The following is a 288,358-nucleotide window of genomic DNA, read 5'->3' on the forward strand; positions in this document are numbered from 1 at the left end:
TCCTGTACAGCAGCTGTCCTTTTGTCACACTTCCTTGTCTCGTGAGACGTTAAAGTGTCTCAGAGAAATTGTAAGTAGGGTGTGACATGCAAGTAGTCTTGTGGGACTTCAAAGTGTCTCCCCGAGATGATCACGTCTCAACCCAAGATTTTTTTATATAATAGATAGATATATATTTATATATACATAAATATAGTATTTATGGAGACCTTTACTCAGACTAGCTAAACTTTGTGCCATAATGTGTATAACTTTCCTTTATTAATGTTTACAAGAAATACTCATATCCTATGTTGAGCTGTTTCTGATGCTGTACAACAGGAGGAGGTCTGCAGGCATTGCTTTTTAAAAATGATTGCTGTTAACAGTTATGTGCTGCACAAGATGGTTAAAAAGCCAAACCATGCCACTTCTGTGCAAAATGGGTGTAGTACCTAGACATAACTGTGTAACAATAACCATTTTTTAATTAGCTGAGACAGTACATAAGTTTATTTACAGTTTATATTCAATGTTAATCTTGACAGCACAATTTTCTGAGTCCAGAATTAATCTGGATGGGCCAGTCCATCCAACCATTTCTAGAATGACATGGCGGTTGGCAGCTTCAAAGCATGTTGATCTTGTAAGTCTATAAAAAAAGGTACATAGCTATAAGACTGATTTTCTGTTTCAGTTCAGTTAAATTTGTGGTCATTATACTGACAATACAATTACGTGATTTTTTTTTTTTTTTTTTTTTACCAGTCCTGCTGCTACCAAAGCCGGAAAAAAAAAAAAAAAACAATAAAAAAATGGAATCTTTGATAAGTAATTTAGCATTTTACTGCTACAAGATCAGGTTCTTGAAATGCTAACCTTCAAATGGGCCTGCATGTCTAATATGCACCTTTATCCTTGGAATGTGTGCCTTGATATTTAGTGTAATGTTATGCTGGACAGTCTCAAACTGTTATATTTTGTTACATTTGCTTATTCAAATGTATTCAGATGCTGTTTGGCTGACCTTTTGCTTCAGTAAATTAAAAGTACTTTCATATTAGAGTAATTAAAGTTACAAATTGTTTTTTTTTTCTGAGATGTAATTAAACTAATACATTAAACTAATACATTTTGATCAAAGGTGGATATCATCTCTGTGCACACTCTGCTACTCTATGTAATGGTGCTTCGCTTGCTGTAGGCCCAGAAAAGTGTGTTAACTATTTTAGGAGACTTGGCCTTTCAGTACCCTGGTCACAGTTTCTTTAATTCTACCAGAGTGAAAGCTCATTGAAACAGATTTACATAATGATAAAAGAATCACATCAAGGCCAGGGCTTGACGACAACAACAAAAACAATATTTATTTATACAGCACATTTTCATACAAATGATGTAGCTCAAAGTGCTTTACAAGATGAAGAAAGAAAAAAAATAATAAAATAAGATCAGACAATATTAAGTAATAAAGAATAAAGTAAGGTCTGATGGCCAAAAACAAACTGTGAGGACTGGAGAAAAAAAAAACATACAATCTGCAGGGGTTCAGAGGCCATGAGACCACCCGGCCCCCACTATGCATTCTACCTAACATAAATGACCTCAATCAGTCCTCATGGTGTTCAGGCTTCACGTGGAAGAACTTGATGATGATGGCAATGTGGACCTCTGGCCTTCAGTCCATCAATGTAGGGACAGCACAGTGTTTTGATCGGGTGGTGGTGGCGCAGGTCGCTACCACAGAAAAACAAAAAAAGACCAGCAGAGTAGGGGTTAGTACAGATTGCGGAGCCACCGTAAATGATAATGATAATTAAATGCATATACAGAATATCAGGATTAAACTAAAATGAAGGTATGAGAAAGCCACGTTAAAATAATGAGTTTTTAGCAGTTTTTTGAAATGCTCCACCATATTAGCCTGGCGAATTTCTATCGGTCAACTATTCCAGATTTTAGGTGCATAACAGCAGAAGGCCGCCTCACCACTTCTTTTAAGTTTAGCTCTTGGAATTCTAAGCAAATACTCATTTGAAGATGTAAGGTTACGATTTGAAATGTAAGGTGTAAGACATCCCGAAATATAAGATGGAGCGAGATTGTTTAAGGCTTTGTAGACCGCAAGCAGTATTTTAAAGTCAATTCTAAATGACACAGGTAACCAATGTTGTGACATCAGAACTGGAGAGATGTGCTTGGATTTTCTTTTCCTAGTTAAAATTCTAGCAGCTGCATTCTGCAATTATGCAATCAATTGATGTCTTTTTTGGGTTGTCCTGAGAGGAGTGCGTTACAGTAATCTAGTCGACTGAAAACAAAAGCATGAAGTAATTTCTCAGCATCCTGCAAAATTATAAGGGATCTAACTTTTGCTATATTTATTAAGTTAAAAAATGCTGTCCTAGTAATCTGATTAATATGTGATTTAAAATTCAGGTCAGAGTCAATAGTTACCCCTAAATTCTTTACATCTGTCTTGACTTTTAATCCTAATGTATCAAGTTTATTTCTAATAACCTCATTATATCCATTTTTGCCAATCACTAAAATTTCTGCTTTCTCCTCATTTTGTTTGAGAAAATTACTACTAATCCATTCAGAAACACAAGTAAGACATTGTTTCATTGAATCAAGAGAGTCAGGGTTGTCAGGTGCTATTGATAAATACAGTACAGCTGTGTGTCATCAGCATAACTGTGGTAGCTCACGTTATGGCTCGAGATAGTCTGACCTAACGGGAGCATGTAGATCCAGGATAGATCCTTGTAGAACACCATATAGAACATCATGTGCCTTTGAAGTATAATTACCACAACTAACAAAGAATTGACGCCAAAAGGCATCTTGACTTTTGACCTGAAGAAATGGAAACATTGGTCTAAGTAGCACGGCTTTCTTTCTGCGGCCAAGCTGATTCATTTTTTCATGTGGTAGTAAATTAGGGAAAGACCTGTGCCAAATCTGACTGTTACAGCTTCAGGAATCCACTACTGAAACCTAAGCATATTGCTTAATGGTATGATATGGCACTTGCCACTTCAGTTCTGCTTTTAACTTTCGTAACTGTTGTCTGATAGATCTCTGCTCTGGTGTGTTACGGTTTCTGTCCTTGTTCAGGTGTCTCTTTGCACATATGTTCCACCCTCCTTGCTGTAGGTAGTGTAAACTGGTACAGATGTGACGTTATAGCAGCACCCACCACCCATGAACGTGTTCTGTACTAACAATTACTCTAATTAGGAACAGACAGTCATATGCAGCAAAATGTTCACTATTATAATGTATTTCCAAATTAAAACGTATGTTTGTATTCAGATTCACTGTTGACAGGGAAACATCATACACAAGGTAAATGTGCTTTAAAGTTATCCAGCACTGCTTATACTTATGTGTTTGTTGTGAATTTCTATTACAACAGCACTTTTAAGAGGAGGCTGCTACACAGCTGCAAAGGTATGGGTTTGAAACCCTCACCCAGATTCTTTCTGTGGGTATTTTGCACCTTCTCCCCATGTCTTTCTCTGGCTCTACTTTCCTTATCTAAAGATGCACAAGTTAGGTTCATTGCTGACTTTGAATTGTCCCCATATGAGTGAGTTTGGCTGTGTGTATGTGAGTGAGCCCAAAGTTGTGAGGATGGGCTCTGCCCCCTATGACACTGAATTAGATTAAGTGGGGCTGAAAATATAACTTGAATGGCGTCCACTGTGTCAGTACACTGAGTGCCCATTTTATTTAGGTTAACATCCCTTCTAAAGTAATGGCCTGTTCAGCCACAGACAGTATGACAGGTACAGATGACGCTATTTAAAGCATGTTGGCTAGTTTATGTGAATTCTGTCAAACTAAGTTTGAATGAAAGCCAGCCATCTCAGTGACTTCTCCTGAAGATCCATACGGAAAGTTAACTAAAATGCCACATTGACCGGGTTGGAGTGCGCATGTGTTTCTGAATACAGTACTGTCCATATTTCATTCTTGTTTTACACTTCATGAAGCCAGTAAAGGCTCGGACTCCCAGCAAGCCTGAAACAGAAAAGGAAAGTTCACCAAAGTGATGGATATTTATATGAATTTTAATTATCAACTGTGCAACTGATAGATAGATAGATAGATAGATAGATAGATAGATAGATAGATAGATAGATAGATAGATAGATAGATACTTTATTAATCCCAAGGGGAAATTCACAAACTCCAGCAGCAGCATACTGATACAAAAAACAATATTAAATTAAAGAGTAATAAAAATGCAGGTAAAAACAGACAATAATTTTGAATAATGTTAACATTTACCCCCCCGGGTGGAATTGAAGAGTCGCATAGTGTGGGGGAGGAACGATCTTCTCAGTCTGTCAGTGGAGCAGGACAGTGACAGCAGTCTGTCGCTGAAGCTGCTCCTCTGTCTGGAGATGACACTGTTTAGTGGATTCTCCATAATTGATAGGAGCCTGCTGAGCGCCCGTCGCTCTGCCACTGATGTCAAACTGTCCAGCTCCATGCCAACAATAGAGCCTGCCTTCCTCACCAGTTTGTCCAGGCGTGAAGCGTCCTTCTTCTTAATGCTGCCTCCCAAGCACACCAACGCGTAGAAGAGGGTGCTCGCCACAACCGTCTGATAGAACATCTGCAGCATCTTATTGCAGATGTTGAAGGACGCTAGCCTTCTACGGAAGTATAACCGGCTCTGTCCTTTCTTACACAGAGCATCAGTATTGGCAGTCCAGTCTAATTTATCATCCAGCTGCACTCCCAGGTATTTATAGGTCTGCACCCTCTGCACACAGTCACCTCTGATGATCACGGGGTCCATGAGGGGTCTGGGCCTCCTAAAATCCACCACCAGCTCCTTGGTTTTGCTGGTGTTCAGGTGTAGGTGGTTTGAGTCGCACCATTTAACCATTTAACAACTGCTTTGTTGTCGTATTTTTCTGACTTTCTAGTTTTGATCCTTGCTTTGTTTTTTCGGTTAACATCTTGTCTCCTGATCATTGTATCTTTTTCAGCTAGCAGTCCATTGCTAGCAGAACACTCATCAGGAGTGTGAATTTACAAATTATATTTACAGAAAAACTATTGTATAGACTCCATTGTATCTGGAGCCATCCATTCATCAGGGTTCTTGTGCTAGTGCATCACCTTAGTCTACCTCCACACCTACTATGTTTTCATTTAAAATGGCAGTTTAAAGTATAAGCAAAATTTGTCTATACTAGTATTGTCACATCATTTATAAAATTATCTCTGTTCAAACTAAAACGACCGAAAACATATGATGTAGATGTTCACCTATCCTGGGCATGCACTCATTGGTGGAAAAAAATCTTTGAAGTGTTGGTAATGCTGCCAGCCATGGAATTCATTACAGAACTGTAGTGACTGGTATATTATTTGCCTTCGGCACATGAAATTGCAGCATTTAAACAGTAAAAAAACACAATACAGATTAGCAACACAACTGTTCAGAGCCCGTTATGTTGTGTTGAAATACAGTTTGTTTTCTTCCACAAGGGTGACAATTAGGGAAAGAGATGTTTGTTGTAAAAAGCAGGATCCAGTCTGGGAAGCCAGTCCAATCATAATAAGCACAAACCAGTTAAGAGTGTGATTGGAATCTGCAGTTAAAAAAAAAGAAAAATCTGCATTTTTACTGGTTCATGTTACGACTGTGTTTTCGGCTTTGAAGAGCATTTTCAATAGTCTCTTTTCTCGAGGGTTGAAAACACTGGGGTAGTGTGGATGAAAGGCAAAAACGGAGATGAATGTCCGTATTTTTAAATGATAACTTCATGGTTTGAATGGGGTCTTGGGTGTACTTCTTGAATTGCTCTCATCTGGACCATTGAGACGTCACACAATATAAAGTGAAGTATGGATAGGTTTCTTGTGCATTCCCACACTGCTAATCCCTACCCAACGAGATTGAAAAGTCAATTGCTCAATCATGAATTTCAGAAATGTGTATTTCATGTATTGAAATGAGTGAGAAATCACTTGCACAGTTGTGAAATTCTAAAATGTAGGCTTTTCTGTGTTTTTTGTGTGCCCATAGTACTGGCATATCATTTGACACGTGTAATACTTTATTTCTGCATTTCAGAGCTTTTCTCACAGCTCCAGCATGCTCTGCAGGCGTTCACTTTAAATAGAAACATAGAAGGATGGAGGTTCACTACATAAATTAGTGTAAAACAATAGAAGATAAAAAGCTTTAGTGTATCTAAATATCAAAAATCCCCATCACCAGTAACATGCAATACCTTCAAATTATATAAGCAGTAAATCTATTCATAGATCTGTGACTGGAAAGTGAACTTTAAAAATGCCATAAATCTTTGCAACCTCACCCTTTAATAAAAATGTTTGAGAAAGGCAGCACAGAGAGATTCTGTGCCCAAAGGTAACCATATTATTGGACATTGGTGCCTTGTTATTTATATAAAGCAGTTCTTTTTATATGTTTTCATTGTTTTAAGAAACTAGCTTTGTAAAGTAAAGTGTTTGATAAATTGACAGTGTAACAAAAACTGTGTTAAAAAATACTCCTATTTGATTTGACCAAGCGCATTGTTTGGAGCTGTCAGGCTTATTCATGTCAAAGTGGTTGTACTGTCAGCAATGGAGACTAAGTAGAGCTCACTCTGAACTGGTCACCAGTTGCTTACAGTGTGTGTATATGGTTTTGGCTTATTTGGAGTTCAAGTGCTTCTGACAGCAAGCAAGTTTTTAATTATAAATAAAATTTGAGTGTCAGTATGATTTGAAAGGCACATGGAAAATCAAGAGGTCTAAAGTCCCCAGGTTGCACCGTGTCCTTGATGGCCTCCATCTACAGTAGGAGTTTCAGACTGCCTTCCTAGAGGGGCTCAACGGTTTTGTCACAGTTTGTCTTTTAATTAGTGGCTAATTCTTTTCTTTTGATTAAAATCCCTTGTTGATTAGGATTCTTATTTCTCCTATTTTAGTCTCAGTATGTGAATTTAAAAGTAGCCTACGCTGTGTCTTGCTTAATCATGAAGATGTTACAACTGTCTTTTCAGCACACAGCTTTATATTGTATTCAACTTCTTAACTGTTCTTTTTTTAAGCACTTCTTTTTAAATAATTCCAATCTTTATAATGTGGTTAGTCCTGCGGTGGGTCGGCGCCGTGCCCAAGATTGGTTCCTACCTTGCTCCCTGTGTTGTCTGGGATTGGCTCCAGCAGACCCCCGTGACCCTGTGTTCGGATTCAGCGGGTTGGAAAATGGATGGATGGATGGAATTCAATTCTTGAGTCTTGGGAGACAGATTCTGTCGCAGTATCATCGGGTCAAAGGCCAGATTCAAATCTGAATGGGATGCCAATTCTTTGCATAGGAAATGCCGTCTTCCGTTGATCTTTTGGGCCAATTAGTCAACTAGAGGGCTGGAGATGGATGCTGTAATGAAGATTTTAATAAGTCTCTGAAAAACCTTTATGACTACTGAGGTCGGCGGTCATTCAGGCACAAGGGCTTATTGTTCTAGTGTGTTAGCTCCTCTGGTTGTACACATAACGTGTTGATAAATATTTGACATAACTTGTCAGAGGTTCATTCGCTTTATTGTGGTACTCCACTGCAATTTTTGTTTTAAATCACACTAAGCACATCGTGTAGTTCAGACAAAGTCGTACTTATGTCGCATGATGTGGGATATATACCGCCATGGTGATAACTGAGCCGAACTCACAAGGCAGGTAAAATGGTGACAGCACTTGATGGTTAGATATTCCAGATGAAGTGAGCAGGAGCAAGAGAGAGAACAGAAGTACTCTTTGCCTCACACCATGAAACAGAGTCCCCGACCTTTAGATTTCTTAGCCTCTGCTATTTTGCCTAAGTAGAACTCGGAATAGGAGTCCGATGGAGTCACCGCATGACCTGGAAACTGGGGGGTGTGGTATAGCGGGTCCACAGCTCATGTCAAAAGGCCAGTTTTTTTTTTTAAATAAATAATTGCCGCACTCGTGGCTTAGTGAGGGGGCATGGTGGTGTGTATGCTGAGCGGTTCTCGGGAATTTGTGATGCGGGCGATTCTCACTTAAGTGCACAGGTGAGGAGTCGTCCTCATCCGTAATTGTTCCCAGGAGCTGCTGATTGCCATAGCTGATCCACGTCCCCGTAATATATAGAAGCGTGAGGCGGCTAGCAGGAGAATGAAAAAAAAAATTAAAGAAGATCGGAAAGAGAGACGGAGGTTTCAGGGAAGAAGGCGGCAGAAGCATGGAGAGGATAGCCAGTGTGAGAGAGAGCAGGCTCGATTGAGAGAAGGCAGGCAGCTGGGAGGTGAGCCCCTGCCGAAGAGTGTTTGGCCGACACTGGGTGGGGCTGAAGGAAGCGGTCACTCCAGCTGAGCGATCAAGGAGCTGGAGTGACCGACGACGACGACTGGCGTCGAAAGGCAGAGGCAGTCGAGGAGGCTTTGGGCTGGTTTAGCCCCAGCATGAGCACCCTGGCCACCGGGGAAAGAACCCAAATCACGGTCCAGATTAGAGCCTGATGGAGCCAGAGTGGAAGGCAGCTGCACCTGCAGGTAGGCGACTCTCCTGTTGCGAAGCCCGATGGGAGAAGCAGGGGAGCCGCCAGATAGAAAAGGTAGAAAGAAGGTACCGTGCTTTGGATATTTTAAAGAGACTGCTTCATGCCATTGTTTTAACCTCGTTTCTTTTTTAAAGATTTTTTCTATTGTGTTTTTAACCTCCACTCTTCACTCGTTTTTAATGGATTATTTATTTATGGGGTCCTCCCTGCGTGGGGTTTGCATGTTCTCCCCGTGTCTGCGTGGGTTTCCTCCCACAGTCCAAAGACATGCAGGTTAGGTCGATTGGCGATTCTAAATTGGCCCTAATGTGTGCTTGGTGTGTGGATGTGTGTCCTGCGGTGGGTTGGCGCCCTGCCCAGGATTGATTCCCTGCCTTGCGCCCTGTGTTGACTGGGATTGGCTCCAGCAGACCCCCGCGACCCTGTGTTTGGATTCAGCGGGTTGGAAAATGGATGGATGGATTTATTTATGGAAGATTCTTTGATAGACGCTGCACTCTATTTATTTGGACCCTGTTTTGATTTGTTGTTTTTAATAAAAGCACTTTGCACTTTTTGTACCCTTGTTTCATTGTTATGCCTCACTGCCAAGCTCATCGGTGGCATTACAGACGGTGCTGGGTTCAGGGCTCCCGTAAGGACGATGGAAGTGTGGAGCAAACCCGCATCATCACAGGTGGTCAGCCATGTCTTAGTAAAACACAGAATGTTGCAGTCCCTCATGACCCGATGGGAAGTCTCTCTTGCTCTGAGATCGTCCAGCTTGTCCAGAGGCTGAAAATCTGCGAGCCGAATGCTTGGCGGTGGAGGATGATAGGCTTGTTTCCTCAGTCTGTTTCGGGCTCTGGCATGGCTCCCCAGTGTTTCTTTGTTCATCACTGCAGGGTCTCGCAGTCACGTCCTTTGTCCTTGTCTGCACTCCAGAGTATCTCGGGCGGCCACGATGGATCGAGTTTAAAAAGTTCAGAAGCCGAGTGTGAAGCTTGATTCCCAATGTCCTGAAGCATTGCGCTGTCATAAATTACGAAACCCATTTTGTATGGGCATGAAAGATGGTAAAAACTAAATAAAATATTAAATAAAAACACAGCCTATATGGATCGATGAGAAAGTCGTCTGGATGTAGCCGTGCCACTGGCTGAACTAAATTTAAACCTCTGGCAGTTTACTGATTACCTTTTCATCATTTTAGGTCATTCATTGCATTTCAATTGATTAAATTTGAAGAAACATTGGAAAAACTGAGGTGTTCTAAAACTTTTGACTGGTAATGTAGATATGAAAATTACTGTACAATAAATAGATACTGTAGACATGAAAGGTATTGACACAACATTGATTTGACTTCAGTCGCTTATTATTAGCATGATCGCAACAATGTGATTTTGGACTTAACTATTCGAAATGAATGTAGCTCAGTTTCCACGGGGACCCCACCTGGCACTTTCTATTTATTACTGGAGTGCAGCAAGGCAGTGGGGCTCCGGATTGTGCAGCCGAGCAGGGAGGTGCACAGGGAGTTACCCGTTATTTGCTTCAATACTGGTACGTGGGTACAAAGCCTGGCATCGATACAGAAATCAGAATGTTAGTACCAAAGCAATACTACAGCAGCCACTGTAGCTGTAGAGAGGCCGAGTTTGACACCCCTGATCTCAAGGGCAGCATGTGTTGGATCAAATCAAGCAGACGTGGCAGTAGGCTGTGAATGCATGTTGTACAGAAATGATTAGGTGTGTGTCTCTTATCTGTCCATTGTATAGTGTGATGCTTGACTCCTGTTGTTTCTTTTATTAATTGTGTGCACTGTACACACAGAATGGAAGGTAAATATACGCAAATCATACACCAAAACAAAAGACATTATCTCCTGCCCTGAGCCTGCCTATCACAGAGCTCGGGAGTATAATGAGCCTCTAGATCGTCCCATCTGTGAGAGGGGCTCATGAGGATTTCCGAAAGATGCTATGCGTTCGTGGCATTGACTGTCAGTTGTTTCTTTTTTACTGTACGTGTGCCTCCGTTATTATTTGTTGAATTTGTTTGACCAGTTTATTCTTATAGGGGATTTGTGCCGATCAAAAACTGGATATACTGGATATATATATAAAAAAAAAAAGGCAAGAGGCAAGAAATGTTATTTGTGCAAGTACTGGTCCTGACATGGCTCTGCTTAAAATGTGTTGGCATGTAAGCTCTTTCTGCAAAGTTTGCACACCAGTGATTGCAGCCCTCTGCAAATGTTACTTGGGAATGTGGCATAGCTTTGCTTGACATCAATGTTTGCCCCAGAATTGTCTTGCTGCATAATCACTAGCACGCGACCTCAGCCTGTGGTAACGTTTCACCTTCACAATGCTGAAGTGACCCTGCCAAAGCTCAACTTAAACCCCATAGAACATCTGTAGAGGAACCTCAAGATGTCCGTTTATAGAAGCTTCCCATCTAATCTCATGGAGCTTGAGGGGATCTGCCAGGAAGAAGAAGGGAAAAACTTCTGAAATTTAGATGTGTAAAGCTTGTAGAGATTTGCCCAAGGAGACATAAAGTTGTAATTGCTGCAGAAGGGGCAGGGTCTGAATACTTACATGAAGGATTTCAGTTTTTGATTTGTAGCAACTTTGCGATCCTTTATGAAAACACGTTTTCACTTTTTTTTTTAATGGTTTATTTATGATAAATTTGCAACTTTTGCCAATCAATCTATTTTAAATTAAATCTACAACACAATAAAGGGTGCAGAGATTGAAGGGGTCTGAAGACTTTCTGAATCTCATGTCATTAGCAACCAGAGGTCATTCGAGGATGACACAAAACAAAATGGTGTTAGCAAAAAATTGTCATAAAACACAAAGTGACAAAAATGAGTTGTCACAGTGGTCAGGTTGGCGTACACTGTGCCTCGAGTCCGTGTGTTTCACCCACATGCAGCACATTAGCCTGTCGACGCACTGCACTGCACTTCATAGACAACACTGATGCTAAAACAACTACAGCAGGTCCACTTTAATGGCATCAGTGTGGCCACTTGGGTGATCTGTTGTGGAGCAGTGAGCATGAGGGCTAGCGCTGGGCCTCACGTAAAAGTCCTGTGACACGCACTAAAGTTTACAATTTACAATCTGATAAAAAGAACTCGTTGGGCTAATGGTGCATGATGGTTTTTATCGACAACAAACTAAACAGAATGGCTGTGTCACCATCACTTAAAATGAAAAGACGACACCTAAGTGACGAGTCACAGACCTGCTTTGTGTCACCAGTCACTCGGCAGTCAGCATTTCAAAATCGCGTCACAGCGTCGGTGCTCTAAAATGTTTGATTTTCTGCTCAGATCAGTTATGCAGGTCGTCCATCTTAAAGCTAGCGATTTTGAACACCATAGGGCTTTATAACAGTTGTTTATGGCGTATTTTTATCATTTTTACATCTTCCAAGTTTCCTGCGGCCTGTCTTCAGACCACACACTTCTGGCGGCTGCTGCTTCTTCTGTGGTCCCCCGAATGTCATGTTTTTATGTTAGTCCTGTGGGGCCTCTTCTTGGACATACCCTTTGCTCACATTGTTGAGATTCTTTAATTTAGCTTATTTACTATTAATTTCAAAATCGTGCCTTTAAAACTGTGATTGTACAGTGGCTAGAAAAAAGTATTCACTCCTAGAATTTGAAACAGTTTTTATTTTTATACAAAATTGAATCTCAATGGATTTAATTCGCCTATTTTTAACAGTGACCAACAGAAGAAGACTCCTTTTAATGTCAAAATGATCTGCGCAAAGTTGTCTAAATGAATTACAAATTTATAATAATTGATCTGGTAATCATTCTCCCACTTCAAGTCAGTATTTAGCAGATGCACCTGTCTGTGTGCACAAGTTCTGAACTTCTGGACACCAAAATCTTTTCCCATTTCTTCTTTGCTGAACGCCTGAAGCTCTCTTTCCGGTTGCATGGAGATTGTGAGTAAGTCCGACCACAAATTCTTATTTGGTTTGGGATCTGCACTCTGTCACTCCAGGGCATTCATATTGTTGTTTTTAAGCCATTCCTGTGTAGCTTTGGCTTTACACTTGAAGTCGCTGTCTGGCTGGAAGACAGACAGATCTCCTGCAGACTACATCAGGTTTTCCTCCTGGATTTTCCCAGCATTCAGTTTTTCTCTCTCTCTGCCCTCAGAAGCCTTCTAGGTGCCACGGCAGAGAAACATCTCCCCAGCATTATGTGGTTACTACCATTCTTTACGGTGGGGATGGTGTGCTTTTGATAATTTGCAGTGTTTGGCTTATGTCATACGTGGCATTTAATGTGATGGGCTGAAAGCTCAATTTCAGTCTTCTCAACCATAGAACCTTCTTCCAGCTGGCTTCAATGTCTCCCATGCGCCTTCTGATCTGAGAGGTCATTTATTTTATTTTACACGGGGGCTTTTACTGTGCTGCTTTATCATAAAGCTGTGACTGGAGAAGCCACCCGGCATACAGCTGTTGTCTGCACAGTCTATCCAGTCTTGGCCACTGTAGCTTGTGACTCCTTTAGAGTTCTCATTGGCCTCATGGTGGCCTCCTTCACTAGTCTTACTTGCATTGATCACTCAGTTTGTGTGCAGATTTACAGCAGTGCAGTGCTCTTTATTTTTTAATGAGTGATTTAACTGGATTTTCAGTGACTTGTACATTTTCTTGTCTCCATCCCTGTGATTTTCAGTCTGCTTTTCATGGAGTTGCCTGGAATGTTCTTTTGTCTTCATTATGTAGGTGAGACCACCATACTGACTCATCACAAGCTGGACCTCACAGATAAGGCCCGCCTTTTACTAGTGTCAATGGAAACCCCAGACAGGTGATCTCTCTTGAACTAATAATGGGATTTCTAAAAGCAGTTGGTTGCACCAGTGATGATTTAGGGGTGTAATGTTAAAGGGGGTGACCATTTATTTGAAATTGTAGCTAATTTAGACCACTTTTCAGAGATCTGTTTTGACTTTGACATTGAAAAGTCTTTTTCAGTTGATCAGTGTCAAAAAAAGCCAAATTAAATCCACTGTAATTCAAAACATGGGGTTGAATATTTTTTTTTGCATCACTGTATAAATTGTTCTTCTTGGTATACTGCTCCCTGTGAACAAAAGAAACGTCAGAGTGAATATTAGGATGTAGGTTACTGAGACAACGCCACACATTTTTCTTTTAGCACATTTTATTTAGTTGTGGGGCTCAGGAGGTGTATAAGACTTTGTGGAATTCCTAGGTGGTGTCCAGTTGGTCATCAAGAGTGCGGTTTAGTCATTTTGTAAAAGACTGTGGACCCTACTGGCTGTAACCTGGAGTTTTTTTTTTTATTATTCACTGACCATTTAGCGTGACTTTTTAAATTTAACCACTAAAACTAATGTTTGTTTTACTTTTTGTTGACCGGATATGTGAGTTTATGTATAAACATGCATAAACATTGTAAGATTATGTATTTTCTTGTTGTTATATGTGAACGTTTGTCCATAGCAGAGCCGTATATAAGAGTAATCTGATATTAATCTCTATATTATAATAAAAAAATCTTGGGAAGAGAGACGAGATGTTACTTTCTCAGAGAGACCCTTTCACATCCCGCGAGATGAGACTTTGTGCCAAGAGATTTAACCACGCCCGGGGCTGGAAATAAAACACAAAGAGTAGATGACAAAATAGAACGTCGTAAAGAATTCAAAAACATTGGCACAGTACACATGCAGAGCAGGTTAGAGATAATGGAAGTACAAAAATTCGAAAGTCTCAAAAAAATGATAGTAAAGATCGCATTAACACAAACAAACAGAACTTATTACTCGGTGAAATAACGAAACAGCGATCGAATATATTGTTCAGATTTAAACTTTAAGTCGGAGACTTGTAGATCTTCTGATTTGTGTTGCCATCAGGGAAAAGTAGTGTTTCTTCCCAATGAAGAGGCGTATCCGCAAGAATTAAAAGGTTTGTTGTCTGGTGAAAGTGAAATCCACATACACGAGTGGCAGAGACGCATAGTTGCTGGCACGTAGTGCAGGCAGGGGGTTTGGTGAGCGAAGCGAGCAGGAGGCAAAGCCTCCTAGTTTAATTAGATTATCTTCCCTTCACTTTACCAAACGTGTTAATGTGTGTGATGTGTGAATCTGAGGAGACACTGTGGCTAGTAGAGGTTTTAGTAAAAAGTGCCTGTAAATTTGTAATGGTCTCCAGGAGTCTAAAATTATCTAAATCTTATTATGTGATATCATCTACTGTTAAATTCTTCTCCGTACTTCTAAAAAATTTTTAATTTTTTATTGAGGATTTGTTCTGTTCTGTGTATTGTATTGTATTGTATTGACCCCCTTCTTTTGACACCCACTGCACGCCCAAACTACCTGGAAAGGGATCTCTCTTTGAACTGCCTTTCCCAAGGTTTCTTCCATTTTTTCCCTGCAAGGTTTTTTTTGGGAGTTTTTCCTTGTCTTCTTAGAGAGTCAAGGCTGGGGGGCTGTCAAGAGGCAGGGCCTGTTAAAGCCTATTGCGGCACTTCCTGTGTGATTTTGGGATATACAAAAATAAACTGTACTGTATTGTATTGTATCTTCATAGGCACCTTGAGGACACGTCGACTGTTGTCTCAATCTTCACTTCCATCCATCCATCCATCATCCAACCCACTTAATGCATTTCAGGGTCACATTGCTCTCAATAGCACCATGCACAAAGCAGGAGAGCCTCGGACAGAGAGACAGTGGTATGTGTCACCTTCATGCTCACAATCTTTAATTTGGGTGGCAGTAATCATAATGTCCCTATCTTTAGGATGTAGGAGGAGAATTGGAGTCCCCAGCCAGAAACGTCATACAGATACAGGTACAGTTACAATGGGCAAACACCACAATGATAGTGACCAGGCCAGAATGAGAACCCAGTGCTCTGGAGCTGTGAGGCAGCAGTGCTTACCATAGCTTCCCAAAGTACTAAAATCAAGAAGGAGAAGTATGCCATGTTTATTATGACAGGTTTTTTAATTTGCAAAGAAATGATAAAGCAGGCACCATTTGGACACCAAATACAAGAAAGGGCCCAAAAGAGTCTGATGTTTGAGAAGATTTCACACTAGTTGTGGGTGCAGTGTATGTGAGGGACAGTGACAGCAGATGGACGCTACTTGTCCACTTGTGGGAATGTGATGCCCCAAATGTTAAGGCACAAAGGGCAGTGCAGTACGGTATAAAGGAAGTGTAACTTAATTGGAGGACTGGCATACGCAGATCTTTATTACTGTTGTAAACATAAATTTGATTTGAATTCCTTGGTTACATCTCTAATAAGAATGTCATAAGTTCACATGGAAACATACAAAACATAAATAATCAAGTAACGCTTTGAATAAATAGGCTGTTAAAAGAAAACGTAGGATAGTAAAACTAAGCATAAGACCCGGCCACAGTCCCACTTCACTTTTGGATATAGTAGGAATAAGCAGAGTGTTAAAAGAAAACGTAGGATAGTAAAACTAAGCATAAGACCCGGCCACAGTCCCACTTCACTTTTGGATATAGTAGGAATAAGCAGAGTCAGGCACTTCGGACCTCCTGGCCATCCAGTAGATCAAGCAGTAGAGAGGAGTTTTATCACAATGACTGTTTAATCAGATCCCATAGTTGCAGCTGAGCTTTTGACAGCTTTATGGTGGTGTCAGATGTTCTGTACAACCTATGGAGTTTTTCACTGCTCTCTTCCTTTCCCCAAGTTTGCAGAAGATTCCCCTGCTGTCAAAATCCCAGTGTGGTTGTAGTGCCAAAGAAGCGGCACTTCAGTACACCAAAGGACTTTAGGCCAGTTGCTCTTTCCTTATACATTATGAAGACCTTTGAGTGGTTGGTCCTGAAACAGCTCCAACTCCTGGTTATAGACCATCTTGATCCTCCACAGTTTGCCTCCCAGGCTCATATATGTGTGGAGGATGCTGTGATTTATATGCTCCACAAAAAGTACTCCTACTTGAACAAAGCCAGCACCATAGTCAGGATCGTGCTCTTTGATTTATTCAAGGCTGTTGACACTATCTTGTCTCATAGACTAGGGAACAAACTGAGGCCCTGCATTTTGATGCCCCAACAGTCTCCTGGCTCATGAACTACCTGACCAACAGATCAGATATTGTGGTGTGTAACACTGGGGCACCTCAGGCAACCATCCTGTCTCCCTTCCTGCTTACCCTCTACACCAGGTTTCTTTAATCACGGTCCTGGAGGGCCGCAGTGGCTGCAGGTTTTTGCTCCAACCCAGTTGCTTAATAAGAAGCACTTATTGCTCAAGTAACACTTCTCCTTCACTTTAGTTGACTAGCTCGTTAAGATTTTGAACTCTTATTACTTATTTTAGTCTTAAACAGCTGTATTATTTGTGTTTAATTGCTCCTAATTAGCAATAACATGCAAATGACAAAAGAGACCAGCATTTTCCATTTAGCTTGTTACCATTTATACCTCTGTATATTTATCATGCACTATTGGGTTTAATTAAATACTTGGAAGGAAAGTAAAGAGAAAAAAGTGAAGGACTGAGAATTATTCATCCATTTTAGCCTTCAAATCATTTGGATGATATCCTTAGAAAAGGGAAGAAAATCTAGGATATAAGAATGACCTGACATAGCAGAGTTAAAGCCATGAAATTAAATTATTGGCAAGAATTGCTTTCTAATTAAGCAACCGGGTTAAAACAAAAACCTGCAGCCCCTGCGGCCCTCCGGGACTGTGATTGAGGACCCCTGCTCTACACAATGGACTTCCACTGATAATGGAGACCAGTAGGAGTACAGGAGGCTGGTGGAGGGAGAACCACCAACAGATCAGCATCAACAAGAGAAAAAAAGAGTTGGTGGTGGACTTCCAGAGTATTACAGAACCCCGAAGACCAGTCACCATCCAGGGGAAGCAAGTGGAGGTGGTGCAAAACTACAACTACCTGGGGATCCATATGAACAGGACAACACAACGACGCTGTATGAGAATGGCCAGCTCAGATGGTACCTCCTGAGGAGACTGTGGTCTTTGAATGTGTGCAGCAAGCTGCTGGAAAACGTTTTAAAAGTCTGTTGTAGCCAGTGTGGTGTTCTACACGGTGGCCTCCTGGGGAAACTACTTGAATTCAGATGATGCAAAATACCTAAAGAGACTTATCAGGAAAGCCAGCTCCATCACAGGACTGACTCTGGACACACTGGAGGCTGTTTTTAGGCAGTTCAGGGTTTCCTCTTGACATCCCTGACATTAATCACTCTAGCCCAACGTCATTGGAAATAGTTCAAACCTCAATATATATTATTTTATAGCATGATATTTATTGGGTGGCGCAGTGGTAGCGCTGCTGCCTCGCAGTTAGGAGACCCGGGTTCGCTTCCCGGGTCCTCCCTGTGTGGAGTTTGCATGTTCTCCCCGTGTCTGCGTGGGTTTCCTCCGGGCGCTCTGGTTTCCTCCCACAGTCCAAAGACATGCAGGTTAGGTGGATTGGTGATTCTAAATTGGCCCTAGTGTGTGCTTGGTGTGTGGGTGTGTTTGTGTGTGTCCTGCGGTGGGTTGGCACCCTGCCCAGGATTGGTTCCCTGCCTTGTGCCTTGTGTTGGCTGGGATTGGCTCCAGCAGACCCCCGTGACCCTGTGTTCGGATTCAGCGGGTTGGAAAATGGATGGATGGATGGATGGATGGATGATATTTATTGAATTATATGTTTTATTCTGTTTCCTTGTATTTTGCTTTGAGTCAACATCTGTGTATTTTCTATTTTTTTTTTTATTTGCTGCGGTATGCATTTGAACTTCCTCTTGGGAATTAATAAAGTAAATCAAATCTCCTCTAACTGGACTGTCACTTAACATTAATTGAGAAAGAGCGGCCCAGCATGCAGAAATTTGGTGAATCAAAACTCTAGGGGCGAGTTGATTAACAGGGCTGTACGTGTAGTCACGAATCTGGAGGACAGCATAGCGGAGGTGGAATACGAGTCCTTGTGTGTGTGTTTGGAATGAGTGCAAGTGGGACTGGTGAATGCAAAATGATCTGGTGGGGCAGCAAACATGTCTTGGTTTCTTTTTCCCTCTCGACCTCTCATTTATATGTGTAATAACACTTTTCATTTCTGTGTTCACTCTATTTGGTCCAGAAGCCAGCAGCACGCAGACATGCTTCATACACTTTCAATTTATATTCAGAGGCTACATTTCTATTTGAGAATCGCAACAAGAACAAACCTGAACGGGACACCAATACATTACAAAGTATTCCTACTGGTTTATACCTAAACATTTTAGAGTTGCCGTTGAATTTAATATTCTTGTCTTTGAGATGTAGGACCTGAAGAAAACCCTCTTGTCCCAATTACTGTAGAAGTGTTCATCTTTTTAGAAACTTCAAAATGGGAGAGAGCAATTTTGGCTCTGTTAATTAATTGTAGTCTCAAGTTAAACAATTGTTAAACATTTGAGACTTGTACTTCTGCTTCTGTCTGAAGATCGTCTGATTGAGATCAGTATGAGAGTAACCTCGCAGTCGGCTTAGTATGGACTTGAATGTTAAGTTAAAGCTCAGTGAGGAAAGGGCTTTCCTGTGGGGCACATTGACTGGTAGCCTGCAGGTTGGCTTACTGATTTGGCTGATTAACTAGGCAGCCGTCTGATGTTTCACTTAAACAATTACGTTTTTGCCTACTTAATGTCTGTCACCTGCAGATTAGCTCACGTACATTTCGTACTGATTCAGCTGATTAACAGGAGAGCCATCTCACACATCTTCATCTATTCAATCATCCATGTCCTATGGATGGCTATAAGCAGATTGCTTCTGAATTCTGATCTTTGACTGAAAAAGCCAATAGATGAATTGTCCTATCTGTTTATTATCAAACCATAGGCATTGGTATTGGGATTAAGGCAGGTACCAACCCTGGACATAGCACCAGACCACCACAGGGCACACTCAATATACATACACCTGTGAAGCCAATAGAGGGCCATCAATTTGTATAACAAACACACCTTTAGGGTATGGAAGGAAAACCAGTTTGGACATAAAGAGTGACCAGGGCCAGGATTCAAACTTAGAACTGTGGCTTTGTGAGGCAGGAGCTCTTACCAACCCAACAATAAAAATAATCACTTATATCCATCCATCCATTATCCAACCTCTATATCCTAACTCCAGGGTCACAGGGGTCTGCTGGAGCCAATCCCAGCCAACACAGGGCACAAGGCAGGAAATAAACCCCGGGCAGGGCGCCAGCCCACCGCAGGGCACACACACACACACACCCCAAGCACACACTAGGGACAATTTAGGATCGCCAATGCACCTAACCTGCATGTCTTTGGACTGTGGGAGGAAACCCACGCTGACACGGGGAGAACATGCAAACTCCACACAGGGAGGACCCGGGAAGCGAACCTCAGGTCTCCTTACTGCGCAGCAGCAGCGCTACCCACTGCGCCACCCATAATCACTTATATGATCCTCCATTATAGGTTTATGAAATTAATTAGACGTTTTCCACTGCAAAACTACACACTGTACAGGTGCATCTCAATAAATTAGAACATCATCAAAAGGTTAATTTATTTTAGTAATTCAATTCAAAAAGTGAAACTCATATATTATATAGATTCATTACACACAGAGTGATGTATTTCAAGCATTTATTTCTTTTCATTTTACTGATTATGGCCTATAGATAATGAAAACCCAAAATTCAGTATCTCAGAAATGAGAAAATTTTGAAAAAGCTCAATATTGTAGACTCATGGTGTCACATGCCGCACAGCTAATTAACCCAAAACACCTGCAAAGGTGTCCTGAGCCTTTAAATGGTCTCTCAGTCTGGTTCAGTAGGCCACACAATCATGGGAAAGACTACTGACTTGACAGTTGTCCAGAAGACAGTCATTGACACCCTCCACAAGGATGGTAAGCCACAAAACGTCATTGCTAAAGAAGCTGGCTGTTCACAGAGTGCTGTATCCAAGCATATTAATGGAAGGAAAAAATGTGGCAGAAAAAGGTGCACAAGCAACAGGAATAACCGCAGCCTTGAGAGGATTGTGAAGCACAGCTCACTAAGGAATTTGGGGGAGATTCACCAGGGGTGGGCTGCGGCTGGAGTCAGTGGCCACCACACACAGACGTAACCGGGACTGTCACAGCATTCCTTGTGTCAAGTCACTTCTGAACCAGAGGCAACGTCAGAAGTGTCTTACCTGGGCTAAGGAGAACACAGACTGCACTGTTGCTCAGTGGTTCAAAGTCCTCTTTTCAGATGAAGGTACATTTTGCAATTCATTTGGAAATCAACGTCCCAGAGTCTGGAGGAAGAGTGGAGAGACGCAGAATACAAGTTGCTTGAGGTCCAGTGTGAAGTTTCCACAGTCAGTGATGATTTGGGGAGCCATGTCATCTGCTGGTGATGGTTCACTGTGTTTTATCAAGTCCAAAATCAGCGTAGACGTCTACCAGGAAATTTTAGAGCACTTCATGCTTCCCTCTGCTGACAAGCTTTATGGAGATGCTGATTTCATTGTCCAGCAGTACTTGGCACCTGCCTACACTGCCAAAAGTACCAATACCTGGTTTAATGAGCATGGTATTACTGTGCTTGATTGGCCAGCAAACTCGCCTGACCTAAACCCCATAGAGAGTCTATGGGGTATTGTCAAGAGGAAGATGAGAGACACCAGATCCAACAATGCAGACAAGATAAAAGCCGCTATCAAATCATCCTGGGCTTCCATAACACCTCAGCAGTACCACAGGCTGATCGCCTCCATGCCACACCACATTGATGCAGTAATTCATGCAAAAGGAGCCCCAACCAAGTATTGAGTGCACACATGGACATACTTTGCAGTAGACCAACATTTCTGTATTAAAAATCTTTTTTTTTTTTTTTTTTTTTTTGGTCTTGTGTATATATATATATATATATATATATATATATAATATATATATATTCTAATTTTCTGAATTTTGAGTTTTCATTACCTGTAAGCCATAATCAGCAGAATGAAAATAAATACATCACTCTGTGTGTAATGAATCTATGTATATGAGTTTCACTTTTTGAATTGAATTACTGAAATAAAAGAACTTTTCAATGATATTCTAATTTATTGAGATGCGCCTGTAGTGTTGGAGATATTCACTTTTGTTGAGATAAGCAACACTCATTCTTTTTTTGAACCAGTGCTGCAGTGGGCCAGAGCCTAACCCTAGAGCAGTGGGTGCAAGGCTGGAGCCAACTGTGGACAGAGTGGTAGTCTGATTTATGGTCACTTATCAGCCTAGCTGCAGATCTTTGAGATGTAGTATGAAAACCTCAGTACCCGGAGAAAATGGACATGGCAAGAATACGAAACTCCATCATAGGCCTTCAAGAAGCCATGCTAACCAATGCGCCACCATGTCACATTAGCAGACATACAGCACAGAATGCGTATGTTGGAATGTTGCTTCTGTTTAGATTGGTATCTAATTTTCTTTGCTCTGTTTTACAAATGTAGGCTCATTACCAACACTGAGATGAGTTCCAGTTTAAGAAGAGTCTTTTATACACATTGTTATTTGAAACAAATTACATTCAGAATTCTACACAAAAAAGCAGTTAACAGTCAAGTAAAACAACATTGAAAATAATGAAACACATTACATGAAATACAGAGAAAACCATAAATTATTGCTTTTTTGCCACTACAGTACAAGACACAGATTTTTTTTTTAACAAAACAGTGTAACAGTAACAATATTGTTCTTTTTTTGTCGACAAGACAGTAAAGAACTGGGTGCATTTTCAAGAGCCTATTCACCTTCTGATTCGGCCATTAATGTGCAGCCTCTTCTTTACTTTCTAAGCAAATGTCTTCCACTTACCTAAGTGCTTCTTTTTTGCTTTTACCAGACTGATATGGACGGGTTTACTTCGCTGGCTTATATCCAGCAAGGAGGCAGCAGTGACTTTCCTTTTTGTGGTTCATTTACAATGAGCCCCACTATCTCCACAACAGAAAGCAGCAGATCCACGGAGTACAAAGAGCTGCATTCACAGAGCCTTGAAAAGCTGAGGCGAGAGTTTCGGGTATTATGTGTTAGCATGCAGATCCTTTTGTGATTTCCTTCAAGTACATAGGCAGTGTCAGCATCTGTCAGAAGATGACACAAATTTGGGACTGTTGTTATCAGATCATATCTTGTACATTTACTTTTGAATGAATACTAAATATCAATACTAGCAAACATTTTGAAATGTAAAACGTGAGCTAAGGAGCAAAGCACACGCATTATGGATGCCATCACTGCAAACAAGGAATAGGAAAGGAATTTACGTTTACAGTTCTTGTAAAGTGAAGTCAAACATTTTGAAATAAAATATTGCAGTTATCCAAGACGGGTACATGCTGTGAGTATACACGTTTCACATCTTTGATTAAATAACTGCATTTATTTAGTTTTTGCCTGTGGTTCTAACGCTGTAACGTATTAAGAGACACCTGATAGGCAGAGCAGTTCAAGCTCAGGCACTTACTGCCTGTGTGATAACTGGTGTGTAGTAAGATGCATATAATGCTAAAGTATTTTACCCACAATGCCTCTCATAAAAAAGGTAGAGTCAGTGGGTGGTTCATTCCAATTTACTGTACTTGAGTTAAGTATGAGACTGACATTTATGAGCGTCTCCAGGTGTTCTTAACTAAAAGACAGAAAAAAGAAAATGAAACCACCAAGATTCAGCAGAGTACTGACATTTACATACTGTTCAGAAAGATACAGCAAAAAGAAAAAGTTGTCCGATATTGTCAATGCTCCATGCAGAAAACTTCAAAAGTGGTCAAAGGTCCAAGCCTCCACGATACTGCACGTGCTAAATAAAGCTCATCTGAAAATAAGGGAAGGAAAGAGAGGACCTTTGTTTTCCATATCATTCAGACGAGTCGCGATTCACTGAGGGAGGCTCTTTTGTAAGTTTCTTCTTGTCACAAATGTGAGAAGGGAAGTGCCCCGTTGTGATCATTATCCCCACTGCTCCCCTGAAAGATTAAGTGAAGCAGAAACACTTCAGGTGGGAAGTAATAATCCAAAATGCAGAGCCATAGAGCCTAATGTATTGTGATAGCAGCCCTAGATGGGATGAGGCCTTCCATTTCACTTTTTAACAGATACACCCTTCTAAGGCTTTTCAAAGACATTTACAATGCATTTAGAACATTAAATATACATTTAAAAATATGACATTTAACAGATTGAACAAACATTTTATTTGTATGAGAAAATGCACCCAGTTTCCCCAACAGACACTAAAATGCTATACAAACGTGATAATCTGACGACGTGTTCCTTAAATCGATGCTCTGCCTCTGAACGGTTCTCAATCTGAATGGAGCTGCAGAGCGTCAGGCTAAGTCCAACCTGTGCCATTCATCTGAACCTCTTGGACCAATTGACTCCACTTCTGACATTCTGAAAAAGGCAATCTGCAGTTTCAGGTAGCTTTTACGAATTTAGCCAACATCCTTCACTTACACTGTGTAGGCGTCAGGACTTAAAACAGCAGTCAAAGTGCCATGTAATTACGAATAAAAAGCACTGAGCAAATCCACAACGCTAGAGCCTGGTCTGCCAGATTTGCCTGTTTAAAAATGTTACTTGCAGTTATGTCCCCAGCCAGTATGATGCATGTTTCAAAGCTGAAAGCAACTTAAACGTTACGTTACATTCTGAGCATATTCTACTTGACTCTAGGGAATCTAGTCTATTTTCTGGTAGTAAATAATAGAATACACATGCAGAACCGTGTCCTTTTCTGGCTACACTTCTTACTTTACAAAGAAAATTTCCATATATACACCTTCTATTCCACAAACAATGCAAAATACAAAAGTTAAAATGTTTACTTTTATTTTCTTTATACTATTTACTCTGGCCTACATTTATTTTAAGATCTTTCCTATCATTTTATCTGAAAAACAAAAGGTAGGTAGAATATTAAAAAAAAATATATATATACAACAAACATGGAAACCAAGTTATGAAATGACCAATAATCTGGAACAAAATTACTAGTGTTTTTTAAAAAAAAAAAAAAAAAAGGGATATTTGATATTTTCAGGGTTAAGTTTTGCCAACTGCTTCTTGAAATGCGATTTGTACGTATACTTTTATTATTTGGCCTGTCATATGTACTGGACTTATTTGTGCGCACGTATTTATAACTGGTGTTGGTAACACTTCTTTAAGGTAAAGTACATAAACACAAAAGTCTAAATACATTTGTATCTCTGTAAAAATGTACACAAAAATGTAAACACACATTGGTCACCTGTTACCGTCAAGTGCCACACATCACTGCACAATACTCTCCCTGTTTTTACATGTTAAACATGCATTTTACATCTGATGTATTACATGTTATTTTTTTTCATTTGTTCAAAGTATAAGTACAAAACATCTAAAATGTGTATACATTTTTAGGGGGAATTTCTTATGTTTATAGTGTGTGTGTATATGTATATACTGCATTTAATAGGCATAGTGATTTAGATTATTATATGAATTTGTTTTTCAGTTTTATGCTTCTTATTTCCACAAATATTTGATTCTTTTGTAAAGAGCTGTATATACTAAACCTCTGTGAGTAAAACAAACTCCGATCAAAACTTCTTAAGCTAAATATTTTTTATAAATCACATCTATTAGGTTTTTGAAATGTAAAACAGAAGTTACTTTTACACAAAGGTCCCTCTGCTCAGTCTTGAATAAACTTTCAAGCTATGCTGCATAACAAAATACAATCAAACAAGCAAATTAAAAAACAAAAAAACAATGCGAGAAAGTGCTTTGGATGAAAACAGTATGTGGACTTGGCTTTCAAGAATGCAACAGTACCCATGAGCTCAGCTTTATAGTCTTCTGCGCTTAGAGAACCACTACTCACCCTAGTCTGGTATTTGCATTTGTCTGATTATTCATGCAACATATCTTAAATAAGATATGAAAAGAACAAAATAATGCCATTTTAATTAAATAATTGTGGTAGAGCTTCTGGGCGTCTTGTTGGAATGATCTTCTGTTTCGGTGGCTTGGCGTCCTCTTCTTCTTCAGTCTCACTCTCACAGACATGTACCACGACACTGGGGGTTGACTCTGTCCCTGCATGAAGCTCATATTTCTCTCCTATGGAGAAAAAAAAATACAACACATTGCAAGATGATTCCCACTTAATAAGTACAGGGTGAGTCAAAATTAGGTTAACATTTGAATGGTGGAAACAATTTATTCACAATGCACACTTCATATGTGAAAGATAATTTACAGGAATGTCTCAACCTCTTCGCCATCATGTTCAACACATGTACCATATGTGGCACATAAATTGTATACAAGTACATACATAGCAGTACTGTTAGTGTTAACATAATTTTGACTCGCCCTGTATTTGTTTTAACTAAAAGAACAAATTGTATTCAAGGTTCTCCTTCCTTTTGTAAACTCTTTGCTTACATATTATTTAATGTGAAATAGGTAGCCCAGTTACTGTTAGAACTTTTTTCTTATTACTACTAGGGGGCTTTGCCCCCTGCTCGCTTCGCTCAGCAACCCCCATGCGGGCCCTACGTGCTAGTCATTTCCTGGATCTGCCGCCTGCGTCGAATTGTGCTGTGCTTTTGGATAAACACGAATATCAACTCTGTCTTTGATATCTGTCTTTTGAAACTATTATCTCTGACAATTCGTCACGTGTTCGTTTATTATATATGCGAGCGTGATCTTTCGGATTCATATAGAAATCCAAGAAAACTTATTTGTCTGTGTTTTTCAGATAGATTTTGTGTAAAGTGCGATACTTTTGGATGTATGGATTTGTATCCATTATTGGCTGTAGAATTTCTAATACATCCAATCATTTAACCCTATTGATGCCACGTTGGATCGCTTCTCCGTGATCATAAATATAAACCTGACTGAATTGTGGTTTCTTTGAAATTAAACTTGTAGGAGCTTTAATTGTTGCGGGACTACACATTCTCATAGTGTATGGTCCTGAATCGTGTAAATCTACGTATTGAACATTGAATGATGCGAATACGAACAGATTATTGTAGATGCGGATATTTTGTCTGTAGAGTTTGTGGATTTCACTTTCACCAAATAACAAATCTTTTAATTCTCGCAGATAGGCCTCTTCATTGGGAAGAAACACTCCTTTTACCTGATGGCAACACAGAATTAGACGATCTACAAGTCTCCGACTTAAACTTTAAAGCCGAACAATATCTACATACTTCTGTCATATCACCTATGGCCATATATTTAATCTCTTTTTGCTGTTCTGGTATTTCACCGAGTAATAATTTCCGTTTGTTAGTGCTAATGCAATGTTTACTATCAGACTTTCCAATTTTAGTACTTTCATTATCTTCAACCTGCTCTGCATGTGTATCGCACCAACATTTTTTAACCTCTTCACGATGTTCTACTTTGTCTTCTACTCTTGTTTTTTTATTTCTGACCCCTCTTGGACCTGCTAGGTTTTCAATTCCACTTGGTCTGGGCTGATTATAACTTTCTTTATTTCCAGAATCTCTTGGCACAAAGTCTCGTCTCGCTGAAAATGTCTCGTCTCGTCCCAGAATTTTTTTATATAATAGAGAGATATGTGCTTGAATAGAGTTTTAAAATTCAATTAACAGTATAAATAAATGCTAACAAAGTAAAATTTGCTTTGTATTAACTGAAAGATTGTCAGAGGTAACCACCAAAGCCACCCAGCATTTATGATGGAGTACAATAGTTTTGTTAATCCAGTCTGTCCTCATTCAGTACGTGGCACTATAGTGCATCATGACACCTATTCGATTATCTCCTCTCCTAGACTTCTAGTTATGGTTTGTACATTTTTTAGCACAATTCTCTTGCTGAACAGTAGAGGGCATTGTTACACCAGAGGAGAACTTGAGTGCTCTTAGCAATAACTGAAAAGAAAATGGGCGCAACTCATAAAGCCGCAGGAGACTTGAGTGTTAAAGTTTGGAAATTGCTGTCTTTTTAAGGCATGGGACATACTAACTGGCAGCATAAACAAACAAATTCAGAGATTTTCAAAGGTGAGCCATGGGAGACATTACAATTAACAATGAGAATAAAATGAGTAACAGCTATCTGTTCATTTAGTTCATTATATAATACAAACAATGAGGAAAATTCCTTTAAAAGCACGCTTTCTATTAAACAACAGCATATTTCTAAACATTGATCAGAATATCTGAAAATAGGGAGCTGGATTACCGCATTTAATGCTGGCTATCTCAGTGAATTTGTTTACTTTAAATACATACCTGGCCCCAGCTTGGCAACAGCACACAGCAAATCATAATTGATGACTGGTGTTGCATCCTCAATCTGACTCCAGCCCACTGGTGGGGAGGCGGGTGGCGAGATGAGGAACTGTTTGACAGGCTGAGGAGGTGCCAAGTAAGATTTGTCCATGTCTTCACTGGCGTTCTGCACCTGATTTGTGAAAATAAACACAAGGAGATCAGGAGAAAAGTCAGGACAAAAGCCTTCACCACTAAACACCTGACTGATGTGCAATAGAGCACACAGCCATATGAAGAAAAAAAAATGATTAAATACAGAAGAATTGTGAGTCAGGGTTTAATTAAAACATCACTGACCTAGAAAGTGGCGTTCTGTAGGCACAAAAAGTAGTTAATATCAAGCATCAGGGTATAAAGCATTCTAAAGCAAGAGATTACATCTTGCCTGAAGAAGGGGCCTGAGTTGCCTCGAAAGCTTGCATATTGTAATCTTTTTAGTTAGCCAATAAAAGGTGTCATTTTGCTTGGCTTTTCTCTACATTCACAATGGCTAACACGGTACAACACCCTAGTAAAGCAAGAGAGGAAACAGGTCCAGAATGCACACAAGTGAACCAGTGTGATTTTGTAGGCCATTGACAACAGATGACACACTGCCATAAGGTTCTTAATCAAACACATTAGCCTTCTTGCTAACAGATGCAAAAAAGCATGTGACAGGTGCTGGTTTTACCTGTGCAAAGTAAAGTTTGAGTTTTTTTCCATTAAACTCTGATTCATGAAGCTCTATTCTGGCTCTGGCTGCGGTTTCTGGTGTGCTGAAGTTGATTCGCACCCTTCTAAAGCTTTTGAAGAGCTGGAATGTGACATGTTCGTCATAGATTCGGAAGAGAGCCTCAAATCGTTCCTAGAGGGAATAACACAAAATTCAGCAATGAGTATCCAGCTACTCAACCTTCACTTTTGAAAAGAGTGAATGAGGCATCTTAACAAGTTAAGGAAAAAAAAATCAGACCAGATGTAAAAACTACAGCTTAAAATGTGAAACTCTTTATTTTCTACAATGTAAAGTACTTTTGGAAAGAGCAGGACTTGATCCAAAAATCTTTCAGGAAATATTCCATTGATTATGTGATCAGCTGCACCTTGTAATAAAAAAATAGAAGCTAGAAAGGCAAAAGAGGCAAATGTGTTTGTTCACAGATTGATTCAGACTATTCTTTCATCCAGAGGTTTTTTTTCAGAATTGGTAACAATGAACTACTACTTACCAGTGGCATACCTACATTAATGGCAGACAGGGCCCTTCTCCCAAAGTGCAAGAAGTTAAGTAAGTAGAAAATTTGCCTCAATAAGGAATATGGTATTATATATTATTATTTACTGTATGTAATGATATTATATTATGAGTATTTGTTTACGTTTCTGCTTTCCTAATATTTGATGCTAATGTTGAGATATCTTGTAATACTGTGTGTCATTGAGTGGTTGTACAGTATGGCAAAGTAATACAGTATACATTTCTTCATTTTGTGTCATTTGTTATGGCATTTTTTGGCTAACATTGTATCATCACAGTTGCTGGTGGCCTAATACATTCAGAAAACTAGAGCTTCTTCCACACAAAGCTTACTGGAGGCCATCTGCATCCTTTGCTGCCCTCCAAGGCCACTACAACCCCTTCAGTTTTGCACTGCCCCTTCATTGCAGCTCCAGCGATCTTTTCTTTATCGCATCCTCACACACATACACATTCCTACCACCATCTCCGTCTCACATTGCTCACTTGGGCTCAGAGGTAATAACACCTGCACTCACTTTCCCCAACTCTGTCAGTCAATCTGAGCCAGCATCTCCTTATTTACTGGCGGCCATGTACACAGACCAGTGGATTTAAGCAGGTCTTATGAGTCCTGCTCTTTAAGTGTTTGATCATCTCTGCCATGTCCCCCTTTCATTCACTCTTTCTCATACACCCGGATGGCTCTGAGCCTTCTGACAGCATCTCTCTTAACAGGCTTTCGTGACCCCCACCAGAATTTTCATGACAAAAACACCACTATTGCCTATATGAACCACACATCTCTTAACGAATGAATGATTATAAATTTACTTGTTAGACCGGTCTGGCAGGTTTGCACTCCAGTGGCATCTGAATCATGGTTGTTTTAGTTCACACACTTCAGATACTGTATATGCCTAACTGAATGAAGCAAGAGACTTCAATACAGTTTGTGTGCGTCATGCCCAGGATGTGGCACAATTTTCAGATTGCTGTGCTTGTCTTCTAACAGAAATGAATATTATTACTCACCATAAACATTTTTTACCCACAATTCTTTTTAAATTTAGTATAAAGTTTTCAATCACATCTGCTTTTTCAGATTTTAGGGTGTTATAACATATTCTGCATTGTGCTGGTGTCCCATTCATTTATGTCTTGTGCCCAGTGACACCAGTACAGGTTATGATCTCCTTTGGGCTGAAATTCGATTGGCATACTTGAGAATGCTGTTACATACAGATACAAAGTATTGAACCACTCTCCAGTGACCACCTAAACAGATGATCGTGCAAACAGTGGTCTTCACAAGACACAGAATTAGATGAACGAAGTCCACTGTAACAGAATTGTGTTTCTGGGACAAAAACACCACTTAGAAATAACAGAACAGGGCAATGTCATACAGAATGCCTTCATAATTTCCTTTGTGTGCCAGTGTGGGTAGTACTACGGTCACCAGGGAGTGTTATGTTCTGTATGTGTGCTGGCTGCCCTGGAAGGACAAGAGAAAGGAGTACCCATATGTTGAAGAGAGAGATGCCACCTAGACAGAAGCACATAATGCTTTCCCAGGATGCTGAAGAGCTGGTGACCCATCTGTAGGCAGGTATATGTGTTGTTTCTATAAAAGAGAATGAAGCCAGGCAGGGAATCCGAGTAATACAGGGCACATGGTCCCAGAAGGGAATATTTGGGACTGTGTTGTTGTTGTAAAAGACCAGGTGGTATGGATGCTGCCAGGGAGATCCAGACTTGTAGAGGCAACTAAAGGGCAACTAACAGTTCAGCGGTGCAAGCTGCCCGAGGGAGTTCTAGCCTTATGTCACTGGAGCAGATACAGGGTCAACACCAACTCAAGAAATGATGAGGTGGTATATTTTAGTCTGGAGTAGAGACAGTTGGTGACAAAAGCTCAATTGATGGGAGAAAAGAAAGGCCATGGTAGAGAGGGAAAGAGAGATGGAAGACGACAAGGGAACAATTGTGTGTAGTATTATGGTGGGTAAGTGGGTGAGTTATCTTTCAGGACAAATGGGGGTAGGCCCAGAAGGACAGCCAAGTTTTGGTTTATTTATTTGTACTTTGTTATTCCTGTTGTGATGTTTACACCTTTGGATTATTTAATGAAGGTTGTGCACATATTTTTTGCACGTTTTGCTTAAAACTATTATTTTTATATTTATAGAACCTGGGGTGGGCTGGCGCCCTGCCCGGGGTTTTTTTCCTGCCTTGCGCCCTGTGTTGGCTGGGATTGGCTCCAGCAGACCCCTGTGACCCTGTAGTTAGGATATAGCGGGTTGGATAATGGATGGATGGATAATATTTATGCCACCATTTTGTGAACTGTTTACTCCTGAGTTCAGTCGCAGTTTTTTTACATTTTTTAAATGGTTCCAGAACAGGACAACGTCATGCAGAATGCCTTCGTAATTTCCTTTGTGTGCCAGTGTGGGTAGTACTATGGTCACCAGGGAGTATTATGTTCTGTATGTGTGCTGGGTGCCCTGGAAGGACAAGAGATAGGAGCACCCATATGTAGAAGAGACAGAGATGCCACCTAGACAGAAGCACCTAGTGCTTTCCCAGGATGCTGAAGAGCTGGTGACCCATCTGTTGGGAGGTATGTGTGTTGTTTCTATAAAAGAGAATGAACATATGATGACTGTAAAGCTTTGAGGTCATAGATCACCACGTTCGCTGCATTATGATGTCATCTTTGAACGCCTTTACAGTACTTTGCAATGGTGTGGGAACCATCACTGTACAAGTCTGAATTACCTGAACTATTATTAAGTGTGCTATTTTCCAATCAAGAGTCCTTGCAAATGTCCTTCTTCTGTATCTTTTGATTTAATGCTTACGCTTTGACTCTTTGGTTGGCTAGATCTTGTGGTTTCTGATTCTGGCATGGCTTTAGGCTTTGGTTTCTTCCCGCATATTTGGGGCTTCCTCACAACTAAGCTGTGGCCATTTCTTGTGGGCAGAGTATAATGCATGTAGTCATCTCTCCCTTGTGTTATTTTTTCAAAAAACATTTTTATGTCTTTTATTCTGTTCAAAGTAAAAGGTTCACTTTACTGACAACCAGCTTTAAGGGGATGTGTACATTGACAGTTCTGCAAAGTGCAATAGTGTAATACTAATGCAAAACTGAGCATCCATGTTAGAAAAGAACTTATCAGGAAGGGCATCAATATGCTTATAGGAGCTATTCCATGGCAAAGTTAGGTGGCAGTATTCACATAGCAATAATGTTCTGGGTTCATAATACTGTAAATCTCACCATCTTGTATGAGTGATAAAGAGAAAGCTACTGTTTAAAAACACACACCTGGAATATTATAGAAGGCATGAGAAAGACTGAAACAACATTTTTAAAAAAATGTAGATTTTATTTATTTATTTTTTTGCTTATTTGGTACTACTTTTACCACAAGTAAATGCCCTATGGTGCACTGGTTAGTGCTGCTGCCACAAATCTCTAGTGCCCTGGGTTACATTTCCAGCGCAGTTTGTGTGATTTCCCTTATTGACTTTTGTGTTTTCTCTGGAAACTCTAATTTCCTCGTGCATCCCAAAAACAAGCACAATAGGCTGACAGGTGACTCTAAATTGTTTCTCTACGAGTAAATATGCCCGCTGTGGAATGGCACTGGCTGCTAGGTTAGGCTGTGGCAGCCGGTATTGTAATAAGTGGGTTTGGAAAATAAATTATTAAGAATAATACCACATATTATCCTGAGAATATTATCCCCTACTGTGCCATGTAGCTTTGGCATCATCATCATCATCATCATCCTATGGGGATGCTTCTTTATATTTGGGTGTGAAAAGTTCAGAAAATAGAAAGTAAAAATGTACATCATGTAGCTGGATAGAAGCTGGAGTTTGACAGAAGATTCATTTTTCTGGCAGGAGACCCAAAGCCATGCTATTGTGGCTTAAAAATAAAAAAGTAAATGTTCTAAAAGTGCCCAAACACAATATGACGCAAAATTCAATGAAGAGGATGTGGCAAGAGTTACGATGTGCTGCTGTCTGTTGACCCTGGTCCAGCATTTGAGAGCTTGAACAAAAATGGAGGAGAATTACAGTGTCAAATAAGAAAAGCCAATTGAGACTTGCTTTTAGAAATTAATTGCTGTAATTTTCACCAAAGCAGACACTAACAAGTAAAGACTTGAGAAAAGAATATGTCATCTTTGGGCTTATTTGTGTGTCTATGTTATTTGGAGAATTTTATTCCTATTTGCATTATAGGGTTTTTATTAGTGTCATAAAAGCCCAGTTAAATACAATAACATTTCTCATATAATATGATTAATGTTTATCTCCACAGTGTAACGTTACAAAGAGAAACCACTTGAAAGTCAACTGGTATTCAAGGAAGAGTGTTGAGTGAAAAAGAGCTGTAACTCTAAGGTAGTAGCAATACACAACCAAGCAGAGGATATTTTTTAGGTTAACAGTAACACTCCTGTTTTCATTCTTGCTAAACAAAGGACTACAACAATCTTTCATTAAAGAGGAGACCCCTCTAAATTAAACCGCAGAGGCAGAGTAAGTTAGGATCCCAGAATTCCAGGAGTCATTGGCAGATTCATTTTCTTAAGCGTCCCCGCTTTTTTGGTATTACTTCTTACAGAACTCTTCAGTTAGGGAAGACAAAGCCAGACTCAGCCACAAAAGCTTTTGGTTAAGGAGTTTCTATTAGGGAGAATTCCTAGGCTAGCCCAAGGGGCTAAAAGCTTAAATATTTTAAGGATGATTATGTAATTTAACTGAGGTGACCACCACTTCATTCCAAAGCATACTCAATTAAGAGATTAAGTACCGCACTTGAAGAAACAAAATATTCTCTGGAAGTTGAAAAGAAAACAACAAATGTAAATAATTAATGGCCTTTGGATTCTATTCAGAACAACGTGACACCAAGAGAACTTCCAAGACTAATCAGGAAATGGCCAAATGTCAAGTTGAGCAGCCATCTGCCAAGCATTACGCTGCTACTGTGTCACTGGAAAAGGGACAACATGTTACGTTATACTGCTTTGCATGCCGATTTTTCTTTTTTTTTTAAAACAACTTTGACAAAGATATATTTCCATTAGGTAAAATAATCTTTTTTTGGAATGCCAAAGTTGTAACTTTTGCAGACTGAAACAGCATTGCAAGTTGTTCAAGACATATACTAATACAATGCACAATATATTAAAATATTGTTTTAGAAAATTCAGTGTATTACAAATGCAGGATTATTTTTCAGCAATACCAAAAGACGTGAGAATCAATTCTGTGACTTAAACATGACATTTACCTACTGTATGGCTTTCTGATATTATTAAAGGCCCATCTCACCCCAACCCAGTGTACTGTATTAAGTTCCTGCTTGGAATGGTTTTCCTGTGTTAATTCCACAGCATCTGTCTGTCACTTAGTGTTTGAATAAAGATCTCTAGTTGAATCACCAGACTCATTTCCTGTCACATGGACACATTTTGTCAAGCTGTCAAATGTGTGTTGTGGTTCTTCTGGTAGTATGACGCCCTGTTTACCAGTTATGATTGCATCAAGGAGACAGAAGCTATGCCTTGTACATTCATCCATTATACTTGGAGTGAGGATATCCTCAGCTTCATGTGCGGGAGGGAGTCAAGAAACAAGAAAGGGCAGCTGCTGGGAAACAGAAGGGGTTGGATTCCAGTGTAGTGCATTTTCCTTTGAAGAAAAGACAGTAAAGCTACATGATGATACAGTACATTCTGATGTGTCTTTATGTAGAAAATATGCAGCTGGTCACAATTTTAAAAAGCACACTGTGCTTCTCCACTGTGAGAGCTTTAATATATAATTGATTTTTCATGGGTGCTGCAGGTTACCTGCATTAAAAAGCTGGATAAATAAGTGTGAACAGCGCTTTAGGGAGCAGTATTCTTGGTATTCCCTCTAAACCTTTAAAAACCCCGTAAAGACTCTCTTTTTAATGAGTTTTGCTTTTCCAGATTTTAAAATTCTATGGAAATAGTAGCATCAGTTTTGCAAAGCTGTATGCTATATGAAACGTGGCCGTTTTGCTCATCACAACTTACTAGTATTAAATCCCGTTAAAATAACCTTTAGGAAGTACATCCATTTTCTGGCATTTATTTGACTGCATCGCACAACATGTTCTAACAGATGGAACAACAGTGTGTTAGTATTTCTGTTGCAATGCAATGCAGCGTCTCTCTCTCTCCAACATCCACTGTTGCAAGCCAGCAGCTTTTCAATTCTGCTGAAGCATAAGATTTTATTTAAAAACTTTTTAAAGTACATGCTTTTTATTAAGCTAGATAAATAACACGGGGGAAAATGTTTTTTTTAGAAGAGGCTCATTAAATCAATACATAGATAAATGAAAATACATGTACACACCCACACAGACACACAAAGATCTGAAAACAGACCAGAAGGGTGGAAAAGGAAGAACGTTAAAAAGAAAGAAAAATGTCTGACTTTATAGGTACAGTCCCAGTGAGGCATTATGCAGGCATATTGCTGTTGGTATAAAGGAGCCCTATTTGCGTTTATTATCACACTTTTGGTGGATAATTTGTTGGCTGAAAGTCCTCAGTGTTAGTGTGTCAGAGAGAGGGTATGCAGCATTGTTCATAATGCCTATCAGTTTTGTTTTAATTCTCTCCTTCACTGTTACTTCCAGGAGTTCCAGAGTGTGTCCCATAACTAAGCCTGCTTTTTTAATTAGCTTCTTGATTCAGTGGGCCTCTCTTGAAGTGATGTTACCGGCCCAGCACAACACAGCGCAGAAAATCACAGAGATAGATAGATAGATAGATAGATAGATAGATAGATAGATAGATAGATAGATAGATAGATAGATACTTTATTAATCCCAAGGGGAAATTCACATTTGTAGAACATGTGAAGGATATCATTAACCACATTAAAAGAGTGTAGCCTCCTAAGAATAAAAGAGTCTGCTCTGCCCTTTCTTATGTAGTTCAACTACTGTATGTTATGAGACCAGTGCAGGCTGTCACTGATGTGGACCCTCTAGGGGGTCACTACCTCTACATCCACTCCCTGAGTAGTGACCACCGGATTCCAGTTCCTTGGTTTTGCTGATGTTTAGTTGAAGACAATTCTCTCTCTCTCTCATATATATATATATATATATATATATATATATATATATATATATATATATATATAGTCTTTGTTTTCCCTTCTTTTTGAAATTCCTAATCATATTTGCTCCCCCTTCTTCTAGTAAATCACAAATAAGGAAACAAAAAAGTAGAAAAGGCTAGTCTCAAATGTGCTCAGCATGATGAAAAAAGATTATAACCTCTAGCTCTAAGAAAGGATACCGGATTTAGAAGGGCAGTAAACTTTGTCCGTCTTCAATCAATTGTATTTTTTCTAATTTCACATAGCCATTTTTAATGTAGAATTGGCACAGGGAATTCTATTAATTAAAATTGGATTTCAAGCTATTATTATTGGCAGTTACATTAGGATGATCACTAAATATAGATACTTTATCAAGGATTATAAAATAATGTCTGTTGATATTCCAGTGGTCTTTGGCACTAAGGTAAAAAAGGGATGTTCAACAGATTTTCAATGAAAGGTGAAGCCAAAACAAGTGGTCAAGGGAGGTAGGAACCTGGAAGGCCTTTTTACATGTGTTGTTTATAAAGAATTATAATGTGTACAATTTTTAATTCTGTTATTCCATGTCCAACAAAGATTGACAAACAATGTATTCTTTAAAGAATGGATTTCTAGCTCATTATCTGTAGGTGTTACTGTAAGGTCTTCTTCTCAGTGTTGTTTTACAAAATCTAATGGTAAGCTTTTTTGTAGATGCTGTTGTTTTCTAAATAACTCTTTAGTCTTGAAGCTGCTATTTTTTATATGCCTTTTGTGTTGATCTCCCATTGATTAATGTAGTTAATGAAATTGAGAATGAAGCCCTACACAGTGTCCATAAGGTTGATAAAGTTCTTTTTAAAAGTAAGATAAGTTATGGTCAACAAAATAGTGAAACGGCTAATCAGTATTTGTGACATGGTTGTGCAAATGATGTGGAAGAATCCAATCCACTGGGGAGAAGTGCAATTGAAAGTAATGCATCTGTGTCAGAGTCTGTTTTTATTGAGCCCAGATTCTTATGAGCTTTCAACCTGCTGATAATGTCAGGTAATGCACAACATTCAAAAAGGAAGAGATATGAAGCCACCTTTCCATTGCAGCTTGTTGCTGGAACAGGCCGAGTCATATACAGTGTAATAACTGCTCTTTAAGTCAAGATATAGATGTTAACATTTTAAGCTTAAACTACAAATTTTACACTGCGTCAAAACAGATAAATATTTTGCTATGACAAAAACATTTTCAGTTGCTGTCCATTGATGTAAAACATGAAAGCTACAGTATCTGTGGCAGGACATTGGTATCTCTAAAATTGAACTGACAGTTCTTCGACAGGGGGAAGGCAGTCTGTGCCATTTTCAATGGTTTCTACTGAAATCACTTGGACAATGCCACATAGAATGGCATTGGGTAAAAATAAACGGAGCCAGAGAAAGTCGGTGCGTGCATGTGTGTGTCTTAAAGAGAAAATGAGAGAGATGCCCGTTTACACAAAGTGAATGGTAGGAAATTCATTACTTGCATCATTAAATAGATGCCCGTTTCCAGCCAGCCTACCATAAACAGTCCTCAGGTGCTCTTTATCATAAAAGTAAAATGGCAATTATGCTATCTTGCATTATACCAATCTAATCTATTCATTTTCCATTTTTACCACAGAATACTGAAAATCCTTTAATGGAGTAGTATGCGTAAACAAACCTTATAATAACAAATCCAGATTGCTTGCTAGTTACAGAATGTTCATTGCTGCAGATTGTTAAAGTTGCTTAATGTTTAAACACCTTCACTTGCAGAATTCAGCTTAACAGCTTAAACTCATAAACAGGAAGGTTCATCTGTTGCACAGAGTTTGGTTCCAATAGTATTGGAATGCTCCAGGAACACTGGCAATAAATACATTATGGAAAAGAGGAAAAACAACCTGGTTTTGCTTTACTTGTATGGTGCCACGTAGTATTCAATCAACATAGTCAATTAATACTTAAAACATTTTTACTCAAATGAAGTATATTCACTATACTGGTACTCTGTTGCCTACTGGAAAAATAGTGTTTCTATGTTTTATTCACCTAGGTTATAATAAGCTTTGTATTTACTATAAAAGACACTATATAAAATAAAGATATGGTTTATTGAGATGCTTTAATACAGTGTCAAACCAAAAGCTACAACATATTGGATGGATTTTTAAAGTGAAGTGTGTTCAAACTTCAAGGAAGCCAACAAAAATCAGTCAAATTCTCCTAAGTGTAATTTTTTCTTTTTACCATGACTATACTTGGTAAAATGACCCATTTTGAGCCCACAAGAGTGTGTCATTATTGGTTTCTCAATTGAGGCTCCGTGGTCCCTCACAGATCAAAGGGCCCAGGTTTAACTCCAAGCTCATTCAATACCTGTGTGTAGCGCACACATTAAATATGCACATGGCTCCTCCATGAAAATTCTAGATTCCATCCCACATTCCAAACACCCGTATGTTACAAGTATGGGTGACTTTAAACTGAACCAGCACATAGTACCCAACTTAGAACTGGCTCCTGAAATGCATCAGAATGGGTTCCAGCTTTGAGCAGCCTATTACTGGATAAGGTCAATTCACAAAATGAATGAATGGATGGATGTTTTTTTTCAAAAGAATTCATGTGCTGTACACCATTCAGCTCACCTAAATAGCTGATGACATTTTACAACTTGATAGTGGCTCTTTACTTATTTATATGTCCATGTAGGCCTTCCTGAGAAGAGGATGAAGTTACAGACGTGCAAAACACCTGCCTCATCTACCCAAGTCACATCATACTGCGTGCTTCATACAACTAAACACCAATTCTTTTAGTCCTCTTAGGGCTCCAAAAAATTATTTTAGCAAGGCATCACAGATAGGAATTCACGGAAATCTCAGATCCAATTTAGATTAAAAAATGCTTTCTGCCTACTGGCACTGATTATGGAGACTAATTCTAATTTGTCTAATCTAAAGTTTTTAATGGCTACAGTTGTCCTTTTAATTTAGATATTGCCATCAGTTACTTCATGACTAATTAAAAAAACAGGTGTAGATATTTAGGGATAAAATAAATCTTATTAAAACTATTCACCCTGTCAGAAACATGACATAAATAGAACAGCAATTAAAAGATCATTGTCTTCATTGCACAAGTCTGTCCTCGGTTTCATGACAATTAATGACCCGGGTTAAAGAAGATGCCAACCAACACTACAAGTAACCGCACATCATAGATTTAGGAACTATAAAATAAAACAGCCATACTGAAAGTTTTATATCACATAGACTGTTGAAGTCATAACATTCTTCTCATTATTATTATTACTGTGTTCAGTAAGATCATATTCCTCTACAACAGCTTACATATATTTTGTAGAACTGGTGCACAGGCAGGTCAAATAACTTTTTAGGCCGGGTTTATATTTCACACGACGCATGCTCCAGGGGACGCTCCTGCTATGCAAGTGTTTTACGGTGTATACTTGCGCATGTACTTTACGTAAATCTGGAGTAATCCACCAGGTGGGAGTGCGAGATATTATCATGGTGAGAACAGTTTCGGCTTTGCTGTGTTGTAAATTGCCTGGAACACCCATTAAATTCCGATGACACCTTACCGCAATATCTCTGTTTAATGATTAAATCCATCAATCCAGGGAAGTGTCCATTCCAGCTAGCATTGGGCACGAGGCAGAAACAATCCCTAGATGGGGAATCAGCTTATCGCAAGGTGAAGGAAGGAAGGAAACCGGGGCACACTGGAAACCCAGCAGGAAAACATGTAAACTCCAGGCAGGGAACACCAGCGATATGATTCCCTGCGAGACAGCACTGCAACCGCTCCGCCACCGTGTCACCCCGATGTGTGTAATTATTAACAGTATTCATTATTTAAACGAAATTAATTACTTATCTGTAAAATGTAACATACATACTTTAATGCATTTCATCATGAAAGTGATATCAAGTATAAATCTAAGGATTCTAAATGTGCAGAGAGTTGGAATATCATACATTTAATGTGCTCAGTGTGGTGAGCTATTGTTGTTTGCCACTGCTGTCAGGTCAGGAGGAAGCCCCAGAAAAAAAAAGACGGCACAAAAGATGGTATGTGAGACTTTTAAAATGTATGGTGTCATTACAATCGGGAATATGCAACACTTGAATATAAAGGCACCATGAATGCATCTGTATGTTGGCATTTTGCTTCACCACATCAAACCATTCATCAAACATTGAAGCACGCACATTGAACCTACTAGGATCTGCATAGCGACTTTCTGTCACATGTAGATAGTAAACAGAGATTCTGACGTCACGTTCCGACTTTTATCACACTGTGCCCCCCGACTTTTTGCTGGTACTGCAACTTGTGCACGCGTCGCATTAATTTATGAGGAAGTACTCAGAGGAGGCGTCAAATGAACACTGGGAACGTGTGGCAGCCATGATGTGTGCGCATACGCGTTCTGAGCATGAAGTATAAACAAGTCCTTAGGGTTTCTCAGTCTGTCAGAGCTGAGGACTCTCTGGTTGAAAGGCCAATGCCCTGGCCACTATTCCACTCTGCCTACAATATACAAACCATACACAGAAATGGCTAGGCAATCGGGTACCTAATAGTATGAAACATATCTAGAAATTAGGAGCCACAAAATGAATTTAACATTTGTGTGGATTTAAAAAAAGTATTGGCACCTATGATTAACATGAACAAAAAAGTCACATAAAATTAACAGTACAGATAATAAGACATATTTTATGTCCATAAAAGTGGCAGAGCTAAACGGCATTTATTCTACTTCATTTACATCAAAACAAATGTACTTTTTTCCACAAACAATATTCGCAAATGTCACTCAATTAAATTCATGGCTGTGGTGAGCTGCAGCATATCCCTATAGGCACTAGGCATGTAATGTGAGTCCACTACAGAGCCTGCTTAGACACATAATCACACTCACCCATGCCCATCAGTTTAAAATATCCACCATTTACATCTTTGACTAAGTGAGAGAAGGACAGGCCTACCCTTACAAAAATACCCAAAAGTACAGAGAGATTGTGCAAACTCCACAACAGGGCATGAGGTTCAAATCCCAGCTTCTGGATCTGGGAGGCAGCAGAGCCAAACTACTGTGACATCCCATCTCCACAATGTATATGTCAAAAGTATGTGTTTACCACACATTTTCTTTTTGTTTTAACAAAATGAAAAACATTAAATCTGCAGTATGTGTCTCTTTTATTTACATAGAACTTTGCCAGAAGGAACACTTTATGGACCTCCTGTTTAATCAAAATTATATAAATGTATGACAGATTTCATGACAGATTTCAAGCTGTCATGTAAATAAGTGTAAGCAAATCACACATTTACATTTATATGTTGTAAACTTTAAAAGATACTGATTTAATTTAATTTAAAAATGATCATCATTTTCATTCTCTTTGTCCTGATGTGGACGCACTGAGCTACTAGATACAGAAATAGAAACCTTTTGATCGATCCTATTATGGCACAACACCTTCTTTCAAAACCAAGAATTCAGAAGCACATCAGTTATTATTATTACTATTGTATATTAGGTTGACACCTTCATCAAAGGAAATTTATAGGTTTAGAATACAGTAAAACTGTATCTATGTATTTTTTTTTTACTTTTTTTTATCACATGTATTTTAAGTGACCTGCTCAGGAGGTAAATATTGACTGGTCATCCTCAGAGCTCAAGATCTAATGTCTAATGCATTATGCTACACCACCTGTTGTATTTGCAATAAATATAGCAGTATTTACTGACATGTAGAGAATTAACAGACTGTCTGTGGAGGAATTACATTACACCTCCCGGGAGGGGTAAAGTCAGATGTTGTAAGTTATGAGAAATATATATGCAATAAACAGATTAATACACCTACTCTTCTCCCAACATTCAGATGTCAGTATGCTTCAATGTTGACAGAATTCTGATTTGAAGATAGCAATAGAATAAAAAAAGAAAAGAAACATGTTGGAAGCAACAGTGACCAGCACTTTAAGTGCATTGTTCCAAATTCTTTATAAATTGTCAATACCAGCACCTCAGAGCACATTTGTGCACAAATGACTTCTACGGTGTAAACGTGAGAGGGAGATCTTGTGCCAGACTGGTGCTCATTTGGTCAAGGCCTTGCTTCACATCACTTGTGACAGTTTCATTTAGTTTTGCAGCATTTGTTCAACAATTAAAATGAAACTACAGTACACACTTTTTTTTTCTTTTCATATATTAGAATTGCTTTTGCTCTTTGTTAATCTTCATTAAACTCGACTCTTTAACTCACTTATTTATTTTGTACTGTTACATTGACACATTTCCATTCATGTCTGTGTTAACTGATTGTATTGCTTACTCAATGTCTGGGTAGCACAGTAATAGTGTTTTTAGCACTACAGCTGCAAGGACCTACGTTCAGTTCTAGTGTCATCTGCATTCTCCCCATGTCCATGTAGATTTTCTCTGGGTACGGTGACCTATGCTGTCATTTAAAAAGGGACACATGTTACATTAGTGGCTGACACTAAAATGGCTTGGTGTGGATGTGTGCGCATTAATGTGACATGTGATGGATTAACATCCTGTTGAAATCTGGTTACTAAATGATGTGGCGTCATTTCTAACCTACACCTTGGGTTTGTCAACATACACTACATACTTGCATTCTTGGTTAGTTCATAATATGTTTATTTTAAAAATGTATTCCTTTTTAAGTTTTATCAGATTACACCGTAAAGTAACCTGCTATAGTATCCTCTGTTAAGTGCTCTGTATAGAATTAGGACCAAAATAAGGTTTGGAAATGAAGGTGTAGAACATCATGGAATCTTTTGTGTGGCTTTTATGTTTGTATTAGTTTGCTTTCAAAGTTCTAATGGTTTGGTGTAGCTGTGTACGCATGCTTATATCTAGCATGGATGTGAAGTCTCCCCCTTATTAGCTCATGCATATGGTGACTAACCCTGGGTGGAAGGCAGATCCATCATAGCACAAGATGTCAAATCTGAAATTTAGTGTTAATTATCATATTGTTCATTATTTGTTTAGAATAGCATCCTTGGCACCGTGGTCACTACTGCTACCTCATGGATTCAGTATCCTGGATTTGAATCTCCACCCACTCACCTTCTTTGTGGAGTTTATATGTTCTCCTCGTGCATGGGTGGGCTTCCTTTCCAAAATGTGCAAGTTACATTAAATGACAACTCTAAATTAACCCACTGCCTGTGTGTTTGAATGTGCCCCATGATGTACTGGCACATTGCTCAGGGTTGGTTCCTATCTTTTATCGATTGCTGCTAACTTCGGTTCCAGGAAAATGGGCAGATGCATTATTTGTTTTTCTGGTTTAATTCCTCATTTAACATATATAATGTAATTGTTCACTCTGTTCAGTCACACTTTTAGTTATCTTCCTGGACATAGGAAAAAGCCCACTTAATTGATTGGGAACAAAATAAAAACACAGGCAAGAGCAGTAGCACTTTTCATGCTAAAAACACTATCCCTAAAGCACTTGAGACTATTGCATGATTTTTACAGAAAAAAACATATTTATGTAGAGGGAACAGTGGCGGGTTAAGTGAGGTCACACAGAGCTCTAGTCAGTGGAGAAATCTGAACCCAAGCCCCTTGTGGTCTCAAATCCCAAATCTTTAGTCATGCTGCACTGACCGCATGCTCTGCTGGCATCAGCTGCTAAGGTAATTAGTTTAATGTAGTTGTGGTCCAGTGTGCTGTTTCATTAAAACAAATTGCTCACAAGGAAAAAAATGTTGTACACCACAAACTACTGTAGTAACTTTACAAAAGCAAGCATTTACTGGAATATGAATAATACAATTATAAAAACCCAGAAGATTTCTTACATATTGAAAGTGTCCCCCAGGGCCCTTCTTCCAGCCCTGTTTCAGTTGCCCTTCTAGTCTGCAGTCAATCATGAGAATGACCTACCACCTTCAATGATAGCTTTGTAACCCAAGCTGAACAAAACAGCCAAGCAAAATTTTACTTTAAGAACGTAACTTTGCATTATAGTTTTGTAGCACTGCTGCCTCAAATATCCAGTGACTTATGTGCAGTTTGCGCACTCTCTGTGTGAAGTTTGTAAATTCTCCCTTGGACCAAAGAAGTGTGTGTTGCATTTGCATCCCACACAAAGAGGTGCCTGCTTTGTGTACAGAATCTAATAATGGAAAATGCAGATTTAGAAATGATTTCCATATGGTGTGTGAGGGATGACACACTGGGACTGGCGTCCCAGGCAGAGTTGATTTGGGATCCTGCCTGGCTGGGACACCAGTATCATGGAAGGACAGTGGAAGGCAATATATTCAGGTAATTGTCTCCACCCACACGCTAGGTGGTAGCATCCCTGCGCTACAGTACCCCTGTGGATACTGTGAGGCATCATGAGAATCATGGTTCTTTGGGACCAATGGGAGCAGCCAGGGGTGCTGAAGGACTAGAGAGCTCTAGTTTGTGGGACTTCACACGTACCCAGAAGTACTTCCGACCAACAGTTTCGGGACAGTGGAAGTACTTCAGGGTCTGCAATAAAAGTGGCCACATTGCCTTGTCCAGGTGAGTCGGAGCAGGGAGAGGAGACAGACAACAGTTGCCTTGAAGAATAAATATAATTGTCATGTAAAGGTGTTACTTTGAAATAATCCTTTTGTTTTGAATTTGGGACTTATGTATGTATTCATGTTTGGGGGTTGGTGCTCAGTGGCACCCCCTGCTGATCACAGGTGTTACAGAATTCATCAATTACAGAAATATGAAAGGATTTGAAAGACTGGCCATGATGAAGACACTCTTTCAATATACTGAAGAGGAGTTTCATCACCTTGCTATATTAATAGGCAGAATGCACTTGGCTACAAACAGCCATGGAAAAAACTGGACAGTTCTAACTCAGCTTGTGAACACTTCAAGGAAAAAAAATATGATCTTGTTTGCAAGACTTAATTGTAGATAACCAGCAAACGTCATAACTTCAGGGCTGTTTAAATGATGCCTAACAGGAAAAAAAAAACCTTGAGCGACCTGTGATGTCAAACTAGGATGATAGAAAGTTTGGGCTGTCGACTTGTAAACAAGATTTATATAAACATTTAGTTTGTCACCCACTGCTTTATTTAAAGCTGCACAATCCTCTCCAGAAATTGAGTTTTCCTATGTGAATCAGTGGTGTTAAGTTTTCCAGTGATTTGTTTCCCCACGTCTCTTGTCTGTTTCTCTCTCTCTCTGGCATGTTTCCTAATGGTTCAAAGTCGGCTTTGAAGGATTCCGTGTTCCATTATGAGAATACACAAAGAGACCACATCCCTCTGGACGAGAGGAAAGTCAGAGACTTTCTTGTTCAAGTTGCAAACTCCCCAGGCAGGAAAGGGAATGGAAACTTTAATTTAGCCCCATAGGTATCAATCACCATGCTTACAATCTCTGCCGAGCAGGCAAAATTACACAAGGTTATGTAAGGTTTACAGACTACATTTTTGCAAATAATCATAGGATTAATTTGTGACTTATGATACAGACCCACAAGTTCGGGTTTCATCATTTCCACAAGAAAGCATAGCAAGGATTGTACCCACTAGACAAATATACTTATTATACTATATTAATTTTACTCTGAAATCTTTTAAGGAACTTTATACTGCAGTTGTTTTTACTTTCGAGGCTTTAACGGGAAAAGGAAATAGATATTGATTTTGACAAATTACAAGCAACAAAACAAAAATGTGCAAGATTGCACGAGCACGCCTTTGTAAAGTGCCATTCCGTGTTTGGGAACTTTCTTTCTTGTTATGCTTCCTGTAGATAAGGTCAAATCTGTATGTACTGTTTCAGTTTGTCTCTTTAGCGAGAGCCTCCGGGTCGTGGTACAGTCACTCCTCTTGCATGTGTTGACAACATAGTTAACAGGTCTAGGTAACGGCAATTCCAATCAGATAAACAAGGGATATTATTTAAACAATCTCCTCTGGGATAATTACTAGGACTCACCACCCTAGCTTCCCCCACATACAGGGTGTTTAATTTGTCTTAATAGAGGATGTACAGTAATTGTCTGGATGCTTTGGAGAGGTGTTATTTTGAAGTAAAAATTGATAAGCAGCCTTCCAGCTTTTCAGCCAAAGTAAACTGACCAAAAACACTTGGAGAAGAAAAAAAATGCATCTGGTAAAGAAAGAATACTTATAAAGTACAGTGGAACATCGGTTCACGACCATAATTCGTTCCAAAACTCTGGTCGTAAACCGATTTGGTCGTGAACCGAAGCAATTTCCCCCATAGGATTGTATGTAAATACAATTAATCCGTTCCAGACCATACGAACTGTATGTAAATATATATTTTTTTTTAAGTTTTTAAGCACAAATATAGTTAATTAAACCATAGAATGCACAGCGTAATAGTAAACTAAATGTAAAAACATTGAATAACACTGAGAAAACCTTGAACAACAGAGAAAACTAACACTGCAATAGTTCGCACTATAGCGCTACCAACCGCTGGCTAAAAACACTTTTTTTTTTAATGAGTTTTAAGCACAGGAAAAAAAATGAACATTTGGAAAAATCCGTAATTTAATAAACCACCAAGAAAAGTAACATTGCAACAATGCACGCTACAAACCGATCGCTGTAAACAGAAGTGAAAACAAAATCAAGCCAAGTGCATTCTTTAACTGCCTTCCTACCTGCGTCCAGCCCCCTCTCTCTCGCGCTGCCTGTGTGTGTGCGCACGTCTCTCTCTCGCATTGCCTGTGTGTGTGCGCGCGTCTCTCTCTCGCGCTGCCTGTGTGTGTGCACGCGTCTCTCTCTCGCGCTCGTGCTGCCTGTGTGCGCGCGAGCGTCTCTCTCTCTCTCTCTCTCTCTCTCTCTCGTGCTGCCTGTGTGGCGCTCTCTCGCTCTCTCTCTTGCTCGCTGCACAGGAAATGCACAGGGAAAGACTGAACATGTACAAACCGAAAGGGAAACTGGCTTGTTCGTATACCGAGTGTGTGGTCGTGAACCGAGTCAAAAGTTTGGCGAACTTTTTGGTCGTAAACCGATTTGTACGTGTACCGAGTCATTCATGAACCGAGGTTCCACTGTGTATATCCATAGGTCAGCATTGTTAAATGAATTGTAAGATCTACATGCATTTCAGTAAATAATGATATAAAGTTATAGGTATGTTCACATTTATTACTGTACATCTTTCAAGTGCTTTACTTTATTTAACCATACAGGACTTTTATGTTTTTCACATTGCTTCAATTTCTTTGCACATGCACATTAGGATAATTGCGGTCTCTAAATTAGTCTGATGTGAATGAGTGCGAATGTGTGCCTTGTGATACGCTTTGTCTTCAGTCCAGTGCCGATTTCTGCCTTTTGCTTTCTTATTAACCTGTAGTGGATTTAGTACTCCTAGAAAATGGATGGATTAATTTTCAGATGAATTGAACTGCCAATTAGGCATAGCCTGTCCAATATGATCACCTGAGTCCCTTGTGCTACAGCAATTTTGAGGAGTTAGCTTGTTATTAAAATAGAAATTTGTAATTTTTGTAATTTTCTTGGAGAAAGATACAGTCATAAGGGAATAGCTTACAATAGAGGTGGGGATTGAAACTGTCCATAATTTCCAGAACACAGCCATGTAGTTGGCTAGTTCCCGCAGTCTAACATAAATAGGAACGACTGCTTAGCTTGCATGATTACATAAGCATCCTCTCTGATGAAGAATGAACTACTCCCTGGGAGCATTACCCAGGCAAGAAGAATAGACACTGTACTGGTGTTGTAGACTCTGACCGGGCAATCCCAAAACTCTGCACACATTTTTCTTTAGTCATTCCAACAAAGACTTGTTTGTGGGTTTCAGATCACTTTCTCACTGTATGACCCAGATGCGCCTCAGCTTTAGCTCAGTGATTGATGGCCTTACATTTTCCAGAGAAATCCTCTAACACAGAATACGCAGAATGTATGGTTTCTATAATAATGGAAAATCCTGCAGGTTCTATTGCACAAAATAAAACTAAACCACAATGCTGCAGTGCTTGACTGGTGGTGTGCGATTCTTACTGCACAATGCAGGGTCAGGCAGTGCCTAGACATAATCTGGCCCTACTCAGGGATGGCTGTCCTCTCAGCATCCCTTTTTCATTGAATACCATAGCTTTGATGTCTCTATTTGCATTCTGCTTTATGTAAAATAATACTGTATGTATATCATTTGAAAATCAGAATAGTGAGTATTCCCCTAATAGCTCATAGTATTTTCATTTTCTTCAGTCAATCTTTCTTCACTATATATCACTTAATCAATAAGAATTCAAGTAATTAATTGGTTAAATTAAAATTAAAGTAAATACATTAGTCTGAAGGTGAACAACAAATCATTTTATTTGAATATGTGCCTGTCTTTTACAAACCAATTTAATGCATTACCATGTGTATATTTTTGTGACATTCCTTGACTATCCTATAGGATATTTCAAAATCTAAAAGTATAAACAAATGACCAAATTAAGCAAAGAGTTTGACTAAAAGAAACAGACGCATGCTTAGTCTGTGCTTGAGCACTGGTTATTTGTTCAGGAACATATTACACTATTCCTATGTTAAAATATTTATTCTAACAAGACCATTCATCTGTCTATCCATCCATTTCTGAATCTGTTTTTTCCATTGCAGAGATGACATCAACCATTAACAGGATCGAGTATACAGTTAGGTCCATAAATATTTAGACAGAGACAACTTTTTTCTAATTTTGGTTCTGTACATTACCACAATGAATTTTAAATGAAACAACTCCGATGCAGCTGAAGTGCAGACTTTCAGCTTTAATTCAGTGGGGTGAACAAAACGATTGCATAAAAATGTGAGGCAACTAAAGCATTTTTTTAAACACAATCCCTTCATTTCAGGGGCTCCAAAGTAATTGGACAATTGACTCAAAGGCTATTTCATGGGCAGGTGTGGGCAAGTCCGTCGTTATGTCATTATCAATTAAGCAGATAAAAGGCCTGGAGTTGATTTGAGGTGTGGTGCTTGCATGTGGAAGATTTTGCTGTGAACAGACAACATGCAGTCAAAGGAGCTCTCCATGCAGGTGAAAGAATCCATCCTTAAGCTGCGAAAACAGAAAAAACCCATCCGAGAAATTGCTACAATATTACGAGTGGCAAAATCTACAGTTTGGTAGATCCTGAGAAAGAATGCAAGCACTGGTGAACTCAGCAACGCAAAAAGACCTGGACGTCCACAGAAGACAACAGTGGTGGATGATCGCAGAATCTTTTCCATGGTGAAGAGAAACCCCTTCACAACTGCCAACCAAGTGAACAACACTCTCCAGGGGGTAGGCATATCGATATCCAAGTCTACCATAAAGAGAAGACTGCATGAAAGTAAATAGAGAGGGTGCACTGCACGGTACAAGCCACTCATAAGCCTCAAGAATAGAAAGGCTAGATTGGACTTTGCTAAAGAACATCTAAAAAAGCCAGCACAGTTCTGGAAAAACATTCTTTGGACAGATGAAACCAAGATCAATCTCTACCAGAATGATGGCAAGAAAAAAGTATGGAGAAGGCGTGGAACAGCTCATTATCCAAAGCATACCACATCATCTGTAAAACACGGTGGAGGCAGTGTGATGGCTTGGGCGTGCATGGCTGCCAGTGACACTGGGACACTAGTGTTTATTGATGATGTGAAACAGGACAGAAGCAGCCGAATGAATTCTGAGGTGTTCAGAGACATACTTTCTGCACAAATCCAGCTCAATGCAGTCAAATTGACTGGGCGGCATTTGATTATACAGATGGACAATGACCCAAAACATACAGTCAAAGCAACCCAGGAGTTTATTAAAGCAAAGAAGTGGAAAATTCTTGAATGGCCAAGTCAGTCACCTGATCTTAACCCAATTGAGCATGCATTTCACTTGTTGAAGACTAAACTTCAGACAGAAAGGCCCACAAACAAACAGCAACTGAAAGTCGCTGCAGTAAAGGCCTGGCAGAGCATTAAAAAGGAGGTAACCCAACATCTGGTGATGTTCATGAGTTCAAGACTTCAGGCTGTCATTGTCAGCAAAGGGTTTTCAACCAAGTATTAGAAATGAACATTTGATTTCCAGTTATTTAATTTGTCCAATTACTTTTGAGCCCCTGAAATGAAGGGATTGTGTTAAAAAAATGCTTTAGTTGCATCACATTTTTATGCAATCGTTTTGTTCACCCCACTGAATTAAAGCTGAAAGTCTGCACTTCAACTGCATCGGAGTTGTTTCATTTAAAATTCATTGTGGTGATGTACAGAACCAAAATTAGAAAAAAGTTGTCTCTGTCCAAGTATTTATGGACCTAACTGCACATCTGGAATCATGCCAGTGAACTTCGTACATCTTTGGGATGATCTGAACAAAAGTAAATTAGTTGGACATAATGCCATGGAGGTAAGACATTTCCAGAGTGACTGAGCCTAGAAGCAAACTCGGGTCCCAAGAATTGTGAAACACTAGCACTACCATGCTAGTTAGTATGTCCCTTCCTACACCAAAAAGGTTAGTTCAGTTTAGTTCTATTTATAAAGCTCACCTTCAGGTATAAGCTCCTTGTGTTATCCACCAAGTGCAAATGCAGTATAAATCTATTTTAAGTTATATGTTACAAAATGATGTGTATCTAAAACACAAAATAAAATGTTGAAGCATTGAATAAAAATACATATATGCACAGTTTTCTTTTAAAATATTGATAATGATTTCTGAAAGTCTCAACAGATTGTTTTAATTCTAGGTTGTTCTGTTCTAATGTAATGGATCAGCATATAGGCATTTAATGTTTTATTTATGTAGGCTTTGCTGCAGCATATAAGTGATATTTAAAAATGCACTTCATGTACATTCATACTTTATTAAGACCAAAACTGAACTACACTCCTTCTTACTTACTTATTATACTGCATTGGTCCTGGAAAGCTGACTCAGACAATCAAGGAATGCTCTTCTATCTCAGGGAGAAAACCGTGATCTTTTATGAAACAAACTCACATGAGCATTGTTTCTAAGGATGCACAAAATCAACTGGACTAAAAATAAAGGAATACATTTTAGATTAGTTTTCATAAAATTTGAAAAGCACCTACATGTCATACTGTCATGCCTGTCTGTCCGCATTAAAGGGCTTGTCTCCCATTAGACCCATTCTGTTGAAATTTAATATATTCACTCTCCAAGGAAATTTGTCAGGAACATTTCATTTTTGTTGACTAGAGAAACTAAATGTTTACATTTCTGAAGTTTGATAAACTATAACTTAAAAGTATTAACTAATTTTCAAAATCATCCATCTTAAAAACAAAGAAACAATTCTATGCAACCTCATTTACTGATTATTTACTTTTTTGGTTTACCTTGAGAGGGGTAATTGTATCTTGTATATTTTGTATATTTTCCTCTTTTGCTTGTCCAATAGCTGGCAAAACAGATTCACAATATGAGTTATTGAAATGCCAGAAAAGTTGCATGCACAGCAGGGAGCACGCTTTCACATTATTGGCATTCGTGAACCTCTTCCAAAAACACCTAATTTCCCCTGCTGCTTCAAGTTGTTTCAGGTATGTTAAATGATCTTCATAACCACTGTATAAAATGCAAGCCAAGAAAACAAGTCACTTCAATTATCTAGAAATTAAAGGAAGAAGAAAAGAACCCCAAAGCATGAGTCTATGAGCTGTTACGTGTGCAATGAATAAACATGTACAAAGGATTTACTTTATGCTGAAAACAACGTAGTGGCTAAATGATTTAGTATTTCTGTGACATTATACAGTAAGTTATTAGCAAAGCGCCACAATGACTTTCTATCAATCATGACATATTGCAGCCAACAATTTTACTTGAAGACTTTAAAATAGATTTTTAACTTTCTATCAGACACTTCTTTAAAAACTTTTTATGCTTAAGAAATATAAACTACAGTTAGCCTTAAACCCTCCACTACCAACCACTGACAATATTACAAAAAATGCATTTTTTTGTACTACTACAAATGCAATCTGGTGTCTCTGAGAACTATTACAGTTACTACAAGTCTATTTGGCTCATTTTTAACTACAAGATATTGTAAAATGTTATTAAAGTGTATTATGTACTCTAGTAATACATTTAATTATATTCTGTTATCACTATTGTTTTGGATATACCTGATTATTATTTTGGTGCATACATTATTGCTTACTTGTTCTTTCTAATAAGTTGAGAAATCATTATTGCAATTTTTTATCCAATCTTAGATTCATTTTAAAATGAATTTTTTAAAACATAAGAAATTTAACAAATTAGTCCATCAAGCCGTTTTATTTTAGCTAATAGCTAAGCGGTTACAATATTTCATCCAGACACTTCCTAACGGTTGTCAAGGTTTCTTTTTCACCTAAATATCTCAGTTGTTTGTTGCAGATTTCTAAAACTCTTTGTGTTCTTCCTGGTTTCAGTCCCAATTTACACTTCCAATTAATTGCCACTGGTGTCCTTGAGTATGTAATGCACTCTTTATCAATGCCTTTGAGAATTTAAAGACCTGGGGCCTCATACATAATGGCGTGCGTAGAATTCACACTGAAACATGGCATCCGGACAAAAGCGGAAATGTGCGTACACACAAAAAAATCCAGATGCACAAATCTGTGTGTACGCCAGCTTCCATGCTCTTTCTCTACATAAATCCCGGTCAGCATGAAAAGTAATGCACGTGCACGCGCCTGCCATCCCACCCCGTCTCCTCCCATAATTATGCCTCTTTGAATATGCAAATCAATATGAATAGCCCTTAAACTCAGTGTTCTGTGAAAAGACAATGGCAAAAGCATGGGAGAAGATAGAAGTGGAGGCAAGGATAAACATACTATTTGTTGGTTTAAACAGTGATATAAACAACAAAAAGAAGTTGATTGAGTGACATAGAGTGTTGGAGAAACTCGAAAGCTCAAGTTCACAAAGTTGCACAGTGCCCAAAATAAAAAAAAAAAAAAAAAGTTGTCAGATATCAAAGTTGCCGTGAAAAGGCGAGTCGTAGGTCACTGTCTGAGTGTCAAATGAAAGCTTATTATGGTACAGAGAAAAGAAAAAAAAAAGTAGGCACACAGTGGGGGGAAAAAAGCTTGAATATCAACTTTAATCTCAAAATTTCCACTTTAATCACATAGTTTTTGTCATTAAAGTAAAACATCATAAACTTCATCTTAAAATTGTTTAATTTACTATATCTCAAATAGCATCATAACTAAAGTAGCACGTTAAATGCTTTGTATTGTATGTGTTTTTCTACGTGCTCTGAGTGTGAATGACTACGTGCTTCTTAAACAGGTTTCTCTTTCTCCGACAGAACACAGAATCCATTACATTCATGATATTACAACTCTCTGAATAATTAAAATACTGAGATGTATACTTGATATCATTTTCATGATTGTAGGAATTAAAGCATGTATTAAACATGGAAACATGGTGGCGCAGTGATAGTGACGAGCTGGAGCTCCGTCCAGATATTGTTCCTGCCTCCCGCAAGATGATTGCTGCACTGTGTGCGACCTTCGATGAAATACTTTATTGCAGCAGTACTGTCTCTCTCAAACATACTAACCCCCCAATTTCTGTCCTTCCTTTTCTTTCTCCAAGTACCCAATCGCCACACAATCAGCTCTGTAATAGATGTCAAGCCATCTGTAAGCTTAGAACACCGCTTCTGCAAAACTTTTAAGGAACATTGAAATATCCTCGTAGTACATGTTTAATTATTCTATCCATCTATCCATTCAGTGTCGCACCAGTCCCAACAAGCATACAGCGTGAAGCAGGAACAATCCCTGAACGGAGCGCCAGCTCGTTGCTAGCGCTGCAACACCGTGTCCTCACATATTAAATTATTATTGGTATCTCTGAGAGCTACTGCAGCTATCACAAGTTTATCTGGCTCATTTTTAACGGCAAGATATTGTGAAATGTTATTAAAAAAAGTGTATTATGTACTCTACTAATACATTTAATTATATTCTATTATACTGTTGTTTTGGATGTACCCAATTGTTATTTCAGTGCGTACATTGTTGTTTACTTCTGCTTTCTAAGAACTCAAACAGGCTTCATATATTGTTGATGTGCATAGCTTTGAAAGCTCACAGATCGGTTTTTCAGCAATATGCTGTATGCATGTTTTCTACTATACCTAAATGCAATTTGATGTTAAAACCTAATAAATTTTATTTATATAACACCTTTCCCATGCTCAAGACACTTATACAATCTAAACAGATTGTGATAGACAGAAAGAAATTAATAGAGATGCCATCAAGTAAAATATGGGTGAGAAGAAAGTGATAACAATGGATAATCCATCACATTCACACATGAACTTTAATGAATATACATACAGTAAATAACAGTGACAATAAAGTGAAGAAACAATGACATACATAATTATTATTAAGTTTTAACCTTTGTAGTATATCACAGTAAAATACAGAAAGGTTATTAGAAAGGATGATTGTATGTACAGTAATCCCTCGCTACTTCGCGGTTCACTTTTCGCGGATTCACGACTTCGCGGGTTTTTAAATACAAGTGATTGCCCGCCTATCGCGGAAGTTATGTTCCAGACCCATCAGGAACAGGAGAAAATCCGCGATACAGAAAGACCATATAAATAAACATTTTTTTAGTTTAAGCCTTAAAATACCCATCCCACATGCTTTAAACACATGTAAACTTATAAAACACATTTTGTTAACACATATGATATGTGGATGTCGGGCTAAGGATATGAGTAACATCTCACTATTATAAAACATTTTAACTTCACGCAAGACAAGACAGTGAGACAGGAAAATTGGTGATGTACAGGCTTTTAAATTATTGACACGCAGAGCGACAACCAGCACAAAGCCAGCACAAAGTCCACTTCTCCTTAGCGTTCATTCAGCTCCCCACCCTTTGACAATGCGAAGTGGCAGGAGCGTACTGCGCTTCCGGGGAGGGGGGGTTTGAGCGAAGGTGCGTTCAGCTCTCACACACCCACACACACACACACACACACACACACACTCCTCGCGCAGAGCGACAAGCAGGCATTTTGGCAGAAGCAGCACAAAGTCCATTTCTGCTCAGCGTGAGTTCAGCTGCCCCCCTTCACAAAGCGAGTGCAGACACATTGACGTCTGATCGCAGTGTGCAGTGTTGGTCTGAGGTGTTTAAGAATGTAGAAAGTGTTTAAGAGCATAGGAAGTGTTTATAAGAGCGTGGGAAAGGTTAACAAGAGAGTGAGAAAGGTTTATAAGAGTGTGGGAAGGGTTTATAAAGCCTTAAAATATGTATAAATAATAAAATAAATATAGGTCGCTACTTCGCGGATTTTCACCTATCGCGGGGGGCTCTGGAACGTAACCCCCGCGATAGGTGAGGGATTACTGTATAGAGAATGAACTGTGGTAATTATGGAGTTCATTTTGTACTATACAGTAATCCCTCGCTACTTCGCGGTTCACTTTTCGCGGATTCACGACTTCGCGGATTTTATATGTAAGCATATCTAAATACATAACGCGGATTTTTCGCTGCTTCGCGGATTTCTGTGGACAATGGGTCTTTTTACTTGCTTCCTCAGTTGGTTTGCCCAGTTGATTTCATACAAGAGATGCTATTGGCGGATGGCTGATAAGCTACCCAATCAGCACGCAGTTAAGTTCCTGTGTGCTGCTGACTGGCTCAGCGACGGAGTGTTGCATTAACCAGGAAGTCTCATCTCACTCATTCATCATTAACGTGCTAATGCTTCAGGGGCCGTGTCCAAGCACCAACAGAAGATGCAAATGATTGCAGAAAAGGTAAAAGTTTTGGATATGTTGAAGGAAGGGAACAGCTACACCGCTGCAGGACATCGATTCTTTTTATTTAAAAAGGAGGAAAAGCATATAAGATCTACGGCCGCAGTGTCCTTTAACCAGGGTGCAAAATGAGTTGCAAGTGGACATGATAAGGCAGTAGTCTGGATGGAATCTGCTTTAGGAATCTTTGCAACAAGGTCGACGACGTCATGACCACCTACAAGCTGCTGCGTGTACTTCGCTATACAGTAAGTGTAAACTTATCTACCGATTTCATATTGCTTAGCAGTTGTCCCTGTTTTTAATAGAGTAAATGGTGGGTTGTAAACAATACAGGAAGGGTTTAAAAACGTCCAAATACACGTTAAATAATTAAATAAATATAGTGTCCCTACTTCGCGGAAATTCAGTTATCGTGGTCGGCCTTGGAACCTATCTCACTTATCCGCGATAAGTGAGGGATTACTGTATTTGTGTTATAACCCATTCTTAGTTTCTGGTGTCTGTTCAAGAATTAAAAAATAAGGTGCATTGGCAACATAAAGAACAGCAGCTCACTACCCTTATACAGTCAGTCATTTTCTAACCTGCTTAGTCATGAACAGGGTTGTGGGCATCTGCTGGAGCCTATCCCAGCTAACATAGGGTGCAAGGCAGGAACAAACCCAGGACAGGGTGTTAATCAATCGCTGAGCAAACACACACACATCCACACTACCCATACACTAGGGTCAATTTAGGATTGCCAGTTCATCTAACCTGCATGTCTTTAGACTGTGGGAAGAAACCCATATAGACATGGGAGAACATGCAAGTTCCATGCAGAGAGGTGTGACGATGCGGGTTCCGCTCCATGGTCCCATCTCCTATTAGGGAGCTCTTGAACCCAACACCGTCGGTAATGTCACCGATGAGCTAGACAGTGAGGCAATAAACAATTGAGCAAGGGGATGAGGTATTAAATGTGCAAAGTGCTTTTATTAAAACAACCAATCAAATCAGTGTTTATAATAAAGTGCTGTGCAGTTCATTCAAAGTCTTCTTCAAATAAATAAATAATCCAATAAAATGAAACGTTGTGGAGGTTAAATTCAATAAACAAAACAATCCTTTAAAACGAGGTTAAAACAAAACAATGCTGAAGGCAGTCTCTTTAAAATCAATCTAAAGCACGGTGTCTTTTACCTGGCAGCTCTCCTGCTTCTCCTGTCTGGGCCACGCAACAGGAGAGTTGCCCTTTCTGCAGCTGGCCTTCTCTCCACATAACTGATCTGGATGCTCCCCGATCCCTGGCTTCGGTTCCGCTCTCCCGATTGAGACTTGGCTTTAACCCAAGAGCCAGGACGCTCACATTGGGACTCCTACACCCAAGCCTCTCGACTCCTGCTGCCTTCTTGGCCTTACGCGGCCAGTCACCCTTCACTGGTCACCCCCGCTACTCGTTCACTCAGCGGGAGCGACCACTACTACGACTCCTGGGTGTCGGCCCAACACCCAGGCTTCCACACAGCTGCCTGCGAGCGCTCGCGCGCTCATCCGCGCCGGCTTTCTCCTTCCTGCTACCTCCCGTTCTCTCTTTCCTTCCTTTTTCTTCTCTTTTTCCTAACCGGCTCGCGCTTCTCTTTATATGTGGAGAGGACATAGCAGCTGCAGCCCATTAGCCACAGGAACAATCACGGATGCGAGCAGTCTCTCACCTGTGCACTTAGGTGAGAAACGCCCACACCGCAGATCGCCCTGTGGCTTGCTATAGCCACCACGCCCCCTCGCTAAGCCGCGAGCGCGGCGATTATTTATTTAAATAAAAACGGCCTTTGCCGGGAGAGCTGTGGACCCATAACACCACAGGAGGACCCAGGATGTGAACCCTGGTCTCCTTACTGCAAGGCAGTAGCGCTACCACTGCAGTCTACTTACACAGAACATTATGAAGAATCAGACTAAGCAACACATGATACATAAAAGGCCTTTCATCTATCTGTCCATTCAATTCCCTTGTATAAATGGTAGAATAAGATGAAGGTATAGAATATAAAAAGAACACTTCTATTATCTAACCTCTACCACCTGCTTCCAGGGATGCTCCTGTCTGATTTAAATTTTTGTATTTTAGTTTTGTTTATAATGTGTGTTTTATCTATTGTTCAGTGTCCTTGAGTGTTTAGAAAGGCGGCTATGAATAAATAAAATGTATTATTATTATTATTACTACTATACAGTACAATTGGTCCTTAGAACCCATACAAAAAAATCTCACAGTCACTTTTAAAGTTTGTGCATCACTCTGCTTCACTTCTATAAATACTAATTGGTGTTAAAGGGGATCCCTGTATTTACTGTATGTCTTTCCTGGAACTGCTTTGGAGTGGTCTCCCCTGTCCCCCTGAGAGTAGAACCTAACGTGTGCTCACGTCCCTGGTATCACAGAGGCCTGTCTCCAGCAACATTCCACTTTATTTTACCTGCTTGTTCAACCTTCCCCCGGTACTCCTTTTAAGGCCTTTAAAAGGTGGTTTACCCTCCGGAGCACATCTGACTGTAATTAACCTTGATTGCCATTGTGCCTTTAACACAGAGCCATTAACCAACTAATTAAGTTTATTTTAAACAGCGCAGCAGACTGTTTTAATGGTAGCTATGCTACCTGGCAACGGCCACCAGTTGAGGTCAGTGATCTTATAAACGACTTGTCATCACTATGTGGACACACTTGTAACTGAACTTTTCTTTGCTAAGAGAGACAAGACACTAAGCAAACTTCCAAAACAGTCTGTCCAGTGCTACAATACATCAGAGAAGAACACAGATACTTGGAAGTCCATGTGTTATCCTAAAAAGTATCAGAAGAGATGTAAGGGCAAGTCAAGTCCTACAGAAAATACACCATAATAGCTACACATGTCTACGTGCCAGCATAAACATGCACTTGTCTCTTTAAAGGAATGCTCCACCCAAAAATGACACCCTATCTAGTTTGTAGGGATGGCCAAGAAAACCTTTTCACCTCATATGCCCATGCAGAATGAGACAAAAATGTTTGATATAATAGAACCCAGTGGTGACTAATGCTGTACAGCTGCAAACAATGTGAAAAAATATCCAGTGGAATTGTCACGTTACTTGTGTCACATAATTCACATGTCTGTTATCCAGTTGTATACTCAAAACATGCAAAATGCATGCATTATTTGCTAAAATATTATTAATAGTTTCCGAAAAAAAAAAAACAGGAATGGCTTTCCCATAATTCTGTACTTTTGTGTTAAAGATCTGTCTCTCTTCCTCATTCATTGGTCCTATCTTCAGTTCAAAAGCACAATATTTTGGGAACGCCTTTCCTGTTTATGTTTTACTCTGTTTTTTCCGGATACAACTATTAATAATATTTTAGCAAAAAAATACATTTTTGATCATGCGATGGAATAATGGACTTGTAAATTATGCAACATGAGTATTGATAACGAGAGAATTTTTTTCTTTTTACCATGGACATTTGATAGATAGATAGATAGACAGATACTTTATTAATCCCAATGGGAAATTCACAAATGTCACATCTTTTAATATTGTACAGCACTGGTCACAATTAGGTTCTATTATAAAATAAACGTTTGTCTCTTGTACTACATAAAATCATGAGATTAAACATTTTTTTTGACTATCACTACAAACTACATAGTAACATAGAAACACATGTACAAAAATATGTTTAGGTGGAACATTTCATTATTGATACCATCAGCTAATGTCTGAAGCCTTGAGTATGGAGACGGTGACAATCACTCTCAAGCAGTTCCACATTCTCTTGCTTAGGGCTCCATTTTTCACAGTAACACCCATTTGTTCAGGGATCCCATCAATTACACCAGTGGCTTATATCCTTCTTGTTAAATTTGTGTCACTGCTATCAACATTATACTTAACTGCAAAGTAATGTTAATCATGTCTACCTTTTTCCTCTAACCTATATTACATACACATACTGTATATTGTAATTTTGTGTATTCTCTGCTCTGAATTATTTAAAAATGAAAAATCTTGCATCTATCCTACCACATTTTATGCTAAGATTCTTACCAGGTCCATATTATTATTGTATGCAGTACCCAACCTAGTCATCAATTCTCTGGCTGTGTCTTACCGTGTGTATTTTAGACACCTGTAAAAGCAGGGAGCCGTGTGATCGTTCACCATGGATGGAGATGCGATAGTGAAGCTCTCTTGGGCCACTCACTTTTACCTCTCCTTTTTCATGCACTCCCTCCTGACACTCCACTGCACACACTGCTGTACTCTCTGGTCACTCTTTCCTTCCCAGCTGCATTTTGAGTTGTGTTTTAATCAAGTCCCCATTTCAATAACCTACTTCTGGTTAAATCAACTAATGGTAACTAACATCCGATGAAAACTTGGAACTCTCTTGAAAGAACCTCCAGTATTGTAACACTGGCAGCTGTGGCCTTATTCACAAAATTCTGTATGCAGAGATGTGTGTTTTTACACATGTTAATGCCTGGGTGTTTTCTGCCTTTTTCCCCACTATTGCACATAGGTTCATGTGCTTTCATGCCCTAGTCAGCATGTATCTGGATACAGACATTAATATTAATTTTCCATGGTTGGATTATGAAAGCCTATTACTTTGCTCACACGTTCAAAGGGATGACTTGGAAAAGAGCTGTGGTCTCAGCAGACAGCACAGGCTTACAGCATGAAACAGGAAAGGACAGTTGCTAGGGCAAGGTAAGGGGTGGGCTTCCTGTGCAGTGTTTCCTGGCTAAAATATGAGCTAAAAGACACAATACAGTCATATGAAAAAGTTTGGGACCCCTCTTAATTCTTTGGATTTTTGTTTATCATTGGCTGAGCTTTCAAAGTAGCAACTTCCTTTTAATATATGACATGCCTTATGGAAACAGTAGTATTTCAGCAGTGACATTAAGTTTATTGGATTAACAGGAAATATGCAATATGCATCATAATAAAATTAGACAGGTGCATAGCTTTGGACATCCCAACAGAGATATTATATCAATACTTAGTTAAGCCTCCTTTTGCAAATATAACAGCCTCTGGATGCCTCCAATAGCCTTTGATGAGTGTCTGGATTCTGGATGGAGGTATTTTTGACCATTCTTCCATACAAAATCTCTCCTGTTAAATTTGATGGCTGTAGAGCATGGACAGCCTGCTTCAAATCATCCCATATATTTGCGATGATATTCAAGTCAGGGGGCTATGACGGCCATTCTAGAACATTGTACTACTCCCTCTGCATGAATGCCTTTGTAGATTCCAAACTGTGTTTTGGGTCTTTGTCTTGTTGGAATATCGAACCCCTGCGTAACTTCAAGTTTGTGACTGATGCTTGAACATTATCCTGAAGAATTTGTTGATATTGGGTTGAATTCATCTGACCCTCGACTTTAACAAGGGCCTCAGACCCTGAACTAGCCACACAGCCCCACAGCATGATGGAACCTCCACCAAATTTGACAATAGGTAGCAGGTGTTTTTCTTGGAATGCAGTGTTCTTCTTCCGCCATACAAAGTGCTTTTTGTTCTGACCAAATAACTCAATTTTTGTCTCATCAGTCCAAAGCACTTTGTTCCAAAATGAATCTGGCTTGTCTAAATGAGCATTTGCATACAACAAACGATTCTGTTTGTGGCGTGAGTGCAGAAAGGGCTTCTTTCTCATCACCCTGCCATACAGATGTTCTTTGTACAAATTGCGCTGAATTGTAGAACGATGTACAGATACACCATCTGCAGCAAGATGTTCTTGCAGGTCTTTGGAGGTGATCTGTGGGTTGTCTGTAACCATTCTCACAATCCTGCGCATATGCTGCTCCTGTATTTTTCTTGGCCTGCCAGACCTGCTGGGTTTAACAGCAACTGTGCCTGTGGCCTTCCATTTGCTGATTACATTCCTTACAGTTGAAACTGACAATTTAAACCTCTGAGATAGCTTTTTGTAGCCTTCCTCTAAACCATGATACTGAACAATCTTTGTTTTCAGATCTTTTGAGAGTTGCTTTGAGGATCCCATGCTGTCACTCTTCAGAGGAGAGTCAAAGGGACGCACAACTTGCAATTGACCACCTTAAATACCTTTATATCTCATGATTGGACACACCTGTCAATGAAGTTCAAGGCTTAACGAGCTAATCCAACCAATTTGGTGTTGTAAGTAATTAGCATTGAGCAGTTACATGCATTCAAATCAGCAAAATTATATGGGCACCCAAATTTTTGCACAGCCAGTTTTTCACATTTGATTTAATTTCATACAACTAAATACTGCTTCACTAAAAATCTTTGTTCGAAAAACACCCCAGTACTCTGATGTTCCTAGGAAATGAAAGACATACCACTGTTATCTTTTTTGTTGAAAGTAGAGTATATTATGATGTAGGCTGATTGGGGTTCCCAAACTTTTTCATATGACTGTAAAATATGTCTTATTATCTGTACTGTTAATTTTATGTGACTTTTTTGTTCATGTTAATCATAGGTGCTAATACTTTTTTTAAATCCACACAAATGTTAAATTCATTTTGTGGCTTTGTGGTCCTAATTTCTAGATATACAGTATGTTTCGTACTATTAGGTACCTGATTGCCTAGCCATTTCTGTATATGGTTTGTATATTGTAGGCAGACTTTTTCATATGATGTATGTATATATGTTGTCTTTTGGGAGTTTTGAAGATGCAGAATTTAATTTTACACTTAGTTCTTTATTTTAATTTAATTTTGAAGGGATTATTTTTTAACCTCTGGTGGCAGTGGTCATTCTGTTATTGACTACAGCTCCCTGTTACTATTATGGGGTGACTGGAAGCTGCAACATGTGATGACTATTTAAGTATAGAATTTAATTCATTTGGCTGGTGTGTGGTGGATCCCCCATGGCATGTTGATACTCAAGTAGCATTGGTGTGAATGTAGCTTAAATTATAAAAACTGTCATGCAATAAACAGACAGTGCAACACAGAAATCACATTGTGTGTCACTGCACCTGCTACTCTGTTTGGATGCCCTTGTTCCCACCCTAAGGAGGACTCCATGAAGGGCTATTGTAGTAGGGCAGAGAATTCAGTAGAACATATTTAAAGAACAACTCAGGTTTTCCAATTAAACAGTTCCAGTGACTTGCACATGAAATTGTTTGCAATAAGAACAAAACAGACCTTACTTATTTTAATTTTCATTTATTTCTGGCATGTTTGCTGCTCAAACATTAAGGACACTGGACCTGGTCAGTAACTCTTGAATGCTGGTGGTGGTGGCTGCCTTTTCAAATAAGTACAGCAGATTTTTTTCTACTTGCACTAACGTGAACACGTGTAAGTAAATGCAGACATAATGCCCATTATAATTTCTGTGTAGCTCCATGCATGCTGCTATAAATATGTAAATATATTTGCGTATAGTGAAGAAACTTAATTATCAAGTAACATGATTTTCATAATTAACAAAACGTACTGATGGGTTTAAACAACTGTCAAAATTTGAGACCATGGTACAAAATGGCTGGGTGGAATTAATGGAAATGGGGTAAAAACTATTTATTAATGAATACAAAAAACAGCTAAATAACTATTATAAAACTATATGTCATTTGAATAGATTACTAATAAATCCAACTAAATGATAAGTTCGAAGACCTTGGCAAAAGGCCTATATGGAGCTAATGGAATTGGGGGGGTTAGGGAAGGCAAATCTATAACAAAATCAATAGGTGCTGAATACTAAATGGAAGACAGTGTAGTCTAGAGGGTAAGTCAAGGCAATGGTTTTAAAAATTTCAGTTTTTTAAGTTTATTCCCAACCTGTCACTCGATACAGTGCCCTTAGCAAATCACTTAATGTACCTTAATCCAATTGTAAAAATAAAAGTAAACAACTGCACTCTCTGTACTACTAAATTAACCCTAACCATTTTACTTGAGATCACTTTCATTATACAAGATGTTATGCAAAATAAAGTTTAAGATTTTTTTTTTTGTATTTAAGCATTCAATAGAGCAGTAGGCTTAATGTTGAATCCCCAGACGTATGAGCAACATTATAGAATACATTTTTTATGTAGGCAGTAATGCATTTTTATGGAAATACTCATTTTCAACCATTGTATGATACAGATATTACTTCAACATTCTAATTTGATACAGAACTCTTTTCTTTTAAGAACTGAGCCACAGAAAGATCTTAACACAGTGTTTAACATATGAGTGAACTGATGAAGGTAGGAATGTTTTCAGATGCTTACATTTCTAAAATCCAATGGTGACTGCGTGCTTAGGTCTATTCAAAGGCCTGAAGTCCTGTGGTAGCACATGGGGATGAGTGAGTACTTTCATCTGTGAAATGTATGTATATAGAGAGTGGAGATAATTATACAGTAGATACCTGATGTCATGGCAACTCATTTAAGTAATTTTCATCTTTTAATCTACATGTGATGTCATTTATTGCACGGTTACTGATGTCATTCATAATTTCACTTTATTTAAACCTGCAGATGTGCTGGCAAACATTCTGCTTTCAGCTATTTCTGTTTTTTTTTTTTTAGGTACAGCATTTTGAGAGATTATTGACTATGTTACTACCAGCAGTTTGTACGGAGAATGAACTTGTGTTTCTGATTTCACATTTCGGAACAACTGTATATTATTTCAACAGAATACAATGCTCTGAAACTCCCGGATAGCTATCATTTTGTATACCACATTTTTATAAAAGCAGAAATAGAATTGCAATTGTAATTTTGTTCAGGATTTCAAAGTATGACTAATAAATTCTTGGGATAGCTACACTGATTTATCAGGGGTGTTATATGGTTATTTTAGATGAAAAATAAACAAAAGACACAGTGGGACTATTTCCACTTAACAATATGTAAGGAAATAAGAACATATTTTTTGAATATTGGAATGCAAATATGGCACCATTGTGGCACAGTGTTCAGTGATTCTGCTCTGCAGGGTTGAAGACTGAGATCAATACAGTTTAATTTTGGCATACACTGTTTCTATATGCACACTTCTAAGGGTGACTTTAACACTGTAAAAGCTATGTAACACTGAATATTTTACTGTGTGTTGTCCCCGTGTCTGCGTGGGTTTCCTCTGGGTACTCCGGTTTCCTCCAACAGTGCAAAGACATGCAGGTTAGGTGCATTGGTGATCCTAAATTGTCCCTAGTGTGTGCTTGGTGTGTGTGTGTGCCCTGCAGTGGGCTGGCGCCCTGCCCGGGGTTTGTTTCCTGCCTTGCGCCCTGTGTTGGCTGGGATTGGCTCCAGCAGACCCCCGTGACCCTGTAGTTAGGATATAGTAGGTTGGATAATGGATGGATGGATGGATATTTTACTGTGTTGAATTGAACTCTCCAGAATTGAAGTCTTTAATTATTAACCAAGTTTAATTTCTTGTAGTGACTTCATAAAATAATTTAGAAAAGGTGCAAATATTATAGTACAAGATTCAACTATACAATGTACTAAGAGTACAAACAACAGACAGTAAATTAATTGAAATATCACTTCACAGTGTGTGCCTCGGTGATAACAGGAGATACAGGGAACAAGCAAACTGTTAAATGTATAAGTACATTTTTTCAAATTTAAAGAAATTGCTACTGGTTAATTTTTTTTTCACTGAATGTTTTTTGTGTAATAAAATAGCAAACTAAAAAAATAAAAAAAAAAACAGTTTCCAAAACTAACGCTGGGTCATTGAAGGGAGTAACTTATCACAGCATCATCTGGTACGAGGCAGAAAGGAACTTGGGCAAGCAATGAATTCTTGTAGTATTAAGAAATACCAAGAAGTAGCGGTCAGTGGTTCAGCTGGATGGTTACTGCTCAGTGACAGTGGTTGGTGGAGGGGGCCTCAATCTTTTCAATCTTTTTGTCTTTCTCCTTAGTATTTTAGTTTTGTGGCCTGCCAGTAGGGCTGCTATCTTCTGTCATGGCTGTTCTGACACTTTCCTTTTTTTCTCCTTTTATTGACTTCTCCTTACAGGGCTAAGATGAGAGAAGGGTGCTGGTAGAGGAAGGATCTTTTATTTTATCGGTTTGATTTAAACTTGGCAAGAAGTGGTCATTTATTGAATGTTTTTAAATACAAAATTGACCAAAAAAACAATGCATAGTAGTACAAAGGCTGAATCACCATGTTCTAATTATTTTTATGGGCACTATCAATTAGGTGAAATAATGCCTCCCTACACACTGCTGTCATCTCTAACAGCTACTCTGCTGTACCTGGTGGAACACACAAGGGTGAAGACACCTTGACATTCTGCTTTTCATTTGGCCGTAAGTGCTGTATGGTTCATTTAACCAGGAACATTGAACAGGTGCGGAGAAAGAATTCAGATCCTCATTAATTCAGTGCCATGTAACGTACAAGTGGGCAATTAGGATAATAGTGGACATTTTCCATTGTACTTCCTCCAGCCAGTACAGTATGATAGTCAGAATTATTTTGTCCTGCATTATGTCATTGACACTGTGTGGTCTACAGTATAAACAGTATTGTGATCCATTTTTGAAAGATCAAAAATATATAAAAAGCCTTTATACTTGTATAAAATAAAAACCTTAGTTTGCAGCATTTTTATTACAGCCAGTCATTTTTAGGCACTGTTCTGTATAGCATGGAAGTCAAAATTGTAATATCACCATCTCACTTCTTTTTTTAACAGTACATAATGCTGATTTATTTTTTCCGTTTTAATGGGTTGTGCTAGAGTTAGACATTAACTATTGCATCAGGAGATGAATGAATTAACTTTATTTTTTGAAATGTACAATTTACAAAATATTAGTTTTTCATTCTGTGTTTAGTCAATAGGCATGTGTTTTATAGTGCAATTAATGAACCATGTTTTAGCCAAGGTGCGGTGGTAGCACTGCTGCCTCGCAGTTGGGAGACCGGGGTTCACTTCCCGTGTCCTCCCTGCATGGAGTTTGCATGTTCTCCCCATGTCTGCGTGGGTTTCCTCCCTCAGTCCAAAGACATGCAGGTTAGGTGCATTGGCGATCCTAAATTGTCTCTAGTGTGTGTGTGTGTGTGTGCCCTACAGTGGGCTGGTGCCCTGCCCAGGATTTGTTTCCTGCCTTGCGCCCCTGTGTTGGCTGGGATTGGCTCCAGCAGAACCCCGTGACCCTGTAGTTAGGATATAGCGGGTTGGATAATGGATGGATGGATGGATGGATGGTTGGTTGGATGTTTTAGCCGAAGTGGATTATAATCTTCTTCATTGGTTTAATCTTCTAGGTTAAAAAATTGAGTTCTAAACGTTTTCAGGATAATTCATTTGAAAGTACATAACATTTTACATTCCTCAGTAACTGCAGTTAAGATGTCAACAGCTAGTTAACTTTCTAGCTAAGGTGTTTACAGAACAAATTCTAATGTAGTTTTATTCCCGTATAATGGCAAAGACACAGAGGGCTACAATCATGTAAGAATCCTGCGAGACCCAACATAAAAATAAACAGTGTAGGTGATTATGGAACAAGCAATTGACAGGAGTGAGCAGTCAGATGACAGCCTATAGGAAAGTTATGGGACTTAAAATTGACATTATTAGGATTATAATATAAACATCTATAATGTAATCAAATAAAGAACTAAATAGTTCAATAGTAGTATCAGTTCTGTTCCAGTTGCCAAATTATCTAACTAAACAGCCGTTCAAGAAAGCAAACCAGCAGTGTACACCCTTAGCACTCACATGGGTTCTTTCCACCTCAAGGGCAAAAACCCTGCCTGATCACTTAAAGCTCTGCCGTGGCATAGATGACTTTCTTACAGAAAGTTTATTTAGTCCTAATACTAACCATTGCTACTATCTGCTACTCCACTATGACTGACTTGCATATTAAATATTTTAACAGTAATATATGCAAAATTGCCTGTCAGTGCAAGTGGCCTCAAAGCTTTAAGAGAATAAAACATGTCAGGCCAAACCTCAACCAAAGTGAGTCAGTATGGAATTAAAGCTTTGCAGCAGCAGGCAAGTATAGGATCAAGTCTTGTGGAAGTGAGAATGACAAATCACTTCCATCATCAGACAGAAAGCAGCAGCTCCCTATACTGCAGCAGAATACAAAAACCTCATAGAATTGGTTCAGCACTACTGTGTAACTTTATATATTATATATCTAGAAATATGTCATAACTGGGAACAAAACTTTGATACACAGCAATGACTCAGAGTCCAAACAGTAATATTAATGGAAACACATAGATATCGCAAATGACAAAAAAATTCCAGCAAGAACAGTTTTGTATGATGTTGACAGTGCAGTGGTATTGACTACATGCCTCAAAATCCATCCATCTTCCAAACATGTTTATCCACATGCCTCAAAATTCCCATCAAATTGCACTGGCTTGTTTTGGCACTTGTCAAGAAAAAGTGTCAAGGAAGGCACAGTGACTGCCCTTACATGGCACAGGGTGCAAAGGCTGCTGTGTGAATGCAGATATTCAAAGATATCTCACATCAACTCCATTCAGAAATGATACCATACAACTACCACCTGTTCACTAATTAAATATCACATTAACACAATTAATACACAGTCCCATTCAAAATGCAGTTAGTATAGCATTCCAGACAATGAAGATACATTAAATCATAGTCAACACTTGATGTCCACCCCTACCCAGTTTGGAGTGCTAACCAAAAGCCCCTTATAAGATAGTTCCTTATGAATATTGAAATATCAAAAAAGTAGAACAGAGGTATATTCTTGCTGATTCTGAAAAAAACCTTTCACATTTTTCTTCTGGTTTTAAAAGTTCTATGACATCACTTTCCTATTAAATTATAGAGGGTGAGTTAGGATTCTTACAGTTAAGCAAAGTAAGTCGGAGTGTGAGCAAAGCAGTATAGAAGACCACAATAAATGTATGATTGCATAATGTTTTTCCTTCATCTGTTGTTACTCTAAATAGTACTATTTAAGAATTAGAAGTGTGCTTCCTGTACTGTCTAACAATTAAGCTATATATCATGCAGGATATTGTTTACAGCTAAAATCCTGTCCCTATTTGATTTTAGATCATTTTAATCTTACAAGATGCAAGTAATAATGTACAATTCTGTTTAATTACTCCATTCTTTGCACATATTGAAGAACAGTGTTCATGATAGATTTGAATACCATTCCTTTTTCCAAAATTAATTGAGAGGTTCATTTCTCATTGCTTCCTAGGGTTGTCTATGTAGGCATACCGTGAAATTAGTTGAAATAATTTTAAAAATACTACCTACATCTTCATCATTTCTATAAGCAGTATGTTGCTTGATGTCTGTCTGTATTGTTGATCAAAGAAGGCATGCCCACTATACCAAGTTTCCCATATGTCCTAATACCTAACGTCTTCCATGAATTAATTACTTTATAGATTAAACAAGGCTGGGAATATATGGTTTTCACACACCAGAGCAGCAGAGAATAACATCTGCCTTCAAGTGTCATTGGGTATTTAGGTAATTAAAATAGAGTTGTGGCATGTTGGGGTGTGAAGTCTGCATCAAAGATTGCACATATACAGCATAAAAGTTCTTTAGACAATCAAACTGTCAGTTTATGAAATTAACAAAGCATGGACTTCACTAGTAAGAGTAAATGAGGTTTCACGGAGAACATAAAAAGTCTATAAAACAGTGAACACTGGATGACTGCTCCTTAGGAGACACACATCAAGACTTTAGAAGAGTGTTAAGTGATAGGTATATGCAGCGTAAACAGGTATGCGGAGCTTTGGGTTTTAAGATTTATTATTTAGTAACAAGAGTCATGAGCATTATTCTTAAATGAATGGGAGGAAGTTGATCATATCAACCAAAAGGACACATTTAACTGTTACATTTTTTATCCAGCTGTTGCTTGGTAATACTATTTTGCGTGAGAATAGAAATCTAGTAATACATCCTAAAGGTGAAAATCAGAAAAAGCATTTGTATCTAACACACTGGAGGAGGGTCAAAGTTCAAGCCACATGCAATGATGGCTCCAAACTTGGCCACGAAGCACAACTGATGCAGTTAGTAGGGTTGATATGAGACATTGTATTCATGTGTTGTTCTTTATATGATGTGCTAAAGGCCACCAGTCTGTTGTGAAAGGGAGCTGCACCACTGCTAGTACATTGCTAATTGCCAATGGACCAATTTTGTTGATTTTAGGTATGCCAATTCTTTAAGGAAATTTGTCAGAAAAATGTAATTTTTGTACAAGTAATATGAAATAAAGCTGTCTGCAAGAATGTGTGAAATTTGAAAAACTCCAAATAAAAAAAGAGTTGGTGAATTGTTGTAATGCCCCACCTGCAATTATTACATAAACAATTTGCCTTGAGAGAATTTACTTCAGCTTTTGCATTTTCCTCTCAAAAACATCTGATAGTTGCTCCTAACAGCAAAACAGATCCCTAAAAACAAACTTGAAACATCAGCAGAATCACATGTGCGCATGCACGAGTGGGTTTACGAAGGTCCCTAATGCACCCAAATGTTATACCATATACACATTTTCTAATATCTTTATTATTAGTAGCATCAAGTTTGTGACCATAACATGGGGAACAACAGAACATGAAGGTCATTTTTTCATTTTAAGGGAAAGTAAGTTTTAAGGTCTTGACATGATGATGTGGACCTAGAAGTTCCAGCCACAGCCTCTACACTTGCTGTTCAACCACAAGGGTGAAACAAGTCACAGCAAACTGCATGTGCTCCCTAACTTTGTGCATGTCCTCCTTAGTGATGGCTTTGTCTACATATAAGCAAAGCCTGAATCTGCACACTGGTCAACTGATACTTTCAAAAATAAAAAATGGCTGACTAAAGGCCTAGGAAGTAGTACAGCTAGAGTGCCATAAGTAACTGTCATCTGCTATATTCTGAATGTCGATCATGCCTTAGTGGCTGCCAGTAGCGTACTACCACAGCCTCATATTTCCCTTCCTTACAGCCTTAAGTAAAACATGAAGGCACCTGATTATAACCAGCAATCTTTGTTTTTGAAGCTTAGTTACACAAGCTTAGTACAGTTTAGCAAGTAGTAGGTTATACTCCGTTTATATTTCCGGAGGGACAAACATGCTAAATTGGCAAAAGCCCATCCAGTCATTCATTTTGTTAATTCCTATACAGTATCTTGTTACAGGAAAATGTGATTTGCATGAAATGTGTTAGATAATAGATGAGAGAACATTCTCTTTAAGAGTTAAGTTTGTTAATTTATTAGAAAAGCTGTTGTAGCATCTCATCTGGAGACTTTTTAAAATCTACCAGGATTTCTGCCTCAACTGCACGACTTAGTACAACAGTATCAAGCAATAGCAGGCTGCACTCCTTGTGACGTGATTCTCAAAGTTTTCAAGTTGTTCACCTTTAAGGTCAAAGTGAACAAACACAGAAAATAAAATTGCAGTGCATGCAGTTAATACTTCAATAGGTAACTTAGTTGTAAGAATCCTTAAGGTACTCTGTGAACGTAATAATCTCTGGGTGTTATTTTTATTGTTATTATTATTACTACATAACAACAGTAACATTCTGAGAGGTGCTTAATTCATTGTTTTAATAAGTTAAAAGTTTCAAGGTCTTACTGTGTTGCCATTTTTGGCAGTGTTCCATCCTCCAATCTTCTATCAGACTTCATCTTCTCCAGAGTTTACCTGGATATTTCTAGGTTATTTCCTTCTGTGTGTTAGCTAAAACCATTAACTTTCTATACTTTGATAACAGGGCCATTTATAATCCATTCATTGCTACTATCAGTTTGTAACATTAATAGAAATAATTATTACCAAGGAGTGACATACAAACAGGCAGTGCTTAACATAATGTACGCGGCATGGTCTCTGACACAGGACACTTTCTGCCCTTTCATGTTTCATTGTGCAGTGTTATCCATAATCCTGCGATGCTGGATGGATCATAGGCAGAATATCTCTCTGGTCAAAGAGGGCTGAATTAAACAATATTTAGGATTTGTTGAGTACAAAGCAAATGTATTAAACTATAGACTCTACTGGTTTTTCAAGGTTTCAGTTACATTATTTCACAAAGACTACAAAAAAGATGTCAATACTCCATGTGAAGTGAAGTTCTTCAGAGGTCTGTCCTGGAACCATTACTTTTTGTAATTTATATTAATGACATATATTTCAGTGTAGTTAGCAAACATGTGATATCTGGAGAGGACAGAAGAACTGGTGCAATGATAAACAATTCAAGACCACCTGGACAAGCTTCAGAACTGGGCGAACACTTGAAAAATTTATTTTAATGTAGAAAAGTGCAACTTGCTATAGGTGTGCAAAATAAACATCAGTTATATGATGGGAGACACTATCTTACAGTAAGCAACCTCTGAAAAGGATTTAGGGGTTTATGTTGACACAACCTTCTCATCGTCTAAGCAATGTGCAGAAGACATTAAAAAGGTGATTACAATGTTAGGTTATACCGGAAAAACTGTTGAAAATTAATTGAGGTACGTGACTTTCTCTACTGTGACTGTATCTGGAGTATTTATTGTGTTCAGTTCTGGTCATGGCACTACTTCTTTTCACAAAGAGGTGTGGGATTCTGAAACAAGCACCTGAGCCATGTATGTGAAACAGAAATCTTGACAACCTTTAAGAAGTATCTGGATGACATATTGGGACAGCTTGGCTAAACAAATGAGCTTGATGGACTGAATGGTTTCTTGTTGGTCATATTTCTTATGTTCTAGTTTAGAAAGTAGAAGAACCCAGGTCAGCCAAGAACACCCTTTTTGCAAGGAAGTACTTATAAGAGAAAGAGACCCTGTCAATGCAAAAATTTATTTTACTTACCCTAAAATATACATTTTTCTTGCAGCCTGCAATGCCTCCGATCACTTGAAAAAACTGCACACTTTCAAAATGTTTTTTTAAACCTGATCAGCTACCCAGAAATCTGCATGATTTATGGATATTCAAGCCTGCATAAGCCAGTTGTAGAGATACACAAGGCTGGAGCTTATTCTGTCGGTACTGTGCACAGGGCAAGAATGAATACTGCGAGGGGTGTCACTCACACACACACACACATACCTGCACTTCCTCTCACTGGCTTAGTTTGGAGTTGGAAATTCAGGCATACACATCTTTGAGAGATATAGGAGGACAACTGGATTACCTGGAGAAGGACCCTTGTATACAAGGGACAGAGCAGATTCTACATTTGGTATTTGAACCAGGTCAATAAACTACCTTTTTATTCAAAGACAACTTTTAGGTTTCATGTACCTACAGAACTGTATGATATTACAATTAATACTTAAATGTTTATATGCTCTATACCGCTGCAGGTCAGTTTTAGAATGGAACTGTTATATTCCATGCACTGATGTAAAGCAATAATGTAAGCAAAATGATATGGTGTGTGCAAAATGGCTGAGCAAATGGAATAGTTTAAGTAGTTTAAGCAAAGTTATATTTTATTAGTGTTTATTTCCACTTCTTCATTTGTCAGCACGGAAAGGAAAAAAAACCCTTAGTAACAAAGCGAGTGCAGCTTTTCAGACACTGAGAATATGGTGAAAAAAAACGAGCCGCAGTGTACTGATTGAGCAAAGCATCAACCTGGTGAGGATGTGGTCAGTCATTGGCAAAAAAGAACAAGTCATAAAACACTGTACAACCAATGATAAGCGAGCCTGACATAAAGTAAAGGTCAAAAAATTAGAGCATAAGAGCAAATAAGAAACTAGAAATACTGTGAACTCTAAACTCTGCAAAGTGCAAGGAGGCTGCTTAAATACAGGACCAATTAGGACTAAAAAGAGCCTCAACTGAAAGTGCAGTTCTTGTCATCCACAAATTAGATAAGATAGAGAGTAAGGGAGCAGGCTTGGCTAGGAAGCAGAACAGTTCCTGGTTTAAGAAATATTAACAGATTATCAGATATATGCAACAAAACTATACAGGTGCTGGTCATAAAATTAGAATATCATGACAAAGTTGATTTATTTTAGTAATTCCATTCAAAAAGTGAAACTTGTATATTAGATTCATTCATTACACACAGACTGATGTATTTCAAATGTTTATTTCTTTTAATGTTGATGATTATAACTGACAACTAATGAAAGTCCCAAATTCAGTATCTCGGAAAATTAGAATATCAATTAAGACCAATGCAAAAAAAGGATTTTTAGAAATGTTGGCCAACTGAAAGGTATGAACATGAAAAGTATGAGCATGTACAGCACTCAATAATTAGTTGGGGCTCCTTTGGCCTGGATTACTGCAGCAATGCGGCGTGGCATGGAGTCAATCAGTTTGTGGCACTGCTCAGGTGTTATGAGAGCCCATGTTGCTCTGATAGTGGCCTTCAGCTCTTCTGAATTGTTGGGTGTGGCGTATTGCATCTTCCTCTTCACAGTACCCCATAGATTTTCTGTGGGGTTAAGGTCAGGCGAGTTTGCTGGCCAATCAAGAACAGGGATACCATGGTCCTTAAACCAGGTACTGGTAGCTTTGGCACTGTGTGCAGGTGCCAGGTCCTGTTGGAAAATGAAATCTGCATCTCCATAAAGTTAGTCACCAGCAGGAAGCATGAAGTGCTCTAAAACTTCCTGGTAGACGGCTGCGTTGACCTTGGACCTCAGAAAACACAATGGACCAACACCAGCAGATGACATGGCACCCCAAACTTTACACTGGACCTCACACAACGTGGATTCTGTGCCTCTCCTCTCTTCCTCCAGACTCTGGGACCTTGATTTCCAAAGGAAATGCAAAATTTACTTTCATCAGAGAACATAACTTTGGACCACTCAGCAGCAGTCCAAAGGCGAGATGCTTCTGACGCTGTCTCTTGTTCAAGAGTGGCTTGACTCAAGGAATGCGACAGCTGAAACCCATGTCTTCCATACGTCTGTGTGTGGTGGTTCTTGAAGCACTGACTCCAGCTGCAGTCCACTCTTTGTGAATCTCCCCCACATTTTTGAATGGGTTTTGTTTCACAATCCTCTCCAGGGTGCGGTTATCCCTATTGCTTGTACACTTTTTTCTACCACATCTTGTCCTTCCCTTCGCCTCTCTATTAATGTGCTTGGACACAGAGCTCTTTAGCAATGACCTTTTGTGTCTTGCCCTCCTTGTGCAAGGTGTCAATGGTCGTGTTTTGGACAACTGTCAAGTCAGCAGTCTTCCCCATGATTGTGTAGCCTACAGAACTAGACTGAGAGACCATTTAAAGGCTTTTGCAGGTGTTTTGAGTTAATTAGCTGATTAGAGTGTGGCACCAGGTGTCTTCAATATTGAACCTTTTCACAATATTCTAATTTTCTGAGATACTAAATTTGGGACTTTCATTAGTTGTCAGTTATAATCATCAAAATTAAAAGAAATAAACATTTGAAATACATCAGTCTGTGTGTAATGAATGAATCTAATATACAAGTTTCACTTTTTGAATGGAATTACTGAAATAAATCAACTTTGTCATGATATTCTAATTTTATGACCAGCACCTGTATAGGAGTTCAAAGCTGGCCCAGGTACTTTATTTTTTTCCAGGGTAGAATTAAATTTCAGATCCTAGTGGTCCCTAAAAATGCCTAAAATTAAACTTGCCAGGAGCTAATGCCTAAGCTGATTGCTCGTGTTTGACAAATAGAACTAGATTTTCTGAAACTGTCCTTTAGGTCACTGAGCATCATACAGTATGTCCTCTCTTTTTGAGAACTGTTTAATGGAAAATTTAAGATTTAAACTGAAGAACATGAGTTCTACATTGTTTATAACGTACCTAAAATCCTACACATCTTATATGATTTCAAGTTGACTTTATTGTCAACATATCTGCACATGCTGTGCATTATTTCATTTCTGTACTAATACAGTGCTAATGGTCAGGTACATTGACATAAGAGGAGATTTATACCTCATTGTTTTAGATAAACTGAAACAGATAAGTCTAATTTATTTTGTTCTAACAAAAATAAATTTGTTGGAAGAAATTGTTTTTAAGAATTTAAAATCTTGAACAGTATTAAAAATAAGAATACACAGTAATTTTAAACATTCATTTACTCTTATGGACAGACAATTCATGATGGATTAAGGTAACTAAAGGGTTGCTCACTATTTGTTGTTGCTGTTTTAACTAGGTGACATCTGAGTAACATTATCGCCATACACAACACAATAATGCAGGAATTATTTGGTACGAAAGACAATTTCAGGAATACAACACCACTTTTAAACTAAGATCAGTATTCCCTTTATATAAAAAAAACTAACATAAGAAAAGAAGCACAAGCAATGCACTCGGCCATGTTGTGCAAGGGTGAAAAGTAATTTGAACAATGTAATTACTGATTCCCACCAGGTGGAAGCTTGGCATCCCGGAGAGGAGACACAAGTTTGCTGGGTTCTGTCGGACAATGAGAGAGGAATAAAAGAAGAAAAGTGACAGAATTCATCTTCATCCTATTTCACTGATCAAACAAGACAAAATGCCTATGGGCTAATAAGGTGTTGTACCTGAAACAAACTGTAATAGTGGCAGTGAAGTCACTTAATGAAAAGAAATCAAAGTAAAACATGCGCTGTAGTTTCAAAGTAAACCAATTTTCACAAATAAACTGGGAAAATAAAGTGTGATGACAACAAGGAGATATACATCATAAATAATTGTGTAGTAAAATTTTCCATGTCTTCCTGAATATAAAAACATCTAATCTGAATATAATAATAATTGTAATGTGTTCACGTGGGGCATGGTGTTTACTGTACCATTTTCATGAAATCTCTGATTTGTTAGTAAAATAAAGCAACAATGAAATGCTGCAAATGAACTCACAGATTATGCTGTACAGTACTTGGCATAGGAACTGTGAGTTATTTTTGCTGTATGCTCAAGGTATTCAGATATTTCAGTTGGAAAAAAGTCTCTCATGGGACAATGCTCTGGCTAAGCAGGTTTAAAAAAATGGATGGCAGGATGGATGATAAGTCAAAAAAAAAAACAGCAAATGAAAATGGCTACAGTAGGTTAGAAAATCATCTGAAAAGAACAAAATTAAAGTATGGTGATTAGGCATGAAGCTCACGTGTTGCATTTATTTGTATTACTTTAGATTAATTTGGTCTCATATTTATTATGCCCTCCTAAAATGACCAAGGCTGGTAGTATAAGTGTGTATAGATACTCAAAAGTTAAAAAGGGCATTCTGTAACTTTGTCTGATCCCACCTATTTACCTGAAATCTGAATTACATGTGCATACAGCAAGAAATCTTTCTTCATCGACCCAAAAATTATTCATGATGCAGTAGATCTATTGCCTGTCAATTTGTATCGCATAGCTGCATCTCCATTTCAACCATTACAGATTTACAGGCAAATATTCAGCATATCAGAAAACTTACATCATATGCAAAAACAGCAGATATCATTGTGTTACTCTGCATAAACCATGCAACAACAGTACTTAGCCAGCACTCTCTTTATTTTTGTAATATTTAATACTCTGTGTGGTTTAACTAAATGGACAAAAGGGCATTTCAGGTATTGTATTTTTAGAACTATTAATTTGAAAAGATGCTGTAAAAAATGAAAAGGGCATTTACAGGAGTCTGTCTGCAGCTGTCCTTTATCCTGACTTTTCAGTTCATCACAATCAATCAGGGAGTCCAGGCAGCCACATTTGGGCCGTAGCCAGGAGTGGATTTGGTTGCTCACTCTACCTGCAGTCCTGATCTGTCTTTATGCACTGCAAAAGCTTATCATGGAGACATGAAAGAAAAAAATGCACTGACTCAGAACCAAATCCAGGCTTTCAATAAACAACAGATTTTTCATCCAGATGACTTGGTGCACTACACAAAAATTAAGCACATGAAAAAGTAAACTGCCACATTATTAACATATTAATCATTATGAGGAAGCAAGTCAGCTGTTGTACACCCCCAACCCCCTCACCAGTCTGTTTTGGTATCTTTAATGTGCATTTATGAGCATCTGCTGGTATTAGAGTAGTGCCGGGACTGAGATTTTTTTTTGCGAATTTTAGCTTCCAGTAATAATAATAATAAAAATAATAAGCAAAAGATAAACTTGCATTATTTTTTTCTTTACATAAAACCTTTTTCTGCCTTGTATATAGTGCTGCCTGGATAGGCTCTGGCTCCCAAACAAACTTGAAGTGGATTAAGCAGGTGCTGCTGTGTCATGATGAAATAACAGGCAGCTTCATACTGCATTTATACATATCTCCTACTGCAACTAGCAGGAAAAAGTTTTCTGGATCTCTGCATTAACGGTTCACAAATGTGATCTTATCTGAAAAGATTGTCTGATTAAACAATTAGCACACACACATGAGATTTAAGTATTCCAGGACAGGAATGCAAACATAAATTATTTAACTGGTGACAAGTATTCCAGTTAAATTCGGGTATGGATCTAAGGCATTATACCCTAAAAAAAAAAACAAATAAAAAATCTAACTCTTCCCAACAGGGATCTGTTGAAATTCAAAACTGCCTGATCAAATGGCATTTGTGAAGACCTCAGAAGAAGAGTTTTTGAATCTTATAAAACAATAAAGGGCTATGAAAGAATCTTTACAAGGCTGGGTGGAAATTTGGTATCACTGGAGTGGGTGACCTGGAAATTACAATAAGTACAATGCATGTAATGTTCAACAGGGTCACAAAGGACCCCAAGATCTGCAGGTGTCTGTTGCCCTTGGTGTATTGCTCCATTAGTTTAGGACATGAAAAGCGCTAAAAAAGATTGGTGATCACGAATGTCCGCCACACAGGAATCTCCTGCTCTCCACAAAGAAAACAAAAATCTCAAGTTTTCATAAAGACTACCAAACTGTTCCACAAAAAAAAAAACATTACTGGAACGATATTCTGTGCATAAAGGACACAAAACTGGGAAAACCAAAATACTGCACACCAACACCAAAACCTCATCCCAATCGTGAAACATTAAGGAGGAAGCATTCATTGTTAAACACAAAAAAATCTGCAATCTGGTTGGACCACAACAACAGTCCTATTGAAATATTTTGGTATGATATCCCAGAAATACAAATTAAATCAACCAGTTTTGTAAGCAGAAATGGGTCAAAAGACCATCTAAATACTGTATATATCAGAGGAGCAGCTACAGGGTTCATGTGTTTGCAACTTTTTCTTCTAAAGGAGGTCTTTAAATCTTATTGTTCTCTATGTCTTTTTTGGCCATTTTTCCTTGAAAGGATAAGGTTGGTATTTTTAAAGTTGAACTAATTTCTTCACAATCATGGTATATATTAATTTGCCAGAAACAAACTGTATTGTAAGATGAAGCATATTTTATACATTTAAAAAAAAATAACTAGCCTGCTCTTCAGTTTTATAATCTGTGCCTGGGTCCCAGTGGGAAAACAAGCCTTAAAGCTTACCGACTAAATAAAAGCATTCAATTTTTTGAAAGAGCCAAGCTGCCAGCATATTGCACTTTCTGTGGCATGTACATGCACAATAAAACAAATACTTAGAAAATGAAAAAGGCAGAGAGTGTCATAGAGCAAAACCACGAGGAAATAGATTGCAGTGCCATAAACCAATTATTTTCACTTTTTTTTTTTTTTTTTGGACGCTTGATGAGTCTCTTGCTGAGGATATAGTAATGAAAGAACTGAGGACAAGGGTTTTGTGCAAGTAAACCTACTGACACTCATGGATACCAATCAGTCAGTTAAATTTACAATCAGAATGTGCAAAATCCATGTAGAAGCTGGTGCTGTGAGGCAGGAGTGTCAGCTCTGCGCTACCACTCTGCCTATGCTAAAACATCCGTACCAAACTTAGTAAACTTCAACCTGATTACAAGTAAATGTCTGTTCAGTTCTTGTCACTTGAATGCATAGTACATGTGTGCTTAATCTTTCTCTCATTGCACCTCTGAAGTACACGTGTACATTAAGATAAAGGTGTCAGCAGGCAATAATCTTTGTGAAATAACAAATAAGCTTCCTTATAGTAAAAGAATGTGAGCAGTCCTAAGTGGCAGTTTTATTTATTCTTGGCTAGCTGTGTGCAGAACAGAGACAGCAATTTACATCTGGAAATCTACATTTAATAAAGTCAATAACAGTGCTTGGTGATGGCTTTCCAAGGTGAATCCACACTTCTGGGGCTGAAAGGTTGCTATAGAGGAAGACAGGCAGGGAAGTAAAGCACACAGCAAGGTTTATTTTTTAAAATGGCTGAATCTCACAAGCCTGTTTTTCTTTTTCCTCTTCTTAAAAGAACATGGCTATCCTGTTTTGCAGCACGTGTACAATCTCAGTCCCTGATCAATGTACAATAACATTTTTGGCTTGAAAAATAGATGTATATGGTAAGTTTAAAAGCTTTTTTTTCACTTTTGGACCCTGGTACCCATTAGCTGCATAGTAACATTTTTTCAAGTGTATAAAATGTACTTCACTTTAACATGCAATTTCATGAGTCGAATTAAAATGTACCATGATTGTGAAGAACTAACTATGACTGGAACAACACCAAACATATCCTTTAAAATGTAAACAATGCAGATATTACAATGTGCAGTTTTTAGTATAATGTTTTTAATCAGACTGTCTTATTATCACTTAGATTAATATCAGAGCACACTCCACAAATATGTCCTCAAAACTGTGGCTTTGTTTGATCAAATTCACCCCATTTGGCTACTCCCTAACTCATAATCTTCAGTCCCAGAATAAGTCTAATTCCATAATAACCATTGTAGTGGTTTGGAAAGCACACTTGTTACAAAATGTGAGGTTTTTGTAGTCTGCAGTACCTAAGGAACAGTTGGGAGTGTGTACTTACTTTTAACAACTTTCTTTCCTCCATATTGGTTCAACCCACTTTTTTTCCCTTTATGTACTGTTATTTGTAAAGCTCGGACAGCTGCACGTCTCTATGAAAATATGCTACATAAATGATGTTTTTTCTCAGTTTACCTGCTGTTGAGAGTCACTCGCTGCTTTTGGAGAGTTGATGATGAGTGAAGGCTTTTTATCCACCTGTTCTGAGTTGGCATTCAGATGTTATAGTTTTGTTTTGCCCACTTATTCATATGTCACCAGTTAAGTGATAAGCGTGACCGGAGTTTGAAACTGTGGAACATGGTACCAACTGCACTATGAAGTACAGCACTCCTTCAAGCCATATTGATTTCTGTTGTGAAGCATTACTGTCTTCTCTGTTAATTATTAATAAATAGATGTACAATTCAACACACACACACACACACACCTCCAAAGAGAACCTTACTTTTTACTCTTTCCACATTATTTTTTTCTGTGTTATTCAAAAGATCCAAGTGTCATTTTTTAAAATTCTAGGCACCTGAATTTTGTTTTCCTTTCCTTTCATGGTCTAAATAGCACATGCAGATGAATGTCACCTGCTCAGAAACAATACAGATTAGTTGATCTGTGCACTGCCAAATCTCACTACTGCCACTGTTGAGCTCTTGCTGGAGCCATTTCACACTTGGAGTGGCAGTATTTTGCACTGTCATTTTTAAAAATCACTACCTACTACATTTCCACCAGTTGTGATGTTGGTATTCTGGTGCATCTCAGATGAGAAACAGAGAAAAAGAGAGGCTGAAAGGAGGCAAGTCTACTTGATCCAATTTCACTTTGGGCCAGCAGGGTGATTGATGCTTGTGGAATGAGTTGTAGAAAGGAAATTCATTTCCTTTGTGGAAACAAAATTGAGTTAGAAGTACTGTTTCAGTCTACTGAGTTGGAAACACAGTTTGAGCCTGCAGCTGATATTACAAATACACAAGAGGGAAAAAGGTGGCTGAACTACAGTTAGAGTCGTTTATAAATTAAGACAAATAGGAGATTGGAAGACAGGTTAAACAGAGACTGTAGAACACCCAGGGATCAAGTGGGGCACAAAATTAACAAAAAGTTACAGGGAGAATGGTCCTCAAGACTCTAGAGAAAATATTGGAGACCAGAGAAGCAGAAATCACACAAATCACCGTTCAACATTAGGACTTTTATCCCAGGGCCATAGCACAGACTGAACATTTCAATCTAGAATGAAAAATGTGAGAGGAAAACTGGGTAAGGTACTCATCCCATACACAAAGATGTCTTATGTTTTTCTCTTTCAGATAAATGCAAAATAATGTATAATCTGCCTTTTTCAGGTAATACAGAACAAATATGAAAAATGCTTGAAGTTAAACTGCCCTCCTGCATTACATCTCATGAATGCAGCTTGAGAAGCAATCAGACTGACATTGAACCTTCAGGGCTGAAAGCATGGTATTAAAATTTCATAGTTGTAACCAAAACACTAATTAGGTCATCCATACAAGGTCAGCTCTGTTGTCTGATATATAATCCCCCGCTTCTGTCTTTTTCACATTAAAGAAAGTTTTTAAAACAAAAATAACTTTAGGTACAAGTCCTTTCTGTGAGGAGTTTGCTCTTACCCTCCACTGGGTTTTCTCCCAAAACAAAGGATGGGTGTATCTTTCACAGTAGATACCCACCTTGCTTCAGTTGCTTGTAAATTCAACTCGGATTCTTCAGCATCCCCAGGTTGCACTAAAAGGACTTGAGGATGAATGGAATCCTGCCTGTGCAGTCACGTATGAAAATGTCACCCATTTACTTTCAGTGCTGCACCTCAAAAGCATTTATTTTCCTAAATTCAGTGAGGTGAAGATTTATTGATATCTGGGATCAAATTAAATATAAGTAACCATCACTCTACATAACACAAGGCACATTTTGTAATAAAAAGTTCACGTTACTCTAGGAGCAAAATTTTGTCAAATAATTACATGAAATCTTTCTTCTCTCCCTAGGTGGTCATTTATTTTGTTAAAGGTGCACTTAAATGTGCAGCATACTGCCTACTATTTTTATATTATCTAATAACAGTGAGGTTCACAATTATTCTTTTTTGTGTATCATTCATACGTGTGAAAACCAGCGTGCTCAAGGATGAATTTCTCTCTGTGAAGGTGGCAATGCTAAACCTGCGTGCCATATCTCAGCCGTGATGAGGAACAGTCAATGGTAATAAGAAATACACCTTCAGTATACAATGGCAACATTTACATATTCTTTAGCTACTTTATTTTTCCTTAATTCTATACAGAAATCATGAACATATGAAAGAAATATAGAATTAAGGGGGGGGGACAATTGTTCTAGCTTAATGGAGTAAAAATTTACCGTTGTGATGGAAAAGCCAAATTGGTTCAAAGGACCAGAGTTGAAGTGGATCATTATATAACTGTAAAGGTATGAAAATGACTAGATGTATATCAACATGGTTGTGACTCTAGATAAATCATAGGATACCAAAATTTCAAAATAAGAAGCTTGTGTCTTTTTTTTCACTTTCTCATGATTAAAAAAAAGAAATAAAAATGTACAAGTATGTATATACTATATGACATATCATTTTCTTAACTACCATCATGAGTTAGAATAATGCAATGTTATTGAACCTGCTTATTGGATCTTTCTTATCCTAAATTATAATGTTTTTACTAATGGTCATACCCGCACTGCTTTTTATTGTACTAGAAATAGTATGAATTTAATCTTTTCTCTTATTTCTTCCACAGTCTATTTAAGTTACCCCGATTCATATCATTTGGCACATGCCCTTCCAATATTTTAGCTAATTTATGACAGAAATACTGCATGGTTTATCTAAAAAATCATGTGGGATGGGGGATGTTATTTACTGTTATCCTAAGAAGACAAACGTTTAGCTTGTCTGTGTGGGGCATGGTTATATACTCCATGCTTAAAATGTGACAAATGTTTGTGAGGGTTTAAAATATATCAAGCATGCCTGGATTGCTTTGACAGCTCAAATGTATAGTTTAAGGTGCACTTTTTCACTTTTATGCAATCCTATTATTTTTAATTGCTGAGGAAGTGAGGAGTGCTCAGTCCTGGAAACATCATATGCATTGCTTTTATGCACATAAGCTGACATTCTGGTTGTGTCAGGGAGCAGACTAAGAGCTGTACATCAATAAATTACGAGTGTATTAGGCTGATTTAGTACCATCTGTGAGGGTACCTCTGCCTGATGCCCCGGGGGAATGGGAGGGTGTTCAGTATATATACTGTATACTGATCTATTTCATGCTGCTTCTCTGTTTCCATCTTGGCATGCAAATGACCCCTACTGTTGCCTGGTGTGGTTCTGTTTCATCCATCCATCCATTTTCCAACCCGCTGAATCCGAACACAGGGTCACGGGGGTCTGCTGGAGCCAATCCCAGCCAACACAGGGCACAAGGCAGGGAACCAATCCCGTGGTTCTGTTTATCCTCTGAAAATCAAATGTGTGGACTTTATGCTGCTACATGCTATCATAGTGGTGCTTCTGGCAACCTCTTCTTTATAAACGTCAACCTCTGAACAATCCACCACTTTTTCATTTCTGTGTTACACTGAGTGTCAGGTTAGAATGACCAAGAGTTCTTTAGTCCTTGTACTGAAGTACCCCATATGGCTGCTAGTGTTGTTTTCAACCTTTATTACAGTTAAGTAGACTTAATTCAATTAGTGTAACTTTTTATTTAAAAAAAAGGCATATATTTATTGTCAAATTCGAACTCTTGACACTCATACTAGTATTATCAAGTTATAAAAACATGGCTAAATCTGTGGTGCGGTATGGTGACACAGTGGTAGAGCTGCTGCCAATCAATAAGGGGTCCAGGATTCATGCCTCAGATACTCCGTGCATGGAGTTTGCATGTTCTCGACAAGTCAATGTGGGTTTCCTTCCACAGTTCAAAGACATAAAGGTTAATTGAATTGTCATGGCTTAATTGGCTCAGGGATCGTTCCTGCCTGGTGCCCACTGCATGGCACAACTTTGTTCAGGATATGTGGATTTGGTAAGTGGATGAAAAATTTTAGAATTTGTTAAAGACTGAAGAAAAAACGTAATTTATATTACTCTAACATCACTTGGTTATATATGGCTACAATGAAGAGCATATTAAACTGCCCTATCAACAATGGCTATAACATTGGGTGGAATTCATTTGTTTACTTACCATTTTGTTAAATTTTTGCACTACAACATCTTTAACATTCAGAATACACGAAGATGAGGAATATTACTTGATATTATGTTGTTGCATTGTGAGCCTTGTAAAAAAACAAACAAAAAAAAACCCTATACTAAAAAATGTCAGGAACTCCTGAATAATATGCCTAATTTTTTAGGTATGGTCTATTATAAGCCAGCTCACTCCCACACACTTACCTTTTCTACATCTACTTTCATCCCTGGCAAACTAAAAACTCCCTACCTTTTTTAAAGTTTCTTAGACTCTGCCACCTCTGCAGTGATGAGGGTGACTTCAGTAATGATACATTCAGAATGAGGAGTTTCTTCATTGATAGAGGATATCCTTCTTATACTGTGGACTGAGCCCTCAATTAAGCCAGGAGTAGGCCTTTGTAACATTCACTCTAAGAAGAACAGCAATAATGAAACCCACATCCTGCTGGTCCCTCCTTTCCATCCTGACACCCTCTGTCTCAGACATGTTTATTAAGCAAAATGTCCCCATCTTGCAGACAGATGCTTCCAAAGAAGACTTTTTTTCATAACCCTCACTTGATCTCCTTCCATCGACCACCTAACCTAAGCAAACATCTCATCTGCAGCTCACTTCACCGAGGAGAGCCACTTTTCCCAACAGGCACTTTGAACTGTAACAGGAGTCGATGTGCCCCGTTCAAATATGTTACCAACGATACCCTTAGACTGGCAAGAGGTTGAGCAGATACAACAATCGTACTTATTACAGTTCTATCTCTACATAGGTGAAACAGAGAAATGGCTAGCAGACGGTTTCAGGCCGCACATTCAAGCCATTAAGATCAAAGACCTTACAAAGCCTATTGAAGAACACTTGACAGCACTCTTTCTTAAAAATTACAGTTCTTTAATGACATATTATGGTTCTTTACAGGGTTGTGTGGTTCCTCATAGAACTGTTGCTTAACAAAGCACCATTTCATTCTTTGTAGATGAGGTTGATTCTTTGTGCTTTGAAAAACTTTCTAATATTTAGAAAAAACCTACACTACCTAGCAGGAGACTAACAGATAAAGAAAACCTGAAAATAGCCTGTGTTATGGTGTGCAGCAAGAATACTTTTAACATCATGACCCATTAATATTTCAGAAATCTGTGACCATTTACTCATGGTTATTTAGTGTATGGAGTCTGTTTACGAATCTAAATAAATAAAGGTTCTTTCTGGAACCTTCATGTGGATGGGTCTTTTAGTAACAAAAATGGTTCTCTTATGGCAGCGATGTGAAGAATTACTTTATTTTTTAGAGTGTGCCTTGACCATACCCATGCTGCTTTCTCAGTTTGTGCTCATTCACAAGGCTTCAAGGCACTTTTCAATAAAAATCAGAAGAACCTAAGTATTTCTCCATGTCTGAATGACCGATTAACTTTTCAATCTCTTCTTTCATCTTCTCACACCTCCTCTAGCTTTATCTCCTTCCCCTCCTGTATACATATTATCTGCTGTTTCCTTTTCAGTTACACACCTGATGAAGGAAGGCTACACTCACCGGCCACTTTATTAGGTACAACTTGCTAGTACTAGATTGGACCTCCTTTTGCCTTTAGAACTGTTGTAATTCTTCGTGGCATGGATTCAACAAGGTGCTGGAAACATTCCTCAGGGATTGTGGTCCATATTGACATGATAGCTTCATGCAGTTGCTGCAGCTTTGTCATTGCATTTCCATGACGCGAATCTCTCATTCAACTTACTCCCAAAAGAGCTGTATTGGATTGAGATCTGGTCACTGTGGAAGCCATTTAAGCACAGTGAACTCATTGACATGTTGAAGAAACCAGTTTGAGATTGTGTGAGCTTTGTCACATGGCACATTATCCTGCTGGAAATAGCCATCAGAAGATGGGTACACTGCAGTCATAAACAGCACTCAGGTAGACTGGCATTTAAATGATGCTCAGTTGGTTCTAAGAGGCCACATGTGTACCAAGAAAATATCACCCACACAATTACACCACCACCACCAGCCTGAACTATTGATACAAGGAAGAAGGGATCCATGCTTTCATGTTGTTTTTTCTGATCCTACCATCTGAACGTTGCAGTAGAAATCGAGACTCGTCAGACCAGGCAACATTTTTACAGTCTTCTGTTGTCCAGTTTTGGTGAGCTGGTGTAAATTGTATCCTCAGTTGCCTGTTCTTAGCAGACAGGAGTGGCACCCAGTGTGGTCTCCTGCTGTTGTAGCCCATCTGCTTCAAGATTTGATGTGTTGTGTGTTCTAAGATGCTCGTTGGCATACCACCGTTGTGATGAGTAGTTATTTAAGTTACTGTTGCCTTTGTATCAGCTCCAAACAGCCTGTCCATTCTCCTCTGAATTCTGGAATCAACAAAGCTTTTTGCCAGAAGAAGTGCTGCTCACTGGATATTTTCCCTTTCTTGGACCATTCTCAGCAGTTTCTGAAATAGCCAGTCCAGCCCGTCTGGCACCAACGATCATGCTACCTTTAAAGTCACTTAAGTCACCTTTCATTCCCATTCTGATGCTCAGTTTAAACTTCAGCAGGTCGTCTTGACAATGTCTTCATGCCTGAGTTACTGCCATTTGATTGGCCAGTTAGAAATTTGCGTTAACACGCAGTTGAACAGGTGTACCTAAAAAAATGGCCGGTGAATAAAAACTGCCGAAATGTTGTTTCTTTAGCTTTTTTCCTTTTTCAGTTAGGAAATGACATTTAACCCCCTTGTTTGTTTGTAGATGCACACAGTTACAGTACTTCACAATATATAAATATATATACATACACACACACATATACTGTATATAATATAGTTTTAGTGAAGAGTAAACTAATCTCCATGTTTTATGCAAGTAATTTCACCCAATAAACAAGATACCATAAACCTAAATCTAATTGCAGGTATCACCGAATTCCTTTCAGGTATATCACTGTCAGGTTCCTGTGGTGTATAACCATATCATAATGTAATTGTTCCCTCAATTTGTACTTCAAAAACACTATCGCAGGCATGCAACTGTGAGTAATGCCGTGCTGTATATGCAAATATCATGCGTAAGTGGCTGTCAAGAGTACATAAGCAGGCAGCCTCACTATGAAATGTCATTTTAATCACTGACCTTAAGGAAGGTAACAATCATCTCATCAGGACAGCCAAACAAAAGATTAATATTCGCTTGGAAAACGTCTGAATGGCAGCCGTGCATGTTGATGACAGTATAGCATGCCTAAATAGATGGTGTCAAACAATTCACATCCAATCAGAATCAAGACGCACTGGAAGCAGTCTCGTTTATTTAATATATGTATCTGGCAGTAAAATGTATTTTAATAGCGGCAGCACCGCAATGTTCAGATCGCATTTTGGAAACAAGGACAGAATTGCTGGTGCAGACCCGGTAAGCTACATTCAACTTGAAAAGTGTTCAATGCAAATTAGCGGTTTCCGAAGTGGCACATGCAGAGCAATCGGCAAACTGATCGGGCAGTCGAGCGCACACTGCAGGTACACGGATTCAGAAGAACGGACATAACAGGAATGTGCTGAAGTGAAAGAGCTGGATAGGAGCCAGCGGTGTCGCCGATCGCACTGTTTATTGGAGTGAAAAAAAAAGCAATCAATGAGAACAAGGAGCGTCGGTAAACACCTAGATGTGTTATTTTTGGAAACATTCGCCACGCGCCGATTTACACCATTGTTAAACACTTCCTCACAATTGCGCTAAACCCTACACAACAAGCGCCAATGCGACATAAATCGGTGACAGTGTATCACAGGGGGAACACAATACAAAAGCCAGGCTAATATGTTTAGCAGCAGACATGGCCTCCCTAATGAATCAAAATAACTGATGGAGGTTACATTTCGATGAACTTGCTTCTGTTTTATGAATCTAAACCTTAGAGGTGGTCCTTTGCAAAAACATCTACCTGCAGTGACTGCCAGCACTATAGCGCAGGGGGCACAGCTCCATGCATTGCAACGAGCACCGTTCTGTGCACTGATTGTACATATTATCAGGTAAAGCGGGCGTTTCCGTTTTTAACTTTTATGTATTAGTATAACAAATCCAAACTTTCATTTAAAAAGTCCCACCTTTGTTTGCATAATCATTTGCCATTTACCACACTAGCTGATATTCTGCATATAACAGAGCTCGTGCTACTCATGATCTTTCAATATTTCGCATCTGCAATACAGAATAATGCAAATAATACTGTTGCCATGCACGATCTTTTTAGCTAGGCGCCAAGCTTGAAAAGGCATTCTTCCAATGCAGCGCAAGAGCCATCGCACAGTGCAAAAGCATGCTTTAATGCTAGCATCTCCAAACATCCAAAAAGATCAAGAAGCATACCCCCTTTAAGGTACAGTACCTGCATCTTGTCATTTGTGAACACTTCCGAATCAACCTCGCAGGCAATCAGAGTCAGCAGTTGAAATTTCATGTTGAGAGCTGGCATTCCTCTTTATTTTGCCGAATGAAAGGAAGAGAAACAGAGTAAACAAACAAACAAAAAAAAAAAGCCTCGTTCTTCCTTTTCCTTAGAATTTTTGTTTAAGTCCCGATACAAGCAGCAGCTTTTATTCTTTCCTTTGTTAGTCACCTAGGAAGATGCCTGCTGGACTGGCAGTAGTGCCGATGAGACGACTTATCCGCTCCTTCCTCCAGCGCTCTGAGGAGCACGCAGCCAGCGCAGCACATCTCCTAAAGACCAGGCTTGACGTCAATGCTTGCGAACCGACTGCTGCTCCGCTCTGTGCCTCTGTCGTCCGGCGCATGCAGAACAGTACAAATAGCTTCTAGCAGACCACCATCACCACTTCCTATCTGAACTGCAATACCCGACAATTATTTTCATGCATTCTAAATCATTCCTAAATCTACAGATTAATAGTACACACGTACTAAGCACGCAATGTGAATGATTACAAGAGGCAACCCATATCAGATAAATGACAAATTTGTGTTAGTTTGCTGTTGCATAACACACGAAATTCACATCATTGCCAAGGTGAATACCACATACCCTGGGACTCTGCGGCTCGTCGTGATTGTGATCAGAGACGCGAATCGATCGTTCCTGGCCATTCCTATTGCACCTCAGCTATAGCATTGCTGAGACGCATATTTCTAAAACGATCTTTTAAGCCTGATATGATGCAGAAGCAACCAGCAATTCAATTCAGGAATAAAAGAGGTTTGTGCGGTACCGTCTTCCTCGTGCATAGGTGGCATTTGTTTCCAGTATTAGGGCACGTTGGGGATTAAATTCGCACGGTTTCTGACTAAAGAACGCAAATCAATACGTATCCAAGCTATGATTAAATATGGTGGTATACTGTACACAGTTCCAGAGTCCAGACCAAATAGCGGACAATAAATCAGTGACGTTACAGAGAAAACCAACTTGTTGATAAATGAACAGAACAAGGTGGTTTGGGTGCCTTATTTTGGATAGGTTGCATACAATTAATGAATTTCAAGAGTTCAGTGTGTTTCAAAACAGAAGTATTTATTGAAAAAGCTTACATACACAAAAACAGCAAATAAATCCCTGTTTGATACTTGTGTGGTTTGCCTTCTGAGTGGAATGGGTGTGTTCTCTCCATATACAAATATGTTTATTCCTGAGGGTCCATATGCCTCCCACAGTCCAGACACATACTGTACAGCTGGCAGAGTAGCAGCTCACAGTGTTGGTGAATGTGCAGGACTGTGTCCAGTTATTGGTCTAAGATTTGTTTCTTTCTTTTATTCAGTCCTGACAGAAAAGACAACTGCTCCGTGTAACCCTTTTCCAGATTATGAGAATTCATAAACAGATATAGTAAGATGGAAAGAAGTAACAATGAAGGAAGAATGAAAGCGTGCATCGGGCAGCTTTGAAGTATGTTAAATCTACAAGTAACTCCCCGAGTCTGTATATGTATCTCTTTCAATTCTAAAATTTATATGTTGAGTAAATGCCCGCATTCTCTTTATGGTAAAAAATCTGTCCTTGACCATTACCTAATATTCCATATTTTCTCTTCTGCTTTCCTTTATATCTAACCAGGCTGACTTTATGCAGTATATATACTGTTATATGATAAACTATCTAATTCATCCATCCATCCATCCGTCATCCAACCCGCTATATCCTAACACAGGGTCACGGGGGGGTCTGCTGGAGCCAATCCCAGCCAGCAACAGGGTGCAAAGCAGGAACAAATCCCCGGGCACGGCACCAGCCCACCGCAGGGCACACACACCAAGCACACACTAGGAACAATTTAGGGTCGCCAATGCACCTAACCTGCATGTCTTTGGACTGTGGGAGGAAACCCACGCAGACACGGGGAGAACATCCAAACTCCACGCAGGGAGGACCCAGGAAGCGAATCCAGGTCTTCTTACTGCGAGGCAGCAGCACTACCACTGCGCCACTGTGCCGCCCCTTTCTAATTCATGTGTACATTAATTTGTTATTGTATCCATAGAAGCATTTTTCTGTTCTGTTCCTATCAGAACACAAGTCCTTCTGCTTTGCAATTGACTCAAGTTTCTTATATCACTTCATTATGACTACCTTCAGATCGAAATGGTAATGGATGAAATTTTGACTTGATATGTAAAACTGTGGCACATTTACATTAGAGATGCTGGCTACTGTGTCAAGTATCTAATAGGGGAGGTGAATTTCAAATAACTCCATGTCCTGCGACTGATGAGGAGCTACTTTAAACAAGATAATAACAAAAGCTGTAGTATAAAGGAAGATGGCAGCCATGAACCTACTGAGCCAGTCAAACGTATCCTCGCGCTCCTCACCACTGTCCTCACATGTGCAATGATGTTATTAGCATGATCTCGGACAACAACAGGTGTAATCAACAATATAAAATGTGAATGTTATCAGTTCATATCTTAATAGTCATCTTGAAAGTTTCAAGACATTCTGATCAGGAGTCTTGCAGTCTGAGCAACTGTTAATTAATCTGTACAAAATACATGTTAGGTACAAACATAATAATGAAAAAAGAGAGGTGTACTTGAACATAAACTTTTATATTTGTTTTCTTCACACTGGCAGCAGATTTAAAAATAAATTAACATGTAATGCATTTAACTGCAACAGAGTTCATTCAGCCATCCATTTTATAAACCCACTTTTCCCAATTCATTATTAATAGCAGCTACAGTCTGTCTTGACAGCACTGGATTCAGGGCAAAGGTCAGTCCTGGACTGGGTCCAGTCCATTGCAGGGTACACTCGAACACACTTACAGTTAATTTAGTATGTACATCTTTAAGATATGAGAAAAAAACTGGAGTACCCAAAGAAAAACCCCATTGACACTGAGAAAATGTGTAATCTCACTCAAACAATTGTCAAGATAGGAATCCCAACGAATAGCCCCTGGAGACGTGACACAGCAGCATTAACTGATGTGACACCTGGTAGCCCGCTACAGAAATGTGGCATTGATAAATAAGCTGACTGAAAAGCAATGACAGCAGCAGGGTTGAAAATTTTGGATCTTTGTAAATGTTCCACTTGAACTAATACTGGTAGACGAAGAAGGAAAAAAAAAAAGAGAAGAAAACCATTTACGTAAGTGGGTTGGTACGAGACCTCATGGACATTTTAGAAAGGCAATGATCACAGATCAGTTGGAGCTATAGTATAATTGAAGTATACACTGTAATATTGTTGGAGAGAGGAAGCCTCATCGATTATGATGATTTCTGCAGAAAGCTGCTTGCAAACTCCTACAAGGATACGTACAATATATACAGTAACAGCAAATATATCAATCCACAGTGAACAAACTTCCATAAACTACATAGCATAATTTACTGATGACAGAGTAAAATTCCTCGATGGACATTCTCAAATCCTATCCAGTTTAGGGTCACAGGGAGCTAAAGTCTATCCTGACTGTATCTGTGCAAGGCAGAATCCCGGTCCATCACACACATGACTACACTCACACAAGGTCAGTTTAAATGGGAGAACAAAAAAAAAAAAGAAAAAAAAACCCCACTCCTGTAGAAGAAACAAGTGTTACTCTTAAATTAGATGAGAGGATGCCAAGAGTTTTAATTAACTTCAAACACTACCAATGTGTGATTTCCAGTTTTGTGAAAATAACCACAGGTTTTTATATCGCAGCCGAAGTCAGTTTGTGCTAGGTCCTGCACTTAGATCCTATGGTCTGTGGGTGTTGAATCCCTTTAATTACAAGATATGCCCTGCATCTGTAAGAAATGAGTTTATTTGCATAGTCAGAGTGTGTGTCTTTGAGAAGGACAATTAAATGACTTGATCAATAAAAACTGATAACATCAAAGCTTGCCGGAGCAAGTGGATCAATGGTTCACAGAGTGCAGCCAAGTCTGCTTTAAAGAGTGAGGACTGACTACAATACCTGCCTCAAGTTTCGTAACATTTTCTTTGACACTCTACAAACATATTAACCTAGTAATTTGAACCTAGGATGCTGCATTCGTGAGGTAGAAGCACTCACAGGTGGCGCAGTGGTAGTGCTGCTGCTTTGCAGTAAGGAGACTGTGGATGATTGTGGGTTCGCTTCCCGGTTCCTCCCTGTGTGGATAGCGCTTTGACTACTGAGAAAAGCGCTATATAAATGTAATGAATTATTATTATTATTGTGTCACTATGCTGTGGTTAAATGAAACTTATTTTACTAATAATTATAATTGTAAGTCATGTGGCGTACGGCTGGGGCCCTTCGCGATGGAAGGACCAGGGGAGGGAGCATTACCTCTCCCGGAGAGCAAGGTGGCAGTGGTGCCTCAGCCTCCAGCAGGGCTCCATGGGAATTGGTGTTGGCTATAGCCCTTTTGGGATTCGTGGGCACCACCAGGGGGTGCTACAGCAGCTGCTGAGCCCTTATGGGCAGTTCTTCTGCCACACCACAATGAGCACCTTCAGCACTTCCTGGTGCTTATAAAAAGGAACCAACAGCCACTACTCCTGGAGCCAGAGTCGGGTGGAGGGAGGCGAAGCCTGTCCAGAAGAGTGGAGGAGCAAAAAAGAGAAAGAGAAGAAGGAGAAATGTGGGTTGTGCTGTGCTTGGGGACTGTGCTAGACTTGTGGGAAACAGGGGGAGGCGTTTCCCACGAGGAAAAAAGAAAAATAAATCGTTTGTGCCTTGAACTTGTGTCCTACGTCTGTCTGTGTCAGGTCTGGGGGGGCGGTGTGCCCTCTGCAGCCCACACTCAATAGACCCATATGTAGCTAATAAAAACAAAGAGGAATCACAAAAAAGGAGAAAAATGTCAAAAATTATCTAGCAGGTGCTACCACTTAGAACACAAAATAAGATGAGGCCAGTGTGAGAAGGGGTTCTCAACCTTTTTTCTTGGTGTACTACATCCAGGAATTGAAATGTTCTGAAGTACCATAATTTTTTGTCTTTAAACTGTTACAGTAGATACCTAAACTCATATTAGACGTGACTAAGGGAGATGTTGCTTGAACTCCTCCCACCCACCAAATGTTACATCTGAGGACTTTAACATGGGATTACAGACCTGCAGGGAAAAAAAAAATCAATTGATGTAGAAATCTAAATACACATCTTTTCTGATTGTTAAAATTTTATGGTCCCAATTTTCTCTTTTCTAAACTGTGGTACATTACAATGTAACCACTGTGTGTGCACACACATTGTTCTGGAGATGATGTACATCAACTTGTAATACATGTGATTGAGGGCACTGTGTGGTCATCACTAATATAACAGGAAACTCTGGTAGGGCTAACTATGACGACATTGAAGAAAATTTCATTCATATCAGCCCCTTCTTCACTAAAGGCATTTGGACACATTTCAAAATTTATAGTCACCAAGGGAAGTAGGTACTTGACATGACTTATACAGTATGCAAGCTGTGCAAGGCAAATGTGAAGTATTTTGGGAGTATTACAAAGTGATGCATACCTGGTTTTAGCATTGAAGCAGAAAGGGTTTTCTCATCAGCTAAGCACAGAGTAACAGCTCAGCAGCACACTCTTACTTTTTAGAACATGTAGACTAATTTCTAAGTCGATCATTGACAGCACTTTTGCAGCTACTGTATATATGCAGATTTATAACCTCTAAAAGGTATGCTCTTAATACTATACATTTGTGCATTATTGTGTTCATGAGAAACTGAAAATGCTTTTTACCTGTCCTATGTAATATTTTATTGTGTTTAGAAGGGTTACTTATAAATACTTTGAAATCACTTCAGTTTTTTTATTTTTTACCTGCGCCTTCTGACTTACCTGTATGAGAAACCCCCACAAGACTACAAGCATTTTTGGAGTTTCCTCCTATTTTGTCCCTCTAGACCTGAAAACCCTCTTTTGTAGCCCATTTGTGAGCTATATTTTATGCACCCTTAAGATAAACGGTAAACTAGTAGGTGTCTTCAGCAAAAATGATCAGATGGGCATGAAGTTGTACATCTCACATCAACCCCCTAATGAGATGTAGGGGGTGAAAGCCAGTCCTTTTCACTTCATTGATATTTGATACTTTGCTGGTGGTCCTAGTCCTCCCAGAAGTTTAAAAATGACAAATTTCAAACGTAAGCACTGTGGCTATAGTTTCGCAGTACTGTACTTCAGGTCAGTGATTACAAAAATGATGTCATTTTGGATTTGTGATTCCCCTGATAGAGGTCTATTTAGAACATTTACAATTTAAACATATAAATTGAAGCACATGTTGTAATATTTCAGATATTTGATATTTATTATGTACTTCTGACTCATGAAGTAAATTAATACATTTCTTATGAACATCCTGAATTAGAGTTTAGCTTAAACTAATTCAGATTTTTTAATTAATTTCGGATATTGTTGAGATATTATACCAACAGCTGCTCCATGTTTTAACTGTGCTAATGTTCTAATTTTGCATGAAGAAATGTTAGCATTTGTCTTGAAGCTGCATTCAGTAGTGTAGTTTGATATGAATTAAAAATTACAAAGTAAAAAACGTATATGCGTTTAATTTACAAAAATGATTTAGGTACATTTGACTTTGGATCAAAAGAGGAATAACTTCCAAATTTTTCCAAGTCAATGTGAAGGTTGAGCCTGTTTCATGGCACCGAGGGTCTTTATGTCGGGGTCCAGTTTTGATAAATTTAAACACAGTTTGCTTCTCCATTGAGCCTATTCTTGTACTTATTTCTTAAGGAAGGATGAAGGTAGCCAAACATTGTCATCTCTGTCAAAACAACAGTGTTCCTCTATAATTATATTAATATTAAAATTAAATATTAGATGTTTATTTTATTAGTAAAAATTGTTACCATTTCCTTTGCTCCTCACTTTATATTCTTCTGCTTTATCCTGCCAATTTATAGAACTGTTCTAAAAATAACGTTAGACCATAAATTTACCAAAACTAACAATATTGTAACGTTGGTGGATCGGACCTGAGAGAGAGAATGAGATGCTGCACAGACTGCTCATGTAACTGAAGGGAGTTGGGGTTGTAGAAAGAAAGTACTTGCCTGTTAAGACAATCTCCTCTTAAAAAACTGACCAGTTTTGGCACGTTATTCCTTGGGATCACAATACTGGCATGGATCTACTCAAGGAGGTGAGAAGCAAGAGGGAGCTCTTACTTTGGGCCCCATGTGAGCAGTGGGAGACTTCAATTTGGGTGGACACAGAAGAGGAGAATGAGGTCGGGTGGGAAAGGAAAGGGGTGAAATCTTGTAGCAGGTCCACTGTGAGACAGAGAGGTCGAACTGAAGCTCAGCCAAGGACGGAGACTTGGGTTTGGCTGCTGTGTAACCAGTGGTTCTTTTAAGAGCTAAGTTTTTCACACTTCTTTTTTGTACCTTGGTTGAGAAAAACCAGTCCAGAGTCTAAGGTAAAGCAATGGACTTTAAAGTTCAAGTCTGTTGGTTCAGTCCCCACCTGCAACTTACTGTGTGACCCTGAGCAAGTCACTTAATCTGCCTGTAGTCCAGTTGTAAACACATATGTAATCAATTGTATTACAACTCTGAACTTGTAAACAGAAATGTAAAATAAGAAGTAATAGCTGTTTATGTTTCTGCGGATATGTGCCAGTGCAGCAGTAAACACTCTGACAAATGCTCCAACTAAATCCCCAGACACATGAGCAACATTGCAGAATAACCATTTTATGTAGGCAGCAACATTTTTTTACTATTACACTATTAGTCAAAAGTTTTAGATCACCTCAATTTTTCCAGTTTTTCTTCAAGTGTAATCCGCTGAAATGCACTGAATGACCTAAAATGGTGAAAAGGTAAGCAGTAAACTGCCAAAGATTTAAATCTATAAAAAAAGCTATAGTTTAGATTAGCAAAAACTGAAAAAAAATGAAATTTCAGAATATCACAAATGGGCCTTCTTCAGGGAAAAACTAATAGGTTACAACCTACAGATGTTCTGCAGCAATTAAGGTAAATTAAAACTTGCAAGTTGAAGCCAACAATTTCCACAGGTGTGCCATCTTCTGTTGATTACTTAAAAACCCTCCGTCTGTCTTAAAGCAGAGTTGAAACATACAGTGTTACTACACCTTCTGAAGTGCTACTTGGACAATATGACACTGGCATAGAACAAATAAACAATGGCAAATAAAAAAAAAAATAAGTCAAGGAATCATTAAGCGTACAAAATTTTATTCAATGTGTTTGATTCATCAAAGTAGCCAACTTTTTTTGCTGATATAAATTTCAGTCAGGTTTTATAACAAATCACAGCACAGAAGCTGCACTCGTTAAAGTAGTAAATGATTTGTGGGTAAATGCAGACAGAGGCCATTTATCTGTTCTCATCCTCTTAGATCTGAGTTCCGCATTTGACACCATTGATCACAATATGCTTAGAAATCGCCTTAGTCAATGGGCGGGCCTCTCTGGCAGTGTCTTAAATTGGTTTGAATCCTACCTGGCAGGGAGAAAATTCTTTGTTAGTTGTGGTAATTATAACTCAAAGACACATGATATCCTATATGGTGTTCCACAAGGCTCTATCCTGGGTCCGCTGCTCTTCTCAATCTACATGCTTCCATTAGGTCAGATTATCTCAGGGCACAACGTGAGCTACCACAGCTATGCTGATGACACACAGCTGTATTTATCAATAGCACCTGATGACCCCGATTCTCTTGATTCACTAACACAATGTCTGACTTGTATTTCAGAATGGATGAATAGTAACTTTCTCAAGCTAAATAAAGAGAAAAATGAAATCTTGGTGATTGGCAAAAATGGATACAATGAGGCTATTAGAAATAAACTGGATGCATTAGGATTAAAAGTCAAGACAGAGGTAAAAAGCTTAGGGGTAACTTTGTCTGAAATCTGAATTTTAAATCGCATATTAATCAGATCACTAGGACAGCATTTTTTCACTTAAAAAACATAGCAAAAGTTAGACCTCTTATATCATTGAAAGATGCTGAGAAATTAGTTCATGTGTTTGTTTTCAGTCGGCTAGATTACTGTAACGCAATCCTCTCAGGACTACCCAAAAAAGACATAAATCGTTTGCAACTAGTGCAAAATGCAGCTGCTAGAATCCTAACCAGGAAAAGAAAATCCGAGCACATCTCTCTAGTTTTGATGTCACTACACTGGTTACCTGTGTCATTCAGGATTGACTTTAAAATTCTGCTTATGGTTTATAAAGCCTTAAATAATCTCGTCCCATCTTATATATCAGAATGTCTGACATCTTATATTCCAAACGTAACCTCAAATCCTCAAATGAGTGTCTCCTTAGAATTCCAAGAGCAAAACTTAAAAGAAGTGGTGAGGTGGCCTTCTGCTGTTATGCACCTAAAATCTGGAATAGCCTGCCAATAGGAATTCGCCAGGCTAATACAGTGGAGCACTTTAAAAAACTGCTGAAAACACATTATTTTAACATGGCCTTCTCATAACTTCACTGTAATTTAATCCTGATACTCTGTATATCCAATTCATTGTAATAAGTATTCATGGTGGCTCTGAAATCTGTACTAACCCCTACTCTCTCTTCTGTTTCCTTTTCCGGTGTCCTTAAAGCACCGTGATGTTCCATCAGTGATGGATTAAAAGCCAGAAGTCTGCATGACCATCATCATCAAGTCCTTCCTTGAGAACCCTAAAAACAAAGAGGACTATTTCATTTATGTTAGGTAGAATGCCCAGAGGGGACTGGGTGGTCTCGTGGCCTGGAACCCCTGCAGATTTTATTTTTTTCTCCAGCCGTCTGGAGTTTTTTTTGTTTTTTCTGTCCACCCTGGCCATCGGACCTTACTCTTTTCTATGTTAATTAATGTTGTCTTATTTTAATTTCTTATTTTGTCTTTTATTTTTCTTTTCTTCATTATGTAAAGCACTTTGAGCTACTTTTTGTATGAAAATGTGCTATATAAATAAATGTTGTTGTTGATATAACGGCCAAACTGTGGTAACCCTTTTGATTCAGAATGCCAGTCACTCTGTGCAAGTCACTCTGCCTCCAGCAAAAGAACCCCAGACCATCACCCTTCCTCCTCATTGTTTGACAGTTGGTGTCACACACTGAGAAACCATCCTTTCACCAACTCAATGGCGTACAAACCACCTGTGTGGTAAACCAACGATTTCAAATTTTGATTCATCGGTCCATGAGACTTTCTTCCAGTCTGCAGTAGTCTACAGCTGGTATTTCAAGGCCCATTCCTGTATTTAATGGCTTTCTTACTGCCATTCGTACTGTCAAACCTGCAGCTCAGTCTCCTCTTCACAGCAGAAACTGGCACTTGCTTTTTTGACCACTGTTAAGCTGTGCTTGAAGCTGGTGTGCTGTGAGGCACCTATCACACAAGCTGTCGACCCTCACAAACTTGTCTTCTAATAGGGTTGTGACTTTGGGTCTGCCAGATCTCTTCCTATCAGAGTTTCTTCCAGTTTCCAATTGCCTTTGGATTGTGTAGGACACCATACTTATCCATCCATCCATTATCCAACCCGCTATATCCTAACTACAGGGTCACAGGGGTCTGCTGGAGCCAATCCCAGCCAACACAGGGTGCAAGGCAGGGCACCAGCCCACTGCACACCATACTCACTTTGAATTTTTTTTGCAGTTTCTCTACATGAAAAGTGTACACTTCTAAGGGTATTAATGATTTGTCTCATTTAAATTTGTTAAATGCTATTTTCTTGCCATTATCAAAGGAATTTAGGGTGTAGAGGGTGTAGTAACACAGTCTGTTCCAAGTTTGCTGTAAGACACACTGAGGGTTTTTAAGTAATCAACGGAAGTTGGGACACCTGTGCAAATTGTTTTCAACTTGCAAGGCTTCATTTACTTCAAGTGCTGCAGAACACCTGTAGGTTGTAATCTATTAGTTGTAATCTTCTAAAATTTCTTTTTTTTTCAGTTCTTGCTAACCCAAAATTTTAATTTAAACCTCTGGCATTTTGCTGTGTACATTTTCACCATTTTAGGCCATTTGTTGTATTTCAACTGATTAAATTTGAAGAAAAACTGAGGTATTCTAAAACTTTTGACCAGTAGTGTAATAGTAAAAAATATATTGCTGTCTACATAAAATGGTTATTTTGCAATGTTGCTCATATGTTCGGGGATTCAGTTGGAACATTTGTCAGAGTGCTTACTGTTCCTTTGGCAGATTTGTATAGTATGGGTTCTCAACAACACAGATTAGGAAGACTAAATGCAGCTGAGAGTTTTGAAATAAGCATATTCACAAGTCATAACTGGACCATATAAACATCTTAACAAAATGTGGCACATGTAGCAAATTCCATGTTTAACCATATACTAACTGCAAACCATATTGCCCACCCACTACATTCAGTTGGAGTCATAAGCATGGAATGTAGGAAAGTTTATTGGTCACCTACAGTTGAGAAACAGACAAAAAATACCAATTGATCTAAAATCAAATCAACTTAATCTTGTTCAGCTTCACAGGGGCCTTAGCCTATCCCAGTAACATCAGGTGCCAGAAAGGAACCAATCCCAAACAGCATGCCAGTCGACTGCTGGACATACTAACACTTAGACTTCTACTCTCTTGTGGTTGCTAATTTAGAGGGACACAATAACAGAATAAGCATTTCTTTAAGATTTGCGAGGAGAACCAGAGTACACAGAGTAAAACCCATGGAGACACCGAGAGCATAAGCAAGCTCCACAGATTTGGTGAATGCACTGTGATTCAAAGCCAGGACTTTAAGCTATGAGGCAGCACTGATAATCAAGCCACTCTTCCATCCTACTTAATAAAACAACATAACAACACATTCAAACCAGTTCAGTTAACTTTAGGATTGTGGGTAAACGATCCTGTCCCAGACACATTGAGTAACACAGGAAGCAATAGTTCAGAGCCTACTCACACAAGCACAAATATATACAGGTGCTGGTCATAAAATTAGAATATCATGACAAATTTGATTTATTTCAGTAATTCCATTCAAAAAGTGAAACTTGTATATTAGATTCATTCATTACACACAGACTGATGTATTTCAAATGTTTATTTCTTTTAATGTTGATGATTATAACTGACAACTAATGAAAGTCCCAAATTTAGTATCTCGGAAAATTAGAATATCAATTAAGACCAATGCAAAAAAAGGATTTTTAGAAATGTTGGCCAACTGAAAGGTATGAACATGAAAAGTATGAGCATGTACAGCACTCAATATTTAGTTGGGGCTCCTTTGGCCTGGATTACTGCAGCAATGCGGCGTGGCATGGAGTCGATCAGTCTGTTGCACTGCTCAGGTGTTATGAGAGCCCATGTTGCTCTGATAGTGGCCTTCAGCTCTTCTGAATTGTTGGGTCTGGCGTATTGCATCTTCCTCTTCAGAATACCCCATAGATTTTCTATGGGGTTAAGGTCAGGCGAGTTTGCTGGCCAATCCAAGAACAGGGATACCATGGTCCTTAAACCAGGTACTGGTAGCTTTGGCACTGTGTGCAGGTGCCAGGTCCTGTTGGAAAATGAAATCTGCATCTCCATAAAGTTCGTCAGCAGCAAGAAGCATGAAGTGCTCTAAAACTTCCTGGTAGACGGCTGCGTTGACCTTGGACCTCAGAAAACACAATGGACCAACACCAGCAGATGACATGGCACCTCAAACCATCACTGACTATGGAAACTTTACACTGGACCTCAAGCAACGTGGATTCTGTGCCTCTCCTCTCTTCCTCCAGACTCTGGGACCTTGATTTCCAAAGGAAATGCAAAATTTACTTTCATCAGAGAACATAACTTTGGACCACTCAGCAGCAGTCCAAAGGCGAGACGCTTCTGACGCTGTCTCTTGTTCAAGAGTGGCTTGACACAAGGAATGCGACAGCTGAAACCCGTGTCTTGCATACGTCTGTGCGTGGTGGTTCTTGAAGCACTGACTCCAGCTGCAGTCCACTCTTTGTGAATCTCCCCCACATTTTTGAATGGGTTTTGTTTCACACTCCTCTCCAGGGTGCGGTTATCCCTATTGCTTGTACACTTTTTTCTACCACATCTTGTCCTTCCCTTCGCCTCCCTATTAATGTGCTTGGACACAGAGCTCTGTGAACAGCCAGCCTCTTTAGCAATGACCTTTTGTGTCTTGCCCTCCTTGTGCAAGGTGTCAATGGTCGTCTTTTAGACAACTGTCAAGTCAGCAGTCTTCCCCATGATTGTGTAGCCCACAGAACTAGACTGAGAGACCATTTAAAGGCTTTTGCAGGTGTTTTGAGTTAATTAGCTGATTAGAGTGTGGCACCAGGCGTCTTCAATATTGAACCTTTTCACAATATTCTAATTTTCCGAGATACTGAATTTGGGAGTTTCATTAGTTGTCAGTTATAATCATCAAAATTAAAAGAAATAAACATTTGATTAAATATCAGTCTGTGTGTAATGAATGAATCTAATAAACAAGTTTCACTTTTTGAATGGAATTACTGAAATAAATCAACTTTGTCATGATATTCTAATTTTATGACCAGCACCTGTACACAGCACATTTGGAGTCGTTAGTTTACGGTTTTGGTTGGTGACTTAATAGATTAGCAAATGCCCTATTCTGGTTGTGGTAATTTATTTGTGAAATGTGCCTGTTGTCTTCCTAGGCTTCCTCTTTATAATAAAACCTTGCCTTTAACTATGATAATATAAGATATAGAGCTTGGTTGTTTTTTGTCCCTACCCCGTGATGAACTGACTTCCTATCCAGGGTTGGTTCATATCTTAATCAAGCTGCTTCTTAATCGGTGTTTTAAATTTAAAATTGGGTAGAATGTAATCATCTGAATAAAATAAACATGACAAACAAAACTTAAAGGCAAAAATTTCCAGAAATTTGAATAACAACAAAGATCCAGACCTCAGTGTTTCATCTAGCATTTTGTGTTCATGGCAACTTAAGTTTACTTGCATCAGTTGCACTAATTGTTCTTCATTTCAAAATGATTCTTAACAATTGATGTCTTCCATGCAAAGGAAGAGGACAACCCATCTTTCTTTATTTACTTTGTTGATTCTTTATCAACTTAGGTGACAAGTGAGATCAAACCCAAATTTTGACTCCTCCAAAGGTTCTCTGTATGACTCCTTTCTTTCGGAACTAAGGAGACTTGCCTATCAGGAACTGTGACCCTGCTTTGGCAAGTCCCAACTACTGAAAGGCACTATACATTTTTGAAACATACTAAAATGATTCTAGTCTTCACAGATTGTTATATAGAACAAAAGTCACTACAGTATATATTATTTCAGAATTCATAGATTGAAAGTGAGGGACATGGTGGCATGGCTGCTTTTCACTGTAGCCTCACAGGTCCAAGAGACTAGGTTCACATCTCAGCCTGGCCTTTCATCTGTATAGATGTCGCATGTCGCTTCCTACATGCCAAAGACATCCAAAGTTCTGGCTTGTACAGATGCTGCCACATTGTGAAGAGAAGGAATGTATAAAGTAATATTTATTAGCTTATTTGGTTTTCCTAGGGAAGCCTGCACTCTTACTTTGATCAGCTTTCCAGTAAGGTTTTATTTGTTGTCACAACATGTCCTGTTTACCTGAAATTAATTCAGAGAATTCTGGTTTTCCTCATACCGTGTTGGCAAGTTCATAGAATGCTTTGAGATTTGTCTAAAAGGTGGTATATAAAGAGGTGACAATTGTTTCTTCCACTTTCTGTGAAACAGTTTTACCAGTTAATTCACAGTACAACCTCAGACAAGGCCTTTAAACTTTCATTTGTATTCTGTCTGGTAAATCACATCTTTAAGTACAGTGCTAACAGACAGCATTCCTTACTGTTAAGATAGTGAGCCAGTGAAAATACGCTAACGCCAACATGCCATCCGACTGATGATCCCTCTGGTGTACAAATGTCTACAAGGAAATCAATCCCATAATCTAAATCTGGAAGAGCTCCAGGGGCCCCTGCAGTGCTGAAACTTCACACAGACCTTCTTTCCAATAATCCAGCAGAGTCTTCAGTAAGTATGCCCCTGGAGGCCATGAGCTCATGCATGACTGTTAAAGAATATGCAAGAAAAAGAGAAACGCTGAATTAGAGCTATACTGCCAAGTTCCATGACCATATGGAAGTTCCCCCCCATCCTGTGGAATTTATTCTTCTCTGGCTTTAGCTCCATGTTAATTTTCCATTCTGCTTTTGTTCCTTTCTAGTTCTTGTACTAACTAAATTGTTAAATCCGGCCAGTTTAAAAGGACGTTAATCACCTACTATTAGGTCTTTAACTTGAGTCGGGGCTTCCTTTACTCAATGCTTCTAGTGATTTACTTTCTGCTACGCTTGCTGACCATGATTTTTGGACTCTCATTTGCTTCTGTTTACCAAAGGTGCTGCCAAGTTTTTTTTTTTTGCAAATCTGTCATTATGTGATTAAGTTGATAATGACAAAAAAATGTCCTTGCCTGGCTACAGTGTTTTGGTCAAGATACAGTTGTCTCGTTTGGACTCGTTAACGTACGTATGAAAAAGTATTCTTGTAGAAAATATGAATGAGTTGCAAGCAAATGGACATGGAGATCGGTTAAAACAAGTTAACGTATTCATGTAGACGGAGTAAAAAATATTGTTATAGGATTCATTTCCTTAGCATCAGTGTAATAAGTAATCACCACTGTGTTATTTTACTCTTTATTTTCTATATTATAATTGTATATACAATATGTGTAATACTTTGGGCTTGTCTGTAAGAATTGTGCCTCACATCTCCACAATTCAGGGTTCAGATTCCGAGGAGAGAGTTTGTACTTTCTCCTTATCTGTATGAATAATTCTCCCAAACCACAAAAACCATAGATTTTAAGCTAACTGGCGATTTTATACTGGCCTGGTGTAACTGAATAGATAGTAGGTGTGAGCGTGAGTGTGTTCTGAAACAGTGTGGCTCCACATCCATTGTTCTTACACGAGTCTGGTGCCAGTTCCTTGCTCCTGTGACACTGCAGTGGACAGAAAGCCTACAGAAAATGGGTGTATTAATTTCCATCCACTATATTTTTTGTACAGCATTGTAACCCAATGTTTGGTATCACTGTTTCAAAGCCCTAGGAGGCCTGAACTGAGTTTGCTGTTGTCATACAGTATTCATATTAGGTTTGAAGGGCTATAATGTTCTAGAAATATACAGTCGTATGAAAAAGTTTGGGAACCCCTCTCAGCCTGCATAATAATTTACTCTACTTTCAACAAAAAAAGATAACAGTGGTATGTCTTTCATTTCCTAGGAACATCTGAGCACTGGGGTGTTTTCCGAACAAAGATTTTTAGTGAAGCAGTATTTAGTTGTATGAAATTAAATCAAATGTGAAAAACTGGCTGCGCAAAAATGTGGGTCCCCTTGTAATTTTGCTGATTTGAATGCCTGTCACTGCTCAATACTGATTACTTACAACACCAAATTGGTTGGATTAGCTCGTTAAGCCTTGAACTTCATAGACAGGTGTGTCCAATCATGAGAAAAGGTATTTAAGGTGGTCAGTTGCAAGTTGTTCTTCCCTTTGACTCTCCTCTGAAGAGTGACAGCATGGGATCCTCAAAGCAACTCTCAAATGATCTGAAAACAAAGATTGTTCAGTCTCATGGTTTAGGGGAAGGCTACAAAAAGCTACCTCAGAGGTTTAAATGGTCAGTTTCAACTGTAAGGAATGGAATCAGGAAATGGAAGGCCACAGGCACAGTTGCTGTTAAAACCCAGCAGGTCTGGCAGGTCAAGAAAAATACAAGAGCGGCATATGCGCAGGATTGTGAGAATGGTTACAGACAACCCACACATCACCTCCAAAGACCTGCAAGAACATCTTGCTGCAGATGGTGTATCTGTACATCGTTCTACAATTCAGTGCAATTTGCACAAAGAACATCTGTATGGCAGAGTGATGAGAAAGAAGCCCTTTCTGCACTCACGCCGCAAACAGAATCGTTTGTTGTATGCAAATGTTCAGTTAGACAAGCCAGATTCATTTTGGAACAAAGTGCTTTGGACTGACGAGACAAAAATTGAGTTATTTGGTCATAACAAAAAGCGCTTTGCATGGCGGAAGAACACTGCATTCCAAGAAAAACACCTGCTACCTACTGTCCAATTTGGTTCCATCATGCTGTGGGGCTGTGTGGCTAGTTCAGGGACTGGGCCCTTGTTAAAGTTGAGTGTCGGATGAATTCAACCCAATATCAACAAATTCTTCAGGATAATGTTCAAGCATCAGTCACAAAGTTGAAGTTACGCAGGAGTTGGATATTCCAACAAGACAATGACCCAAAACACAGTTCGGAATCTACAAAGGCATTCATACAGAGGGAGAAGTACAATGTTCTGGAATGGCCGTCACAGTGCCCTGACTTGAATATCATCGAAAACCTATGGGATGATTTGAAGCAGGCTGTCCATGCTCGGCAGCCATCAAATTTAACTGGAGAGACTTTTGTATGGAAGAATAGTCAAAAACACCTCCATCCAGAATCCAGACACTCATCAAAGGCTATAGGAGGCGTCTAGAGGCTGTTATATTTGCAAAAGGAGGCTCAACTAAGTATTGATGTAATATCTCTGTTGGGGTGCCCAAATTTATGTACCTGTCTAATTTTGTTATGATGCATATTGCATATTTTCTGTTAATCCAATAAACTTAATGTTACTGCTGAAATACTACTGTTTCCATAAGGCATGTCATATATTAAAAGGAAGTTACTACTTTGAAAGCTCAGCCAATGATAAACAAAAATCCAAAGAATTAAGAGGGGGTCCCAAACTTTTTCATATGACTGTAAAAGGTTCTGTCAATAAAGTAATTTTTTTCAGAGCAAAAAAATGAACAAAATTTACCTGCATGGCATATATTTCAATAAATAGATATGGAACAATAGAAACAAATCTAAAGAGACGCAATTTTTTGATTCCAAGTGAAAATGCAGAAATAAATACATTGTCTTCTACACCAATCAGGTTAGGCTATTACTTCCTGTACCTTAATGGAGCAAAAGCCTGATGTTTTATGCCTGTGGATAAACAAAAACCTTTTAAAACTCTGAAATGGAGTTATGTAAGCTTGATATGTTTTGTTTCTTGTTTATCTGGATTCTTCCTACATTGTGTTTTTTTCTTTAACCAATTGCTCATTAAAGCATGCGCTTCCTTCCATTGTTAGACAAGACACATTTTCCACGTGAGCGTCACAAACACCAGAACACGCGACACAACGCTTCCTTGAAATTAATACCAAATAGGATATGAGTAACCCTTGATACAAATGGCTGCATCCTCTGTGCTGCCTGCACCACACTAACATCACATAAAGTCTACCATGCTTCTTTTAACTGGGTTAGGCAATTAGGTCACTAAGATTCAAAACTACCAGACTGCTGGTAAATATTTGCTCCCGCCACTACTGTAAGAGCTTCTATTAAATCAAACAGTAAAAAAAACAACAACAAAATAAATAAGGCATGTGTCAGCTACTAGCAGGGAACAAACAAGAACTTTTCCTTCCGATCATATACCTGTAGCAAGCGGCCATGCTTGGAAACAAGAAATCAGTAAAAGGCAATACTTCTCACACTTGACTTACCAAGGTGAGAAACTTAAATGGAAAAAAATGTGCTATGAATTTCACTCGGCTCAGTAATATGCTACCACTAGCACTGGCCAAAACGATCAGAAGAAGAGCAGCGTGGTGCTCGGCTTGGTCATTTGCCTAAGATGCATTGCTTTTAAACTAGGCCATTCTATTTATACACTCAGCAACAAGCCATCCTGTTACACCATAAAAAAAATGAGGGTCCCTGTAGTGGGAGACAAATAACGTTGTCTTATTTATGAAGTCAAGCAGGCACACCTTTTCTGACAGAAGGCTGAAGAGACGGGATACAGCAACATCGTTCTAGTTAGAGAGCACTAAAAGCAAAGCAAACACACGACAACACATACACAAAGTAAGGGCAAGGCAGACAGCAGGAGGCACTCCTTTATAAAACAAAGTAATTGCCCTTTGAATAAAACGTGTCCATTTAATGGTTTGAATAAGCACCCAGACTCTATAAAAGAAGCAACTAGATGATATATGTGACAATTGAAGTTATTAGATACCTGAATGAACCAGATGGCCTGAATGATCTCCTTTTGTTTTGTAAATGTATGTTGCTAACAACCATTCAAGAACAAAGCCAGAAATGCTTAGCAGTCCATAAGTCATCCACTTCCTTTGAAGCTGGCAAGGGTGCCTGTCCGGTTCTGGTACTCAGTAACACTAAATCAGAGCTCCCTTTTTCTCGGGGTTTCTTTACATTATACTAAATGTTATCGTTCTTACTCCTTGAACCAGAGGGTAAGTGAGGAAGGAATTAAGAGAAACACAATACCAGTCTTCACTTTTAGGGCATGGATGATGTTCTCTGTAGATGCAGTGCATGATCATTTTATACTTGAGTGCTCTGTAACTTACATAGACTTTAATTTATGGAAGTCATTAGTTATTGAGACCTTTAGATATCGCTGTATTAACAATGTGTTCACAACCTTTTTTCAGCTATGTCTTAAAAATGTAATTCCTGCAACACCTAGCTATCTATATTTAAAAATCAAATACCTTGTTAAATGGAAACTGCCTAACTGCCCTAATCTCCCATCAACATCCACACTGGAATATATTTTGGCTGAGAATGAGAGGAATATCTGCAGTTATTTCTAGACTTTATCAGTTAATGTCATGGTGTGTACCTCTATGTGATTTTAGGCAATGCTGGGGAAAAAGAAATCTTTTGTATTAATACACCATGTTTTGCAATTGCTGTGTAATAAAACCATTTTTGGTGAAGGTTTTCACTTTTATATCAAACAGTACTGGATTTACAATTATTCCTATTCCTCAAATTGCACGGTTTGAAGTAACACCAAATGTGTAAGTTAATGCAGAGATAACTTATTGTGATTTGCTAAACTACATTCTTAGTGCGTCAGCTGATTGTGCTTAACTGGAAGAATCCAAATGTACTTCCACAGCTCAATGGAATCTAAGACTAGAAAATATCACATTTTCTTTGGTAAGAATGTATCAATGTTATTCTAAAATAATCTGTCAGGTCTTGGCTTCTGTTCTGATTTTATCTGTGGTTTTTATTTTATATGAGGAACTTTGTATAATGAACCATTTGTACATATAGTTCTAAACTGCAGGAGGCTTTAACCATTCACTATGATCCAATACATCTTATTGATTTTTATGGAATCATGTCAGTGTTGTTAATCGATTACCATCCTGGAGTGGGCATTGGACAAGTAGGGAGAGCCACTAAATGCAAAAATAAACGAAAAAACTTGATTTTTTACTGATTTTTCATTTGTTGGGCAGATGACCTTTTTACGGGTGAGCACTAGGTGTATTTTTGATTATAGTGTGTTTCACTTTTTGTAATGTGATCTTTATGGTATTGTGTTTCTGACCACTGTTATATCTTACTAATTGTAAATACAGTTTATAAAATAATAATTTGTGTTATATAAAGATAAATTCTTGTTGGATTATAGATATCTAAACTTCATTTTGATGTATCTCAAGCAGAAGTTAACAATCTTCCATCCAGTGCGAAGGCCTACATACCACATACCATGGCTTTAGCTACTCTCCCATTTTGCAGTGGTGACTCCTGTTGCTTGACAGCACGTATGGTGCACTCACCCGTGGTTTTCTGTTTTTAACCAGCATTTTCAAAACAGACTGTGGTTGCTAATATTTGATTTTGGAGAGTTTCGTTTTTTTCACTACTCTGTTGTCTTGTATTTTAGCCTCATTTATGCTCCCGTGTGTTTGAAATCCCAACATTTGCTAATAGACATAAAGTCTTTCCTTCTTCTATTACTCTTCCTTGTGCTAGTTTGTATATTGTGTTACAAAAATCAAACCCTGCTTGTTTCAAAGTTCCCCATTTCCAATTTTGAAAACTGTAGGTTAAAGTGGCAGCTACACTTTCCAGCACGGTAATCTAGTCTATATATATGAAATCCTAAGCCTAAAAGTGCAGCGATTTTATGTGACATTTTTATGTCACTTTTTTGTCATGCTTTAAATCGGGCTTATTTTAAAACCTACATATATATATTTGGTATCATTCTTTTAAGAATTTATCGAACATTAATGTGATGTTGTTAGATTTTCAGATTCTTATTCCGTTTTTAAATTATAAACTAAAAACATCAAGAACTCACGTCCCGTGAGATGAGACTTTGTGCCAAGAGATTTAACCTCGCCCAGGGCCGGAAGTAAAAGACAAAGAGTAGGACAGCTACTGTACTTAAATGTTCGATGCACTGCGCAAGATCATGTGGCACGGCGGCAGCAGCAGCAAGCCAGCAGCTTATCGAGCAAAGAGGAGGTAAAAAATAAATAAATATTTGTTTCCCATTGTATCACTATTTAAGAGGGGGGTTTCGGAGGAGCAACCGCATCTCCTTGGGGTGTGGTCAGCCCCCCTCTCCTCTTCATAACACGAGCGGTAGAAACGCGAAGTGGCTGGCGTGTAGCACAGGCCAGGAGGGTGGGCAAGCAAAGCGAGCAGGGGGTGAACCCCCTAGTCTCATATATTAGAACAAGTACAGGATAACAAAATTTTGGGTTACGTTCAAATCTGCTTGTGTTACATTATTCTTTAAAAAAAATTATCTTAAACTGCAATGGAAACCATTTTAGGATATCCTGAATTTTAAGAAATTTTAATTAGGAGATCTAAATTGAAAAAACTGAATTAGCGTAAGCCTTCCTAATATGGGACGTTCACAAGAAATGTAATGATTTACTTCATGAGGTAGAAGAACAAAATAAAGAAGAATAGTTGCATTAAATATTAGAAATATTAAAATGTGTGCTCCAATCTAAATATTTAAAGTATAAAGATTCTCAACCGTAATATATATTTGCCATTTTATCACCCTCTGTTAAAGGTCCATATAGGATCAAAATCACATCATATTAGTAATCATTGACCTTGAAGTAGTCTGAACTGATGCCTCGCATGCTTATGTTTGAAATGTGTCATTCGTGACCTTCTAGGAGTGACTCTTAAGGGGCTACGACAGCCAGTAAAAAAATCAAAAACATTATCATATTTGTGATCAGCAACCACGATATAGCATAAAATAACACACCACATTCTATATTACTGACATCCATTTTTTCAAAAATATCTGAAAATGAGTAACTTTGATCCCTCATTTCCTATTAAAGTGTGAAAGCCTGGAGTTGGTTGATCTGGCATAAACAACGTCAAGTCCTTCTGATCATTTTTTTCTGTAGACACCTATCGGTTTACGCTTTCTTATAAGGGTGCACAAAACACGGACTAAAAATGGCCTAAAAATGAGTGCTTTTTGGGTTGAGAGAGCCAAAAGCAGGGGGAACCCCTAAAAGCTTGACATCTTGCACAATTACACATCAAGACAAGGTGAATGATGTATCAATTGTGGGGGTTTCTCATACTGATTTCAAAGCATTTCTAGGTAATTCTTAATGACTGCGATATTCCAAAAGTTTCCTAGTGCACAAGTGAGATCTCTGGAATTCATTTTAAGAAGGAATGCATGACACTTGAATGTTATTTAAAAAATCTTCAGCAGCTTCCTATTTTGCATGTACTTCAAACTGGAAAACTGTATTTTTGAGATGCCACAGCAGGATGCATTAGGATTGTGATGGGGGTGAGCTAGTGGAAAGAAGACCAGGGTTCAAATGGCCATCCTCCTGCACTCAGTCAGGGCCAGAAGTTCCTCATGGGAATTTGTTTTCATAGAAAGTAAGGGCATCTGAGATCCTTGTGAATGGCACTTGATTTTGAACCATGGTTATTTCTGCTAATGAGGGACCTGAGACAATCTGGATGGGTTGGGAAAGAAAACCAAGACACATTCGTGTATAGGCATTTGTCAAGACAACCAGAAATGAGGCCAGAAGTGCGAATAACACGTCTAACCATCCTATTAGAGGATATCTTCAATGAATTTCAGACATTAAAATAATTTTATTTTCATCATACTATGGATCACCAATGGATTTTGTGATTGCTTAAAACATTAGAAAACATTTCACACAAAGTGGTTTAGAGAAATTTTAAAGTGTGCTTCATATATCTCCAAATGAATTAGATATTGTAAACAAAAGACAAAAGCTATTTCAAGAAACTTTAAAATAATTTCAAATGTGTAAAACTTTAAACTCCACTAGTAAGATGCATCAGTTATTAATTGTGTTGCTATTATCATGACAGCAGAGGATTTTTGGCAAAAAATGGTTTCATTTTTCTCTCTTTTAAGAAGTAACGACCAGTTTCTCATTACATATTTTATTAACAAGCATGGCAAGAATGGCATTTAATCAGCTCCAGTTCACTTTATATTTGGCCTCGGTCAACTCATCTGACAGCTTTGTTTAACAAATTCAAAAATCACACAACCCAAGTGTTTAGTGAAGCTTGTGTTTATAGAATGAACAATTTAGTTTGGAAAGTTAAACAAGCATCATGACCATCTGTGGATCAAAGACTTCAACAGTGTAAGGAAAGGCCCATGACATAGTTAAGAAGATCTGACGGCGGTCAAGAACAAGATAAGGAAACAATGTGATACTCAGGATGGGGACAAGTAAGCTTCAATAACTGAGGGAGGTTAGGAATGCTCATTGAACAATTACTGAAGAAATACGAGCAAAAGAAAACGTACATCCACCCAAGAGACGGCCTTAAGCTATTAATCTGTGCTGCTGTAGTCTAGTTATGCATCATTACAGTATGCTTTAATCACTAATGGAAAAGATTTTTTTTAGCAACTGCGTGAAAAATCAACTGCAAACTGTGTATTGTGTTGTTCTCATAGACAAAAAATAAATAAATAATGCTTTCTTTTTCCATAAAATCTAAAAACAGACTGTACATACATGTCACTAAGCACCAAAAAGAGGGAATGTAGGAAAGCAAATTATCTGAAGCTTAAATTCTGTTTTTTTAATGCAGCTTTGCTTCCTGATGCAGGTGGCTGAACTCTATGTGGGTTGTCAAAAAATTCTGCCACCCTTTCTACAGTTTAGTTAAAATGGATAGGAAATGCATGCAATTTAATTTTGTAGTTAAAATGTCCTACTTATCTTATTTGAAAATTGTGGACATGTTGGATTTCATAAAGGCTATCTGTCAGCCTCTAAACTGTGTTGAAACAAAGATGTGTTCAGGTTTTCTCTCCTATTACAGGGCTAAGGAAGATAACTTGTTGTCAAAGTGTCACCAGTGATCAAGCTAGGGACCAAAATGACAGACGGTGGATCCCTCTGAAGAAGTGACTGTGTAGAAGAAGGAAATACAGTGGTGTGAAAAACTATTTGCCCCCTTCCTGATTTCTTATTCTTTTGCATGTTTGTCACACAAAATGTTTCTGATCATCAAACACATTTAACCATTAGTCAAATATAACACAAGTAAACACAAAATGCAGTTTGTAAATGGTGGTTTTTATTATTTAGGGAGAAAAAGTAATTGCCCCCTGAACCTCATAACTGGTTGGGCCACCCTTAGCAGCAATAACTGCAATCAAGCGTTTGCGATAACTTGCAATGAGTCTTTTACAGCGCTCTGGAGGAATTTTGGCCCACTCATCTTTGCAAAATTGTTGTAATTCAGCTTTATTTGAGGGTTTTCTAGCATGAACCGCCTTTTTAGGGTCATGCCATAGCATCTCAATTGGATTCAGGTCAGGACTTTGACTAGGCCACTCCAAAGTCTTCATTTTGTTTTTCTTCAGCCATTCAGAGGTGGATTTGCTGGTGTGTTTTGGGTCATTGTCCTGTTGCAGCACCCAAGATTGCTTCAGCTTGAGTTGACGAACAGATGGCCGGACATTCTCCTTCAGGATTTTTTGGTAGACAGTAGAATTCATGGTTCCATCTATCACAGCAAGCCTTCCAGGTCCTGAAGCAGCAAAACAACCCCCAGACCATCACACTACCCACCACCATATTTTACTGTTGGTATGATGTTCTTTTTCTGAAATGCTGTGTTCCTTTTACGCCAGATGTAACGGGACATTTGCCTTCCAAAAAGTTCAACTTTTGACTCATCAGTCCACAAGGTATTTTCCCAAAAGTCTTGGCAATCATTGAGATGTTTCTTAGCAAAATTGAGACGAGCCCTAATGTTCTTTTTGCTTAACAGTGGTTTGCGTCTTGGACATCTGCCATGCAGGCCGTTTTTGCCCAGTCTCTTTCTTATGGTGGAGTCGTGAACACTGACCTTAATTGAGGCAAGTGAGGCCTGCAGTTCTTTAGACGTTGTCCTGGGGTCTTTTGTGACCTCTCGGATGAGTCGTCTCTGCGCTCTTGGGGTAATTTTGGTCGGCCGGCCACTCCTGGGAAGGTTCACCACTGTTCCATGTTTTTGCCATTTGTGGATAATGGCTCTCACTGTGGTTCACTGGAGTCCCAAAGCTTTAGAAATGGCTTTATAACCTTTACCAGACTGATAGATCTCAATTACTTCTGTTCTCATTTGTTCCTGAATTTCTTTGGATCTTGGCATGATGTCTAGCTTTTGAGGTGCTTTTGGTCTACTTCTCTGTGTCAGGCAGCTCCTATTTAAGTGATTTCTTGATTGAAACAGGTGTGGCAGTAATCAGGCCTGGGGGTGGCTACGGAAATTGAACTCAGGTGTGATACACCACAGTTAGGTTATTTTTTAACAAGGGGGCAATTACTTTTTCACACAGGGCCATGTACGTTTGGATTTTTTTTCTCCCTAAATAATAAAAACCATCATTTAAAAACTGCATTTTGTGTTTACTTGTGTTACATTTGACTAATGGTTAAGTGTGTTTGATGATCAGAAACATTTTGTGTGACAAACATGCAAAAGAATAAGAAATCAGGAAGGGGGCAAATAGTTTTTCACACCACTGTACATGTTCCTTTCACTGGTGCAGGACTATTCAGGTTGGCAGAGATTACATGTAAAAAATGAAGATGGAGCAAAAAGATCTAGTTGTGCTACATACACGTTTAAGCAATTCTTGAATAACTGCTAGCTATAAAAAAAAGTGTATTGTAAAACGTAGTGGGTAACTTTTGTATATTAACAACAACACAGTGATCACCTTACCATTAAAAAGAGACTGGAGAAAGTAGGCCTATAACAACTCCAGTTGTTACAACAGCACACAATTCCACAGTGAATAATGAAAATGAATGACCAGAAAGCACAAGATGGATGGTAGTGCAACTCACCTGGTGATGTGTATCTTCAAAAACACATTCATGAACGCTGCAGGCAAACAGAGAGGCAGGCAGATCACTGAGGTCCATCATCTCTTCCACATCCTCTTCATTTTCACTAAAGATCATCTCTTCCTCATCCTCTGGGTCACTGTTGTAGGCATCAGATTGTCCATCGCTCCAAGTTTTAGCTCCATCCCTTAGCATGATGCAGATTGGTGCCAGATGAAGAGAGGGAAGTTACGCCAACAGAGATGAAGATAATCCAAAACAGCTAGGATAAAAATCAGTTTACAAGAACTGTTACTTTTTTTATTCACCAGTTCTCTAACAATCACACTCTGGCCCCCATATTCTGGCATGTTCTGCTTGCACAGGTCTTAGGACTTCTTTAAGGTCAACATTCCAAATGGTTTTCACCCTTCACATTATGAATTTCAGTTGAATGATTCTTTTGTTATTTTATAAAGCCTGTCCCCGTCCCCCCCTTGTCATATTTACTGATCCCTTTTTTGAGTGATACCCCCCCCAATGTACCCTTACAGTCCTTTGATTCATTTTAGATGAGATCTCTCTTTCTGCCATCTCACCTCTCGGTTGCAGTTCTGTGTAAAGTGTTTTCCGATATCACGGTCTCCCTCTGCCCTTTTAATCTCCAGTTTCTCATTTTCTTTATGCTGGTTAAGTTCATTGAGCTAACAAGCTCTCTATGGTAACCTAAAAATGGCTTCCAGCCTCTTTTGATTTTAACCCTCAGCACACATGGTCTTTTTTAATTAGGGCTCCCCCTAGTGGGCCCTGCCCAGTTTTTATCCCATTTAGGGGGGCATTACTAAACCACGCTAACTTGATCTTCCCAATTAGGAGGACCGTCAATTTGGTTCCAAAGCTGCAATGGATTACTGAACGTCTTAGTTACGGAAACTCATTTTTTGCCACTTGCTGCCAGAGTTTGACATTTCAGTCACTAGTCACCTTTTACCAAGAAGGGTGTCTTCATTGTTATCACTACTCCCAGTTGGCAGATGTTTAAGCACCAACACTTAAAACCATGAGCATAAAGCAAGCGGGGGTCAATTTATCACCGAAATGTTTGCGATAGGGCAAAAGCAGAAGACGTTACCAAGAGGTCTAGATCAAAGCCCCGTAATACTAAAACAAGAACTGTGCTTTATTTCTTCTTCAAAAGAGTCTCACCTTACTTTTTAAAATAAGTTAACGCAATCTCTCACTCTTATGTAACATTATCTGAAATGTCATCAATTGGCTCAAAAACAACATCACTGGAGTGATGAGAAAGTGTCCATAGATGCAGTGCCTGATTTAGACCAAATAATCTTATGAACACTACAACTATCCATCCATCCATCCATCCATCATCCAACCCGCTATATCCTAACTACAGGGTCACAGGGGTCTGCTGGAGCCAATCCCAGCCAACACAGGGCACAAGGCAGGAAACAAACCCCGGGCAGGGCACCAGCCCACCGCAGAACACTACAACTAAATGAACATAAATAAAAGTCCAAAAAATACAGATGGTAAATTTCTCATAACCAAGGCTGTCCAAGATTAACACAGAGATCGTGGGAGAACAAAGATCTATACTGAACCATTAGGCAGAAAATGTTGTCCTTAACCCTCATGAGAGGCCCCGGACCACCTGGCATTTCCTTTGTTTGCCACAATCTCACTTGGAGACAAAGCTCTAAGGTCCTTAGATTTGTCTGCTTGGGGTAGCTGCAGGTCCGAGACATAACTTCAGATTCAGAGGTGTTACCCCTCTCCTTAACTACATTATGCTCCAGATTACAAGGACAACATCATCTACAAACAGAAAAGACATCACCCTCAAATCCTCAGGCGTGTTTAGATGACCTCTCTGTGGAGATTAGACACACGGTAGGTAGACTGTACAGCTAGCACTGAAAGTACTTGACTTCAGGCCAAGGCTGTATATTTGATAAGAATTGAATTTGGAGCCTTAACAAGAAGTTGTGGCTTCTAATAAGCTGGTGACATTGTGGTCCTTGATTTGTTGAGTCCATATTTCTCTGATAGAAGGAATTGATTAACTATTTTGATCAAGCTTCTTTTTGCACCAGAAGTGACTGCTCATCTGCTCCTCTATGTTTTGGACCCATGTTTGCTCATTACAGCATTATAACACGACATGGTCAATACCAGCAGCATCACATGCAAGAAATGTACCAACTCAAGATGGGATGCTGGCTCCTCGGAGATAACGGAGCTCCTGAAGAGAAACATCCGCATTGACAAACTGAATAAATGAAAAGCTAGGAGACAATAGTTGGAGTGAGGAGCAGTTTTAATAGTTTTTTGCAAAAGATATTTAATGTGTTTAGATTAATTTTTTAGTTCTGCTATTTCTCTTCATTAAAAGGGACACAGCACTCAGGACCCCATTGGACTCCAGGCAGGAACAAACCTTGAACCACTGCAGGACCATTATTGTGCCAGTTTAGAAACGATGACTGATCTTGAATGTAGATTTTTGGAATGTGGCGCACTCACTTACTCACTCATACTGGGTCAGTGATTAACCCAATGTGGACATGATTTGAATACGATCCGATTACACATTCAGACCCCAACAGACATTCTACAGACCGTGACTGGCCCGAGACTTGCACCCAGGCCTCTTGTGTGGTTGGGCAGGAGCACACACAAGTCACCGACTACCAGAAACAGTTTGACTTGAACACTGAACTCGGTAAATTCGGGTACCGTGTAACACCAAAAGTGATAATATATGCAGCAATGCAAGCATTTGTTAATACATCATTTAATAATAATAATAATTCATTACATTCATATAGCGCTTTTCTCAGTACTCAAAGCGCTATCCACACAGGGAGGAACCGGGAAGCGAACCCACAATCTTCCACAGTCTCCTTACTGCAAAGCAGCAGCACTACCACTGCGCCACCTGTGAGGATGGAGGCAGTCCATTAGGCTTTAAACAATTTCTATTTATTCTGTAGCACTTCAGACAATTTACTTTACATTTTTAAATGACAGAATACAAATTAGGCCAGCCCTTACTTTCTTTTCTGGTCCATCAGTATTTAACTAATGGTGCTAAGAAGCAACAACGAGCAGTGGTGTTTCTACATGAAGGGCCTGTAAGGACACAGCCCACCAGATGTTGTGCAAACGAAGTAATAAGCTTCCCTCTGTACTTGAACTTATTAGTAAAATGTTTATGGCAACTCTCAACTGGATTTCCTAAGAATTTGTTTGCCAATTTTCTACCATATGCTGAATATAATTACAGTGGGTATAGAAATATTCCCATTTTTTTGGCTTTACTGCCTTAAATGAAATGTCAATTTAGTTATATAGCACGTTTAAAACAACATAGGAATGCTGTCGCCAAAGTGCTTTACAATAAAAGAAGAAAAAAGATACAATTAACATAAAAAATATAAATAGAAATAAAATAAATTAACATAAATAAAATAAATAATACATAGAAGTAAGATTACATAATCATAAGGAGTATTACTGAAGGTCACGGAAAGCAAGTGAATAGAATGGAGTCTTTAATCTTGTTTTGAACAGTTCAATTGTAGAGGACTCCTTTATGTAATGAGGTAAAGATGAAAACATACAAACCAATATTTCTTTCCAGCTTTACTTACTCAATTCAAACTATAACATCCAAGTGAAAGATATCACAGCTACAGTTCAGAAGAATTTAAAAAAAAATCAAAAACAAGACATAATAATGATTAATTCTTTGCATTTATATAGCGCTTTTCTCATTACTCAAAGCGCTCAGCAATTGCAGGTTAAGGGCCTTGCTGAAGGGCCCAACAGAGCAGAGTACCTTTTGGCATTTACAGGATTCGAACCGGCAACCTTCCGATTGCCAGGGCATATCCCTAGCCTCAGAGCCACCACTCCGTCCTGAGATTACTGGATTACATACTGAGATTAATAACAGATCACCCCCAATGTCAAGATTTTGCTGAACCACCTTTTGCTTTAATGACAGCCTTGAGTCTGTTGGGATACTTCTTGATCAGCTTTGCACATCTAGATCGAGTAATATTTGCCCGCTCTTCTTTACAGAACTGTTCAAGTTCACTCAACTTGGGTGGTGAGTGTTGGTGGACTGCGATCTTCAAATATTTCCACAGATTTTCAATGGGATTTAGGTCTGGGCTCTGACTGGGCCACACGAGGACATTCACCGTTTTTTCCTTCAGCCACTGTGTGGTCAGTTTTGCTGTGTTGAAAGGTGAACATTGTACCCATCTTCAACTTTCTGGCAGAGGGTAGCAGGTTTTCCACAAGAATTTGATGTTATTTTGCCCCATCCACTATGACAGATGAACAGAGAACAGACTGGATTACTGCAGAGTAAAATTGGATGAGCAGCTCCTGAGGCAGGTTGAACTTCCTGAGCTGACATAGGAAGTACAACCTCTGCTGGGCCTTTTTGACAATTGTGTCTACGTTTGGTGCCCACTTCAGGTCCTGGGAAATTGTGGATCCCAGAAGCCTAAAGTTTTCCACAGCAGACACAATGCTGTTGAGAAGTGTGAGAGGGGGCAGCACTGGGGGTCTCCTCCTGAAGTCCATTCATCTCCACAGTTTTAAGCTTGTTCAGCTCCAGGTTGTTTTGACCGCACCAGAGGGCCACCTCTCATCTGTATACAGACTCGTCACTGTCCTTGATGAGGCCAATGACTGTCATATCATCTGCAAACTTCAGGAGTTTAACAGACGGGTCTCCTGAGGTGCAGTCATTTGTGTAGAGGGAGAAGAGCAGAGGAGAGAGGACACATCCCTGGGGGCGCCAGTGCTGACTGTTTGTGTGCTGGATGTGATTTTTCCCAGTCTCACTTGCTGATGGGAGCTGGTACAGTGAGCCAAGTGAGTTTGGTGTGGAGGACTTCTGGAATGATAGTATTGAACGCCAAGCTGAAGTCCACAAACAGGATCCTAGCAGATGTCCCTGGAGAGTCGAGATGTTGCAGGATGTAGTGCAGTCCCATGTTGATTGCATCATCCACTCACCGGTTTGCTCGGTAAGCAAACTGTAGGGGGTCAAGCAGGGGGCCTGTAATGTCCTTCAGGTTGGTCAACACCAGTCTTTCAAAGGATTTCATGACCACAGACATCAGGGCGACAGGCCTGTAGTCATTTAAACCTGCAATGGAGGTTTTCTTGGTAACCGGGATTATTGTGGAGCGCTTAAAGCAGGAGGGAACTTCACATAGCTCCAGGGATCTGTTGAAGATCTGTGTAAATATGGGGGCCAGCTGATCAGCACAGACTTTGAGACAGGAGGGTGACACACCATCTGAACCTGGTGCCTTCCTGATCTTCTGTCTCCTGAAGAGCTGACTCATAGATCCTGAGTGCAGGTATGGTGTCCGTGGAGAGGGGCAGGGGCTTGGTAGTGGATGCTGGGAGTGTATTGTGATCGGCGAGAGGGAGAGGTGTGAAAGAGGGATTATCAAACCTGCAGTAGAACAAATTCAGCTCGTTGGCCAGTTGATGGTTCTCTTCAGTATGGGTGGATGGTTTCCTGTAGTTGGCGATGTCTTTCAGACCTCTCCACACTGATGCAGGGTCGTTGCTGAAAACCTATTTTCCAGCTTTTCAGTGTAGCACCTCTTTGCTACTCTGCTCTCCTTTGTCAATGTGTTTCTGGCCCGATTGTACAGTGCTTATCCGATTGATTTGTCTTTTTGTGATGTGAAAGCTGGGCGAACCCTCATTTTTCACTGGTCATTAGCAAAAGAAATTTCATACCAAAAACGCTACTGACAATGAAAATACTGAAATTCATTTTACTTTTATCCAAATTGAAATCTTTGGAGCCATCAGCGAAAAATATTTATAATAACCCAGCAAACTACTACCATCAGTCCCAGAGTGCTCCTAAAATGGACCAAAAGCTGGATGAATAATTTGTGATGGACGCAAATGGCCAATGCAGTGACTCTGGTACTCTTACAGCCTGGAGCCTCCACCAAATAGGTGCAGCTGACTTAACGGACACTCTGTTGTATTATTTGACTCCGATAAAATCCCACAACTCTAATCTTAGCCGTGTTGTAACTGGGCTCAGCTCTAGAGGTCTGCAGCGAGACTCCAATGGGCACCCATTGGAATCAGCTCCACCTTCTTGGAGCTCCAGGGTGGAGGTTGCAGAGACGCCTGGTTTGAGAGTTCTGCGTTTCTGTGTTTTCAGCCTACATGGCTTTATGCCATGGGGTGCACTTTGTAGTACATGCTGCATTTGAAACTAGCTTGAAATGAAATCCTCTACACCATCACAGTGAAGCCTAAAAACTACCCTCTCTTTGAAAACAAACGTTAATTTATTAATCCATGGGGTTGCAGCGCAGTGCCTGCTGGACGTTTTTATTCATAAGAAACACTGCCACCTAGCGTGAGTCCGTAGAAATACAGTATAAGCCATGCTTTTGAGTAAAACGAAAGAAGTAAAAAAAAAATTTAAAAAAAAGCATGTGTGTATATATTTTAAGCAAAAGAGAATTTCAGATAATTACAAAAAAATAAAATAAAAAAGGAAATCAACAAAAACATAATTAGCTTAGATGTTCTCATCAAGTCAATTGGTCACTTGTCCCTGCCAAAATGTGCATAAAATAAATATTTGAATTGCTACAAAAGTATAATGTACTGTATAATGTAAGGCTCCCACGCATTTCGTGGTCAAGGCGCCGTTTTGAAAGAGTCCAATGGATTGCCTATAAACTGGTGAACCTGTTTTCATGGTAGTTATTACACGTACTTAGACTTAAACCAGATTGAAAACTAATCGAATAAGAATACACAGAAAACTAGCAACCGATGGAAAGAGAGGGTATCAAAGGGGATATAAGCTTTAAAAGTCGGCCTTATTAATAAGCGAGATCAACATTAGTATAAGAAGTGCCCCGTCAGGCATGTAACCTGCACACGTTTACTTGCTTGTTCGGCAGGTCAGAGGTGATTAAAGATAATAACCTGTTCCTGCACACAAGTCCACGGAGAGCACCTTAGCAAAAGCCGTGCGGACGGACAGCACGGTAGTGCCATCTAGTGTTCAACACCGCATACAGCAATGCAGTTAAGAGTCTATTAAAACACCGACACTGCCAAGTGGCGTGGTGGTTAGTATCCTTGCGTAGAAAACCGTTTCAAGAATGCTGTTTTGAACCTTCGCTTGGTCCACGACGAATAGACATCCCCCATTTTCGCAGTGAATGCGTGGCGTCGGCTGCAGGGTTGGTTCCTTTATGCTGCCCGTCTGTGCCCAGGCTTTCGTCTACCATGTAATGGAAAACGCGGGTATACAAAATGGACGGAACGACGAGTGACCCACGTTTATGGTTTTAGACACAAAGAAAAAGAAATGACGAAATAAAAAGGCAGTTTTCTTACTCATTTTCAAAATGTTGCGATTTTGCGTTATGCTTGCATGTCTAGCGAACACTCAATACATAAATAAACAGTCCTCTCAATTAAGTCAAAACACTACTTACCCAACTGTAATTATTAATGACAAGCTTTTCCTTCGTCGGAGTTTAACTGCTAGCGGCTTTAACGACCATTGACGTTGATGTCATTTCCCCTCAAGCTCGGTTTTATTTTTGCTTCCAGAATACCAATATTGTTAAGTGCTATTTTTGTTTGGTACATGAAAGCTCTACATGACAGCCGGCGGTTACGCACAACCTACCATCTTTAGAAGACAGACAAGCGTCGCGACCAATAGCCTTTTGGGGCGGTGACGTTCGCCCTATCAGGGAGACAGGGGGCGGGCTCTGCTCTGAACCTCATGCTCGGTAGAGCTAACATTGAAAACACCTGAAACCGTCCGTGTCCTTTTGGGCTGCCCGACTGCAAGCTGGTGTCATTGATTTCTGCGCCATCTGCCGATTTAAAAGCACTGAAATAACTGCAGGAAGTATCGGCGACTTTCAAGGTTTGGCACTCCAGGAAACCGTGCGACGCCTGGGTTGCCAAAGTTAAATCGCTTATTTTAAACATTTAAACTTCAAATAAACGTATCTTTTCAGGACGCACATTTTATTCATTCCAAACTGATTTTTTTTTTGCCTTCTCAAGGTTGTCATTGTTCTTGTAAAGAAACAGATCATGGACTTGAATTTTCACTCTGTGGGAAACATCAGTGAGCTGGGCTTTATACCAATTCTTGGTCGCAGTTAGATATAAATGTCCCCTGAGGAGGTGGGCACACGTGAAAAAGTCAACTGGTGTGCCCAAATTAGGGCACTCACAAAGGTAAAGTGACTTAATGACTTGCAGATGGGATGTGAATCATTCTTCGTAACCACTGCACTACGTCACTTTGGAGTGACACTTGACGATAAAGAAAGTGGTAACACAACATTTTAATGTTATACAATATAATATATACAAATTGTTTGCAGAATTCATACATTCTTTGAAAAAATTGCATGTATCATTAGAGGAAAAAGCTGCCATTATATGACACCCCTTGTATAAATTTAAATAACCTTTAAAAAGCCGCACGTATTACAAAAATATACTGATAAACTGCCAAAGCTGTTCTGTATATCTACCTTTAAATGTGCAAAGCAGTGACCTTTAATGATAACAGCTGAATTTATATTCAGCATATACTGTACATTTAACACCTAGCTGCAATTTTTCAATAGGCTGTAAGATATTTTAAATTTGTCATATCCATTGTATACATAAGTTGTAAATTGCACATTTGGAATTTTTAGTCTAATTTGAAATGTAAAACTTGCCATTACTTAACAACTGTATGACAACAGATGTAATGCTGATGTTGGTTTATTTTTAGAACATAATGTATCTTAACTGTTAAAGCAATATGTTTTAGTATATATATCAGCATATATTTTAAGAAGAAAGTTTACTGAAATTATGCATTATGATATTTAGAAGCATATGGTGAATGCATAATAAATGGCTGCAGAAAAAAAACTTCTGGTTTTACTTGACATTTATTTAAAAAAACAGCATAATAAAACTGCAATGCATGTGCAAATTTAAAACAGGCATTTTTATGACTTAAAGCATAAATTATACAGGTACTGTTCAGTAAGGCAATTTTCTAGCAGCTTACTACATGATATTATATGTGTAGTTCAGATTTTTCCTATTACTGGGATCATACTTTAAACATCATATTAAACATCAAGGCAAACATAATAAATATATTTTACAAGCACATATTGTATTTACAGTTATTTGGTTTTAATCAAGAAGCCACAGTTAATATTAATAGGTATATATGACAAAATATAAAATGGCTGTATTCACCACGTCTTCCATTTAAGATTACATTAAGCATCTTTCTTCCTTTATGTTAAATTAATTTAGGCAGCAATGAAAACAAATGCAAATGTTAGGAGGATACAGTGTCTCAGAGACTGGACATCACAGCCTAAGAGGCACTTTGGGTATTTACAGGGTCATATGTACTACAAGGCAGCCATCACAATAAGGCCAAAATGTTCATTACTGTATATTGAAAAATGAACAATTCTTCATACTTAAAAGAGTACAAAGGCTGACTGGGCTTGGATTAAATAAACTGAAGCAAAAACTAATAACACTCCATCCAGGTTTGCACAACATACCAAATCATGACGGGAATGTTACTCTGCTCTCTCGTCAATTACAGCTCAGTGACTGCAACAAAATGATGTTTAGTGCACACTTGTTACATGTACAGTAATCAAACAGAAAGAAATATAACAGGTTAATTAAAACATGTTCAGATATTTCCTACAGATCAGAGTCAAGTATCAGCAACAGCAGGCTAAGGCACTTTGCTCAGCATGGACAATTCATAACGCCACTGTGCCCAAGAGTCAGACTCTCGTTGTTTATAGGCGATGGGCACTACACAGAACGTGACTAACTGGATTTGATGAAGATTAAGCACACAGACAAGTAATATCCATTTTGGCAGTTACTATTATGTACTGTAGAAACATTTATTGCATAACTGAAAATAAAGAGAAAATTGCAAACTCTTTACGTTGTGTTTTGTGAACTTTAACCTGGATTTCCTAGTCCTTAACAATGTTTACACAATGCTAGTATTCACTTTGTTTCTACAGGAATCTTAAAAAATAACACAAGGAAACTCCTATATCCATCTCGTCTTCTTATTTTCAGCCGAAACCAGTAATTAATTGTGGATTTATATCCAAAATGACCAACACAATAATAAATCAGTCTGTCTTTTATTACATCAGTGTTATAAACCAATAAGTCACTTTCCTGGAAACGTCAGTCTTACAATGTATGGTCTTTAAATAATTTCATTCATACATTGATGATTAAAGAATCAATCTGGAGTGTTTCTCTATTGCCTTTTTGTTCTTATTTGTTTGTGCCCTTACATTTTTGTCAGTAAGATCCGTGGGAGTTTCATTTATCAAAGAGTGCATAAGCACAGGGAAGAAAAGCAGCAGACTCCATTTTATTAAAACAAGTGCATCATTCACATGGACATGTTTAAAGACTTACTTGTAAACACTCAGCTGCTCGTGGTCACGACTTCTACCTGTGCGGTAAGTTGCAGCATCTCCCGTGGCAGAGCTCAGCTCACAGGGCAACGTGTCATCCTCTCTGGAATACAAGAATCCTTCCCTAAAGTATCTGAGGGGGCCAGTGACCCGGTCACATCCAGGCGGGGTGCTTCTCAAGGCTGAAACCTTTTTTATTTTTTCTGTGGAGTTATACTGGGACACAGTTGGCCTTTCCTGCCAATATGTTAGAAAAACACACTGTTCTGCTGGATGCAACAATATTAGCATAACAAAAGGAAATAAACAAACCCTCTACAGCTATATTGTGTTTTAATGTTATATATGAATCATCGTGTATTAAATTGAGCTTTTGTAAAGTTGTCAAGGTGAGATACAAATTAAAATGTGTTATATTTGACACAAATAATAGCAAAAAATATTGTAACTGTCAGTTACTCTTTCTTGGAATAATTCTGTCACCTCTTTATGTTGACAAGACGGCTAAGCTGATTCACCCATCCACCCCTCCATTGATCCTTTGTCTGAACCAGCATATTCTATGTAGTTTTGCACTGGATGGACTGAATCTCTGTTCGCAACATCTGGGCGATGAAAGAGTGTGCTTTAAGGGAAATGGCAGATTCCAGTACATTTAGAGTCACTAATCAACCTCCCCTGCCTAAGGAGGCCGCACACAACGATGGAGACACAAAGGAAATGCGCTGATGCTACATAAACAGTGGCCATGCTGGGAACTGAACCCGTGCCTCTGGAGCTGTGAGACAGCAGTTCCAGTCTGATGCTGGCACCACTCTAATGTCATTTTTACATTTATGGCGCTCTAAAAATGACATGTAGGTACATAATAGCAGCTCAGTGCCAAATCAAGTGCAGTTTTAAGACATAACCCCAGCAAGAAGTTATTAGCACAGACAGATACATGAAGGACAAGTCCATCGTTAGTCCACCTTTCTCACATTGCTGCAGAAAAGCTGAAACACAAAGGCATTCCCTTTCTTTTATAACAATACTCAACAGAGATAAATGATGCACCTTGAAACATCCTGCAGCGTCCCTGGCAGTAGTATGCTTTTTTACATTGGAAAACAATTGGAAAAACTCACTACAACAATATAAATTACCAAAATACATTTGCAAAACTATTTTTTTTTTATATATATATAAAAGTCAGTTTGCACATCTCCTATAAAGGCACTCAAAATGTTTACTTGTCATTGTCTGACAGGACATTTAATGCTTCCCATTGATTTTTCTAAATAAAACGAAATCTTAAAATAGAACCAAAATAAAACAAAACAATCATTTTTTTTAACATTTCAAAGTTTGCACTGTTTTTAAAACATGTTTTACTAAATACAAAGCACTAAAAATCCTTTGTACATTTGTACTGTTTTCAGGATGGTACAACACATCTGAGTACTTCTTTTCTTCTGAATTTATGTCATCTTTTCCAGCTTCTCCTTGTTCGGGACTTATCCATATTTGGGCAAGCTATCCTTGCATCTCCGTCAATTTATTTTATGGTCATTAAACATTTGAATTGCTATGCACATGTACATTGCTACATTTAACTGTCTGCAGCTCGTAAGTGTTGGTGCCTGACAGAAGGGAATATGCTGTTCCAAAAAAGACGAGACTGAAATGAAAGTGCCAAACCACAAGTGGTGTAAAACCAGAAATGTTGATATAACTGGCATGATGAAAAGTCAATGATTGCCAGGACTGATTTACTCCTTACAGTTAAAGAATTAATTTAAAGATTTCACAATGGCATTCTATAAATAAATATTCAAAATAATTAAATTATTCAAGAAAACCATTATAGTGAACCGAGCTTTGTCAGGTTTAAATGGAGACAATGTACTGTACACCTGACCTGCCATTGACAGCTTCTAGTCCTTCTTATGATCTAGTACCTGATAAAATGGTGCTAGTGATGCTTTGGAGTTGTGCTGTTCCTGCACTATTGCCAGGGTGGCAGGTGTGTAATTCTCATCAGAAGGAATGCTGTTCACTAGGGCGCCATAAGAGAAGGACCCATTGTAATCTGGCTGAACAGTTCTTCCTTTGTCATGGATGTTTGGAAGAGCTACAGTGAAAAGGAAAAGAACATATTATACGTTTCAGTGAAGTAATTAAGTCATATACTTAAACAAGATTATTGAATACAGTCAAACTGAAATTAATTTGATCTCCCATCTTGGGCTCCTAAGAGAACACGCCATTCATCCCAACAAAGCTTTTGAGTTCTTTTAAAGGTTTCTAAGATGTCAGAGGTTTCTACAATATCTCTAAGCTGAGATGCATAGGTCTCCATGATACTGCTTAAAACGATACTATTTAGAAAATTGGTACCCTCCGAAGAATTAACACCTAACATTTTTGTGAAATCTGCCTATAAGCAATGTCCACCTATGACATCTGTTTTTAGACAGCAGTTAAATGTATTGCAACCCACCTTATTAATTTATTCAGTAACAGTATGATAACAGCACTCCTCATCTTTTTTGTTTAAGGTAAAAAGATGTATTTCCTTCAGTCTTTTTATCACAGCTCATATTCAAAGAAACTGCTGGTAAATTAATGAAACGCATATAAGGGAATACTTCCAAGGTCACAGGAATCTGGAACAAACCACTGAGTCAAGAGGAAGCTCCTATAACATTATAAAAAGTACAAGGATGACAAATTGGAGCAACAACCTAACCAACTGATCTTGCTGAAGTGAATCATCTTCCATGGTTTGTTAAAACTTCTTATGTTCTTCACATTTAAGGAATTTGTGTAGCAGCTTCTCTATGAGATTTCTGTACCACTCTTATGTCCATCCTCTGAAGCAGACACTAAAACTGTGCAGGGTTTCCAGATGTAGTACAGTTAACCATAACCTCTCTTAACTCATACTCAAAAAACCATAGGCGCTATTATACAGGCCAACATCCTGCCTTTTTAATTAGTTATATGCAGAGTGCACTTTTATGGTTATGAACAATGACATGTGCACTAGGATTCTTAAGTTCTTCTAACTTAAATATTCCTCATTGTGTATAAGTGTAATGCTTCATTCTTTCTTCATAATAAATTTAATTTTCTACCTATTTATATTTGGTCCAGGCAAATCCACAGGAATTTTCATGACTCTATGGCAGGGGTGAGCAAAGTCATTCCTGGAGGGCCGCAGTGGTTGCAGGTTTTTGTTCCAACCAGTTGCTTAATAAGAAATGCTTACTGATCAAGTAACACTTCTGTTTCATTTTAGTGGTCTCACTCGTTAAGATTTTGAACCCTTATTGCTTATTTTAGTCTTAAACAGCTGTATTCTTGGTTTTTAATTGCTCCTTATTAGCAATAAGATGCTAATGACAAAAGAGACCTGGGGGGTATTTTTCGTACGCGGATTACTCGTTTAGCCGGATGTAATTGTTGACGATTTGGCCTGATCCTGGATCTGTCGGTTTTTCGAAACTCTTGCTGGAAGTGTTGTCATAGCAACACATCCTAATCCTCAAACCTGATCGGAGCAGGTTTGTTCGATGTAAACAAGGATTACTTCACACACTTAATCAGTGTCCATGCACGGAATTCACTCAGTCATGACTTCACCGTTCATGAATGAGCGACCAATTGGTATCAGTACGCAAATTATAAGAAAAGAATTTCATACAGAGAGGGGTTTGCACGATTGGCAAGATCCTTTATTGCTCCCGGAGGAAATTCTTTTCGAAAGCTACCACTTTAGCCGAGAGGGAATATTGTACCTCAAAAATTTATTAGGACCTTATATTCGAAGTCAAATTCGGCGAAGTCGGGCTCTCACAACCACACAGACGGCACGCATTGCTTTGAGGTTTTTTGCAAGTGGCACTTTTTTTTATATACTGTAGGCGATGCAGAAAATCTACCTAAAAGTGCAGTTTGCCAGGCATTTCGTAAAATCTGTTTGGGTCTGAAATATTTCCTTCGGGTTTTCATAGTGTTTCCTGGACACCTGCGTGTGCAGACAATAAAAGAGGTGTTTCATGCCATTGCAGGTAGGTAATACACAGGCAAAAACACCCACAGTTCCATAAAGAATCTCACAATCAGCCTAACATTCTCATTACCCAGGGTTTCCAAATGTGATTGGGGCACATGGGACATCACAGTGGAGTTTGATCAAACATTATTTGGAAAATGTACCTCTCCTCCTGATGAATAATCAGACACAGTGTCTTCATCAAATATTTGACCTTCGTCAATATCTCGTTGGTCAGAAACATGTTCTAGGGATATGACATTCCCTGCAACTGAGCCAAAAAAAAAGAAAGCTATATGGAACATACCTATGGCACACATTGAGGACAAATATATGCAATGACCGTCCTTTACCTGAAATGAAATGACCACTGCATCCTGCGACTGGTTCTGAGGAGGAGCTTCCCCCTGGAATGCCCTCAGAAACAGGGCGATGAGCATTTTGCTGGAGAGCCAACTCTTCTGCAGGGGTTAGGTCTGGACCGCATGGACCTCCACCTGTTTTTTGCTTGTCTGCCTTCTTATTAGCTTTAAAATTAATGTTCTTTACATTATATATGATTCTTTAAGTCAACAATTCTTTAAATAGTTGTATACCAATATTTACCAGTTTGAAGTATATTCTTGTACTTCACTTTAACCTGTTCCCGTGTTCTCTTTGTGCTCACGTTTGATCTGGAATTATGATATATTAAATAATAATTAATCTGACACATAAGAAATGAAACGCTGCTTTCAGTAAGTACAATGCACACGCATTTAATTTGTCGGCCACTTTTTGCCAGCCGTCTTTTCTGGTCTGGGCTGCTTTTGCAGTGTTACCCTTTGTGCATATTAAATCTTGAAATTCTTCATGTCCTTCAAATAAAAGGTCTTGCTCCGCATTTGTGAAAAAAAAATGCGCCCGTTCTTTCGTCATTTTGTTACAGCCTATCAAAGACTTGCTGATCATATTTTCTAGACTCAATATATATGGGCTTTTCACTCAGCGCAGGAGCGCGCATTCATCTCGTATGATTAGATCCAGCTAGACTAATCTACTACACGGCTGCATTTGAAAAACCGACTTATCCAGGATGAGTTTCACTGGCATTAACTCATCCAAGATGAGGCATCTGATCTCGGATGATTTAAGCGACGTACGGAAAATACCCCCCTGTGTTTCTCCATTTAGCTTGTTTTCATTTACACCTGTGTGTGTTTATTGTGCACTATTTGGTTTAATTAAATACTTGGAAAGAAAATGAAGAGAAAAAAGTGAAACACTGAGAATTATTAATCTGTTTTAGGCTTCAAATTATTTGGATGATATCCTTAGAAAGGAAAAAAATTGTAGGATATGAGAATGACTTGACATGGCAGAGTTAAAGCACTAACATGCTATGAAATTGAATAATTGACAAGGATTGTTTTCTATTTAAGCAACTGGGTTTGAACAAAAACCTGTAGCCACTGCGGCCCTCCAGGACTGATTTTGCCCACCCCTGCTCTATGGTATCAACAAAGCCACCTAATTTAGTGTCATATGGAAATTTCACTCATTTGTTATAATTTTAGATAAATCTGCCATTTCATAAAACAGTGGCTCCAGTGTTGACCCCAGTGGAAAACCTAATAATTTAGAAAAAAAATTCCATATACAGTGGAACCTCGGTTTGCGAGTAACTTGGTTTACGAGTGTTTTGCAAGACGAGCAAAAATTTTTAATAAATTTTCACTTGATGAACAAGCAAAGTCTTGCAGTACGAGTAGTTTGTCTGCTGAGCGTCATGTGATCACAACTGAGCTGATGGTTCTTCTCTCTCTCTCTCACTGCGGGATTGTGGGCAATCGTCTCCTATTCTCCGTCTGAGTTGATGTGCCTCACTCATATAGTCAACATCCGTACGAGCGTATAGTGTTTACTACAGCATTAGCATTGTGACGGTGTGCTCGCGCGCGCTCGTGTGTGTGTGTGTGCACGTGAGTGCTGTGACGTGCAAGTCCCCGTCTTGCACCCTAAAACACGAAGCTGAGTCTCATTACTTTAGCAACACAAGCTGTATTCAGCTTGAAACAGCAACAGCACGGTTATTTATACACAGACACAGCAGTCAGGCAGGGCCCTGCACATTTATAATGTTCCTTGTATCACCCATTGTCGGCAGGCGCTTATAGCATGTCCGCGATCTTTTCGGTTTCACTTTTACGGAGAACTGCTACAGCGCTGGGAGACTGTGATTGCTTTGGGACGCTCTTCCGCATGTCGTCCCATTGGGTGCAATCCCACAAGAGTTTAGAAACTCACTCACACCAGCCATGATTCTTTTCAAAGGTAAAGTGCAAGTTAATTTGTTTTATGTATTTTTACTTTATATTTTGTATTAATCGTTTTTATATGAATAGTTTTGGGTTGTGGAACAAATCATCTGAGTTTCCCTTATTTCTTATGGGGAAATTCACTTTGATATACGAGTGCTTTGGACTACGAGCACATTTCCGGAACGAATTATGCTCGCAAACTGAGGTTCCACTGTATCATAGTGTGCAATTTTCTGCACTTAAGCCAGTTCCACACCAGTCTTCCTACTGCTCCCTGAATCCCTCTTTTTACTTTTGTAATTTGTTGCCTAACCTCTCTCAGAGTACCACATTAGGCTTTTGAAAATCAAAGTACATAACATTGAACTCTTCACAGTATTTTTTTTCCTGTCAAACTCTATCAGAATTAGTGATGAGCAATCAAACCACTCTATGTGAAACCCCATCTTGTCTTTAATAGCTGCTTCCATTAACACGTCTGTGGTACACGTTAGGTAAACTACTGTCAGAACAAAACACTTTCTTATAAAATGGGAGAATGTTTGATACCCTGTTAGGTATTTTACCTATAGGGCTGTTTTGTGAAAATCCATTTTATGGTCTGTAAATATAATCACTAGTTTATTTAAGCATCTGACAAAGAGTTACCTGATCTGAGTGATTCTTTACCTTTTAAAGTTTTAATCATAGTAGAGCTTTGCTTGGTACAATCTTCAAATGATGTGAAATTTCTTTAATATTAACATAGCTAATGACACTTTACTGATTTCTCCAGGTAAATATAAACAGCAGTATGTTCCTAACACACACATGGTAGATTGACTGGTAACACTAAATTGCAGTGGGTTTGTGTGTCAGTGGCCTGTGATGAATGAGTCTTGCTTCAAGTCCTAAGCTGTTAGGAAAGGGCTGTCCAGCTGCTGAAACAGGGTGTGTCCTTCTCTGAAATTTGGTGAGCTGTGGAAAGAAACTGTACCTGAATCTACTGGTGCGAGTGCCAATGATCTAGTACTGGAAGCAGTGAAAAAACTAACTGTGCAGGATAGCTGGTACCTTTCTTAATACTGTTTGCCTTTCGAAGGCAGCAAGTGTTTTTAAAGTGTCCTAAACAGAATGCAGCTCGGTGTGGTAATATTCTGTGCTGCATCCTGCCTGTCTCCTAGACCCAGTCCCAACAACAAAACTCCTGAAGAACTCAACTGCAACCATTCTTAGCATTATTATTAGTTCATTACTCACCTGGCACAATTCCTAATGCACTAAAAGAGTCAATTATCAGACCGTTACTGAAAAAAATCTGTGCTAATCCCACGTATGCTTAACAAATATTTAATGTAGATGCCATATAGTGTCAATCTCACCTTACATATCAATTATTTTAGAAATTCCAGTCCAGCTTTCAGACTGGAAATAGTACAGAAAGAGCAGTAACCCATGTTGTAAACTACACTGTAATATCTTTTGATGAAGAAAATTCCACAGTAATGAAGCTGTTAGATTTAATTTCACTATTATTATTACATAGGTGGGAAAATTATGTTGGGCTCTCAGTTTGTATTTATCTAATCAATTTTAGTACGTATAGAAATTGTTATATTTCAGCTAGAGTACCTGCCGTGGCTAGGGTTCAAAGTCATATTTTATGCCCCCTTTGTTCTTTGTTTAGCCATTTATTTATGTTAATGTTATTTTTGTTAATCATCTGCTGTATTTTCTTTGCCTATCTTATGTTCCTTGTGTTGTGTGGATGGTCCTCCGGGAGGTGGGGTCACCTGCCAATTACTACCAGGAACTATCCTCTATGCTATAAATCCGGAGAGGATCCCACTATTTCTGCCTGCTCATTGTGAATGCACTCTGGTGTGGATGAGTTCTTGTGCCTTCTGTGGTGCATTTTGTGAATTTTCTGGATTTTGACCATTTTGCTCTATTTTTTGACTTGACCTCTAAATATCTGTACTGGAACTTGTTTGCTTTGGATTGCCTTTGTGTTTTAGGCAATTACATTTTGCATTTTGTACTCCACAGAGCTTCCTTTAATGCTTCTGGGCAGCTGGTGGGAAGAAACCTTTTTATTTTTAAAGATTCTACGAGGCTCTTTTTGTATTAGGCCAGGGTTTATGACAAGATTTCTGCCTTTAGTGGGAATTTTTGGAAGTGCTTTTGGGACTTGCATGATTTGGGACTCATGACAGAAATGTACTGATGGTACTACTGTCATTATATTCTGAAGTTAAATATGGAGTCCTGCAGGGCTCAGTATTTGGACCTTTACTGTTTCCATTTTATATGCTTCCATTTGGGACTATCACTAGAAAACATAAAATTAATTAATATCCATGTGCAAACTATACTCAGCTATACCTTTCTTTTAGACCCAATGACGTTTCTCTGAAAGCATCCTTAATTAATTGTGTCAGTGAATTAAAAGTAAGGATGGATGATAACTACTCATCTCTGAAGACAGAAAAAAAGAAATGTTTTTTATTGGAGGGAGTAATGCAGATTGCAACAATATTCTGCCTTTTAATACCTCTGTTTGTCTAAACATCAGTTTTATTGAATCAGCACACAACTTCTGCATTATTGTTGACACCTTCATGTTTTTAAACACTTCCAGCTCAGAAATACTGGAAAATAAAGACTGTTTAAGTAGGATATTGAGAAATCAATTCATGCATTTGTTTCTAGTAGAATTACTAGATTACTGCAATGATATCACATGCTGTTCAAACCATTGCAGCTTTCATTTAATTAAAAATGCTGCTGCAAGAATCATCATAAGAACGAGAAAGAAACTCCTGTTTTAAGTTGTTACTCTCGCTTCCAGTTAGGCTTATGGCTGATGTTAACAATCATCCTTCTTACATATAAAGCCTTAGAAGACCATGTCAAGTCCTGGTTGAGCTTGTCATAACTTACAAACAAGAGCAAGTATTAAGATCTTAAGATATTGGCTTTTTAAAGATTCCAAGAATTAACAAATAACAGTGGGAAGTTGAGTGGTTGTGGAATGATCTGCCTGCTCATATAAGATGTGCTCCTTTGATATATGCTTTTAAATACAGGCCAAATACTCATTACTTTAGTCTATCATACACTGATTAGAACTGCCCATTAGCTGTGAATATTTCATCTTTTATGAACCATTATGAACCATTAATAACTCTCCTCTATTTTGTTTCTCTTCTTGGTGTGCTGCTTTAGAGTTTTTTCTACGACTGGGTAATAAAATTAATTGTGTATTCATTTTGAAATGTTTTCTCATCTTCTTCATATTATACTTATATTTACAGTAAGCACTTTTGTAGAAATGTTCTACTTAAAAATGATCTTTTTACTATGTTAAAACTATTTTAACAAGGGCATTCAAGTTAATATATTGTTTATGTACTTACCTGGCATTGTGTCCATTGCTACATAGGGTTCAAAAGACTTTGATTTTTTTCTGTTTCTTGTTATTAGGAAGACTCCCGCAAAAGTAATGACACATCTGTACAGAATTGTAAAAATGTTGCTTTTACAAACTTCATAATAAAATTAGTTGCTTTCCCTGTATGAAATTTGATTTCTTATAAGCTTAGGAGATAATCTAAAAAGAAAGCAGAACTTAAACCAAAGCAATCCCAGTGGAGTATAATACAGAGACACTTACCCCAACAAAAACATACATATGTGAAGGGCCTGCTCCTTGTTAAATTCAAGATAAAATATTGCTCCTAAAAATGGCAAAGAAGCAATCCATTAAACATTTAATTGTAATTAGAAATAATTTAATTTAGTAAGTACAATTTTTTATTTACAAACGTTTGTAATGTATATCCCATTATGTTCCTTTGAATTTTCCCTTTGTCCAAATATGTTTCTTTGGCATTTAAAAGTGGCTAAAAAGAGCAGATTTGAAGACGGATAACTGTGAAGATTTTTTCATAAATGATACACTTTAATATTGCCTAAGTGGGTCTTATGGGGTCTCATTTTTGTTTTCTTTTTACGAGTCTGTAGTAGCGTTGATTGGAGAAATTCACCAGTGTTTTTCACAGTGAATATGCTGTGTTATGAAAGTTTTTTGTTGTTTTGTATAGACTTATTGTATGCTGTGTCCTCACTGCTGGTTTAAGCACGTTATACTCCTTGTTATGCTACGCAGATTAGGTACTGACAAGCACAGCAACAAATATTTTATGCTGATAGGCTCTCTGGATGTGCAGATACGCACTGGTATGCATATACTATTTGCTGGCACTCTGAAACTCAAACAGGAACGCATGGAGTAGTGCAAACCAATCTTCAAGTCCCAGTGGCCAACCTGCTGCGCAATCGTATAAGGGAAGCGTGTGTGGACCAATTGATTGCATAATTAGCCATGTCGCAAAGTGCTTAATCAAAATAAAATTTTAAAGGTATAATAAGAATAATAAAAAATGTACATTTACATTGCCTTTCTGTCATTCTGATAGAAGAAAAAAGTGTGAAGGATCTGCACAGATAGACTGGAAACAAAAAAAGACATGTCAGCTCTGTCCAGTCTACAAAAATGCATGTCAGCTGTGTCCGATCTACAGTATCTTTTTCTTCCATCAAAAAGATAGAAACACCTTAGTAATAAATCTTTCATTATTATTTATAATAATATTATTTCACAGGGTTTAAAGTTTGTTGCTCATGCATTTGGCTGGCAAACAGTCTACCAGGAATCAAAGATCTGTTTGCGCTACCCACTTTGCATCACATCCAATCAGTACCTCGAATATTGAATTTGTTGAATTCTATTTAAGGTTAACATTCCCTCTGTGTCTTTTGTTGTTTTGAGTCTGGGTGACAGAGTGGTTAATACTGCTGCCTCAGAGTCTAGGTCACATATCTGGCCATAATAATGGGTTCAGCATAGTTGGCATATGCTTCCCGAGACCTCATTGACACATAAAACACAACTGTACCATTATAATCCACACAAAACTAGTTCAATTCCTTCTTCCCCATTGACAAAGAATTTTACCGAATTCAGCAAGGTTTCTTAAAATTGAACACTGATTATTGTTCTGGTTGTAGCATCTATCAAAAAGGAGGTATGCAATACTTAAAGACATATTTATAAAATAACTATTCTATAAGTTGTTTAAGCCGCCATGTTTTGTGACTTCTTTTTTTATAGTTAAAATATCTTTGGACTGTACAACTATTTTAAATTAAACAAAAAGAAATAAATTGAGCTTACCTGCTGTTATAGCAAAGATTGTTGAAAAAATATAGTTAAGACAGGCGATCTGAGCAGCATCATAAATCTGTGAGGCCTGTGACAGGAACCTACAAATGTAAATAAAAACTGATATTGCCACATGAGCAAGGAGTGGAAATGAGCTTAGATATGATGATTCAAGACAGGTTTTTATTAGAACTATCCACAGATCTGTCCTTCAACTCAAGTGATCTGCGTCAAACCTCTTTAAACTGTTTTAGGGCAATGTTCAATACATTTTTCTTTCCTATATTACTTCATTTTATCCCTGCAGATGCTATACTTTTGATGTTCATAATACAAAAAAAAGAAAAAATAATAATACTATGGGCCTAAAAGCACATATCAGGTTAATCTGTTTGAATGCTGATGTTTGACTTAATTTTAGGAGTAAAAAGCCTTTAGACTTTAGAGTCCATCTAAATTACTGGGAACTTATAAGACCACAGTATATCCATTTTTTAATTGAAAAGCATTGTTTGGAAATAATGATCCCTCCATTTACTCTCCTAACCAGCATATTCTATTACCAGGGATAATTAGGGACGCCAATGCCTATGATACCATGCTCCCACAGGACACATTCATGCTAATTTATACTAAGATGATTTAAAGGTGTCCATTAACAACATTTCAAATCTTTGGGATATGGGAAGAAACTAAAATGCAAAAGTTAAACACATAATGGACACAGCGATCAAACTTTGTGACAAAGTGAAAACACCACACAGTAACTGGTCTGGTACTGAATCCAGATCTCATTTTATGAATTAGTAATACACTAAATTCAATTCTAATCACTAATGCTCACTGCAAAAAATTCAATTCCAATCACTAATGCTCGCTGTTAATTGTCTTTTGCATCCAGTTTTGCAATTTAAGTCTGTATTTATGTCTATTCTGGAAGTTCAGTCTAAATACCATTTTAAAGATTTTTTTAGACTCAGAAACTCAAAGTTTGAAACACATTACTACCAGTTTTCATGCATTTTTCTCATTTTTTTTCCCAATAAACAATCAATAACTGAGAGCATGACATAGACAAAGGGCTAAGGAGTACATCTGCTGTATTTATTACTACATGAAATGTAGTATGTATTTAATGTATTTTTGTTTAAAACTTTACTGTACGTTTTACACATGCAGGTACTAGTAAGGGCTAATATTACATATAGTTCTGAGCCACTTCTTAAATAATGGAAGTCAGAATTTTCACCAGTGTGTCTTTTTGTGCGATACCCAATGCAGACATTAAAGTGCTACACTGATTACTTCCATAAATTAAGTTATCCACCAGTGACAGCCTTCTGATGCCAGTAGATGGTAATACTGTATATTATGGCCATTTTGTTTTTTTATGACAGTCTGCCAGACTCCAGCTTGGTGATGAATTTAGATTAGAGTGATTGGTGGCTGAAAGGAACACAGATGTCTTTTGAGTTGTCCATGGTTGACACAGGAATGGATGAAAACAATAATAAATAGTGTAAAAAAATGTTGTCATAAAAGCAAGATGTCAAAAGCACAGCCGGCCCTCATGAGGCTGATGGGTAAGTCCAAAGTGCAAGCTTTAATATTGTGCCTAATTACGAATGATTATCAGGTGTCTGGCAAGCTAGCATGCTATGTGAAACTGTTGCTAAGCAACATGGGACACTAAAAATAAGAGCTGAGAAATAAGAGAACATGCTGGCTGGCATGCCATATTTATAATAAACCATTTCATGGAATTTTTTATTATTAATACATTTGTATATAATTTAATTGAAGTATAGTGTGGTTGAATGTTGGCTTTACTAATTATTAACTGAAATATTTAATGTATAATGCTGTCGGTTGATGTTGTAGACCTCAAATTTTTTTATTTATACATAGATTTGCTTCTGCATATTTGAGAAAAGTTGTGTATTGTCATATTTTGTGCAGCACTTGAAAAGTAAAATGTAAAAAGAAAGAACTATCTAGCACATAACTGTACATATTTGCATCTGTTTATCGACTGGTCAAAAGACATCTGATGTGCAAGTTTTCAGCCTGGAAAACTGGGTGAATAATTAGCTAATATAACACTGACGAGCATGTGAAATTCTGTTTTGTTATAATTTGTAAATCCCTATTTCTGATGCTGTAGTATGCACAGTAGACAGGACCTATTGGAAATATTATTAAGAGGCATTTGTTAAATCTGCTTTTAGAAGCAGTCATTATTACCCTATCAGTGTTTCTCACATTCTAAGATGACAATGAATGTAAAAGGCTCTACTATTTCAGAAATAAGAAAAAGAGGAAAGAACATTCATTAAATTAAAAAAAAGTACACCAAACTGCTTATGGCTGAATCTCTTAAACTTTACAAACCCTTAGTGCAGAGTGCATTTAGGTTTACTTTATACTGTATACCACTGTGAACTGGTTGTGATCACCTTGCCTTGTAATGCTTTTGAAAAACCAGGCTTGCATGTGCTTTACTGAGTGGGAATCCCTAAAGCCTCACTAATCATGTTGGTAGCCATCATCAAATAAAGGACTGGTTATAAAAATGAGAAACAGATGCATCCTGACATAAAATGGTTGAAGAATTTTTCTTTAGGTTTCAGCATACAATGGAACATTTTGGATAGAAGAAACAAGATTCACACTAAGTGCCCAGTTGTTGTAGCTTAGAAAGTGTATCTGATATACTGCAGTGACTCTGAAATGTGCACTGATCCTCCAGTGAATTAACTCAGTTGAAGCTTGTGTTTGGCTTTGCCTGCTAGGGGTCACAAAGATTTGGCATTTGATTGTGTGCAATTCTACTTAATTGTTTTGAATAGTGTGATGATCTTCACTGCGAAGAGCCTCTGGCTCTTTTTGAACTCCGAAGTTAAAAGAACATGTATAGCTATGCTGTCATACTGTATTTGGTCATTTGCTCTTTGCTGGACTTTATCTGATGGTAATATCAAAGTTCATACTGAAGGATTTCTGGATAAAATACATTTTATCAATTACCGTATTGAGTATTTTTTTTTTTTTGTGAAACATATGTATGTTTTGTAAGGAATTATATATATTTTTTATTTTTATGCTTTCATGTTTTCATTCATATATGATGTGAACATTTGTACTGTTTTGGCCACCCAAATCTTTTGCCTTGGTACTGCTAAACAAACAAACATAAGAATTATGACAAACAAATGGAGACCATTCAGTCCATCAAGCTTTTTTGTTTAGCTAATAGCTAAGCCAGGGGTATCTGGTCCTGGAGTGCTACTTTGGCTGTAGGGTTTCATTCTAACCCTTTTATTAATTAGTGACCAGTTTTAATTGGTAATTGACTTCTTTTCATTTCATTTGACTTGTTTTTTTTTTTTTAAGATACACTCCTCTGAATTGCTTCATTTGTTCCTTAAACGGCACCCAAAAAGAAATGAGATGTGAAGTGAGCCAACAAATGCTCAGCGAAGTTGGAGCCTTCAAGCAATTTCTTAAATATAAGCTAATTATTGTCCATTTTTAAACTGTTATTTTTTAATTCCATGAGAGCTTATTAATGCTCTCATTCTGCCACAGAGGACATTTCCAAAACTGTTGATTTTTTTTCTTCTAAGAACACTGTCCAAATGTTTTGTTGAGCTGAGCAGATCAACATTACTGAAACCTTCAACTTCCTTTATTTTTAGATATGTGTTGGTTCGTACTGTATCTCATTATTGTTTGTCTGCTAATTATAGAAAAAGGAAACGAGGGATATGAGTCTTAAATAGCAAGTCAATTACAATTAACTCAAAAGAGTTAATTAATAGCAAAAACTGGTCACTAATTAAGAAATGGGTTAGAATGAAAGCCTGCAGCTACAGTACAGCTCCAGGACCAGAGTTGGAGACCCCTGAGCTAAGCTATCTCAATATCTTATGCATATACTTCTTAAAGGTTGTTCAGGTTTCTGCTTCAATCACATGCGTTGGTAGTTTGTTCCTGATTCTCACAACTCTTTATGTAAAGAAGTGCTTCCTGGCTTTAGTCCTAAATGCAATTCCCTTTAATTTCCACTTGTGTCACCAAATATGATGATTCACCATTAAGTTAAAATTAAACTTTATCAATGCCGTTAATAATTTTATAGACCTGAAATAGGTTCCCACATAGTCTCAACTGTTCGAGACTAAACAGGTTTAATTCTCAGAGTCTGTCAGAGTATCACATGTCCTAAGTTTAACAATACAGCCTAATATTTTATTTGTTTTTTTAATCACTTCTGTACATTGCTTTAGATGATGAAAATGTTATGCGAACATAAACCCCTAAATCATTTTCAGAGGTTTTCTCCTGTAGGACAGTGTCTCCCATTTTGATGTATTTATAATTAACATTCTTTTTGCCACATGTTGCCCACATTTAGTACTTTGCACTTTTCTACATTAAACTGTTATTTTCTAAGCATTTGCCAGTTCTTAATGTTGATCAAAACTTTCTGAATTGTTTTTGCTTCCTCTTCAGCGTCTATCATTGCTCCAATTTTAGTGTTATCTGTGAATTTTACAAGTTTGCTAATTACACTGGAATCAATGTCATTAATATAAATCAGAAAAACTAATGGTCCAATGAAAGACCCCTAGGGGAATCTGGTAAACACTGATCACTGATTACCTCACTCCATGTGGGAACATTTTCCTCTTAACTGTACCCTTTTTCTCCTACCGGTTAACCAATTTGATATCCAGTTTTATAGGTTACTCCTGATGCCTACAGTTTCTATTTTTAGATTTAATCTTAGGTGTGGGCCTGCATCAAAAGCTTTTTATAAGTCTAAGTAAATTATATTGTATGCTTAGCTTTTGTCAACTATTGCAGCTGCCTGTTCAAAAATATCTAAATGACTGGTTTGGCAAGATCATCTTCTCATAAACCCATGCTGGCTGTTGTTCAGTATGTTACTTTCATAAAGGTACTTTACTTATTTATTTCATATTATATTTTCCATAATTTTGCCTGGGTGTTAAATAATGGTAGCTCTTCCACTTGCATTATTGGGGGTATTCCAACAACCAATATTATCTGCATGCAAAGTTTTCAAATTAATACCAATATATACAATGCTATGAATACTGTCACACATGTGCAACTGATTGACGGTGTGAGGTGCAGTAGCTTCACTTCCGGTTCTGACCTAAACCCGCCTCTTCCTGCAAGAAGCCATCTTAACTAAGCCACCACCACCACTAGTTAGCTGACGGACTTCTGTCTGGAAAGATGTATTGCTATATCATCAACTGCTGATTTATTGTAATTAATAGCTTTATTTCAACATATTATATGTGGTTCACCTGTGGTGGTCCAACCTTTCATCTTGTCTATTTCTTGTCATTTACAATACTCAAGAAGACTTTAGCTAATATTTCCGGTAATGATACAATTTTTACTCAATTTCGGTTTCCTTGGCATCGTTCTGGTTGCAGGAGGGTCATACAATGCAATATTCAGCTGATCAATTACAACAGTGCTATTGTATCAATTGATGAGACAACACAAGGATTCATTGTGATCACAGACAAGCTGAATACATACGGCATTAACTGGTTTTCACTGTAACCACATCTGTCCCAACTCCCACTATATAATTACTCACGTTGCTTGGAAGACAGCAGTTGCTACCATGCACACAAACATAATATAGAAGATGGGGTAAGTGAGTTGCATGCTGCCTTGTATGGTAAGGACTATCATTCCAGAAACAGCTTTTACAGTAACGACTGTCATAGAACCTATACAAGAGAAAAAAGCAGAACATGTATTTAAAAAGGTATGTGGTGAAAATGCTCAATCATTAAAAAAACTGACACTTTTTTCAAGCTACACACTATCAAGAAAAACACACTAAACCCAATAAAGTTAAAGAATTCAAATTACGTGAAACAGCAAAAAATATTCCAGGTAGAACAATATATACAAAGAGGAGACGTTTCAAATACAGCAAAATATACAACAGGAAAATGGCCTGGTCTGATTTTATCTGTACTGTTAACACTTTCAAAGAATATAAAAATTAGCAATTTTAAACTGGTAAAGCATATTTGAGCTACAAATTAAAAGAACCCAACTTTCAGTAGGGTCCATATGAGAATGCACAACCATCAGCCACTCTTCAATTTATATGCCATGTTTGTCTCACCATTGGTAACATGGAAAAATTAATTAACTACATTAAAAGGAGTAAGAGCGGTAAATAAGATAATGTCTTCATTTGAAACACATCAATGTGTTGCTACCCAGGTTTTCCCAAAATTGATTATAAATTAAAACAATTACATTCTTAGATAATCACAACAACAACATTTATTTCTATAGCACATTTTCATACAAAGGATATATCTGAAAGTGCTTTACAACACGATATAACATTTGTATACCTGGTTGTAATGAAAGATTTACATACTGTGTTAATGTTTAAAGGCTGCAACCAGCTGTGGCATCAACCAGATACTTCACATATTATACTACTTTATTGTTACTCAAAATTACCCATACAGAAAAGGGGAATAACATGCTACTCCAAAATGATAGAGAGCAGGCTATAGACTGAAAAGTGTTCCCAAAAGTCACAAGATCCAGCACTAAATATCTATATATCACTATTATGTAAATTATGTATATACAGTTAGGCCCATAAATATTTGGACAGAGACAACTTTTTTTCTAATTTTGGTTCTGTACATTACCACAATGAATTTTAAATGAAACAACTCAGATGCAGTTGAAGTGCAGACTTTCAGCTTTAATTCAGTGGGGTAACAAAACGATTGCATAAAAATGTGAGGCAACTAAAGCATTTTTTAACACAATTCCTTCATTTCAGGGGCTCAAAAGTAATTGGACAAATTAAATAACTGGAAATAAAATGTTCATTTCTAATACTTGGTTGAAAACCCTTTGCTGGCAATGACAGCCTGAAGTCTTGAACTCATGGACATCACCAGATGCTGGGTTACCTCCTTTTTAATGCTCTGCCAGGCCTTTACTGAAGCGGCTTTCAGTTGTTGTTTGTTTGTGGGCCTTTCTGTCTGAAGTTTAGTCTTCAACAAGTGAAATGCATGCTCAATTGGGTTAAGATCAGGTGACTGACTTGGCCATTCAAGAATTTTCCACTTCTTTGCTTTAATAAACTCCTGGGTTGCTTTGGCTGTATGTTTTGGGTCATTGTCCATCTGTATCATGAAACGCCGCCCAATCGATTTGACTGCATTTAGCTGGATTTGAGCAGACAGTATGTTTCTGAACACCTCAGAAGTCATTCTGCTGCTTCTGTCCTGTGTCACATCATCAATAAACACTAGTGTCCCAGTGCCACTGGCAGCCATGCATGCCCAAGCCATCACACTGCCTCCACCGTGTTTTACAGATGATGTGGTATGCTTTGGATAATGAGCTGTTCCACGCCTTCTCCATACTTTTTTCTTGCCATCATTCTGGTAGAGGTTGATCTTGGTTTCATCTGTCCAAAGAATATTTTTCCAGAACTGTGCTGGCTTTTTTAGATGTTCTTTAGCAAAGTCCAATCTAGCCTTTCTATTCTTGAGGTTTATGAGTGGCTTGCACCTTGCAGTGCACCCTCTGTATTTATTTTCATGCAGTCTTCTCTTTATGGTAGACTTGGATATTGATACACCTACCCCCTGGAGAGTGTTGTTCACTTGGTTGGCTGTTGTGAAGGGGTTTCTCTTCACCATGGAAATGATTCTGCGATCATCCACCACTGTTGTCTTCCGTGGACGTCCAGGTCTTTTTGCGTTGCTGAGTTCACCAGTGCTTGCTTTCTTTCTCAGGATGTACCAAACTGTAGATTTTGCCACTCGTAATATTGTAGCAGTTTCTCGGATGGGTTTTTTCTGTTTTCGCAGCTTAAGGATGGCTTCTTTCACTTGCATGGAGAGCTCCTTTGACCGCATGTTGTCTGTTCACAGCAAAATCTTCCACATGCAAGCACCACACCTCAAATCAACTCCAGGTCTTTTATCTGCTTAATTGATAATGACATAACGACGGACTTGCCCACACCTGCCCATGAAATAGCCTTTGACTCAATTGTCCAATTACTTTTGAGCCCCTGAAATGAAGGGATTGTGTTCAAAAATGCTTTAGTTGCCTCACATTTTTATGCAATCGTTTTGTTCACCCCACTGAATTAAAGCTGAAAGTCTGCACTTCAACTGCATCGGAGTTGTTTCATTTAAAATTCATTGTGGTAATGTACAGAACCAAAATTAGAAAAAAGTTGTCTCTGTCCAAATATTTATGGACCTAACTGTATGTGCGCATGTCCATCTTTCTTCCGGAATTATTCTCAGCTTCATGCAAGTGTGCAATAAATAAAGAGGGTTAAAATCAATAGATACTTTACTCTTTTCTCTTAACACACTGAAGAAATGCATGTGTGTACAGGTGGGGTGTACTAGATAATGAAATCAAAATGGACTGCTCATTCAACTTTGAAATGTCAAACTTCAGATAGTTTTCCCCACACTGACACCCCAATCCTAGCCAACCATTCCTTAATGTTGATTTTTTTTCAAATTTGAGGGTAGCATACAGTGTATGTGATTGAATAAATAACTGCTGTCATATTGTTTCTACAACACAATGAAGTATACACTATATTTTAGTACATTTGTAGTTTAAAAAAAAAAAGATGAAGGTCTAACAGTCTATATTCTGAAGTACTATTTTTAATTTTTCAAAATAAAACAGTAAGTGTCAACTACTTTTCCTTTTTTCAGGTACATGCTGATCATTGATTAAAATTCTTTACTTAGTAAATATAACCTGTAATGTATAAATTAATTATATGTGATTATACAGAATAAGAGACTTTTAATGTTGCCTGCCACTTTCTATATGCAAGTATCACAGATAAATATAGCAAGGTTTTGTCATTGAATGCATGTAAGCAACATACAGTATGTGTAAGTCTGCAAACTGCATGATTTTTCAAGTGCTGTTCTAAATTTTCAACAAAGTTGCATGTATTATCATTTTGATTTTGTCACTAATTACTGCTTATTCAATTTTACAATAATCCAATGTAAGAGTGAATATAGGACAGTACTTTATACTAGCACTAGCTGTATAGTAATAAAATGGACTGCACAAACATTAGTGCTGCTTTTACAAATCCAAATTGTATATAACACAGACACAGTACACAGATACATACACTCACACAAACAGACACTTGTCTTTTTATTTAGGTGAATCAGCTGATTTTTGTCCATCTGGTAGTTATTTTCTGTTGGACGTATTCAGCATTAATGTCTGCAGTGCACTATCATTTGGTGCACTGCATTTACTTATTTCCAATAAGTTAGAGAGAAGGCTGATCTGATTCTTGCAGACGATAACAATCCAAAGTTTCACTTATTGCTATCAGGCTGCAGACTTAGGTTTCCAAGAGTGATGAGAACCAGATTTAAGAACTCATTTGTTTCTGGAACAGTAAGCATTTTGAATGCTAGTAGTTGAGTGAGGTGAATTTTGAATTATTATTATGTATGGTTAGAGTTCATTATTCTTATCTGTAAAATATGTATGTGTGTATGTACTGATTGTCAGAATGGTTGTCATATTTAGGCTTATCTTCTTGTATCTGAGTAACAATATCTTATGTTTAGTACTCTCCTGCTGCAAAAAAACACATTTCCTCTGGGATAATAAACGTCTACCTAACCTAATATGACATTCAGCACCTTTGTGATGATTAGTGTTGGGTGATGCCTTATAAAATAGTTTTCAAAAAGAAGGGAGACATTTGTTTCTGAAATAAATAAATCATTTCCACAGAATCCAATATATACATATGACAAGCTGTGCTGCACCTGCTGTAAAAGCTGGTAGTTCATGAAGATACAGTATAAATGAATTTTCTCTATAAACCTCATAACCTCTTCAGGAAACAAAATGTTCCCATCTCACAAAGTTATAATCATCATCATTACTAATTTTTGGTAATAAAACGCAGTGCAATATCAAGTGGACCCTTGCATAGTGTATTAAATACCTATACCATGAAAGAGAGCTGAATAAAACAGGTGAAAGAAAATTTAAAATGAAGAGTAATGAAGAGATTACAAAATGACAGTATTAAAAGCACTAATAATAAACATGCATAAATAAGGACTATATGGTAAAGGAATGAATACTGAAATATCTTCTTACCCAAAAGTGCTACCAAAAGCAGGATTACCATTAGGTATTTTGCATCCTTTGTCTTATAGAAATACAGTAGAAGGCAAAAGGCAATAATTTCCAGTAGCTGTAATTTAAAAGATAAAATTACATTATGTAGCTCAATAAATAGCACATTAAGACTTCTGTATGAAGTTTATCATATGACCCAATTTCTGATTCCTGTTTAGTCAATGTACGTAGGTCACAGACCTAATGACTGGCACCCAGTGCTGTGAAAACTTATTCACCTCACCACATTGTAGCATATTTTTCACAATGAATGTTATGATGTTGTCAATCAAACCTAAAATTTGATAAATTTGATAGACCAAGAATGAACAAATAACAGAAAATTGGTACATACCTCATGTCAACAATAAAGCAAATTACACAATGATGATGCATTGAGTAAAAAGCAATTGTGGTTTTACTAGCGGTAGTACCAATAACTGTAACTCGATGTTTCCAGCAGTTATTGATCGTTATCATAGGTGGACTTTTGAGTATGAAAAGCTTGTAGATACTACATTTCAACGGCTTTAATCTTAAAGTTTGATTGTCATTTCTTTTCCTTCAGTAATTCTGATGTAGATTTATTTCAGATCATTTAGCTGTATAACAGCTGTATGTCTACTTCAGGTTTATGGATGAATGGTCTAACACTCTCCTGAATAATCTTTTCATACAAACAGAATTATGCTTGGCGGATTGCATGAGCCCTTCCTGTAAAATGCAGCCTTAAATATTTCTCCTACCATAATCAGTCCATTTATTGCTAAATTATTCCACTTTCAAGTCATTGTTCCACAGAAGATTCTTCCAGAACTCACTGTGAATATTCATATACTTTTCTGACAAACCTAAAGTCAGCACGCAAGTTCTTCTTATTGAGCAGTGGACTACATCTTAAAACTCTGACATGATGTAATTTTTGCTCCAATAGTGACATAATGAATATCAGAGCTGATACAATAGACATTTGCAAATCCCTAACTGCTGTTTAAGGGTTTTTTCTAACTTGACCGAAAATTGTTAAAACTTACTCCAGAACAGTATTTAGCTAGACAATGACTTCTGGGAAGACTGACTTTAGTCTCAAACCACCCACTTGGACAATAAAGCTGATTCGCTGACACCCCCAGAGCCACATAAATCACTTGGTGACTCTTTCCTGACTGTCACATATCAATAGCTTTCATTTATTGTGGAGATTTTCATCATGACATGATCTACCTTTAGAACATACAGTATATGCTGACAACTTCACTTTGATGGGTACAGCCAAGGAATGTTAATTAGGTTATTTTTCTGATCAGGGATGGTCTATGCCAAATGGTCTATGGTCTATGTTAACCAAAGTATTCAAACAACTAACCTTAATTATCTTTTTAACTGGGTTGAGTTCACTAGAAATGCTTTTCTGCACTATAAGATTGTATATTTGTGAAAGTAGCACATTTAATATTAACTTTCTTTTCCTCAGTTTCTCTATCTACCACTACAAAAACCATACCAAGATCTGACCAAATGCACTGAGAAAAAAAAATGGAAAAAACAAAATCAGACAAGGAGCCAATGTTGTTTCATGGCACCACAGTCCTCTGATTGTCTTGATATAAAATGGATTCTTACCAGAAACAGAAGGACTGGCCAGCCAATAACATGCTTGATAATGTTTTCTGCTGAAAGCTTTTCATGGGTGTTTGGACCAAATGTAACAAATAAGTAGGTTCCAATGATTGTCAAAGCGCAGCCAAAAAAAGAAAATATATAACGTCCTGCAAAAGACAACAAAAGTTACAGATAAACTAAAAGCAGTCATAATTAGACCAGTTCAAACAAATATAAACCAGGAAAGGAAAACTATCTTCTGAATGTATTGGCCTTGTTTCCATACATTCAGCACAGATCAAAGTAGGATAGACTAGTGGGAGAAATATAAAAACGCAACAAATACTAAACCAATATGCTAGTCTGTTACGACTATACTTTGGAGAGAGATAACTCTGATGATGAGAAGAGGGATTTGTGTGGTGACTTTAATCATCTCCATACTAATTTTGAAAAAGCATCAAATGAAAACTGACAGCACTTGGAAAGCAGAACTTCAGAAAACACATCTGTAGAATTTTGAGAATATACTGTATTTTCAAAATGTTCCGACTTAACTTGAAATATATAAACAGCAGGGCTAATAATATTTCATTAACATTCCAACTATTTCTGTAAACCAGAATGTCTTAACTTTTACATACTTTATTTTTTGTTTGTCTGACAACATGACAAGACAAGGTGTCATTTTTCCTTACATTTTTTAATTTTGGGTCCTGGTTTCTATAGTGGTTACCAGGGTCATGCCCCCATGGAGGTCATGTCCAACAAGTCAGCCCCATAATAGTATAAATAGCATCCAGGTGATTCATTTGCTGTCTGATTTTGTGGATACCTTCTAAAACTTTGTTGTGTCTAATTTCTGCTTTTTGACCTAGTTTTGTTTTCTTTTTAGAATTGCGGGTTTTGCCTTTCCCTTTAGTTTAGCTTACAGATCTCTTCTTCTCCTGGTTTTGATCTTTGCCTGCACTTCGACTTCTGTTCCCGTTTAGCTACTTTTAACCTGTCTGCTCATTTATTTCCCAGAAGGCAGAACATTGTTGGTTGGCATAACCAGTTCAGATTAATGATGTGCTGTTTGATATTTACCACTGCAATGTTTTTAACTGGTGGAACATCAGGTGACTGTCATAACACAGAAATGACTAGAAAACTGCATCAACTCAAAGAATATACTAATTAACATGCAAAAGGCCATATTTTAGAAATGTGAACTTTAATATTAGAGAAAAATGGGCAAAGCAAAATCAAAGTCTTAAATCAAGACAAGGTCAACATCATAAAGTCAAGAAGCCCAACTGTCAAAACACAAAAGCTTGAGTCAAAAATCATCTGAAGCCAAAATCCTATCTGTCTATTAATCTTGTCCTTACATGGCAATCTTGTACCATTTGGAAGATGATGACACAATGAAGCAACTTCCAGGAGTGACATGCTAGCAATGAAGCTCTGTTACTAACAACATATCTCTCAAAAATTACAGCACCCACAAAAAACAAAACAGTGTTGCTTAATGAAAAAAACTGTAATGAGAAAAAGCATCAACTACACCAAAATTAACTCAAAAGCACAAAATAAGAACATAAATGAATTCAAGACATTCAAATCCTTAAACAATCCAGAAAATTGAAAAATAAATGAAACTCTTGAGTATGAAATAAAATTTAAAAAATAACAAATTCATAACAGATTCACATAAAAGAAGTTGGCTGGTCTCAGAACAGTGAAATCCACTAGTGGATGACTTAGAAGCAAGCAACTCTAAACATTCTGCATCCTTTGGTGTCAAAAAATGGAGGGATGGGACATCAGTCAAGGAGATGCAAGATTAGTTGTAAGGCACTCCAAGAACAATACAGATATACACCAGTCTATGAGATGCTTGATGGACTGATTTTCTTCCTGCAATTTATAGCAATTGTAACTAGACTTTAATAAGGTCCAATGTAAATAATGACACTAACTCTACTGTCTTCAACAGACTGTTGGAGGTTTTCGTCTGTGAGTAGTTCTGTGAGTAGTGCAGTAAGTGTATTAAATGAAACTCTTCATGAACTCCGTCTTTAATCCTTAGCTGATGACTCTCCATAGTAATAACTATCCATCCATCATCCAACCCGCTATATCCTAACTACAGGGTCACAGGGGTCTGCTGGAGCCAATCCCAGCCAACACAGGGCGCAAGGCAGGAAACAAACCCCAGGCAGGGTACCAGCCCACCACAGGGCACACACACACACACCAAGCACACACTAGGGATTTAGGATTTATGATCACCAATGCACCTAACCTGTATGTCTTTGGACTGTGGGAGGAAACCAGAGCACCCGGAAGAAACCCACGCAGACACGGGAAGAACATGCAAACGTCATGCAGGGAGGACCCGGGAAGTGAACCTGGGTCTCCTAACTGCAAGGCAGCAGCGCTACCCACTGCGCCACCGTGCCGCCCGTTAGTAATAACTATATACAATAAATTAAGTTAAAAAAGTTCTAATATCTTTGTGGTTAATTTGAATTTGAGAGTTTATTATGTATCACTTCTCATTATGCAGAGGCCATAATACATTTTATATTTTTTTTCAACTTATGTTTAGAGTTAAATCAATACAAAGTAGATAATTAAGTTACCTGCCTAGATAAGTGCTAGACTGGGTTGAAATCTTCTGATGATTGGGGGGCACATGGTAGCCAGTGTTCAACTTTCTATTTTAGATTCAGGTATGTTTTAAACATTAACACTAGAATTACCAGAGCCTACGAAAAAACTCGTAGATCCGTCCCACCTTAAAACGCTTCGCAGTTCTCTGTCAGCGTCTTTTGTCCTTTAAATGTGTTGATAAGCAGCAAACAGCAAGCAGCCTGCTATCACATCCCCCCACCGGCACACAGTTTTCTCAGCTCAAGTCTGCTTGCCTACTTGTCAGTTGCTTAGAGCTGTATAGAGTGAGAAGTCATGCCAAATGACACCTTTTATAAATACTATATCGTTATTTGGAACTCTTGCATTTCATGTGTGTTCTGTGTCTACAACGATCTATGCACAGTAAACACATCGTTAAAACAGAAACGTTTTCATGTTTTAGTAATGAATGACAAAATGTAGGCATGAAGTGTATAATATGTGAAGCCTGAATTCCAAATATCTTTATACACTTTCACAAAAGATAAAAGTATAACAGAACAAATGCGCTTTTTTCTAAGGCTATTGGTTAGAGCTGCCGACTGCAACTCATAAGGTTCTGGGTTTGAGTCTTAACGTCTTCCAAAATAAACGTTTTGAGTAGTAAGCTGTTCTTATTATTAATATTATACAATAAAAGCATACATTTGATTTGCGACTGTAACAGCCGCTGTAAATGTATAGTACTTGTCAAAGTTAGTGTCTTTTTTTTAGTTTTACTATTTTTACTTTATTTACTTATCTTCCTACAGCATAAAGTCACAAGTATACTGCAGAGCTTCCTCTGTTTGATCGTCAAGGGCGTGCTCACAAATTACACGTGTAATGCCACGAAAAATACCTGCTGACACTTTAGTACGCGAGCAATGGTACGAGAATGCAGTCAGACTTTTTTGGGCACATACAACACGCTAGTGTTTAGATCTGGACGGTGTAGCGTTGACGAGCTCTGTAAGCCGTGCTGTTTCTTTGAAGGACAGGTGATTGGCAGGATGACGCTGGACTTTTGCCTTTATGCCTGGTGCAGATGCGTTGTTCTTATATGTGAGGGGACGTTTCTTGCGGGGATGGCTTCTGTCTTCTCTGATCTGAGTTCACCTCTGTTATAGCGCGTCTTTATTTGAAAACAGCAGAGTCAGATCGGGGCGATCGTGAATGCTTACTTTGACAAGCACTATAAATTTACAGCGGTTGTTACAGACGTAAATCAAATATATGTTTTTATTGTATAATATTAATAATAATAGCAGCCCTCTACTCAAAACGGCAAACTTGAGAAGCTGCCAGCATCGAACCCAGAAGCTCTTGATAGGGAGTCAGCAGTTCTTAGCATTGCACCACACAAGCTGTCGCATCAACCACTTACCGCAACCTGCTTTCTTTTTTCTTCAGTTATATTCTTGAATAAAAGCGCACTTGTTCTGTGATACTTGTACTTTTTGTGAAAGTGTTTATTTGATATTTGGAATTCAGGCTTCACACCAGTCATTCTCAGTCACACACACTACTCACATCCACGTCCAGTTTTCCCAGTCTTGTTCACGCACAAGTTCTGACACGGTTTTATATAAAATCATCAGATTCAAATGTTAACAGTTCCCACACACGACTGCTGACTTCCAATCAAGAGCTTCTGGGTTCGATGCTGGCAGCTTCTCAAGTTTACCGTTTTGAGTAGAGAGCTGCTGTTATTGTTAATATTATACAATAAAAACATATATTTGATTTACGTCTGTAACAACCGCTGTAAATTTATAGTGCTTGTCAAAGTTAGCGTTCACGCTCGCCCCAATCTGACACTGCTATTTTCAAATAAAGACACGCTATCCGCAAGAAGCCATCCCCACAAGAAACGTCCCCTCACATATAAGAACAACGCAGCTGCACCAGGCGTAAAGACAAAAGTCCGGTGTCATCCTGCCAGTCACCTGTCCTTCAAAGGAACAGCACGGCTTACAGAGCTTGCCAACGCTACACCGTCCAGATCTAAACACTAGCGTGGTGTATGTGCCCAAAAAAGTCTAACTGCATTCTCGTACCATTGCTCGCGTACTAAAGTGTCAGCAGGTATTTTTCGTGGCATTACACGTGTAATTTGTGAGCATGCCCTTGACGATCAAACAGAGGAAGCTCAACAGTTCACTTGTGACTTTGTGCTGTAGGAAGATAAGTAAATAAATCAGCTCGCATGTTATTTATTTGGATCAAATAAAGACGTGCTATAGCTATTTATCTATCCCCTTAGCTGTTTTTATATATATTATATAATAACAGTTATAAAGACACTTGTTCATGTTAATTGCAGTCTCAATTGTTAAAAACAGTATTTTAAAAGGAGCATCTGACATGAAAATACAACGATCAGACTGACTGACAGTGCATACCACTTTATATGGTTAAAAAGAAAAACACTAACACTTTCTTTCCAGCAGGGAATCGAACTCGGGTCTCTAATGCGCAACAGGCCTGCTGCGCACTGATTGGCTGAGCACTCTGTGTCAACTATCCGCGACTTAGTATGTATCGTGATCGTGATTTAGAGAGAATAAAAGTGAAAAAAAAACGGAAACTTTTACAAGTCCTATAAATGTACACAGTGTGTTACAGACGCAAACCAAGTGTATGTGTGTACTGTATAATATTAACAACAAGAGCAGCTCATTAGGCCTACTGAAAACAGCAAATATATGAGGAAGTCGGGATCGAACCAGGGACTCTTGATTATACCGGGAACGTTTGATTACAAGTCAGCAAATCTTACCACTACTCTACGGAAACTGGTGTTTTTTTTTTAACCTTTTGTGAAAGTGTTTACTTGATCTTTGGACTTCAGGTTTCATATATTATATAGTTTATGCCTACATTTTGTCATTTACTACTAAAATATGAAAAAAGTTTCTGTTTTAAAAATGTGTTTACACAGATTACTGTAGAAACGGAACACACAAGAAATGCGTGTGTTCCAAATAACGATCTATTATTTCCACTCTAAAACTCCAGCAGTTCAGTCACTCCCAGATAATCAAACAAGGCATGAGCTGGGAAAACTTAGTGAACGTTCTGCGATGGTGCAGGATGGAATAGCCGGCTGCTTGCTGGCTCGTCTTAATCGGCACATTTAGAAGACAAAAGAGAGGTGAGAACGGTTTTAAAGTGGGCCGGATCTACGAGTTTTTCGTAGACTCTGGTAATTCTAGTGTTAAAAAATTTTAATCTGGAATATCCAAACACCTGTGATCTAAAGGACATCTCTCATTTTATTCTGAAATGTTCAACAAGCAACCATGTATTTCATTTAATTTGTAAAAAAAAAAAAAAACTCACAATCTTTTTGATCACATTTACAGTATATCAATTGCATATGATAATTTTTTCCCAATTATATACAATAAAAGCATTAAACACAGATTGACAACAGATTAAAAGTTCAAGTAACCGTAACTATGGAAAAACAGTTTTTATTATTAATTGTTTCAGAGAGAAAAGAAGCATTCCTTCATTTTCTGAACATGAATCCCTAAATATTGGATTTTTGGGAACAAGTGATTCAGTTATTGGAACCAAAGCCAGATTGGGTGTCTGTCCATTACTAGGCACCCTTTCACATACCCCTAGATTCACCCACAATATGCCAAGTAAGTCATACCAGGTCATTTCAGTCTCATATTTGACCTATGAAACCTGACCAGGGCCTGAAATACAGGCAAACGTATTCAAACATTAGACAGAAAACAAGGCACCCAAGCACTAAACAAAGATCAAAGTACTGTATGATAATGCTTCTCTTGTGCCACAATGATAATGTACCAGGGGTGTGTCACAGAAAAATAGATATATATATCATACTTACTTAAAAATTCATTTGGTTTCCACTTTTCTCTTATAAATATAAATCCTAAGATAGAAGTAGCTGTGAAAACAAGTGAGAAAAATAAATAAATTAAAAAAAATTAAGTATAAGAAAAATATGGACAAATTAAATTCTAATTGCTTTATTTATCAATAGCCCATTTTAATCAGAAACTGGAATTATCAATTAATATTTCTTGACTGCATGGATTATTGTCTTGGTAAATGAAAGAGCACTCTGCCTACTAATGTCTACTACTCATGTCTACAAAGCATAATTCATAAAATGTATGACATGTAAAATCAAACACTTCATTCACTTATATGACAGCACGTAATTCAAATATATTTTGAAATTTGACTGATGCAAGTGTTTATTGCAGCCGAAGAAACCGAAAACCGAAGAGCAAGACAAGGCTAAAATGAAGACTGAGGAATTCTTGCTGAAGCTGGAACCACAAATGTGCTCCCTGGTTATATAAAATCTACTTAGATATAGTTGTACTTCATTCTTGATCAAAGAGTACTTAATGGCACTATTTTGAACCTTCTTCAAAAAACAAATGCTTTGAAAATATTTAAAACAACAACTTAAGACTAGTTCAGTTCCTTCAAATTTATCTGTAAAAATAAAAAAGAGTTTTCTTGTTTTTCAGAATAAATCTGTACTAGATTCATTCACTAAATCTAAATTCACAAGTTCATTAATAATATTACTTTAACATAGTGGAGCACTGTAAAATGATTATTTAAAGATAAACAGGATCTAAATTGTCTCTCCACAGACTATGCATTAATATAAACCCGAGTTGTAACCAAGGTATGTTTTAAATGCACTAAAATCCCTTTACAAAAGCATGAAGACATTTCAGCAGCAGTGTAGCCCTGATCAGTGTTAAAAGAGGAGGCAGTTAATGCTCGTGTCATTTCTGCCTATATTGTTAAAATAGTTTTTTTATGGAGATGATTAATTATATGTACAGTAAACAGATGTTTTCTCAAAACATTCACAAAATAGGTAATATAAAGAATAGCTTACTAATATAGAGAAAACTGATTAATTAATGTTAGTGTAGTTTGGCTGGTTAAAATTTCTCCACTATAGTCACCACAGTTTCTATATTATCAAAATGAAACAGAATTTTAGGAGTTTTAGTTTTCAAAGTTTATGCAGCAGACAAATTACTACTATTTATTTAAAAATGAATATAAGGCAATAATTTGTGAGTGAGAATTTCACTATACTCTACACCCGTGACAATAATGACTCTATAAACCTATAACAACACAATACATACTGTACTTTAAAGTAAATTGGTCTAAGCTGGTTTGAGAATGTTATGTTTATTACTTGCAAAATGAATGAAAGAATCAGCAAGATAAATAATAAGAGCAGTCACGAATGCTGACCCATAAACACAGGATACAAGTCGTCATAGATTCTTTACTAACATCTTCTGGTAAAAGCCCTGTGAAGCTCTGACTTGGCCACCTGACTAGGGGGCTGTTGGACTTTAGAACATTAGAAACTTTTTGATGGAAAGAGGCCATTCTGTCCAACAAAGGTCAACATACTATCCAGCTAATTTCTTAAAAAATAACATCAAGTTAATTTCTGAAGGTCCCTGCATTCTTTGGATTCATAAAAGGCCTGGTGAAGACTGCTGTTAAAAAGTATACATCACCAAAACCCTGGAAATCAAGGTTTGTGGTATGACAGTAGATCCCAGAGGGTCATCACTAAATATAACATGACTAATTAATTGTGTGTGCATATGGTAATCGTTCCTCGTCGTCATCTTTGCTGGCATGAGATTTACCAGCATGATAAGCCCTTTTAAAACATTACAGCTTGGACAAAGCCCCTCATTTGAATCCTGCCAAGTGCCTGTATATATGTGTAACTGCTAGAAATTGTCTGGATTCTACCTTTTGTACAGGCACAAATACTGTATGGAATAACTGGCCAGGAAAATCAAACAGATGTGAAATGACTTCTCATATTCCATACTCTGTAAATTCTCTCCATCTTTAAAATCACCTATTTAAATCTATTATTTAATAGCTTGGACTTGCTTTATAGTTTAGATATCACATTCTTTAAAATGCAAAGCATGTGTGCAATTTATGAACTGACTGATAAAACCAAATTCACTGAAAAAAAAAAGAAAAAAATTGGTTGATATTGCATGTCTACCGTTTTGATTGATACTGCATGCCTGCAGTTTATCTGGCTAATAGAAATTCCTATTTATTAAAAAGCTTTATCCTAATAGGATAATACATAATGTTTTACTATTAGTGTTAAGATAATAGTATATTATATATATATATATATATATATATATATATATATATATATATATATATATATATATATATATATATATATATATATATAGTGTCCATATACAGTAATCCCTCGCTACTTCGCGGTTCACTTTTCGCGGATTCACGACTTCGCGGATTTTTAAATACAAGTGATTGCCCGCCTATCGCGGAAGTTATGTTCCAGACCCATCAGCAACAGGAGAAAATCCGTGATATAGAAAGACCATATAAATAAACATTTTTTTAGTTTAAGCCTTAAAATACCCATCCCACATGCTTTAAACACATGTAAACTTATAAAACACACTTTGTTAACACATATGATATGTGGATGTCGGGCTAAGGATATGAGTAACATCTCACTATTATAAAACATTTTAACTTCACGCAAGACAAGACAGTGAGACAGGAAAATTGGTGATGTACACCTAAAAGCCTGATTGTACAGGCTTTTAAATTATTGACACGCAGAGCGACAAGCAGCACAAAGCCAGCACAAAGTCCACTTCTCCTTAGCGTTCATTCAGCTCCCCACCCCCTTGACAATGCGAAGTGGCAGGAGCCTATTGCGCTTCCGGGGAGGGGGGGGGGGGGGGGTTTGAGCGAAGGTGCGTTCAGCTCTCACACACCCACACACACACTCCTCGAGCAGAGCGACAAGCAGGCATTTTGGCAGAAGCAGCACAAAGTCCATTTCTGCTCAGCGTGAGTTCAGCTGCCCCCCTTCACAAAGCGAGTGCAGACACATTGACGTCTGATCGCTGCGTGCAGGCAGTGTGCAGTGTTGGTCTGAGGTGTTTAAGAATGTAGAAAGTGTTTAAGAGCATAGGAAGTGTTTATAAGAGTGTGGGAAAGGTTAACAAGAGAGTGAGAAAGGTTTATAAGAGTGTGGGAAGGGTTTATAAAGCCTTAAAATATGTATAAATAATAAAATAAATATAGGTCGCTACTTCGCGGATTTCACCTATCGCGGGGGGGCTCTGGAACGTAACCCCCGCGATAGGTGAGGGATTACTGTATATACAAATGGTAGACCTAAAAAGACCATACATTTCCTAATGATTTAAATCAACTTTGTATTTTAAAATAAGGACTGTTCATCATAATATGCATTCCACCCTTCATTAAATGAAACAAAGTAATAGTTTTCAGTTATAAATTAGTTTTAAAAAAATGTGTTTGAATTTTGTTTCAAAGCACATAAAACACCAAGTACTCAGTGATTTACAAAACATGTCCATTCCATTAGATCTAGTAGACTAATGGTATCTTGAATCAATGGGATAGAACTGCAGTGCTTTAGATGTAAAATTGAGGAGAGGTGTTGTCATCATCCTTGGAATGAAATGGTATATTAAGAAAAAGTGCATAGTAGCCTTGACAAAAATAATGGAGTGCAAGTCAACTATTTGGCATACATGGATGTATATATAGGTATTTGGTGTCAAATAGATACAAGTTTCCAGCATGCAAGTCTATGAAGCCGGCTGGAATGACTATAGTAAAGGAAGAAAATCAACATTTTTCTTAAAAATAAGACAGGAATTATAATGTAAAATTCAACAGTTACATACAAAAATACAAACACAATACAATACCTATTGTGGAAACGGCACTGAGTGGTGTAATCAAGGACAAGGGTGCAAAGGCATAGGAACTGAAAACTCCTAGTTCTCCAGCCAACATCAGGAAGAGTCCACACCACCAGGTTTTGGTACAATAATAAGCTCGTGAGTCCTTTGAGCCAGCTAACCTGACATGGCTGTATTTCTGAAGGAAAAAACACAAAAACTAATTTACTTTACTAGTAGGTATATATATATATATATATGTTTAAGTTACTTAGAAATATCAGGGCCTAGCTTGACTGTTAACCTACTATGCTCATAGTAATAAACTGGACAACTATATTAGATTAAAATCTTTGGAAGTTCAAATATTCACACAGCTGGCATCTCCCCTTTCATTTTAATAACTGCTTTTTCCTGTCAGGATAGTATGGAGTTGAAATCTATCCAAGCAGCAGAGTGTACAATGCTGAAACCAGGCCAACTTAAGTTTGATAAATAATCTAGCGATATGTCTTTGGACTGTGCCCTGGAAACTAAAATAACACAAGGAGAACAGAAAAGAATGCAGAGGGAGGGGGGATTCTGGAGTTTATCGATACTGTGGTAATATGTACAAGACTCTGTTTACAAAGACAGGAAGCTGGTGATTTTAAACTGGTAATACTTCCTTTGACTAGGTGTGAACCCAGAAAATGGCCATTAAATTGGCAGAAAGAGATAGAAAGAGAAGACATTTCTACAAGGACAAATGTTGTTAGTTAGTACAGACTATTACAATATGGTTTAAAACCTCTGTCACTAAAGAAGGGTATACATCTCCAATGTAAGCTGACACTGGATCTCTTCAACAAAGGCATGGGAAAATAGATTGTATGTGTTAATGCAGATGGAATAGAGGATGAGTACAGAGAACATGAAATGTTTATTTGTTGAAATTTTGTTAATAAGTGCAGATGAAGAAAAGCAGTACAGAAGGGGCACAAAGCTACGAAATAAACTGAACTGCAAAATGTGAAATAAACAGAAATGTTAATTGAACAAGAAAAAATAAATAAATAAAAAAAAAAATATATACAGTGACTTTGAATTGCTTGAAACATGCTGAAGAGACCATTATGCTTGATAGTAATGGAGCCAAGAATATATTCCCCCAATATCTCACCATCATTGCAAAGGAAGCAAGAGTAACATTTTTTTATTCTTGAATCTACCAGAAGAAAGACAACGACTCTCTCCACATATCATCTTTTACCATCAGTTGTATAACAAGCCAACCTATTTGGCATATTTAATATAACATACCTCATGGTTAGTTCAACAACATGTCCAATATCCAATAACATTCTTTGCCATTACTTAAGACTCCCTTCACATTATTGTATATATGTTCTTCGGATACTCATTTGTATATATTTCATTGTAGATGATATAACTTAAGACATAATTTTAATATAACTCTGCCCTTGAATGCTATATTTTCATTAATATACTTTAATACAAAATCTTGAATTTATTAGTGCTCATTACACTATCATCAGAAATGGGTTACCAAACAAAAAAAAGTTGGCACTGGAAAAGCACAGGGCCCACAAGTCCCTAAAAGCAAAAATCCCATACAACCTAGGAATCTTGCAGTGTTTTAACTGGACACTAAAGGGGAGACAACCCATCTCTTTGCTGAAGGTGCAAGAGGCCTCAGAGGGTTGGCATTAGAACAGAATATATCTTAGACAACAGAGAGGAGAACATGTTCTCAGGATGAAATAAATGAGACCAGGTTGCACTTTTTCAAAACATTTTTAAGCAACCAGTAATGAAAAAAAGCATATGCAATCAGATTATAAACAATTAAGAAGTCAATATAAAATTAAATCCAGCTCTGTAAAGATGGCCATCAGGAGCTTCAGTAAGGACAAAGCCTGGTAATCTAGGGAAAGAGGCACAATACATACAGCAGACCATGCAGGAGGACCATTAAAAATATGAACACTATAAAGAGAGAACAATCAGAAATCAAGGACCAAGACATTCAGACTACAGCTTTTTCTTCTCTTTTTCTGAGGTAGCCCAAAATCTCTTGAAGGAGCATTTGGTATAGTGATCATGCTTATTACCCCTTGATATGCTAGTGCTACTGTATTGCTGTGACAACTTGAATTATTACTGCCAGTGTGTATTATTTTTTCGATGGGCCTTACCCCTGTCCAGTGCTACATTTTCCATGAATGAAACTATGTTATGGACATGTCTATCCATTACAAGTTGTTCTTTCAAATTCTTAACAATAAATACATTGGTGTATGGACAGCGTAGTGGCACAGAAGCAGTGCTGCTACCTCACAGTGAGGAGGCTAGGGTTCCAAAAACACATGGGTTAGGTGAATTGGCTATGCTAAATTGGCCCTAGTGTGTGTTTGGTGTGTGTGTGTGTGTGCATTTGTTCTGTGATGTACAAAGCCCTGCCCAGGGTTTTTTCCTACCTTGCTAGATAGTGAATCACCTTTACTGTATATGGGTAGTGATGTGAAAAGGTAAGTTTACCCGATGTAAAGGTTTGTCTTTTAAACATTTTGTATAAAAAAGGTATTTGATCAATATTTCACTAATATCTAATTATAAAATACTGTTTGGCCATCATAATAGATTTCATATTCAACAAAAACCAAAAACTGCCTATGATTAAAAGACTGTAAAACTTGCTAGTGAAAGTATTATGGTTTGGAACTGCTTTTCTGTCTCAAATTGTGTCTAACTTGGCATTATAGAGTTTATTTAAGAATTCCACATTGTGGCAGGGAGTAATTAAGAAGAATGCGAGGCTATCTGTCAAAAAGGTGAAGAATTACAAGTGGCTCTTTCAACAAGAAATCAATCTAAAATACTTATGCAGTTCCACTAAATAATGGCTCAAAAAGAAGAGATGCCGTGTTATGAAATTGCCCAGATCTCAACCCCATTGAAAGAATGTGGTATTGAAGTGGAAAGTACCTGAAAGAAAGCCCTCAAACATCATACAATTGACAAAAAGAGTTCTGCAAGGAAGATTGGGAAGTCAGTGTAGGAAACTGGCAGACAATTACAAGAAACACCTAGAAGTTATTTCTGCAAAATGGGGCAACACTGGAGCTTGAAACGTTTTTCTACATTCATGACATTTTTGTAGAGCAAACGATTGCTCAAGGACTAATTTTCTTTGTTTTTTTTTAATATAAAAACAATCAATTTTGTTGAAATGAAGTTCAAGCATCAAACAATAAAAATATGATAAAGAAAACACACATTTTCATAGGGTGTACTTACAAAATAGCGGTGTCAAATAAAAACAGGAGAATTCTTACAGATTCACTCATTTTTACATTTTAAAATGGATTTGGAAGGATCTGTAAGAACTGTGTTTTCATTATGACATTATAAAAGTAACTCAAAAAATAAAATCTGTATTTAATTTTAAAGGCATTTTTTAACTGCTATGAAAAGAAATGAATGTCTAAGAATAGTAAATGGTTGAACATTAAGTTAGTTAAATACTCTGTAGTGGATCAAGTGCTGCAACTGTTCAAGGGTGGCTTACCTGCACACTGAGAGAAACACTGATGAGAAGATTTCCAAATATAGCCAGCAAAGTTCCAATTAGATTATCCTGAAATGATGAAGAAAATGGTGGTAAAAACATTATACAGAACAATACATGGACAGGCAAATGTACTGATAGAGAGCCAATGTATAAAGAGTTTAAATTTAAGCTACACCTTTATGTAAATGAAAATGTGTCAGTGTAGAGACATACTTGGGCCTGATTGCTAAAGAATACACATCAATAACTATACAGTATAGGCCATGTGTCAAGTAAAAATCACTGCAATTTGTAATAAATAGCCAGTGAATTTTAATCAGCTAACCAGAAAACACTGTTTTGGACAGTAGAGTACTTCTGGACTCTGGCCAACCAGAAAGCAAATACTATAGTGCAGGGGTCCTTAAACTTTGTTCTAGGGGCCAAAGTAGTTGCATGTTTTATTTCCAAACAACTTCTTAATTAGAAACATTACTCTCTATTAAATTACTAAGTTCAGTACTTTTAATGTGAATTTTTTTTTTACAACTGTGGGATACATTTATTTTCTGTGGAAATTCATGATGGGATCACCACTGTTTAAGTAAATATATAGTCTATGATGTTTAACTTCTACAGAGGCTTTAATCCTTTATCTTCAAAATAAATGGTTTCTCAAACCATTTTCCATTACTTAAATTAAAAATGGGATGTCTCTTTTACCTTTTGCAACTCTTGATGAATATAATTTATGGAGATTCTTGAAAATTATCAAGATTTGAGTTTATTTATAAGAAACATGCCTTCTAACAGGCCCCATGATGGATTAGTGCCCTGCCCAAGATAGTTCCTACCTTGAGCTTATGTCTGTTGGACTGGCTGTGGCTATTCATGATTCAGAATTGGACTGGATTAAGCAGGTTTGAGAATATTAGGTTAAGTCTCCTTAGCACAATACATATGCTAAGATGTATACACCTTTTTGAAAAGTGATTGAGTCTTTCTCAGCCTAATAGGTCGGTGCAGCTGTTAATAATGCCTTAAAGGTGTTAATGCCTTTCTGCAAGAAAAATGTAATAAACTTACAGACGAAATATACATTCATCAAACACAACAATAAATTCAGTCCATTTCCCTAAATGCTTTACATTACAAAATTATATTATCTGAAATCTTTGTTAATATTTATGCAAAACCTTATAGTATGTAACACTGCAACATGTTTTTTCTTCTTTACAGCACTTAAATTAATGTGTGCACTGAAATAAAATGCAAGATATTTTTGGTCATTGGTGTTGGTGAAGTCACACGTCATGATTTTTAAGTCATGTTGCATTATTTTTGTGTATTCTTAATGATCAGGTTTATTTTAGATTTATTTTCATTTACATTTTTGTCTTTTAGTTGCATCTATAGCTAAGTTTCCATCCAGTTTTTTGCAACGTTTTGTTATCAACAAACAGAATATACGTAAAAAAAATGTGCGAAATTTGCTGTCTCCAGCCTGTTTCCATCAAACTGGCTTTTTATCGATAAAATGGTGTGCGTGATGACGTCATCCCCCCCCAAAACGAACTGTCGCATAACTTTTGTTGTATCGCGAAAAAACTCTGCCCTTGAGCCGTTTCCATACATAATTTTGTGTATGTCGCAAATTATCTACCTTTTGTTTTCCACGTTACACCCCCTCCACTAAACAAAGAAACAAAGAAATGGAGAGATTATTCAGACAGTTTTTTGAAATTTGCCAGCTTACTGTTATTTCAGTTTCACAAATAATTGGAATTGTACATAATATCCGAAGACGACAGCTGAATGAAGCAGTTGCTTGTCTGATAGCCCTAGAGCTCGAAGAAAGTACCCCAGTGCGACGAAACCCACGGGTATGGGAGAGACGACGGAATAAGACCTTTTGGGAGGAGGTGGTGGAGAGACACTTAACAGAAAATCTCTGGCTGCAACATTTTATAATGACACGGTCGACGTTTGAGATGTTGTGTGGATTCATCAGTCCTGATGTTGCGCCCATCACAGGTTGCCACCGACCACCGGTTCCAACCCGCCCTTTACAAGCTGGCAACCTGCGCCGAGTATAGAGTAGTTGGAGAAACTTTCGGGGTTAGTAAAACTACCATCCATCGATGTGTATATGCTGTGTGCACTGCTATTAAAGAAAAATTAATGCGGCGTTATATCAGACTTCCGACTGTAGCGGAGGCCAATGAAATTGCATACCGCAATCCTTGGTGCATCTTGTGCCACAGATTTACGGTGCGCTGGATGGCACGCATGTGCCTATTCTTCCCCCGACGGAAGGCTACCGCGATTACATTAATCGCAAAGGGTGGCCATCTATTGTTCTCCAGGCCCTTGTTGATGACAGGTGCATGATACGAGACATTTGCGTTGGCACTCCTGGAAGTGCCCATGATGCAGCTGTGTTTGCAGCATCGGATCTGTACAGGTGAGCCTACCTTTCAACATCCCTTCTCAGTGCGATAACAACTGAATTAACCTGCTTCCCTTAAGGTTTTTAATTAAAACTGAAATTTGAATTAATACAAAATAACGACGTTTAATCAAAAAATAACTCTCTTCATCAGACCATGAGAACCGCTCTGCCATTCTCGTTTTGATTGCACGTGATGAAAATGTGACACATTTATTTGCGCTAAAGCCCTTTTTTCCGACAAAAAGTGTTTCCAATGTAGTTTTTGCGACATCTGAAGTATCGATATGGAATTTGTGTGCTAAAGTTAAACGGAAAAATATTATGTCGACATGTACAACATTTTATCGATAATTAGCATTTCCATCAGCTATATCGGTAAAAAAATTTGAAGCGCTAAATATTTTTTCGCAAAAACTCCTTGGATGGAAACCTGGCTTATGATAGATGCAGTCGTCTTGGTTTTCAATACTGTATGTCACCCAGTGTGGTAGCTGTGGATGCTTTCCTGTAGTATAGCTGTTTGGTCATTCACTAGATGCAAAGCTACTTAAGAGCCAAGCATACATAAATATCTTATCAGTACTTAATCTAAAAAGTAAAAGAAAGACTTTCAGACAAAAGAAATAAATGTTTTTCTTGGTAAAGAATTTTGGGCTCAAGAAATTAATTTCTCTTACTTAAGATTCTAACTTTGTCCCTTCATAAAAGGTTGAGATTTCAAAGCTACATGTTTGGCAGCTAGTGACAGTCTATATGCTCAACAGGAAAAGAAAGCTGGTCATGAGCTAAATGTTGGCTAGAATATAACAGCTACTGATCCCTGAGAACAGCAAAGTCTACTGGACTGTCACTGTGCCTTCTGTCTTTATGTTGCAATCAATCTATTAACCATAAGACAACTGACAATTTCAACCTGTAAATAAGCTTTGAGTTTAGCTGAACATGTTATCTTTTGTGTCAGGATTAAACCAGAAAATGCAGAAACAGTCATTTTACTATGAATTTAACAAAGATTTGTGTTTTTATTCACACAAATTGACTAATATTCCTAAGTGCATTTTTTCTTTCACAGTGACTTTATTATAGTAGCCATGAGCACACTGATGTCAATGGATGTGGATAAATAATTCCTCTTTAGGACACCTTCTTATTTGCTGTGGTGTTTTTTTTTTAAGTTCTTGTAAACAGTGTAGTAATTAATGTATCCTGCTCTTTTCCAAATTTTTTTCTGCATGACCATCACCTGCTATAGCCATGGTAGACTCTGGCTCAAACAGAACCCCTGATAAAGTAGGTCCATTAAATGCATGAATGGAAATCTGGTTGTCAGGTACACTCTATTACATTTTGTCTGACTAAGGTTACAAGAGTAGATTTATTTTTCTTTTCATACAAATCTTTGAAAGAATATCACTCAGAAACATAATATTTCAGAGAGTGTGCAGAGCTTCTTAGTGCCATCAACTGTGATATTTAGTGATATTGTAAAGTTTCAAAAAAAGAAAATTAATCCAACTTCCTTCAGTCATATAAAATAAGAGTCATACTAAATAGTGTGCAAAACTCACAAAGCAGTCTAAGGCAGGGCTGCTAATAAAAAGATTCATGTAACTTTTAATTTTTTTATAATTAAAATGTTTAATGCCAGGTGTGATAATTTAAAAGACTAGGGGTTTGATACTTTGCTATAATGTAAAGGTTTTGAAATGTTCTTTCAATTAACTTTTTTATTTGTTGTATGTTTATCTCGATAATGCTGCTTCTAAGACATCATGTTCTTACTGAACAGTGCATACTACAAAGCAAACACTTTTGACTCAGGTTTTAAACTATGTTTAAGGTCTATTGAACCTAAGCATGACACACAGCTATTTAGCCCTGGGAAGCTGCAATTTTTCCTTTTTAAACATGCCTATTAAATCTTGGATACTTGGCGCCACCACATAATTTGAATATACCTATCTTGTTTTGCTTCATAATAGCAAACCAAAAGGGTAACTCGAGTATTCTCAGATAATAACTACCAGGGTACTTCATATAAACTAACTAACCAGTTGATACAGAAGGCTTCTCGTAAAGTCATTACGAGAAATGCTTAAGTATATAATGCATCAGTATTTCCTTTTCGTAAAAATAGTTCCATCAAAATACCTGCTAAGGCGGTCCTTATTTTTTAACACAATGCATATACGAATTAAAACAAATAAAGAGTGTTACAGTTTGCATGAGCTTTGGTAATGATCCTGCTTTTTTCCTATATTCCAAAAGTATGCAGGCAGAGATTAACCAGAAACTCAAAATTCTCCTGAGGCAAGTATGAGTAGATGCTACAGGCATGTCATCTATTACTGGGTATTACAATGAAACCCTTAAGCCTGGCCTATTCAAATGGTGAACAGTAGGCCACATGCAGTCTAGGAGCAACCTCTAAGTGGCCTAGGCCATGGCCCCGCTAGAAATGCAGAGAAAAAATGAGAATATCTCATTTCGTGAGCCTTCTATATAAATTTCTACAGCAGTACAGACCATGAAGGCAACACTCCACATAGCCTAGCAACATTCAACTCACAAGGCAGCGTGTCTAACAAGTGGTGGTAGCAGTCTATGATACAGCATTTTTTTTTCAACTACATATTAAACGATTCTATAATCTATAATGAATTGTGGGCTTAAATGTATTCCAGTTTCATCAAGTGAGTGTGAACGTGGGTTTTTGCAAATTAATCTAATTGTTACTCCAATGAGAGCTTTGTTACTGACAATCACTGTCCCCGCACTTTTCTTCATACAATTGGTTGGCCCTCCACTCACACACTTCGATCCTGTGGATTCATGGCTGTTACAAGGATGACAGTCAGTCATTGACACTAAAAGCAAAGAATGAATTAGAAAGACTGCATTTAATGAAAACATGCAAAAACAAAAGTATGGAATTTTCTTTAAGACTCGAAGTAAGCATTGATTGCTTTATGAGACTACATTATAACTTTTTTGTAGAATGGAGATCTTGTTATTAACCTGCACTTAATATTCTTCGATCTAGGAAATTCTGCATTTGTAATTTTAAATTATCAAACAGAATATTATGCAGTACAGAACAACTAAGCAGGTGGAGTAATAGTAGTGCTGCCGCCTCGCAATAAGGAGATGCTGGGTTCACGTCCTGGATCCCCCTTGCATGGAGTTTGCATTGCTTTGAGTAGTGAATAAAGCTCTTGTGGAATGAGCCCTGGACACAGACAGGCAGACATGTTCTTTTGCACCACCACACGTTTATTTACACTATTATTATTATTTACAATGTCCAAAAGTGCTCCACAAACCCCAATCTTCCCCAAAGTCCAGGCCAACCACACTGCCTCTTCTTCGGACCGCCTCCTTCTCTCTCTCTTTGACCTCGTCCTGGTTCCACCCGACTCCAGCCTCGAATGAAGGGAGACGGCCCCTTTTATCCATACCCGGATGTACTCCAGGAGTGCACCGGCTATCTTCCACCAACACGCCCCAGTGTGGCGGAAGTGCCGGCTGTCTCCCTGGAAGCACTCCGGGTGTTCCCTCTCTTCTTCCCCCCAGCACTTCCTGGTGTGGCAGAAGTGCTGGGGTCCAGGGTCCTCTAGGCATGGGGACGCCCCCTGGCGGTGACCACGGGCCCCTACAGGGTTGAGCTTCCAAGCCCTGTACCTGTGGCCCCCAATACAACCAGGGCGGTTGCCCCCTCGTGGTCTGGAGGAGGCATGAGCCCTCCTCCTGTCTCCCCAGGCGTCCCGGCTGGGTAGGAACCCCAGCCAGGTGCCACACTCTATATAAATGTAAAGAATTACTATTATTATTCTTGATTTGTCAATTTCAAATTTTAAACATGTTTTTTTACTAAATAAACAAAACATGTAGCACTAGGGCTCTTGGCCTCTATATACCTTCACTGTATCTCAAACTTGATCCAAACACAACATATGTGTACCGCCACCTTTTTGTTCACAAAAAAGGCACTGCTAATCACATATGTGGTGATTTAAAATGAACCTATGTTCCCTCAGTGTGCAGTAGACATTGTATTCATGTGTGTTAGTTACTGTTATCACTTGTTATGGGTTTATGCTCTGGTAGCTTTGATAGCATTAATAGTTCTTTTTTAGTCTGTTAAATTAGGGTTGTGATGTGCCTGGGTCATATATAACCAAAATATTTTATTTTGAAAGTTAAACAAATGTTATTGCTAATACTGTGCACTTTTTTGATTTTAAGCACTTTAAGATGTGCCTGGGTCAGATGTGTGGAAAATGTTTGTTATTTCAAAAGGGAAACAAATGTTATTTCTAATACTATGCACTACTTTGTTTTAATGCACATTGAAATGTACCTAGGTCAGATATGACCAAAATGTTTATTTTTTATTTTAAAAGGGAAACAATGAACAAACATTACTTTTTTTCCCAATACATTCGTGTTGGTATAACATTTGTTATTAACTGCTCCTTACCAGCTGCTGAAAATGTCTGGTCCAGCTAAATTTCTTGGTTTGAAAATCTGGCCCAATTGAATTTCTAATTGAATAGCCCTGCCTTAGGCCATTACTTAAAGGAATACTAACCTTGAAAATTAAATGAAAGGGTAAGGGGATAAAAAATAAAAGATTTTGTTGCTAAAATAACAAAAACATAAAAAACACAGCCAAGCATTCAATATTACTGAGTATAATAACTGTTCTGTCATTTTTTAATTCACTTTTTCTTTGGAGTTGTTCTCTGAAGTGTACCCAAATTCTGGCAATTAATGACAAGCTCAAACACTGAAAGCTAAATGACATCTATTTTAGAGTTACCCACTTGTGTGTTTATTAGTAAATAATGGATTAAATATCAAGAATGTTAAAAAGAACAATATATTACAAAGTAAAAAGAATTAATTTGTAGCCATTTAATAAAGGCACGTTCTTACTTCATTCAGTAAAAATACATACAAAAATACAGAATCTTGGAAATTACAGCAAACTTTTTGCAATGAAAACGTCTAGGAATAGATACCACCCAGGACTGCACTTGAGAGCCACTGATTTACAGTATAAGGATAGTGGCGTTATGTATTGTACTCAAGGACAATTTAAATTAAAATTGCCTTTTGCTTTTTAGTTTTAAAATTATAATATCTGGTGTTGGAAGTATTTCAAGTAAAAAAAATGAGAAATAATAAATAAAAATCAAAAAATACAAAATGCATTAATGAGAACTGCTTAGATAAAATTAATTTAAATTTAATTGAAAAGTAAAAATGGGGTTTTATATACTTGCTTTTATCTGTGGAATTGCCATAACCCAAAACTTACTTGATGGGATTTCAGATTTCACCCTGATATTTTCTATTTAGAAATCTCTGAACATGACTTGACCACTTTCAGATTGATGTCCATTTCTGTGTGTGTGCGTCTATGTGGATGATTGTGAGACTGTGTAACTGAAAATAACTCAAAATGTATCTCTCAGACCATGTGAAATTCAGCATTCTTGTAAGCATTGTACAACGCTACAGGCCTGCAGCTTTTGAGCAAAAATACTTTAGTAGATTTTGCTCTACAGAGATATATACATAAGCTGTGGATATAAATAAATTATATATATATATTATATATATATATATATATATATATATATATATATACAGTGCATCCAGAAAGTATTCACAGAGCATCACTTTTTCCACATTTTGTTATGTTACAGCCTTATTCCAAAATGGATTAAATTCATTTTTTTCCTCAGAATTCTACACACAACACCCCATAATGACAACGTGAAAAAAGTTTACTTGAGATTTTTTAAAATTTATTAAAAATAAAAAAATTGAGAAAGCACATGCACATAAGTATTCACAGCTTTTGCCATGAAGCTCAAAATTGAGCTCAGGTGCATCCTGTTTCCCCTGATCATCCTTGAGATGTTTCTGCAGCTTAATTGGAGTCCACCTGTGGTAAATTCAGTTGATTGGACATGATTTGGAAAGGCACACACCTGTCTATATAAGGTCCCACAGTTGACAGTTCATGTCAGAGCACAAACCAAGCATGAAGTCAAAGGAACTGTCTGTAGACCTCCGAGACAAGATTGTCTCGAGGCTCAAATCTGGGGAAGGTTACAGAAAAATGTCTTCTGCTTTGAAGGTCCCAATGAGCACAGTGGCCTCCATCATCCGTAAGTGGAAGAAGTTTGGAACCACCAGGACTCTTCCTAGAGCTGGCCGGCCTCTAAACTGAGCGATGGGGGGAGAATGGCCTTAGTCAGGGAGGTGACCAAGAACCCGATGGTCACTCTTTCAGAGCTCCAGAGGTCCTCTGTGGAGAGAGGAGAACCTTCCAGAAGGACAACCATCTCTGCAGCAATCCAGCAATCAGGCCTGTATGGTAGAGTGGCCAGACAGAAGCCATTCCTTTGTAAAAGGCACATGGCAGCCCGCCTGGAGTTTGCCAAAAGGCACCTGAAGGACTCTCAGACCATGAGAAAGAAAATTCTCTGGTCTGATGAGACAAAGATTGAACTCTTTGGTGTGAAAGCCAGGCGTCATGTTTGGAGAAAACCAGGCACCGCACATCACCAGGCCAATACCATCCCTACAGTGAAGCATGGTGGTGGCAGCATCATGCTGTGGGGATGTTTTTCAGCGGCAGGGACTGGGAGACTAGTCAGGATAAAGGGAAAGATGACTGCAGCAATGTACAGAGTCATCCTGGATGAAAACCTGCTCCAGAGCGCTCTTGACCTCAGACTTTTCTTTTAGCAGGACAACGACCCTAAGCACACAGCCAAGATATCAAAGGAGTGGCTTCAGGACAACTCTGTGAATGTCCTTGAGTGGCCCAGCCACAGCCCAGACTTGAATCCGATTGAACATCCCTGGAGAGATCTTAAAATGGCTGTGCACCGACGCTTCCCATCCAACCTGATGGAACTTGAGAGGTGCTGCAAAGAGGAATGGGCGAAACTGGCCAATGATAGGTGTGCCAAGCTTGTGGCATCATATTCAAAAAGACTTGAGGCTGTAATTGCTGCCAAAGGTGCATCAACAAAGTATTGAGCAAAGGCTGTGAATACTTATGTACATGTGATTTCTCACTTTTTTTTTTTTTAATAAATTTGCAAAAACAAAGTAAACATTTTTCACGTTGTCATTATGGGGTGTTGTGTGTAGAATTCTGAGGAAAAAAGTGAATTTAATCCATTTTGGAATAAGGCTGTAACATAACAAAATGTGGAAAAAGTGATGCGCTGTGAATACTTTCCGGATGCATTGTGTATATATATATATATATATATATATATATATATATATATATATATATATATATATAGAAGGCATTAACAAGACATAGTGGTTGTGCTGCTGCCTCATAGCAAGGAGACCAGGTTTTCTGCTCAGTTCCTTCCTGCATGGAGTTTGCATGTTCTCCCCGTGTCTGCATAGGTTTCTTCCAAGTGATCCAGTTTCCTCCCACTGGTGAAAGACACACAGGTTAGATGAACTGGTGATGCTAAATTGTGTGTGTGTGTGTGTGTATAGAGTTTGAGTCTGTGTGCGTGTTCACTCTGTGATGGACTGGTGCCCTGTACAGGGTTTGTTCTTCCTTGCACCCTATGCTGACTGAAACAGTCTCTTGTCCCCAACGGGTTAGAAAATGTTAAGACATATATTTTATATATATATATATATATATATATATATATATATATATATATATATATATATATAGTATATTCTGCAGCAATGCATTTCCAAATTCAAAATAAACCATTTTCTGTAGATATTTAACTGAACAAGAAGTAAAACTCAAAAGTTAGTGTTTGCATAAGTATTTAACCTTCTTTGCATTGGAAGCTCCACAAATTTGAAATGAATCACAAGCAACACAAACCTGACAATCATTTAACCATGATTAAACATAATTAGGTACTACCTGTGATTCCTTTCTATCTCTCTGGATATAAAAAACCCTTTGTAAGGACCATAGTCTTTGTTGGACAAAACTTGATGTGTTTAAACAGTCCGAATTTTACAGAGATTTTATTCTGCTGGATATTCCTAAGTATAAAACTTATGGGATTTAATCATTTCAGCATCTACAGTATGTTTTGAATAGAAAACAAGTGTAGTATTTCTCATTTAAAAACATTACATTCTTAGTTCCTATATCAGCAGAATCAAGCACAGAGATCTGTTTTCAAATAATTCCACAGATCATGCAAAAAGAAAATATCCCCTTGGGGAATAAAAAAATAAAAGCTTTAGATGTTCTCTTTTTTTGGTTATAAACCATAACTATTATTTTTTTATTCATCCTTAGCAAAGATGTCAACAATTCAGCCTACTTTATATCCATATTCAATAAGCCATAGGCAAATAAAAAGTTCAGGTATGACATCAAACTGTTACTTGAACCTAATTTGCTTCAAAAGCCATTGAAATTTTCAATGCAAAGTAGTTGTACCAAAAGAAACCAGTCAGCAGTACTGACAGGCAAATCAATAACTGACTGAACTCAAAAATATGACTGAGGGAATTTGCATAGCATAGCACATATTTTTTTTCAAAATGAAACTCATGGTGCTGTAAAGACACAGCAAAATAGCTAATTTTTTAAATGTATTAAATGCAATTATTTTTTATTCCTGGCCTCTCATTATCTATTGAGAAGTACTGAATTTGTTTTTATGCCTCTTAACTGACAAGTAAACACAAATAACTAATTTCTGTCATGTTTCTAAGATCTGCCCTGTATTCAAAAGTAGCAAAACCATTGTCTCCAAAAATTCAAATTCCACAATATTTTTCCCAATACAAATATCAAAATAACTTCAAGATATATAAATCCAGTTTTGAGTTTTGTGAGGAATTTACTGATGCCCTATTGTCTGTGATGTTACTCACAATTTTCACATAATTTGGAGAACAGGAACCAAGGTTTATGATACAAAATATATATGTGGACACTATACTATACTGTAAGTGTACTGAATCAATCCTCTAGAATTGATTCACTATAAATAGTGGAAATTATTTTGATGTGTTTTCCATTGTTTACAAAGTCCTACACAAATAATATCTAATATATCTAATATAGGATTGGGGGAACGAGGGTGCTTTGCTGGATACATTTCTCTCCTTTTCATAGTATTGATCTACATGTATATAGTTTAGAATACCTGACCTCAGTTTATTCCAATGCAAACAATCATTGTAACTTTATTATGTTCTGTAAAGCGACCTTGGGTTTGTGAAAGGCGCTCTATAAATGCAACTTATTATTATTATTATTAACCTGACACACCTTTCTACTAAGTACTACTTTGTCCTCATGACTATGGCTATAACTAACTCAACAAGTTAGAAAAGGATGACATGCCAGCCTAACATTTAGGTGTGTTCAGGAACATAGTTAACTGATTTGAATGTTAGAGCATTTAAAATGTTTAGTTACTTTATCAAAGAAACAGTTATCACATTTTTATTTATTGAACATTTTTGCAAGTGTAAGGCATATTCAAAAACAACAGCAATAATAGAACTACAGTAATCCCTCCTCCATCATGGGGGTTGCATTCCAGACCCCCCCGCGAAAGGTGAAAATCCGCGAAGTAGAAACCATATGTTTATATGGTTATTTTTATATTGTCATGCTTGGGTCACAGATTTGCACAGAAACACAGGAGGTTGTAGAGAGACAGGAACGTTATTCAAACACTGCAAACAAACATTTGTCTCTTTTTCAAAAGTTTAAACTGTGCTACATGACAAGACAGAGATGACAGTTCCGTCTCACAATTAAAAGAATGCAAACATCTCTTCCTCTTCAAAGGAGTGCGCGTCAGAGAGAGAGAGAGAGAAAAAAGCAAACAGTCAAAAATCAATAGGGCTGTTTGGCTTTTAAGTATGCGAAGCACCGCCGGACAAAGTAGCTGCAAGGAAGGGAGCAAGCATTTTTCAGCATTTTTTAGAGGAGCGTCCGTATCCTCTAGGCCAGTGTGCGAACAGCCCCTCTGCTCACACCCCCCTCCCGTCAGGAGCAGAGAATGTCAGAGCGAGCGAGCGAGAGCGAGCGAGAGAGAGAGAGAGAGAGAGAGAGAGAGAGAGAGGAAAGTAAACAATCAAAAATCAATACGTGCTGTTTGATCTTTTAAGTATGCGAAGCACCGTACGGGAAGCATATCGCTTGCAAAGCAGCCACATGTAAGCCCAGCAAAGAAGGGAGCAGTGTGAAGGTAATCTTTCAGCGTTTTTTGAGGAGCGGCCGTGTCCTCTAGGGGTGCGAACAGCCCCCGTGCTCACAATATATTTGAGGAGTTTTATTTAATACACAATACACGCTCTGGTTGGGTAGCTTCTCAGCCATCTGCCAATAGCGTCCCTTGTATGAAATCAACTGGGCAAACCAACTGAGGAAGCATGTACCAGAAATTAAAAGACCCATTGTCCTCAGAAATCCGCGAACCAGCAAAAAATCCGCGATATATATTTAAATATGCTTACATATAAAATCCGCGATAGAGTGAAGCCGCGAAAGTTGAAGCGCGATATAGCGAGGGATTACTGTACATGCTTTTAAGAACACTTTACAAATTTCTGTAGTTAAAAAATGTAGCACAAACAGGCTTGTGGTGGCTTATTTGCTTTCACAGACATCAGATTACAGTTCACGTGATGTCAAAATGGCATCGATTGACATCTTGTTGTTAGTTATTGGTTGTGGATGGTCAGAAAACATAACATTTTTAAAAGAAGTTAAAATCCCTATTGAAAATTTTTAAGATAAAATTGTTGGCTGCTTTGGATCATGATAGATAACAAGTCAGGAGCTTTGTTGACAAATGATAGTGGCACAAAAATAATGAATAATTTTAATATGCAGATAATGCAGTCATGGTATTTTTTTAGTGTAATGTAAACACTGAGTACATATATATTCACTCTTATGTTTACAAAGCAACATTTATATATTCTTTTCTCTAACATTACTTCCTAGATAATTTTTTTTTCACTTATACGGCTAACTTACAAGAAGAAGCAAAAGAAGTGAGCTAGGTACAAGTGTCTCGAGTGTGTGCACCTCTCCTGGTGTTTGACTGACTTGTACTACAGATCTTTTCTTCTGTCACCGGTGGCTGTTGGACATTTACAAAAGGAAAACATACCTCTCCCCATGTGTGTTTCATACTGTAAACTAATCTGTAATGAAAGCCACACAGAATGTTTCTGTTTTAAGATTAAGTTTGAAAATTTGCCAATCCTTTTCGATAGCAAATTTTGAAAATTTTAAAATTTGTAGAGTGTGCTGCATTCTAGATATTTCAATGAAAATGTAACTTCCCCGACAAATTATGTGTGCTACATTTCAAAAAAATTGGTCCAATGGGAGCCAACTTTCCTCATGCAGACAGAGTAACCATATTGAATGCTTATTACATTATATTGGATACACCTAAAAAATTTACTTTTCTAGGCCGATTCTTCGTTTTTCTTTTTATATCCAAATGGTATCCATTTTATACTTTGCTAGGTGTCTTCATAGATCATGACTTGTATAATGCTTAAAAATAATTTAGGACAGCAAAGTAATGCAGTAGTGTCATCAATTCCTGGGCTGTAATTTACAAATTAAATAAATTGTTCACAGTTGAGTTAATGGTTAGATTGATGTCATCTTTTTAAGTGTTAGCATTAAAAGAACACATTTTAACCAGTATAAATCCTGTAACACTACTAAGAAATGTTTATAGAAGAAAAATCAATGTGCAAGCCAATTTATGCACAATCACTTCTCTTTATATTGAATAATTTATAGAGTAGATGCTGCGAAAGCTTGTTGTCTGCAAAAAGAATTAATAAGGAGGACAGAAAGAGAGAAAATGGAGATTAAAACATTCATTCATTTATTCATTCATCTATCAATTTATAAACCTGTGTAGTCCAGTTCAGAGTCACAGGGGGCTTAGCCTTCCCTGGCAACATCATATACAAGGTAGGACTCAACTATGGACAAAGCACACACAATGAAATCCATATTCACTAATACAAGACCATTTTAGAGTTACCAATTAATCGGACACTAATGTCTTTAGGAAGTAAAATCCACACAATATCAGAAGAACACGCATACTTCACAAAGTGCCAGGGCCCAGGTCTCTGTATTCTCAAGTTGTAAGGCATCACCTCTAACCACTCAACCGACATTTACCCATTAATCAATTGGTTTACTTTTTTCCTTCACTGGTTTACATTTTGGATGTAAAGTACACAAATTAAGTCAAATGTACGTATACAATTGCTCAGGCATTACTATATTTATCACTAATATACAGATTTACAAAGCTTCGGTGAAATTAGATTTTGTGACTTGTTCAGGATTATATAGAACCACAGTGCTACTCTAATCTAAATCCTCAGCCACCAGTTCACATAGTTTTTCATATTTTGTAAATGTTATTCTTTTCAGCTTACCAATATTAATTCAACATAAAAATACTGCACAAACTTTTGCTTTGCCTACTGAAGGCATCAAACGACCTTAGTACTTATATCTATATTAGAGATTTATATAATGTATATGCATCCACAGCATATCCATCATTAAACTAGAAGAAAATCTGTGAAAGACTATAAATAACAGCTGTGACTGCTTCCGAGTGTTTCAGCATCAAGACAAGAAGAATTTTCAGTTAGCATTTATGATTGTCATTGTTTAAGATGTCATCACTATCTTGGTATTAGTAGAATACACAGTCGGGTGGGAAAAGCACATACAGTGGATTCAGAATGTCTTCGGTCCACCTTCACTTTCTGCACACTTTAGTGTGATGTAGATTTAATTATAAATGAATAAATTTGCCATTTTTGCATATCTATCTACTCTCAATAACCCATAACAACAAAGTGAAAACATGTTTTCAGAAAAATGATTTAGGACTCTGCAAAACTGACTTTTTATCATGGCCTCTTTCTATTTCAAATGAACAAAGTTATAATTATATATATTTTTATAAAAATGGATTTGTTATTATATATAGGAATAGTCTGAAAGAGATATACAAAAGAATTTTGATAATGTCAAACACCTGAACTATCAATTACCCAAATCACTGCTGCCCCCAACCCCACAAACAATTACAGTATCTGCTTTTAGCTCACTGGATATTATGCTAAAATATTAATGCATTCACTTCCAATTATTTATTTGAAATTATGTTAAGTATAGCTTGTGATGAGTGAACTAACAAAGGTTCATTTAACATACAATCTTGAGAAGTTGCCCCAAACATTTGTTTTGGATAGAATTTTCCACTTGTGAAAAGCAAAACTCACTAAATGGATGGAAGATGGAATGGGGTGGGGTGTTAAAATTATTTGGGGTGCTCCATGAGGAATATTCTGCAGCCTGGTCCTCCATCGTCACTCAATCTTCCATGGCTCCATCAGTGCAAATCCACACAATCTCAGCTGAATCATGTACTGTTTGCCTGCACATTAATGTCACTGGTGCTGCCTCATGCAGCTCATTTGGGTCAGGGGTAACACCATCAATAGCTCACTTTCTCCTAACTCTGTAAGCTGATCCAACCCAGGATCCTTCTTAAGTTACAGAAGTGGCCACATATCATGCCACTGGATTTTAGCAGAGAAGAAGCACCCTTAAGTGTGTGCAGGTATTTGCTACCTGTAGCCCTTCCATGGTTAGCGCTTCTTACACATCGAGCAATACGTTTCAGATTAATTAAAAATCCATCCATTATCCAACCCGCTATATCCTAACTACACGGTCATGGGGGTCTGCTGGAGCCAATCCCGGCCAGCACAGGGCGCAAGGCAGGAAACAAACCCCGGGCAGAGTGCCAGCCCACCGCAGGGCGCACACACACACACCAAGCACACACTAGGGACAAATTAGAATCGCACCTAACCTGCATGTCTTTGGACTGTGGGAGGAAACCGGAGTACCCGGAGGAAACCCACGCAGACACGGGGAGAACATGCAAACTCCACACCGGGAGGACCCGGGAAGCGAACCCGGGTCTCCTAACTGCGAGGCAGCAGCGTGCTGCCTTAATTAAAAACACATCTGATAATGTTTAGAAACGGCAATAAACAGACAATGTTTCAAGACAATCTTTCAAGGTTCAAAGAAATATTTATTACTGCATGAAAAGTAAACAATTTCAAAATGCAATAGTAATAACCTTGAATGCAATAATTTAATTGCAGGCCTAATTATACTTTCCTTCATACAAATTGGGATCTTATATGTATGTTTGAATATCCAAACTAGTTGATTGTCCAAACTCATTTTGTAAGAATAACTGACTCTCAGTTATAGTAAGTCTATAAAAGTATTCATTTCAATAGTATGAATTCTCATGGTTAATGTGACAGGAAAACATGATTATCTATTAATATTTTCCTTGGTAAATTCCATCATGTTGCAAAAGTTATCTTGCAGTAGAATTCCTAGATATCTGACGTATTCTGAGAAAATAAAAACTGATCCACTTCAAGTTGACAAGCTGGACTATTTACTTGACATAGCATTCTCTTATTCCAGTTAAACTTAAAACCAGAAATGTTCTGGATTTCCTCCAGAAGATTCAGTAGGTTTGGATCAGTAGTAAAGCATCATGTTTTAAGTATTAATTGACACTTTTTGTTCAGGTCCTTACCTTACAATCCCCTGAATATCTGGTTGTTTACATAAGTAAACAGGCATTGAATTCAACAGTAACAAAAAATGGTACAGTGATAATGGGAAAACTCTGTCTGATTATGCATTCTTTATTTATTATTTGTAAGAGCAGAAGCTGTTTAGTTTGAGTATGTAAGTCATGAACATAGGTTGGATCCAAACCCATTTGCATGGTACAGCAAAAAGATATCCCCATTTGATTCTATCAAAAGCATTTTCTGTGTCCAGAGAGAGGGTATCAGCAGTGAAAAGGGAAGGTCTATAGGACAGTAGTGAGACCAGCTATGTTATATGGGTTGGAGATGGTGGCACTGATCAGAAAACAGGAGACAGAGCTGGAGGTGGCAGAGTTAAAGATGCTAAGATTTGCATTGGGTGTGACAAGGATGGACAGGATTAGAAATGAGTACATTAGAGGGTTTGGGGTAAACATTAACATTATACAAAGATATTGTCTGTTTTTACCTGCATTATTATCAATCTTTAATTTAATATTGTTTTTTGTATCAGTAAGGTGCTGCTGGAGTATGTGAATTTCCCCTTGGGATTAATAAAGTATCTATCTATCTATATGCGGAGGAGAGATGCTGGGTATATTGGGAAAAGGATTTAAAAATAGAGCTGCCAGGCAAGAGGAAAAGAGGAAGGCCTAAGAGGAGTTTTATGGGTGTTGTTAGAGAGGACATGCAGGTGATGGGTGTAACAGAGCAAGATGCAGAAGACAGGAAGATATGGAAAAAGATGATCCGCTGTGGCAACCCCTAATGGGAGCAGCCGAAAGAAGAAGAAGAAGAAGAGATAGTACAGTGTCTAGACCAGGGGTCTCTAACCTTTTTTCCCCTGAGAGCTACTTTTACAAAACGAAAATGGCCAAGAGCTACTCATGTTTTCTAACATTTATTCTCATAGCTTATTTCAACCCACACAAACTGAATAAGCTTGTTTTACCTGAACATTTACAAAATGTTGGTGTCCACAACTCACATTTTGCATTAAAACATCACAAAAAATATTTAGTTCACCTGCAAGTGCATTTTGTATGTCTGTATGCATTTTCTAGTGTATCTCACGCTATTGAATTAAAACATGAATGCTGTCAAAACAAAACAATGCAATTACAAATACACAGATATGACTTATTCATTTGTCATTGTGCTACATGTCACTGTTTCACTTCACAAGAGTATTCATATGTCCAGTTGCATATGTGATGTGTTTTTTAGTTAGTGAGATGACTGGTACTGCATGGAGTCAACAAGAGAGGTATATGGTGGAGTATAGCCACTTGGGTTCACTCTTATGGAGTCATTTAAATGTTCATCTGTCAATCTTGTTCTGAACTTTGATTTCATGTCAGAAAAGGCAGACTCACAGAGGTATGTGGACCCAAACAAAGCAGACATTTTCAGAGCTGCTTGGTGAAGATTCTTATAGTTATCTGACTCTACTAAGCTCCAGAAATGCCGAGAATGCTGAGACGTTAACTGCACATTATTTTGAAGGTTTACTAATATATAATATATAAAATCCAATGTCTGTCTGTCTGCATGTCTGTCCGCTTTTCACGAGAGAACTACTTAACTGATTTAGATCAGGATTTTTTCTATAATAATTTGCTTGAACATCTGGGTGATTTTGCGACTTCTCTCATTTCGCTATGTATCGTGTGGATGTACAATGTAGATTTATTTGCACGAATCCGAGAAACATGCAGCAGTCAGAGAGGAGGGGCCTTCCTCACTCATTCGCCAGCTTCGGGGCGTGCTCCTTAACTCCACTTAACTAGCGAATGAGAGAACAATTGAATTCAACTTTGTTTGATATTTAAAATAAAGTATTACTTACGTCTTGACGAGTTTGAGTCTGGATATTCTCTTTTAAGTGTATGCCACATTGAAAAGATAGACTGCAATTCAGATTGTGCATCGTGATTTTGTGTTAAAAGGATTGTGATATGATTTTTTGGAAAGATCGCCCACCCCTAATTTGACTAATCAAGTTTTCAAATTTATGTAGGATTCATTAACCCTTTGGCGAGCTACTTGGAAAGGGGTTGCGAGCTACTGGTAGCTCATGAGCGACGTGTCGGAGACCCCTGGTCTAGACGGTTGGATGCAGCAGGTTATACTGTATATTAGTTAACAGTGGTTATAAGAAGAAGAATAAACATTTTTTTAACAAATCATCATTACTGTCCAGCACTTATTAAGGGAGCACTTATGTTATTCTTTTGCAAAAGTTGTCATCATAATATCAACATGGTGTCAAAAAACAGGTCTATAGGATGTGCCCTCTAAGAGGTTATTACTCTTTTTACAAAAAACAGCAACTGACACCTGGAATGGTATTTTGGTGGTTTATTTTCTTCCTTAAGCATAGCATTTACAAAACTAATTTAACAGATTTTTTTTATACAGTTTTGCTGGAAAGCTGCCTGGGCCTGCAGCTTTGTAAAGATTTAATAGCATCTTGAATTTCAAAGATACCTCTGTTATATGCCTTACTTTTATTACATACTAATGTTTACAAAATCTTAACAGTATTCCTTAAATGACTTTTTAAAACTTATTTAACCTGATTCGTTGCTATAGAGGCCAGGGCTATCCCTAGCAGCACTAGACACAAGACAGCCTAACCTGCACATCTTTTCAGAGTTCAGAGACTTTAGTTGCAACTGCATTACTAATTTCTGTGACTGCATTCGTAACTTCCTTTTTACATATTTGTTGAGATAAAAATGACTAACCTTTAGTCTGTATTTCTAATGAAAGTGGAGGGATTTAAGACCTAGATGCTTCATTACCACTGTTGTAAATAAAATGAATTCTGTTTATAGTAACAGCCTTTTCTGTAGAGCTCAGCCTTTAGCAGTCTTTCTATTCTGGATCAGTTTTAGAAATAGTAACTAAATGTTTAAGTTAGCAACTTTTTTTATGCAAAATATAGAGTACATTATTTGTTCCCTAACATATGTTATATGTGTCTCCCCAAAGTGTTCCTCTGGAGATACACCAGTCTCTACAAAAAGAATAAATATGTTTAATAAAACAACTGGTATTAATGGAATGAGTCTCTAACTACAAAGTGTGCTGGAAATGCTTGATATTGTAAGAAGTAAGATTCAAAATAAGATGGGCATGATCGGAAATAGCAATGGCATCATAATTACAAGTGTAGAAACCAAGTGATCGCAAAAAAGTATTAATCAAGTAACCATGATGCGCTGGCAAGAAACATTAATATTGTCTTGCTTATGGGTTAGATAGACCTCTGTATGTCTAACTAGATGTGATATTTGATAGAATGCAAGCTGATCAAGGCAGTTTTTTATATCCCCACACCGGTATAAAACAGAGCCCTTCAGAATTAGATCTGCTATCTCTCTAATTTTTATGTCACTTGTGTATTTTGCAAGTTTTTTTAACTATAAAATTATATCCACTGTCATATTGTATAATAGTAAAATGTGAAAACTTCCAAGGAGGTGAAGACTTTTTATAGGGATTGTAAAACACAAATGGCAACATCTGACGGATAGACAGACTGACCACTATGGGAACTCCACTGTTGACCTCATCCCCTGTATAGCATTCCCTTCTTATCTGTGCTGCTGGTCTCTGGTTTTAACTGATTAACCAACTTGAAATCCAGTTTTTCAAGTTACCTCTGGTTACAATGGCTTCGAGTTTCAAAATTAATCTTTGGTGTGGAACAGTATCAAATGGTTTTTGAAAGTATAAGTAAACTATATCATTTATCTACTATTCCAGTTTTGCATTCAAAAACATATAACAGATTGAACTGTTAGAATCCTCCTCTCACAAATCAATGCTGGCTTTTATTTACTGTGTTATTTTATTGTAAATAGTCTTCTCATTTCTTTCTGATTATGGTTTCCATAATTTTGCATGTTACAGAAGCAAAGTTTAATGGTCTGTAATTATTAGGATTAATTTTGTCTCCCTTCTTGTGGACTGGAATCACATTTGCAACTTTCCCTTCATATTGTATCGGTCACATCTGTAGTGACTGTTGGAACATCTTTAATTTCTCTCAGCACTACTTGCAAAATCCCATTAGGTCTGGGTTTTTTATTAATTTTAAGAGTATTAAGGGCCTGAAATACACCCGACTGTTCTATTTTTAAACCTGTAAACTCTGGGCTTATTTTAATTCTGCCTGAGGTATTAAACTGATTTCTTCTACAAATAATTGGTATTGTTTCTTTTTTTCCAATGATCTCTCTTTGTGCATTTATTAGGCTTTTTTTTTTTTTAAAACCACAAGTAGAACATACGTGAGAGATCTAGTATAATTTATCTTACCTCTGTACTGTGGCTTTTTTTAAAGGTTTTAACACTTTTTTTCCAGGCAAAGTAATGTATTAAAATATTCCAGAATTCACTAAAACATGGAAAACACCTGCATTTTACTGGCATGCAATCAATACCCCTTTTTACATGCTTATATTCAGATTTACATAAGTATTCTGTAGACCTGTGTCAGTATTGAGTCACACTTAAATGACACAATCATCTTTAATTCTGACTTGTCAATGTATGTGCTGTCTTCTATTTTGTTTATTGATCATATATTCTCCCTTTTTCCTAATATATGATGTACATGTATATGCACACTAGTGAATGGCGAAAAAAAGAACATCCAACATCTGGTAGGCGAATTGTCTGTGTGTGCGTGTGTGCATGCATTAATAAAACAATTACACACTCACAGGGTGATATGACATAGTTTATTCAGTACATACTCGTACAGCACCATGTGTTACAGCATGCTCAGATTAGGATCAAGGGTAACCTCTCCATGCTGCAGTACAGGCCTGCATTCTTACAATGAAACAATTATACAAATGACAATGCTAATCCATGCTCTTTCATCCTGGAGGAGCAATTAATCAAGATTATTTATTGGTGGCGGAGTGTGGGAGATATGCCATCTAATCCTGTTCCATACACGATCAATCAGGGAAAGGTCTAGTTGGCTGCTGAACAGTAGTGTTGACTAACGGCCATTAGGGCATGTTAAGTTGTACAGGTAGAATGCCAGTGGACAATGTCCTTTCATTTCACATATAAATGGGATTAGGAAAGACTGAATGATGTCCCTGATGTCAACAACAGTGGTCAATATCACCAACATCAATGCACTGTGGATCACTCCCTGTTTAATTCTTTCTGCAGTTTGACAGAAGGACCATCCTAATGTGCAATGGCTCATTATTTGACCCCATTCAGACTTTACTAACTACAAACAAGATGCAAGATGATGTCTAAGAGAAATGATGAATGATGAACACCTCACAGAGTACTGTGCAACACCTAGTAACACAAATGACTATCCAATAATGCTATAGGCATTGAAGACAGGTGTGACCGTTACCGTATTTTGTATCTCAACCATATTGCATTCACTATTCCAAGCTGGTTTCCTTCTGTATATTCATTTTCATAAGTATATATCTACATATATATACAAATAAAGAATGCAAAACCAGCCAGATCTACCAGGCAGATTTCAAAAAAACCTTTGGACCATATGAAACATATCTTGAAACAACCTGAAAAATTCTCAAGTTCCATTTACCTATTGTGGATTTGACTTTAGAAATTTTGAATTTTCTCATAAGAAAAGTATTGTATCAGATGTCACATTTCACTGAGGAATAAACTAATTCACCCACTAAACACTATGCAGTTTCCATATTGCCTTGAATTTGACTATATATGAGCTTGTTTATTGGCGTGTTATTTCCCATAAGAAAAGCATTTAAAAATGTGGACTTCTTGAACTGTTGTAGATATTTTAATAAAACCTTTACATAAATTTACTATAGTAGCATCGGGCACACAGGAATTCTGGGTTTGATGCCAGAAAACTGTAAATGTAATCCATCGCCAAAAAAAAAAAAAAGGTAATACTAAATAAATTTAAAAATAAAATATGCAAGCCAGAAGGATAAAACTATTTTAAATGCCTGTATTTTTTGATAGTATATAGTAAAAAATAACAGCTCTCAGAAGTCCTTGGTTCAGCTCCAAGTTGTTATTCTTCATTTGAAAAATAATGCAAAAAGGTTTCAGGAGCTACATTTGGAAAAACTGATATGACATGAAAGCAAAATACTGAAAACTGTAGATGCATAATTTATTAACACTTCGATGGTGGTTTTTAGCCTCATGGTGCTCTTTGTTCAGTTTTGGAAAATGTAAAATACTCCCCCACTTTGGAAAAACATGAGGGATGCTAAAAAAGTAAAGAAATTGCACAAGCAATTAAAGATAAAAGTTTCTGAAATTCAGTGCACAAACAGATAATTTGTAGAAAGGCATAACATATGGAGGATGACAACCATTTGACTTTTTTATTTATGATATCTGCACTCAGCAATGTTGTACATATTATACCGATGCGTGTATGTATATAAGATAATGTCAGGTGCACATATATTATAATTTCAATGAGCCTGATTCTAGAAAATTCATATTGTAACGCATTATGGAAAGCATTAAAAATATTACAATGAGATGTCACTATTAAGATTCTCTGGAGTGTGAACATCGTTTATTTATAAATTAAACCTAAATGCTGGCAGAAAGCAAGCAACCATCACAAATTATACATTGGACCGGGTCCGGCTAGTTCCTGCATTGTGCCAGATGCTGCGCACTCCAGCCACAACGTTCCTAAATTTGAGCAAGAGGAATTTAAAATGTTAAAATTAAATAAACAGAAAGCTTTATAAATAAAAAACTTACAAATGTAAAGAAAACGCTCCATCTTCTTTTTTGAAATTTCAATTTTTAAGTTCCACTACGAAATGCTTATACGGTACTGTTAACGCGTATTGATGTCAGGGACTTTATTTAAAAGAATGTAAAGCACTAGAAAGTATTTGAATGTGTAACACCGACAGTATTTTTAAAAATAATTTTATTGTAACATTTAGCAAAAACTGCGTTGCCTGGGTCTAACATTTAACATCGCAGCCCGGATTAAAACTAATGTCTACGAAATTGACGTAATGGAGCACTACGACTTTAAATGTACCAGCACAAGTGAAACAACCCTGGCACCTGCGTCATTTCCAGCTCCATCTCTGAATGGCTCCGCTGTCTGCCGCAACGGTGCGACCCCGAGCTTTGCGTGTCAGGGTATGGAGCTGATGAGCTGTACCCCTCCCAGTAATTGCCATGCGTCACCGTCACCTGCGTGGGCTTCTCCGCTTACCAACGCGGTGACTGACAAGCCCAGTACGTTAACATAAACCTAATACCCGGTGTGTCCAGATCATCTAAGAGAGAGAAAGACAAAAAAAGTGCCGCCACATTTACCTTATAGGATGACGGGTCGGTAAAGGGCACCGCGGAAGTCGCGGCTGCTCCGATTTGCGCCATTGTTCACGCGTGATGTGGAAAGGCGCGCCCATGTGCGGCTCGCAGTTAGTAGTCGCCGATCTCTGTCATGTTGCATTCGTTTTGCCGCAGTGCTCGCAACATCTTTCGCACCGGAAAGAGGAGCAGGTGGGAGTACACAAGGAAGACTTCTTCTTTAGCTTCACTCTCACCCCCCTCGCGGCAGGTGAGAGAGAGTCAAGGCGACAGGAAGCGCGACACACTCACGCGCTCACCTCTGCCGCCTCTCCGCTTGGGTGTGGCTGCTTGTTATAAGCGAACGCTCTAGAGAGGCGCTGCTGCTGCTGCCAGTGCAGGACCAATGGGGTGCAACGCTGCGAACGAGGAAGTGCCTCGGCTGCAAGGTGGAAGGAGGGCAATTTGACAGCCAAAGTTAAAATTATGCCTATATGCGGTATGTTAATGTGTGTGACAAGCTACATAAAATCTGTATATCCACACAACACGCGTTTAGTTTACGAGTATCTAAAATTATTTTTCACATATTGCAAAATCAACAGCGAATCGTGTTCCAAATGCATTTGTAGAGTACTGAAATGCAATTGTTCTGACACAGTTCAAAATATATTTTCAGACAGGATGGCGCGGTGGTTAGCGCCGAGCCCTCACAGATCTCAGATTCGATCGTGGTCAGTGTTATTTTACGTTCCACCACAGTTCTTTGGGGTTTCCTTAGCGTGTCTTAAACTAGCTGTTCTAAAAGACCCGTTATGACTACAGCCGGTTCTGTAAGCGCGGAAGTACTAATTCGCCTTCAGTTACATCGCATAACTTAAGCAACTTCGTCTTGCGCACTTTGAAAGAAGCCGCTTGGCTGAGTATTGATGTACGGTGTACTGTACTTACACATTGATATGGAAGACCAGTTATGCACATAAGTGAAATCTCAATAAATATGAAAAAAGGCAAATATGAATTCTTAATCGTTTAATTAATTTTTAAATTGAATTGTCCATCTATCGATTTTCTAATGCGCTTTTCCAGTTTAAAGTCACAAGGTCATTTAATTATACTTAATGTCATTGATGTCACATCAGGGGTTGGGTCCTTCCTTGCAAATGTTGCCAGAATAGGTTTTACCTCTCAGTTAACATATGTCAGAGGAAATGAGCTGAGAAAATATACATCAGCATTGCTGTTTAATTTTATGAGAGAGTCAACAAGGAATTGAACCTTTCCTGTTATTAATAACCTAGAGTTTGGCTGATGTCTTTACCTAGAGCAACACAAACAGGTTATGTGACTTTAGTGTCACACAGTGAGTCAGAGACTGGAATTGAGCACATTTTTATATGATCATAACGTTTCAAATTAAGGATCAAAGGTGAGTGTAATCAAGTGCAGTATTCCACTTACAGGTTATAGAAGCAAAGCTTTTTAGTATAATGTTAATTAATAGTGACACTTTTTTATTTTTGCATATTTTCCATACACAGTTTGGTTAGATCTTTGTATGGCCTATATTCTTATAAACAGGAAGAATAACCAGGGGAATCAGATAAAAAGATTAAGTATAAATGAAAATATATTTGAACAAAAGAAAGGAAAATATTTAAAATTTTTGATGTGATTACCAGTAAATTTTACAAGTATGCTCTATATTATAAAAACATAAGGACAAATCAAAAGATTTCACCAATTATTATTATTTTTTGGTATTTGGAAAAACTGTATTAATCCCCAAGGTGAAATTGTCTTTTTGCATGACCTTTGTGGGTCAGAGTGCATGGTCAGGCATTGTAAAAGCACCCCTGGAGCAATTTTCAGGTTAAGGGCCCAGTGGAGTAGGATCCTGTCTGGCATTTAAGATATTAATAAACAAAAATGTATGCATTAAAGTTGATAATTACACTATATAGGAAAAATATTAGTCAGGACATAAATACTGTATATACAAAGTAATTGAAAAAAAAATAAAACAATACACGTGTATATAGATATAAAAAACTAACAGAAACTGAAAAATGGGAACAATTAATATAAAAAAGAATTAATTAATCAAAGATAGTTGTGGAACACAAAAATATAGATCACACTCAGATACGAATATTTTACAGGTAATAAAAATAAATCAGACTTGTATAAATACAGTAATAGTATCCGGAATTCGTTCATAAACAATAAAGATGTAAAAAAAATTGCAGAAGCAATGTTTTCAAACAACCAGTAAATCTTCAACAATTTCCACAGGGTAATAAATCAGTTGTTGATTCCAAAGGGTGGGAAACAGTCTTATATGTGGCAAATTAGGGGTCCTGTTTTCATACTTGTAGCTAGGGCAAAAATATGTTTGGCTAAAAACTCTGTTGCTGAATAATAAAAATACATTTGTCTATGAAGAAAATCGGTGGAATGCAGATGGATGTACAAGTTCGGAAGAACTGATAAATACACCCAAGTATCCAAGTTGAAAAAGGAATAAATAGTCTCTTAACTGTTAATAGATGTTGTTTTTCTTGTTGTAAAGCTATAAAGGAAAACTAAGAAAGAGTTTTATTTTTTTTAGAATTGTACTGCTTGTAGAAGTGTTGTAAGTGAGTAATACAAGGCAGAAACTGGTTTATAGGGCCCAGAGCTTTTGGGTAATCAGTTACTATAGATAAATGCATGCCAGCAAACAACAAGGTGAAAGAGTGGTGGTAGACCTGGTATTAAGATAGATCTGAGTGTCATCAGCATACAAGTTAAAGCTGGCACTATGTCAGTGAATAATTTGTCCTAAATGGAGCATATATATTAGACAAAAAAGGGGACAAAAAACAATCGTTATGGTACACCTTGGGAAACCAGAGCAGAAGGGGCTTTGCATTTATCAATTGTAAAAAAAAAACAAAAAAAAACTTTGATCTATCAAACAGGTAAGATTTAAACCAAGACAGAACTGTGCCACTATGCCAGTTCAGGGAAGGCATGGCACAAGTTTATTATGATATATAGTGTCAAAGGTTGCACTAAGATCAAGGAGGAGAAGAATGTTGAGTGCCCAGCAGCAGTAGATAAAAGGAAATCATTAACAACTTTCAAGGGAATGTACTCAACTAGTGCATGTAATTACATTCTATTATCACTGTTGTGGTTCATCGTGTGGTGGGTGCGGTAATGCGCTATAATCAGCACATGCTCCCAACCTTCTCCTCCTCCTTCTCCTCATTGTTTCAAAAATGTTTAATAAACCAAAGTTTGATATATTTGCCTTTGATTAAGTAAAGGAACAAAAAAAAAAAAACCTCCCAACTTTGAAAACAGTTAACTAAGTCCTGGGAACAAACCTCAATGATATGCCATTCATATATTTTCTAACTTGTTTATTCTTGCGCTTTATCTTCATTTTCTTAGCATGTCTTAACACTGTGCATAAAACCCATTTTCACTGGCTTTATGTAAATTTGGAATTGCATTGAATCCCATTATGAGCTCAAACTTCAATATGTTTGTACTTCATCTTTGCTTCATTGTATTTACAGTATTAGCCTATTTATCTAAAAAGCATCTATATATATAATTCACTAAGCCCGGAGACAAGTAGCCACCCATGGAAAGCACGCCGGAAGGGGCGTGGATTCACTAAACCGCCGACAAGTAAGACGCCAATGGCACACGCAGGAAGGAGCCACGCCCACCAACTCTTAGACCATTGGATACGACGAAAGAATCACAGAGCCACGCCCACCAACTCGGACGCGACGCCTCGGAAAACATGCCGTCATTTCTGTTTGTCTGTGCCACAGTCCACTTGCAGCTCTGAGCCACGTTGACTTTTCATCAGTCAACCTCAGTGGAACCTTGGTTCACACAGAGGCAGCGCCAGAGAGAGACAGAGGCACACACAGGCAGCGCGATAGAGAGAGCTGCGCACACACAGAGGCAGCGCCAGAGAGACAGAGGCACACACACACAGAGGCAACGCCACAGAGAGACAGAGGCACACACAGGCAGCGCAAGAGAGAGCCGCGCAATCCTTTAAAACTGAAGTTAAAACACAATGAAGGAAGCAGTCTTTAAAAACCAATAAGCCCTGTGCCTCTTTTTCATTAGCGTCTCACCTGCTTCAGGCCCTGCAACAGTCGAGACGCTCTCTCTGCAGCTGACCTTCTCTGTGCCTGACTCCACTACTGTCAGTCGCCTGATTAAAAATGGCCTTTTGAAGGTGAGCTATGGACCCGCAATACCACAGGAACACATTGCCTTCGAGCCTGCTCTCGCTCACTCTAACGTACCGGCTTTCTCTCTCTTTCCTCACTCGCTCACACACTGCATAGGGGACAAATGCCCGAAGCACGAGTCTACCCGGAAACCGTTTCAGCCACACTTCCACGCCCCTCGTTACACTGTGAGTGCGATGATTATTTATTTAAAAATGGGCTTTTGAAGGGGAGCTGTGGACCCGCTATACCACAGGATCACCTGTGACATTGCCTTCACATTGTTTTCCTTTTATTTATGATCCTGTTGAGCAGATCAGACACCCAGGCAAACAACACTGAATAATCAATAGCTGCAACCACTTTGCCCGTCCCAACTCCTCACCTGAGTCGGTTTCGTCTGTGTTCAGCAGTGTTTCCCAAACTCGGTCCTGGTGAACCCCTGTGGATGCAGGGTTTTGTTCCAACCAGATTCCTAATCATTAATGCTGGCGAAACTCATCTGGGATAAGTCGGTTTTTCAAACGCAGCCGTGTAGCAGATTAGTCTAGCAGGATGTAATAATCCGAGATGAATGCGCGCCTCCGCGCCGAGTGGAAACACAATGTATATTGCTACAACAAAATGATGAAAGAACGGGCACATTTTTTTCACACAAGCTGAGTGGGCGGGTGTTAGTTAGTTAATTAGCAACTTGAAGGATTTCAAGATATAATATACACAAGAGGTAACACTGCAAAAGCGGCCCAAACCAGAAAAGACGGCTGGCAAATTAAACGCGTGTGCATTGTACTTACTGAAAGCAGCGTTACGGATTTTGCAAATGTTAATTTTTTTCCCTCTGCTTAAAAAACATTGAAAAAGCGGTGTGGATTGGTTTGCAGCGTGTAAAACAGTTTGTTTGTCGCGGATAATTTGCTATTCACACAGGGAGGAACCGGGAAGCGAACCCACAATCTTCCACTGTCTCCTTACTGCAAAGCAGCCGTACTACTACAGCGCCACAAGGCAGTTAAAGAATGCACCGGGCCACATGTTCATTTTTTCCCCTGTGCTTAAAAGACATTAAAAAACTATTTCTCAACTGTGACTCCCGAACAACTCAGTATGCGAAAAGCGGCCAGAACCGCAAATAACAATGAAAACTCTACGTGACTCACAGGTAGTGATGGGCCGCTCGATACTCAGGTTTCGACACTGTGTCGAGCTTTCGAAGCACTGCAGATTTTAATACTTGATCGAATAATGACATCTGTGATTTAAGGATTTCACATTTTCTTTCTCAAATGTGCTTACCTATATCATGGCAAAGTACAGGGATAAACCTTTATTTTCTGTCTACTCCGTTTTAATTAAGACAGACCAAAGAAAACATTTAAGGCTATTAAATGTGATCTCAAGAAAAGATCAGGGTTAATTATAATACTAATAACAGGATTGATTATAATGATACAGTGCAAAAGTAAATACTAATTGAAAGAGCCGGGAATGCATGAGGTGAGGCGTCTTATTTTGTTTAACTCTTGCTATCGTATAGTGCATTCTGCCTGTCGGCGTTAGTTATATTTATATTTTTTAGACATCACACACTACAAGCTGCTGACGAACCCTTCTCTTCGTTGTCAGTCTGTAGCTACGAAAAAATAAAAGCAATACGACTTTTAACAGACATCATTGAAGTGTATCATAAGTTTCTGTAACGTTAATGAAAATGGCCAGGAGGTGTCACGAGAGAGGTGAGTGTCAAATGCTTCGAAGCTTCGATACGATTTCCGACACAATTGCTTCAAACGTGTTGATGCTTCGTGAGGCTTCACCCCGCCCATCACTACTCACAGGTTACTGAACGAGAAATCAGCAGACTCGCATGATGGATGGGGCGTAATGGGCGTCCTTCCCCTCTCCTCCGGATTTTTCAAATGTTAATTTTTTCCCTGTGCTTAAAAATCATTAAAAAAGCGGCCTGATTATGCGGCGTATGGTACGCCGCGGGTTGGCTAGTATATTATAAACAATGAGCACAAACCAATCAATGAAAACAAGAGTTTATAAATGATATGCAGAGCAATGATGCGTTGACTAGTCTTATCACTTGCATCACACCATAGCTGAATACTATGGTGTTAATAAGGCATCAATTAAGGCATTCTCATGAGCTCAGGTTCTGCATACAGAGCATGTACCAAATAAGTTGAAATATTTCTCCGGCAGTCCCAGAAAACCTTGCAAACAGAATGGAAATAAAGGAAAATTTTAGGCTTAACCTAGTTCAGTCTGGCTACTGGTGCTTTTAGAAAAACAGCCCACGTCTCTGGCGTCCTACCAAACCACAGTCAAAGCCAAGGTTATTTTCAGACACTATTTAACCTTCGAGGAGTGGCCGTTCTTTAAGTCTGACATCATGCTCTTTATATTTGAAAAAAGTGAACATGTACTTCACAATTTAAACCTTATGCCAACAGTAAAGCATACTGGTGATGTTGGCTTGGCTTGGGGATGGTTTGCTCCCTTAGGACGTGAACAGTTATCCATTCTGTATCACTTGATTCATCAGTAGAATATCAGGCCAGCTTTTCATTAGTTGAAGTGTACAGTAGTGGTTCCACACAGTAGGGTGATACTGGAGCACTCAGTAAGTCATCGTCCAACCCACTATATCGTAACACAGGGTCAGGGAGTCTGCTGGATCCAATCCCAGCCAGCACAGGGCACAAGGCAGGAACAAATCCCTGGGCAGAAGAGTAAGAAAAGTAGCACTGAAGTCGAGACTCAAAGTAGTTGGTCCTGAAGCACACCCCATTTTCTGAATGGAAGCAGCTCTGCTTGGTGGAGCAGACAACACTTTCTCCACAGCATTGTTTTGTGACTAATTTTAAGCTAAAAAAAAGTAACTTGCATTTATTACTACTGAAGAGAGAGTAACAACTGAACTCAAGGGCGCCATTTACTTTTTAAGATACTGCATTGGATATTATATAACTTTACTGTCCATCCTTTTATTATCCATCCATCCATCCATTTTCCAACCCGCTGAATCCGAACACACCAAGCACACACTAGGGCCAATTTAGAATCTCCAGTCCACCTAACCTGCATGTCTTTGGATTTGGACGGAGGAAACCGGAGTGCCCGGAGGAAACCCACGCAGACACGGGGAGAACATGCAAACTCCACGCAGGGAGGACCCGGGAAGCGAACCCGGGTCTCCTAACTGCGAGGCAGCAGCGCTACCACTGTGCCACCGTGCCGCCCCCTTTTATTATCAGATCCCCTTAATGCAGTTCAGGGTCACATTGGCCAGAACCAATCCTAACAGAATTGGCATGTGCATGGCAGGAACTTGCAAAGAAAAGGATGAAAATGCACTGCAAGTTACACAAACTTAAAATATGAATTCAGGGAGTGAGAGGAAAAAATGAAGTATCTGGTGGAAAACCTGACACAGTTGTAGGAGAATTCTGCATATTCCACATAGACAATAACTGGACTGGAGTTTGATCCCAGGATTCTGGAGCTGTGAGGCAGCACTGCTACTTCTAAGTCCCCTAATATCGAATCTAATATTATTTTAGAAATTAGATTAGGTAAATACTCTTTTTGTAGTACTGTATCTGTGAAATTAGTTTATATCCATATTACTAACCGAGAATAAACCGGATATGGACGCAGGTACATGGCATGCCCATGGACGCAGGAGACATAGTGCGCAGGCGCCGACAGCTCAACTAACGGAAATACGAAATAAAGCAATGAGCACAGACAATATGGAACCCTAACCGTCCACACTACACAGCATAGTCAAACCCGACATAGTACGGAAGTTGCGGGCGCCTACAACGCGCGTCCAACACACCGCAGGCAGACCCCCGAGATGGTACAGAAGCCCCAGAGATACGGACTCCACAGCATATGTGAATCATCACATTACAGTAATACAATAATATGAGTACTCACAGACAAAACAAACACAACAGGCTTCGGCGTCCCGCCCCACAATCAAACCGGAGAGAGTACGGCGTCCCCAAACGTCCACAAAACACAGCGTAGTCAAACCCGAGATAGTACGGAGGGCGCATGCACCTACAACGACTACCACATGAAAGACACACACGGCACCGGAAGTATAGTATTAGCTCAACTAACGTAAATAAGTGGCTACAACGCATCACGGCTCAAAAACATAGGAGCTCAACTAATGTAAATAAGAAATGAGGCAACACGCCCATAGGTAACGACACAGCCACACAAAAAAGAGGATTCAGCCCCCCGCCCCAGAGTGAAACGGGAAAAAGTACGGAGTATACAAAGGTCCACCATACACAGCATCATAGTACGGAAGGCGCGAGTTAGTACGAAAGCCGAAGGCACCTACAACACGTAATAAGAATAAACGAACGCTCCGTTTTAAACGTACATCATCCTCACACGTCCAAACTGTAATAAGAATAAACGAACGCTCTGTATTGAACGTACGTCATCCTCGCACGTCCAAACTATACAGCATAAGTGAATCACATTACAGTGATGCAATATTAACAGTACAACCACAGAAAACGCTCCATATTAACAGTAAGTGCAATTATTCATATTACTAACGGTAAACAACGGAGAACTAATGGAGTCACGATCACGGCTCCAAAACTATACAGCTCCACTAACGGAGCTACAAAAACGAGCCCTCATGGACAAAAACAATACATGTTGGCGCCTACAACGCGCGTCTGAAACCGCGGAAGCAAAACTGTCTCGGCTCCAAAACCAAACAGCTCGACTAGCGGAGCTACAAACACGAGCCCGCATGGACAGATACAATGAACGTAGACGCCTACAACGCGCGTCTCAAACCGCGGAAGCAAAGCAGGCACGGGTTCAAAACGACAGTGCTCGACTAATGAACGTTGGCGCCTACAACGCGCCTCTCAAACAGTGGAGTCAATAGATAAACGGCAAAGAAAGGAACGACAGACGGCCGCTAAACAATTCCGTCAATTAGCTGACAACGCTTTCTGTAAAGAGTCCACTATTAGTGAACATTCATTAGGATTAATGAATATACGTCCTTTGTTCGTCATCTACACCTTTACTCTCCAATATATCTCATACATTCATCAATGTATTTCGGGTTACCCAACACCGGGGGTAGGCAAGCGAAGCGAGCAGGGAGCGGAGCCCCCTTGTACTTGAATAATACAATATGATAAAAATAAAGATGGTCAATATTATGCAGTAAATGTTAGTGCTATATTTGGTGACTCTACACCAGTGTGGCATGCGTGGGAGTGGATGTATGTGTCATTGTGCTCTGCAGGGTTGTGTTGAGTCGTGTAAGTTTCCGTTTGAGCAGGCTCTGTCTACCCATGACCCTGAATTTTACAAAGTGGGTTTGAAGATGACTACATAACATTTTCACAGAAATGTGTTAACACCATGATGTTTAAGAACCCATTACCCCACAGTGTATAGGTACTGTATGTAAATTGTGATAGATAGATAGATAGATAGATAGATAGATAGATAGATAGATAGATAGATAGATAGATAGATAGATAGATAGATAGATAGATAGATAGATAGATAGATAGATAGATAGATAGATAGATAGATATTGAACTCCAGGGTAAACTGCAGTATTCCAGCAGCTGAAAAAACAAAAACTAGAAGGTAGTGTTTTGTCATCCATTTTGACATTATTGCTTAAAAACTGCTGAGTATATATTGTTATAATTATAACCATCCTTCCATGTGTAGTAGAGATTAATTATCCTCAGGTAGGCAATATAACGACCAAAGGGGTTTAAGTCTTTGTTTGGTGATTTAGAGTCTGGAGTGGGGCATGCCCCATACCTGTGAACATTATAAAATATAGGCTGGTGCAGGCTTTTAATTAAATAGACACTCCTCTCCATATAATACATTTTTGAAGTGATGAATGTCATTTAGATGTTATGGTCTTACTCATTAAAAGAAGGTGGGGATGGCACTAAATTGGAAAGACAATCAAATTGAAAGAGGCAAATAGGAGTCTTGTTTTGGGAGACACAAGAACATAACCCAACACTCCAAACATATGTGCCAAAGTCATAAGAGAATGAAACAGGTAAGGGTCTAAAACACTAAAGTCTTCTTGAAAGTGCCTTTTCCTCTAACGGTAAGCTGGAGTCTGGAAGTGTAGCTCTTTTGGGGTCCCTGGATGCCACAAAGTATTGCATGTAGGAAGTAAAAATTTTACGTTTGAATAAACAATGGGAGGCCTTAAAATTGAAAGTACACATTATGAGAAGAATTTAGGAGTCATAGTGAACTTGACACTACAAACTTCCAGATAGAAGAAGAAGACTAACAGAATGTGAGGTTATATAGCACAATGTGTGGAATGCAAGTCCAAGGAGGTTCTGCTCAAGTTTATAATGCACTGGTGAGGCCTCCCAATGGTGTACTACGTGCAGTTTTGGTCTCCAGGCTACAAAAAGGACACAGCAGTGCTAGAAAAAGTCCAGAGAAGAGCGACTAGGTTCGTTCCAGGGCTACAGGATATGAATTATCAGGAAAAATTAAAAGAGTTGAGCCTTTTCAATTTAAGCAAAAGAAGATTAAGAGGAGACATGATTTAAGTGCTTAATATTATAAAGGGAATTAATACTGTGGATAGAAACTGTTACTTTACAATGAGTTCATCAACAACACAGGGACACAGTTGGAAATTTACTAAAGGTAAATTTCGCACAAACATTAGGAAGTTTTTCTTTACACAGAGAACCACAGACACATGGAATAAGCTACCAAGTAGTGTGGTAGACAATAGGGCTTTAGGGGCTTTCAAAGATAAACTTGATGTTATTTTAGAAAAAATTAAGTGGATAGGACTGGTGAGCTTTGTTGGGCTTAATGGCCTGTTCTTGTCAAACTGTTCTAATGCTCTAATGTTCTACTGTGCAAGGAGTGATATTATGAGATGCAAAAAGCTGTGGATTTTATGTGTTTGATTGTTTTTTGACAAGTCTACATAACTGTCTGTTCTTCAAATGTACATTATCACCATTTCATAGTGCACAGGTACCAGCATACATTTTCTAAATACTTGAAAGCTTGGATTAGTAAGGTCACTGTCCACTTGAATGCTGTGACTATAAGAAGACTGCTGTACATTAAAAGAGATTCAAATTTAATTTTTTATAATCTGTTATTTTGGACCATGTGGAGGCCTCTGACTAACAAGTGCATCACCAGAGTGTCTCAGAAAAAAAGTAAGGATGAGAGAAACCTCTAATACACAGTGAGAGGAAGAATTGCACTGGCAGTCAGAGCATAACAGGCCATCTGAAGGCAACAACCACTGGAACAAATGCTGGTTTTGTGGAAATGACACCCCCAAGGACACCAACCAGTGTGAGAGGTCAAGGTGTCTTATGAAGAATTCAGCAGTATTTCATCTAGTCAGGAATAGATTGAGGCTCTCAAAACACCATGTCTGTTCTTTATATCATCTACTAATTTATTTATTCAGAGATCAATCTGTGGCATTTTACTTAAAAGACAAAAGAGTTCTTCAGGGGAAAGGCATGCTTTTTGTAGAAATAAAAATTGATCTCTTTATTGATTATTTTATGATGTACAATACTGAAATGACAGTCGACTATAAAATAAATACATGAAACAGTAGAACAAAGCTCAGCATTTTTCAGGGGGCACACATCCAGTAAATGAGGTTCTTTTATCTTGCAATTTATTGGTATCCTTAAAATCTCATACACTCATGCCTCAGAAGAGGCCATGCAAGGACAAAACAACTAAGCATTCAAGAAAAAAATGATGTATTTCTCTCAACTTCTAATGCTGAGTTAACTTCCTGAGTTCCATGGCACAAGGCATAAAAATAAGAGTCTCTGCTAAAACCAGAACACAGGATGATTGATGAGTGTTTTGTTCTGAAATTGTGTTCAAATGAAAAAAAGGTCCAACTGGATAAGAAAATTTTAACACCAGAGACAGACAGCCAGCAAGTTGCAGGGTGCAATAGCTACTCTTTTTATTATTGTTTTACAAGAATGAGTCCAATAAAATACTGTATACAATAACCCATAGAATCCCTTCTGTAAATCCATTTCTGTAACTAGAACATTCTAACAAGTTCTTGATTATAATAAAGTTCTTCTAGTTGACTATTGTTGTGAACTGAAGCTGGATCTATAGCTATAAAGGGGTGAGGCTACCACAAGACAGACTTTACTGGCTTAATCCCCACTCCAAATTGTTCCAATAACTTAACAAAATCCCTCATAAGAAAGAAAAAAAAAAATTAAAAACTTCAGGCTTGTAATAGGCAGACTAAGGATCTTTACAAAGAATGCATTAATCAAAATAAGAAAAAAGGCAAGAACAGGCTCAATAGAACAAAAAGGGGCAAAAAGATATTGCCCAAAGGCAATCCTGACACCACTCGTGACCACCGATATTAAAGTGGACTAGCTATGGTGTTTTTTACTGGATCACTTCAAGATGTGCCCAGACTTATGGCAAATGATGTAAGTCACATTATTCAAACATTGTTCCAAACTTTGGGAGCTATAAACGAGACGGGCTTCACACTATGTTTCAAGCTGCATCCACAATTACAAAGGTAAGATCCTGATGAATTAAAAACTTATGTCTACTATGAACCTACATGGAACAAATATATGATTATATTAGGCTTCTTTAAGAAAACAGAATTTCAATAATTAGTCATTAAACTTTATTCAGGGACAGGTGAATATGTATGTAAGCTTAATACTTAATAACATGAGTCCGCTGGACATCTTACCTTGTAAAAAAGAGAAAGTCTCTGTTTGAGTCAGCAAAACGGTGAATGCCAAACTGCTAATTCATTGTAATGGTCTCAGTTTGTTTCCTCAGTTGGAATGCCACCAAACCCTCCAACACAAGTATCAATTCAAATTATGATTTATTTCTACAAATACCTCTAAAAGTGATGCACAAATACTGCATAAGCACAATTCCTCTTATTTTCTATGTCTTTTTTTTCTCTTTTCCTCCTCTTTTACTCCTCCAGGTAAGCTTTGTCCTCATCCACCCACCTCTAGCACTCCTGTGTGAAGTTCGGCAACTTCTTTTAGGGCAAACCCAAGAGTATGACCCTATTACAGGTAGAAGGTACTTCCGGGTTAGGCCAAGGTTCCTTAAAGTGATTAATGAATTGTCCCTGCAGCTCCCCATGGCGGCACCCATGGAAAAATGCAGGGCTGTTCTACTGGACTACAATGCCCAGCCTGCCCCACGGGTATTCATGCAGGCACTGTAGTTCAGGAAGACTGACACCTATTGTGTCGGGGGAGGAAATAGTCTGTACAATTGGTCTTCAACTGTCAGCCCATGCCTGGTGACCATCATATTGCCCTTACTGAGCTGAGCATAGTAGGGCGAGGTGACCAGCCCAGCAAGTGTTCCAATCATTCAAACAAATATCTCGGTCCTAATAGTGCCGTCCTGTCCCGAAACAGAACAAATAAAATCATTACGCTTCCGGCCAACCCCCCGTATGCTTTGTATGGGCAGTATCTCCAACCATGCCCCAGGCTATGGCAATTGTAACACCAAATTTCTGGCATTGGCCGTCTTGCCCTGCGCATATAGAAGCTGAAGGGATAGCACATCTGTTTGCTCCATATATTTTGTGTAGCTCATCTGTTTGCTCCATATATTTTGGCACTACAGTCATGTGGAAAAGCCTCTGTTTAGATTTGGTAACACTGTTGGAACAAGTGCTATTCGGTGCCCCTCACATATATCATGGACTTCATGGTACTGTGTTCCTTTCTGCTGTACTGTACAAAACTCACTGACTTGTACAGCCAAATCTAGTGTGGATAACGAACCGATCCATTTCATCATATGCAGCCTTCCAACGCCTGCAACGGAACTCATGCTGTTTCTTCAATTTCCTGTAAGGCTGTTCCCGGAATTGTAGCAGTTTGTTCAATTCTTGGATATTCAACTGTTGTTTCAGCTGGTCCAGCAATTGACGTGCAGGGCTTGGGTTTTTACATCTGCCCACTGCAGGTATGCCAATAAGCTCTCTTCTTGCGCATGCTCCATTACACATAGCAAAGGGTTCTATAAGTTTGAGTTTGGATGGCCACCTGTACAACCAGTCTCTTCCACCTCTATTAATTATCTGCTGAACTCACTTTTGACCCTAAAAGAGATGGAAGAGATACTCATCATCGCCTTCTCTCTTTGTGGTTTTCCTGGTGTTTGATTTACGATCCCAAGGCCTGTGCTCTAGTCACCATTATTACTTCCCCATGGGTCATGGGAATCAGGCAACATCCATGAATAGTGGGGAAGGTTGTCGGGACTTGAGTGATATGTCCAGCCATCGTCAAATTCATGTTTGAGTCTGCACTTAGACAGCCAAGTGTAGGATTTTACTCTTACTTTCAATGAAGTAGGAATATGGCAGTCCCACGGTATATTTAAGCCAGCGTTGGCTCATACCTCTGGCTCTGATCCGTCACTATAAAAAATACTAATTGTCCTGTACATTTTCATTTCAGTAGCTTCTTGCATCCTGTAGTGAAAGACTTCACACCTTGACCAGTTCTTCCTCCCCTTGGTGGGACTCTGATCTGCAGGAACACCCAATATCTGGCATCTTGACTGTATTCCTCTCTTGTTCAGTGATTTTTTTCCCCATTGTAAGAAATATGAGGTGAAACACAAAAATAACCGGACTGTGCTTGGGGCTTTCCTGGAAAACCGTCTGGAGGTCGGCCGGACGTGAATCATAGAACTATATCCCCTCCTACATGCCCTCTCAAACTGCTGACCTGCTAGGTATATGCTGACAATAGCCCAGTCAGTATTTGCACAACAATCGCTACATGAGTTGCTGCTATAAAGTTGTGTGAAAAAATCGAACAGCAAATCAACATCAAATTTCTCATGAAATTGAACAAAACGGCCAATGAAACTTAAGAAATTATAAAAAAACAGTGTACAGTGGTAACAGTTTGTCTCGCACACAAGTTTTTGAGTGGCACAAACGTTTTAAAGAAGGGCAAGAAAATGTGGAAGATGTTCAATGTTCAGGTCACCCACACTCATCTTGGACGGATGAAAACATCAAAACGGTGAATCAGATTGATCGAAATGATCATACAGCTTTTTCCGTAAAGCAGTTTTTGACTGACAAAAACATTCCTGTCCTCGATCATCCTTCCTGTTTGCCTAGTTTAGCTTCCTGTGATTTTTACTTGTTCCCGAAAATCAAAAGTGACCTGAAGGGAACACATTTTTCTTCAATGGATGAAGTGAAGACAAAAAAAAGCCTGTTGAAGAGCCTCAAGCAAGAAGACTTCCAGCACTGTTTCAATCAATGGAAAATACGTATGGAGCGGTGTAGAGATCGGAAGGGGGAGTATATAGAAGGTGACAATGTTTAGAATGCTATAATTTATCCATAAATATATTTTTTTTTTACCAATCTGGTTATTTTTGTGTTTCACCTCGTATAACAGACACTGTTAAGGTAATACAGTAGGTGGTGTGGTAGGGTGTTGGGCAGGTTGGTCACAATAATTATACATAAAGCAGGTCGGTGTCAAACCAACAGCCAGAAAACCAGATCATTTATTTTTTGAGTTTAACCAGAAGATGTGTGCCAAAGGCAAAACAAAAGAAATAAAATTAAGCAACCAAAACATAGAAAAGAGGCAAGAATCACAGTCAAAATTCAGGCAAGAAGTCAAAAACAGGGCAAAATGCAAAAGTCAATCACAAAGAGAATTTCTATAAGGGTTTTGAAGGATTTATCTGCAGATCGAATAAAGCTCAGCGCAACTGCTAACCTTTTATCCCATCTGCTGTCAAAGTCACATACCCAGAGACCATTCCCCTAGAAACGTGGGATGTGACCCTAACAACTTTACGCAAAATTGCTTCCACTATAGGACGAGGCTATATCACCCCAAAATTCAGCCCTGATTATGACAGAAATGTCCCAAATCATGGCAATGGGACAGCTCACACACCCACTTTCACTCACACCAGGCCAGTTTAAAGTCACCAATTACAGTTCACATGTTCGAAATGTAGGAAAAAGTCAAAAGTACCCAGAGAATCATTTTTTATCTCATTACTTGAAAACCTTGTTTGGTTTATAAAGTGGGTTTGCTTTTGGGGTGTACTCTGTTATAATTGGCTTTCTCTTTTAATTTTTTCTACAACCTTATGTTGCCTGTTTTGAAATCGTTTATATCCTTTTTGGTGTCTTCTACCCCAAGGAATTCAAATTTAACATCAATATATTTTTTGTAGTTATTAAGCATTTAAACATTTTAACCTGTTGAAACGTTTACATATTGCAAGATCTTTGAGACCATCCTCAATTGTGCTGCACGCTGAAATGCGGTTGATGTGTCTGTTGAGGGTTGCTTGTCCATTACCGAGGCAACTGCAGGTTCATGCTGCAACCGAGGCAACCACAGGTTTGTGCTGCGACCAAGGCAACTGCAAGTTCATAGCCTCCCTGTGCAATACATCGGTTGCCCAATAGTTGATTCTAACTAGGCCACTAACGTGGCCCTGTCTGTGCAATACATCGGTTGCCCAATAGTTGATTCTAACTAGGCCACTAACGTGGCCCTGTCAATGCTTCGATTGCATTTAGAATAGATTTTTTTTTCTTATGTTCCAATTTAACTGTTATCAATGTAAGTTAGGACATCTTTAAATCAACTTACCATTTCTATGTCTTCTCCCAGAATTATGAGGAGTGTCACACACAAGCGATTAGGGTGCAGCTAAAGGACCCGACGAGTCGCACGAAACCACAAGACGGGTAACTAAGACAACGTGTTAACACTTCTCTCTTTATTTTAACAGGAAAGACGAACAACAAAAACCCACAGCACCTTGAATTTGTCTCAAAGGCCTCGTCACCCCTCGTGTCCCCTGAAATTACAGCAATACTGCCTAGGTCAGGCTACACTGCTCCTCTAAACTTAGTCACCAAACAAGAATGGCACATTTTATACTGTGATGCCAGTCATAACTCTAACTGGGTTGCAGAACTCCTTGCCTGAGGTTAGAGAGCATGTTCACGGCTCAACAATCTTAAAGGCATTGCACAAAAAGTGCTATTTTGGAAGAATATACAGTTTGCAACATGTTACTTGGAAGATACTGTAAATATGTGGCAGAAAGGTTTGTGGTCTGATGAGGCTAAAGTGGAACTGTTTGGTTTGAATGCTAAGCAATATGCTTGGTATAAATCTCATACTGCACATTAGCCACGTGACACCAGACCCTCTGTAAAGGGTGGTGGTAGCTACATCATGTTTTGGGGGATACTTTTCAGCAGCAGGGACCGGCAGTCTGGATGAGATTGAGGGGAAGGTGAATTCAGCACAATAAAGACTGATCCTGGAGGTGAACCTGCTCCCCTCTGTCAGGAAATTAAACATTTTCAACTTTCAGCAGGACAATAACTCAAGGCACTCTGCTAGAGCAGCAGTGGGGTGGCCTAAAATGGATAAAAGTGATGTTCCTGTGTGGCTCAGTCAGAGTCCTGACCTTAACACCATCGAACATCTGTGCTGAGAACTAAAATTTTTGTTCACTCCCACTCCCGTCACTTACCTGATACAGCTTAAACAGTTTTGCAAGAAGGTTGAGATTTCAGTCTAACAATTCAATTTTTTAATTGTTTATAACGTTCTTTCATTTTTGGGCAGCTGTGTAAAAAGTGATTTAAAAATAACAACTTGCAGTCAAACTGATTAAATTTATGGGTTATGACAATCATTTATGCAGAAACAGGGATGGGGGTCAAAAACTTTTTTAAACACTGTATTCATCTTTTCAGAAAGTCTGGCAGTCCTGATTCAGTCTCACCTGCAACATTCAAACAGTGTGCTAGGCAGCTTGCTCTTCACAGACTTCTTTAGCCAACCTTTTGCACAGTGGATTGTTCCAGACTGCTTTAAATCTTCTGGTATTGTCCCAGTTCCCAAAAAAAGATAAAATGAGCTGCCTCAGTGATTACAGGCCAATTGGACTTGTGTCAGTTCTAATGAAAATGTCTGAACAGATATTTGTAACCCATCTCAGCTCTTCTACTGCTCCACATCTTGACTCACTTAAGTTTGAATATAGAACAAATAGATCTGTGGACGATGCCATAAACATGGACCTTCGCTTTGTACTAGATCATTTGGATTTTAAAAGAACTTAGTTAGAATACTGTCTGTAGGCTTTTGTTCAGAATTTAACACCATTGTCCCTGAACTGTTGTTAACTAATCTTCTGAACTGAATGCTACCATCCAAAGGACAGGAAACAGTGCATTTGAATAGGCCCTCACCTCTCAGACTGTCTCAGTATCAGCACAGGTGCCCCTCAAGGCTATGTACTATACCACCTACTCTATTCCTTGTAAACCAATGACTGTAAGTCCACTGACCTTTCAGTAAAAATCATTAAGATCGCCGATGACACCACCATCATTGGAGTAATTATCTAATGGAAATTCAACAGCATATGTTGTAGAAACAAAGTGACTTGTCTTTTGTCTTGGTGCGCAACCAATAACTTGGTACTGAATACCACCAAGACAGTGGAAATAGTAATCGACTTCACAAACAGCAATTACACCCTCTTCCGCTATAAATGAATGGTTCTATGGTTAATATGGTGAAATCCCTCAAATCTGTAGGCACAACTCTCACAAATACTCGCCTCTGGGACATTAACACCACTTCCATTACTACGAAGGCTCAGCAACAGATGTACTTTTTATGCCAGCTAAAGAAATGAAATATCTCCCAGCCCATCCTAGTTCAACTGCACAAAGCCAGAACTCAAAGTATGGTTACATTCTCCATTTTTGTTTGGTTTGGTTCAGTAACAGTCCACTTCAAAAATAAATTAGCATCATTTAACATCATTTTTACCTCTCCTTAATAATTGCATTATTCTTCAAATATGTATAATATTGTAGTGACCTCCACGTCAGGTTCGAAAAAAATAAAAAAACAGACGGACGAATTAAGGAACACAGAACAGTTTACTGGAACAGTAAAAAAAAAAAAAAATACAGGGTTGTAACAGCAAAAAAAAAATGAACGTCTTTGACTTTGAACTATTTACAATCTCCTATAGTTCTGTCATAGTTGTGGTCCTGAGAGACACCATTAAAGAAAAGCAAAACAGAAAAAGAGAAACGCTGACTTTGCAATCCCTCAATACTTTCCTTCTAGCCCCACAAGCCCCAACCCTTCTCCCGTTCCCTCCATCCCGGGTACCACCCCCCTTTCCATGTCAATCATATCCCCGCTGTCAGTCCTCCGCGCTGTACTCTGCCCTCCCTCATTCGGACCCAACAGTCACTGCAAAAGGTCTTCAACCTGGCTGGTTCTTTACAATATGTTTAGTTTAACATATGTTATTTGTATGGGATGTTATATTCTGTTATAAGCAGCTCCAAAGCTATCAAGTTAATTTTTTATGCATTAAGTACTGGTGAATAAAAGTGATTCTGATCACTATAATGTCATTAGCATACTTGCTAATTGAACATTGTTGTGCCTGGAGCTAATATAAATAGTGAACAAAAAACACACAGCTTCGAGAAGCCTTTATATTTATGCACAACCTTTCAAAAAATGTTTTGTACTCTATCTGCAAATGACTTAAAGTCCTAAGTCCAAAATTTAATAAATGAATTTCAATTCATGTTGTTTAGTTTATCAATCAATGTGTGAGACTAACTGGTGGTGAGCACTGAAAAAAATGGAAAAATAGAAAAATCGCACAAAAGACTCAAATGGAAGCAAAAAAGGAGTTGCTTGAAAGACAATCCCAAATAAACAAATCTCAAATATGGAATTCACAAGAATAATGCAATAACACAGCAGTAATTCAACAAACTAAACTAAACTAAACTTACAATAACTCTGACAAACCTGAGCTTACTTCACTCTGACCCACCGCAAATAGCCAGAGAGACGGCTCAGGTGTGGTGATGTCAGAGTAACCACGAAACACAAGAGATACACGAGAACTTAATTTCACACTTTGAAAAGTAATCCATAAATGGAACACTATTATCATTAAATAAAAATACTGGGTAACCTGCAGAGCATGTTCAACATAAGGCTAATTCTGTGACAAAGCTCCAAGGGGTGCTTGTAGAAGTTCTTTTTATCAGCTGCCCCTAGACTCTCCATATAGCTTCTGGATAGTCAATGGTTTCCTGCCATACATGTTAATTATACTGTAAATGCATTATTTTGCTATTACTATTAGGGGGCCCTCCACTTGCGCTACGGTCCAGCAGCTTTGCGTCTCTGCTGCCGCGTTTGTGGATTTCACTTTCACCAAACAACAAAGCTTTTAATTCTCACGGATAGGCCTGCATTGGGAAGAAACACTACTTTTCCCAGATGGCAACACGAATTAGACGATCTACAAGTCTCTGACTTAAAGTTTAAAGCCAAACAATATTTACATACTTCTGTCATATCACCTATGTCCATATATTCGATCTCTTTCCACTTTTACCTTTTCGTCAGTATCGCATTGAATTTTGAGTCTGTGTTTGAAATTACATCATGACAATGCAATGTATACAGCAACTGCCTGTGAGTGAATATCATTTCTCTCTCTTTGCAAGAAATATGTCTGACGATAGCATTCACACAAATGAGAAATGATTGAACCGTGTGCTTGGTTATGTGGGCAGGACTTTTCCAAATTTCTTTGCATAAGCTCTTATCTTGCGGGGCCTGAAATTTTCTCTTACGGGATTTCACTTTCACCAAACAACAACTCTTTTAATTCTCGCGGATATGCCTCTTCATTGGGAAGAAAACTACTTTTCCCTGATGGTAACATGAATGAGACAATCTACAAGTCTCCGACTTAAAGTTTAAATCCGAACAATATATTTGATCTCTTTTTGCTGTTCCATTATTTCACCACATAATAATTTCCATTTACTATCATTTGTTTGAGACTTTTGAAATTTTCGTAGTTCCATTATCTCTAACCTGCTCTGCATGTGTACCGCGCCAACGTTTTTGAAGTCTTTTATTTCTGGCCCCGGGTGTAGTTAAATCTCTTGGCACAAAGTCTTGTCTCGTGGGACATGAAAGTGTCTCTCTGAGAAAATCACATCTCGTCTCCTGCCAAGATTTTTTTGTTATAATAAAGAGATATGTAGCTTCAATATCATTGTAATTTCAACTACAACCAGTAATCAATCAATCAATCAATCAATCAATCAATCAATCTATCTATCTATCTATCTATCTATCTATCTATCTATCTATCTATCTATCTATCTATCTATCTATCTATCTATCTATCTATCTATCTACTGTAAAGAATGCATCAAATTCATAGCTTTGCCTGTGATTCTGTATGGTTCAGTGGCTGGAATTAGGCTGACTCCGGTGAAAATGTATACAGTATAATTGTACAATATCTCTGTGCAGTAAATCTCCTTGGGATGGTGTTCTTTATTAAAAATATCCTATATTGAGTTAAATTGACTGTTCATACTAACTGACTTGTACAAAGCAATATTCATTTTAGCACCTCAGAAATTGCATTACAAGTGGATATGACACTAGTCCATAACGGTGACATCTGAGCTTGCCAATTATCTGATCATGGAAAAAGTTAGGTTAATCCCTCACTAAAAAAAAGAAAAGAAAGGACACACACACACACACATAGAGCTTTCACCAAATAGCCTTTGTCACTTTCTTTTCCTTTTTCAGCGGTCAAGTAATCTTTTTCTTATGTAGATACAAGCTGACGCCGCTGTTCAGTCACTCCAGTTATTTGATATTGGTTTTGGATGGTCAGAGAAAAAGAGCATCCCCAGTGGCTACACACACAGGAAAGGGAAGACATGCACACAGAAGGCAGACAGAAACTGAAGCAGTGCCCAAACACTGTGAGGTGGCTCGCTACCCATACAGCCAAGACTATAAGTTTTAAAACACTGTACAATGCCAGTTTTGGACAGCTTCTCACAATGATGTAAATTCTTTAAAGATAAACTACATTTTCATATCCCACACCTCTACATTACAGATTGCACACATTGGAGGTCTGCGGTAGTATAAAAATGTTGAGTGGTTCTGTAAAGTAAATGAGGTTGTGTGGTCTGTGCACATAAGGGAAATCATTGACAAAAGATGTTGCTCTTTATCTTGGCTCTCAAGTGCCCAGCGAATCACACATCACAGGCTGGTCATGTGACACGATAGCTAGAAAGGTCTCAAAGGAGAAGATAAAAAGTATGTAAAAGCCCATTCTGGGAAATGATGCTGTGCAATCTGATCTGCGCTGAAATCAAGGAGCACAGATGGGAATCAATGGGAAACTTGTTAGAGACAAAGCCCACTAAAACAAAGGTATGTCCGATTCATATTAATAAATTGATGTATCATATATTAAAATCCCTGTACAATAGAGAGAAAACGTAAAGACATATAGTTCCTTTTAATGCATATGTGTTAGTTGTGATTAGCTGTGATTAGATTTAGTTCAAAAATTTTCTTGTCTCTTTTTCTAGTGATTTTACACTTCCTCACCAGTTTTTGCACAGATTTACAAATATTGCAAACCAAATGAAATTTGATATAAAATGTAAAGATTTCAGTTTTTTAGTTTAGTATCTGTGAAATGTTATACGATTCATTTCAGAAAGTCAGCTGTGTTGAATGCAAGGAAATTGCATTTCCTGAAGGAAATGAAGGTGCCTTTATTAATTTTACAGGTGCTTGAAGTTTAGGGCATCCTGAAATATTCAAGGAAAAAAAGGTCCAACCTTAGGAAAAATCACAAAAATAAGCCATCATGGTTTTTGGACAGTTTTATCAGAGAACAGAGCCAGGAAAAGACATGTTAAAACTGAACATTGGAGGACTGAAAAAAAGATTAGATTGTCAGCTGATTCGAAAATATCCTCATACACGGCTGGGAAAACTTATTCTCTGCGACTCCCTGGAAGCCAAGCTAGAGATGTGTGATGACTACGATGCACTACACAATGAATTTTATTTTGACAGGAATCCAGGTTTATTCAAGTACATTCTCAACTTTTACCATACTGGAAAGCTTCATGCCATGGAAGGGATGTGTGCCCTGTGCTTTTACCAGGAGACAGAATATTGGGGTATCAGTGAAGCCCGCATACATAGCTGCTGCAGTTACAAGTACCACATGAGGTGGGCCAATCTCAGTGATTCCGATGGAAGTCTGCTCAGTGATGAGCTCAGCCTGGTTGCCAAGGAAGATGTTTCTGTCATCCACAGAGAAGCCAGCAAGTTTGACAGCATGATGTACGGCACATACCGGAGAAGGGTCTGGCTGCTTTTAGAGAACCCGGAGTATTCCTACACATCCAAAGTCTTCACAGTTGTTTCCCTGGCAGTCATCATGATCTCTGTCTTCACAATGTGTGTTAACAGTATGCCTGAATTCCACAGAGACACAGAGGAGCACCCGGCACTCCAAATTGTGGAGGTCAGCTGCATTATATTCTTTACTTGTGAATACCTTGCCCGCATGTCAGTGACACCAGACCTGAAGAACTTTTTTCTTAATCCCCTCAATACCATTGATTTCATTTCATTTTGCCCTTTCTACACCACTCTCATTGTGGAGAATTTTAATCAGCATGACAATAGCTTTGAAAACATAGGACGGATAGTGCAAGTTCTTCGGCTGATGCGGATCTTCAGAATCCTGAAGCTAGCTCGGCATTCAAATGGACTGAAATCCTTAGGCTGTACAATCAGGCACAGCTTTGAGGAGGTGGGATTATTGGTGGTCTTTCTGACTGTGGGAATAGCTATCTTTGCAACTCTGATGTACTCAGTGGAAAAGGAAGAAGAGGAGGCTGGCTTGACCAGTATTCCTGTCGGCTGGTGGTGGGCTACAATCAGTATGACCACAGTCGGCTATGGTGACATATGTCCTGTAACAATTGCTGGTAAAATCATTGGCAGTTTTTGCATAATCTTTGGCCTTCTGATGGTGGCCTTGCCAGTCACAGTGATATTTAACCGCTTCTCTAAATATTATCGAAGGGAAAAGGCCATTGATGCAACCTTGTGGAGCCAGGAGCTTAAGAAGCAATTCACTGCAGTGCCTAATATGAATTTAAGGGACGCATATGTAAAAAGGCTGCAGTTCCTTTCAAAGATCAATGGGGCCAGGCTGGAACCCTCTGCATATGAAAAAGCAGAACCTGTATTATTAGAAAAAGACTGTCATGTATATGATGGGGACCATACTGCTGACAACAAAGAGTGTCAAACTTAGCCTGCTGTAAGACACCTTAACATGCCGAGGCACAACTAGCTTAAATTTAATGTCTGAAGGCACGAAGCTAGAAGCAGTATTAGCATTATCAGTTTTTATGGAAACTCAATGGTTAATTCAAATCCTTGTTGGATGAGCTTAAGAATAGTCTGCCAACAAGTCATTAGTACAATGAACACTAGCCAAAAAACAGACTTGTATTCAGAGTGGACTCGGAGATATACCGCTCCTTTTAGAATAGAAATACTGCGCTCATGTATATACTAAGAACACTAAACAGGCTTACTTTAGGAAGCTATCAGCTACAATTGTACATTTCATCCACGGTCGCTCCTGCCCTGGAACTGACAGTGCCAGAATAAGATTCAGCTGCACACAGCCTGACACTGGAAAAGAAACGGAAATGGAGGAATGGATGCTGCTTGTTTCACCCTTATGTGGAGATCCTTATCAATAAGCAGTATTGTTGCTCTGTACTTTATTTGTATGAAGCTACCTTTTCAAAAAGGCTAGATTGGAAAATTGAAATTTTATATTAACTTATTTGGAAGTAGCCACTGATTTGCAAATTGTGTGTATGATCTTCCTTGATTAAATATAATGACAAATACATTCTTTTGAAAGAAAATTTAGATGTACTGCTATCATTGCTCTACTCAAATATTTACTTAAACATCTATCTATCTATCTATCTATCTATCTATCTATCTATCTATCTATCTATCTATCTATCTATCTATCTATCTATCTATCTATCTATCTATCTATCTATCTATCTATCTATCTATCTATCTATCTATCTATCTATCTATCTACTGTAATTGTACAACAGGTCTGTGCTGAATAAATCCGCTTGGGATGGTGTTTTGTATAAAGATTGTCCTATATATAGTTAAATTGACTGTTCATACTAACTGACTTGTATAAAACAATATTTATTTTATTGTCTTGGAAATCAACCACACTACAAATGGATAAGACAGTAGTCCATCAAAGTGGTGTCTGAAGAAGTGACGATTATCTAAGAATGGATACACTTAAGCTTAATCCCCCACTGAGAAAAGAAATGATAGCAGACACACACAACTTTTGACTGAATAGCCTTTACCACTTTGTTTCCTTGTTTCAGTACAGCCACGAGAGTAACCTTTTTCTTACTCAGATACAAGCTGGCGCAGCCGTTCACTACTTCCGGTTATCTGATATTGTTTTTGGATGGTCAGAGAAAAAGAGCCTCCCTAGTGGCTACCTACACTAAAAAAGGGAAGGCATGCACACAGAAGGCAGACAGAAACTGAAGCAGTGCCTTTTATATCTATCCACTTTTCTTCAATTTGCATATTATTTATAAGGTCAAGAATGCTATACAACTGTACAAGTATAGTTAAAATGGTTAAAGTAAAACACAAACTAAAATTTGATAAAAGCCCAATAATATCCCTCAATGCAGCTCAAAAGCACAGTTACAGACTGAATTAGTTTGAAAGCCATGCCAGTTTTGCCTGTGTAGATTATGCTTGCTCTCCTGATTGACCTGGTTTGTGAGTGCCATTGTGAATGACTGGCACTCTGCCCACTGTTGGGTCCTGCTTTGTTCCCAATGCTATTGTGGGAAGCTTTGGCTCTCTGTAGTCCTAGACTGAATAAATCAGCAAGAAAAAATGGAATGGATGACTAAGGATAAAATATTTCAATTTGTGCATGTATATGCTGTACATTAAGGAACTTACTCATGCCGCTCAAAAAAAATAGTGTTATTTTGCAAAAGTATTATATAATTTTGGGACAGTATAGTGTTACTTTGCAATAATTATTCTATTATTTTGCGATTATTGCATTATTTTGCAAAGATATTGCCTGGTATAGTTGGTACCATCGTGCATGCATGTGCTCCTAAAGTCCTTTGACAGCTTATGAGGGACAGATTAAGGATGTGCATTGCGTGAAATCAAGTAGCAAGAACTGATCAAAGAGCATACATATGAAGGAAAAATTAGGAAAAATAATGCAGTAGCTTTGCAAAATAACACAATACATTTTCTGAGTGGTTGGAATAAGCATTCATAATATACAGTGTCAAACTAAATTTCATTTTATTCTGTAACAATCTCAAAAATGCTTAATCAATTTAACAATCACAGGTACAGTAAATTTATAATATGTACATTATATACAGATAAAACTATCAATATACATTAATCTAACTCAAACATTTCTAGGTTAAACAGAATATCTGGAGCAAAACTAATGCAGGCACAAGGAAGATGTGCAACATCAATGCAGAATGAGATTGAGTGAGGCATTCAAGTCCATGACAATGGATCTGTGAGGCAGCTGGGACTTGTTTTGTGGACAGTCATGTATTGGTTTTGGGATGTGTGATGCCCCCTGCAAGTCATAATATTGTTTATATATATGAGGATCCACAATAATACTAATACTACTACTACTAATAATAATAATCTGCTTCGTATGCACCTGTTAGATGACTAAACTAATATGAAAACCAAATACTAAGGATAGTTGCACAGGAGGTGTTTTTCATTAGAGAAAGACGTATTTAAGAAATAAACTGAATGTGATTAGCCTGTAGCCTCTTAATTAGGAATCTCAAAGTAAAGAGGTTGGGTCAGAAATTCAGTAGGACTCAGAAGGAAAGTCTATAAATAACGGACAGGACCACTTGAGGGGCCTCCTGGATCTTGAAGGAGGAAGATTAATTCAAGCCTTAACCAAATGTCCGTGGAGAAGACTGCTGAGAAGTAGGAAAGGGTGGCAATTAGTGAGTGACACATAAAAATATCTGATGCATTCATCTGGTTATAGATGGTGGTACTGCAGTGATTAGGCTGGGACAAGCTAACAATTTATTGTACTCACACTCACTCAATCACACATGTGCAAATATCCCACCAACAGTACCTACCCTGGGTTTTGAACCAAGTAAATGAAACTGAAATATATATATATATATATATATATACGTATGTGTGTGTGGGTTTTGTAGTTTTCTATTTTATAAGGATTTGAGAAAATATTATAAAAGTAAGATAAGATTCCTCTATTGTCATTGAACAACACATACAATGAGATTTCAGTACACTACCTGAAATGATGGTCAAAATTATACTTTTAAAAGCCACACAATTAATATCTTACAAATTACACAATTGTCAGCATATTTCGCAAGTTAAGAAAAATGTAATAATAATAATGATGAATATGATATTTCACAATATTGTTTTAAAGGTGTGTGATTTCAGTACTGTAATCTCTTGAGGGTAGAAATTGTTCATCAGTCTTGTGGTCTGCACTCTAATGGACCCGTATGTCTTCACTGAGGGGAGAAGTTCAAACAGTTCATGTGCTGGGTGATAAAGTCCTTTATGATGCTGGATGTCTTCCACAGATTCCAAGAGGTGTAAATATCTTTCAAGGTAGGCAAAGGTGTGTTGGTAATTTTCTCTGCTGTTTTTATGATTCTCTGCAGAGCCGTTTTGTCTGCTGCTGAGCTGCTGCCATGCCATACAAGTATCATCCATTAGTCAGGACACTCTCAATGGAGCAAAGATATAGAAAGACACCAGAAGCTTTTGTGATGGATCATCCTTCCTGAGATTTCTTAGGAAGTAAAGTCACTGTTATGCTTTTTTAACCAGTGAGTTTGTGTTTATTATCCATGTGAGATTTTCTGAGATGCAGGTACCCAAGAACCTAAAACTAGGGACTCTCTCCACTCTGTCATTGTTTATATGGTCATCCTGCTTCTTCCAGAAATCAACAATCAGTTCTTTAGATCTGTTTGGTATTAAGTATCAAATTATTCTCAGTGCACCAGTCTGTCAGTCTTCATACCTCCTCCCTGTAGGCAGACTCATCTCCATCAGTGATTAGCCCTACTACTGTTGTATCATCTGCAGATTTAATGATGGCATTGGTGTTGTGGGCTGGTATGCAGTCATATATATACAGAGAGTAAAGGAAAGGGCTCAACACACAGCCTTGCGGCACTCCTATGCTGAGTGACAAAGTGTGGGAGTGGCGGGCACCTATCCTGACTGACTGTGGCCGGTTTGTTAAAAAGTCCAGTATCCACATGCAGAAGTTATGCGAGAGGCCTAGGTTGGGCAACTTGGAAAACAGTCTTCTGGGTACGATGGTATTAAAAGCAGAACTGTAATCCACAAACAGCAACTGTGCATATGAGCCTTGCTGTTCCAGGTGGAGCAGTACAGTGCGGAGGACAGCGGAAATGGCGTCATCTATTGACCTACTGGATCTATATATGTATTGGTGAAGGTCTAGAGTGGTTGGAAGAGCAGCCTCGATGTCTTGAGGACCAGTTTTTCCGGACACTTCATGATTACTGTTGTTAATGCTACTGGCCTATAATCATTGAGGCACGTTACTGTAGTCTGCTTTGGAACTGGTACTATGGTAGATGTTTTCAGGCAGGTAGGGACAGTGCATTGTGTCAGATCTGCCTTGCATTGCCCCTGCTGTTAGAGTGTGACACTTTATAGCAGGCTACACAATCCTTGTAAATGACCTCATTTCATAGGCAGGGTCCCTTCTTCCTTGGAGGAATTTGGTGAACTGCCTTATCCCAGCTAGCCCTTTGTTTTTAGCATCCAACAAGGATGTGACTAGAAGAGGCACTTTTCCTTGTTTTTATAATAAAGCTTTTTCATCTGAAAAGCAGAAATCACCTTGAGGCATTTGGAGCTCCTTATCCCTCATTGAAGACTTCCCTATGTCACCAAACCATTCAGCAAGACCCAGGGCAAACTGTGACAATATTCCTGTAGAACTCGGTTATTGTGCTATGCAAAGTAAATCCTTTATGAAAGGGGCCAAGTTGAACTATTAGCAGTTATATGTATTGTTTTGTCTTCCTCCCAGTATCATATAAACTCCTTATTTTTATTTATCTGGTGGTATTTGTGTTCCGAGCCCATGGTGGCAACTGGAAGTGGCATGGCATCTAAATTTCACCCTTTGCAGTGAATAGTCTCTTTTTTTTCCTAGTTATTGTAGTGGAATCACTTTAGACTATGACAATATTCTCCCTGAGGATTCTGCAGGGTTCTCCGTGTCAGTGCATGCTGTTAATGCTTTTGAACTTCACATCAATTAGTGGACTGCTTTACAGAAATGGAAACTGAAATCTAGGAATTGACATGGTAGAGTCCATTAAGAATGACATTATTGCCTACACTCTCAAAGCCAAATAAATATACGTACACTATATATATTAAAACTACATTATGAGGCAATCCTCTTGTAGGAAAGTGTTTATTATTGAATTATAGAAACCGTTTGTTAATTTGCCCAATAGAAGGAAACTTGCAGTTACATACTAAAAATGACTATTGGCATGCATTGTTACATTCACCTTGAGAACTCAGCACTGCTTCAAGTATTAATATTGTAAGTATTGTCTTACCTTAATTACCCAAAATCATTTGTTCAGTAGCACAGGTCAAAACCATCCTGGGTGTTTCAAAATAATTCAATTGATTAAATCTGAAATTTCATCTCACTCACTACTGACCGTATCAAACTCAAATGGGTCTCAGGCTGCATATCGCACTCCTCCCAGTGAACCCTGGGCTGAAACTAAACAATGACATTCTTGTTCCTTTGGACAAATTGTGCAAGGTTTTATTTTTAACTAGGAAAGGAAGTGTAAAGGGAGACTTCTAAAAAATAATGAGCACAGGAATCTCTATGATAATATAGAGGTACAGCGATAAGTGCACCTGGTGTGTGTGACTGTCATATTCCCACAGCTGAGGGGGGTGCCTACAATAATAAAAGCAGTGCCCTGAGTGGGCACTTGCTTTGGTGATTGGTAAAGGTGTAGCTGAACCATTTGGTCTGTTTGTGCTGAACTAGTAAGTCTCTTGGCTGACAGCAGCTGTCTACATGCAGATAAGGCTGTACTTTATTAACTACTAGAGAAAGAGCCCGTTTTGACAACGTAAGATGAAACGGGCACGAGTGGAATAGTAATAAGTATAAGCACCACAAACCTGATATAGGTGTATTGAATGAATGCGTAATTAGGCCTCGAGCTGTAGTCGAAATCGCCTTTCAGGCCTCTAGAGCTTTAATCGAAGTGGCCTTTCTCTTTGAATGTTTGCAGCCGTAAATCCGCCACCTGCCGCGATGTTGGGGCTGGATGTTGGTCGAAGTCGCCTTTCTCTTTGAATTTTCACGGCGGATGCCACGATGTCGGTCTCGTAAGGTTTTTCGGGCAGCTGCGCAGAAGGCAACTGCGTATTCGGCTTCGGACGTGTGCAGAAGGCGACTGCGCATTCGGCTTTGGACAGACGTGAGTGAGTGAGTGAGTGAGTGAGTGAGTGAGTGAGTGAGTGAGTGAGTGAGTGAGTGAGTGAGTGAGTGAGTGAGTGAGTGAGTGAGTGAGTGAGTAGGCTGGTGAATTATATGTAAGATATTAAGGCAAAATTCCACAGCAATGCAATTGTCTTGTGTACAGACAACAGTGAAAGATTTACTTGCATGTGCTAATCAACATGCAACACGTCGCTAGTCTACAGCACTTTAATCAGAAAGTATTACTGCCTTACTTTTATCTTCCTTTCCCTGCAACCTTTGATATAATATTGATGTACAATGTATTTATACACTTACCATAACTTACCTGACTGCTGTCATCATCCTACATGATTCGTCTTTTCCACTGACCTGATTGTTTTATGAGGATAGAAAACACATTCGCATTTCCATTCATATTAAATGTGATTGCCAAACTTAAATGTAGTCTGTGTGATCCATCACCACTATGTTTGTTACTGTGGTTAAGTGACATCAGATTGTGAGGCACACTAATGAAGGTCTACTTTGCTTTAACTAGAGTACTAGGGTGTTGAACCGTGTTAGCTGTTATGAATGTAGTGAGAAGTGAGTTGCCTTGAAAGCTTGCATATTGTAATCTTTTTAGATAGCCAATAAAAGGTGTCATTTTCCTTGACTTCTCACTACATTTGCTAAGCTAAGTCTGACCAGTACTTGGATGGACTGGAACAGGCATCGGTGAAGCCAGCAGGGGGCACTTAACCTGTGGTCTAGATGGGGATCCCAATGTTCCAGTGCAGTGACTGAGATGCTGTGCTGTAAAAATGAGACCGTCCTTCAGAGACGTAAAACCGAGGTCTTAACTCTCTGTAGCCATAAAAGATCCCTGGGCATCCTTCATAAAGAGCAGGATATATCCCGATGTTCTGGCTAAATTGCCCACCACAGTCTAGTCATTCTGGCCCCTTAATCATCCCCTGTCTCTAACTGGCTACATCTCTCACCAGTTCACAACCTAACAGCTAAGTTGTGATGAACATACTGAAGCAAAAACGGCTGACGTCACCTCATCCATGTGGATGCTGCACATTAGTGGTGGTTGAAGTGGCCCCCACTCACTATACAATACAATACAATTTATTTCTGTATAACCCAAAATCACACAAGAAGTGCCACAATGGGCTTTAACAGGCCCTCTCTTTACAGTCCCCAGCCTTGACTCTCTAAGAAGAGAAGGAAAAACTCCCACAAAAAAAACCCTTGTAGGGAAAAAAAAACCAGAAGAAGCCTTGGGAAAGGCAGTTCAAAGAGAGACCCCTTTCCAGGTACGTTGGGCGTGCAGTGGGTGTCAAAAAGAAGGAGGTCAATACAATACAATACAATACACAGAACACAAATAATCCTCAATACAGTATAACAATAAAATAAAAATATTACAAGTACAGAGCAGAATTCAACAGTAGATGATATCACATAATCCGATTTGATTATGAATTGTGACTATGAAAAGTGCTTTGAGTAGTGAGAAAAGTGCTTTATAAATGTAAATAGTAATAATAATAATAATAAAGTGTTATTTTTAAGTCTCAGTAAAATTGCTTTTGACCCGCCTTGGGCTAAAGTGTTGTGATCTGGGGAGTCTCAAAAGCACAGATACCAAAAAACACTTTCCAAAGTTGCCCACCAGATGGGAAAAACACTGTCAAAACCCCTTTTATAAAACAAAAGGTTTATTTTAACAAAGGCTGTGCATCACAAAGCTCCAAAGAGCACCAAGAATTACCAGAAAGGCAAAGAAAAACACAGTAAACAAAGTCCCAAAACAGAATCCAAAATTGTAGTCAGCAACAGAGCAGAAGTCCAAAAATTTCAATAAACACAGGCTCAATATGAAATCCAGAGGTGAAGTCAAAACCAGAGCAAGGGTTCAAAATCCAGAAAATCACAAACCAATAGCCAAAGCACAGAAACACAAGAAAACACACCACTGCCGGGCATGTTTAATGAACTGCAAGGAACTATGGGAGGCCCTCCCTTATATAGGGTGAAGGGCTGTCCCTGATGGTGATTGGCAGGTGGCCCCGCCCCTTGGGGAGCCACCCAAAAAACACAAGGGACATTACCTAGGCCACACTTCTTTTTCAACACATACACACACACACACAGAAAAAAAGATAACAGTATAAACAAAAGAAACATTAATACAAATAAATAATACAAAATTAAACAATACAGACATGAAACACAACTGTGGACACCAGCCTGGTGGAAAAAACAGGCTGGCAGGGGGTTTCCCGTATTCTCTTGGTCTGGGGATGGCAGGGATATTCAGGTGGGCTTCAACTGTCCTGTGTTGAAGAAAAAAGCAGGTGGTACACTGAGGTCTTTAATACCTGAACACTTTAAACAGTTCATGTCTGGAAGGTGAAGTGACAAGAGGTGCCACTAGGGGACAGCATGATGCAGCAGCATTTACAAAATACCTGAAAGAAGTAGGCATTTTAAAAGAACAGCAAACACTCACAGAGAAGCACTAGTGGCACAACGGTGTTTGTGGCTGCCTCACCGCTCCTGAATCCATGCTTGGTGAGTGTCTCTGTGGAGTCTGCACATTGTCTTTGTGACTTTGTCAGCTTTTTGCAGGAACTCCTGCCTCTACACCACAGAGATGTGACTACCTAATATGAGTGAGTATGCACCGTGAGACACTGGCATCCGATCCGGCATCGATTTCTTGCTTGTGCCCAATGCTACTCACTGTAGCCCTGGAATAAGCAGATTTTGAAAATGAGTGAATATCAGTGAAACATGAGATGGAAGGTCAGTAGGAGTAAAAAGCTAAGGAGGAAGTGCTCAGGATATGAAGGACAAAAGAGGGAGAAAGGAGGTGAGAGACTTATGTGGGTTTCAAGATGGGCAAGTACATGCATATGAGCCAGCAAATCCATTAGAGAGGACATAAGCAGAATTTTAGGGCCACTTAATATGGGATTTTCTTGTTTTGATTTTTTATGGCTGACTTCCTGACTTTGTGTTACTCATCCTGTTTATGTCTGTGGTAAGCTGGACACGGCATTCTGGGAAGGCTAGTTGGAAAATAAATCAGGCTTTTATTTGCTGTCTCTCTCTCACACCCCCACACCCATCCATATACACACACACACGCACACACACACACACGCAGACACACACACACATACACACACACACACACACACAAACAAATCCTTGCATTTGCAGACCTGTCAACTTACTTAAGGGTTATGGGGGGAGGCCAGAGGGCACAAGGCAAGAAGCAACCCTGGACCAATACCGTATAAAGACCATGCTGAGATGCTAGAGTAGATTCTGGCATTTATAGCTATTGAATAATTCATCTTTATTTTCTATCGCACCATTAACAGCATACATCATCAGAAGGCATGTTGAAAGAATGCAATAAAGTATCAGATTTAACAGTGGAACAGGGAAAAGTAGAGAAAAAAATACTATACTAAAATATATAAAACAAAGATTGACTAACTCATGACTTATTTCTAGAACACTTTTCTTCCCACATGTAGCACATTCTTGCTGGTTTGTAAAGAATCTAATCACGGGGCTTGCAGTGAAGTTTCCATCCATCCATCTATCTATCCATTTTTTTGAACAACTTTGAAATATATTGTATAAATTAATACAATACAACCTAACATTCTGAAACCTACTTAATCCACTTCAGAATCACAGGGGACCAGAGCCTATCCTGGCTGCACCGGACACAAGGAAGGAAACAGTCCTGGAAAGGGCCATTCTCACAGACCCTCAGTCACACAGACTTGGGTCCAATTTGGGTTTGTAAATCCACCTGATCTACATGTGGAAGGTAAACGGGAGTACCCAGAGGAAACGTTACGCAGACACAGGAGAACATGCAGGTCTAACCAATGTGCCATCACATCACTCAATAAAAAATGAAGACTGATTTTAAAAACAGTTCCGCTTATCTGCACATATTGTTCCTCTCTTTCCCAAGGCTGCATAACTGTCGAAATGTGTCACTCTTCAAACTCTCTGCTGAACTTGCTCTTTCACCTTGTGATGCTATGTCATGGTTCAAGTCAGTTGTTACCTGAAAAGTTCTTAAGTTGCTATAATGTGCTGCCACTTGGTGATTCTCATTTTTATTGTGTCCTAGAAAAATAGGTCAGTATACCTAGAGAGACAGGTACCAAGGTAGGACCTCACTCTACCTATCCTGCTATATGCCTGTAGGACCCACGGGCTTCCAATCAGGATCCGCAATGTAGCAGGCCCTTAACTGACCCCATGGCAGTCCTCAAATATGCCAACACCCGTAAAGCCAACCCAACCCAACACCTACATATAAGCAGATGCCACCTTGATAACAACATTTATTTTATATTGCGCATTTGCATGTAGAAGTGTTAATCAAAGTGCTTTACAAAAGACAAATGTGATATTACAAAAACCTCAAATGGTTATAGTGGCAAAAGTTGGCAGATGATCTGAAAATCTATGCTACATTCAAATGTCAGGGAGGAATGGAAAACAAAAACTCCAGCTGACACAAATTGAGGAGAAGATAAATCTCAAAGGGTTCCTTGGCCAAATGACTGTCCAGCCAACCTGACCGTTCTGGAGTACAGAAATGCCGCAATTTAATTCATTAATATTGAGCTATGGTGCAACGTTCTTGAAGATTTGATGCAGAAGATATTGTCTTATTTGTCACATTCTAGAGAATACTTGGCCCAGTTGGCAGTTGTTCTAGGATATCACGACAAGAAAAAGAAGTATTGAATAATTATTGAATACCAATAACAATGAATAGTCAAAACTGCCAAATAGTTGTAGTTTATGAAAATATTCTCATGTCTGCCACTGTTGAAAAAATGTGAACCTTAAAGGAATACTTCACTTCCAAATAATATTAGGGTAAATCAAAAAAAGTAAAGTAGCAACCTCAATGGATAGAAGCCGACACACGCAGCAGTTTCACGATGACTTATGGGTAGTTTGAACATGCACAGCACAGAACTCTGCCATTAGTCTAGTCCAGGGGTGGGCAATGTCGGTCCTAGAGAGCTGCAGTGGCTACAGGTTTTCATTCCAACCCAATTGTTTAATTAGAAACCAATCATTGCCAATATCAGACCTTATTTAATTTTATAGCTTGTTAGTCTTGTGGCATGTGGCTGGGGGTGGTACCCAGCTGGGACGCCCAGGCGGACCAGAGGAGGGCTTGCGCCTCCTCCAGACCACGAGGGGGTGACCGCCCTGGTTGCTTTGGGGACCACGGGTAGAGAGCTTTGAAGCTCAGCCCTGTAGGGGCCCGTGGTCACCGCCAGGGAGCGCCCCGATGCCTACAGAGCACTCGACCTCAGCACTTCCGCCACACCCGGAAGTGCTGGGGGGAAGAAGAGCAGGGACACCCGGAGTTCTTCCGGGGATGCAGCCGACATTTCCGTCATACTGGGGTGTGTCGGTGGAAGATTGCCGGGAAACACCTGGAGCACATCCGGTTGATTATAAAAGGGGCCGTCTCTCTTCATTCAAGGCAGGAGTCGGGTGAGGAGAAGGACAGAGCTTGGTGGAGAGGAGTGGAAGCGGCCTGAAGAGTGAGGCATTTGAGTGTGAGGCCTGGACTTTGGGGGAGTCTTGGGGGGTTTGTGTGTGCACTTATTGTAAACAGAACTGTAAATAAACATGCGATGGTGTTTAACAACATGTCTACCTGTCTGTGTCTGGGGCTCGTTCCACAGTCTGCACAATGTAACGTTCTTATATTATAGATATATGATCCAAATCCATCCATTTTCCAACCCGCTGAATCTGAACACAGGGTCACGGGGGTCTGCTGGAGCCAATCCCAGCCAACACAGGGCACAAGGCAGGGAACCAATCCCGGGCAGGGTGCCAACCCACCGCAGGACACACACAAACACACCAAGCACACACTAGGGCCAATTTAGAATCACCAATCCACCTAACCTGCATGTCTTTGGACTGTGGGAGGAAACCGGGGCGCCCGGAGGAAACCCACGCAGACACGGGGAGAACATGCAAACTCCATGCAGGGTGGACCCGGAAAGCGAACCCGGGTCTCCTAACTGCGAGGCAGCAGCGCTACCACTGCGCCACCGTGCCGCCCTATATGATCCAAATGTAGATCCAAATGAATTGAAGCCTAAAACATATCATTTTCAGTCTGTCACATTTTTCTATTAAGTGTTTTATTAAATCAAACAATGCATGGTGAACACACACAGATGTAAATGAAAAAAAGCGAGATGGAGAACTGCTGGCTGCTTTGTCATTTACATCTTATTACTAAATAATGAGCCATTAAAACAGTGAATGCAGCTGTTTAACATTGAAATAAGCAATTAAGGGTGGAGAACTTGAACAAGCGAGACCACTAAAATGAAGCATCAAAATGTATCTTAAGCAGTAAGTGCTTCATCAGCAATAATTGACTTCTCATTAAGAAACTGCGTTGGAACAAAAACCTGCAGCCACTGCAGCTCTCCAGGACCGACATTGCCCACCCCTGATCTAGTCAAAGCCGAGGTCAAATGAACATGGATGCCCTGCTGTGGGTGCAGCTGCGTTTGTCCAAAATTTCCAAGGTTCTGCAGCTTTAGCTTCTTCATAGAACCTTTTAGGCTATAGTGTGATGCATGCTCAAATAATTCTACAGACCAAGTACCTTGGTATTAAAAGTTTTACTAAAATTCAAAACAAAACAGTTCGCATAAAAGTAGAGAAAAAAACAATATTCAAAACAAAGGACAACTTCTGGTTCTGGTTATGGTTTATCTTGTTTCATTTCTTTCTATATATGATCATACAGTCATGCTGTTCAAATGTCCTGGTGTTTACAAAGTTGTCAGTAAACAGTACATCAGTATGTATTCGTTCTAGCAGAGAGGCTGTTTCCAAACTGGCTCAATTAACACCCTGGTTTTACAGTGTAAATGCCACATGGGTTGGACGGGCATCCCAACCAGAACTGGGAATGGTTCCTTACTCAGACAGGAGGCTCCTAGCAGGCAGACATGCATCCCGGCCAGGGGAGAGAGAGGTTCCAGACTCGGAAGAGATGGCCAGAGTAGATGGACGTACAGCCCACCGGAAGAAGAAGATATTGCTGGGGACTCTTTATTCCCCCTGGATGCTTGATGGCAGTGGTTCCCCAACAGGGAACCAGTAGGGCATGCTGGGAGATGTAGTCTGGCAGAACAGCCCTGATTGGGTCCGTGGGTGCCACAAGAGGGCTGTGTAGGGAGATGTGCTCCCTGTTATGCTGGACTTCCATAAGACCCGGAAGTACTTCCAACAGGCAGCAGCCCTGTCACCAGAAAGGAACAGGAAAGGAAGGCCACACTCGACTGGAGGAGGGCAGTGTGGTGGTAAGCGGAGAGAGCAATTGTGGAAGAGAGAAAACCTGTACTTTGTGCTTGTCTTACTTTTGGAGGTAGTTTTGATTAATAAATCATCCTTTATTTGAATCCGGAACTGCATTTGTACTATCATGTTGGGGTTTGGGGCTCGCTGGCGCCCTGTTTTTATCACAACGGGTAATAATAAGAAACTTCTATTACATGTTAGCTTATAGGGGGTAAAAGATTATATCATAATCTATATGAAACTGATGTTCTATTTAAATTAAGCAAACCCATAAATGAATTTAACATTAACTTTCCAAGAATGGCTCATATATTGGGATGCACCACCATTGTTGAACAATGTGCTATAGTAAAATTTCTTTGGGCAGAGGGGATGAAACCTGCTGAAATTCACCGATGGATGTTAGTTTAGTACAGAAGTGAAAACAGCATAACTCAACAAAAAGTTTATGAATGGGGAGAAAGATTTAAAATGGGAAGAACAAGTTTAACCAATGAAGCTCAAACTGTTCGACCATCAACATTGTGCACACAAGTCCACAGTGACATGGTGAATGCCTTCATCAGAGAAGACAGACGTCTTACGTTATCCACTGTTGCTGCGCATATCTATATCAGCTATGGATCTGCACATGCCATAGTGCATCATGACTTGGGGTATCGTAAAGTTTGTGCAGGATGGGTACCCAAACAGCTTACTGATCTCACAGGCCAACATCCTTTGGTGAATTTCAACAGGTTTCATTCCCACTGCCCACAGAAATCGCACTACGATGCGTTGTTCAATAATGGTGCAGTTCTGCAGTGGAGCATCCATATTCATATAACTTGAACTTCCATGAGACTAGTGGCAGAGTGCTGCACTATGCATGTTCAAACTACCCATAAGCCATCATGAACATCTTATAGTGCATCAGGTTTTATCCATTGTGGTTACTGTTAAATTTTCCAATCGCCTTTACTTTTTTAATTAACCCTTGTATGTATATTTTTATAAGTTACTTATCTCGTGGCTCACACTGGAACACATTTTTAAATGGATGATTGACCTCTTCTCCTCATTCATTGGTCAAGAGTCCTATCTTCATTTCAAAAGCTTGATCCCATGTGAACGCATTTCCTTTGTATGCCCCTGCTCTTATTTTCTGGAAGTACTTACTTAACAATATTTTAGCAAAAAATGCCTGTGTTTTGCCCATTGTGAGCATATGACTGGATGAATTCAAATGTTGATTACCACCCCACGACACAAATCATTTGAAACTTTTTCAAGGACATTGGTTTTTAGTGTAGGTCTCAATCGTTGTTGGGGATAATGTGTTAAAAGCAACCACCTAAAAAACAAAAGGGACATAACAAAAGCATTAGGAATACAGCAAATAATAAACAAAAATAATATTAGCATAAATCAGAGACTCGAAAATGAACAAAAAATTCAGAAACCATAAATTTGAACCCCTAACCCTAACCCTGTCTGAAATATAACACCCAGTAATCAGAGAGTAACAGTAGCTTGTGAGGGCCACAGCTTAGAGAAGTCAAGCCTCATTTTATCTTTCCAAGACGGCCACTGTTTATTTTACATAGCAAAGCATACAGACAATTCCATGGCAAAGTGCTTGTAATAACAAAAAACATTAACAGGAGAATGTATTGGAGGTGGCAAGGTTATTCAAAAACTAGAGAATTAAGTTTTAGAATTCAAGTAGAAGAAGTAAGGGCTTCATGAAAGGACTGAAGATGCTTCTGAATAATCACACATGCTTACTTGGGCTACGGAGTGTAGTTACTTAGTCTGCTTATTTTAGGGTTTAATGAGGAACTGGCATTCAAAGATCATCGTATATCTGCTCCTATTAATTTACACATCCAACCAGTTTAATTTTGGCTGCCAGGTGTTTTGATCTTTCTATGTAATTAATTAAGATATAAACATATATAAAAGCTTCAAAACTTTTAAGGGCAAACTGAATGATGGAGTAAACCGATTGATACCACGATTACATTAAAAGACTACAGTAATCTCAAGTGATTGAAATTTTTATAAGAAACAAGGAATAAATATGGAAATGAAATACATTAAAAATAAGAACAACTAAATGATGAAGTCAACTCAAAATGAATAGAATATAACTAATAAACATATAAAAGCGACTGAAAAAGAAAAATACAAAACACATGAGACAATAATCAAATCACGAAAACTGAAATCAAAAGTTCAAATTCCTAAAATACAAGGTAATATTTCAAAAATAATAGGACTAAACAAACAATTCAATGATCTTCAGCAAAAAGAGGACAAAGAAACCAAAGAACATTGTCTCAACACCAGCTGATCTCACAGGGCTTGCTAAAGGTAAGTGAGGGTCTTCTATAATCCTCTCAGGTAACTGCACCCCATTGGACTACAGCACCTCAGAATCCTGCTTGTATGGACACCGGTGTCATTAATCTATAGTTGATTGGAGTGTTTTTACAATTTTTTTCTCATTCAATACATTTTTGCAATTGATAGTTTAGTTTTTTTATGGAATCTTTGTATTATGGAGTTTATTATTCTGCTTTTATTTTGTTAATACTCTATGTACAGTAATAAGAAGTAACATTTGACTGTTTATCATCTACCTTTCCTCGTCAATACTGTCTTTGTTTTGAGATGTGCAGCTCCATTTTGAGCTTTTTTCGTCAAGATGTAGAAATGTTTTACTAGGGATGGATACAGGAAGTTGACGTCATTGAGAGAGATGGTATTTAAACTGGTGCATCGGCATAGTTAATTGTTTATGTTTTGGAAAAAGAATTAGCATGTGTACTTGAATTTTCATCAAAGAATGTTTGTGCAAATTTGCATTTATGCTTTGATGCTTGTATTTTCTAATGTCTTGTTTCCTAACTTTGGCCTGTCATTTGAACTCATTGCTCTGTTTTGACTGTTTCCTGTTCCTGTATACAATGGCCAGTCAGTACAACTAGGAGGAAAGAGAATGCTCATGGAAAAATATTGACATAGGACAAACGAGGTGGTGAAAGACATAAAAAGGGGCAGGCAAAGAAACAAAGAACCAATCATTAAACCAAAATAACAAACCCAAAGCCAAAAGTAAAAAATAACATTGAAAGAAATCCTGAGCAAAACTAGAAATCCTTAGCCATGACTACTGTAAGCTGGGAAAGGAAATTAATTGATTAGTGCTTTCATCCAAAATCTGGATGCCAGAAGCTGCATATCACCATTTTAAACAGGTGAGATGTGAGGACATAACATCCCATGTGACTCTGTGTCACATGGACAGCAAATGGTGCAACAACAGCAGACAATGTGGCTGTGGCCATACAAAGATTGTCACAAAAGGGTGGCAAAACAAAAGTCCTAGGATGGCTTAAAAAAAACCAAATTGCATCAACTCAAAAAAAGAATAAAAGTGAGATCCAGATATACAAACCCCAGATTACTGATTACTAATGAAGTTCCTGTTAGGCCAGTTGTGATGTTTGTGAATGTTGGGACGCTACTTCAAGTACCCAACCTGGCAATGGTGTTTTAGCTTTCATCACAATAGAGATCAGCGATCTTATTGTCACATCACTCCAAGAGCATTGTGGAATTCTTGTGCCACAGTTGCAGCGATGCATAAGTAAATAGAGTAAATAAATAACAGTAGCAGAAGATAAATAAGTGAATACATGAATACTTTACTGTACAATTACAAATAAACCAGCAGGTGGGTACAGTACACAGTGCAGGGCAGGTAGGATCAGGTTCCTAGGAGTTCAGTGACCTTATGGTCTGGGGAAGAAGCTGTCCCTGAAGCAGGTAGAGTGAGTGGTGAGGTTTCAGTATTACTTCCCAGAAGGCAGAAGTGAAAACAAGGAATCAGCTGGATGGTTGTCATCAGAGATTCAGCCCTCCGCCTCAGACATCTGGTTGAGTAGATGGTATGAAGCTGGAGAAGGTTAGCCCCAATAATTTTAGAAGCTATACAGACAGCCCTTTGTAGGAGTTTGTGATCCTTGGTATATACTGTTGTCCTTATGTTAGTCGTTCAATCTTTAAATATAATACATACCTGGGAATTTGGGTTGGTGCGTATTTGTAACAAAATGGGTAAAAAGGGTGTTTGCACCTTTAAGGATGAGACGCTGCATAGACAGGACATTTTGCCAAAAGGAAATTTAACCTGGAAAGGTAATGAGGGGGGAAAGGAGGAGAGAGACATCTGGAGGAGAAACCGGGAGAAAGAAATGCACAAGTACAGGAAATACAAATATAAAAGCCACCTACCAGACGCTTGACTTCAGCTCAAATTTATAATAGAGACGCATCTAAGAAGAGGATTTTTTTTCTTTTGTAATTTTTTTGGAGCGCCCAGCCATTTTCATGCTAGGACAGAACATTTATTCTATATCTGTGGCAGGTTGCTGGGAATTTCGTCCTACTACAAACGTTCTCTCCTAGGACTGTAAAGACTTTAAATGTGATTTGTTGTTTTCATTTGTAGAAATGTGTTAAACCTAATTTGTCAGTTTCAAGCTTTATTTTGGGAATGTGTTTGTGATGGGGGGGAGTTCTGAAGTAATTTTGTTTGTGATGTGGGTAATACATTTTTAACTTAAAAAAAATAAAAATAAAAAATTTACTTCCAATTTTTTTTTCCTTTATAGAGTGCCTCAGTGGATGATCACGCAAGAGTTAGCAATAGTTGCATCAGCTGAAATCAGACAACTGATAATTTTGATAATTTTCAATGGTTTTGTTACTTCTCAGTGAAGCTACTTTTATAACTTGTTGACTAAACGGTTTCAAGTACATGCTCTATGCTCTATTGTCTTACATGCAGACACACACTGGTTATTTTATCAGAGCCTAGACCTTTGTACAATCTATTAGTCAAGATTAGTATTTGCTTTTGCATTTGCCAACATCTCAGTATCCATCAGCCTATTTGCATGCATACCATCAACCTACCATCAACATACTCATCACTATGAGCTCATTCGTGTCATAGAAACACCTGCCTGTTATACTCCTGTCTAAATACACCCAATCAAAAGCAATGCTAGCCTTCCTTTATGAACTTTATGTCTTGTTTATGAGTTTATTCACTTAAAACCTGCATCTTATCTAAATATATCCCTATATTAACATATTATACAAATTAAACATTACAGTTATGAATGCTCAGAGTCCTAAAGCACATAAGTTCTGACATTTCAAAAAGTGCCCACTTTGGAGGAAACACCATCCAAAATCCAGGCTAGACACAAAAAGGGCCTCAAAGAGTCTTTATATAAAAAACATTTATTTTTAAGAAAAATGTTCTGAAATAGAAGCAAGCTTGAATTGCCTGAAGCAATAAGGCAATCCAAACAAAGCAAACAAAATCCCAAAACAGTATATCCAAACAGAAGTCAGAAAATAGAACACATTGTCAAAAAAACACAAATTACAATAAGCATGAAGAATCACAGGACATAACAAACACTCCCAAGAGCATTTGAAATGAATCTTTAAGACCTGTGAGCGACCCTTTGGATTTGTACGGTGGAGGGTAATTCCTGCTGGTGATTGGCAGGTGGGCCCGCCCCTCGAGGAACCATGCACAAAACACAACGAACTTAACACAGGCGCAGAGAACAAAGCACATAATATCAAAATAAAATTAACATAAAATAATGACTGAAAAGTGAACAAAAAATACATTAAACAATTACAGTATGTGGACCCCAACCTGGACGCCTCCCTGGGGGGGTGTTCTGGGCATGCCCCACTAGAAGAAGGCCACGGGGCAGACCCAGGACACGCTGGAGGGATTATATCTGCCAGCTGGCCTTGGAACGCCTCAGGGTCCTCCCAGAGGAGCTGGAGGAGGTGGCCGGGGAGAGGGAGGTCTGGGCTTCCCTGCTTAGGCTGCTGCCCCTGTGACTCGACCTTGGATGAGTGGTGGATAATGGATGGATGGATGGATGATGAACCCCAACCAGGGGTGTAACCCGGACTTAAATATAACGTCAGGACTTGGGAGTCCCAAAAGCCCAAGTTCAAAAACGCTTTCAGTAATTGCCCACTGGAGGGGGATAACACTGTTAAAACTCCAACTAGAAACCTAAACGGCCAAGAAAAATCTTTACAAAAATAAAAGGTTAATTAATCAGAGCTTACAGGGATTGCCTGAAAAGGTCAGTCAGTCATTTTCCAACCTGCTATATCCTAACACAGGGTGACAGGAGTCTGCTGGAGCCAATCCCAGCCAGCACTGGGTGCAAGGCAAGAACAAACCCCAGACAGGGCGCCAGCCCACTGCAGGACACACCCACACACCAAGCACAAACTAGGGACAATTTAGGATCACCAATGCACCTGACCTACATGTCTTTGGACTGTGGGAGGAAACCCATGCAAACACTGGGAGAACATGCAAACTCCACGCAGGGGGGACCTGGGAAGTGAACCCAGGTCTCCTTACTGCGAGGCAGCAGCGCTACCACTGCGCCACGGTGCCGCCCGCCTGAACAGGTAAGGCAATCAAAACAAACAAAATTCCAATACAGAATCCAGAGGTTGTAGTCAAAAAAACAGAGCAGAGGATCAAAAATCGTAAAACGCAGTCCCAAAACAAAATCCAAAGACATAGTCGAAAAACAGAGCACAAAGTCGAAATAACAGAGACATTTGAAATGAACCACCAGTAACTATGGAAGTGGTAGTGATTGGCAGGTGGCCCCTCCCCTTGGGGAACCACCCACATAATGCAAGGGACATTACCTAGGCCTAATCCACTCTCACATAAACACATGGAAAAATGTATGTAATAAATAAAAGAAACATCAATACAAATAAATGACATAAAACTGGACACAATACACCAGAAACATGACTTTGAACCCAGCTAGGGGGAAAATGCTGGCTGAAACATAACACATAACAATTATAATAACTTATATATATTTATATAGCACCTTATCATACATTTACATGCAACTCAAAGCACTTTCCACAGATTAATCAACAAAATCAAAGATATACCACATTTACTTGGATTATTATCATTAATTAATACCATGATAATTTCTAATAAATGTAAGTATACCAACTGTAAAATCAACCAGGCATTCTTAAGGAAAATTTAACCATAAAGTGCTGAACAAACCTTTACTCTTATCAGAAAAAGTTTTTCTAATTAAAATATTTATTAAATTTAGGTTGACAATAGAACAACCAGATCTAAGTAATTTATATAAAAATAAATACATACAGTATATATATTAACATTTTACGTAGGCATATGCACATGGCAACCCATTGAGTAGAAACAGTCTGATGTTATTAAAATTAATAAAAAGGTACAAATGCAAGTAAAACAGCCCTTAGTGGTTTCCGTTGATTTAACATATAGATGAAGTTCTTGATTCCTGAATTTGATTGTTTGACCAACTGACATGAAGGAGAGGAAAACAAAAAAACTCCAATGATGGGCTATAAGAGAAAAATAAACCTCTGGACAGCCACGGTCGGAAGACAGAAACAAGCAAATAGTTAAGTCTGATGGTAATTCGTTTCTGCATCATGAATGTCAGAATGGCCTCAGCCAGCCGGTCGCCCACCCTGCACTGGGCACAACTGATAGTTAGCACAGTCGATAATAAGGTTTCCAAGTCCTCCTTGTTTCCTCCAGCACCCCAGGTGACTGCAGAATAGAGCACTCTGAGCTGGAGTGGGTGGCGCACAGCACCGCCACACAGGATGGGAGACAGAAAACATAAAAAACTCATCAAAGAGCTACACTTATAATCACATCACTATACAGTATTTAACTGGCTATAGCTTCATCATCCTTCAGTCAATATTCATCTGCTACCCTTCAAAGGTAAGGTCAGACATTTCTCTTTCAGCATTTTGACAGCTGGACTAAATGTGTTGTACATCTATGTTACAGAAGAGTAAGTTTCAAAATATATTTAATTAATTAATTAATTAACTTAAATATAACAATTTACTAATGTTTTGACCATAAAATGCATTTTGAATGTTTTTCTCATTTCCACAGATGTTGGAATAAGCGTCAGTGAATGTGTCAGGAACATTCAGAAAGTAATATGTCTAGTTTTGCTCTTTTGAAGTAGTACCACAAGCAGGACTCTTGTACTGTTTTAAATAAGAATCCATTGTATACATATCCATTATTGAAGACCCATGGCCTTTGTTTCATGTAGAAAGGCAAATCTTAGTCTGTTTGAATTTATATGTATATACTACTCGCTTCGCACACCCACCCCCCCCAGTCCCCCCCCCCCACTTGGGGGCGTGCTTCACGCTTGCCACTTCGCATTTCTGCCGCTCGCATTGTGAAGTGGGGGGGGGGGCTGAACGCACACTAAGGATATGCAGACGGATGCATGCAGAGCTGCATGTTCTGCATGTCGCGCTGCGCGTCAGATCATTTAAAAGCCTGTACAGCAGCTGTCCTTTTGTCTCACTTCCTTGTCTCGTAGGACGTTAAAGTGTCTCCGAGAAATTGTTTGTAAATAGGGCGTGACGTGCAAGTAGTCTCGTGGGACTTCAAAGTGTCTCTCCCCGATGATCACGCCTCGACCCAAGATTTTTTTATTTAATAGATATATATATATTCAGTCACAAAAACCGGAGACAGGAGTCATAAAAGGTTAGGGGCAGGCACCCGTATAATGTTCCCTGACTGCAAAAAGGGTAAATTAATAGCACTGATGTGCACAGATCGGAGTCCAAAACATAACTGATGAGGTTAGTCGAATATGGCGGCTTTAAAGGCCTCAAAAGGAATTGAAGTCATCAAGGGCAGAAGCGGAAGGGCCCTCTTCCATAGGCTTGGACCCGGACATAAAGTCACTGGAAGTCTCTTCGTCCATGGGTTCTTCACTGGAACTGACTTCATCCAAGGGTCCGGAACTGGAAGTGACATCATTGATGTCGGAACCAGAAGTGACGTCATCAGGGCCAGGCAGAATTTCCCATTGACGGTCTGCAGGAAAGTGAGAAAAAAAGGTGAACACACTCCTCCACTCCCTGGTCTGGTATGGAATTACTCTCATTTAGACCCTATAGCTGCCTCCCATGCGCACAAATGTGACTATATATATATATATATATATATAAATATATATATATACTGTATACATACATATATATATATATATATATATATATATAGCTCAAAAAATTAAGGGGGAAACTTAATCATCACAATCTAACAGCAAGTCAGCTAAGCTTCAAGGATATCAGTCTGTCCAGTTAGGAAGCATAAGGGATTGTGAATCAGCTTCACCTGCTTTGCTGCAAATGAAAGTGACAACAAGTCCACTGGAGAGGCAACAGCAAGACACCTCCAAAAAAGGGAATGGTTTTGCAGGTGCTGGTCACAGACAGTTACTCTCTCCTTTTCCTTCCTGACTGATTCTTCTCTAGTTTTGCATTTTGCTACTGTCCTTGTAATCACTGGTAGCATGAGGTGGTACCTGCAGCAGATTCAGGTTGCACCGTTAGTCCAGCTCCTGCAGCATTGCACATCCATATGTGCCGTTGCAAGAAGGTTTGCTGTGTCTCCCAGCACAGTCTCCAGAGCATGGAGGAGATAACAGGAGATGGGATGTTACACGAGGAAAGCTGGCCAGCAGCAGGACTGGTATCTGCTCCTTTGTACGAGGAGGAACAAAGGAGCACTGCCAGCGCCCCACAAAATGATCCCCAGCTGGCTACTGGTGTGCATATATCTGACCAAACTGTCAGAAACTGACTCCATGAGAGCCGGACATCCTGTAGTGGGACCTGTGCTCACAGCCCATCACTGTTCAACTTAATTGGCATTCGCCAGAGAATAAACAATTGGCAGCGCTGGCACTTGTGCCCCGTTCTTTTAAAAGATGAGAGCAGGTTCACACTGAGCACATGTGACAGATGTGAAAGAGTCTAGGGACGTCATGGTGAATGTTATGCAGCCTGCAACATCATCCAGCATGACCGGTTTGACAGTGGGTCAATGATGGTTTGGGGGGGGGGGGGGGGGGGGGGCATACCTTGGAGGGTCGCACAGACCTTCACATGCTAAATTTATAGGGTTAATGTATTGTTGTGTTGTGAAACATGGAGTATGAGCTAAACAATTGAAGGCAGACTAGAGAGCTGTGAAATGTGTTTTTTAGAAGAATGCTAAAATTTTGTGGACAGTAAAGTATCGAAAGGAGGAGTAATAAAGAGAGCACAAGTGAAAAGATTTCTACTACGTGAGGTAAGAAGAGATAATCCAAATATTCGATGCACATCATCAGAGTTGAAGGCACTGAAAGTGATGCATTGCTAAAGGGGAAGGCAGAGAAACACCATTAGTAGAAATGCTGTGAGATGGTTAGGGAACAACATGAATTGTTTTGTATGGCAAGGGAAAGAGAAAAGTGGAAGATCATAATCGCCAATGTCTGATTCGGATGTGGCACTTAGAGCAAGAGAGAAAGAGCTTTCTGCCCTCATTCTGCCCCACCTGAAATTCACTTCATTTAATTCTTCCATTTGCCAGAGTCACTTTTTAATTGCCAGAACTTGGGGCAAAAGATGAGTCATCTATTGTATGAGCTGACACTCCATTATGTAAATGTGCAGTTTCAGAGCCAGCAGCATGGGAGCCTATAAAATGGCAAGCCTACAAAGCTGCAAGTAGAATTCCAACTAGTGCTGTCCTTTTAAGGACAGTAGGCTACTTATGAGAGCCATACAAAGAGTCACGAATCCAGTGCCAATGCTACCATAAATTACAATCCTCTTTTCTATATATTTAGCATATTTAATAATTAGGAATGTTCTAATGACATTAGAACATATTGGATGAGAACAAGCTATTCATCCCAAAAAAGTTTGACAATGGTGTTTGCCAAATTTCTTTATACTGCTTGTGTGAATATTTCCATATGTGTGTACATGTTCAAAATTTAAATTTAGTGCTGGGACCTATCATGCTATTTCCCTTCATAATTTAAAAAAAAATCATGTCACCTCTTAAGATGAAAAGGTTCAGCTTCTTCTATCATTTCTCCCTGGTGCTAATCCCTTACAGTCCTGGAATCAGCCAATAACTGTGCATTCAGCAGTTACACTTTATTGGCCATACAGTATTCAGTGTTAATGTTACCTACTGGGAATTTATTTTGTAATGCATGTAGTAATAAAATGCAGTGCATTTTTCATTCCAGCAGATGGCGCACCACAAACAGCCCTGTAGCAAATACTATGTACAGTATCTGTATTTGAGACAACTGGCAAACTAACATAATAACGTATGAATGAAAAATGAGCAGAAAGAAAACCCCTCTATCTACACAACTATTTATAACTCGATTTCCTTTCGTCCGCCAGTTACAACTGAAGAAGGCTTGCTTCAACTTGAAAGCAATTCTGCTACAATTAATGGAAGCTGGCTTCCAGGTAAAACCAGTTTTACTGAAATTCAGGGAAAAGCACTTTCAAAATTGTTAAGTATGCGTAAGTGATGTCATATATGAATAAAGACGCAAAAAAAATGCGTGTAGTGTGCGCCAAAATCAAGAACATGAAAGGCAAAATTAGATGGAGAAGGTTTGGAAAAGCGCACAAGGAGAACAAACGCAACCAAAAAAGAAGTGCCATAGTAGACATAAAAATGAAGCGTGACTACGACGTGCAAATAAATCTGAAAACGCGAAAATCACTACCATGGATTATTTTTGTGAATAATCAATGTCCTTTGTCCGGACCTTACAAGGACGCGCCTTTCGGTTGGCCGTGGCTTGCCAGAAGGAACACCTGCCATAAAAGCAGTTCCTGGGACTGTGGACAGAGTGTGAGACTCGGGTAGGATCCAGGCTTTGGAGCGGCCCGTGAAACTGAGGGATGTGTAGCAGATGGTCTCGCCACTGACCCCAGGTGTGCGATGTGAGGCAGAGCTGGTGTTGTGTTTGCGCAGACTCGGGAAGAGGCATCCGGGAACTCAGAGCGGCCGAAGAAGGCGGTGGCGGATTCGGTCGCAAAGATACCAAGAGTCCTTTTTAGTGTCATCTGCCAGCATCCTAAGTAAACCCGGTGTCATTCTAACATATAATATCTGGCGTCCTGCGTTCAAAGCCCACGCCCATTCGTTCTCTTGGTCTCTGCATAGTTTTCCGCAGTGTTTTCACCTTTTCTTCCCACATTCCCAAAAAAGTGGGATTGGGTCAATTGGTATTTCCAAATTCTGAGCCTGTGAGTGTGGGTGTGTGCATGAGTAGGCATTACGATTGACTGGCACCATGGCCAATGCTGTTTTTTATTGCATCCAAGGCTGTCAATGTTAGGATTCCGCAAGCAATCCAAAAATGGATGGTGTATGTACGCCTGTTATACTGTATTAATATAATATAGGCGGACCTTGCAGTGCAATAGTAGCCCCAACCGAATGCCAGCATGTCGGCGGTAACTATTGCAGGCGGCGATTAAGTTAATGACCTATCTCGATGTGGCCACCTTTAGCTCAGGAGGGGAAAAAGTCGACAAGGTCTTCATAAGCAGCACGCATGCCATCCCAAGGTACTAAACTTTAAGCTAAACCATCTCAACATGCATGTGTTTTTGTCGTTTTTGTCCGTGTCCATCTGTTCATCCATCCTTCCTTTTTCCAAAAGAGCTTATCCTGAGAGCTGGAGCCTAACCCAACCATCACTGGAAGAAAGGCATACCTGAACAGTCCACTGCAACTTAATAAAATGCCTGCACTTTTCTACACAGCTAGTCTCTGTGATGGCCAAAGCTGCGCCCCTGGGAAGACGGTTTTAAAAACGCACATGTTAAGCCAGACAGTATTTTTACTTACTTTTAATACACATGCGTGTTTGAGAACTTGTGTTGGAAAGTAAACCTGTCTAGATCGGGGACTAACACCGCACCCCCGACGCCTACATCTCCTTTACGCGAAGGAAAGCCCGGTGACCTTTATGCTTTTGAAGGTGTTCAATACAGTTCTGTACAGTATTATTGTTCTGTATTATTAACAGACCGAAGCAGCAGCTTGAACATTTAACTGCTCGTTCATTTTTAATGCTGTGGCAAAGAGCCAAATAGACACTGATGGAAACCTCAGCGGATTCCATTTGCGGTCGCCCAGACTCCATGTATTTAGCGGGGGGCTAGGAATAAAAGGGCAGGAGAGAAATATGAGCTGAATGTGGCGGGTTGTCATTTGCTTTCAACCTACAATCACTTCACGCACGTATGACTGCTCGAAATCCTACAACATGGTATAATTAATTAAGCAATATCTTACATTTTTATTTGATCACTTTTTAGAGGCACATCGAGGAGCTGCTTTACAAATTTAAATTACCCGCAGCGAGCTAGAATGATATTTTTCCATCGACCGCCAGATGGCACAGTTAATCCACGCTGCTTGAACCAGGGCTCGGGCAGCGCCTCAGAGTTCTTGACATTTACATTTGCCGCAGTTCCTGTGTAAGTGGTTAGCTAAATATGTTGGTTTATCAAATGCATACGATTTTTTTTTGTATAAATCTCTATTAATAGCGAACATGATCTATCTATACATATAAATAAAATCGTAGTGCCTTTTGTCTGTCTTGAACTTTTCCGTTTCTTTTGATGTACTGGACCGTTTTGCACACCTTGGTCCTCTTATCACGTCCTGTCAATTTTGTGTTTGTTTGCCAATCATGCAAGAAACAGCTTCACCGAATTTCACGTAATTTTGCATTTAGGTTACAGTTGGCCTAACTTAAAATAGCCTTCATGGCTATACGGCATTTCAAAAACGTAATCGGGGACGGGGATTGTAATGGATGGCAAACACATACTGCGCATTATTCCAAAACTATCTTAATGAAATGTTGCAAATATAATAAAGCCGGACAAACGTTGTATTCAAATTACATGGCGTTTCGAATATTTCATCGTGTCAGAGCGGTTAAATTTGTAGCGATTTGTTGGAATCGGGTTTATCGATGTAAATAATGCATCGTTTCAAAACGGGGTCGAAGTTCATGCGATTGTGTGTACGTCTTACTGTTGATTGAATGGAGACCGCGTTATCACGCCAGCGCCTCAGCCCGTTTGTAGGGAGTGACTTGACATCCAGCTGTTTCTCCCATAGGCGTCTTCACGGGTCAGCTTCGATTTATATGTTACAAAAAAAGGAAAGAAAAGAAGAAATATTCTCCTTAAGGAAGCCTTAATATGTTTCCATATACGCCGACATCAAAAGGATAAGCATTGGAGGAAAAGTTGTCATGCCAGAAGAAAATCATTCATCTTGAAGAAAATGAACAAGAAACAACCTAAGATGATCAGTTTGCTGAAGAATGGTTTAATGAGAGCAAATAAATTGATAATCATCAGAGAGGTTGCCTACAATGACAAAAAATGACATTTAAAAATTTAAGAACACATCAATATTTATATTATTACTTTAATTCATGTTACAAACTAGGGGGCTTCACTTGCCAACTCCCCCGCCTGCGCTATGTGCCAGCAACTTCGCATCTCTGCTGCACGCGTTTGTGGATTTCACTTTCACCAAACAACAAAACTTTTAATTCTCGCAGATACGCCTCTACATTGGGAAGAAACACTACTTTTCACTGATGGCAACACGAATTTGATGATGTACAAGTATCTGACTTAAAGTTTAAAACCAAACAATATCTACATACTTCTGCCATATCACATACAGTATGTCCATATATTCGATCTCTTTTCGCTTTTACCTTTTCATCAATATCGCATTGAATTTTGATTCCGTGTTTGGAATTACATCGTGACAATGCAACATATAACTTCCCATGAGTGAACCTCGTTTCTTTCTATCTACAAGAAATGTGTCTGACAATAGCATTCACACAAATGAGAAATGATTGAACCCTGTGTGTGGTTATGTGGGCAGGACTTTTCCAAATCTCTTTGCATAAGCTCTTGTCTCGCGGGGCTTGAAATTTTCTCTTGTGGGATTTCACTTTCACCAAACAACAAATCTTTTCCTTCTCGCAGATATGCCTCTTTATTTGGAAGAAACACTACTTTTCCCTGATGGCAACATGAATGGGACGATCTACAAGTGTCCTACTTAAAGTTTAAATCCAAACAATATACTCAATCTCTTTTCGCGGTTCCGTTATTTCACAGAGTAATAATTTCCGTTTGTTTGCGTTAATGCGATCTTTACTATCATTTGTTTGAGACTTTCGAATTTTCGTACCTCCATTATCTCTAACCTGCTCTTTAAGTGTACTGCGCCAACGTTTTTGAATTCCTTACGACGTTCTACTTTGTCATCTACTCTTTTGTCTTTTATTTCCGGCCCCGGGCGTGGTTAAATCTCTTGGTGTCTCCCAGTATGTGAAAGTGTCTTTTTGAGAAAATCACGTCTAGTCTTCTTCCAAGATTTTTTTTTATAACAGAGAGATATACTTAGGTGACATTTTGTGCTTCAACTAATTGTATCTATATTGTGACTGGAGGACAGACTTCCACAAGTTGCTTCAAAATGCTGGTGCCCCCATTTAATAAAGTAAGGCAAAACACAATTGAGCTCACAGGATGTTTGCTGACTGACTGACCAACCACAAGCTTTACCTAGTAGGTAACCATCCAATTAATCAGATTGCATTTCAGACCTAAGAATGTAATACTCCGATCTTCGCCCTGTCAAATAAGCGAACCAGCTGGTGAAACATCAGAAGTTTCGCCTCAGGCACTGACATACGAGTTTCGATCTACGTAATGGGACGCAAAAGTACATACACCTGATGAGCCCCAGTAAGGGCAAAACACGTGTTGTGCACTCTTTGTATTATTTGGCAGATACTGTATAACACAAACACACACATATATATGTAATGGCCGTGTGCAGGAATGACAGGTCTTGAAAATAAAAGTTGGGGCATTGACTGGGTTGTCCTGTTTAATTTAACCAAAAATATGAATATAAATTTAACCAAATATAAATGCCTTCTGACGTTCAGGCATCTTGCTCTCTGACTAAAAAAAGAAAACGTTTAGGCTTTAGCTGCAGTTTTAGGTCTGTTTGCCTGGGAGTTCTGTCTAGCCGGTCACTCTTGCCAAAAAGATGCCTCCTTCCAAGCAACTGAGGTTCTTATAGCTGGGGAACTGGATAGGGCAGTTTCACTGGGCAGTTTCTTGGAGAAGGCAATATTAACGACAGTGCCCCCTTTCGTTCTGGCTGGTTTTACTGATAGGGGGCGCTATTGCTCCCTTGAACCCTCAGACACCATGCCAGACACCAGGTAAAAGTCTAATAATAATATTTATTTGGCCAAATACGTGCACAAAGCACCCTCCTCTCCACAATACTCATAAACAATAATAAATCACTATAATAAACAATCCTCCACACTCCCAGATGCATTGCTACCCTTCCACCCAGCTCAGCTTGTTTGTCTGGGATTTCCCAGAGTCCTTTATAGTCTGTGACCTGGAAGTGCTTGTGAACCCTAAGTCCATGTGACTTCTTAGCACTTCCGGGTCAGATCAAAACTCTTTTTTTTCATCCCGGAAGCACGTCATTCCTTCTATCCATGTGACTGGGACGTACTTCCAGGGTGTAGGGAAAATAGATGTCCTTGTGCCTCCCTGCAGTGACTCCTGGTGGTCCCCATGGTAGCCAGCAGGGCTGTGCATAAAAACTTCGTTGTCCATAACACCCTGCTGGCATTTGGGGCACCTCCATGCCACAAGGAGGGTTCCATCTAGCAGCCTGGGGGTATTGGCTGGGATGAATGACTGGCCATATCTCACACAGGTTATTATCTCAATCGAACTTGTGAGGAGATCCTCCGACGTGCAGGCATGAGAATGTTTATATTTATATATGCACATACAGTACATATATAGCAAGCGGCAAGTTTTTTAGCCATCTTTCTTTCTTTACTTTTGTTTCATTCATCTATAGTACCCTTAACACAATCCTACAGCATGTGCTTTTCTTTTCCATCATTTGAGGTAACCATAATTTGAGTTTTAAAATTGAATTCCTTCTCTCAGAGGTGCTTATTGGTTAATCTGTAATGGCAGACAGAAATTTAAGTTTCAGAGAAGCTCCACTTTCATCCACCGCTGTGCCTGTTTTGGTGTAAATTATTTCCTTTGTTAAGAGTTTAACATAGCATTCTCAAACACACTTAATGAAGTTTAGGGTCGTGGTGGGCTTAGAGCGTATCCCGGAAGCATCCTGAACAAGTCAGGGACCAAGACCTTCTTACACACACAGTGCACTTTCAAAAGAGTCTGTTAACCCTTTGAGGATGTGGGAGAAAAGCCAGAATATGAGGAGCTAAACCCACACAGACCCAGACAGAATGTGTCAGTTCAATGCAGGTAGTAACCAGGCATGAGATTCAAACCCAGGACACATCTGCTCAAAGCACAGTGCCACCTAATTTAACAACAGAACAATATTACTTCAAATGAAATCAAAACCAAATGAACTCTTGTAGAGTAGTGAAATGTTTGTAAAAATATCACCTATGGCTTCTTTTTTCCACTTTGTAGTAATTCTGAATGGACAGGTGAATGAAAAGGAGGAATTTTGCTTAAGCGTGGAGTTGAATGATGGGAGCCGCCTGCCGATAAGAGGCTGGCTGTAATATAAACCTGCCGAGACACACTGGTGTAGACAAAGGAGTAAACTGGTGCTTTGAGTATGAACAAAGTAAGAAATGCGGTCTTTTCTTTTCTTTTGTTATTGACCATTATTATGATATTGCCTCTTCTGTATAGAATTTACTTTATTACTGATTGTATTTTTTTCTTGTATGTCATTTTGTAATTTCCTATACTCACTTAGGTTGCGTTATTTTTTCTTTTCTTCATGATTCCTTTGTAAAGCTTCTTGTGCTGTTGCTTACTCCATAAGGGACTGTATGAAATTCATATTTATTGACAAAGTTGAAGTGGATGGCCTCTCCCTGTTAAGGCGGTTTTCTGCCTTTCGTTCAATGCTGCGGCTGGGATTGACTCCATGCCCTATGACCCTGTGCTACATGGGTTTAAAACAATAAGCGATGAATAAATGTTTGACTAATTCAGAATTAGTTAAATGTCATGTAATATTCTGCACATACTAAAAGGATTATTTTCTCATTATTGACTGGTATTGCCCCCCAGACAATCAATGAATGTTTGTTTTTTATTATGTGTATTATGTTGTGTCTGCTGAATAGATTTTATCTTTTAAGTCAACTGTAATATTTTCATTTTCCTCTTCAGTGACCCAGTTACACAGGATACGTTTAAATACAGTTGGCAATCCTTTTTCTATATACACACACTAAGCAAATTATCAGGAACAGCCTACTAATAATGGGTAGGGCCTCCTTTTACTCTTAAAACAACCTCAGTTCTTCATTGCATGGATTCCACGAGATGTTCATGCTGCAAATCCTCCACTTTCCCACATCCCAAACATGTTCTAATGGATTCAGAACCAATGACCGAGAAGACTGCTGAAAAACACTAAACTCATTGTTATGTTCATGAAACTAGTTTGGGATGACTGTTACTTTATGACATGGTGCATTATCATGCTAGAAGTAGCCATTAGAAGATGGGTATTTTGTGTCCCTCAAGTGATGCACATGGTCTCCAACAATACCCAGAAAGGCCTTGTCACTCAAGTAATGATTGGTGTTAATAGGCTGAAAGTGTGCCAAGAATACATTACCCAAACCTTTACCACACCACCAGCAGCCTAGACTGTTGACACTAGGCATATTGACATCAAACACTGACCCTACCATCTGTATGCCTCAGCAGAACTTGAGATTCACCAAACCAAGCTATGTTTTTCCAGTCTTCAGCTGTCCAGTTTTGGTGAGCCTGTACCCAAAGCAGACTTGGCTTTCTGTTCTTGGCTGACAGGAGTGGAACTTGAAGTGCTTGTCGGCTGATACAGCCCGTCCATCTCAGGGTTCAACGTGTTGCACATTCTGAGATGATTTTCTGCTCACCACAGTTGTACATATCTGAGTTAATGTGGACTTTCTGTCATCTCAAACCAGTCTGGCCATTCTCCTCTGATCTGTCCTATCAGTAAGGCATTTCCATTTGCAGAACAACTGCTCACTGAATATTTTTTGTTTTTTGCATCATTCTTTGTGAAACACTAGAGATTGTTGTGCGTGAAAATCACTGGAGATCACCAGTTATAGAAATAATGAAACCAAACTGTCTGACACCAACAATGCCACAGTCAAAATCACTGAGGGCTCATTTTGTCTCCATTCTAGTGTTTAATGCAAACGTTAACTGAAGCTCTTGACTTGTATCTTAGTGATTTTTTGCATTGCACTGTTGTCACATGATTGGCTGATTAGATAACTGCATGGATAAGCATTTAGTGGTCATGGGGGAAACTAAGATTCATTCCATCCAAAGTCTGTGATTTGCCTGTTTTATTGCCAGGATACCAGGAACACAGCCTGCCTTGACCCAGCACACACACTCACTCACAGAGACACTGATTAGCGGCTCAATGAATCAATCATTAAGATAATAAAGTATATATTAACCAAATAATGAAAAGAGAAGGGGCTGCACGGTGGCACAGTGGTAGCACTGCTGCCTCACAGTAAGAAGACCTGGGTTTGCTTCCAGGTCCTCCCTGCATGAAGTTTGCATGTTCTCCCCATGTCTGCATGGGTTTCCTCCCACAGTCCAAAGACATGCAGGTTAGGTGCATTGGTGGTTCTAAATTGTCTTCTTTGTGTGTGTGTGTGTGTGTGTGCGCCCTGCGGTGGGCTGGTGCCATGCCTGGGGATTTGTTCTTGCCTTGCGCCCTGTGCTGGCTGGGATTGGCTCCAGCAGACCCCCGTGACTCTGTGTTAGGATATAGCGGGTTGACTGACTGACTGAATAGAGAAAACAATATTAAACCAAACCAAAATGTGTACGCAAAAGCTCTTCCTGATTCCTGATGGTGCTAATTATTTACGTAAACTAACCAAACAAAATTACAAACACTAATTAGTAAACAATTAACACTCACAATAAAGTCCAACGTAGTCCAGTACAGCAGCAGCAGATGATGATGGTGTGTGGCATGAAAAACCCTGTAAGCAGCCCTCCAAATAAAATGCAAAGTTTTGTCCTACCAGGTTTCAGTTGTAGCATGATTGGGAGAGCTCCCCACATTAAGATGTATCCAATAAAAATGGAATTACATGGATGATCAAGCACAGGACAGCACATACATTCAGATGAAACTGTAATCCAAGGTAGTTGTAGCTGTTTTTGTGATCTAATGGCATGTGTGATGATTAGAAACAAAAAACATACAAATGATTGTGATTCCCTCTGCATCTTTTGGCCCCAGCAACCCCTGCACTCTCCAAATCTGCCCAATAGCATTATACTGCTGGGGCTGCTAGGAGAAGTAGACAGTTTTAAGTAGAGCTGCTAAAAGCAGGTGTACAAGTGTTCCTAATAATTTGTTCAGTATTTGTTTGAGTATGTATAATACAAGTGGGGTACTCCAGGCCAGAGGACACTAGGTGTTACTCACAAGAATACTGGGGAGAACAGATAGTTTGACACTTCCTAATCCAGTCTCAGTGGTATGGAGAGCGTGCATGGAAACCCTTTCAGAGGGGGTTGGGTGGTTGGGTTCCTCAGGGGAACCAGCAGGTCTTCTACTGGTGGTTAGGTAACCTTGGAAGTTATCTGGAACTGTTCCTAATCCTAGGCTTAAAAGTAATTTTAGTCAGTATATGGAGAGCTTAAAGTTTGGATTTACTTGGTGACAAGGGCTCTGTTGACTGGAGGAAGGAAAGTAGGCCAGAGGTGTATAGCAGAGGTGGCCAACTTCGATCCTGGAGAGGTTTTTTTCCAACCCATTTTAATTAATTAGAAGCTAATCCTCACCAATAACAGATCTTATTTAAATTCATGGCTTTTTAGTGTTTTAACTCTACCATGTGAGTTCATTCTTAAATCACAGATTTTGTTTTTCCTTTCTAATGATACATGTATCATCTGAGTGATTTGAAGCCTAAAACAGATGAGTAATGTTCAGTTCTTCACTTTCTCTTCACTTTCCTTCTAAGTCCTTAATGAAACCAAATACCGAATGATAAATACACACGGGTGGAAATAGAGACAAGCTGGATGTAGAACTGCTGGTTCTTTTGTCATTTGCATTTTATTGCTAATAAGGAGCAGTTGAAACCAGTAATACAGCTGTTTAAGATTAAAATAAGCAATTAAGGGTTCAAAATATTAACAAGCGAGACAACTAAAATGAAGCAGAAAAATGTCACTTGAGCAGTAAGTGCTTCATCAGCATGAATGAGATCTCATGAAGCAATTGGGAAAGAACAAAAACCTGAAGCCACTGCAGCCCTCTAGGACCAACGTTGCTCAGCCCTGATTTAAAGGGTCAGAGTATTAAGTAGCAAGTTAATTAAATGAAGTTAGCTAAATGTAGTCAGTAATTAAGAAGATTATTTGAATGAAAAATTATAGCCACTCTGGTTGGCCACCCCTAGTGTATAGAAAGAGATGGGGAAAACTATAAGTTGAGTAGAGCAAGGGGTAGTGGTCAAGTGGACCTTACGCCCAGGAGATAGTCATTCTGGGTGTGTACAGGAGGATCAGATGTTGAGTCTTTATTATTCATTTTTCTTCCCTGCCTGTTACTGTTCATTTGTTCTTATTATAAACCACTTTCTTGTATGACTGTGGTTTTTAAGGTTATGTGGTCATTTCAGGGTGGGTATGAACCCTCTAAAATGTATTCCGTCTTTATCTTGATATGTACTATATACATATAAATATACATATAAATATATATATATATATATACAGACACACAAATAAATATATATGTGTTTATATATATATATAGAAACAGTTATGGTTTTGCACACAAAAAAAATAAAAACAAAGTGGCTGACAAAATATGCCTTTAGCGATGGGACTGAGGAAAGATTGTGGTGGTGTCGGCTATGAGGTCGATGAGGCTTAATTAGTAAGCAGTGCCAATCCCAGGCACACGTATTAGACTGTATATAGAAAATCATCATACACTTTTAAAAGAGTTTCTTTATTTGCAGTCAGATTGGGAGAGCATTGGGGAGCGGAGGTGGCGGGGGGGAGCGGGGGTGGAGGGGCTAGGGGCATGAGGTCACTGGAAAGGGGTGTGTGGCACTCCTGAATATCTATGTAAAAGGACAAAGGTCCAAGTCTTTAGAGCCCTGGTGCTCAATTTATATTGGAAAAATGTGATCCTATGCCTATTTTTTCATAATGTATTCAAAACTATTTTTAAATTTACTTCTTAAATTTTGTCACCCAAACTGCTTCCTTTATGGAATGTATTAGGTGTAGGACCACCATAAATTGTCTTTGCCCCAGATGTGGAATAACTCAGTTCTCCAATTTGCAACTTGCTATAAGGAGAAAGGCACGCTCATTGGTTATTTTGGCTGTCCCCACTTTGTGCCTGAGGCCCACACTTTCTTGTGATGATGTGCCCTGGTTAAAGCAATAAAAAAGAATTTTATTTCTTCAATAGAAATAAAAGAATGAGCTAAAAATCAAGCCTGCTTAGCAAACTAACCTTTGAATCTTTGGAATGTGGGAGAAGCTGGATGTATCCAGAAAAGAAATGATGCTATGAGAGTGGGCATACTGTACATGGACAGTGAGCAAGACCTGAAGCAGGAACCACCCCGTTTGAGCAGGGAACCATGTACAGAAAACTCCAGGATGAAACATACAGTGATGATCAGGCATTATTATTCAAAACATGAGTTCCTGGGCCTTTAAATCCAAATCATTACATTGGAGAAGCTGTACCTGGCAATGAAATGTGCAGTAACAATACAATGGTAAGCATAATGGGGGGCTCTACAGCAAAAATAAGGAAGAGGAGAAACACCAGGAAACAAACTGAAAGTGTAAACCAAACACTAGTATGCTATATTACTGGGAATCATATATTGTATTTTGTTTATTTGTTTTTGAATTGTAAGCAGGGCGGCATGGTGGCGCAGTGGTAGCGCTGCTGCCTTGCAGTAAGGAGACCCAGGTTCGCTTCCCAGGTCCTCCCTGCCTGGAGTTTGCATGTTCTCCCCGTGTCTGCGTGGGTTTCCTCCGGGTACTCCAGTTTCCTCCCACAGTCCAATGACATGCAGGTTAGGTGGACTGGCGATTCTAAATTGGCCCTAGTGTGTGCTTGGTGGGTTGGCGCCCTGCCCGGGATTGGTTCCCTGCCTTGCGCCCTGTGTTGGCTAGGATTGGCTCCAGCAGACCCCCGTGACCCTGTGTTCAGATTCAGCGGGTTGGAAAATGGATGGATGGATGAATTGTAAGCTTAGCACCTATATTTACAGTACCATACCTTGTGTACCACATGCACACTACTAAATAAAAGAAATGCAAGTCAAGCAGTTATCTGGGGCAAATAACAGGTAATAAACACTAAATCTAGAGGGACTGGTGTAAATCAGGAGCCACCTCTGAAAAGAACACTTACCCCAGTTAAACTCAGTTTACAGTATTTTACAGTACTAATGTAACACTCATGTGTTTTAAATGTGAAAGAAAACAAATAAAAAACAAAAAAAACTTCAGAAAGAATATGCAAGAACTGCATTATCCTGGCCAGGTCATTGCAGTACATGGCATTGATTTCAGTAACTGGCGCAATAATAGGTGAATCTTCAATTATTTTGAAAGCAGGGGTTTTACCATTGGTGTGATAATCGAAATATTTCAAGCTGGGTGTTAACCACATGAGGTTCGCTGGTTCTCCCTGTGATGCCATAAGGCTTGTTCTTATACTCCAGTGTCCTCTCACATCTCAAAGATGTGCATGCTAGGTTTCCTGCTCTAAACTATTCTAAATTTGCCCATTGTGACTGAGCGTATGCCATTTTATTTACTGTTTCATTCTATGTGAAGAACCTCTTTAGGATGGGGCTTTAATATTGTACAGCTCTCTGAGGCAGGTGGTGGGCTAAGTTTTGATTTTGATGATTCTTCACTGAAAATATGTTATTGTATTTGAAATTCATTTTTTGATTGAGTTATGTTTTGTAATTGTAAATAAATAAATAAATGCATATTTAATTAGCAGCCTTATGTCAAATGCCACTTGGACCCTGATCAAGAACAATTCAGTGCAGGTAGTGGAAAGCTAGAAGTATTAGTTCTTGGACATCAAGGTTTTACAAACTTTGTATTTAGGAAGATTAAAAAAGAGATCTCCATAATTTCTGTATGTTTTCCTAGACAACAATGAGATCAGTTAGAATAAAATGGACAACATTTTCTTTTGACTATGCTTCTCAGATTTTGTCTCACAAGTGCCTCCTCTTGAGCATCAGCAGAGATCTCAGCAAAGTCACACAATGAACTCAGATTTTCTAAGTAGTTTTTTGAAATATTTTTGCAATTTGAAAGTTTTTGCATTGTGTGCTCAGTAATACATGGTGTAATGTGTGGACAGTTGTTTGAGGTAATAAAACACGTTACTGTGATTACAAAGCTGTAGTCCTTGCTTCTGAATAATACTTACAGTTGCTCAAATTTATATTGCTGTGCTCCAATTAGAACATATGCATTCAAGAAGTCAAGGCAGGCTGTGCGGCCTGGTGGTTAAGACCCTGAAGTTGTGGGTTCAAATCCTGCCACTGACACTGTGTGACCATCAGCAAGTCACTTCATCTATCTTTGCTCAAATTGGTAAAACAAAAGAAATATAACCACTTGTCTCTCAAATTTTGTAACATGCCTTGAATTAAGGCATCAGTCAAATAATGAGTGAAAATAGGAAGACTAGAAAGAGATCTCACAAAATATAACTGGCTTTTCAAACCAAATTCTCAATTTGAAATGCTTTTGCCTCAGTTGTATCTCATGTCTCCTTAGGAATCTTAGGAGAAACATCTGTGACAAATTTGATTCTTAATTGAAACATAAATGAGAATCTCATGAGCCATCACAGGTCAACCTTTTAGCAGTAAAATTCTCCTATGGGATAATTCTCCCCTGATGTAAGATGTTATCAAAGCTCCAGGTATGCTTTAAACATTGAACAATTTAAATTATATTTTAAGTAATCATGAACATCCAGTGCTCTATCTATTCATTAATTTTCTTGAAGCACCTGGAGAGAACATCAACATTCTGTGCAGATATTCATGTGCCTAGGGACTGACCCCAGGTCTGTGAGCTAAGAGGCATCAGTTGTAACTAGTAGCTAAATTTCAAAGCTTGTCTTTGTCTGCTTTGATTGTAACCTTTCTGTTTCAAAATGTATCTCTCTATTATTACAAGAGAGGAGAGTGTGTTGAGCAGATGGAAAGAGTACTTTGAGAGGCTAATGAATGAAGAGAACAAGAGAGAAAAGAGGTTGGATGATGTGGAGATAGTGAATCAGGAAGTGCAATGGATTAGCAAGGAGGAAGTAAGGACAGCTATGAAGAGGATGAAGAATGGAAAGGCCGTTGGTCCAGATGACATACTTGTGGAAGCATGAAGGTGTTTAGGAGAGATGGCAGTGGAGTTTTTAACCAGATTGTTTAATGAAATCTTGGAAAGTTAGAGGATGCCTGAGGAGAGAAGAAGTGTACTGGTGCCAATATTTAAGAATAAGGGGGATATGCAGGACTGTAGTAACTACAGGGGGATAAAATTAATGAGCCACAGAATGAAGTTAAAGGAAAGAGTAGTGGAAGCTAGGTTAAGAATTGAGGTGATGATTAGTGAACAGCAGTATAGTTTCATGCCAAGAGAGAGCACCACAGATGTGATATTTGCTCTGAGGCTGTTGATGGAGAAGTATAGAGAAGGGCCAGAAGGTGTTGCATAGTGTCATTGTGGACCTGGAGAAAGCATATGACAGGGTGCCTCGAGAGGAGCTGTGGTATTGTAGGAGGAAGTCGGGAGTGGTAGAGAAGTATGTAAGAGTTGTACAGGATACAGTTAGATTCCATAAATATTTGGACAGAGACAACTTTTTTCTAATTTTGGTTCTGTACATTACCACAATGAATTTTAAATGAAACAACTCAGATTCAGTTGAAGTGCAAACTTTCAGCTTTAATTCAGTGGGGTGAACAAAACGATTGCATAAAAATGTGAGGCAACTAAAGCATTTTTTTAATACAATCCCTTCATTTCAGGGGCTCAAAAGTAATTGGACAATTGACTCAAAGGCTATTTCATGGGCAGGTGTGGGCAAGTCTGTCATTATGTCATTATCAATTAAGTAGATAAAAGGCCTGGAGTTGATTTGAGGTGTGGTGCTTGAATGTGGAAGATTTTGCTGTGAACAGACAACATGCGGTCAAAGGAGCTCTCCATGCAAGTGAAAGAAGCCATCCTTAAGCTGCGAAAACAGAAAAACCCATCTGAGAAACTAATACAATATTATGAGTGGCAAAATCTACAGTTTGGTACATCCTGAGAAAGAAAGCAAGCACTGGTGAACTCAGCAACGCAAAACGACCTGGACGTCCACGGAAGACAACAGTGCTGGATGATCGCAGAATCATTTCCATGGTGAAGAGAAACCCCTTCATAACAGCCAACCAAGTGAACAACACTCTCCAGGGAATAGGTGTATCGATATCCAAGTCTACCATAAAGAGAAGACTGCATGAGAGTAAATACAGAGGGTGCACTGCAAGGTGCAAGCCACTCATAAGCCTCAAGAATAGAAAGGCTAGATTGGACTTTGCTAAAGAACATCTAAAAAAGCCAGCACAGTTCTGGAAAAACATTCTTTGGACAGATGAAACCAAGATCAACCTCTACCAGAATGATGGCAAGAAAAAAGTATGGAGAAGGCGTGGAACAGCTCATTATCCAAAGCATACTACATCATCTGTAAAACACGGTGGAGGCAGTGTGATGGCTTGGGCGTGCATGGCTGCCAGTGGCACTGGGACACTAGTGTTTATTGATGATGTGACACAGGACAGAAGCAGCGGAATGAATTCTGAGGTGTTGAGAGACATACTGTCGGCTCAAATCCAACTAAATGCAGTCAAATCGATTGGGCGGCGTTTCATGATACAGATGGACAATGACCCAAAACATACAGCCAAAGCAACCCAGGAGTTTATTAAAGCAAAGAAGTGGAAAATTCTTGAATGGCCAAGTCAGCCACCTGATCTTAACCCAATTGAGCATGCATTTCACTTGTTGAAGACTAAACTTCAGACAGAAAGGCCCACAAACAAACAGCAACTGAAAGCCGCTCCAGTAAAGGCCTGGCAGAGCATTAAAAAGGAGGAAACCCAGCATCTGGTGATGTCAATGAGTTCAAGACTTCAGGCTGTCATTGCCAGCAAAGGGTTTTCAACCAAGTATTAGAAATGAACATTTTATTTCTAATTATTTAATGTGTCCAATTACTTTTGAGCCCCTGAAATGAAGGGATTGTGTTAAAAAAAGGTTTTAGTTGCCACACATTTTTATGCAAGCGTTTTGTTCACCCCACTGAATTAAAGCTGAAAGTCTGCATTTCAACTGCATCTGAGTTGTTTCATTTAAAATTCATTGTGGTAATGTACAGAACCAAAATTTAAAAAAAGCGAAGCCCCCTTGTCTTCAAAAATAATAAAGCTCATTCTACACCAGAATGACAACATGACTGCTGTACCCCAAAACAGTTTTGGACATCTCATAGAAAAGATGAACACCAATAAGCAATTAATACAAAACTGAAAAAAAAAAAACTGAATAGGAAAGGGTCTTTACCTGTTACTTGTTTTCCAAATACAATACAAATATCTTCAATGTGTGGATTATAAAGTGATTGAAATAAGTATTCAAAATACAGAGTAATGCAAATGCAGAGTAATGCAAAGATCTTTAATCAATCTTTACAAATATTTCCCATAAGTCTGTGTATTCTTGGGCCTGGAAGCAGCATTGTGAAGTCTACATGAGTGAACGTACATCTATGACTATGGATCTGATTTTGTCTGATTTACATTATTTCTAGAACTTCATCACAGTTGCTGCTCCATGACAATCATTTAGCTTCAATCAACCTGTTTTAAAGTCAACCTCTTGAATCAAAAACAAGTGACACATAAAAAGGCACATTAAATCCCCATATGTTTAAAAAAAACCTCATCCTTTACCATTCATAAAAACACTTATAATGTCATCTGAGGTACGAAGAGAAAAATTGTCAGAATAAAATTGTATATTTTTTAGAATGTTGTTAAAATGCTGTGCCTTTGCGCATCACTCCCTCTATTATGAAGTTTTTGACACAATTTCAGGATAAGCAGAAATCCAGTGTTGGCATAGATGATGGTGCCAAAAATGGTTGTTGTGGTATGGGGAACAAAACCCTGGAGCTGAGAAGTAGAAATCTGCACCTGTGTGTGACATAGTCACGTGTCACACAATGTTTTTATTGACTCAATAAATAAGACATTCTAATATTGTAAAAATACATTTCTATGTTCCTGCATTTATATCTAAAAAGTAGCTGTTGTGAGTAACTATAGTATCTTTAATTTTTCTTTGTCTCATTAATTAACATTTTCCTTTCACAAAAGCTATTTAGGAGTTTACAGATACTTCATTTTTTGAGCTTATTTAACATATGCATATTTACTCTTTGTTGTGACTTTGTTATTATGATGCTAGTTGGTTGCTATGGTTCACGATCTCTATGCCGAATCCAAAGATGGCTTTAATGGGTAATATTTTTGTGCATTTTCATTCTGAGTTCCTGTAATATCTCAGAAAAAAAAGAAAAGCAGAGGACCAGAAAATAAGACATAGTCAAAAAAACACGCTAGCATCATCAACCAAAAATCAAGTCACAGAGGTACCAAGAAACATTCAGTCAGCCAGTAATTATCCAACCCGCTATATCCTAACTACAGGGTCACAGGGGTCTGCTGGAGCCAATCCCAGCCAACACAGGGTGCAAGGTAGGTACAAATCCCCGGGCAGGGCGCCAGCCCACCTCAGGGCACACACATACACACACCCACCCACCAAGCACACACTAGGGATAATTTTAGGATTGCCAATACATCTAACCTGCATGTCTTTGGACTGTGGGAGGAAACCAAGAAACATTCAGCAAAGCTGAAAGTCAAAAAAGGAATTAGCAGAGATCATTAACAAAAAGGAGATCAGAAGTAGTAATGCTTCGCAGTTTTTGCAGATATACCTCTTTTACTTCTGAGACAGTACAAAGGGATACTCTTTTTTGTGTTCCTACAAAATACCAAAATGGGGCTTTACTTTCCAAATCTAACCCTAGGCCTGACTAAGCCCTGGACTTCAATATGGCTTCTCCCCCAAATGCTAAATAGGCTTTGGTCTACACAGGCACTTGAACAGGAAATCCCAGCTTCAGAATAATGTTCAGATATTCAGTAACCAAAAATTAGTAAAGACTGAGAGAAAAACCCTATAAACTGTAGTTTCTTTTAACAATATGAAGATTTATTCCAAAGAAAAAATATATATTTAGAAAGAAAAAAGAAAAAGAGCAAATAAGATGAGGGTAAAAGGTATCAACCACAACAACAACAAAAAAAAAACAGTCAAATATCCGATAATCAAAAATCCATAAGTCAGAAAACCAGAAAAAAAAAAAACAATACTTTCTAATAACAATGTTCACCAAAGAATTCTTAAGGACTATCTGAAGGATCTTAGTCCTCAGCCAGAATAAATAGGCCAAGGGCGGTCCTTCAGCAATGATGTAATAGTAGCCCCGCCTCTTGAGGGTTACACCCACATAACAACATGCAAACACTAAATAATTAGAGACTACAACATTAACAAAAATCATAAAATCTAAATTGGCCCTAGTGTGTGCTTGGTGTGTGGGTGTGTTTGTGTGTGTCCTGCGGTGGGTTGGCACCCTGCCCAGGATTGGTTCCCCGCCTTGTGCCCTGTGTTGGCTGGGATTGGCTCCAGCAGACCCCCGTGACCCTGTGTTCGGATTCAGCGGGTTGGAAAATGGATGGATGGATGGATAAAATTAACTCAAAAAAGCACTCCAAAACAGAACATAATATTAATAGTCATAGTTCTGGCGCCACCGAGAGTGGCAGCCTTTTCAGCAGCTCCATGTATGACTGTATGTGTATGTGTACTTTTCTACTTTTATTTTTCTATTTTTATTTATTGATCACTCCTTTTTTGTGAATTTCCCCTTGGGATTAATTAAGTATCTATCTATCTATCTATCTATCTATCTATCTATCTATCTATCTATCTATCTATCTATCTATCTATCTATCTATCTATCTATCTATCTTTCTAAAAATAATAATTGAAAAACAACAAAAAGTTTAAAGTAAAAGGAAAATAAATATTTTAGCCAGTGTGAAACATGTGTTGTGATGTGAGATTTTGCATATAAGTTGATAAATATTTTGTATGTCTTTATTTGTAATTTAGGCAAAGCAATGTAATATTAGTGTTACATTAGTGAGAAGCATTCATGTTTACAACCGACCACCAGGAATGAGTCTCTTTGAAATTTACAGCAGGATTTGGGGGAAGTGCCTGAAACAAGTTTGGTAAATGTTTCTCTGAAGTCTCTCAACTCCCACACAAAGCCAGGCTGCCTGACTGTAAAGCTTTACCTTAACATATGGTTTTGGGGGATGGCAGGTGTTAAGATGTTCTTTGCCCCATTGTTCTGAAGCATGGCTGTTTGGAATTGGCTTGTATCAAAAGCCTTTAAGTACCATGATGCCCTATTGGCTCTAGGGGTTGGACAGAAAACCTATAAATTTGTTCACTCCCTCACCCTCTGTCTCTATCTCTTACCAAACTGATGCATGAACTGAAAAGGACAACACAATGAAGAGCACAGCTCGGCAGCCATATTGAGACAGGCATGCGGCCTGTTCTGAAGAAAGCTGAACACCAATGATGCCTTAACTAGAGACATTTTAAGTAACTAACAAGTCTGTGTGCCGCCTCAAACTACACATCACCATTTATCAGGTTGTATGGTTGCCAATATTCAAATGTACTTTGCATACTGTTATTATTTATGAATATTACCAATAATACATTGTTTAAATTTTAACTTAACTCCTGCTTGTCTTTTACTACACCTAATTGCCTGAGGTTATAGATGTAGAAGGGAAGGTGGGGAGAAGTTATATACTATAATACCTTAGAAACAGTGGTAAGTCTGTGAGATTTGAGTCATTCTGACAAAGGCTACATATTAATTATACAAAAGGGGAAAGTAGTGTAATATATTACTCTACCAAGACAAAACAAACATGACACCCAGAACAGGCTCTAAATCTATACACTGCTCTGAAGTCTTCATGCAGGAACATATGAAGAGCAGCTGCACATTAAATTAACAAATACAGGAGTATGTAAGGCCAGCTGTGAAGAACCCAGCAACACTGCAGAAATTAAAAATGTCCTATAAATGTACTGATTGCAAAAAGGGCAGCAAGTAATAAAATACAGGAGTGAGGCACAGGAGTAAGAATGCAGACAGGCAAAGCAAAGGCCAAAAGGAAAAGCGTTATAGCCAAATCTTAAACCAAAAGGCAGAGCTTTGTTTCAGTGACCAGTAATTAAAAATAACAACTACGGGGAATGGTTAGGTTTTGTCCAGTCTCAGATAGAAAACAACTGTTTGGGGAGAACGTCTAATACTAGTGCACTGATGACATCATAACTGCTGCAGCTCCAGCATCATGGGAGAATGACACAAATGCCACAAAATGGCAGCACCCATTGACAAACCAAAATGGTGTCGGAAAAGACAGTAAAAAAGAATCTACTTCAAAACTGAAGCTTTAATTAAACGTCTGACTGCAGAATTGGATTTCTTGGATTTTTAAAACTTGCAAAACAACACCAAGATGAGTTTTCGAGCCTCAGAAAAACCCAATAAAACATAAAGCAAAAACTCATGTCATAACAGTGAAGTCCAGCATGAATAATATTAACCATCTGCTCTATTTAAATATTAATTCAATTTATATAAAAAAAAAATCCTGTCAAACATCTACAGCTAAAATTTGGAGCACTCATCATTTTGCTTTGAAGTTTAGCCTAAGAAAATAGACTCTAAAATGCCTTTTATGAATCAGGCCATCAGCTCCTGCAAGCAAATATTGACCGAGATGAAATGTAAGGTAACGGTTTCTAGCATTAAACTCAGATCTGCAACACAATGCATTTAATTTCCTATGGCAAAGGTGTCAACTTGCAGTTCAAATAGTTTTGGCTGAGACAGTCAGTAAGAAACAAAGGCACGCCCGGCAATGAGTGAGCATGCAGTTGGATGTGGCCGTCTTTATTTATTGTTAATTACATGCAGCAGCATCCAAGATTGGAAATGCCGATGATGTTTCTCTAGAGAGCCATTACATAATAACAGTACCACAAAGAACACAGTAGACAATGAAATGTTTTGAATGGGACTGAAAATTCAATATGTTTCCCTGAGAAGAGAAGTCAGTCCTTTTATTTACCACCTGCAAAAATGAAACGTTGCTGATTTTATCTTGTGTAAAACCTTTAATAGTAATTTTCAGATTATGTTTGAAAATCCAATATTAATGGTTCACTTATTTCTTTAATAGCCCTACCATACTGATTTTGACTCAGAAATACCCCCATCCTATTCTGAACCTGCTTATAAGATATCCATCCATCTATTTTCCAACCCGCTGAATCCAAACACAGGGTCACGGGGGTCTGCTGGAACCAATCCCAGCCAACACAGGGCACAAGGCAGGAACCAATCCTGGGCAGGGTGCCAACCCACCGCAGGACACACACAAACACACCCACACACCAAGCACACACTAGGGACAATTTAGAATCGCCAATCCACCTAACCTGCATGTCTTTGGACTGTGGGAGGAAACCCACGCAGACACGGGGAGAACATGCAAACTCCACGCAGGGAGGACCCGGGAAGCGAACCCATGTCCCCAGGTCTCCCAACTGCGAGGCAGCAGCACTACCCACTGCGCCACCGTGCCGCCCCTTATAAGATATTGTCCTGCTTATAAGATATTGTAATTACTCACTATAGCTACTTTTTAGATGATATCAATGTAGGAACATAGAAATGTATTTTTACAATCCAGAATATCATATTTATTGAGTCGATAAAAGCATCAGGTGACACGTGACTATGTTCATTGGGCTTGGTGAGCATTGGCTGCAGGCCAGGAACAGAAAATGGTATTTCTTACTTTTTGTCAGTTTTCTCTCTCTCAGTTTTCATGTTCTGATTTGATGCCAGGCCTCATCTTGGAGTCTATATATTCTTCAGTCATTTCTATATGAATGACCTTACATATGGTCTTGTTTTCACTTACTAGTGTCCACTATGAAGGTGCTCTCTGTATACCTCTGTTGTTCTTCTTTGCCTGCCTTTTCCATTAAAGGGTTTTGCGGTGAGCTAGAGTCAAATCCAGAAAATCCAGAAACATCAGGTGTTAAATGGAAGCAATAGTGGTATGCTAGTCCATCACAGGCCGTACGCCTTTCACGGATATCAGGTCTCCATTTGTTGTCTTTGGAGACATAGGAATAATGCAGTGTATCACACGAGGACATGAAGTGAGCCAGACTCCACACAGACAATCCCCAGATTTGGAACTGAACCCGGGCCCCAGAAAATAAGAGACACAGCGCTAAACACTGTGCTATCATGTTGTACATCCAGAACACTGTATGCAATGTACCTAGGAGTGCTCTCCTGCATTCATCAAGACATCATGTGAATCAAAAGGTGGTTTTCATAATATCAAATAAAGAACGCAAAGGAAGAAAAATAAAGGAGAGAGTTAAAAGTAGCAAGTGAGCAAGTCATCAGCAAACACTATCTGACCCTTCCTACTTGGCAGGTTGGCTCATCCACTTCATCATCTCCCAAGAATCTCAGAAATTAGCCTCCTGCTATCATGAGTATGTTCTCTGTTCTGCCAAGCAGTGAACTAATCCACCAAATCCAGTGTCTGACTTGGACCAGCCTTGAATCCCACTTTATGGGGAAGCTTCAGAAACAATCTGCTTTCACCACAAGGACAACAGGCTAGAATCCCTGATAGTATCATGTGGTGTCATAGGGCACACCTCAACACTCACTCATATTGAATTTACATCTTGGGAATTTGGATAGAATCTGAAGTATTTGGGGAAACCCTTGGAGACTCAAAGAAAACTGCAGACTGCACACTGACAGTGACCAGACCAACTGTGTAGCTGTCGATCATAGTCTCCATATACCTAGCCCACTGCACCTGAGACCCTTGTAAAGCCTGAAATGAGCCTGCTCCCCATTGTCTTAAATGGACAATATGTGCTTCTTTGTGGCTGGCCAGGATTATTGAATTTTTTTGGTGTCTCCTTGGGGTTATAAGTGAAGGTTTTACATCATTTCTAGGGTTTTGACATCCAAGGACATGAAATCCATTATTTATTTTTTTTTTTATATTGAGTTATTTTGAAGGTTATTTAATTATTTGTGTGTCTTTTCTGACACCAGTTTGTGGCTTTGTTGCCATGATGCCCTGACCCATTGTTAAGGTGTATAGTCTTGGAGGTTGTGACCTGCGGCTTGCTAATGCAACAGTATCAACTTTGGCACAATGCACTTCCTGGTCTTCTGAGATTTTAGATAAAACCTGAGAGTTAGCGAGAGCTTTTCTTTGTCTGACTGTGTCAGACATCTGCAAATAGGGGCTTTTTTGAGAATGTTATGAGTACTTCTAACTTAGACGGGGTGCACTTGCTGACTTCTTCTTCCTTTTAACTTGTAGACATAATGGAGAATCACCGATAGAACACTGAGGTGACTTCCTGCCCTGCTTCTTCCACCTCCACTGATATGTAAGGATGAAGCAACCCAGAAGTCAGGGTCATTTGAGAGCCCATGACTGTGAGAGACATTGGTGCTTGATAGGAGCACCCAGCACCTAAATTCATCGAGTGATCTTAATGATTTCATTGATTCTTTTTTGATTCTTCCATCCTTTAAACAGGGATTGTTGTAGAGACACCTTATGTTGTCCTCTAATCTTGTTTTAAAACTGTTACTGTACTGATGTGGGGCTATAACTGTCCACAGTGAATTTTAATTTCTGTTTCGGTTTAGATGAAAGATAGAATGTTTTTTTAATACATTTCTTTTTCTGGTGTCATACATTCCCACCTGCCTCCTGGTTCCTTCCAAGCAGAAGGTCATGTCCTCTTTCTCTTTCTTTCTTCCTCTTTCTCTTTCTGATTTACATCTGCAGGCTTTATGGTCCTGGATGAATATTACATATTTACTCCCAGGGGACCCATCTATCTCCTACTCTATTGCCCCTAGTTATATAAGCCAATTTAAAAAATGCCAACCAATATTTTAGTGTGAGATGTGCACCTTTGTGTTTGTGTGGGTTTCCTTTGAGTACTCTGGTTTTCCTCCTGCAACTCCAAAAATGTGTGCATCAAGTTACCGTATATACTTGTGTTTAAGTTCTCCCGAGGATAATTTGGATCTTTATTTTAAAGTATAATTTTCGGTATTTCCGGACCAACAAATGTCGGTTGTATAAGCGAATGCGGAAAACTCACGCTATTGGTCCAAGAGATTATGAAGTGCTAACGCCCACCTGAGAGAGTAACCACGGAGCACACTGCCTGTTTTTTCTATGTATTGTGCCTACATGACCACACGGTAATACCTGAAATGTTCTGAAGCGACGTTTGCACTGTTTTGTGTTTTTTGTATCTCACACCCTCATACATCTTTATCGTAAGATCATCCCTTATCTACGATGGAGCGTTCGATCACAAGAAAATATGAAGCTGGTTTTAAATTAAAAGTCGTTGAAGTGGTGAAAGAAATTGGTAATTGCGCTGCTGCTACAAAATTCGATGTGTCTGAGAAACTGGTGCAAGATTGGAGGAAGCAAGAAGATGTAAAAAAAAAAAAATTAAGTGTTGTATTTTTGAACGGGGGCGGCATGGTGGCACAGTGGTAGCGCTGCTGCCTTGCAGTTAGGAGACCCAGGTTCGCTTCCCGGGTCCTCCCTGCGTGGAGTTTGCATGTTCTCCCCGTGTCTGTGTGGGTTTCCTCCGGGCGCTCCGGTTTCCTCCCACAGTCCAAAGATATGCAGGTTAGGTGGATTGGCAATTCTAAATTGGCCCTAGTGTGTGCTTGGTGTGTGGGTGTGTTTGTGTGTGTCCTGCGGTGGGTTGGCACCCTACACGGGATTGGTTCCTGCCTTGTGCCCTGTGTTGGCTGGGATTGGCTCCAGCAAAAACCCCCGTGACCCTGTGTTCGGATTCAGCGGGTTGGAAAATGGATGGATGGATGGATTTTTGAACGGGCATATAAGTCGGGGTCTGATTTTATGATCGATTTTTCAGGTTTGAAGACCTGACTTATACTCGATTATATACGGTAATTTGTTATGTGTGCAAGGACAAGTTTAATGTTTGTTTGAATGGGTCCTGTGATGGACTAGTATCCTCTCCAGGGACCTCATTTATAAAACTTTGTGTGGATTTTGAACGTGCCAAAAAAAAACAAGAATATGCGCACAAAAAAAAAAAAAAAAATCAGATTTATAAAATCTGCCATACGTACATTTCTATACAAATTATAATCAACTTGTAGATATTCATCCAGGAACACACGTTGAACGCTACCCTGAAACATCCATATATGGAGCATGCAAATCAGCCTCATACACTCATGCACTCACGGTGCTGCAGAACTTCTTGCTGAGATCCCACCATCTGCATTCAAGAGTATCTGGATGTGCTCTGTAACTGTGAGCACAAGATTATATGCAGCATTATAGCACCTCTTCTCTGTGCTCTTGGGGTCTGGGAAAGGTGTAAGGCAACAGTCACTATCACCTGGCACACATAATGTTGTGATTGCTGTTACAGTGAATACTATGACAATCTGAGGATTCAGCTAGTTACCTTACCAACAAGTCAGTCATCACATACAGCACCATCACATTTGGCAAAGCTGCTTTTGTTCAAAATGAATGAATTAGTGGTTGACCCAGGCCACTGAGACATGACATGACATTTGTCTTCTACATCTTGGACAAATTGTGTATTAATGGAATGTAACTGTTTATGATTAACAAAAGAAGCTTCATTCTTGCTAGGTGCCCTTATTGCAACAAGAGTAAAATCCACCAATTACGTTAGGAAAACTGGACATTACTGGAAATTGCCTTTTCATGTGGGCAAAAATATATGTGCACCCACACCATACGAAAACTGGATGTAGTGCCCCTCCAGTCAGTGGAGAGAAGCTTGGCTGAGATATTCCCGACCCGACGGCCAGTTCCCTGATAAGTGACAATATGTAGTTGACAAAAACACGAAATAGTTCTTCAGTGCGAATACATAGCATTAGCCCTTTTAAAAGGGAGATACAATAGAGTCTGTATGTCATTTTTATCACTTTCGAGGTGTAATATATTTGTCACATCAGCACTCATTATAATAATGGCTCATTTAGCCAGATTGACTGCATCGCCCTGATTGATCGAAGGTGTCATCACTTCCTAGTTTCTCTGAAATGTTGCGTATGCATGGGTTGTAAATATGCGCAAGCTTTTGTGTCAGGTTTTCTTTTAGAAATCCTGACATTTTGTACATATGCAAGATTTATAAATGAGATCCCAGGACTGTTTCCTGACTTGTGCGTGGGACTGAAACTGGGCTTCCAACGACTATGGACTGTATTAAGTAAATTTGATGTTATGTCATTCACCCAGTTTCTGAGTCAGCTTTATCCACTGCATGGTTGTGGGGAGTCATTACACACCCTGTCAGTTAGAAGCTTATTCTACAATTCAGGAGGTTACTTCTTCCAAGTTCATATTTTATTGTGGGCAGCACATGTTTAGTGTGAGGTGTGCACATTTTCCATGTGTTAGTGTGCGTTTCCTCTAGAGTACTTGGGCATTAAGTTTATCCACAGTGGAACACCTGAGAACATGCAAAGTCAAACCATCTGGAAAGAATACTCAGCTACCTGAACTATGAGGCAGTAGCAATAACCACCGTGCCACTGTGCTGCTCCACACATCTCACATTACACATGACTTTTTAAATATGCAGAATAGTTGACAATCCACCATGACCTTCTGTGGTTTTCAGGTTCAAATTGTACTGCTGTGCTGGTTACTTTCATGTCTTGTCTAAACAGGTCAGTCTACAGATCTCCTGTAGTGATAAAGTGTTGCATTAAATTATGAGGGGTGTTCAATAATTTAGCTAGATAGATAGATAGATAGATAGATAGATAGATAGATAGATAGATAGATAGATAGATAGATAGATAGATAGATAGATAGATAGATAGATAGATAGATAGATAGATAGATAGATAGATAGATACTTTATTAATCCCGATGGGAAATTCAAAAAAGCTACCTGGTGATGAAAAAAAAACTGATGGTCACACTCACTTCATTACTTTTCAATGTAACCCCCTTTGACATCAACACAGTTGGTTCACTTTGCCACCAGTAATTTAATCCCTTTGTAATAGAATGTTATATCTTGATCTCTATATCTCCAGCCAACACACCAACACTTCCTTTAGATCAGTATCATCAGGAAATCACCATCCATGTAGGAATTTATAAAAGAGAAAATAATCACTGAGGGCCAGGTCTGGACTACACAGAGGATGGTTAAGCTCTGTGAAACTACATTCCCTGATAACAGCCATTTTGAGAATTGAGGGATGATGCATTGTTGTGAAGCAACATTCAATGCCTGCTGACCATTTCCCATAATGCTTCTGTTTGATGGCCCCATGTAATGACTCCATTGTGGAAGCATGGGTTTCTCCAGTGTTGATTGACTTGCGTAACTTGAATTCCAACAGCAGAATATCCTTTTTTTGAATCCCAGAAAAATGTCACCATGACTTTTTCCAGTTGACTCCTTTACACAAAATTTCTTGGGTGTTGGGGACCCCTTATACTTCTATTACATGGACTGTTGTTTGGTTTGACGGTCATGGTAGTGAACCCACCTTTCATCTTCAATAACAATCTGTGAGAAAAAAACCAGTGAGATTTTCTCTAAGAAAGTTCCAAGTTCTTATGACTGAATTCCTGGTGACATGCTTTCTGATGTGTCAGCATTCAGGGAACCCATCAGGAACTGAACTTTGGTGTCATCAAATGAGCATAGATGATCGTGGAAGTTGTCCCCGCTGAAATGCCCAATTCATGGGTTATAACATTAACCTTAACAAGTCAATCTTCAATAATCATGGCCTCCACCTTTTGGCACATTTCCTATGAAGTTGCTTTCACAGGATGTCCTGCATGGGGTTATCTTCAATTGACTCCTGACCCCATTTCTTAGCCCAGAACTTCACTTTATAGTATGAAGGTGCATCATCACCAAACGTAGCATTCAACCTCTTGTTGATTTCTTTTGGCTTCTTCCTTTCCTTTATCTGGAGTTTAATCACAGAACGATGCTCCCAAGCAGTTCAAAGTCTTTGTAGACTACCAGGCAGATGTTTTTGCTATCCTCTCTATCTGAGTGCTTACTATGAAATGACCTCAAACTGCATGTGTGGCGTGCTAAGACAAGTTCTGATCCCCAGTGACAAGCTCAGAGCTATAGCACAAATACATGATATTCAAGGAGATAAATTATTGAACACCCCTTGTATAAATAAATGGAAGATTTTCCTATGGATCACATCAACTTCAACTACTTAGACTTTCCCTTGAAGCACAGAGTTCTCACTTTTTTGTTGCTACTTTGGGTTACTTAGCACCCAGGCCAAAGTAATGTGCTTGGGCACCTGTTTTGATAGCAAAACAGAAAGACACTTTGGCATCAGAAACATCATGGGCCCCTATGCTCCTGGGGCCCCCAGCCTGTGCCTATTGTGACGATACATTAAGATGGCTCTGTTTAGTGCCATAAACAACAATTTACCTCTGATCATCAAGTAGCACCTACAATAAAACCCCATAAATCACAACAAAAATTCACAAACAAATATGTTGGAAACATGTCTCCTCTCCCACTCCCTTATCCTTTTCTTCCAAAGCGTGGACAAGGATGACAATGAATATTTTTTTTCTGTCTCCCTCATTTATGGTGCTTTTTTCCTTTAAACCAAACAGGAGTTTATATCAGGGAGATCTAAGAACTCAGAAACAAAAAAGACTGGCGCCTGATGTATCCACAAATATTTGCTACGCCCACTGTAAAGATTTATTGATACAGGTGGCAGCGACAGTCACACAATTTGACGCTGTAATGCACTTCCAAAGTCTAACCACACCAACACATCCTTCTCAGATTTCACAAAATGCCTTCGTTCTTTTATTATTTGCATAATGAAAAGTGTTCATATTTTTTTGTTCTGCAAAGTACCAGCATGATTTGTTGGCCAGGACCTTAACTGATTATAGGCAGGATGCAAACACGCCATCCTTAACTGGACTATACAGACATTCAGGTGTGGTCCAAAAGGAGGAAATGCAGTAAATGTAGGACACAGAATGGACTGAATAGCAGGTGCTTCCACAAAAGAGTATTTGTGGGTTAATTAAGCAATTAACATACCAGCATTCTCTGGGCTCCGTATAAAAATGCCAGACAATCCTTGTTGCCTATAATTAGTGGTAGCATTGTTTGAACGCCAGATCTCAAAGAGGAGGGACTGTTAGTGTAAGTTTGCTGGGGGGTACAGTTATGAAAGCATTAAAACCTAGCATTAACAAAAAACAGTCTAAGGTAACATTGTCACAGACATCATTGCGATGATCAGAAACACCTACAATGCCCTGAGGTTATGATGTCCATGAATTAGGGGTGAAAACCTTAACAGGTGTGCAAAGCTAAACTGACTCAGTCTTGAAATGAGCCGGTGGTCAGCTCAGTAGCACTGTGGTTAGGGGTGCTTGGGTGGAGTCGGCTTAGTCTCCCAACGTCCATGGAGCTGTTTTTTTTTTTCCTAGTTACATTTTGAAGATGTGCACTTTAGTTTAATAGCCACTGAAAATTAGGCCTATGAGGTTATGTACAGTATGTACATAAGTGTGCCTGTGATAGACTGCTGTCTTGTCCGGAGTTGTTTCTTGTCTTGCAAAAAGTATTCCTATTATACAGGTGCTGGTCATAAAATTAGAATATCATGACAAAGTTAATTTATTTCAGTAATTCCATTCAAAAAGTGAAATTTGTATATTAGATTCATTCATTACACACAGACTGATGTATTTCAAATGTTTATTTCTTTTAATGTTGATGATTATAACTGACAACTAATGAAAGTCCCAAATTCAGTATCTTGGAAAATTAGAATATCAATTAACACCAATGTAAAAAAAGGATTTTTAGAAATGTTGGCCAACTGAAAGGTATGAATATGAAAAGTATGAATATTTACAGCACTCAATATTTAGTTGGGGCTCCTTTGGCCTGGATTTCTGCAGCAATGCAGCGTGGCATGGAGTCGATCAGTCTGTGGCACTGCTCAGGTGTTATGAGAGCCCTTGTTGCTCTGATAGTGGCCTTCAGCTCTTCTGAATTGTTAGGTCTGGCATATTGTATCTTCCTCTTCACAATACCTCATAGATTTTCTATGGGGTTAAGGTCAGGAGAGTTTACTGGCCAATCAAGAACAGGGATACCATGGTCCTTAAACCAGGTACTGGTAGCTTTGCCAGGTCCTGTTGGAAAATGAAATCTGCATCTCCATAAAGTTCGTCAGCAGCAGGAAGCATGAAGTGCTCTAAAACATCCTGGTAGACGGCTGCGTTGACCTTGGACCTCAGAAAACACAATGGACCAACACCAGCAGATGACATGGCACCCCAAACCATCACTGACTGTGGAAACTTTACACTGGACCTCACGCAACGTGGATTCTGTGCCTCTCCTCTCTTCCTCCAGACTCTGGGACCTTGATTTCCAAAGGAAATGCAAAATTTACTTTCATCAGAGAACATAACTTTGGACCACTCAGCAGCAGTCCAAAGGCGAGACGCTTCTGACGCTGTCTCTTGTTCAAGAGTGGCTTGACACAAGGAATGCGACAGCTGAAACCCATGTCTTGCATACGTCTGTGCATGGTGGTTCTTGAAGCACTGACTCCAGCTGCAGTCCACTCTTTGTGAATCTCCCCCACATTTTTGAATGGGTTTTGTTTCACAATCCTCTCCAGGGTGCGGTTATCCCTATTGCTTGTACACTTTTTTCTACCACATCTTGTCCTTCCCTTCGCCTCTCTATTAATGTGCTTGGACACAGAGCTCTGTGAACAGCCAGCCTCTTCAGCAATGACCTTTTGTGTCTTGCCCTCCTTGTGCAAGGTGTCAATGGTCATCTTTTGGACAACTGTCAAGTCAGCAGTCTTCCCCATGATTGTGTAGCCTTCAGAACTAGACTGAGAGACCATTTAAAGGCTTTTGCAGGTGTTTTGAGTTAATTAGCTGATTAGAGTGTGGCACCAGGTGTCTTCAATATTGAACCTTTTCACAATATTCTAATTTTCTGAGATACTGAATTTGGGACTTTCATTAGTTGTCAGTTATAATCATCAACATTAAAAGAAATAAACATTTGAAATACATCAGTCTGTGTGTAATGAATGAATCTAATATACAAGTTTCACTTTTTGAATGGAATTGCTGAAATAAATCAACTTTGTCATGATATTCTAATTTTATGACCAGCACCTGTAGATGCTCAAAAATTTGGATGGAAGGTATAAACTGGGATTTTCATTATGTGTGTTTCTTCAAGAACCCTAAAGAGCAGAAAATCAATGTTCAGCATTCAGGAAAGAAACTACAAACCTAACAGTGGGGGCTTCCAAAGTGGTTTAGGTTCACTTGTCAAGCCTGTAAAAAGAGAAGCCATTTCTAATGTCTGCTAAATAAATCTGTGCCAATATCATCATCCCAGGTTACTTATGGCCTGTTCCACCAATGTAGTGTCCTTGCATGCACTGCTACCCTCTGTGAAGGAAGAGAAATATGTGTCATTGAAGCTGGATTAGAAGTGAATTGACTAATTTTGATTGCTTGGTATTGTTGGACAGTCTCTTCTCACTTTTTACTTTTGAGAGCAGTGGCGTTGAAGGGCCTTTCATGGACTGTTAATGTCCATATCAAAATAGCCTGTGTTCATGGGTTTAACCTGTGGGACAATACATATATGATGGCCTGAACCCAGCCGAGCATGTATGTGTGTGCATATAGGAGACATCTTCACAGCTCTGGACAGGTAAGCAGTACTACCATCAGGGCAAGTGGTGGCGCTCTTGCTGACTCAATATCTCTTTTTCTCGCAGTTCAGAGGGATGTCAACTGAAGGACAAATAACCTCACTTCCATCTCCCCATCATTAAGCCTCAACCTTTTTAGGAACCAGCACTTTAAAACCCAATAGACTCTAGCTGTGGACCTCCAGAGCTCCACTCCATTGAGGAGGTTATCGCTTTATGTTATATGTCAGTGATAACACCTAGTTATACTTTGGTTAAGATTAGGGTTGGCGGACAGTTTTCTGTCTCAAGTAAACCAAGTGACAAAAACCTGCAATCCAATTGGTTGCCCAGCAGAGCTACTGAATCGCGAAGCTGACACTGGAAGGATGCAGTCAGTCTTGGTCTTGTCAGTGCTATTTATTGCCATACCAGCTTCTGGCGTTAAATTGGAGGCCAATGGTTCCCCAACACTTTGTTTGACTCCTGCATAATTATTTACGCTTTCTGGTGGAAAAAATGGTGCCACCTCATTCTTACAATGACATACAATGTTATGACACATAGAAATAAACTTTTTTTATATAGTTTTGAAGCATGTATAAATAAGTCACAACAGTGCTGTTTCATCTAAGAGCTGTACATCCACTTACCAGGAGAAGCAACTTCTGTGTGGCCTTCAGTCCCCCCAGAGTGACTCCAAAGTGTTGAAATGAAGCAGTAAAAAAAAAAGCTGTATAGAGGAAATAAAACCAGGCAAGGAACAGCCATATTGAAAAGGTGAGATTGAGGTTAATGTGTCAGTTTAGCCATTGCAAAAGAGAGCCTAGTGAAAGGACATCAGGTTAAGGTTAGGCTTAGGGTTAGGGTGTTTCCAGATGAGCTGTCCAAGCTCTTCTGCAGAAGCACATACAGACTGCCAAGAATTACAGTTGTTAGCCATGGAAACTCATCAAGCTTACATTCCCTTTGAAACTGGAAGCTGTCTAGCACCGCTCTCTGCATAGAGCTGGCAGAATGACTGGCGCCATAATATACCCATCTACAGTTCAGAGAAGTCTTCTCAAAAGTGGTCATTATGGAATAGTTGCAACTAAAATCAATTCCTTCAAGGTGGAAATAAAGCCAAATTACCGTCTTACATAAAAAAGCACATTTACTGGGGTGTAGATAAAAAAACACAACAGCAGGTACTCTGGACCTTTCAGCCAAAATGTGAAAGTTTTGGCTTTAACAGAAGGAGGTTTTGTCTGCTGAAACCTAGATGAATGTCTGGAGGCAATGGTGGAGGTTCCCTGCAGGTTTGCTGTTGGTAATTTGATCAGTATCAATGGCCTCCTCATTCCTGAGAAGTACAGGCAGATTCTTATTCATCATGAAGTACCATCATGGAGATGACTGATCAGTTCCAACTTTATTCCATAGCATGGCAATGACCCCAAACACGTGTTACAAATCATAAAAAGCTATCTACAGTGAAAAGAGGAAGAACAGAGAATCCAACAAGAGATGGTAGGACCCTCACAGATCCCTGATCTCTACTTCATTCCAAGTACGCCAACCAAAGCTGACACGGGGACAGTGGCAAGTTCTCCAACGGGCATAGAGCTACCGACTATGCAAGGACCTTCAGAAACTGGATGACCTAGAGAAGACAAAGCTTTTGAAAAACTTCACTTAGCAGACACAACTGTAACTGAGAGGGTTGCTGCAATCTGGTGAGCAATCCATAAATTTGGTCTTCTTTGGTATTTATTGGCAATGATATACAAATTGATTTGGTTCCTTTATAAATGAAGGCCTAATTAGTACTACCACTACTACTACTACTACTACTACTACTACTACTACTAATAATAATAATAATAATAATAATAATAATAATTTTTATTCTGTTCACACTTTTATTTCAAGGTTTGCCACCTAGCGATCATTTTAAGTATTGACATTGCCAAGTTGTTCAATCCACCTTTCTTAAGAAAGCAGTTTAGTGAAGTTCTGAATGCGGTTTATGACACCAGTTCTTTCACATTAAGCCTTGGTGAAGATATGCCTGTAAGTTTCTCTTTTAAATAATTATTTTGTAAATGTTTGTTAAGATGTTTATCTGCTACAGTTAATTGATTTCTTTATAATGTATTTCTTTATTGATTGATTGTTTGGCTGTACAGCATTGTACTGAGAGCACCTTTTGTATTGTGTTTTGTAGTTTTACAATCAAGAATTTATCAGTAAAAGCCTCAGTCTGAGCAAGAAACGAGTTTACTGGAGTTATTGTTCGTTATCTGTCTAGCTTTGCACGGATACTCAATCGCGGGGGCAGGATGATGATAATAATAATAATAATAATAATAATAATAATAATAATAATAATAATAATAATAATAGTAATGGTAATGGTCCAGGGTATCAATGTGCTGTTACTCTTTGTTACTTTGTTACTTTGTTACTTTGTCAACAGTATCACTTGTGATATGTGATACAACTAGAACAAAAACAACAATTTTAATACTACTGCTACTATTTCTACTATTAATAATAATTACAATAATGATATATATAAAATACTACTACTACTACTACTACTACTACTACTACTACTAATAATAATAATAATAATAATAATAATATTAATAATAATAATAATAATAAAATAAAAACTTCTACTACTAAATGGGCCTAATAAACTTACATAGTGCAGCGAATACAGGGTCAATGTCAATATTCTGATATTTTAAAAAAATGAACATATGAATATATCACTTACACTTATGAATTTATCTAAACTCCATTTAATTTTTGCAATGTCATCAGATAGCAATAAGGCACTGTACTGTTGAATTCTGCTCTGTACTTGTAATATTTCTATTGCACTATTATATTATATTATAGTGCAACAACACTCAGAGCACCTAACATGTTGTCTAATGTCAGCAGCCTTTACCAACATGTAGAGGTCCTGAGGTCTATATGGCGGTAATAAATAAAATCCACAATCATGTGTCAGCTAGGTACTTAACATCAGATAACATCTGTTAAGCACTTGATATCAAAACTATTACACATAATGCTACTCCATTGCTCCAATAAACTGCTAGCTTTAGTGTAGCGACAATATACAGTTTGTAACGTTAGCTAGCTTACTGAAAGTCACATAAATTTAGATTTCTAAACACACCTGCAAGTGCAGCACAAGCTCCTTCTTCATGCTTTCATTTTTTTCTTTTCTGTGCTCCTGACTGGTGTTGACGTGAAGCCAACTCTCTGCGCGTTAATCGAAGAGACTGTCAACAACATTAATTTGACGATTCACGAAACTGTGGCTCCGTGCTTGCATAGACTCTAGTTGCGGTCCTTTGATCACAGGCCCCATGTATGCATATATGAAGGCACGGATGTGTTAGTGGCCATAACTCAATACTCTATATGGAAAAAAATGAACTAATAAATAGTTACAAATATTTTATATGCTTGAATTCATTTTATAGATTCTAAAGTGAGATGGTGAGGTCAGTGGCTAGTGACTTCTCTTCATGGGTTAACGCTTGTGTGGAGTTTGAATGCTCTCTACTTTTCTGTGTGTGTTTTTCTATGGGTACTCTGCCCCCAAACATTTGCAAAGCTGTATGCTTTAGAGTAATTGGGAATGGCAATGTGACTTGGATGTGTGTATGAGGGGGCATTGCGATCGACTGGAGCTCTAGCCAGGGTTGTATTCTGCCTGCCCCCAAACTTGCCAGGATGTTCTCCAGACCCTGCAACCCTGAGCTGGATAGGGTGGGGTTAAGAATGGCATGATTGCTTTTTTTCGCTAAGAGCATTTTTCTCCAATGCTAAAATCTTTATTATGTGTCCTGTCATCCCCACTATCTAATGTCAAAGACAGTGATATTTAGTGATAACTACTGTATTTTTAAATTCTTAACTGAGAAGCTGAGATTTCATGTTAAGGCTTTTGATGTTTTCCATTTATTCTTTTTTTACCCTTAGTGCTTTCTTTTATTGCAATTGCACAAATAAATTCACAAGAAATGTGTCTTTCACCTCAAGTTCAACCATTTTTTTTCCCTGTAATACCATCAGGACATTACAGAATGGTCACTCATGGCTCCTACACTGCTGGAATGGAAAGAGGCTCCGTCATTCTTGTCTGGGAGGTTAATAGAAATTGCTTGCAGGGCTGTTTATCTGGAAGGCTTAGTATACGTAGCTACTGGACATACCACATTCCTGTCTGAGGAACACAAGAGCAGCGCTGCACTGATTGATAGGCTGTGTTTCTTGTAACCCAAGCCAGATTTCAAAGACTACTATGCTATCTTGTTGTAGCATCCTGTGCCCTCTGGGCAGGCCATAGTAAAGCCAGCTTCTGAAAGAAGTCAAGACCCCTTCCCCCACCTTTAATGAGAAAAAGGGTCTTCTTTCAAGAACACCTATGGGCAAAGCCTGGGCTGTTATACTTGTTGACATGCTTATTTGTATAAATAAATGCTAAATCAACACCATACAGCCACAGATACAGGTAGATGTCCCAATCACAGCCACCTTTTGGGAGCTGCTGCCATTACTAATTAATTAATTAGACATCACCAGAAATTTAACATGTCCACTAATCTGAAGTAAGGTGTTTCTTCTGTTGGCTCACAAACCTGCGAAGTCTGCCACCATTTTCATTTGAATGAAGCCTCACCTGTGAAATTGCTAAAAGAAAGAGAGGAACGCTTCCCCCACCACTGATCCCAGAAGGCGTTTGGATCAGAAAAGAGATCTGGTGCTGTGATACTATATGAAAAGAAAATGCTGTCTTTCAAAAACGTTTTGGCACCCTTTATTTAATTATTAAAATCTGAAAGTATACTGTTTCACAGTGCAACCATAGAACCTAACACTCAAGTGACTAATATTTATTATTATTATTATTTTCTCTACTGAGAGACGGCGTGGTGCATGTAGGTTAGTGCTGCTGCCTCAAGGGTTACAGGATACCAGGATTGAATCCTGGCCAGGCCATCATCTGTATGGGTTTGCTCTGTCTGTTCCAGTTTCTCAAAGAATTGTATGATTATTTACATTATTTTATTTACTTATAGTTATATCTGCGCATAATACCCCCCCTTTTTATTTAGGACAAGTTTCAATTCTTTGTTAATCTTTTCATTTTCGTCTGGCATTTAACTTTAATTTTTTGTTCAAACCATTAATTCTTTTGTTAATATCAAATGTCATGTGATTTTATTTTACCAATATGCACATTGGATTCAGAAAGTATTCAGACCCCTTCACTTTCTGCACACGTTGTGCTGAAGATTAAATTTTAAATGGATACGTTTTCTCCATTTTGCCCATCAATTTATACACAGTAACTCAAAATAGAAAGTTAAAATAGGTTTCCAGAAACCTTTTCACGTTTATCAGAAATCACAAACTCTCATTAATAGAAGTATGCCGACCCTTTGCTGTGATGCCCCAAATTGTGGTCAGGTGCATCCTGATTGCTTTAATCCTTTTTGTGATGTGTCCACCTGATTGGACTGACTGGAGTCTGCCTGTACATATAATTGGATGTCGTTTAGAAAGGCACACCCACCTGTGTATATAAAATCCCACAATTCACACTGCATATCAGGACAAAAACTGAGTCATAAAATCCAAGGAACTCGTTGTAGACCTCTGTGATAAAACTGGAATGAGGCATACACTGTGAAAAATGACAGTAAACTTAACAGTAAAAATACTGTAAATGGTGAAAGTAAAATACCTTTTCTAAATAAAGGAATGTTACCTTATGTTCTACTAAAAATACCTGTATATCTTAAACAATACATTTCACTATTTTTTACAGCCAAGTTCTGTAAAATCAATATTATTCTACCATCAAAATATGCTACATACTGTTTACTGGTACAATACAGTTAGACTGAAAAACATCGCTGTTAATTTTATAGTGTAAAACTGTTAAATAGTGAAGGTAAACAACTGTAAAATGTAAAACGATAAAGTGCTGTTTCAGTAACATGGAAGTTATGATATTTGCATAAGGACACGCCCCCTTTTACCATATTGTTCCTAGTGAACCGCATACCTTTGAACAGTAAGGAAAAAACTTAAACAACGTTAGCAGACATATTTTTCCCTGCGTGCTGAAGGTTTTTTAACGTTATAGAAGCTGATTTTTGGTGGGTTGTATTCAATAAGCTGGCACACCTGTAGGACACCATACACCACAAAAGCAAACTTTACTTCTCCACCAGACAATGTGCCGTAACTTCTTTAAACATTGAATTCTTTTCAATGTATATAATTAAATGATACATGTTTGCTATTGGTTGCTGTTTCTTTACTGATGCAAACTATCAAGTTATGGTTAAACAGTCACTTCTATTGGAATGTGTTGCAAAGAAAAAACAGTTATTTACTACAACGTTATACCATAGACCTAAAAATATTGTCAACTTATTTTTTACAGTAAAATTCTGGCAACCACATCTGCCAGTTTTTTACTGTAAATATAATATATTTTTTAAAGTATACCATAGACCTAAAAATATTGCCACCTTCTTTTTTACAGTAAAGTTGTGACAACCACAGCTGCCAGTACTTTACGTAAATTTAATATTTTTTTTTTTATAGTGTACATCAGGGTAGGCTATCAACCATTTGTAAAGTTTTGAGTTCTCCATGGAGCACAGTGGCCCCAATTATTTTGGAACTGAAAAAGTTTGGAACTGCCAGCAAACTTTCTAGAGTTGGACATTCAGCTAAACAAGAAGGACCCTGGCCAGAGAGGTGTCCAAGAACCCAATGGCTACTCTGACAGAGCTGCAGAAATCCTCTGCTGAGATAGGAGAACCTTTCTAAAGAACAACCATCTCAGCAGCGCTCCATCAATGAGGAGTTTATGGTAGTGTGTGTAAACTGAAGCCTCTCTTGAGTAAAAGCCATATGATGGTATTTAATGGACTCTGAGAGCATGATGAAGATTCTCTGGTATGAAGAGGTAAAAATTGAACTCTTTGGTGATGCTGAGAAATGTTCATGTCTTTATTACATCCCACATTGACAAATGTAACTCCCTACTGCCAGATGCCACTGCAGGCCTTTTATCACAGCTCCATCTGGTTCAAAACCTGTCCTTACACAGACCTGCAACAGCGAGCACATAAGACCCATCCTGCTCCACCTTCACTGGCTCCCTGTGTCCTACAGCATTGGGTTCCCAGCCTTTTTCATGCCAAGGTACCCCTAACAGAGTCAGCCTCGGGCTGAGGCAACACCAATCCGAAAAAAGACATATGACATATACCTTACATTCCCTACAATTAATAGCTATGTAGGTTTCCTACATGTTTAAGGAAATGTAACTAGTCTAAATCCAAAGAAACAACGCACCTTATGCAAATCAAGCAGACCTACTATTCCTTCCCACACGTCAGATATGACAAGAGATGCTTTCCCACTGCGGGATCTTTGTTGAGCTGTTTTGTTTGTATGATGTAGGCCCTTGGTCATTTGTGGTCCTTGTGTACTTTTGTGTGTTGAATTCCCACCACACAACAGGAACTGCAACCTTCATGAAAACCATGTGACATGCAAAGAAGTGGTGCAAAGTGAGGTGCATTCAGGACTTATTGGGGGGTTCCCCCCTCCTTATTGAATTGCTGTGGTGTATAGCACAGCGCACCATAGTGCCGGCTATGAAGAGTGAATTAGTGTGAAGTGCAGTGCAATAAAGAGTTCACAGGGAACCCCCCCTCCCCCCCTGCCTTATTGCTTTCATGAGGTGCTGAGGTGCATGGCGAGGTACTAAATGAAGGCGACTATACAGAGTGATACATTGTGAAGTGCAGTGCTGCATCTTCACTGATAACTCTTCAAAGTCCAAACTACTAGCAGATTTTTGTAAGATGGCGCCAGTGCTTTTGGTCTACCAATTAGCACAATTCATCACCCGAGCCCCACCCATGATAATTTATGGTTGGATTAAAAGTACCAACCCTGGAGTAGGAGCTAAAAAAGTGTCAGTAAGTACCTACCAGGAACCACACATGGCCTGTGTTCTGTGGTGAGAATGCTGCAGAAGTTCCTGAGTTGCTAAAAAGTCCCTAGTTTCTGAAGAAGGTTCCTGTGGTAGGACTGAGCGTAATATTAGAGACCAGAGGCTGTCTGCAGCGACACTGCACATTCCAAATTCCTGATGAAGGAGTGAGAACTTTCCTGTATTTTTGTCATTTAGCTTTCTCTCCAAAAAGTTTAATTTTTTGTAGATTACTTTAACTTTATCATGAAACGTTTGCTGTTATCACTGCCCTGATTTCATATTTACAAATACAATACTTTTATCACATAAAATATGCTTTTTTGCTTTCCATATTTTACTGAAGACCCCCTGGGAACCCTAAGGTGGCTGTGAACCCTAGGTTGGAAAATCCTGTCCTGCAGGATTCAATGTAAAATTTTGTTACTGACCTATGAAGCTGTAAATGGCCTTGCGTTGGACTACATCTGTGACCTCCTCCACCACTATGCTCCTGGCCTCCCACTAAGGTCCACCAATTCAGGCAATCTTGTTGTGTCCCAGCAAATCTGTGCTCTGTGGGTGACAGCTCCTTCAGAGCTACTGCCCCAAGGCTTTGGAACAACTTCCCTAAATTAATGAGATCAGTCGACTCAGTTCTATGTTTTTAAATGGCAACTTCAAACTCCTCTGTTCAGGGGGGCACTTAACTTACCCTGACATCCTGAGTCTTTCTCTCAGTTGACTCTTTCTGTCCAGTTGCTCAAGTCGATAAGCATTTGTATATTATGTGGTGGATTACCGGTTTCCCATTCCGGCCATCACCCCCAGGCCGCCAGGAGGAGCTCTCCCAACAGCATGATCGTGCCCTGAGTTCCAGCAGGGCCTCATGGACTATGTAGTGTTTATACACAGCCCTGCTGGATACCTTGGGGGCTGCCGGGAGTCGCTGTAGGGGGGCTCGTGGGCTCTTATGTGCCCTATAACCCGGGAGTACGTCACGGTCACGTGACAGGAAGGAACGACATGCTCCCGGGGTGAAGAAAAGGACTGATTACCCTGACCCGGAAGGAATAAAGACTTGTGGGGTTTGAACAGGAACCACTTCCGGGTCAGGGGGTATAAAGGACTCCGGGGAAAGCCCAGACATTGAGCTGAGCTGGGAGGTAGGAGGGCGAAGTGTCTGGGCGAGGAGGAGAGTATTAATTGTGAGAGTTTATTGTATGAGTAGTGTGGTGTATAGGGTGCTTGGTGCACAGTTAAAGTATAAAATAAATAGTTGTTATACTTTCACCTGGTGTTCAGAGTGGTACCTGAGGGTGTTAGAGGTGGCTCCACGCCTCTACTGTTACAATTATTTATTCAGAGTTTTCTTGCAGCATGTTGTATTTTTGTTTTTATTTTCTCTTATTTGAATTCAGTGTTTTTTCCATATTGTTCATTTTGAACTTATGTGAAGTGCTTTGAGCATGGCAAAGCTGCTATATACCGTAAATAAAATGTATTATTATTATTAAGTGATTGTTTCTTCATTAAAGCTAAAGCATCCAACAGATCATGTGAATAAAGAAAATACACCCTCTTACCCTAATGTAGGGTTTTAGGAAATTATATTGTATTCAGTTGGCATTGTGGGCAAGAATCCACTTAAGACATTGCAGGTCATGCTTAGCCTAATCTGCTCTTGTGAGAGTAGTCTGTTGTGAGACCCCAGACAGTGTGCATCGGAAACACCATGTCCTGCACTAGCACACTGAGCACTGCAGCCCCTTAAGACTATGTAGGCCCACTTCCGTTCACACTGCATACAAACAACTGGACTACACCTCTAACACCATCGTTAAGTTTGCGGATGACACAACGGTAGAGGGTCTCATCTGCAATGGAGATCAGTCAGCATACGGGATTTAGATACGATGATTGGCGGCCAGGTGCAAGTGCCACAATCTGTCTTTTAGTGTGGACAAGATGAAAGAGATGATTGTTGACTTCAGGAAGGCCCATGCTGCCACACCCCACCGCACATTGAGGGCTAATTGGTCAAGAGCACCAGATTCCTTGGTGTGCACCTGGCCTTACTTGGTCAATTAACAGTTCCCCCACAGCCAAGAGGGTATAGCGGTGTATGCAGTGCCTTTGGCATCTGAAGAAGGCAAGCCTACCCCCCATTCTCACCACATTCCACAGGTGCACCATTGAGAGCATACTGACCAACTGCAATACCATCTGGTTTGGGAAATGGAATGTCTCTTAATGCCAGATCCTACAATGGATAGGGCACACAACAGAAAAGATCACTGAGACCTCTCTACCCTCCATTAAAGACATCTTTTTTTAAGTGTTACAAGCCTACAGCATTTTGGAGGACTGCTCCCACTTTTTCCTATGGGCTCCCACTTCACTCTAGGAGTAGGTTCTGTATTATCTGAACCAGTTCTGCCAAGTTCTGGAACAGCTTCTAGTCCATGGTTCTCTGGACTCTGAACTCTATGCTGCCCCTCTGCCCTCAGATCTGCTCCTAGTAGTCTATCTATATACAGGACCTCCAGTACTACTGTTGTTTTTATTATTATTAATTTATTTAGTTATTACTATCTATTCATTACCTAACATTTATTTATATGTCTGTTATTTATTATAGTATGGTATAGTACAGTCTGTTACTTGTCTTGCACTTGTTCTGGGTTTATGTCTATGTTGCACTGCATTATATCATGCCACTGTGTGCTTCAGTGCCATGTATGAATGGTATGGCAATAAAACCACTTTAGCTGAGGTGAGCAGCTGAGAAGTGGACACAGGGAGAACATGCAGACTACACAAGGACATTGATCAAGATGGGATTTCAACACAGGTGCTATGAAATAGCAGCACCACCACATCCTATGAGAACCAATGTATAAATAACTAAAAAGCATATAAAAAGAATCTGCTTGTCTCACGTCACCTATAATGAAATGTAAGCAAAGGAAGCATTCTGGGAATCTTTGCAAATGAGCTTTCAGCATTTGCTGTGACCCTGTGTAAGATTTGCTTGGCTTCAGCTCTGACACCTAGAAGTCAAATTATATCTCACTCACAAATGGCCTCTATAGCCCCAGGGGGAAAATGATACACCTCTCTGTCTTCAGAGGTGCTGAGCCTAGGATTTAAACAATATTACTTGAAAAAACAGAAGGTTTTTTTTTTTCCTCCTTTTTGTTTATGTTGTCATCATTTGCTATTTGGAGAGGAGGCCCCAAAGAGATTTGGATTTTTAAAGTGAGCTTCCCTTCCTGGGCAAACTGCTTTCCCAGACTGGAAAATCCAGTTTTTGGTTACCTGTCCATAGGCCGACACTGACAGTCTGGGAATTTGGAGTTGTGCGTCATGTTTGTGGAAGAGAGCGAACCTGGACTGTCTCCATTTTTCTGTTAACATATACCCCTTCGCATGGGTAGGATATAACATTACCGGCAAAGGCTGCATGTTCCAGATGAATTTTTGAGAAGAGAATGAAGAATGCGAACATGCCTGCGAGATGTTTTTATTCGTGTCACTGACTGAACATTCTCTTTCACTGTCCAATGAGTCTGCGTAACATGATAAATGCACACGGTAGAAATCTCCCTTATCTGTGCTCTCAGGGACAAGAATGAATTCCATGCAGCAACACTGCACACATTTTAATGAAGATGCTTCATTTTCCTTGGAGCGCTGAACTGTGTTTAACCCCTTTGAAACCAGAATTCTTATCTCAGAAAGTAGTGAGTTGGCAATTCTCAGTCTTCAAATATACATTTTAGGAAATACCAAATTATTTATTCGGCCTCTTCCTTTATTTTTTGAATTCAAGTCTGGACCACATGGAATGTATCAGACAATAATAAGAACCAACATAGGATATAATGCCACTTCCTAGCCACTGTTTCACAAAGCCATACTGGGACCATTAAGATACATCAATTATTCTAACATGAGTGCGTTCAGCATGTGGGAGTTCATCTGAGTTTCTGGTCAGTCATGGGAAATACATGCAAACTGCTCACAGATGGTGACCAAAAGTGGATTTAGATTTATTCTCTTTTTTCTGTGAGATGGCAGCACTAATCTAATACAAATATGTTGTTATGTCTCTGTGATTTCTGCAGACAAAATATCTCAGCAAGTTTTTTTTTTTAGCTGGATGGTAGCCAAAAATTTCAGTATCTACATCTTATTATTAAGATTAAAAAAATATTTTGTGTTATTTTTGAAAAACAATGTGATTTGAACAGACCTAAGAAAATGCAACATGTTTTGATTTGTATGCAATTTTTTTTTAAAAAGGGAATTACATTGGCCTGTGCCATACAAGCATAATGTTAACATGCCCTTCATTCACATATTAAATGAGAACATTTAAAGAAATCGTGTTCCTTTGGGTATGTGTTTCAGAAGACTGAACTTAATATCCAACAAGCGTTTTGTCAGTGGCACTTACATTTAATAGGATGTCAGGGCAGCATAAGAGCTAGCACTGCTGCGTCACGGATCCAGTGTCATTGCTGCTGTGGCCTTCACATGTTTCCTCTGTGTCTGAGTGGGCTGTTCACTGTGTACCCTGGTTTTCCTTCTCACATCCCCAATGGTGTGTTAGTTAGGTCATCTGGCGATTAGAAATTGGTGCTGTTTGAGTATACGTGCAAATGTGTGTGAACTGACATCCTGTCTAGGTCTGTTTTCTGTGTTTCATCCAGTGCTGTCCTCATTGGCTGTGGCCCCGCATGATCATAAATTAATTATGTTTGAGAAAGTTAAATAGCATTTTTTACATCTCCATGCTCAAAGTTAAGATTTCTTTGTATGATACTGTAGCAGATTTGTATGATGCTGATGGATTCTTTGCTCTTTACATGGCTCTTTGAGGTGGCTCGCTATCCTTAAAAGGACTGCTCACCTTTTGCTGCACTAGTTGGAAAAGCATGCAGCTTTGCAGCTTACCATTTATTGCATATAGGCACTTCTACCTCTAGTAATGTAATGCCAGCTGATACTTTTGGGTGACTCATCCCTGGCTGATGTAACTTTTCAACGCCATTACATAGCCATACTGCCGAAGTCACTATCCCCAGCATTCACTTCCAACTCCTTGTAATGGGGCACTGACTTGTTGAAATGGTGGTGTGGTCTTCTCTCTTGAGGGCACATAAGCAGGAATCGTGAGTGCTGTGTTATCAAATGGCACAGCTGGGATGTTGAGCGCTGTGTTCAACACCGATCTGTTGTAAGCGAGCAGGAGAACCCCCTTGTGTGGAGATGCAGATGTTCCGATCTGTTGGCTGTTTTCCTTTACTGAACTGGTGCTGCAAACTGCACATCAGATATGAATCTCTCCCTTCACCAGTGTTCCACAACACTTCTACGATCTACCTTGTCCTTTGCTTGTATGGTTTTACCACCAGACCTGTTTCTCTCAGGTCACTTGAGGTCAGTGGCAACTCAATCTGCCACACTTTTCCCAGCTCTGTGAGCCTGAAGCTCTTCCAGCATCCATGCATCCAGGCAAATGGACCTTAGTAGATAGAGAAGCAATGGTGGAGCTGCAAAGGTGGTAGTGTCTCAGCTGTCTTCCCCTCTCTACTACTGCTGCATACGGTGCTCCAGATGATGGATCTGAGCCTTGAGACTCTCCTGTAACTCCTCAGAAGAGACAAGCAGGTCTGTTTTAGTTGGACTGCCTATGTTTCTAAGTGCAACTTCTGACACCAATGTAATGTTAGCACTTAGTGTAACAATGGATGGCTTACAATCCTTAAAAGGATTGCTTACCTTTTGCTGCACTAGTTGGAAAAGCTTGCAGCTTTGGAGGTTTGCTATTTTTAAAGGGCAAACCCTGTCACTGGTGATGTAATGCCAGCTTGTACTTTTGGTGACTCATCCCTGGTTGAAGTAACTTGCCAGTGCCCTTACAATTCACTATATTATGATTCAGACAATAACAACTTACATTAGTAACCCTAAATTATTTACCAGCAGTAGAAAATACAATTTTACCTACCTTGAGTTTATTAAGGCATCTAACACTTCATTCATGAATGACTAATTATTATACTACAAGAAAAGGCGTTTAGGACATGGAGTGGAAGTGGCAACTGAATTGGCTTCACCACAGTAAACGACTGTGGGAATCTAAAATGTATTAGATGTCAAAATAAGTCCATTCAGAATTCAGTGCTAAGGTCACTAATCTGTTTAATTTAGCTTCCAAAAATGTACTGTAACTTTTTCTCCTACATCCCAGAGATGTGCAGGGTTAGATGATTGGCCAATCTAAAGTAACATTGCATAAGTGAATGTGTAATACTATTGACATGGACAACATCCAGGGTTTGTTTCCAGTTTTCGCCTAATGCTGGATTCAGAGTCAGTGCATTGGGTGACTTGATGAGGTGATTGCCTCCAGTGGAACTTTGGTCATGACAGTATTTTAATATGAGGATGTTTTTTTTAATTCTGAAATAATGATACAAATAATGAAAGTTGAGTATGAATTGTAAGAATTCCATACATGTGAATGTGCTTCAGGTATGTACTACCTTTAAAAAGTGTTGGAAATATTTTCATTTAAAAGTTTCAAATGTTGCAGGACTGCAATTCGCATTGCCTTGCCATAGAGCTACCTTACGTATATTAAAATGTTATGAGGAAAGATTAAAATCCTTTTCAGTTTAAGCAAAAGAAGATTAAGAGCAGACTTCACTGAAGTGTTTAAAACTATGAAGGGCATAAGTACAGTGGATAGTGGCTATTATTTTAAAAGGAGTTCCACAAAAACTAGAGACACAGTTGGAAACTTGTTAAGGGTAAATTTTGCACAAAACTTAAGACATGTTTATTCACAAACAGATCCACAAATACATGGAATAAGTTACCAAGGAATGTGGTAGGAAGTAGGACTTTAGGGGCCTTCAAAACTCAACTTGATGTTATTTTGGATCAATTAAGTGGATAGGAATGGCAAGCTTTGTTGAACTGAATGGCCTGTTCTCATCCTGGTCTTGTTCATTTCAATTCAGTTACTGATATACATATCACGTTGCGTTTGTGTTGATTGTAATTTTGTAAAATGTAGTTAATTTCTCAAATGGTTTTCAAGTGGCAGTCATAATATTATATAGCGTTTAAGTTTGCACCCTGTGTGTTTAGTTGTAAATGGAAGACGCCTTTTAGCTTTCAGGAGTCTGAAAATACTACGGTATTTAGAGAAGCGTGTGGGAGGAGTGCGTTTTGTTTCCCATTCAATTTTACAATCACAAAACTCAATATAAAAAATATTCATCATCAAATATATAAAAATATATATCTGGGTCAAACAGACACGGTGACAGGTTTTTACATTCTTTTTGTTTTTATTATTTTTTATTTGTGTTTTATTTCAAGCTAATTCATTTTTTCTTCTTCCAAAAATAGTATTATTTATTTATTGAATGTCATTGTTCTGAGAACGTGCTGTATTATTAAGTCTGTGTCATTTAGGCAGTGTACTTGAATTAAGTATCTCCACACACACCTAGTCAGGATATGGGCAGGCAGCAAAAATGTGCCATGCCTCAGGCAGCATTACTAATGTGCTGGCCCTGGCTGGATTCAGTAATGAGTGGTTGGATAAAGAATGGCTTAGATAGATCATTTAGATGGCACTAAATTATGGACACTATTGTGACCCTGTTCAGGATTAAGTGGGCTTAGAAAATGGTATGGTATGGCATGGTACCTTAGAAAATATCAATCTCACTGGTAAAGGCCTACAGACAGACATAAGCAAATAAATATAAAAATACACTCGGACTAATAAATACATGTTTAATAAAAAAGTAAGTCAAATCATACATTGGGGACCTGGGGCTGGAAAGTGTGCCTTATATGATGTGGGTGTGCCATTGTATTCACTACTGCCCACAACCAGACAGTATAAGTGGCTAATAAAAAGGCCAGTGGAATGCTGGGTAATGTATAGCACCCACCCTTTGCTAAGTACAAATTATGGGAGGATATTCCTTAATTCATAATGCACTTGTGAACTCACACCTGGATTACTGTTCCTTGTTTTAGCCTTTATGTTACAAGCCCTATTCAAAGTCCAGAGAAGAGTTACTGGATTCTTTCAAAGACTGTGTGAACTGTGTGGAAAATTGAAAGGAGCTTAAACATTAGAAGTGACACCATTAAAACATTGAAGGATAAGCGCCTTGAGCATGGAAAAGGTGCTATATAAATAAAATGTATTATTATTATTACTTCCAACCAAAACACAGCGGTTAAGGCAATGGTAGAGATATCATTATCATGATTTTGTGTTGTTACTGCTGCTGTCTAAAACGTCTACAATCATACGTTAAGATGCCACAGTAAGATGTTGTTTTCTCTTTCAAATGCTTCTTCTCGCTCCCTCAGAGCCACCCCTACACAGCAGATGAATAGACAAGAACATTTCTTTTTATCATTGCTTGGAGTGAAGATGTGATGTCAGTCCTTTTCTGCTTCTGTGACAACATTTTATAAATACAGCAGACAAACATGTTGCTTCTATAGCATGAGCGCCTCACTTTCTCTATCTTTGGTTCACTTTAAATATTTCCCCAAAAATGTAGTTCTATGATCACACACTTTCAACAATAACACCCTTCCCCTCCATCAAAGAAGCTCTACATCTCATTCAGAAGAGATTCTGCCGTGAGGTCTGTAAATACCGGCCAGGGTGACAGCATTACCATTTTGGGAGCCTTTTAAATGTTTATCCCTGAAGGGGGCTTGTTAAAAATCAAACAATGACCTGTGAGGTGTCAAGCACTGCAGGGGAAGTAATAAGAACCAACCCCGATGATACTGCATGAATTCCCAGCATAGAGCCCCAACCAAGGAAAGAGTGTTGCAACCGGGTCACAGCCTGTTTCTGTCTCTCCTGTTCTCTATGGCAGCACAGTGTGGTTCATAATCTAACAAAGTATGGTTTAGGTATGTGATAGAGTTTTCTTCTTAATATCCAGATTTGTGCCACATGCATCTGTCAAAATAAAAGTCAGAGGAAGTCAGGTGTGTGGTCGAATGAGGAACTGCATGAAGAAGAAATGTTGGGGCGCCAACCCAGTCATCCCCATTTAATCATAAGGAAAACTATGAACAAAAATATGTGCTCTGCAGGGGAAAGTGGAGCAAAAAGCTTCGAGAACTAAATGAAATGTCTCATTTAAGTCAGCAGATAGGAGATCCATCCTGCAGTGAGCTCAGGTGGTCATGGGATTTATAGCAGGTGGAGTCAAATGTCTTCACAGGGAACAGAAGAGGACAAAGTTAGTGCCAGCAACCCATCTCGACCTGGGGTAGTAGTACATACCTCAGATAAGCCTGGAGAGTGAAACACCGATGAGCATGCATGACATGTGTAACCAAAATGGGGGCCTATACAAGATGAATGTCAATTCCCAAAATACAGTTTTAGTGGAAGAATTCCTCACCACATTGTTTGTGACACATTTTGTTAAATAACTCCATAAGAGGGTCAGTTCAAACAGAGACCTGACTTAGACAGTATGCAACCAATTGAGAATGGCGTATACTTTGGGCATTGGCAGCATAACTACTCCATGGATTTTCAAACATTCCAAATTTTTCACTTCTTGTAATTGGAGGCAACATTTAGAGAGGATGATGTGAATGCAAACTTCTTTTAAAGCTAGATGAACAGGTGCTTGGTGGTGTAGGTGTTCTTCTCAAGGTAACAAAAAGATGAGAAGTTTTCCTCAATACACAGCACTAAAGGTTTAGAATATATGGAGCAGTTTAACAAATGGGATGTTTCTGGGCATCCATAAAGGCCAAAGGGTGGAAGGCGGTAATGCCAATGATTAATGGGGTTACTAAATGTGACTTTTTCAGCTGTGGAGTCCCCTTTAAAAGATTCATAAATATCACACCCTTGACAGTGGGTTCAGTAAATGGAAAACTGGATAGATGGGTTTTGAAAATAAATGAATCACTTAACAAATAATGAAAGTATTTAGAATTGAGAAGGATATAAATAAGGTGCATTCCAACTGTAATTTTACAATAAATCATTCATCAAGAACATTTAAATATGAATAGTACATTTTGTGACAGAACCACTAGGGGGTGTGCCAACCACCCGACT

General features: G+C 38.7%; 3 protein-coding genes across 6 annotated transcripts; 1 reads left to right on the plus strand and 2 right to left on the minus strand.

The window, feature by feature from the left end:
* Positions 1–22,106: 22,106 nt before the first annotated feature.
* Positions 22,107–123,923, minus strand: rcan3 (regulator of calcineurin 3). Of its 4 annotated transcripts, none has more exons than XM_028818917.2 (5): positions 123,733–123,923; positions 116,213–116,474; positions 28,624–28,797; positions 27,909–28,080; positions 22,107–25,746 (listed from the first exon to the last, which is right to left on the minus strand). In XM_028818917.2, exons 2-5 carry the CDS (start codon positions 116,405–116,407, stop codon positions 25,589–25,591), a joined length of 699 nt encoding a protein of 232 aa, XP_028674750.1. In that variant the 5' UTR covers positions 116,408–116,474; positions 123,733–123,923; the 3' UTR covers positions 22,107–25,588. The 4 variants fall into 4 exon arrangements, with proteins under 4 accessions (XP_028674750.1, XP_028674753.1, XP_028674754.2 ...); XM_028818920.2 differs by lacking the exons at positions 116,213–116,474; positions 123,733–123,923 and adding exons at positions 89,811–89,901; positions 90,465–90,602; XM_028818921.2 differs by lacking the exons at positions 116,213–116,474; positions 123,733–123,923 and adding exons at positions 89,811–89,901; positions 90,042–90,159.
* A 1,266-nt stretch (positions 123,924–125,189) lies between these two features.
* Positions 125,190–188,965, minus strand: nipal3 (NIPA like domain containing 3). Its single transcript, XM_028819689.2, has 11 exons — positions 188,634–188,965; positions 164,141–164,209; positions 160,597–160,768; positions 156,669–156,728; positions 150,158–150,303; positions 148,514–148,610; positions 143,934–144,069; positions 138,302–138,390; positions 136,739–136,802; positions 136,482–136,576; positions 125,190–128,857 (listed from the first exon to the last, which is right to left on the minus strand). The coding sequence occupies exons 1-11, from the start codon at positions 188,694–188,696 to the stop codon at positions 128,661–128,663; spliced, it is 1,188 nt and encodes a 395-aa protein (XP_028675522.2). The 5' UTR covers positions 188,697–188,965; the 3' UTR covers positions 125,190–128,660.
* A 22,223-nt stretch (positions 188,966–211,188) lies between these two features.
* LOC114665277 (potassium voltage-gated channel subfamily S member 3-like) lies at positions 211,189–213,534 on the plus strand. Its single transcript, XM_028819745.2, has 2 exons — positions 211,189–211,281; positions 211,647–213,534. Exon 2 carries the CDS (start codon positions 211,727–211,729, stop codon positions 213,194–213,196), a length of 1,470 nt encoding a protein of 489 aa, XP_028675578.1. The 5' UTR covers positions 211,189–211,281; positions 211,647–211,726; the 3' UTR covers positions 213,197–213,534.
* The last annotated feature ends 74,824 nt before the right edge of the window (positions 213,535–288,358 follow it).

The sequence above is a fragment of the Erpetoichthys calabaricus genome, chromosome 14, assembly GCF_900747795.2.
Source record: "Erpetoichthys calabaricus chromosome 14, fErpCal1.3, whole genome shotgun sequence".
Classification (NCBI taxonomy): Eukaryota; Metazoa; Chordata; class Cladistia; order Polypteriformes; family Polypteridae; genus Erpetoichthys; species Erpetoichthys calabaricus.

Excerpts from the sequence above, each read along its gene's own strand:
- rcan3 (XM_028818917.2), bottom strand. The coding sequence starts at position 116,407 with ATGCTAAGGGATGGAGCTAAAACTTGGAGCGATGGACAATCTGATGCC. Across the intron at positions 28,798-116,212 it reads TTGAAGATACACATCACCAG|GAACGATTTGAGGCTCTCTT; the intron begins GTGAGTTGCACT and ends TATTCCCTCTAG. Across the intron at positions 28,081-28,623 it reads TCAAACTTTACTTTGCACAG|GTGCAGAACGCCAGTGAAGA; the intron begins GTAAAACCAGCA and ends TTCACAAATCAG.
- nipal3 (XM_028819689.2), bottom strand. The coding sequence starts at position 188,696 with ATGGCGCAAATCGGAGCAGCCGCGACTTCCGCGGTGCCCTTTACCGAC. Across the intron at positions 148,611-150,157 it reads GGCCAGTCCTTCTGTTTCTG|CTACTGGAAATTATTGCCTT; the intron begins GTAAGAATCCAT and ends TTTAAATTACAG. Across the intron at positions 136,803-138,301 it reads AATCTTTGCTATAACAGCAG|GAGCAATATTTTATCTTGAA; the intron begins GTAAGCTCAATT and ends TGCCATTTTTAG.
- LOC114665277 (XM_028819745.2), top strand. The coding sequence starts at position 211,727 with ATGGTTTTTGGACAGTTTTATCAGAGAACAGAGCCAGGAAAAGACATG.